At 37.5% G+C, this 288,358-nt stretch overlaps 1 protein-coding gene and 1 long non-coding RNA gene across 9 annotated transcripts; one reads left to right on the plus strand and one right to left on the minus strand.

The window, feature by feature from the left end:
• Nucleotides 1-67,318: 67,318 nt before the first annotated feature.
• Nucleotides 67,319-123,831, minus strand: LOC144256909 (uncharacterized). The gene is made up of 3 exons (XR_013344313.1): nt 123,724-123,831; nt 69,632-69,693; nt 67,319-67,417 (listed from the first exon to the last, which is right to left on the minus strand). It is a non-coding gene; the product is annotated as an uncharacterized LOC144256909 (long non-coding RNA).
• B3galt1 (beta-1,3-galactosyltransferase 1) lies at nt 84,452-227,677 on the plus strand. 8 transcript variants are annotated; one of them, XM_077802707.1, is made up of 4 exons: nt 118,708-118,907; nt 121,185-121,285; nt 214,801-215,491; nt 222,706-227,677. In XM_077802707.1, exon 4 carries the CDS (start codon nt 222,935-222,937, stop codon nt 223,913-223,915), a length of 981 nt encoding a protein of 326 aa, XP_077658833.1. In that variant the 5' UTR covers nt 118,708-118,907; nt 121,185-121,285; nt 214,801-215,491; nt 222,706-222,934; the 3' UTR covers nt 223,916-227,677. The 8 variants fall into 8 exon arrangements, 7 of the variants coding, with proteins under 7 accessions (XP_077658834.1, XP_077658833.1, XP_077658829.1 ...); XM_077802708.1 differs by lacking the exons at nt 118,708-118,907; nt 121,185-121,285 and adding an exon at nt 84,452-84,481; XM_077802703.1 differs by lacking the exon at nt 121,185-121,285.
• The last annotated feature ends 60,681 nt before the right edge of the window (nt 227,678-288,358 follow it).

Genomic DNA, 288,358 nt, shown 5'->3' on the forward strand with positions numbered 1-288,358 from the left:
CTTCCTCTTTCCTGCCTTCCTTCCTTCCTTCCTTCTATTTTCTTATTCAGGAAGAACAAACAGGAAACTCTCAATCCTTGTTTATTTTTTAGAAGAGTAATTTCAATTAGGGGATAAAAGAAAGGAAATGTTACTTTTCATTTTATTTTTTAAATAGTTTGACATTTTTCCATATTATATATTGCTTTAAATTTATTTTTCAGTGCATAAATTAAGTCACAACCAAAATAATTAAGTTCATTATGACTATCTCCTTAACCAAACATCATTGTTTCCCTGAACACTAATATCTCTTGGAATCTCCCCTTGAGTATGACAGGGCACTCTCTGAAATCAAAGCAGTCGTGCAGACTGCCAGATTCAACCCTAAAGAAAATGTGAGTTCACTAGAACCCAACTGCTGGTGAAGAGAATGTGTTTGCTGCATACTTGCCATTTATCTGAATAGGAAAAAAATATCTAGATACTTTTTCCATGGCTTCTTCAGTTTGTCTTTATAAAATTCAGGATTGTTTAAATGTCCTTTTTCACTGTGATAATGCCATTCTTAAAATTTCTTTTGTGGTATATTTTTCTTGGCTGCCTGAGTTACAAGGCAGTTTTTTTTAGAGTAGAAGAGCTACAGGTTTTCTCAAGCCTTTCTCCCCCTCTCCCTCTTACCTACCTCTCTTTTCCTGAAGAGATTAAAAAAGAAATTGAACTGAACTAAGAAGTAATGGGCAAACTAAAAGCAACTTTGTCAGCAGCAGAGGAGATTAAGACTCTTGAGGTAATATTAACTTCCCATTACTGGTCTTTCTCCTGCCTGCTCTGAGCATGACAGAGCAGCTCCAGAGAGCAGTGAAATACAGAGGTTTAGCCCAGTCCCTCCTCGGAACTGGGAAGGACCCTCTTCACTAGGCTGAAGCGATGTTCTGTGACAAGGTGGACATTCTGCAATATGCCCCACAGCCATTCTCAATTGTTCTGATTCATTAGTGCCCAGGCTATTGGAGAGTTTGCTATTCTTTAGGACATTACAGGGATTCTTCTATCACCAATGTCCCACTGCCTCAGAGCCACCACCACCATACTAATGCCCAGAGCAGCAACAGAACGCCTCCACTTTCCATTCATTACTGTTTTGCATGTTTATATTATACACACATACACACACACACACACACACACACACACACACACACACACACACACACTATACTTCCCCCTTCTGAAATACCTGGCCTACAGTCACTGGGCCAAAAATGGAAGTAACTTGGATGATAAATCAATAATAGTGGCAATGGTAAACAAGGAAGGAAGTCAGAATCAGGCAATCTGTTTCCATTATCAACCTGCGACAAGTAGTTATCATGCGAAGGAAACTTAATAATACTTCTTCGGCTTCAAAATAAGAGCAGTAAGTGGCATATCTGTAAATTTCAGACCTGTAGATGTGTTGCCAGACTGGGTATATGAAAGACTAACTGGATTTTATCTAATGAATTCCCAAATTAAGCTTTGGAAAGCCATAATTTCATAAGTATTTCAACAAAATAAAGCTAAAATACATCTGTGCTGTTTTAAGATAAAGAAACATTTTTTTTCATTGCTAAATAAAATAGCATGGGCATGGCTGTCATATTTTATAAATGAAGGTGCAGTTTAATGAAATGACATTATATGAATTTAAAGCAAATCTGCATTACCTTGTTTAAAGCCAGCTGCCACGCTCCTTGGCTTTCTATAGTCAGCAAGCTGTCTTGTTCCATGTTTCACTGTACCATGCAATGAGATTTATATTTGAAACCTCATAAGTCAGAGAGAGAGAAAGAAAAGAGGGAACAAATTCTTGATGGGCTCATGGGAAACATATGGCTGTTAGTGCTCAGTGTAAAATAATTTAGCCATCATTCAATAAATACTTATATTAGGATCCTGAACTTTTGACTTTTGACCAATAATTTTGAAGTTAATACTGGATCCACTAAGTTCTATGGTTTTATTGTAACTTTTGTCTCTCTTTTCAAGGAAAAGGGTGAACAAATATCCAAAGTTAATAAGAAAAAATTTAATTAAAATATTATTTATAGTTCTCAAGTCTTTCTTAAATATCATGCTTTTAATGTTAAAAGAATAATTAATACAATAAAAAATACAGTGAAAAAAATCTAGGATTTTATTTGCAACCCTGCCATTGAATAGCTGGGCAAATTTGGCAAGTTATTTTGCTGGCTCTTGATTTTCTTGTCTCACAATGCATTCTAACCTTCTGTGAATACGTGTTATTTTTAATTCCATAGACCTGCCTAAGAAGATATGCTTAGTTAATATTAACTAAGAAGATATGCTTAATTAATATTTTCACCTGTTTAAACTTTCAATTAAGATATGTTTTACTTGTGCTTAAAAATGCTTAGAGATGAAAAGTATTCATAGATATCTATATGAAATTTCCATTCTGAGACATATACTATCTCCAAGAGAGATAATGATGGAAAGTTACATATTATAAACCATGATAGATCAATGATATGTAAAGTTATGGTTATTAGAAACCACAGTGAATCATTGTGATAATATCAGACCTAAGAAATATTATGTTGCAAATTTTGACTATTTTTACTGCCCCATACTAGATATCCAACACCTGATTTACCTGGAAGTAAAAAACTCATCTACATTTTAGTAATGAGTTTGTGTTCTTAATTTAAACAGTGAAGTATGTTAAAACTATTCAATTTTAAATATCAAATAACAAAACTGCAAAGATTATTTAGTCAAAACAAACACATTAAGAAAAGAAAGTCTATTCATTTGGATAATTTGTTCATATTCATGCATCATTCTTGATAAAAATGAATTTCCACATTTTTATGACCATACTGTTATGACCATAATTTAATCCAGGAACCACATATTAAGTGATTATTAGAGATTTTATAGACAAACAAAGGGAAAGATGGACCATATTATGGTAAATTGACTTCCCTCTAATACATGCATATGATAATAAAATAACTTTCCAATACCAACATACTAAAAACCCTAAACTGCTTTTTTGGAATTTTTTTTGAGGGGATACATAATTTTCCATATAGAGTCAATCTGTGTGAAAATTATATGTCATTCCACAGACCAAGACAAAAAAGTATTCTGCTGTCATTGTTGATCAAAAGAAATAATTTAGTTGACTTCCAAATCACTGGATGGTCCCTGCATGTGGTTAACACCTCAGTTCCACACTCCCTTGATGTCAAACCCCAAAGACCCCACCAGCATAAATGGAATGTCATGTAAAAGTGGATAAAAGAGGTTTGAGGTGCCTAAGAGACCTGAAAAGTCTCATTTTAAGATTAAATGATAGATTGGAATATTATTTGTCAGCACTGCAGCAGGCAATAGTTTTGCATAAAATGATATTCCAAATACCATCTCTGCAGATGTGTTCTTTTAATCTAATCAGTATCCTATGAGATGTACCAAGTCATGATAAAATATTTACCTAACTATAAAAAATTCTTTTTACCTTAGAAAAAGATTACCTCATATCCTCCCATTTCTGTGAATGCCACCTAAGGCTGTCACCTCAACAGTTGTCTCAGAATGGGGACAGGGTGAGAGGTATAGTAATCATAAACATTTTGGTGGTCCTCAGAGCCATCACATGCATTTGAGTTTTCTTTGGAGCACAGAAATTGTCAGGCAGCTCTAAGTTAAATACTAATGATGGTAGGTTACCTGTGTTTCTCTTTTTTGCACTCATTGAAAGCCTTAAATGTGTGTGTGTGTGTGTGTGTGTGTGTTTGTATTTGCATATATATGTACATGTGAATATTTTTTCCAATGACTTATTTTTAAACGATAAGTTGCTGTCTAAAATTCTGATAATCTATGTCAAAAGTCCTTAAATCACTTGTTTTACTATAGATTTGTATTTCCCCTAAAAACAACTCTTTTAATTCACTAAGTTGACATACAGACTAGAAGTCATAAACTAGTGTCCTTGAACAGGATATATCTCACAGTCATGTTCTGTATAAATAAAACAGTATCATCAAAACAATTGAATTAGATGCTAGCACTTGAAAATGTGGAAGACTTTACATAAAAAAAATTTCCATCTTCTGGCTTTTCTCCAGTATACCCCAATCTTCTCATTCCAAAGTTTTAAATTGGCTCATGTTCCTCATTTTTATTGAGTCTGGTCTCTGTAGGCTTCTGAGCTTTGGACCTCCAATTTAGACAGACAGCCATCATTCCGTAAGTGCACATTTTGTACAAATTACTGACCTTAACATTTCATAAAATTCTATATATTAAGCTCAGTAATGGTCTGACCATCTTTGGAATATTATACTTGGCCTTTTTATCTATTCAAACCCTACCTATCTTTAAAGGCATCTCCACATGAATTTCTTCCATTAACTTTATCCTAATCTTACTTCCCATTTTCCCATAGACCACTTCAGCCAGTCCAGATTCCACACTGGTCAACTAAAGAGCTCAGTCAACAGTTTTCCCCAATTCCTACGTTAACAGTTGGATTGTATGACAAAAACAAGTTATTAATATCTCTCCCACAGTTTTCTCATTTGTAAAATTTGAATGAAAATACTACCTATCAAGTCGGAGACAGTCCATCTATACCCTCAAAACAATGTTTGGCAGATAATAACAGTACAATGCAGTCTAGTCACTATTATTATTACATTTCTGGTATATTTTGCAGCAGAATACTTTTTTGTCTTTTGGTTTCCTTTTCCTGACATCACACTCTCCTGGTTGCCCTATAATATTACTGGCTTTATTTTGTTGTTGTTGTTGTTGTTTTCTTTTGTTTTTTGCTGGCTACTTCTTTTGTCACACCTGCAAAAGTTAAGTGTTGCAGGGCTAGGTATGGTCCCCTTTCTATTTCTGCCTACTCTCTCTCCACAGTTACCACATTCAATTCATAGATTTAGATCCCATTTATTCTTTCATAACTGCCAAAATGATGTCTCCATCCTTAATATTTTTCCTTAAGGCCCAAACTAGAATAATCAAGTGCCTTCTCAGGCATCAGGCATCCGCAATTTGAATTCCTGATTTCCTTCATATGCTTGTTTCTCCCATTTTGACTCTTTCTCCCAAGGATCCTTTTTCCATAAAAGAGCAGAATGATTTTTTAAGTTTCAAATCATTCAGTGCATCTCTGCTGGTTGACTGATTGCTGTGAGCACCATGTAGTTTGTTGACATTGCTGCTGGTGACAGCTACTTACTTTCACTGCAGAGGTAGGGAGACTGAGTTCTACAGCAATTGCTTTTTCCAACTGCTTCCTGGGTTATCACTTGCTGCTAAAATTCTAGAAAAAGAATGGGTGATGGTCACTGAAGGTTTTTCACCATGGGGTTCCAGCCAGGGATTTCTATCTGGCCTTTAAAATCTAGTGAACCTAAAGCTATAGTTTAGTTTATATTCATGTGCCATGAAGATAGCTAATATAAAAGTGAAAAGTTCAGACTACAAATAATTTGTCCATGTTCATTAAACCAATTAGTTGATTTAATTTTATTTTCTGATTGCCCTCTTGGATTAGTGCTGTATAACTACAATCTATCATAAGATGAAACCTTCTTTCAGTGATTCTCAAACTTCTCCTTCCTGCAATCTCCATTCAAATCTCTGTTCATACATGACACCAATAGGGAGGTTCTCCCTCATAAGCTTATGTGAAATGACAGCCCATCACTCTGCTCACTCAGGAGAGGAGAAGGAAAAATAAAACTAAAAACCAGCCTTAGTTTTCTACTAAGATATTATATGCTTATTTATGGAATTTTTGTCATAGCTGTTATTTGAGTTGTTATTGTTGTTGCCTATCTTCCTCTTTAAAAATACGAGCTCTGCAGGAAGAGGGCTTCACACTGTAGGTTCTTATTGTATTCCCAGCACCTAAATCATTGACTTCTATTAAACATCAGTAATGAAGTGTGAAATATAAAAGTGTATAAACACTATTGATGTGTAAAATGTTTTAAAATGTACTGAATATGCTTTCAGAGAGCTCATCCTACATCATTTTACCACACAAGAATCTAAGCTTATTGTTATATGTAAGAATGTAAGGAACACTACAGGTTAAGAACCCTTAACAAATCATGTATAGAAGGATTATGTCTCAATATGAAAAGATGGTTCTTCATGTAAGTAAGTTTTATTTATATGACATTTATGAAATTCTCGATTACAAGGCAGACTAATGTACAATAAATCTGTCTTTGAGTTTTAGAGAAAAATGATGTAACTACTTAAGAATGAAAAGTTCAGCTGGGCGCAGTGGCACACACCTGTAATCCCAGCTGCTAGGGAGGCTGAGGCAGGAGGATCTTGAGTTCAAAGCCAGCCTCAGCAAAAGTGAGGCACTAAGCAACTTGGTGAAACCCTGTCCCTAATAAAATACAAAATAGGGATGGGGATGTAGTTCAGTAGTCAAGTACCCCTGAATTCAATACCTGGTACCACAAAAAAAATGAGAAGTTCAAAGCTTCTCCTTTGCATTTTGTTGATTATTCATAGATTTTGAGGGTTTTTTATCATTAGATTGCTCTAAATGTTAAATCAGCATGTATTAATGGTGCATATCAGTAGGATACAATGAAAAATCTAAACACATGAAAACAACATGCACTGATCAAATCAGGTTAATTAGCATTACCCTGTCTTTATCATTTTTTTTATATTTGGAGACTTTGAATTCTAGTGTTCTAGATCTTCATAAAATATATAAAAACTTACTGTGAACTACAGTCTTTCCACTGTGCTAAGGCACACTAGAACTTATATTTCTTTTAGCTGTTTTGTTACCCAATATTCAGCCTCCCTCTATCACTTCTCCCCACTTCCCATCTTCTAGTAATAAGTATTTTATATTCAAGTCAACATTTTTTTAGCTCCCACATGTGAGTGAGAAGATTAATTATTTGGTTCTGTATTTTACTTAATTCATTTAATATAATCCCCCCCATTTGCATCTATTTTGCTACAAATGAGGATTTCATTTTTCATGGCCAAACAATAACTAGTGTGTACTTACTCTACATATTCCTTAATTATTTATTACTTCATGGACACCTAGGTTGATTCAATATCTCAGCTATTGTGAATAGTATTGCAATAAATATGGACATCTCTTTGCTATGCTGATTTCATTTCCTTTGGATATATTCACAAAGTGGAATAGCTGGATCATATGGTAGATCTATTTTTAGTTTTTTAAGAAAACTCCATACTATTTTCCATAATGTCTGAACTAATTTACATTCCCACCCAAAGTATATGAGACTGTCATTTTCTCATATCCTGGCCAGCATTTATTTGTTTGTTCGTTTTTGCCTTTGGGGGTAATATCCAATCAGAAGTGAGATGATATCTCATAGTAGTTCTAATTTCCATCTCTCTTATGGATAATAATACTGAGTATTTTTTTTGTTTACTTTTGTCCATTTGTATTTCTTCTTTTGGGAAGTGTCTCTTCAGATCATTTACCCATTTTTAGTCAGATTATTTACCTTTTGTTGTTAAAGTTTTATGAGTTCCTTACTATTCTGGATGCTAATCCTTTGTCAAATAGTTGGCAACTTTTTTCTCCCATGTTGTAGGTTATCTCTTCATTCCTTTATTGTTTTCCTCTGTTGTGATATTTATCCCAGGGATTCAAGGACAGTTCAACATACACTGACCAAGAAAGGTAATACATCACATCAACAAAAAGTATCAATAAACATCATGTGACCATCTCAATAGACACAGAAAAGCATTTGATAAAATTCAACTTCTCTTTATGACAAAAACCCTGAAAAAATAGATATAAAAGTATTATTCCTTAACATCATAAAGACTATGTGTAATAAACCCATGACCAACATCACACTAAATGGAGAAAAGCTGAAAGTGTTTCCTCTAAGATCTGAAACAAGATAAAGTTATCCACTTTCACTGTTTTTATTCAATATAGTCCTCGAAATTTTATTCAGAGGAATTAGGCAAGAGAAAGAAATACAAGGCATAAAAAGAAGAAAGTTAGATTTTCCCTGTTAGAAAATGATATGATCCTACATTGAGAATAACCTAAAGATTTCACCAAAAGACCTGAGAACTGAGTAATGAATTTAGTAAAGTTTGAGGATACAAAACCAACATAAAAAAGAGTAACAATTTTTATATACCCATAACAATTTTACTGAAAGAAATCATGAAAGCAATTCCATTTAAAATAACTACCAAACAAAAAAAAAAACAGATAAAATACCTCGGGATAATGGGATAATTCTATCCAAGTAAACGGAAGACCTCTACAGTAAAAATTACAAAACTCTAGTGAAAGAAATTGAAGAACCCCCCCCCAAAAAAATGGAAAAGAACTTCCATAATCATTGATTGGAATAATTAATATTGTTAAAATGTCCATACTACCCAAAGCTACTTGCAATCCCCATCAAAATACCAGTGACACTCTTCACAAAACCAGGAAAAGCAATTCTAAAATTCATATGGAGGCACAAAAGACCCAAATAGCCAAAATATTCTTGAACAAAATAACAAAAAAAAAGTAGGGGGGAATCACAGTATCTCATTTCAGGATATACTTCAGGGCCATAGTAACCAAAATAGCATAAAACAGACACATAGATCAAAGGACCAGAATAGAGATACCAGAAACAAATGCACATATTACAGCCAACACAGGTTGCTCAACAAAGAAGCTGAAAACATACAATGGAAAAAGGACAGCCTCTTCAAAATATGGTACTTCAAAATGAATCAAAGACCTAAAGGTAAGACTTGTACTTGAACAACTAGAAAGAAAACAGCAACTGCCTTTCAAATTGCTGGTATGAATTTTTTGGTTCCCGAAAGCACATAGGAAACCAAAGCAAAATAGACAAATGGGATTTTTGTCTCTACTGCTATTGATCACATTCATAAGTGGCATGTAATACATATTGGAATGGATCAAAATCCATGACATCCATGATTTATAACATCATGGGCATTGCTGGTCATGGAGGTGCATTGATCTTGGGATCTTGGGACTTTTCTCTTGTGAAGTGGTAGAAGCAAGAAAAGAAAAAGTGTGAAGCCAAAGCTGTCTATGAAGCATTGGATAATCATTCTGAAACCTATACTTGGGATGCTGGTCCAGGCCACTGAAGACAGAAAAAGAGAAAGAAAGAAAAAGGCAAAGATGCTAAATTATACAAGACTTACACAAGCATGCCAGAACCTCTCCCCGCTTAGTTATCATGCTAAATGGAAGAGACCCCACACCCACCTAACTCCTCTAGATGTAGCACATTCTTCCAACAAATTTCCCTTTATGAGGTCCATTTAAACTGAACTTTGTCTGTTTATGATTGTAGTGTAGGTGAACTGACAATATGATCAGACAGATCTCAGGACTTCAGTCACCATAAGCAGACAGGCCTGTGGGAACAGTGGTACTCCTAGCTGTTATCATAACAGGAAACCTGTGGTTACAGCTCTTAGCACAAAGTGAACTAGAGGCCTGAAGCAGTTGTTTTGAATTCTTTTGTCATTGCCTCCACCTCTCTTTCATGTATTGATATGGTGAATGTCTGTCAATTGGATGGGATTAGCAAAGCCAAAGAAGAAGAACAAAATCCAATCTATAGTAAAAAAGTTAAGTAAAATAAAATAGCACAAAATAACACTGAGAGTCCAGTGTTCATAGTTCTGAGGAAAGTGTTTAGAATTGTCAGCAGTAATTACTTTTTCTATCATGCTGAATTTCTGTAATACTGGAAGCCAATGAAATGCCAGTTTTAGAGTCCACAGCAACAACATATATGAACAAGGTTAATTGAGATGTTTCAGATGACATAGGATACATTCTTACCAGTAGAAAACAAAAAGCCATATCATCTGGTTAATTAAAATGGGGAAGAACTGTTTCCTACAAAACTTGAAACAAGTATCACCATTGATTTCATTCACATCACTTTCCAATAAAAAGCTCTGAAAACCCTGTATCTCCAGACATTTAAAGAAACATCTTTCAAGCTCACCTATTGAACTGATCTATAAAACATTTTACCAGCTTTCATTCTAACTAATATATTCCTAATAGATTTTCTTTTGCACTTCCAAACAGGAGCCTTCTTTCTAGAATGTACCCTATTGGGTTTGTTATCTAAGTAAGCCTCAGTAACATTCAGAGAGTCATGTTGACCTACAGTGCTTAATTGCAACTGAATATTTACTAGAGAAAGTTTGAAACTTCACTTTCAGAATACTTTTCAATGTTTCCCATTTGTTCTGAGTATAGTACCACAAAGAGCACCAACCCAAGCTTTCTTTATCTCTTTCCATAATCCATTCCACTTGTTATCTTTTTAAGCAAAACTCCTATTGAGAAGGCAAGGCTAAGGGGCTAGCTTTTGAACGGGACTTAGCTATCCACTGCTATTCAGGAAAGGCTGCCTGCAGAACTGACCACCATATGCTCACCAGCCTGATTTACTTTTCATGGTTTTCCAGATCTTTCCTAGCAATACACACACACACACACACACACACACACACACACACGAATTACTATAATGAAACATAATGTTTAAACTTCTTGGCAATATCAAATTTGTCTCTAAAAAGGCACTAACAGCTTTTTTTGGCAAAGCAAAGTGGTGCAGACAAGATATAATATTTAACTATCAAATTATGAACTCAGAAGTGGGGAGCTGTGGACATTATCAGGAATAACAAACACTAGTACACTGAAGGCTAAGTTGTCAACACATCTCATGATGCTTCAGTAGTTTTAGGTGTGTTTACACTTATCCTACCCTCTGCCACTGCCAATAAAAATTTATAATTGGGATGTGAGAGGGGGACTTGGAGCTTTGGTGAAATGTCTGTGATTTTTGCCACCAAGAGACTGGCTTGAAAGACTGAGAATGAAAATGGAGCAGTGGCTTGGTAAATTGTGTCATCTGGACAGCCATTTCCTGGTGAACTGTTTTCTGTACCTTTTCTGAAACCCTGGAATTTTAAGTTAGAGAAATGATTAGAGATTATCTCTTTCGACCCTTCCTTTTCCAGAAAGGAGGCTCAATGAAGAGAAGCAGTTTGGTACAAATAGTGAATTGCATTTCCTGAAGTTAAACTGTGAGCAGCAACTGCAACCTTAATAAGTGTAGCCACTGGCCTAGTTAACAGCTGAGAGCCACCCTAAGTGAACCAGGCAAGTTGGGGAAAGAAAAAGAAGGCCTCCTTGTTTTAGACTTTTGGCTTACTAATGGGTAGGACCTGTGATTTCTGCCAAACTCTCCTCGGTTCAGTGGTCTCCATAGGAAGAGCCCTTTTCCTGGGTCTGAGGGCACAGGAGGGGGTAACCTTATTATTAGGCTGTTCCGCCCCCTTGCCTTCTCCCCATCCCTGTCTACCTCAAGGTCTTTCTGTCTCACCCATTGACATAGCTGCTGACAGTGCTGAACAACTCTTGGTGAGTTTCTGGTTGCTGGGTTTTCTGTTTCCCATCCCACCCTCAGCCACCGTCACGTGACCTAATTAAGACTCTTGGCTACAGCAGTGGAAAATGAGATACTTATAAAAATGCATTCATCTAGCAACACTGAATCAGCACAGTTCTGAAGACATCCATTCACTAAGCGTGAGTGAGGACCCACTCAGCCTTGTAAGAAGAAAAAGAAAGAAAAATGGCAAGGAAAGAAAATAATAGCGGTAGGCTGGTCTGTGATTGTTAGTTAGCCAAATGTAACATTTCTCCGATAATGAGTTTTAGAAGCAGGTGATATTAACAGATTTGAATGGACTTTTGACAGCATTTTTAAGATCTTAGTATAAAGTATATGTATTTTTTCCATCACTACATTTTATATCCATATAATCTTTTCTCTAAATCTCATTGTGACCATTCTAGCCTCTTGATCATCTTGGCTAGATAACAACCAAAATGTCCTAACCAGTCATCTCTCTATTGTGATGTACCATGTTTTAAATTCATATTAAATACTATTAAGTTTATTTTCAAAAAAATTTGGCTTTTTATCATATGTTTATCAAGTGCCTTGCACTTATCTAGCATGTCCTAGGCCAAGATTCAATATGAATTTTTATCATATTCTCCCTGCTTGAGTCAGGTCAGAATACTCTTCCTGAGTCAACTGCATTGCTCAAAAAAACTTTCTAATGGATTTCATCTGCATGGAGGAAAATAATGACCAAACTCTCAGCAATTGGGAACTTTTGTCTGTTCTATACTTACATATCCAAGCTTAGTATCTTTTCTTGTCCTACATAAACTATTACACTAAACAAAGACCTGTCTCATATATGATCTTTTCCCACATTCATCTACTTCTGTTCATTACTATCTGTGACCAATTCTAGCACATTTGTTAGAATATAATATAAATCCCATTTACCATGTGAAATATGCTCACCCATCTTTACCCAACACTATTCCATAAATTCCCCTTGTTTTTAGAGAAAGATATGTAAAATTTAACAAGGAATTCTTAACTTTCTGTATACTCCTTGTTCAACTTAAGTGGGTGCTCTCAGGGACACCTTCTTTAACCAAAGCCACAAGTACTTTATAAAATGTTTTTAAATTATCTGTATTTTTTCCATATGCCACTAATTTATCTTCTTCTGTGAAAACTCTCCATTTTGTCTGATTACCCAATATAATTGCTTTGGCTCATGCTCTGCTTAAGCTCATCTACTTGGACTAAAACTAGATGTTTTCCCTGGCTTTTGATTTCATTCTCTTCTTTATGATTTGTCCCCAACCCCATGAACCCTTCTCCCTTCCTGAGTCAGGTCAGCTGCATTGCTTCCTGCCAGTCCAGGAGAGGCTTTGGACATATGGTCAGCTCTTTAACAAAATTAGTGATTGCAGTGGAGGAGAGCAGATTTTATAGCCTTTCAAATGCTCAAACAATATAATGGCATGCTATGGACATCGTTCAAGCAAATATGTGTGTTGTCTGATCAGGCCTGTAGTAGAGATTTTCTTATCAACCCAGCTCTGTGTCCTCAATCTATCCATAGACAGTACCTTCTTTTTTAAATTTCTTTTAACAATTTTATTTTCTTTTTAAATATGAGTCAGTTTTTTAAAGACGAAGTTCAGCATTCTCCTATTTGCATTGACTCTAGTACAAGAGGAACCAATATGGTACAGAATTTCCTTCTTTACTTTTCATTGATGCAAAAATCACACAACACAATATTAACCATGTTCAAATGTGCAATTTAATAGCATTCAGCACATTCGCAATGTTGTGCAATCATTACTTTCAAGTTCTAAAACACTTTTTCATCCTCAAAAGAAGCCGGTATCAATTAGTCACTCCCTCTTTTTCTCTTTCCTCTAACTCCTGGCAAACACTATCAGATTTCTGTGTTTATGGATTTACAGAATCTGAATATTTTATATAAACTGAATTGTACAGTACATGATTTTTGTGTCTGCCCTTTCAATTAACATCATATTTTGTAGGAACATCCATGTCATGACATATATCAGTAGTTTCCATGTAATGACTGATTAATATTATATTGTATGGATATACCACAGTAGAATTATTTTTTAAATTTGATTTTTCCATTGACCATTGCTCTTGTATATAAGCACAATTGTTTGTTTGTTTTGTGAGTGTGTGTGTGTGTGTATCAATCTTATATACTGTAAATTTACCCAATTTGTTTATTAGCTTCAATAGTTTTTTGTTTGTTTGTAGATGCTTTGGTATTTTACATAGATAAGATCATTGACAAATAGTTTTGCTTCTGCTTCTACCTTATTCTTTTTATAAAAAAAAATCTTTCTTTGCCTAATTAAATTGGCTAGAATTTACAGTATATGGTGGGTTGAGTGATGGATGCAGTCATCCTTGTCTTGTTCCTAAACTTAGGGGAAGAGTTTTTAGTCTTTTACCATCAAGGATGATGTTAACTCTGGATTTCTGATAAATGCTCTTAATCAGGCTAAGGAAATTCCCTTCTATATTGACTTTGTTGACTGTTTTTATTGTGAACCCATGTTGGATTTTGTTGCACACTTTTTCTGCATAATTCAATATGATCCTGTTTTTCCTCTTTAGTCTGTTAATGTGTCATATTACCCTGATTAGTCTTCTTATGATAAACCACCCTTGCATTTCAGGGATAAATTCCTCTTGGTTAGACTATATAATCCATTGAACATGCTGCTGGATTCAGTTTGCTAGTAATTTATTGAGAAGTGTTACATCTTTATTTAAAGGAATATTGGTCTGTAGTTTTCTGTTCTTGTGATGTTTTTGTCTGGCTTTAGTATTGGGATGAGGCTGACCTCAGAGAATAAGTTACAAAGTTTTCCTCTCTCCTTCCACTCCTCTTTCTCCTTCAGAAGAGTTTGATAAAAAATGTTTATTGTTCTTTAAATGTTTGCTAGAATAATTTACCACTGACCTATAATCCCAAGTGTTCAAGAAAGTGAGGCAGAAGAATCACAAGGTTGAGGTCAGCCTGATAGTTTAGTGAGATCTTGTGAAAAAAATAAAAAAAAAATTAAAAAGGACTAGGGATGCAGTTCAGTGGTAAAGCACTCGTCTAGCATGTCCTAGGCCAAGATTCAATCCCACTCACCAATTAAGAAATAGTAAAAAATAATAATAATAATAATCTACCAATGAAGTCATCAATCAAGGGCTTTTCTTTGTTGGAAGCTTTTTGATTATTCATTCAATCAATTCCATTTCTGTTCAGATTTTCTATTCTTTCTTAAACAAGTTGGGTACCTTCTGTGTTTCTAGGTTCACTTAATCACATTTTATTTTCATTACATTTTCAAGGGTTAAATAAAGCTGACGGTCAGAGAAAAGATGTTCCCCATTCGGAAGTAAATCTAAATGGAAATATGTTAACAGACCTAAGACAGTTTTTCTCACCAAAACAAACCAAATGAGATAAGAAACTATTTCCTCCTTTCATATAATAAATGGCTCCTAATTATATGTACTTGTAGCAAAATTCCTAAAGAAAACAGGTATTAGATTTGACTTCCCACTGTCTTTTCTAGACCTTTTGATTTTGTTTTGTTTAAGAAAGGTAGATTGTCCTGAGAGTCTAGTTGTAAAAAGCACTCAGTGTATAGTGAGCTTTTGGTAGGGAATTCAGAACACACTTCTTCAATCAATCCTCTGGTCATAGTCCCTCTCCTGGAAATGGTGTATCAGCTTTATATGTATATCTATATCCTGGGAGCAGAAAGGGTGTGTGGGCTCAGGGACAGTACAGAGAGAGACAGACAGAAAGAGATGGAGAGTATAAAATAAATTCTTTGTGATTATTACTACTATGAAAAATGGTAGAATTTCATCAAGATAATATTTCTCTATTACACACCAAAAATGCCCTTTGATCTAATGTGCATCTTGGTTACTCTCCCTATATATCCATTACCTTTTATAATCTGAGTCAACCAAATTATCTTTTAGTCTATACAGTGAGCATAGATAATTATGCCTTTCCATTCAGAAGAAAAAGAGATAAGTGTGTTCTCTCTCTCTCTCTCTCTCTCTCTCACACACACACACACACACTCACATACACACACACACACCTGCTTCTCCAAGTTCATTCATTCAATAAACTTTTACTGAACACCTCCTATGTGCCATGCATGCATTATGTTGAACTTTGAGTTCACAATGGTGATTAAAACAGATGTGTCTTGTCAGAGATTCAGCTCATGATTCCTTTTGTCAAAGACTCAGTTCAGGAGACTTTGACTTCCATCACGTGCAGAGTTCAATAGTCCAGTTGAACAACAACAACAACAACAAAAAAAAATGAAGGCCCACATATCAGTGAAAGTTAAAGGGTAATTCAACAATGACCCCAGAACTTCTGCGGCCCAGGAAACAGTTAATGGTCTTACCCAGGAAGTATTATGACACCATACAATGGGGCATGTGTTTGCAACTCTAACCCTGACAAAGAAGCAATTCTTCCTGCCAAAGAGAGTAGAATAAATCTTCCCTTTGCCCCAGCAGGCCCCACACTGCTGATCCAGCAGAGAATGCAGAATGCTCACAATAGACAGAAGGCTGCAGGGTCAACCAAACCAACAAGAGCCACACCAGGGGTTAACAAGGAAAGCAGGAAGCCAACATTTTGCTGAACATATGGGGGAGAAGCAAAGCCTTGAAGCCATTGATAGAGACTGTCCCCGGCATAATCTCAACAGCCAAGAGTGAGATAATCTCCTAATAGCTAAGAGAGCAGAAAGAAGGAAGCAGCCAATCTCAGAACAGACAGCCTGGGAAAAGAGTGGTTCTGGCCACAAAAAAAAAAAAAAAAAAAAAAAAAAAAAAGAGGTTCTGCAGAGCCAAAGCCAGACAAGCTTGTTCTTGTTGTAGTGGCATAGAATTGTGGCCAGCCCTGGGATTGTATTCCAGCTCTGCCACTCTCCTGCTGTGACATTGTGTAAACCACTGAACCTCTCTGAAGCTTAGATGTTTTGTCTGTAAAACAAGCTTACAAGGTTGCAAGAATTGGAGAAAATGAATGTAAAGTAGGCATTCAATATATGGCAGCTACTCTTATTCTGAAGGCTGTTCCTTCATCACAAATGAATCCCTTGGTAGTGTTCTTAAAGTTCCAGTCTGTCTTCTGCTATTCAGAGTCAAGTTTTGAATCAGGATGCCTGCCTTACAGATGGCTTGTATGTTTATTTCTGTCTCAGTGTGGCATATCTTCTAAGGCCCTTATTATATATGTATCAGTCTCCCTCACATCTCCTGCACCCTGCTGCTCCATTTAGGTGCTCCTTAAGACCAGACCAATGCTCATTCATCTCTGAACCCAGTGACTGTCATAGTTTGTACACAGTAAGTACACAATAAATACTTACTATTCTGTATGCCATTCCTTCATCACTATATTCCACATTTTTACACATTTTTTTTTACTTGAAAAAGTCACACCTTGAGAAAATTGTTCCTGTGCCTACACACAAATATGCACACATGCATTTAGATGTGCGTTTTTGTGTATAGGAAAAAAAGAAACTTCCTCACCCATGAAAAACTGGATATGTACACATTCTAAGGCTTTTCAGAGACTACCTTTCCTATTCATTGAAGAGCATACCTGCAAATAGGACTTTTAAAGTTATTTCTATATGTTAAATGTTAAAAATAGTCAAAGTATATGAAGACTCCTTCTGCGCCTCAAAAATGAAAAGTGGCCATTTAATTTGGGTAACTATTTGTCTATTTATGACCTGAAAAGCATTTAATATCAAAAGGTCTAAAGAAATGAAGATTTGAAACAGCAGGCAGTGACTCAGCCGTAGTCAACGTAGCCACAGTGAGGAGTCGCCTATTCGTTGTTGCTATTTTCAGTCTTCAGGCTCACGTACAGCTGTTTTAAAACCCTGAAAGTTCCAGAAGCTCTTTCACTAAGGCTCACAGCCTTGCCGGTGATGATCTCACTGTTAATTATTTTTTTAATAAGTAGCTTTCAGCATCCCAGAACCTGTTTGAGCTGCCAGTGTTAAAAGATAAAAAAAAATGTGGAAGGAACAGCAATATTTCTCTGCAATCACAGGATTAGGAACGCTTCAAAAGCAAGGGACTTTAGAAGTCAACAGGCTCAACTTCCCTCCTCAGATGCTGCAATCCTCTACTGTTTTATTCAGAGGAGATGTTGCAGACTCCTAATAGTATCCTTGTCTGCTGAGCAGGGCCTGCATACAGGGTAGAGAGACCATGTTTGAGTTTCCTTAAAACCACAATCATTGAAGTATCCAAACTATTTTAACAGTAAACTTTGTGTGTGTCACCACAAGTGAGAGTTCCCCAGTTGGCTCCTAGAGCCTCCTTGTTTATTTCTCCACCACCAGCTCTTGAAAGTCACATCAATTCATTGTTTGCTTTTCTGGAAAATCATCCTGGGTCACTGAAGTGAGAGCTATCTAGATATGGGAGATTGTTAGGCAAAGTCCTGATGTTATTCTTGATAAGCAAGAAGTAAGCTACATAAAGGCTGGCATTTGAATGGACCATCCTGCCGGGCATGGTGGCATACACTGTAATCCCAGCAGCTTTGGAGTCCGAGGCAGAGGATCTTGAGTTCAACGCCAGCGCAGCAAAAGTGAAATGCTAAGCAACTCAGGGAGACCCTGTCTCTAAATAAAATACAAAAAATAGGGCTGGGGATGTGGCTCAGTAGTTGAGTGCCCCTGAGTTCAATTCCTGATACCCCCCCTCCTCAAAAAAAAAAAAAGCATAGTGAATGGACCATTCTGAAGGGCAGGAGAGTGGTGGTTAAAGATAGCCTCTCATGCTTGGTTAGGTGGTGACATCCTGGCTTCAACTCTTATTAGTTATGGGACCCTGGGCATCTAATTTCATTGCCTTTGTTTCCCCTTCCATAAAATGATTATTCTGAGGATTAAGTCAGTTAATACTCACAATTACAATTTGCTCTGATTTTATGGTTATTTATCAGGTTTTTTTTTTTTTTCAATGTGACCAAAAGCAGACAAGAACACATAGAGGAGGAAGAAAATTTTATTTTGGCTCACAGTTTTAGAGGTTCAATTCATGGATGACTGAGTCCACAGCTCTGGGGCTGAGGTGAAACAGAACTTCATGGTGGAAGGGCATGGTAGAGAAAAGCAGATTGGAACATGGCAGAGAGAGCTCTGTTCACCAGGGGCAAAATATACACCCCCAAATCATGTCCCTAGTAACAGACCTCCTCCAGCCATGCCTTACCTGCCAACAGTTACCACCCAGTTAATCCAAAATAGTGGATCAGTTCACAGATTAGGTTGAGGCTGTCATAACCTCACCATTTCACCTCTGAAAATTCTTGCATTTTGGTCTCACACGTGAGCTTTTCAGGCATGCCTCACATCTAAACCGTAACAGTGGTACTTGGAATATACTCAACAGTAGTGCTAGCTACTATTAACCTCCTTAAATGGAACTTAGATGAACAAAGTACATAGTTCTTTATTACCAACTTCTGCTCTGTGGTACACTGCTCAGACTGAATGCTTTTCCTAGCCTTCTGCTCTCTATGTCTCCCAGCCCAGAAATGACTGAGAAAGAACAGCTAAAATCTTACTCTGCTAGTCTATATTAGAATTTCCTTTCTTCTACCTAAACCAACTTTTTCTCTTCTTTTTTTTTCTTCCTTTTTATTTTTAACTGTAGACTGTCGTTTTTGACTTCCAGATTCTATGATAACCCTTTATATAGCTTCCATCCCAGCTAACTAACCACTCCCTCAGTAGCCAGTGGCTCTTACTGTCAGGGGAGAACAGACAATTCCTCTGTGGTAAAATTAACCAACAAATTCAACTTGTGGATAGAGACAGAGGGAATTGACGAATATTCTTTGAAACAGTATTCTGTTATAAAAATTTGGACCAACTTCTTACCTAGAGATTTATACTAATATCTTTTTCAAACCTACTTAATCCTAAAGAAAAAAAATTACCATATGCATTAAGATGCACAAATCCCATCTGGTGAAAATTATTGGCTCTACATGCTTTTAGGTTGGATCTTAACACAAGTAAGATCAGAATAAGACTGCTTACCTGTGTAACATAGAATCCCAAACACAATTTAAGCCCAGAGCAGGCTGCTGTGTAGTGTGACTCCATAACATAGCTTTGCAGAGCAGGAATTAACTGAGTGGAAGGAGGTGTACATTGAAGAGTTTAAAAAAAATAAAATAAAATAAAATTGAAGTAATAACCCACACATTTGACCTACTCCAAATCATTTTTCTTTGTTCCTCAGCACAAATAACACCGACTAAATTTGATTTTGCCGTCTTAGAAAATAATTTCAGGACTGAAAGTCAACATATTGTGACACATATATAAAATTATGGAATCACATGGAAATTAAATACCATCCCTAGCAAGGGAGCTCAGAAAACATATTTTGGGCATTGGAAATTTATTTTGGGATGAGAATTCATTTAAAATTGTTTATTGACAGTTGGTAAATCATTTTTCCCCATTTTTTTTCCTGTGTGGTACAGATGGAAGGCTAACATCTTCCAAATTCATTTCTCAGTTATACATATGTGTAAATTAGCCTGTGCAAATTGCAGTTTTCTTTTTGTGCTTTATTAAATTCTGTCAAAGCTGTTATTAGAACTGATTTTATATTGTCTGGTACTTGTGAAAATTGACAATATAGTTCTGTGAGCTAGTAGTGCCTCCAAAAGACTTAAATGTCTGTTCAAATGTCAACAAGCTAATGAAAATGCCTGAGTGTATAAATATCCAAGCTCACTCACCACTAACATTTTCATTTATATAAATACCATGCTTAGTTTAGATAGTGTCAGATTACTCCATACATTGGACCAGCCACACAGGAACACTCTTCTTCCAATGAGAAAGACAGTCTCACAGTCAGGTTAGGTATCAGATGGTATCAGATAACCCCAATTTTCCTCTTTTCATCCCAAGGACATTGAAAACCACTTAATAATCTCCCTCCTGCCCATAATTTCTCTATTCATATGGTATCTCCTCACCCTCCCAAGATTCTAGTAGAACCTAGTTTCACTTTTGAGGTATTAATCAATCTTAGGTCTTCTCTGCGGTTTAACACTTGGGTCTAATCATAATGAACCTATGGGAAGTATAAGATAAAGAACAACAACAACAAAAAAGTAACCACAACAAATTTAAGCATAAAGTTCATTGTTGAGAAGAGAAATTTCAGACTCTGGCTTTTTTAATTTTAGAATTATCCTTAGTAGAGTTCAATTTTCCTGCAAAATATTAACAACTTTTTCAATCCTCTTCTTATACGCATTTGCCTTAGAACTCTAAGGGATCTAAATTTAAATCACTGTGATATTAAGGAAGAAGAATTGTACTTCAGTGTCTTGTGCTTCAAGCATGTAATTGGAAAGAGAAAGGAATCAAAAATGAGAATAATGACAAGGCATTCAGGCAATGAATTGGCATATTTGAAAGTTGTGACTTATACTGGATTAGCCATCCTAAAGCTTCTTGTTGGTGCAGTAAAAAGAAAACTGATTATAGTGTGTAATCTACACCAAATTTGACCATATTCACTTAAAAATACTCAATTTTGGCACTTCCTTGGTAGATGTAGTGGATTTTCAAAAGGAACAAAAGCCTGAAAGGATCCATAGACTTTTCTCTAATGCCTCAGTGAAATAGCAGCATTTAGCAAGTCTTAAAAACCTGTATTTGTTATTCACAGTGCTGCATTCTAGAGAGACCACAGTGAAGAAGATGGAGCTCACTTTCTGGTGAGGGAGAGAAACAGGAAGAAGGTGACTCAGAGGGAACATGGTACAGGGCTCTGATGGGGAGAAGTGGTTTTCCCATTAGATGGATGGTAGTATCATTCTCTAAAGTAGGCAAAATTGGGAAATAGAAATGTAATTTGTACAGAGTAGAAAAAGACCTACTCAATTTGTACATTTTTCCTTTGAGGTATCTGTAGAATATGCAAATGGAAATGTCAGGTGAACAATTGTGTTTGCAAGAGAGATATTTGAATTGGAGGTAAGATTTGAGGAATTGTTAGCTTTCAGTCATTGAAACCTCAGTACTAGGCTGAGATCAGCAGGGCAGAGTAGGGCGAGTGAAAAAGTAGAGAGTGTAGAAAAGAAAGCGCAAAGGTCACTAACATTTTAGAGATGGACTTGGGAAGGAAAGCCTATACAATAGCCTGAAAGTGGATAATATTAATAATGAAAGATATGCACCAGTGTGTCTACACAGCAAGAAGAGAGCAAGGATTACCATGATGAGTCATCTATTACCAGCCTGTGTAAGAAAACCATCAATTTGAATTCATATAAAATAATATTGGCTAAATTTAGAGTCTAGTGCAAAATATATAATGTATTAAATTTGGAAAAATATATAATAATTCATTAACAAAATGTTATAACCAAAAAACAAGTAATCAGGTTTTTTGTTTAATTCTTCCTGAACATTGATGGTCAGGATGTTTACCAATAAACATCAGTTTAACTTCATGTTAAATTATAACATTATGTCACAAATAAAATATGCAACATATAAGGATCTATAAAATAAAAATCCCCAAACACATATTTTATTAGATATAAATTGGTATGATTCCCTTAAGTAGTGGTTAAAGTATTTTGATGATTCATACATATGTTATTATTTACTCTATAGATGAAAGACTCACAAATTGATTCATTTTTTTTAATAGCCAGGGAATATCTGAGACCAATGGGTAAAATTAAAAGAGGATCCATCCCCACCAGTATAAAGAAGACAATTTTAAGAACAAGTTCTATCAAAAATAAAACTTTTCTATTTTTTCTAAAAATCAATGACTATTTGTTATTTGTTAGCACTACTGTTTTTTTCTGGAGAAAATGCTTTGAAGAAAATAGATGAGGCCCCTACACATTTTAAGCTTGAAGGACAAAATAAAAATGTGATCAAAAATTTAAACATACAAGAACAACTATCAGGGAGTTAGTTCTAAGAGTTATTGAGAGAATAAAATAAATGCTGTGATCACACTTAACATGTTAAATGTTACTAGGAAAAAAAAGTTTCCAAAAATGGAGAAATTGATGATGTAAGAGCCAGGAAGTTGAGCTGGGCATGATGGCGCGGCCTTGGAATCCCAGAGGCTTTGTGAGGCTGAGGCAGGAGGATCACAATTTCAAAGCCAGCCTCAGCAAAAGTGAAGTGCTAAGCAACTCAGTGAGACCCTGTCCCTAAATCAAATACAAAATAGGGCTGAGGATGTGGCTCAGTAGTTGAGTTTTCCTGGGTTCAATCCCCAATAACCATCCCCCAAAAGGGAAGTTTAATTGTCATTGTGAAGTTTTTAGAGAAGAAGAATGGATTGGATCCAAATCTCAAGTTGAGGCCTCATGATAGTATCAAAAGGGATGGATTATTTACAAAATGAGAACAGATTGTATACAGCCCTCCCAGGCTTTGCTTTCAGAAATTTCACATTGAGAGCCTCAAATCAGTATTTATGCCATGGGAATCAGCAAACGATACAAATCAGCTTTTATGTTTTGGACCTTTTTCTGTTTTTATTTTTTTTCCCTCAATTCAGACAAAATTTTATTTAAATAAGTGATTAGCTTTGACAAGAACATCATAATTTATGAATGTGCAAAGTTTTTATTGGTTCTTTTTAGTTATACATGACAGTAGAATCTGTTTTGACATAACAATAATAAAGGCATAGAATATATCATGTTCTAGTTCAGACCAAATAACTCTCCTTCCCCTCACCTCCCCCAACCCCTTACTCCCTTCCTTCTATTGATCTTTCTGCCATTTATCCACAGCAGTGTTTTTAATTAATTTATTGTAGGTGAACTTGATGGTGAGATTCACTGTGGTATATTCATCTATGTACTTGGGAAAGTTAGGTCAGATTCATTCCACTGTCTTTTCCTTTCCCATCCCCACCCACTTCCCTTCAATCCCCATTGTCTACTCCACTGAACTTGTATTTTTCCTTTTCTCTTTATTGTGGGTTAGCTTCCACATATATGATATCAGTGAAAACATTCAACTTTTGGTTTTTGGAGTTTGTCGTATTTCACTTAGCATGGTAGTCTCCACATTCATCTGTTTACCAGTAAATGTCATAAAGCCATTCTTCTTATGGCTAAATAACATTTCATTGTGTATATAGATAACATTTTTTTTATCCATTCATCTGTTGAAGGGCACCTAGGTTGGTTCCATAGCTTAGCTATTGTGAATTGTGCTGCTATAAACATTGATGTAGTTGTGTCACTGTAATATGCTGATTTTAATCTTTTGGATATATACTGAGGAGTAGGATAACTGGGTAAAATGGTGAAATGGTGAATCCATCCTAGTTTTCTGAGGAATCTCTGTACTGCTTTCCAGTGTGTTTACACCAATTTGTAGTCTCACCAACAATGTATGAGTATACTTTTTCCCCACATCCATGTCAACATTTATTGTTACTTATATTCTTGATAATTGCCATTCAGACTGGAATAAGATTACATCTCAGTGTTGTTTTAATTTGCATTTCTCTAATTGCTACAGATGTTGAGCATTTTTTCAGATATTTGTTGGTCATTCATATTTCTTCTTTTGAGAAGAGTCTTTTCAGTTCCTTTGCCCATTTATTGATTGGGTTATTTGGATTTTGGTGTTAAGTTTTTTGTATAATCTGAATACTAATGCCCTATCTGAGGTGCAGGTGGCAAAGATTTTTCTCCCATTCTGTAGACTCTCTCTTCATGCTCTTGATTGCTTCCTTTGCTGTGAAGAAACTTTTAAAATTTGTTTTCTTAACACTTACCAACACATCCCTGACAACATGCAAGAATATTGACATTGTCCACTGTAGTAAGATAAGACATTTCCTGCCTGATGATAACCTATTAATTTCTATGAAGTATGAAACAAGATCATCAGGATAGTGGTATATGTGAGATTCATGACATTTATATGAACTCTGAAGGGCTATTGATATTGGATACCATGTACACACCATATAGATTTATGTGCCTAGTAAAAGATGGAACTAGATGATCCCAGAAACTACCCAACTCTGAAAATACATTATTTTATTATAAAAGTAATTGCTAAGAATGAACAAATTTGGATTCACATTTTGTCTTTTGAAACTATTTTTCATTTTCCCCACAGATGTAAATATAAATATGAGTCACTTAAACTTTTCAAGTTTTTGTTGTTTATCACTACTATTCAATTGCTCATTAAGTTTCATTTTGAAACTTTTCATTTTGTTTTGCTATATTTCTTTGGCTCAGGGTTGCAATGCAAAGATTATGGGGTTGTTCAGTAAATATAATTAGACATAAGCTTTGGCAAGTGAGCAGTCAAATGAAAATTTCAATACTGAAGTGTTCGTAAATGAAAACCCTGAAATTTTACTAAAAGAAAACTTTAAAATTGACAGCATGCATGTTAGAAATTTTGGTCAACTCTCTGCAGATTATTTATTTTAGTTATTGTTTCTTCAACACTGTCTAGACAACCTTGATTCTTCGGTTAGATAAATTGTACCAACAAGATGAAGAAATGTAAAGCAAAATAATGTTTCACATGGATTGTGGAGAGTGGGTGTGAAATTAAAAAGTCCACCTGCTGTGGAATCTCTCTTTCTCTATGGCAAAGCCAGAGAAGCATTTGTAAAGAGATCATTTTAGTCACTCCAGTTGTACAGTATTTCTGTAGTTGCACGTGGCTTGCTTACGTGAAGGTTCTTTTTAGGGAGTCACTATAAAAATCCTTAACATACCAGCTCAGCAATAGCTGTCTTAGGACATTTTTAAAAAGGAATAGTCTCTCCCTCGCCTCCGCCTTTTTTTCTTCTTCTTCTTTTTTTTAATGTAGAAGAAAAATGCCACTATTACTCTGAACGCAAAGCCCCAGCCAGTCCTACTAGTGAACAATGACTTGTAGTAATGGTTCCCTCAATGCCAGAACTGACTGGCACCCAATTATTTTATTTTGGCTTTAGGAGGCCTTTTGGTCTTGATGTGAATCTGATCTTCTTCAAGACAGTTGATTCCTGCAAAGTGCTATTACCATACAACTTTCCCACATCACTGCCCAAGCCCAGGTAGATGGTGTGCCTGTTTGTAAACTAAGTGACATTTCCTGACATAGTAGCGCTCTTTGGCAGAGTCACATGAAGATTTTACTACATTTCCAGAAAGTGGATTTTACTACCTGAGCTTTGAGAGCTCTCTCTTATTATAGATGTTTCTATATCAAAAATTCGCACCTTAAAATTTACCGCAGGTATCTGCCTCTGCCTAATGTTTTGCCCTCTTCCTGTTTGTGTGGTTCTCCACTGTTTGGAAATGGGAATATTGATGGGAAATATGAGGTATTCTTGCCCTGCATTTTAAGGGTCCAGAAACAGTCTGGTATGTCAGGGCAGAACTTCAGTGTAGTTGAATTCAAGAGAGATTCAGGAAAAGGAACACACTTTGTGTTCACTAAGATTGGAAAGGTATATTGAGAAAAGTTTCCATTGTTGAGATTTGGTTCTTCAGGTCTCAGAAGCCCAAGTACTTTCCATATCCTAATTGCTTGCATACTACTTCTAGAATAATTCATGAAAGGACTGTGGAATTAATATCTGTGAAGACTCTTTCAAAATACAAGTTATGAGGGTCTGGACCTGCCTTCCAGGGTACATGTGAATCTTTGTGTTGGCAGAAGGTGTTGGTGATATCCTGTGAGCTGACTTCTAGGTAACCACCTCATACTGTTGAGTGTAAGATACACTGATGCTGACATTTTCTTTATCTTATCAAATGGTTTCACATAACTGCATTGAGGGTGCTATCCAGCTGACAGTGATTGTACGGTTGTATTGCATTGCAAGATAAACCTTGTTTCAGAAAGGTTAAGAAGTGAAAATATGTGCAGCTGAAAAAAAAAATCAATGAAATAAGGAAATGAGGAAATTTTTCCTGTATTGTCACATCACATTTACAAATTTGATAAATAGCCTTTGAAGAATTGTCCCTGATAGTTTGTCATTGTTAATGCAATTCGGAGTCTTCAGATGTGTGTTTGATCAACTGAAAGGAAAAGAAAAAAAAAAGAATATGCTATGGTTTCTGGTTTGTGTTCATAGTGCAGGGGAGCTTAATCCTAATGCAGGATGGACAGTCATCACCATCACTCAGTCTACAAAAGAAATTAATTGAATACATGGGAAAATATTCCTTTAAATCTGGAAAGCAATGTTGTCGCCCTCTTATCCCTCAATTACAAAGTGTGAAATCTTGTTAGTATTTTATTGAAGATGCTTTCATAGCTCTTTGTGTTTCATTAAACCCCAAAGCAATTTCCGTAATATGCTACGGCAAGTGCTGAACTGCTGCTTGAGCTACTCTATGGAAAAGCCCATTATGGAGCAATATTAACTCTCTCTAGCCCCAGGAAGACCAATCTGTACAGATTAATTTCTTCAAATTAATGGAAGTTCTGTCTGCTTGGAATACTACCCATCCCATTCAAGGACTTCTAAACTATTGTTCTAGAGCATGTTTTCTTTATCTTACTATTGTTGACATCTGGGACTAGATGATTCTATGCTGATAGGAGCTGTCATGTACAGTGTAGCCCCTAGTTGCCATCAAAAATGACTCCAGATATTGACTAATGTCCCGGTTGAGAACCATTATTCTAGATTGCCAGGATGGAGAAGTTCTAGAAAATATCACATGCTTTAAGAATCTGTTCTTACCATATGATTGTGTTAATCAACAGTAAAGCCAGTGGATGAGCTATCAAAGCTTATATAAAAGCCTTAAAAGCAGCAAAACAGATGTTTTCAGGTTCTGGACCTGGTATCACAACACAAACTTACTATGGGATAGGTTAGTCAGGGCTGAGGTTGAGGACAGAAGTGTGGCATCTGCTTCCTCCTTCTTACGTATTTTCTACAAAGAAAAAACTAAAACCTGCAAAAATGTGAAGGAACTTACAAAAACACATTATTCAGTCTTCTTCAGTGTTCAATGAATCTTGGCACTCTATTTTTTTTAACAGATGGTATTTAAAAAAAATCCTGCAAGTTTTTCATCAACATGGAGAATAAAAAAAATAATAGAAAACAACAAAAATATTATTCTAATAAGATCACCCCTGCCCCATTAGTGATTTTCCCATCCAGATGAAAATATTTCCATCTGGAGGCATACCATATGTACACCTTTTTGCATACCAATGGTCTGTTCTTTAGTAATTCAGTAGTTAAGCCATAGTTGGCAATTTTTTTTTCTCCAAGAGTTTATTTTTTTAAAAAGAAGTTTTAAGTTCTCTTTAAAATTGAGAGGATGGTGGAGATATCCCATATATCTCCTGTCCTCACAAATACACAACCACTCTCATTATCAACCTCCCATTCTATGAAAAACTAAGTATGTTCTCACCAGTGACCCATGCTGACAAGATGAACTAAAGGACAAAAATCATATCATCATCTGAATTATATATAGAAAAATCATTGGACAAATTTCTACATCCTTTAATGATAAAAAGTGTCAGCAAATTAGATATACAAGGAGTGCAGCTCAACATAACAAAGGCCATATATGACAAGCTCAATGTTAACATACTCAGTGGTGAAAAGCTTTACTTCTAAGATTAAGACAATGATAGCGTCTCCTTCCATTTGTGCTGCTGTAACAAAAATGCCACAGACTGGTTATTTTATAAAGACCAGAAATTTATTTCTCACAGTTCCTTAGGCTAGGAGCTCAAGATCAAGGTGCAAGTATATTTGGTGTCTCACAAGGGACTTGGTCTCTGCTTCTAAGATGGCACCTTGTTGTTGCATCCTCAAGAGAGGAGGAACTCTGTGTCTTCACTTGGCAGAAGGAGCAAAAGAGCAAGAGAGGTTTCTGTAGTCCTTATTATAAGGGCATGAATTCATTCATCAGGGCAGTTGTTCCTTCCCCCAAAGAACCCCATCTCTTAATATCGCCACAAAGAAGATTAAGTTTCAACATGAATTTTGGAGGAGACACATATTTGATGCATAGCAGATTACCACTCTCACCACTTTTAGTGAACATAGTATTAAATTCTTAGGATGATTAGGCAAGAAAAACAAACTAAGAAGAAATAAATTTTTCTGTTTCCACATGATATAATATTATATGTAGAAAACTCCAAAAAGAGCCACAAAAAGCAGAATTAATAAGTGCTGCAGTCTGGCTGCAGCAAAATAACCCGGGGGTGATGAGCAACTTGTGTACATTGATACAGCAGGAGTGGGAGCTGTTTATTGTAGCACAGGAGGGGTATATATGCATTACACACAGCTTATCTTAATTAACATAAACTAGATACAGCAGTCAACTAACAAGGAAGCTCCACACTTAGTGGCTCGATGGCATTACTTCACAAACCACTCCCTCTGGCAAAATGTCAGGCTCCATCTTGACTTGTTTATAGACCCTAACATTTCCCCCCTTTGTTTAATTTAAATAATGACCATAGTGGTTTTTACACAAACACCATAAATAATCTGCTACAAGCAGAAGGGGAGGATACAAAATGCCGCAATACCAAGCCAATTGATGGCTCCATGCAAGAAGCCCTTGGAAAAATTATACCAGCAATGACACTGTTAGCAAAGATACCGAGTTACAATTTGTTGTAGATTACAGTTTGTTGTCTCAGTCCAGGTAAAGCAGTGTCTCAATAGATTAACTCACAGTCCAGGTAAATCACAGTCCAGGTAAGTTCTGCAGGCAGCTAGCTTAAATCACAGTCCAGGTAAGTTCTGCAGGCAGCTAGCTTAAATCACAGTCCAGGTAAGTTCTGCAGGCAGCTAGCTTAAATCACAGTCCAGGTAAGTTCTGCAGGCAGCTAGCTTGATCCGAAGTCTCGTCCGGTTCTCAACAACACTGGAAATTTTTCCACCCTCGTTTTCACCAGCACTGGGATGAAGGCAGGAACTCAGGCAATGATGCTAAAGAAAATCCTGTAGCAGGCACCAAGAAAAAAACCTTCTGAACAATTTAGTACATTATCTCAAGGTTTTTTACATTTGAAATAGGCCTTAATAGTGCTCATTACTCATTAGCTTCCAGGTGTGGGAGAACCATTGTAGTTACTGGCCTTGGAAATGATCAAACTTCAGGGATGAGGGCCTTCTTCCACCTGCAGCGTCCTGGGCAGCCCCAGATGGCCCCAGGGAGTGTTCAGGACTCAAACTGCCACTGGACACAGGGAGCAAGAGCCTGAGAGACTGTGCCTCCGGGTCAGGTTTGGATTTGGGCTCTCACAGTGGCGACCCTCTCCCCGGGCAGGGGGCGGGGAAGAGCCTGCCGCAGCTTGGAAAGTCCTTGCTGCACCATGACCAGCTCTTGCACGTGGCAGCCGCTACGTGGATTCTCGCCAATTCACGCACCCTCCGATAACGAAAAGTATTCAGTAATAGCCTTTTGCTGCAACTTTCTTCCTGATAATCCTTCCTCCTCTGAACTTTCTTCTTTCTGACTAGAGTTCCTGGGCTTCCATCAACACATGCCCTAACTGCTCTTGGTTCCACTGGGGTGCCTTCTTCCCTTAGTAATTGACTTAACACCCCTTCCATATTTTTGTCACAAAGACAATGCAACATTGATTCAAGACAAAACAAGACACAAATATACTGTATCAATCTTCTCCATTTTCCCAAAATGGCCATTTTTCGTCTCAACCTATCTGCCTAGGGACGAGCAGATTTGCTCCTGTCCTATCTAGAGACGGTCAGCTTTTTTTTTCGTCACTTACCCCCAAGTGTCCCTGGGCTCCCGGTACGAGCCACCATCTGCCGCAAATAAGGACATAAAAATCAACATACAAAAAATCAGATACATTTCTACATATTAATAGTGGACTATCCAAAAACAGAACTTAAGAAGACAATCTCACTCATAATAGCATCAAAAAGAACAAAATACTTAGGAATAAATTTGACCAAGTAAGTGAAAAATATATACAATGAAAATTATAAAAATCAATGAACAATACTGAAGAGGACAAAAATAAAATTACCTGTGTTCATGAATTGTAAGAATTATTATTGTCAAAATGTCTAGACTCCCCAAAGCAATCTACATACTCAGTGCAATTCCTTATAAAATTCCAATGACATTCTTCAGAGAACTAGAAAAAAAATTCTGAAATTTATATGAAACCAAAAAAGACCCTGAATAGTTAAAGCTATCTTGAGCAAGAAGAACAAAGATGGAAGTATCATATTTGCTAATTCCAAAATATATGAAGCGTCTGTAATCCAACAGATGCAATACTGGCATGGAAACCAATAAACAGACCAAGGGAACTGAATAGTGAGCCCAGAAACAAACCCTCACTTATGGTCAACTGATCTTTAACAAGTGTTCCAAGACCATACACCAGGGAAAGGATAGTGTCTTTAATAAATTATGTTGAGATAACTGGATATCCACATGAAAATATTAACACTGAGCTCTTCTCTCATGTTGTATACAAAATCAACTCAAATGAATGAAGGACTTAAATGTAAGACCTGAAAACTTAAATGTAAGACCTCAAAAACTAAATGAGGAAAACCTAAAGAAAAAACTTCTGGCCATTTCTCTAACCATTGAATTTCAGATTTGACCCAAAAGCATGAACAACAGAAGCAAAAATACACAAGCGGGATTACTTCAAACTAAAAACCTTCTGTATGCCAAAGGAAACAGCTAACAGACCAAAGAAAGATCCTACGAAATATGAGAAAATATCATACATCTGATAAGGTGTTAATATCCACAACATACACAAAACTTGGAAGAGCGCAACAACATAAAAATAAAATAGCTCAATTTAAAAATGGTCAAAGGACCTGAATAGATATTTTACAAAAGAGGACATATGAACAATCAACATCACATAGGAAAAATTTTCAACATCACTAATCATTGGAGAAATACGAATTAAAACCATTTAAAAATATCACCTTTCTCCTGTCAGAATAGTGTTATCCAAAAGATAAAAGATAACAGCTGTTAGTGAGGAGGTGAAAAACATAATACCAAGGTACACTATAATGTAAATTGGTACAACCATGTTGGAAAACAGTATGTATTTCCTCAAAATATTAAAAAATACAGCTACCATATGACCTAGCATCCCACTTCTAGGTATGTATCCAAAGAAAATAAAATCAGTATCTCAAAGCTATACCTACGTGCCCATGTTCACTGCAGCATATTCACAATAGACAAGACATGAAAGTAATCTAAATATCCATTGACAGAAGAGTTGATGAATAAAATGTGTATATTTATGTCTCTATACATGCACAATGGAATATAATTTGAGATTTTTAAGAAAGGAAATTTCTCCATTTGACAACATCAGTGAACCTGAAGGACATTATGCTAAGTGAATGAGCCAGACACAGAAAGACAAATAGTGTATGATCTCACTTATATGTGGAGTCTAAAATTTTGAAATCCTAAATTAGGGAATAGAATTGTGGTTGCCATTGACTGGGAGAGTGGATAAGATGGGGCAATGTTGATGTCTGGAGACATAATTAATGCACTGCATAGTAACTATAATTAATCTTACTGTATTCTATACTGGAAATATCTTGAGTGTTCTCACCACATACATCCAAAAAGGCAACTATGCGAAGTAATGAATATATTAATTTTCTTGAGTGTGGTACTTGTTTCATGACATAAATGTATATATAAAACATCAGGCTTCATGCCCTTAATTCATACAATTTTGGTTTGTCAATTCTACCTCAATAAAGCATAATCTTCAAAATGATTAAGTAATTCTTCAGATCTCATTGAAGGCCTGGAAAGTACCAATATATTCTATTGGGAATGGGCCAGGAGTGTGTGTGTGTGTGTGTGTGTGTTTCTGTGTTGGGTATCTAGGTGGGGAATGTCTAATAAAGACACAAATTGTATAAAATCCCAGTTTTCAGAAAGTTAACAGAGTTAGAAGTTGGGAAACCACATATACATAAAGAATTTGAGAACTGAATAAAATATAGTGATTCCTGTTAGGTATGGGAAGAAATAGTGGAGTATGGGAGAAGAGAAGAACCCTTCCTACTAAAAGACCTCAGAAAAGGTTTTGTGAAGAAGGGGATGGCATAGAGTACAAAGAGAAGAGGAAAATGATAAATGGCAAACTAAAGCGCTGTACTTGTTAATGTGGAGCTTAAAAACAATTGAGAGGATAAGTGTTATCCCTGGCAAAACATAATGAGGTCTTGAAATAAGAAGAACCAACACTGTCACATGAAATCAAAGGGCTACTTATTTGATTCTGTAACTTTGGAAAGAGTAATTGCTGTTACTCAGTTTAAACATCCTAGTTCCACCCATTTACTCCTAATGATCCAAGCACTTAAGCATGAACTAGAACAAAATTAGCATCTTGCCCAATACCTTGCCTTTAGTAAATAGTTAATAAATAAGTATTTATAATATTAACAACAAAATCTTTATGTTATAAGGGTCTAACAAATATTTATTTTAAAAAAAGTGTTAACAAGAAATTGTTCACTTTGTGATAACAGACACAAGAATTATCTACTTCAGAATTATCTAGTTTTATATTTAGGATAAATTTCAAATACAGGTAGTTATTATCATCTAGTTTGCTAATTGAGAAAATCTTTTGGGGTGAACTATTCCTAAGATCTTCTGAATAATCAAAATATCTGTCCCCCTCATTACATTCCTGAACAAAGATAAGAAGTAATAACTGGTTATGGTAACATTGGCTATGCATGATTAATCCTAATAGTTAGATAAACTGGAAAATAGATATAAACTAGTTCTAAGTTGAGCCTTGTTATTTTATTCATCCATGGAAATTATTGTTTTAATTAAAGACACAACCATAGTAAATAGCAATAAGTGGTCTCAGGATCTACATGAACTACCAATTACCAGGATTTAGTATATAATATTAATAATATTGGAATTAAAAGAGGAAGGAAATCTGCATTCATATTCAGGACCCCATGACTGTGAATCAACTATTTATACTTATTATTAAGATGGTGCCTGCCAACACTTTGTTCAGAAATACCCATTAGAGTTATAAAGCAAGAATTTATTTTAGTTTATTAATGGAAAGTTAATGAGTCAAAAGGATAGTCTTTGACTCTCCGTTGCTGTTTCCTATCTCATTGCAGATATGTATCTACTAGATATGTATCTACTGTGAGTGTGGCTCATGGTACAACCCTTGCCTAGCAGGCAGGAGACACAGGTCTTGGGTTCAATCCCAGGAGAGAGAGAGAGAGAGAGAGAGAGAGTGAGAGAGAGAGAGAGAGAGAGAGAGAGAGAGAGAGAAAGTAATAATGTAATTCTTCATTTTCTTGTAAAAAAATTTTTAACAAGGTTCTAATCTTAATGCTTAGAAGTGTTCTTGTAACATTAAATGGCCATTTTATGGGCATGGTGCCACATCTGAACTGAAAAACATATGAGCCTTCAGAGGATAACAAATGAATCAAGCAAATAGTTAATCTGGAGTTTATTTGTTCAGAGGGTATAGAACCAGCTTAACTCTAAAAAGTCTACAACATCCTGCTTTGAACGTATGTAAATAAGATCCTGGCAAGTACATTATTGATAAATTGGGCATTACTTGATAAAAATATTGTGGCAATGAAATAAAGGACCCAAGGAAAAAAAATAATTTGTCTGCTTTTAAAGAAATACTAATTTTAAAAAGAATTTAGATTTTGACTATTTTTAACTACCGGGCAATTTGATATTAAATATAATGGACAGTTCCCTATCTGTGATTAATTTTACATAAAATATTTTATCAAATTATTTGAAAACCATTTTTCCTCCAAAACATAAGGCAAAGCGATAATATATCACTTTCTGAAATTACTTTTGACTGGGCTTCAAGACAAGCAGCTGGCATGGGATCTGGTGCTGGAAGTACGTTTTCCAAAATTACAGACACATAATAGCCTCAAGCATCTTGCCCAGAACTGTGATCTGTACCTGCCAATGCACCCCTCTGCACCTTGATGGCTGAGCCCTTGTGTGGCACTGATGCTCATGGGTCTTCTTGCTGTTGGTATACTTTATTGTCTTCCATTTTCTACAGTATGTGAATAAAAATGGCATTTGCTTGGAAATGTTAAAAGTCAAATCAAAAAGTGAACTTGATTCCCAATTCACAATAGTAGAAGAGAAACTGAATGATTGGAAAACAGTTTTATGTTACTCTGACACATTGGCTCTCAACCTTGTCATACTCCAAGCACTATTTTTATAGAAAATATTTTATGAGACATATTTATTCTCCTAAAATAAATTCAAAGATAAACTACCCACGCAGACTGTTTCAGAGGAATAAATACAATGCTCTACCTGCAATATAAAGGAGAAATATATAAATGCCCTGAAGCAGAACTACAGTGGGTGACATAATGAAGTAATTAGATACATTTATCTATGCAGAGGTGGACTCACTGTAGTTTCATGGTAAACGTGAAAGATGTGAAGACAGATTAGTTTAACTGATTGTATTAGGAATTCAAATGCCATGAGCAGTGGTACTACCATGTAGTTATTTTTCAAAATAGTGAACAACTCCTGACAAAAACTAAAACAAGCGGACAAACAAAGCCCTGAACAAAACGTAGCCTTTCCTCCATTTACAGCAGCTCCATTTCTGAGAAATTCAGTATATATTAAACTCATACTCTAGATGTAGTTACATCTAGATTTTTCACCATCATCTATATAGGGAAGCCTTGGGGGAGGAGTACTACTCTGAATATTGCAATGTCTACCATCCCTAGCCCCTTCCTAGGAGCACCCTATTTTTATATCAACCAAAACCATCTTTAGAGATTTCCAAAACAGCCCCCTCAGAAGGGTATTGAGGCTGCTAGAGCTATTCCTGGTTCTTGGCTTGACACTTGACCACTCACCACTTTGGCACCACCCTAGCTCCCATGGCCTAGACCACACCCATACCAACTCCTGCTTATCAGAATGAGCCTTTTGGCTACACAGGTGTGTGTGTGTGTGTGTGTGTGTGTGTGTGTGTGTGTGTGTGTGTATCTTTCTCTTTTCTCTCTCTCTCTCTCTCTCTCTCTCTCTCTCTCTCTCTCTCTCTCTCGGCATGTGTATCCTTTTTTATTGACATTAAAAAGCAACTTGAAATACTTCAACAGGTTTTCACAAGAAAAACTTATTAACAAATTTCAGGCTACCATAATGTATCTTCCATGGTCAGGCAGATTTGTGAAGCAAACTGAAGGCAACTCTTGTCAGCTTGAACCTATTTTCATAATTCTTATTTTGTGCTCATTGTTCCTTGCTAATCTCTATAGTTCTAAATTCTGACAGCAATTATCTGAATAATCATATTAATTATTATTGTTTTTAATTTTTTATTTTATTTATTCTAGTTAATTATATATGACAGCAAAATGCAATTCAACTTATATTATACAAATAGAGCACAATTTTTCATGTCTCTGGTTGAACACAAAGTAGAGTCACACCATTCATGTTTTCATACATGTACTTAGGATAATGATGTCCATCTCATTCCACCATCTTTCCTACCCCCATATCCCTGCTACCCTCCCTCCCCTTTGCCCTATTTAAAGTTCATCTATTCCTCCCATGCTCCCTCTCATCCCCATTATGAATCAGCATCCTTATAGAAGACAATCAGCATTTGGTTTGGGGATTGGCTAACTTCACTTTGCATTATATTCTACAACTCCATCCATTTACCTAAAAATGCCATGATTTTATTCTCTTTAATGCTGAGTAATATTTCATTGTGTACATATAACACATTTTTCTTTATCCATTCATCTACTAAAGGGCATCTAGATTGGATCCACAATTTAGCTATTGTGAATTTGCACAGGTCTCTCTTATGCAGGCCTTGGTGGAATGCAATGCTTTTACCTCTTCTTGTGTTCTGCACACTTCTCTACCAAAGCCCTTTTCTACTTCCAAGATAATTACTACCAAGCCCAATATACTAAATAGTGAAAAAAATATATTTTTCCCAAAATATTTTTAAAGTTTGTTCTCACAAAATATGAAGGAAAATGAAAGTTTTCAAAGAAGAAAGCCCTGATAAAGAAGGGCGTCTTTTTTATATATAAGTGAATAAATAAAGGTTTTCAGAGATCAAGATGCATTAATGAATTGTAAGGAAATTTCTCATCTTATTTTCTCACCTCCTCCCATTTAACTTCCATTAATTAATATTTATGAAATGTTTAGAACAACTCCTGGCATGTTGTAAGCTCTATGTAATCTTTGCTAAATAATTAAATAAGTACTCAAAATTGTTCTAAAATTCAAGTATGATATATCCTTTTTGATCAAAAGCTTCAGTGAATATTTATTTTAAATTCAAATATTTTTAAGAAGACCAAGTATACAATGATAGAGAATAAAATAGTAATTACCAGGGTAGGGTTTGTGTGGAGAGGGAGGAAATGGAGTATAGGTTAAAGGATACAAAATAGCAGAAATGAAAGATGAATAAGTATGAATATCTAAGATATATCATGAGGACTATGGGTCATAACAGTGTGTGGTCTTCAGGAGTTTTGCTAAATGAGTACATTATAGCTGTTCTTGCTGGAAAGATGAGTATGTGAGATGTTGGGTATGTTAATGTCAACTACACACACACACACACACACACACACATGTATCTTATATTATGTTGTATATTTCAATATACAATAACATTTATTTTAAAAGTATTTTAAATAAATAGATCTTTTTCTTCAAATAAAACATTTACATGAAAACACACTATACTCATGTTTTCCTAACAACATTTTGGTCAATGATGACCACAAATAATTACTACCATGTCCTATATGCAAAATAGTGAAAAAAAATATTTTTCCCAAAATATTTTTAAAGTTTGTTCTCACAAGTGTATGAAAGAAAATTAAGTTTTCAAAGAAGCAGAAAGCCCTGATAAAGAAGGGCTATGAAATATAATGTAAGGGCTGTGGAGTATAATTTAGCCTGAAAATTCCTATCACCTAATCTTTTTTTCATTGTAGATGGACACAATAACTTTATTTTATTTCTTTATTTTTTATGTTGTGCTGAGGATCAGACCCAGTGCCCCACACATGCCAGGCAAGTGCTCTATCACTGAGCTACAACCCCAGCCCTCTCACTTAATATATATATATATATATATACTTTTCTGTGTTTAGATATGTTGTGTTACTATGTCTGTAGTATTCAGTTCAGTAACATACATGCAGGTTTGTAGCCCAGGAGTAATAGGTTGCACACACAGCCTAGATATATAGTCAGTCAACCATCTAGGTCCACATAACTAGACTCTGTATGATCACGCAGCAACAACAGGCTGGCAATACATCTCTCAGAACATGTCCTCATTGTTAAGGTTATTCATTGTGGTGAGCCGTTTCTGTGTACTGTGGCCGCCATTACAAGTTGGCGCTGGCTCCGTTGTAGTCTGTGACAAACAACTCCTTATCAGAATGAGTTGGCACGCTGTGACTTGGCACCCTATGAGAAAAGTCCACGTGACAGTTGTGCATTGGGGCTTTATCTGCTTTATTAAGGCTGGGGCACACGGGAGTAGGAGTAGTGGCAGTAGGAGTAGTGGCAGTAGGAGTAGTGGCAGTAGGAGTAGTGGCAGTAGGAGTAGTGGCAGTAGTAGTAGTAGTAGTAGTAGTAATAGTAAAAGCTAAAAGACATGTCTAAACAAAGGCCTGAATAAACTGCTGAAAGAAGATTCCTGAGTTGCGTCTTCCTTGCAGGCAAGGGGTCGCAACAATTCATCACTCAGAAGTGGAAGCACCATGATCTGAATGTAGAAAGTCTGCTGGATGGGGCAGCTGTGGTTTTCATACTTTCAACACCAGCTAACTTCTATGCTATGATCTCCTTGAAGCATCAGTTACATGTCATTCATCTTCAAAAGAATCAAAATTAGTGCTTTCTTCATGGCTCAACCCAGTGAGGGACTTTAACTTAAAAATTCATAAAATGTCTATTGACTTTCCTATAGCAATTTCTCATTTTCTAATTTTCACCTTCTTATAAACTGATAGAACTCAGAAATCTAGATCGATCCTAGTACAGCAGTAGATAGAACAGCAAATAGAACAGAAATTGAAAATATGTAAAAATAAATTCAAATAGTAGATTTTGTATTAACTTTATGTTAATATATTAAATGAGAATCTCTTCATGTAATATATATTTTTGTCTTTTTATATTGAATGGATTTTTCCCTATAAAATATTTTAAAATAGGGAATGAATTTATTTCTATTTGTAATTTTCCTTAGTTATGTATTAACAGTGTATGATTTCGAATTTCTCCATCTTGTTATACCTATTCTTTGCAACTCCTCATTTCAATTACATTTCTTTCGCATCATCAGATCTTCTCAACTCAAGGTATTGTAGAGGACTCTAAGACTTTCCAGATTTTCAGAATTCAGAGCTCTAGTAGTTAACACTATGGGTCTCAGAATCCATTAGTCTCTAGCTCTGTCTTTTATTAGCTGGATGACACTGAAAAAAAGGTACTCATAATCTCTGAGCATCAGTTTTCTTTTCTATAAAAGTGGGTTATAATTATCTCTACCTCGATGTTTTCAAAATGCTTACTTCAATATCTGGCCCATAGTATGTGCTCAATAAATGTTAATTACTTTTAAATTCCATGTTTATCTTAGGGGTAGAGGCTGCTTTTATAATTTTATTTTTTGAATTAGAACAATTGGTAACTTATTAGGCAATAAAATATATCTCATAAAGTGTGAATATAATGTTATATTGACTAGTTCTTTTATTTATTTATTTTAATTAGGTATATGTGACAGAAAAATGCATTTTTGTACACAATTGTGTACACTCATTGTACACAATTGCAGCACAACTCTTCATTTCTCTGGCTGTACATGATGTAGTTTCACACTCCATGTTCAGCCTTACATGTATCTAGGGTAATGATGTCCATCTCATTCCACCATCTTTCCTGCCCTCGTGCACCTTTCCCTCCCTCCCTCCCCTTTGCCCAATCAAAGTTCCTTCATTTTTCCCATGCCTCCCCCCTTCCCATTTTGGATCAGCATTCACTTATCAGAGAGAACATTTGACCTTTGATATTTTGGCATTGGCTTACCTCACTTAGTATGATATTCTCCAGCTTCATCCATTTACCTGAAAATGCCATGATTTTATTCTCATTTAATGCTGAGTAATATTCCATTGTGTTTACACCACAGTTTCTTTATCCATTCATCTAATGAAGGGCTTCTAGGTTGGTTCCACAGTTTAGCTATTGTGAATTGAGCTGCTATAAACATTGATGTAATTGTGTCACTGTAGTATGCTCTTTTTAAGTTATTTGGGTATAGACCAAGGAGTGGGATAGCTGGGTCAAATGGTGGTTCCCTTCCAAGTTTTCTAAGGAATCTCCATACTGCTTTCCAGATTGGTTGCACCAATTTGCAGTCCCACCAGTATTGTATAAGTGTGCCTTTTCCCCTACATCCTCGCCAACATTTATTGTTGTCTGTATTCTTGATAACTGCCATTCTGACAGGAGTGAGATGAAATCATAGAGTATTTTCGATTTACATTTATCTAATTACTAGAGATGTTGAACATTTTTTCATATATTTGTTGCTCGAATGTAAATCTTCTTCTGAGAAGTGTTTGTTCGGCTCCTTAGCCCATTTATTGATTGGTTTGTCTGTTATTTGTATGTGTGTGTGTGTGTGTGTGTGTGTGTGTGTGTGTGTTAAATTTTTTGAGTCCTTTATACATCCTGGAGATTAGTGCTCTATCTGAAGTGTGTGTGGCAAGAATTTGCTCCCAAAATGTAGACTCTCTCTTCACCTCATTGATCATTTATTTTTCTGAGAAGCAGCTTTTTAGTTTGAAACCATTCCATTTCTTAATTCTTAATTTTATTTCTTACACTTTAGGAGTCTTGTTAAGGAAATCAGGGCCTAATCCAACATGATGAAGATCTGGCCCTACTTTTTGCTGTACTTTGAGTTGAGTTTTGTGCATGGTGAGAGATAGGGGTTTATTTTCATTTTGCTGCATATGGATTTCCCATTCTCCCAGCATCATTTGTTGAAGAGGCTATCTTTTTTCCACTCTGTTTTTGGCAACTTTGTCTAGTATGAGATAACTGTATGTATGTGGATTTGTCTCTGTGTCTTCCATTCTGTATCATTGGTCTACATGTCTATTTTGAGCCAATATCATGCCACTTTTGTTACTATAGCTTCGTTGTATAGTTTAAGTTCTGGTATTGTGATGCCCCCTGCATCACTCTTGATAAGGATAGCTTTGACTATTCTGGGTCTCTTATTTTTCCAAATGAATTTCATGGTTGCTTTTCCTATTTCTATAATGAATGATGATGGGATTTTAATTGGAATCACATCGAATCTGTATAGAGCTTTGGGAAGTATGGACATTTTGACAATATTAATTTTGCCTATCCAGGAGCATGGGAGATCTTTCTATTTTCTAAGGTCTTCTTCAATTTCTTTCTTTAGTGTTCTGTAGTTTTCATTGTAAAGGTCTTTAACCTCTTTCTTAAGTTGACTCCCAGGTGTTTTTTTGTTTGTTTGTTTGTTTTGTGTTTTTAGGCTATTGTGAATGGGGTAGTTTCCCTAATTTCTCTTTCAGAGGATTCGTCACTGATGTATAGAAATGCATTTGATTTATTAGTATAATTATCTCTATCTCAATGTGTTCAAAATGTTGACTTTAATATCTGGCTCGTAGTATGTGCTCAGTAAATGTTAATTACTTTTAAATTCTGTGTTTATCTTAGGGGCAGAAGCTGCTTTTTTAAAGCAAATATCTCAATGTTCTATTAGGTACAAAAGTAACTGAACCTCCTCTGTCCCTTCCTCTGTAGCCAGCAGTGTATATTTCTTCCTTACTTTCCCTTTACTGATAGAATATGTTATTATCTGATATTGGTCTTTCTAATTCATAAACATATGTGTTCTTTCTACTTAATAAACCATATCAATGTCTAAATTACTTTTCTTTCACTGCTCTTTATTGAAACCTTGGAGCTTGGCATTTTCTAAATGCTAATTGCTTTCTTTTCTCACTCTGGTAATTCATTCCAGACACATACGTTTGATGTAGGATTAGTTCTACATAAATATTTTGTGACCAGAAAATATCACGTAAAAAAAGTTAAACCTTTGTTTTATATGCAGAGAACAGATGTATAAACATGCTCAGTGATTTAGAGTCAACAACACCACCAAGGAACAGAGGCATTTTAAAATTTATTTTATTATTATCATTATTAATATGCTAATCATACAAATGAATGGGATGTACTGTGGTATTTCCAAATCAGTTATGGTTATATCTCTAGCTTTGCACTATCTTAGGGGCTTATCTTAGGGGCAGCCTCTGACCCTAAGATAAAAATATGCCCCTATGTGCTTCCATAGCAATTTTACCCTCACTCCCCCTATCAGCACCACTTCTCATTCCCTAGTAATCCCATAATCTATCTTCTCCTTTCCAGTCAATTTAGGGTAGTTCTTTGTTTTGTTTCCACATATGAAAGAGAACATACAATTCTTATCTTTCCATGTTTTATTTTGCTTAACATGATGTCCTCTAATTGTGAACATTTTGCTGCAAATGACAAGAGTTTCATTCTTCTTTATGGTTGAATAATATTCCATAGTGTGTTGAATAGTATATCATATACATACAATATCATATTTTTTGTCCACTCATCTCTTGACAGGTGCCAACACTAATTCCCTACCTTGGTTATTGTGAATGGCACCACAACAAACATGGGCATGCAGGTATCTCTTCTGAATGCTGATATCCTTTCCTTTGAATGTGTACCCAGGAATGGGTATTCATTATTTTGTGGAACTTTCATACAGTTTTCACAGAAGCTGTACTAACTTGCGTTCCTACCAACAAAGTGTAAGGATTCCTTTGACTCCACATTCTTACAAGCATTTGTTATTCCTTCTTTTTTTTTTTTTTTTGATAATAGTCATTCTAACTGGGGTGACACTGTATCTCATTATACTTTTGGTTTGAATTTCCCTGATGGCTCATAACATTGAGCATTTTTTCATGTATTTGTTAGCCATTTGTATTCCTTCATTTAAGAAGTGTCTATTTCACATCACTTGCTCAGATTTATTTTTTTATTAAATGTATCCTTGTTTGTTTGTTAAGTTTTTTTAGTTCCTTATATACTCTGGACATTAACAGCTGACAGATACCTTCTCCAGTTCTGTGGACTAACTTTTCACTCTTTTGCTTATTTCCTTTGATGTTGAGGGCTATTTAGTTTGATAGAATCCCATTTGACAATTTTGCCTTTGTTTCCTGTGCTTTTCAAGTCCTTTTCAGAAAATCATGACTTATACCAGTATTTGGAAGTGCTTCTCTTGTATTTTCCTCCAGTACTTTCATAATTTCAAGTCTTATATTTAGTTTTTTTATTCACTTTGAGTTTATTTTTTTTTGTACAGGGTCAAAGATGGGGTTCAAGTTTCAGTCTTCTGCATTGAATATCCAGGTTTTTTTTTCAGCCTTGTTGGTTAAAGAGGCTATTCTTTTCCAGTATATGTTTTTGGCACCATTGCCAGGAATTACTTGGCTGTAGATGGTTCGGGTTTTTTCCCCTCTCTGGGTTCTCTATTCTGTTCCTTTGGTCTATGTATCTGTTTTTATGCCAGTGTCATGCTGTTTTTGTTACTATGGACCTGCAGCATGTCTTCAAATCAAGTATGGTGATACCTCTAGCTTTGTTCTTTCTGCTCAAGATTGTTTTAGCTATTTGGGGGTCTATGTGCTTCCATAGCAATTTTAGGTTATGAGGTTTTTCTAGTTCTATTACAGATGTCATTGGTGTTTCCATGAGGACAGTATGGAATCTCCAGATTGCTTTAAATATTACGGACATTTTAATAATAGTGATTATTCTAATAGATGAATATTGGAATAATATTCTGCCTCTTAGTGTCTTCTTCTATTCTTAAGTATTTTAAAATTTTCATTATAAAGGTCTTTTGCTTTTTTGTTAAACTCATCCTTAGGAAGTTTTTTTTTTTTTTTGTGTGTGTGTGTGTGTGTGTATGTGAGAGACAATTAGCTTGCTTTCATTATTTCTTTCTCAGCAAACTCATTATTGGTGCATCAAAAAGTTACTGAGATTTTTTAATTTGTATCCTGCAACTTTGCTGAATTCATTTTTTTATTCGAATAGTCTTTTGTGGGGACCCTGGTTTTTGTATGTATAGAATCATCTGCAAATTTGGCTTCCTGTTTTCCTATTTCCTTTCATTTCTTTTTCTTGCCCTACTTGCCCTAGCTAAAATTTCTAGTACAATATTGAATAAGAGCACTGAGTGTTCATACCCTTGTCTTCTTCCTGATCTTAAATAACATGCTTTCAGTGTTTCCCTATTCCATGCAATGTTAGATCTGGAAGATATATATATATATATATATATATATAGTGTGTGATATATAATTATGTATACACATTATATATTTATTATGTATAATATTTATATATACAACAGAATGTATGCATATATAAATATATAGCCTTCACTAGGTTAAAATCTGATTCTTCTATACTTAATCTGTTCAAGCTTTTTATCAAAAAGGATGTTGAATTTTATAAAATGCTTTCTCTGTATCTATTGAGGTTCTCTTTGATTTTTTTCCTTCATACTACTATGGTATGTATATATATGCTTATTGATTTGCCTTTGTTGAACCATCCTTGCATCCTTGGAATGAGACCAACTTGGTCATAGTGCATGGTCCTTTTTATGTGCTGTTGAATTAGATTTGCTAGCATTTTATTGAAAATTTTTGTATCAGTGTCCATCAGGGAAATTGTTCTGTAGTTTTTGTTTGTTTTGTTTTGTTTTATTTGATATGTCCTTGTCAGATTTTGATAACAGTATCATTTGCCCAGAGAGTAAGTTTAGAAGGGTTCCTTTCCTTTCAATTCTATGGGATATTTTCTAAGGAAGCTTATACATAAAAAGTTATTAACAAGTCAATCTGTTAAATTGTAATAATAATACTTTGTATGCATTCACAAGCATATATCAAAATCTGCCAGTGGTCTACATGATGCAGGGTAAGAGAGTAGCTTTTCTAATGTTCAGATGACTAAATAACCAAACTTCATAAGCAGCTGACACTGGGTGATAATATTTTTTAACTATAGTACAATAAAAACCTATTTCCATCACTTTTATCCAATGGTTTTACATATTAAAACTGTTTTTCTAACATTTTCTAAGTCCAGAGATTCTGAGAAAGCTATGTATTTGTGATTCATGTAGTTTTTAGGGAGTGAAGTCTGTATCCCAAAGTTAAGGAATTTTTCTAAGCCAAGGTCACAAAAAATGTGAAGTCAGGGCTAGAATAAGGACTTAAAGACATTTTTCACATTCTCCCTAATTCCTGATGCAGATTTTACTCTTTCAAAGAAGTGAAAGCATTAAGAAATTTTTTTCTCACTATACTTCTCATAAAATAAAATATATAAAATAAGATTAATTATAACACAAAGTAAGTTGAACATATCGTAGAAATCTGATCTATTATATAGAAGTAGAGATTTTTTTGTTTCTCTAGTGCTTTCTACTCATTTAAAAATTCTATAGCTAAGTCACTTATTTAATTTTCTACTTATACTTACAAGGTGGTTATAATTAGTATTAATGTCTAATTAAAGGCAAAAAGCATGATAGCAAAGGCTATGATAAGAAGCCCTGGGTAAATAAAAAAGAGACTTGGAATGGATGGTGTAGTAATGTGGAAAGCTGATCATGTCTGCCGCACTGTGGCTAATATGCAGCTTGGAAGAGGGCCACTGATGTAGAAATATCAGCTCTACAATGGCATTTTCCTTTCAAGGAGTAAAGTTGCAGCCATCAGATATATTTTTCCATTTATCCCCAAAATCCGTTTTAAATTGGGATTTTCTGCTGGGTAAAGCAGAGACTTTTGAGTCAATTAATTGTTTTTCCTTATCTCCCCTTTAATGACCTTAATAGTCTGTGAAACTGTGAAATGCCTCCTACCACCTTTCAAGGACCCTCTGAGAGAAGATTTCCAGGGCAGCCCATGAGTCCCCTGAGAGGCTCCCATGATACTCCTCTCTGAGATGACTGTTGACAGAAATGGCCAGGGCAGGGGCTGTGGAGTCAGAGATCCAGGTTCCTGAATGTCTTCCAAGCTCTGTCACTTTTTAGTAGTGTGACCTTAAAGAACGTATTTATATTTCTGAGTCTCCGTTTATTAAAGTATAAAGATAACCTTACCTCATATGTTCACCCTAAGGATTAAATACAGTGATATTATGGAAGACTCAGCACAGTGCTAATATTTAAACAAACAGGAGAAACAAATGTTTTTCTCTAACTCAAGTTCATACCAGCTGAGTAATTATCTTCATTTAGCACAGAAGTTTCTTTCTCAGCTTCACTATGCATCATGATTTATGTAGAAATGAACTTGATGTTCATCAAATAACCAGTAAGGATACTTGCTGGTTTATATTAGTTAGTGCCATTGGACAACATTTTATTAATCATAAATCTTGGCAAAGATAAAAAAATATGAGCACCACAGAAATAGAAGAAAATTTTTTTAAAAGAAATGGGTAATAGCCATGCGTGGTGGCAGGTGCCTGTAATGCAGGGCTTCAAGAGGCTGAGGCAAGATGATTGAGAGTTCAAAGCTAGCTTCAGCAAATTAAGGAGGCCCTAAGCAACTGAGTGAGAACCTGTCTCTAAATAAAATATTTTTTAAAAGCCAGAGATGTGGCTCAGTGGTTAAACGTCCCATGGTTCAATCCCCAGTACCCCCTCCCCCCAAAAAGAAATAGGCAATAGGTATAAGTGAAAGAGTAAAATAAGCCCTTAAGCAAAATAAATCCCAAATAAAATCCTTGCACGTTGAACATAGTGCTGCAGGAACTGGATTTTAAAACTGGTTTTGCCCTGCTCAGCCAGAGACCTCACACATCACCTGACTTGTATGAATCTGAGTTTTCTAGCCTATGAGAAATGAGATGAAATCATCCTGCAGGTCCCATTCAATTCTATATTCTAAAAACATTTTGAATTGGGAGGATGTTACAAGTAAAGCAAATCCAAATCCTTTATAATTCCTATTCCCTTTCAAAGACTCAGTTAAGCAAATATAGCTGCTGTCTTTTCAAACACCAATACTTTCACTCTTTTCATGAAATGGCTTTGCAGAATTTAATCTGCAAGACCATCGACAAACCCAGATCATTTCTCCAAAGTCAAACTGATGGCTGTTTCAACCAGAAAAAACATCTGGAAAGCCATCTGCTACAGTTCACGCAGGGGCTCCCAGCCTCAAACTATTCCCTGCAATGCCATACAATGTCCTAATAACTCTGTGATGAACTGGAGCACCTTTCACTTGGATTTTCCAGTGAAAAGTGTAAGAACACTGCTGGAGGACAACAGATTTCTGCAGGACATTTAGGTATGACCTTGAGTTGAAAACAGAGGCATGTATTAAGAGTTCTGAGTGAGTTATTTTCAACCAGAAAATGCTACTTCCAATCAGAACCACAATTAACTGATCAATTTGTATATTCCAAAGCCATGCATGGAGAGCCTACTATCTGCAGATTACTTTTGCAATGTAAGAAGAATATGGATCAAACACCTTGGCTGCTCCTAGCATAGGGCAAAACTCACACAAAATCATGCAATTACAACAGTGTGCTGAGGCCCAAAGCAGAACAAGCCTTAAAGCCAAAGATAACACACAAACTCTTGGTCATTAGTGCAGCTTGTTTTCAGAATGGCAAAAAAATAAATAAAGAAATTATACTGAACTGTACTTTTTTTTTTTTTTGGTCAGCTTTGCATTGGACCATTTTTGTGATGTGATCTCATTTAAGTAAATCACATTGAATCAGTTCTATATTCCAATAATTCCAAAATAATGATTTTTTTTTACTTTTAAATAAAGGTCACAGCTATTTTTTCTCCTTGTATTTTCCATTTAATTGGAGACCAAATCCTTTAATTTTCCCTGTGGTGTTGTGTGGCTTCTCTCTCCCCATCCTGTTACCATCTCCTCAGTTCCCATCCTCCTTACCTTTCACTTGCACTATTACACACTTTCTCTGTTCTTGACTAACTCCAATTTATTGTGGTTTTTTTTTGTTACCTGATATTTTTACGATGACATTTTAATCCATTGGAATAAGCTTTTACATAAGATAAAATAAGTAAAATATTAAACTTTCAACTAATTAAATTGATCAAATAAGGTGTGAAGTTAATTCTTCATCCAAGTCCTAAATATTATTTCATCTCTTTGCATCTCCTGTCTTTCATTCTATAATTGATGCTGTCATATTATCAAAATGGTCCAGTTCACATTGCAAAATTAAAATGCCTGCTTCCCCACACACAGTATGTGGAGTGCTTCTCCAAGACACTTAACCTCTCATTCTACTCTCTTGCCCCCAAAACTTCAAAAACCTTTGACTGCCAAAGCAAAGGTTCTCACATTTGAATAAGTGTGAGAATAACCTGAGAAACTTTTCTTAAAAATTGAAATTCTCAAAGCCAAACTTCCTGAGAACCTGATTCTGATCAGTGATCTGAGATGCAACTAAGAAATCAACCCACCACCCTTGTGTGGGCCTTCCTCATGCCCTTTCCTGGCAGTGCATCTACTTCTACCATCTCCCTTGTCTCTCCCTCTCTTCCCTTGCTGTAAATGTCCCACAAGTAGGAATCTATGTCCCTAGCACCAACAGGAACCACTGGGAAACCGATGGTTTCCATAACGACTTTTTAATGAAAGAAGGAAGCACTACTTGACGTTATTATCTGATTTGATAAAACTAGAAACTTGTGAGGTTTTAACAACTGTCTGAAAAGAGTCTATTAGTTGTTGGGTACAGTATTGCATGCCTATAATCCCAGAAGCTCAGGAGGCTAAGGAAGGAGGGTTGCATGTTTAAAGCCAACCTCAGCAACTTAGCGAGGCCCTAAGAAACTTGAATAAAATATAAAAAAAAGAGTTGGGGATGTGACCCAGTGATTAAGTGCCCCTGGGTTCAATCCCCAGTACAGAGAGAGAGAGAGGTGTGTGTGTGGGGGTGGGGTGGGGAATCAATTGTTCAAAGATTAAAAGAAAGCATACAGAGCATTCAGCTTTGGTTCTGATTAACACTATTTCAGGATCTCCTTAGGGGAGGAAATTATAATTTATGACTATTATGATTATTGGCAAGGTGATTCATAAGCATGTAGATTTTTAGAAAAGCAATTCATTTGCTTTGAATTTTAAACTTGTTAATTTACAAAGGCACAGATTCCCTAAATGCTTTAAGTGATATACAGAATGATGTTGCTCCTCTGGAGCAGCATATTGGTATTGTCAGGCAGAGTGCATCCTTCTTTACTTTAAATGGCATATGGCAGAAGGCACCAAAGGCTTTTCAAGGAAGGTGGGGAATGATCAAAATGAAAGTGAACCTAGATTTCTTCAAATTTGTAAAGTTCTGCTCCTCTGCAGTTCTAGCCAGTGGCCTCTCTCTATAACCCACTTTGGGTGTTGGATTTGTTATTAAGTAAAAGTCCACATAAAAGTACATCCAAGGTGATCCGGTCACTGAAGTACCATATGTAATTCTCAAAAAGAGCTGTGGTTAAGAGGAGCAGAAGAAAACAGGCCTGTTACCTTATTTTTTGTTTTGACCCTCTTGGATGAGAAGATACACTAACACACCTCCATCACCTTGCATGTTCTTCTATTTACCTGGAATGATTTCCCTCTTCACCCAGCTCTTTCCTGCTCATCCTTCAGATCTGAGCTTTGAAGACATATTGTCCAATAAACCCTTCTGTCTGCCTCCACCCAGGTAAACTGCTACATGTCTTTGCTTATCTTTATCATTGCACATAACCCAGTGTATCAAAATCACACATTGACTGGTTGGTCACTCCATTGGACTGCAGGTTCTCACAAGGAGAAATTTTCTCATATTCTCCACTGTATCCCAGTGTCTAGAATAGAACTTACAATAAAAAAAGGCACTGAGTGCATATTTGTCCAGTGAATCAATGGTTATGTGCATTTAATACAAATTAATGAATAGTCACATCCTACAAATTAAATTTTTCTTGTTATTGTTTTTGTGCCTCCCATCCCTGAAACATTACCCACTGTCTGATTTAATATCAATACAGGAATGAATTATATAAACTGAAAAGACTGAGAGGGCAAAAAAAAAAATCTGTGAGTTCAAAAAGAAAATCTTCCCATTTCAGGCAAAATACCTGCTCTACTGATAAGTATAAGCCTTGATTGTTCTCCCAGGTTCAATACAATGACTTTAACCACATAGCAACTTTTTCCCTTTATTCTAAGCAGAATTGATATGAGAGAAAGAACAGATGACCTGTGCCCAGCAGTGATGGCAATGGCTGGGTGGTCAGATCAGGCAGCACTGGTGCCAAATATGGGAGGATTGGTTAGCAGAGTCCACATGGCCATCTGTAGTACATGTATTGCCATCCCATCAGTTAATCAGAGCCATCTGGGGCTCATGAAAAGTGAACATATGACAGCAAAAGGCATCAAAATAACCACAACCACAACCACTTAAGTTCGGGTCTGAGTCACAACATGGCCACTTCTTAAACCGTAGCAATAAGGATAATCTCTTTACCTTAATTGCCTCTCAGATTGCCTAAGGGTCTAAGAATATAACAAGATACTACACAGTGAAATATTGGTAAGTTGTAAGATGACTCTGCCACTGACAATTCTTAGACAAATTCCAACTGCCATGGAACCTCCCTTGGAAACAACTTCCAAGGTGGTCAGTGTCTAAATACTTCTTAAGCACATGATATATGTCAAACAGTTCTCAGCATGGTTCTAAAAGAAGCTCCGTCATTCTTCTAGTGAGAGTAAACTGGAAACAAGAACATATGAAAACAAATGAACAAATAATTGTCTTCACTGTTTCTAAGAGGAGCTCAGAAACGACCTTTGGTTTGAATTGAGCACTGCAAATATCTGATGAAGAGAATCCCTGGCACATACAAATGCTCTGAGGCAGGAATGAGCTGGACTTTATAAGTGTATTGTGGACCAAAGTTAAGAGTTTTCTATAAGCTGGGCATGGTGGCAGATGCCTGTAGTCCCAGCTACTCAGGTGGCTGAGGCAGAAGGATCTTGAACCAGGAATTTGAGGCCAGCCTGGGCAACATAAGGAGACCCTACCTTAAAAAAAAAAAAAAAAAAAAAAGTTGAGCTTTATTCTAAGCAGTGGAGAATTCTAAAGCAGTGACCCAAACTTCCACTCTTTAAGCTCCTTTTTCCCTTTGGGGGAAAGGACTAAGCAGAAAGGCAGTCTCTCAGGGAAATTTAAATCAACTAAGGACACTCACTGTTTTGTTTGCTTTCTTAAACCTGTTTAATATTTTATTCCACCAAACTTCACTTAAATGAAAAGGTCACTTTTAATTTATTTATTATTGGTTTGCTTTACTGCAAACCAAAATAAGATCAGGTGTCATTTGCAATAAGTAGTGAGTGTCAGTCTATGATCCTGGAATTCAAAATGAAGGATAATTAAAAATTTTTTCCTTACCTATATGTGGTAATTATTTTGCACGTTCTGTTTTGAGAAAAGTTGGAGGCAGAAAGATTAGACAGTGCATTAGGATCTATGAACAACTGATTTTAATAAGACGCTTTCATATTTTATGCAAAATTAGGTGTACTATTAAAAACATGTCCTGCATATCATCCCAACAGTCCCACACATTTATCCACAATTGTTTATTGAACTTTATAGTAAACTTATGCAAACTTAATAAAAAAACTAATTTTATAATTCTCATCTAAGCAAAAATCTCATCTATTTAAATAAATATTTTAATAGATGTTAAAACATAATATCAGAAAATTCATTAATACTTATTTGTTTATATATTTTTTACCTTATTAGAGGAGTATGTTAGCTATCAGAGATATCTAGATATATTTGAAAGAATATTATTTTAAAGATCAAATCTAAGAGTCATCAAAACAAACCAATTCTTTTTCCTTTGTTGTGTTGTTACCTAGAGATTTGGTCTTTATTTTCAATTGACAGTATTTGAGTAAAGTATAACCTGACCTCAAAGCCATTTATTTATTTTTTTTTAAAAAGAGCATCAAAGCAACCTGGAGTGTGCACTGCCCCAGTACTGATTCTATTGCGTGTTCTTTCAGCTAGCCCTTGTGCGACTGTACATGCAAACACGGTCAGTTCCCACCTTGTTCCCTTATGTGGAAGGTTTGCAGAACAGAGCTGCCCCTGGGGGGACTCCCAGATGATGACTGTTCTTTTCTGTGGAGCTCCCTCTGAGCAGCAAATCAACCTGCTCCCTTCCCACACACAGGGTGTGAAGGGACCGCATCTACACAGACTTTTCTGAATCAACTTGGAGGAGAATTTTATTGTCATTTCAGGGTTTTTGCATTTTCTAACGTGGATGGGTGGCTGTGTTTTGTAAGAAGTCTTAATATCACCCCACACATCTTGGAATTTAGGAAAAACTCTACGATTTATTTCTCAACACAAAAATTTTGCTGTGGATGGGGACAAATTCCTACACAGAACATGGAAAGAAGCTCTGTTAGACGTTGAGACAAAAAAAAAAAAACTAGCTTTGGATGAATTATGAAAACTAGAATACATATTCCATAGCGAGCAAATCTTTTGCAATTATTCTCATTGAAAGAGTGAACTTGAGATTTATCATATAACCACTGTTTTAAACAAAAACTCCAGAGTATCCCAAATTGCGTAAGTCTTGTTTCTAATTTAACAGTGAGCATATTAAAGTGAAGATGAGCTAAAGGGTTTGGTAGTCATGGCAACATGCTGTGAAAATATACCATGTCATTCAAGTATATTAGAAAAAATATATTATCATTCCAAAGGTTTTTGTTGTACTTTTAAATATGAACTGCAGAAGGGGAAGGAAGAGGTGGAAAAGATAGAGGAGCTTAGGAATATAGTTAATTTTTATTAAGAAAATGCTGATTTGAAAATAATATGATTTAAATTCTAAATAAATTTAACTAAAACCAAATTTGATGTTAAAATAAAGAACATGAGAAATAAATACAAAACACAAAATGTGCTAAATTGACTTCCTGCAAGTAAGAGTCCAGATATGGAGAATAATTTTATATTTTTTACCATTTAAATGAGTTGCTTCTAAAGCACATAATTTGTGAATACTAATATAAGAAACAAAACCCTTGAAGCACAACTTTCAACAATTTTCAACAAACATGCGAGATATTCACTGCTTTATTCCAAATCATAAGATGGACAGGTGATTAAATGAGATTATTGTACATCATTTAAGACACAGAGAGACAAAAACTGGAAATCATCCAGGTCATATTCATTAAAATATCAGCTAACATTTTGAGATCTATTCTTAACTTCTTTTCTATGCCAGAAATCCATATGTAGCTATATATTTTTTTATTATAAAAATAGAATTACACTCTACATATTTGCCTGTAATTTGAGAGCTTAAGAGCCTGGCATTTCTGTCAGACACATTTGTATTCTAGTTTCAGTCTCAGTTCTGCTTCCAAAAATGTGTTTGGGGGCTCATCTGAGCCCCAGTTCTCTTATGTGGAAAAAAGGCATAAGAAAATCACCTCTGGCAAAGGATCATTGCCAGACCAGAAAGATATTAAACAATGAAATAAGACAATCAGTAGACACCAAAACTGGCCTGACAGAAATGTCAGAATTATCTGCCAAAGATTTTAAAGAAGCTGTCATAAAAATGCTTCAACAAGCAATTATGAGCACACTTAAATGAAAAGATAGAGTCTCAGCAAAAATGAAAAATCTCAGTGAAGAAATAGAAAATATAAAAAAGAAGTGAAAAATTTGAAAAATCACGGGATAGTCTTAACAATAGAATAGAGGGATAAAAATCGGTGAACTTAATGATGGGATAGTACAAATCGCTTAATATGAAATGATATAGAGAAAATAAACTTTTAAAAAATGCTAACTCCAGTGAGAATGGCAATTATCAAGAATACAAGCAGCAATAAATGTTGGCAAGGATGTGAGGGGAAAGGTACACTTACACATTGCTGGTGGGACTGCAAATTGATGCAATCATTATGGAAAGCAGTATGAAGTTTTCTCAGAAAAAAATTGGAATAGCACCACCATTTGACCTAGCTATCCACTCCTCAGTTTATGCCCAAAGGACTTAAAATCAGCATATTATAATGATATAACCACATCAATGTTTATAGCAGCTCAATTCACAATAGTCAAGCTATGGAATCAATCTACATGTCCTTTAACAGATGAATGGATAAAGAAAATGTGGTAAATATACACAATGGAATATTACTCAGTCTTAAATAAGAATGAAATTATGGCATTTGCAGGTAAATGGATGGAGCTGGAGAATATTATGCTAAGAGAAATAAGCCAATTCCAAAAACCCAGAGGCTGAATGTTTTCTCTGATATGCAGATGCTAATTCACAATAAGGAAGGGGGAGTAGGGAAGATTAGAGTTGCTTTAGGTTAGGTATAGAGGAGTGAAGGAGGTAGTGTGGGTATGAGGAAAGGGAGGCATTATTACCCTATTTATACATATAACCACATTACTGGTGTAATGCTACACCATCTACCACCAGAAGAATGAGAAATTTTATCCCAATTATGTATGATGTGTCAAAGTGCATTCTATCATGTATAACTTCTTAGAACAAATAAAAACATAAGAAATCAAAGAAAAAGAAGAAGAAAAAGAAATGAACACAATCTCAGGTAACTGTGAGACTCACACAAAGAAAATCTAACGTCCTGTGAGAAGAACTGAAAAAAGAGGGTGAAACTGGAAAAAAAAAATTAGAAAATAATAATGGGTGAATTTTCTCAAACATAACCAAAAAAAAAAAACTATACACTGAAGAAGTAAATTAAATTACTTCTTCAGTGTATAGAAAAATTAAAACCTATAACAAACATACTTACCATAAAAGAATGGCTATAGGAGTGTTTTAGTCAGCTTTTCCACCGCTATCACTAAAAGATCTGACCAGAACAATGGTAGGGGAGGAAAGGTTTATTTAGGGGTTCATGGTCTCAGAAGTCTTAGTCCATAGAAGATTGGATCCATTCCTTGGGGCTCAAGGTGAAGTAGAACATCATGGCCGAAGATTGGGAGAAGAGAAACAGCTCACATGGTGATGAGGAAGGAGAGAGAGAAAGAGAGAGAGAAAGAGAGAGAGACTTCTCTCTATATAAAATACCCCAAAGCCCTGCCCCCAATGCCCCACATCCTCCAGCCACTCCCTACACTTCACTCACCGTTCATTTAGTCCCATTAGGAATTAATTCACTGATTAGGTTAAGGCTGTAACCCAATTATTTCTTCTATAAAACTTCTTGCATTATCTCACACATGAACTTTTGGGGGATACCTCACATCCAAACCCTAACAAGGAGTGTCTCTAAATACAAAGGAGATAATAAAAGGAGGTATCTTGGGATATTCAGGAGGAAGAAAAAAAGGGTATCAAAAAATGTGCATGAATAAAAGTGTTTTCTTTTGCTCTTGAGTGTTCAGCAAGGCCTGAGGGCTGGTCACTCTGTTATATAACTTTTAGACTTCAAAAGATATGGGAGGCATCTGGAGTAGAGGGATGATGTGGTCAGACCCAGCATTTAGGAGGATCTCTAGGGTACCAGGTGAGAACAGCAAGATGGATCAGGGTAACCCAGACTGAGACGACGGGGACAGAGACCAGCAAGTCTCCGGAGATGGAGATTAGTGATCTGTTTCTATATAGACATTAAGATAGAGTCAACAAAATGTGCTGTTGGATTAATTGTAGGAAAAGGGAAAGAGGGGTTCATTCCATGGTCAGTGGCACTCCATAGCTCTGGGCCCAAGAGGAGAGAAAGAACGAGTTCCACCTATCAGTGAGAAAATATAATTCCCAAAGAGACATCCCCAGTGACCTCCTTACTCCAGCCACACCCTACCTGCCTCCAGTTACCACCCAGTTAATCCATCAGTGGATTAACCCACTGGTTATCTTACAGCTCTCATCTAAGCATTTACCTGAATATTCTGGCATTGTCTCACACAGGAGCTTTTGGAAGGCACCTCATATTTAAACCATAACATCATGATTTAAAACAAACATGAAATATATTAAAATACAAACACTATAAAACATCAAGTAATAATTAACTATAAAATAAAGAATGATTGGCATACCTTAACATTCCAACAAAAATAATTACAATAAAGTGTCCAAATGTAACAAACTGCTCACAAGGTTAAACATAAATGAAATTGAACCTTTAAGGAAAACCACGTGGGTTAATATTTATTTTCCCCAAAACTGAAATCCTTAAAAAAAAACAAGATGGCTTTTGTTGATTTTCAAGTGTATTTTTGGTGCACTTATTCTAGCTCTTATATAAAACAAAAAATCTTTCTGAATCTAAAAGGGAAGAGTTAGGACATTGTTATGAACCAACTCCCACTATCTTCCTTTTACTCCTTCATTTTCAAACTATTCCATGTCTTATTTGATATGTTTGGAGATCATTTTAAACAACTTTTTGTTATATTTCAGCAAGAGCTGAAATGTTTTTGACTGAAAGCTGAAATTTGTGTTTCAAAGAATATAGTACCAATTTATCTTCCCTTAGCTTCGTCACTTACAGATGGAAGTCCACTTTTCAGAAAGTCTTTGAACTAAACTAAGAATTAATTGTGCAATTGAAGCTTTGCTCTATCAATTTTCATTGTTCTTTTTCTTTTGAAATTTATTCAGATGCAGAATGCTTTCTAAGCAGGTGCATCTCTGTGTATGTAAAATTTTAATGAGTTTGAAACTTTCTGACCAAATTATAAGATGAACATAATTCAAATTCACATATTTTTCTAAAAATCTTAAATAACAAATGAAGGTCTGGGTATGTAGCTTAATGGTTGAGCACTTGCCAATCATGAAAGAGGCCCTAGTTCAATCTCCAGCACCACACACACACACACACACACACACACACACAAATACAAATAAAAAATAGTATTTTGGTTCTTTAAAATAGCAGAATATTTGACTATAGAAATTTGGTGTATTAAATTTTCTAATAAATTATAACTAAGTTCTCAAAAATGAAATCCTCATAAGTAGTTACAGATTGCTTTCCTATTTCTCTCTTTCTCTCCCTCTAACCCCCTCTTCCATCTCTCTCCCTCTTCCTCTCTCCCTCTCTCTCTCTAGCCTTCCTTTCGTATTTGGAGTTAGCCAGAGCTTACCTTTATGTTTGCTCAATATGACCTTTGTTTCAAAGAGTATTCAATTTGAACTTTGAACAGCTTTAACTCCTTCCCACATGGGATGAGGCCTTTTTAATCACAGTTATACATTCCCACCTGCAAGTATTAAATTTGTCTCTGTTACCTATGACCAATATCAAAAAGTGACATTTTATTTTCACTGTGTAATCACTTTTTTTTCATCTTGAGAACATATTCAAAATATAAGTATAGGATCGCCTGAATTTTTTTTCAGATTTAATATCAAAGATTAAGAACAAAAAACTAAAGATGATTATAAGAAAAAAATTTTAAAAACATGTTATAGCATTATTATGAATGGAAAGTTGTTTGTTTTTTAGCTCTAAGTTCTTTCATTTTTTTTATTTTTATTTGTTCTAATTACTTATACATGACAGTAGAATGCAGTTGGACACATCATACATAAATGGAGTATAACTTATTCTTCTGGTTGTACTGTAGAATCACACTGGTCATATAATCAAATATGCACATAGGGTAATAAAGTCAGATTTATTCTACTATCTTTCTTACCCCTAAACCCCCTCCAGCTCTTCACTCACTTCTGCCTAATCCAGAATAACTCTATTCTTCCCTAGTAACTCCCCTTTTTTGTGAATTAGCATCTGCATATCATAGAAAACATTCAGCCTCTGGGTTTTTGGAATTGGCTTATTTTTTCTTAGCATGATATTCTCCAGCTCCATCCATTTACCTGCAAATGCCATAATTTCATTCTTCTTTAAGGCTAAGCAATATTCCATTAAGTATACCTACCACATTTCCTTTATCCATTCATCAGTTGAAGGACATATAGATTAATTCCATAGCTTGATTATTGTGAATTGAGCTACTGTAAACATTGAAGTGGCTGTATCATTATAATATGCTGATTTTAAGTCCTTTGGGCATAAATTGAGGAGTGGGATAGATGGGTCAAATGGTGCTGCTATACCAACTTTTCTGAGGAATCTCCATGGTTTTGATTTGCATTTCTCTAATTGCTAGAGATGTTGAATATTTTTTCATATATTTGTTGATTGGTTGTATTTCTTCTATGAAGTGTCTGTTCAGTTCCTTAGCCCATTTATTGATTGGCTTGTCTGTCTTTTCAGTGTTAAGTTTTTTGAGTTCTTTATATATCCTGGAGTTTAATGCTCTATCTGAGGTGCATGTTGTAAAGATTTAAAGAAAGTTTTGACCATTCAGAATTCACTAGAAGTTCTAGGAAGTCAGATGTTTTTGTCTGCTTTGTCTCTGACATAGTCTCAGCACTTAAATTTGCCTAGTGCTTAGAAGACATTCAATTTATACTTACTAAATAAGTTTTGTATAATATGTGTTTTGCTGTAGTTCAGAATATTAATTTTGCTATGGAATATAAGAATATAGAATAAATGTGTGAGGTATGGATAATGAATAATTTGGTATCTTATACAGCATAGGCAAACTTAATAAGTTGTTTTACATAAAAATAGTGAATAAGTGAGCAGCTTTTAAAGCAGATGAAGAACTTACATGTCATTTTAAGTGTATTAGAGTTCTCCAGAAAGACAAACCAATGGAGATAGATAAATAGATAGATAGATAGATATAGATATAGATATAGATATAGATATAGATATAGATATAGATATAGATATAGATCTAAACAGTTTGTTAGGGGAATTGGCTCACATGATTATGGAAGCTGAGAAGTCTCATGACAGGCGATCTCTAAGGTGGACATTCTGGGATGCCAGTAGTGTGTCCCAGGGCAAGTTCTAAAGCCTCAGAACCAGGGAACCCAATAGAGTGATGCTCAGTACAAGATCAAAGGCCTGAGAACCTGTGGGGTCTCTGGTGTAAGTCCTGGAGTCCAAAGGCCTTAAGCCTTGAGTACTGATGTGCAAGGGAAGGAGAAGTGTTTCAGCTCCAGGAAAGAAGAGGAGATCTTTTCTCGGCCTTTTTTCTTCTATCTACCCACCCCCATCTTAGATGATGCCAGCCCATACTGAGATCAGATCTTCCCCATGCAGTCCACTAAGTCACACAAAATCTCCTCTGGAAAACCCCTTGCAGACATACCCAAAAATTGTGTTTTGCAGGTTCTCTAGGTATTCTTACTCCAGTCAAGTTGACACCTAAAATTAACCATCACAATAAATGCATTCATAATCTATTTGACAAATTAATCATGCATAAAATAATTAGAGCATTATGTTCTAGTACCTAATTTGCATCATATGCTAAATATATGTGGATACAGGGTATGCTCAAGATCCAAGTGTATCAAGTTGTCTACCCCTTAATGACACACATTCTAGAAAGTAAAACCTATTGCTTCTCATCAAGCTAATAGTAACCTCTAGCTGTAGCCAGGCACACTAACCTATTTTATAAAGTGTATTGATCTAGGTCCCTTCCATCGGCCAAGCCCCTCTACTCACAATGTATCCTTGGTCCTCATGACCATATCATCATAGGGAGAGAAAACATAACATTGCATCATCTAAAACTCCAATAGTAGCCTCCTGCTCTGCTGGAGCTTTTTCTGCCCCATCTCTTGCCTCTTTCCTCTTACTATGCGTTTAAATTGATTTAATGAACCAAGTGATTCAAAGTATCTTAATTTAGTCTGTGAGCCTTTCAGTTCCGTGGCCTTTAGGGTAATTTGCTTAATCATGTACTCAGAGTCTACCTTGCATCATATCCCACATGGCATAATTTTCATGAAATTATTATATATGCAAATATGTATTACTTTGTAATAAGAAGAGCAAGCATACTCACTTTGTGAAATTTTAGAACTCAGCACAATTTCCCTTTCTTCTTTTCAATGAGTTAGTCTGAGAACTAAAGTACACTTATTATTAACTTGCTACAAGCTTTGTAAGTGCCCTGTAGTTTAAATTTCATGTCCTTCTTTGCACTTAAACAGATATTTTAACTTTAATGGGCTCAGATATTTTTTTCTGATTAAAAATAACTTAAGAATAATAGAACTTCTCAAGAGTTTGAAAATTACTCCAGATCATAAAAATCAAATGCCAAGTGTCATCTACTTGATAACATAACTATAAATAAGTGATTCTAAAGAAAATATTATCTTAATTATTTCAATCATTTATGGCTCTGCTATTTTAACTCAGTGAACTCCTTATGGCCTGTGGGTCTTCCAGGGGAAAACTGATGAGATGGGCTCTTCTTCTTTCAAGTTTCACAGATATGCAATTCAGGCCAATTTCCAGCAAGTTTGATGAGCCAAGAAAAGAAGGAAGACTGTAAGAACTCAGACTGACAGCATGCTAAGTGAAATGATAGCCCTTAAAGAAATAAGAGCAACATAAGGGGTTGCTAAACGTGTGATTGAATCTTCTGGGGCTCTCAGTGGGAACATTGAGATGTTGGTAAGCCAAATGAGAATTCACAACACAAGAGTGCCCAGGGTCCTGGTGTAATACCCTGTAGAGTGTGGGTAAATGGTTATCTAATTTCAGTCATTTCAAGAGGCTTTTTTAAGAGCCAGACTGGCAATTGAATACCAACTTGAAAATCAGTGGGAGTTAGAACAAAAAAGAGATAGTAGTAGATGTTGTACCAGCTGCTAATGAGCATGACATCCTCTCTGAAGAGCCAGGGAAACAGAAATCTGATATTTAAGAGGCACAGATTTTTGAGCCCTTCCCCTTACTGGAAGACTATGAGCGAGCACATTAGTCTATTTTGTACTAAATGGAACTTGAAACTGGGAAACTTATCAAGAAAAGATATTTATTGCTAATTGTTTTGGAGGCTGATAGTCCAAACAGCATGGCACTAGATCTGAAAAGGGGCCCCTGCCTGTGTCACACCATGGTGGGTGGCATCATGGCATCATGGGAGGGACTGCATGTGAGAAAAGAATTTTGGAGACTAGGGTTCTACAAGGAGAACTACATAAATCCCTTTTGAGGGCAAGCCCCAATGACCTAAGGATGTCCCACTCATCCCCACCTCTTAAAAGTTCCACCACCTCTTAATACCTCCACACTAGGGACCAAGCATCCAACACATGAGACTTTGGGAAACACACTTACACATCCATACCACAGCTGTGAGCTTGGACAAGCTGCAATACACAAGGAAATCAATAGAACATTAGGCTTCATCCAACATCATTAAGAATGGTAAATAAAGGGATGTCTGCTTCAGGATGTTCAATCTACAAGTTCTTTGGCTGATAGAGCCATAATTTTAAGGGGAGAAACTCTCATAGTCATGCTTTATTAAATAGGAAAAAGAGAGAAAATGCCCCTTTCACCAACTGAATACCCTTGACATGTTCAGATATTTCACTTTGCTCATCGGCTCTTTGCATAATAATTTTGTCTTCTAAATTTGACATGCTATCAGACATCGTGACAGTATTTGATACTGTAGATTGGTCCCTACTTAAAAGTCTGTCTTCCACATCCTTCCTTAACACTTTGTGATTCTGATCCCTCCCCAGCTGGCTCAGATTTTTGTTTCTCCCACTATATCAGTCAGCTATTTCTACATTATCGACCACCCCAAAACGTAGAAGCTTAAAAATATAACTGAATATTTCTCACAATACTATTGGTTAGCTGGCATAAACTGAGTAGTTCTTCTTTCCATGTGATACTGGCTGGAGTTTCTGTGCAACTTGATGGAGCTCAGCTGGGACTTAGCATTCAAGGTGGTCTCACTCATAAGTTTGAAGAAGTTATGGCTACTGGAAGAGATTAAGGTTGGCTAGGCCTTCTCAGAGTTATGTCTGACAAGGTCCAGGCCTTTAAGACCACAAAAATGAAAGGCACCAGACCTTCCGAGTTTTAGGTGTGAAAATTCTCCAGTGTTACTCCCAGTGCATTCTATCACTAAAAGCAGGTTGCCAGATTCAAGGGACAGTTAGGATTCAAGTGGCATAGACCCCCCTCTCTCAATGGGAGCAACGACAAAGAATTTGTAGCTCCCTTTGTATATTATATTTATCTGTTACTCTTTGTCTTCCCAACCAATAAATGTTTCTATTGTTGAAGGGTTGGATTTTTAGCCTTCTACTTCTCCATTTCCAAATTCTTTGCTGAGAGAATATCATCAAAATGCTCCTCACCTATCTCCAAACACTTTCTAGTTTGACAATTCTGGATGGCTTTTGATCTTGGAATGGGCCATGCTCTCTCATTCAAGCTCTGCCCCAAATATTTTCTACCATGTCACTTCTGTGTTCTTATCTTATTTACTTCTAATCTCCCTTTGGGTCTCAAGCATCACTTCTTCTAAAATTTTACTTATAGACTTCAGTTAACATCCCATCTTCTCTCTTATTTGTGTGTGTATGGATTGCACTAAGGATTGCATGCAAAACATGGATTCTGCATCAGATTACAACCCCAGCCGTCAATCTCTTATTTTTGAATACAGTTCAGTCTAAAAGTCTCTAATTTATAAATCAGTACCCTATATCTGTATTATAGGATAATCGGACTTACATTCATGTATCCTGGATATTTGTTACTCATCATTCCACCAAATCCTTAAATATTAGTTATCTGAAATCTTTAAAAAACAGATTTTAAATCACATCACTCAAACTATTTAGGAACATATATTTGATGAACAAGCAAGTTAGCAAATTAATAAATATACATATACAGATTTTTGCTCAAATCCCTTTGATTGTTCTTATTTACTGAAATGCAAATCTGTTCTCCTTGACTCAACCAAAGAAATACCTTAATAACCTGACTTCTGTTTCTAAGAATACTTTCTGCTACACATCAAATGCAGCCTTGCCTCTAATTTTTTCCCCAATATAATTATTTTTATTACTGATCCTGCCTCTTAACCTTTGTTATTTCACTTGATGAGTTCATTAAGATACAGGTGAGGCTAGAATATTAAAACTGAAATGACAGGGACTTAAGCAAGTTGAGATCTATTTCTTCCTATTTAAACAGTGATACTGATTCCAGGGCTGGCTTCGCAACTCCTGGTGTTGGAAATCTGATATCGACCTGCATTCTCAGCACAAAGTTCTCATTCAAGATAGATATTCTAGCTCCCACCATCAAGTCCACTTTCCAACCAGAGAGAGAAAGGGCAGGAAAATGAAGTTCATGCACTTTCTCTGTGAAGAAGTTGCTCACTTCTGTTAGGTTATGCCCCACGGGTTAGATTGCAGGCACATAGCTTGCTGGAAGGAAACATAAAGGGAAGTACACTTTCTGAACCATCAACCAAATGCCCAAGTACAATTTGAGGATTCTATTGCTAAACCAGAATAAAATGGACATGGGGAATAAAACGTTATCTCTGCAACACATCACTCACATATTTATTGTGTTTATATTTCAACTATCTTCTACCCTTGAATTGGACAGAGAAACATTCAAATCCAGTCTCACTTTTTATTAGTCATAAGACCTTAGGCAAATTATTTAACATGTCTTAATCTTGTTGAAATTAAGAATTAAAGAAATTAAGAAATTAAATTAAAATGTGAAAAATACTATGTGCTTTTCAAAGTTATTGAGAGGAATAATGCATATAAAACAGCTAGAACTACACTCAACATGTAGGAGTTAGTGGTCAGTAATTATTATGGTGATCACACTGTATTTCTTCCTTCATTAAAAATTTGCTGACTGCCTTAGCTCTCAGGGAATTCCTTGTCCTTCAGTACAATTTCAAACATTTAGTAACCAGTTCCATGCCATGTAACAAGGCTGCCCCTGTTTCCTGGGTATTGCTTCTTTTTTCCAACCATGAACAGAAACCATGTCATATTTTTGTTCTATAGACTTTGTCGACTTCATCAGCCCAAAGATAATGGTATATTTGGTCCAATGCCCTCAAAATTGAGGTTAATGTAAAACAACCTTAAGCTAAGATCAAGATCAAGAATATCATCCATATTATAAGTTTTCCATATTATTTTGAGAAACATGTTGAAATTGTGCTGAATATGGGAACATAAATAAAAGCAGTGTTGTTTCACAGGTTTTATAGTTATTAGAATTTTCAAGAATAATTATCAGCCTCTTTTATCAAGAAATAAATTCTAGCAACAATGACTTTTGAAACATTTGATCTAAGTTTAATATAATTATTATTGTGGACTAAGGACTTAATCTTTGGACCTCTGTTTATTTTAATCTACAAAACTATGTAGAGTGATTCCTAACACTATTGTGTGGACTAAATGAGATAATGCATGAATATTATTTTGCACAGTTTCTTTTTTTTTCTTTTTTTTATTTTAGAAAAGCAAGTACTATGTTTATTTAATAGCAAGTATCTGGGGGAATCTGGATGAGGAAGGCTAGCTGAGGATTTGGTGAGTGTAATATTCTGAGGATCTTGGTGGACTGGAGCAAGAGTGTTCTGCTCTGCCGGTTCACTTGTCTCTCCCAACCATGGGAATTCCTCTGGCAGCCTACATGACTTGTCCACCAGGTTAAGAACAGAACTCAGTACAGGCTTTGGAAAAAGCTGGATATGAGTTGGAGTCTCTGCTTGGCTTCTTGGACTTTAAGTGACTTGCTCCTCCTCTCTGGGTCTCAGTTGCTTCATTAGTAAAACAGAGAAAGCATGACAATGGCTGATGTGAGGATGCAGCACATATAAGAAGGGAAGAGACACAGCTCCTGCTGGCACTTAATCAGAGAGAACCACTCAACCTCCCTTCTTCGTTGCACAGTTTCTTGAACTCAGTGAGAACTTAATAATATTGAGCAGTTGTTATTATTGGTGTTGTTTTTCATGCATTGCTCTCAAGACACAGATGGCCTTGATGGAATGAGTCAGTTGTGATACATTTCAAAGCCCTGGAGAATTTCCCTGGATCAAATAACATTGACTATATTACATGGAAATAACTATGTTGTAAAATTAAGTGGTTTTAACAATTGCATACCATTTTCAAAGTTTAAATATGATCATTTATAATTAGAAGATTGACGGGAAAGATTGACAGAGAAGACTGACAGAATGAGTCACCTGGGAAAAGCAAATCATGTCTCAAAATAGCCATACAATTTTGGAAGAACCAGCCCCTTCAATCTGAGCCTCAAAAGTCCACACCTGAGCTCTTATGGTTGTTTGTAATCTGATTGGGCAATCTGGGATCCTATTCAATGAGATATCCCTCTGTGTCTGGTTTCCCATTTGAGTCACATGTTTAATCCTCCACATTGGGGATTCTTCCAAACACATCTTACTATCACTTATAGTAAATTCCTCAGTCTGTCCTAGTGGATCTACCTGTCTTGATTACACAGCCTCTGTTTGATATTAAAGCTAAGAAGAAGCTCATAAATGGTGAGAGAGTTAACCAGAAAATCAAGTATTATGAGACAGTGACCTGGATGTTATAATAGAGATAGGTACTGTAATGCCAGATTTGTGGGACCCCAATAGACCTCCAGGAGCCTAATCCGATGCAATCACACAAGTCTGTATTGCAAGTTCGAGTCTGGACTCACAACCGTTCCCAATGTAGGAGTCCCAGGGAGTGAGTCCTGGTCCTTTGTTCTGTGAGATTTTATAGGTTTTGGGGGGATACTCTATGTGTCACAACATCACACAGCAATCATTCCATACCGTGGGAAAATCAAACAACTCTTGACATTGATTAACACATTCACTGGAAGGAACAAGTTGGGTAGGGGTGATTGGTTAGTACAAGAGGGGGATTCCTTTGAACTGACTGGTTTAAGCCATGAGGGGTGTATGTGCTAAACTACATGGTTTCCCAACATGTTATCAACCACCATAAACTACTGGGGGGTCTTCTGGCATCCCAGGTATTTTCCTTGTCTCATGCTGATTGGTGGTTGCTACGGGGTTGCTATGGGTCCTCACCTAGCCTAACTGAATCACCTAGCCTAACCTAGTGCCACCGATCTCTCCTGTTATTTGCAGACAAACAACTCAGCAGGGTGAGTATGTGCCTAGAAAGGCTCTGTGGGTTTTTCGAAGGACAAGGGTCACACCCCCTTCCTTAGGACAAGGTAGAAGCTGCTATTATTAATTTATTTTAAAAAATGGAATCACATCAGTTTCTCAGTACTGTCTGGAGAGGGAAATAAAAAGATCAGAGATGAATTGCCCTACATTTTCTCCAGAAGAGCATAGCTGGAGAAGCAGATACATGAACATATTGATTATATTACTTAGTGGAAACAAAGAAGTTAACTAGTTGTTCATTAAGAAGGCATGCAGTTTTGCCACTTGATGTCTCACACATCAATACATAGTCCTCAGAAACACTTAGTTATGCAGTTTCAGTTTTCTTTTTCTCCTAAGGAAAAGCTTTTTAAAATTTTAAATTATGTAGCATTCAAAACATATTTATTTGTTGGATATTGTTGTGAGTGTTCTTCATAACTGTGAATTTTAAACAAGCATGTTTATTTATGCCTGTTGTGTGACTTCTGGGCCAGTCTCAGAAAGCTTGACAGTCTGACTATATAGAGAGTTATTTTCATTACTTAACAATGTGGTTTTGTAAATTAGTAGTTTTATGGAAAGAAGAAAAATATTTTGAATCATCTTGGACAAAACATCTTGTTTTGTGGAGATTTGGTTTATAAGCACAATATTTTGTGGATATTTTGTTTAAAAGCAACTAAAAGTTTTGTTTGTGGTTTAAATTTTATTTATTGCTCATTAAGCTATACTTTCAAATTCAAAAGAGATAAACTTAGTGAGGAAAAAATAGAAAGTGATTTTTAAAGCACTTATTTTAAGGTCATCTCCTTCCTATTCTGCAATCCATTAGTGTGTAAATGGATTTAGATGAAAAGATATTTTAAATGAGGTATTAGAGATGATCTCCTGCAAAGTTCCTCCTGTTACAAATTATCACAGCAATTCAAGGTTAAGGGACCTACCCAGTCCAGGCAGAGGCAAGAACCAAACCACAGAGGTCACCAACTACCTGTCCACAGGTCTTTTCTCCACCCCAAATCATTATTCCTGAGGCAAAATGAAAAGTAAAACAATAGACTCATTGACTTCTATTTTAGAGTTTCTGGAAGTTACATAAAGTTTGGAGTTTTGACAAGTTCATTCAAGGGTAAACCATTCCAAGAAAATCTTGTGGAAATAGGTTTGTTAGAGCCCAATTATACACAATAAAATAATACACTAGGAAAACACTACCGCTCAAGAAATCTTTGCTATTTAGAGGTTTAGTATTTGCATTTTTGCCTCAAAGGCCTATGACTTGCTCCAAGACAGGACTTTGGAGCTTTTCATTACCACTGTATTTTTCTCTCCTTACCTTTGAATATACAATACATCTTCAGAAGATTCTTTATGGAATTTCTATCCCCAAAGGGAATTTTTTTTTCCTGTTAAGAATGGAAATGAAGAGGAGTAAAGAAATCTTCAAAAAGAAGGAGGAGGAGGAGGAGGAGGAGGAGGAGGAGGAGGAGGAGGAGGAGGAGGAGGAGGAGGAGGAAGGGGAGGAGGAGAAGAAGAAAGAAAAAAAAAGGAAAAGAAAAGAAAAAAACTGTTCTTAGTTTAAAATAATTTTAAAGTAGTCTATATTTAAAGAACCATCAGGAGCCAAAAGGGAATCCCTACCTTTTTCATTAATGGGGAAAAAAATATGCCATGAAGCTCTTGTGAATTTTAAAAGATGTAGATATCTTTATTTTTTTTTATATAAAAGCATTCACTGTGTTTTTAGTGATATCATGATAATAACTAAATTTTTAATGTTTTTCACATGATTAAAAAATAATTATTTAATAGAAAATGAAAATACTGTAAACATCAACATAATGGGCAATGCACATGTTTTGAAGGATTTTTTTATTGGTTTTACAGGATATTTTTTGTCATTATTCCTAATTAAAATAACAACAACTGTCCACTGGATTATGAAGCTCAGTGGGAGGGTGCTTGGCTAGCATGTGTGAGGCCCTGGGTTCAATCCCCATCACCATGAAAAAACAAAACTATTGACTAAAATCCCAATTATTCATAATATTATCTACTCTGTTTTTAATTGAAAGAACAAATGATTAAAAGATGAGTAAGAAAATTTTGCAAATATTAAAGCAAATTTCTCAGATGTGACAATACAAGTACATATTTAATTTTCTATAATAACTGTGTCTAAATGCTTAAAAGTACAACTGAATTTCACAAAAAAAATTACTTTTAGCCATCATATCATCATAGTTATCAATAAAATATTAGGGAACATAAAGTACACTTAACTTGCAAAGCCAAGAACATGAACCGATATATTTTGACAAATTTTAAATCAAATTTTAATATAGCTATTACTACATGATATTTCATCATGTATAACACTAGTCAGTATAGTAATAAAAATGGAAAGGGTTAGCTTTTCTTGATCATTTAGGGTTCCTTTATTTATATTTCTCTCCACTAAAGAAATGATCTAGAAAAATTACTCCAAAGGAAAAGTATATTGTCATTCACAAAAGAGATATAATCTTTGAAAGATCAACTTTGGGAACTAATGACTAGGGAAAAAATGTGCATTTTCTGAGATTTAAAGGCTAGTTCTCAATGGATGAGTTTCTAAAGTTTATTGGTATCATAAACATTTATCTATTCAAAGAGAAACAGGGAATAAATTAGTGGAACACTTGTTTACTGTTGTAGCTCACACCTTTTCAAAAAGTATGTTAGTTTCTCAGGAGAATCCAAAGCAAAGAGTAAGCAGAAAGTCTTGGTGCAGCCAGGGTAGAATTACCCTGGTGTGGGGACTGCAGGGAGTTGGCCAGGAACAGCCTTGGGGCTAAGTATGGTGGGGTGACTAACTAAAGGTTTCCAGTCTAACTACCTGTGGGCAAAGAGGCCACAGGCCCCAAAGCCAACAGAGGCCAAGTCCATCAATATGTTCTTTATGAAAACTACCCACTTCCTACGAGGACACCTGTGATGGTCATAAAGTTTCCTTTGTAAGTGCATCTGCAGAGTAATGAATGCTGGGTTTAGTAACAATAAAAATAAGTTATGTCTCAGACCCAATTTTCCCCCCTAAGGGTTGTTAAATGGGAAGAAGTGTTAAGAGCTTATGACTTCTTTATGCTCCTTTGTTTTTACTGAAGCAGATGTCCTTGATCAAAATTTAATTAGTTACAATATAAATCTGTGGTCTTTGATAATTGCAAATAGCGCTCGGTATGCAAGGCATTTTCTTTGACGAAAATTCAGATAAGCTTTCAAATTTGGCATGAAGTTTCTCGGCCAGGCATTTTGAGGACAGATGCTGTTTGGCAGGGAACAACACACTCCATCAAGCCTCTTTTGAGTCCTTTGTAAGCGCTCTGGTGCTTTACTACTGAATCACATTTAGACCCGCTAACACCTGTGATAATTTCTCATCCATTTCAAATTATGCCCACTAAAATTTAGCATGTCAGCTACCAGTCTGAGTTATGATTGAGTTTTAAAGGAGTTGAGACTTTGAAATCCTTTGCAAAATAAACATTAGACATTCATAACATTGGGATCTACAATTCTTTAAACTCCAGAGCAGTAGCTTATAGTGTCTTTACATGATGCAGTCTCTTTCTACCAGAAGTCCACCCACCTGGTGGCTCCATGAGAAACTTACCCTGCTTTGTGTCTCAGGATGCCCCAAGCTCCAAATTCCTCCTTGGTTACTCACCAGCAACTCTGTCAAAAAGCAACAGGACACAAGAGATATTTTCATATTGCATAGTCAAGCTTAAGTTAGATTCATTCCTGTACCCACCAAATATACATTATCCCTATATAATATTATTTCTCTGAGAAATGTTTTGCTTGATGAGGCAATATTCTTCCATCTTCAATTTCTGGGAGAGTGTGATTAAAATAATGTGCATATATGTTCAAGAGCAGAGGATGATATTGCTTAGTATAGATGGAAGAGTCATTGGTTTGTTTAACATCCTATGCATTTTTAATAAGCAAATTCCCATTTACAGGAACTAAATGTTCCACATATTGATTTCAAAGGGATAATACATAACATGAAAATAAAATTTGGTAACATTATGTGATGATGTGTAATTCAATATAGCTAGAACCCTAGAAAGTGAATAATAAAGCTATATCTGTTGAAATTTTTCAGAAAATCAAATTCATTCCCTGAAGTGCATTGTAATAAAATTGGAACACTGTTACATGATTTAAAGTCCCCTAATTCAAACTTTAAAGGCAATTTTATGTCAAAGCAAGAGATTCTTTCTCCCCTTCTCTCCAATCCTGTACATACTCTATAATGACATAAGAAAAGCTACAAGAGACATTACAAAGCAGATGTGCTCCTAAGTTTGTTCCAGTGTAAACCTCAGTTTTAAGCATGCTGTGGCTATAAAATATTCATATGTAAGTACATCTGGTTTAGATCACAGACACTTATAGGTTTTCTCATAAAATAGCATACTTAATCCTCTTAATTTCTAGAAAGTAAATGTTCATTGGGCGGTTTTGTATTAACCCTTCAAGGCATTAAGAGAATAATTAATTAAGTTTATTGGGTGCCCATAGGGTCAGACACTCCTCCAGATTACTCCATGTGCTCTCTTATTTCATCCTCCCAGAACCCAAACAGGTAGGGGTTGCTTTCATCCCCACATTTCAGGAGAGAAAAATTAAGCTCAATAAGACTTTAGTGACTTGCCAGATGTCATACAATATAGTAATGCAAAGAGCCACATTTTGAACTCAGCAGTAAAAGGGGTTGCTCTGCTCACTGGGCCACTCCAGTCTCCATTAGATTCCCACAAAGTACACAAATGGTTGGAATCGGGAGACTGACTTCCATGAATGGCTATGAATTTGACTTACAAATCCCTGACCCATGCTAAGGTGCACAGGAGGAACCTGGTCCTAGGAAACTCAGGTTTTTTTTTTTTTTTTTCTCTTTGACAGTTGGTATGGATGGATTAATATTATCTTAAGGTTTAAGGAAAAAAAGAGTATTTGAGGATTGCAGAAAGCAGCTTGTGCTGTTAAAAGAGATGACATCTCCACCTAACTACAAATCATTTTAAGATGACACAAAATGATGCTACAGAAACCACAGAGCTTTCATAAGAAAGCAGAAACTCTTGGTCACTTTTCCTGTAAGTGACATCCCTTTAAGGGAAGATGAGCTAAATCTGGAATGCCTAGAAATGATTGCAAGGGCAGATCATTTCAGTAACACATATTTAGAAATGAAGGAGCACAGAAAAACTTAGTTCGATCTAGAGCAATATAAAATAAAATCTCCTGTTGAACCCTGAAAGACTCCTACTGACCCTTCAAAAGCATCTTTGTGTCTTTCTCTAGTACTCTGAAAAGGAAATTCACAATCCGAAACTAGGAAGTCAAGGTAACATGAAGTTTCTTTCTCACCTGCCACCTATGACAGCCTGTCAAAATATTTAAAGTATAATGATGGATAGTTTTTATTTTTAACAACTTTGTGTTATTAAAATAATGCTTGCTTACTGAGTAACCCTCAGATAATTATAGTTTGCAAAGGATAAAGTGAAAATGACACATCACCATCATTTCCTAGGGGTCACCTAGCTTTCCTCATTCTTGTGAACACACACACACACACACACACACACATACACAAAACAATCACAAATATTTATTTATGTAAGTAATATCATGCACACACACAAACAACTGTTTAACCTATTTTTTTAAAAAAAAGATAGCAAAGCAGCGTTTGTATTAAAGATTTAGCTTCTAAAACCTTTGCTTGGACTGAGCTGGGATTATTTTAGCAAGATAATGTAAGGCCTCAAGTAGATTAGCTTCAGAAAGTCCAATGCTAAACGAGTGGGTTTTTAAATAAATGAATATGAAAAACTTTATAAAAGAGGAAAGGTAACAAAATCAATCAATGCATTGAGACTAATTATTTCATTGCCTCCCTTGGAATATCAACTAAGTTATTAAAGACCACAGTGAGTATTTTATAATTTCCAGATAACCAAATTAGCTCATCTATTTACCATTAAAAAGTATGACTTAAGGACTGGTGCTGTAGCTCAACTGTAGAGTACTTGCCTAGCACATGTGACACACTGGGTTTGATCCTCAGCACCACATAAAAATAAATAAATAAAATAAAGGTATTGTGTCCAACTACAACTAAATTTTTTTAATGTGATTTTTAAAAAAAAAAGTTTTCCAAAGGAAAAAAAAAGTAAAAAAGAACCATCAGAGCATCTGCTTTACAGGAATAGAAAATGGTTTTTATTTGTTTGTTTTTAAGTATTGGTTCCATTACATCTTCCAGAAAATAAAGGGAATAAGGGAAGGAGAGGCAGTAGGGTAGAGAAAATGAGAGATACTGGCATAGTCATGATGTTTTGAACTACTGGTGTTATTTCTTCACTTTCCTATAGTAGTGTTCTACACCATCCATACCTTCAAATGGGAAAAGGGTATTTTCTCACTCTTTGACCCTTGGGTTGGCTATGTGATTTGCTTGAGCATCTGACATCTCTATCAGAACACATCCTGAGATAGGGTATATTAGTCATCTTTTCATCACTGTGACAAAATACCTGACATAATCAACTTATAAGAGGGAGTGATATACTTTGGCTCATGGTTCAGAGGTTGCAGTCCTTGTTGCTAGGCCTCATTGCTTTTTCTGCCTCTAGGGAGGCAAAGTATCATGGTGGGGAGCACATGATCAAACAAAGCTGCTCAACTCATGGTGACCAAAAGAGAGATGAGCAGTTGGAGGTTCCAATATCCCCTTCAAGAGCACACCCCCAATGACCTTCCACTAGGCTGCATCTCCTAAAGGTTGCTCCACCTTCCAACAGCACCACAAGGTAGCAACCAAACCTTTGATCCAAACTATAACACAGAGACAAGCAGACCTGAATGATCTGGAGCTAGGAGCCAAATTCAGCTGTACTCAGCTAAGATAAGCTGAACTCAATCAACCTATACTTCTTTAGGTTGTGAGCCACTGAGTTTTAGGGTAATTTGTTACATAGCGTTATTGTTGCAATAGCTGATTTATGGTAGTTATAACTGATCCAAAAGAAAAACTTATCTCAATTTCAATCCCGGGAGAACTCTTTTGCAGTGTACTGAGCTCTATTCATCATATTGTAAAAATTGGGAGAAAGTCAATACAGGCCTGAGGCAGACATTGCCAATGTCAAGGCAAGACCTGGGGAGGCTCAAAGAAAAATAAGAATGTCTTTTCTAGTAAAAACCAGCCATGAATTCCATGACAACAAGATAATTTGCATAGTTATATCTTTGATAAATGAAGCCAACCTCATAAAATTAAAATGTTCAGGATATAAATCCAAAGTCCAGTTAAATACTTGAGTTCAATTCGGTGATGTGGCTAAAATTATAACCGAACATATCTAAATATAGAAGAGGTACAGTAAAAATACAGTTAAAAAGATAATAAAAAAGGTACATCTGTGTAGGGCACTTACCATAAATGGAGCTTGCAGGACCTGAACTTGGTCTCTGTGAGTTAGTAAATGAGTGAGTGGTGAGAGAATGTGAAGGCCTAGGGTGTTACTGTCTACTATTTTAGACTTTACAAACACTACACCCATAGACTAAATCTATTTAATTTTTTTTCTTTAACTAGTAATAAATAAAGAAAAATTATTAGCTTTCTATAACTATTTTACTTTATAACCTTTTTAGGCTTAAAAAAATGAAACTTTTTTGTGCTGGGTTTGTGGCTCAGTGTTAAAACACTTTCCTGATGTGCATGAGGCACTGCGTTTGATCCTCAGACTACATAAAAAAACTAAACAAAATAAAGGTATTGAGTTCATCTACAACTAAAAATATTTTTTTTAAAAAATGACACTTTTTGATAATACTTAGCTTACAATACAAACATGTTGTAGACTGTAAAAAAATATTTTTTTCTTTATATCCTCATTCTTCAAGTTTTTTCTGCTTTTAAAATTTACTTTTTGTTTTTACTGTTTAAACTTTTTTGTTAGGCACTAAGACACAAACACACACATTAGCTCAGTCCTACACAGGGCCAGGAGTATTAGCGTCACTGTCTTCCCCATGCACATCTTGTCCCACTAGAAGGTCTTCGGGGACATTAGCACACATGGAGCTGTCATCTCCTATGATAACAATGCCTTCTTCTGGGATCCCTCCCAAAGGATTTGCCAGAGGCTCTTCTGGAGGAGATGTCACTTTGTTTCAGAAATATGTCCATGGTAGTTTGCTCAGTTTGCTTCTATTTTTGTCATAGCCTTGCCAGTAATCACATAATGCACCAGGAACATTCCTATTGATGAAAAGCTTTTGATATTGGGCTCCATGCTTTCAGACTTCTAAAGAGTGAGTTGAGATCTACAAAAACTGTTGTGTAATCTTTCACTGAGAATTTTCTTGTTTTTTTTCTTCTTCTTTTTTTAATATTTATTTTTTAGTTATTTATTTTTATATGGTGCTAAGGATGGAACCTGGTACCTCAGGCATGGTAGGCGAGCGCTCTACCTCTGAGCTACAACCCCAGCCTTCTTCTCCTTCTCCTTCTCCTTCTCCTTCTTCTTCTCCTGTAGTTTCCTTTGCTCTTGCCTCTTCCTCATCTGTGCATTGCTGTTGAATTTCAACTCCTCATTAGTCAATTTCTCAAAACCCACCTCATCATTGTTACCCTCTTGCACACACAGGTTAAAGCTGTTTGCCATCTCAACTAAGCTTTGTTGATATTTGCAACCTTTTCATCCTTGGCAAATCCTTTGAAGTCATGGATGAAACAGAAGTGTCTTCTTCCCAGATGCCACTCACACACTCCTTATTGGCATCACCACAAGATAAAGCAGGGTTCTTGATAATATCATGGATATTATAATCCCTCCTGCATTGCATCAGTGTCTTCTCAGTGTCTGCTTCAGTTGTAGCAATGACCCAGGGAAAGTTTATCCTCAGGCAGTAGATTTTAAAAGCTGCTGATAATCTTTCATTTATTCATTGGCTCAAATAGTGTTATATTGCAGGAGAAACACCACTGTGATCATGAGATGAAAAGAAAGATATATAGTAGCATTATAAACAATGAGAAAACCCTGGAAAGGTATGTTATTCTCCAGATAGCACTTTTCCATTTCTCTAGCATAGCAGTTCAGGATGGCATCTTGGAAGAGGAGCTGGGTCATGACTTCTGGTTGCCCTTGTAGTACACTGGCAACGTGTGTGTATTGATATGCTCAAAGACCCTAGTGCCACTCACAAGGTTTGGAGCCCACAATATGGCGCCTACAAGCAAAACTGTCCCCAAGCAAAACTGTCATTCTGTCATTAAAAGCCTTGAAACCTGGACTTGACCAGGCCTCCTATGGATGAAATTCTTTTCAGACATCTGTTTCCAGAATAGGAAGTCATGGAGGTGTATTAGTCAGGGTTCTCTAGAGGAACAGAATCAACAGGAAGTATGATTATCAAAAGGGATTTATTAGATTGTCTTATGGGACCAGAAGCTGGATAGTCCACAACGGCCATCTGCAGGCTGGAGAGCTGGAAGAACCAGTAGCTGCACAGTCCAAGAGGCTGAAGCCCCAGAATAAAAGAGATGTGCTACCCCAGTCCAAGACTGAAGTCTTCAAGAAACTTCCTGGAGAATCACTGACAGAGTCTGCTTTGGGAGAGTGAAGAAGTGAGAGGCCGATATCCTCAGATGATTGCAGGAGCAATCAAGAAACTGTTCAAGAAGAATGGAGTTTGTATCTGTTGCTGCTTCCTTGTTCTTCCAACTTTTATTCCATCCAAGCCACCATCCTATTGGACAGTGCTGTCAATGCTTAGGGAGGGTTTTCACTTCAGTTGGCTATCCCACATGCCAATCATGCCTAGATACACCCTCATGGACACACCCAGAAGCCTCTTAATCACTGGCATCTCTTGATTCCAATCAAGTTGACCATTCAAATTAACCATTATAGGAGATCTGGTCCATATTGAAGATTGGCTTTGGTGAGTAATTTTACTCCACTATCAGCTCATCTAGTTTCCAAAAATTCTTCTTCACTTTCACATTATGTAATGAGTCTTGATTCTTAAACTGTTTAAGCCACTCAGAGCTAGAAGTTCATTCAATATCATGTGGGAGGAAGCAGACTGGGCCCAGTTTGTAGAATTATTCTCCTAACCTCATGTTCCTATTGCTGTCTTCCATATATTCCCTATCATGAAAAAGCCCAATAGGCTGTGAAGAGATATGTGTAGTCTAGAAAGCAAATGAGTTCCCAAGGCCACAGTCACAGCTGAATCCCAGCCAACCTGGGACTAGCCAACAGCTAGTACAAATCTTTCAGCCATAGGAGTGCACCTTCTTGAAAGTAGACTCTTCAGGCCCCAGAAGAAGCATCCAAGCTGATAGTGTATAGTAATGAGAAAAACTGTCCTATTGACCCCTGCCCAAATTGCAGATTCATGACCAAAATAAAGGATTATTGCTATTAAGCCACTAGTAATGGGGTAATGTATAATGTAGTAAGAGATAACTAATACAGATATGCTTTTTGCTGCCATTAACAAGTGTAGTGGCTTAAAACAACACAAATGTTGTATCTTAACATTCTGTAGTTAGAAGTTCAGCCTGAGTCTCACTGGGCTACAGTCAAGGTGTTGGCAAGGCTGAATTCCATTCTAAAGTTCCCTCATGAAAACCCACTTTCTTGCTTTTTATCTAGATTCTAGAGGCAGCCCACATTCCTTGACTCTTGGCCTCCTCTCCTCCTATTGAAACCAGAAATGGCACAAAGTCTTTCTCTCATAGCATCATATAGGGCCTTTTTTATGCCTCCCTCTTTTTTTAGGGACCTTTAGGATTACATTGACTCCACTTTATATAGTCCAGAACAAACTGTCCTTTAAACACATGTGGCTAGCAAACTTAATTCCAGCTTCAACCTTAGATCTCCCATGACGTTGATCCTGGAGATTATGATGTGTTCTCAGCTCTTCTGCCCTTACATGAGAAAATTTCAGGCGAGACATGAGACTTAGCAAAAAGTATGGCAAATTTTATTAGAAATGAAAGAAAAGAGGAAAAGATATTCAATCGAGAGAGGGGAGTCCTCTCAGAGAGGAGAGTGACAACATGGCCCCTTTGTTTCCCAGTTTATTGGAGGTCTTGGGAAAGTCAATAGAGAGTCCCACCTGGGTACCTCTTCTAGACTTTTGACTGACAGTAGGATTGACAAGTTCCTACTGGGCAGGGTCTTACCAACAATTACCCAAGCCAAACCCATGACAGGGAGGATATTATTATAATAATACTCTAAATATCTAAAGGAAATCTAGGTCACCTCAGCCCTGCCCTTACTAGTTCTACCTGACACTTGTTCTTACAGAGTTCATGGTTCATGGTTTTGTTTTAAATTATCCTGTCTTTATGAGTCTGGAATCTTTGGTCTGTGTAAAGTTCATAAAAATTTCCCCTTCAGTGTAACTTGGGTTTTTATCAGCAGAGAAGAGTCTTAATACACCTTTATACCACAATTTAGGTAATGCACTCCACTATTGTCATGTATGTAAGAAACAATTAAAAAAAAAAAAAAAGAAGAGTCTTAAATTTCTGGAGCCTGAAAGAATAGCCTCACCTTGAGAGAAAATCTGGAAGATAATGGGTTGTTTGTGGAGGAATGAACAGAACAGGACCAGAATGACCTTTGGCAAATCGCTTTTTTAAAAGAAAGCACGGATTTCCAATTTTCCCAGCACCATTTGTTGAAGACACTATCTTTTCTCCAAACTATGTTTTTGGCACCTTTGTCTAGTATAAAGAGAACCCCATTTGTGTATATTTGTCTCTGTGTCTTATATTCTATCCCATTGGTCTTCATGCCTGTTTTGGTGCCAGTACCATGCTATTTTTATTCTAATAGCTTTGTAGTATAATTTAAGTTCTGGTATTGTGATCCTTCCTCCTTTGCTTTTCTCACTAAGGATCGGTTTGGCTATTCTGAGACTTTTATTTTTATGAATGAATTTAATGATTGTTTTTTTTCTATTTCTATCAAGAATGTCATTGGAATTTTAATAGAAATTACATTAAATCTGTAGAGCACTTTTGGTATCATGGGCATTTTTGACAATATTGATACTGCCTATCTGAAAACATAGAATGAAATTTAACCCCCTACCTCTCACCCGGCACAAAACTCAATTCAAAGTGCATTAGAGACCTAGTTATTACACCAGAAACTCTGTACCTACTCAATGAAAATGTAGGCCCAGCACTCCAACACGTTGGCTTAGGAACCAACTTCTTCAACAAGACTCCTCAAAGCAAGAAATGAAATAAAAAATCAATAAATGGGATAGAATCAAACTAAAAAACTTCTTCACAGAAAAGGAAACAATCCAGAGCACAAAATGGGAGAAAATCTTTACCATCTGTACCTCAGAGTGTTAATCTCCAGGATATACAAAGAACTCAAAATGTTTGACCCCCGCCCGAAAAAAGAACAAATAACAATTAATGAGCAAAGGAACAAAACAGACACTTCTCAAAAAAAAATATAAGTGGTCAACAAATATATGAAAAAATGTTCATCATTTCTAGCAATTAGAGAAAAATGCAAATTAAAACTACACCAAGATTTTACCTCACTCCAACCAGAATAGCAATTATCAAGAATACAAGTAACAGCAAATGTTGGCAAGGATGTGAGGAAAAGGGTAAATTTATACATTGTTGGTGGACTGAAAATTAGTACAACCACTCTGGAAAACAGTATAGAGATTCCTCAAAAAATTGGGAATGAAACCACAATTTGACATAGTTATCCCACTCCACAGTATATATCCAAAGGAGTTAAAATGAGCATACTACAGTGACACAGCCACATTGATGTTGTGGCTAAACTATGAAACCAATCTAAATATCCATCAACAGCTGATTAGATAAAGAAATTGTGGAATATACACAGTGGACTATTACTCAGCCATAAAGAATGACTTTATGACATTTGCCCGTAAATGGATAGATCTGAAGACTGTCATGCTAAATGAAATAAGCCAATCCCTCCAAAAAAAAACAAAGATCCAATATTCTTCTGATATGTGTATACTAGCACACAACAAGATGGTGGAGGGGAATGAGCTTCTATGGGTTAGACAAAGGGGAATGAAGGGAAGACAGGAGGGATAGAAATAGGAAAGACAGTAGAATGAATCTGACCATAACTTTCTAACATAACTTTAGATCTGAATGAATGAATCTGACCATAACTTTCTAACATAACATAACTTTCATAACATCGTGTATATCCACAAGACTGGTATCCTAATTAGAATAAGATATATTTCATATATATATATAGATATAGATATAGATATATATACACACATATATATAGTGTACATGTATATATGCAATAATAATATATAATATTATTATATAAATATAATTTATAAATATATATTGTATAGATATATCAAAATAGATTCTACTATTATGTACAATAAAAAGAAGAAATTTAAAATATACAAATATAAATATATAAATATATCAAAATAGATTCTACTATTATGTACAATTAAAAACAATAAATTAAAAAGAAAATAAGATTAAAAAAAAGAAAATAAAGCATGTGGGGGCAGCACAGAGTCCCTTTAACTTCATGTTCCTAGGGCTCATGTCTATCTGCTAACCATTTCCATGTAATCCCCAATATCCACAGGTTCCAAGGTTTAGGATATGGATATGTTTGTGGGACCACTATCTGTCATCACAATGAATAGGGGAAAGGACAAATTAAATCTACATTACTATAGAAAAATAGCAGACGAATTGGTCGATGGCCTATAGAGAGTAGCCAAAACACTCCACCCACTGAGATAAGTGAAATTCGTCCACAGGTCTGGTACAATGTGAGTTTTACCTTCTTCTTAGTCATTCTGAGGATTCTAGTGAGGGAGAGGATGACTTCCATTGTTCCTAGTCACCTCCATTGTTATACTCTGGTGTCTCCTAAATTCATAAGATCATGCATTTTCTCACTATCCTACATAGAGTTTCCCGGTTCTGTTACTATGTCTCACTTTGATACATAGTTCCCCTCTTTTCCTTGATCATCATAAAATAGCAAATTAAATCCAGCCAAATATAGTAAAAGATAAAACTGCAGACAGATCTGATGAAAGGTGTACAGAGATGGAAGGGGTCTGCCTAACGAGAGCAACTCAGAATGGCACTTTAGACATTCTGATAGAATACCAGTTCTGCTACAAGCCAGCTGCCCCTCGAGGCTCTGCTATCTCTTCTACAGCAAAACAAAAGAAAAGGGGATCATTCTATGGCCTCAGCCCCTATTCCCTAGCTCAGCTGTAGCCCTCCCCTGTGGCCCAAAAGTTTATTTCTGTGCCCCATTTCTTATTTTTCTTTCCCCCACCAGTGTCCCTTTAAGAGAAAGGGACAGAAGACCAAGAGATTTATTTCCAGACTACTGTGAATAATGCTACCACCTCTCTCTACCCCGCCTCCTGAAGGTAAAAAGGGTTATGTCAATTTTGCTTTAAAATATAGTTCCCCTCCAGTTACATAAACATAAATAAAATCTATGTAACTTTGGTATTTGGGGAATCCTGTGGATTCAGGGATCTGCAGACCTTAGGATAAATGCTCTTCTGAGTTGTTTTGCTCCTGTGCTACTTGCCCTCTACTGGAATCCAGAGACCAAAAAGCAGGCAGGACAGGCAGACTGAGGAGGCTGCTAATCAGCAGTGTGAAGTACCTCTAATGAGTGCCTGAGAATCAAAAAATGCATTCTTGCCAGGATCTGGCCTTGGCCCAGGATAGCCTGACGCCAAAGGCAGAAAGGATAACAAACCCAGATGTAATCCGTAGTCGACAGGAGTGCTTCAGAGTTTCCAAGGAAAAATTAAAAACTAATAACCAGATTACACTTTCTGAGTCCCATGCCCTGTGGACTTCTGCTGAATTTTGGATGAGGTGAGAAAGAGGGAAACAAAGGTGATTAGGGAAAGAAAGAGGCCTTTCAGGAAACAGTCACAGGTGTGGCATACACTCCTGTTCTCACCAGGACTCAGGGGCTTAAAAAGTCGTGAGGTTGGAGTATACTAAAATCGTGTTGATATTTGTTTAGTAAGATGTATTAAGCTTCGATGGGAATTTTTGGTGGGGCAGTAACATGAATAATTTGAGAATATGAGAATGGCTACAGCCTCAAATAGCATAAAAGGTGTAGTGCTGCCTGCACACCAGGCTGCAACAGGAGCAGCTAGGGAGACACTGAGTGCATTGAGTGATTTTCACCTATCATCACATCAGCTTAATTCTCCCAGCAGCAGAAGCAGGCATCTTTCTCCCATTTCCAAGGATACAGATCTGGTCAAGGACTCCAGCAGAACTGGGCTGCAATTCTAGCTCCACAACATGCTAAGATCCAGATGACTCATTTATGAAATGAGGTAAACATGCCTGCCACCTCTCATGGTGAAGATACATTAAGCTGATGTGCAAAAATCCCTCATCTCCACACTGTATGACCCATGGTACATGCTCAGTAATGGCAAACATGTTTAAATGTATATTTATGTACATATGCATAGTACGTATTTCCCATTCAAGGAAGGTGACCCTGCAAGTAGTTACCCAGAAGAAGAAGAAGGAAAAAAAAAAAACCCTTCTTGTGACGATAAAGGCAGAAATTTTAATTGGGGTTTATGTACTTCTAAGGAAAATAGTTTACCCCAGGCACAAAGCATAGACTGTATTCAAACAGAAGCAATTTACTTTCTGTCAGTTCAGAAGAATTATAAATACTAAACCAACATTTAAAAAAAAAAAAACTAATCCAGAACTAAGTGTGGGATTGAAACATTAATAAATAAATAAATCTATCTGGAGGTCTTTATTACTGTAACTTACTTATTACATATGGCTTATGTACTCAAGAGCCCTGGAATAGGCCAGGTGGGGTGTTAAGACAAAGAAATTTCAAATTAAAAACAAAATTTAGAGAACGTGTTCTTTAAAACTACTTGTATTACAGACAGGAGGCTGTGGCTCTTCCACAGGGAAACTCCTGGCTGTGCTCCCAATCTTCCCAAGGGATGGTGGAACTGGGGAGGAAGTTTCCGTTAGGCCCTTGCCCTGTCTACCTTTTAGAATTGACTGTGCTTCTCCATGTGTTGTCTGCAGGTCCTCCTAAGTGGACAACAGACCAAGCTCTTGAGACATAAATGTTTAAAATAAAATGTATATACCTAATGCAATATAGATGTCAGTTCACTGGAATTTTGTCAAATCCATCTCTCTGTTTGTCATTCATTTTGAAACTTGGGAGTATTTTTACTGAGTTTTAAGGTCTATTGAACATGATCATCCTTGATTTTTTTCTTTGCCTTTTATTCCTCACCCCATCAGATCAACCAGCAAACTCTGCTGAAGCTACCTTGAAAACACATGCCCTCATGGGCACGGTGGCACATGCCTGTAATCCCAGGGGCTCGGGAGGCTGAGGCAGGAGGTTCAAGAGTTCAAAACCAGCCTCAATAAAAGCAATGCACTAAGCAACTCAGTGAGACCCTGTCTCTAAATAAAATACAAAATAGGGCTGGGGGTGTGGTGCAGTAGTTGAGTGCCCCTGAGTCCAATCCCCAGTAACTCCCGCTCCCCCCCCCAAAAAAACCTATTCCAAGATGCCACCATTTTGTGCCTGAGCTAAGATAAAAGCCTCACAGCTGGTCTCCTGGCTTCATCTTGTCTTTCACAATGACATGATCTTCTAAGTGTAGATCAATTTAGCAGATGTGTGTAAAATCTTCCAAGGCTCTCTGCTGCATTGAGAATAATATCCAAACGCCTCACACTGCCTCTAAGACCCTGTGTGAACTGGCTCCTTCTGCATCATCAAGCTCTCTCTTGCCCACCATCTATTTGGTCCTATAGTTCCAGCCATACTCGACTTTATTCTCTTTCTTGAGCACTACCAGTCCTTTCCCATCTTAGAGTCCTAGTGCTATGCTGCTTCTGTTTGGAATATTCTTCTACCAAAGTCTCTCAGCGAATTACTGCATGTCACATCTCTACATATTCATTGCCCCCTCAAATATGCCTTCCCCAACTACTGAATCTAAACAGGGTCCCTAGTCAGGCTCCATCACATCACTCAGCTTTATTTTCATTGTAGCATCTAATATCTTCCTGTGTTATTTACCCGGCTTATCCTTGTAATCCCAGCACATGCATCAAAGTATGACAAGAGCAGATGTTCAATAAATATGTGTCGAATGAAGGAATGAAGGAATGGCACTATGAGTAGCAACGATGATATGAGAAGTTCTGCTGAGTCACTGAAAGGGCTCGTAGACTGCCAAGAATATGTGAGAAAGAGACTTGGAACACCAAATGTTAAGGGATAAAGTGAAATCACTCAGTATTGTTTCCATGGTCTGAACCTGCTATTGTAATTCAAGTGATAGAATATTTTATCTCAATGAGTTATATATAACTATCCTAAATCTTGTAAATAAAACTAAAATTTTTAAAGTCACCATTTCCTTGAATATATAATACAAAACTTTGTTAACTCTACTGTATTCAGATTTTTGTGTTTTTGTTTTGTTTTGTTTGGCTTTCATTCCCTAATTTCTTTAAGGCTTTCAGAAGCATTCTTTCTTAATATTTCTGCCTTTCAGTTATGGGTTGATTACCAAATTTTAACCTAAACTTTTAGTAATGGGCCAGTAGGAAAAGACAGTGATCAAGGAGCTATGACCCTGAACCTGATTTTTGCATCCTTGAATTAATTTACTATTTGCATTTTCAAGAAAGATCTAATTATGCTGCAGAATGCAATAACCACAATGCCTACCAGATGGTTTCCAAGTACAAACCCATCTATGATTAGCATGGGATGAAGAAGTGAGAATAGAAATAATGTGCGATCCACTGAGTCTACTTGCCTGCAAATAGCATTGCACTCTCAGAGCCTGCCAGTAGCTAGTCATGCCACAGGCCAGCCAGCCAACATTCTTTAGGAGAGCAAAACCCAGCATTTCCTCCGAGAAGCCTGATCCTCAGCTTGGCCCATGCTTGAAGTGCTTGAAATAATGCTTCTTTAAGTCTTAAATTCTGTGGTTCTTTTATATATACACACACATATATACATACATATATATGTATATATGTTGTAGATGGACACAATAGTTTCATTTTATTAATTTATTTTTATGCAGTGCTGAGAATTAGACCCAGTGCCTCATGCATGCTCTACCACTGAGCTACAGCCCCAGCCTCCTACCTTTTTGTTGTTGTTCTGAATTTCACTAGACATTGTGGACTAAATCTTTAGCAAATTGCATGACTCTGTGCTTACTTGAGAGAATTTCAAATTGAAACAAGATCCTTTCTCTCTTTTCCTTTTAGATCCTATTGTGGATTCTACTGTCCATGAACTTCTTGAAGCCAGGAAGATTGCCTGAGGTGAGGGATGAAGTCATCTTCCTTTCAGACTCTAGGGGAAAGTATTACTTCCTTTTAACGGACTCCCTATTTCAAATAGTAGAAATTATGGAAATACAATGTGTTCAAAGCAAAATTCTTTTAAATAGATGCATTGATGAGCTTTTCTGCTGTCAATAGGGAAAAAAATACCGCATAAAGGGAAGAGATCAGTAACCATTTAGAATAGAAAATTCCTCTATGAGGCTATTAGATAATAATTGGTCATTGGAGAAAGAGGCCTCATGAATTTTTCAGATGCACATATGGAAATTATCTCTTCCGAGCAAGTCAGACAAATGAGTAGATGAATCTCACAATTTTAGTCACAATGCGAACTACTAATGAAACCCAGGATCCATTTATAAACTCTTGTGCTTATTTCCAAAATCTAGGACCAATTGACTTCACAGCTTATTGACTTACTATGAATTTACTTAAAACAATAATGCAAGAATATATTTAAATTCTAAATCTAAAATGTAAATAAGGTATTTTGAAAGCTTTCCTGGAAGGGGGCTCTTTGGATTGGGAGATAAAAATGTGTTCCAATTATTGTAACTAATCATTACTCTAAAACCATGTGAAAATATTACAATATGTTTGGAAAATAACAAGAAAACATACATTTCCCTTTTCCTTTGTTACCACACTTGTCCTCATAATTACCAATTTTTACTTGGCAACAGAATATTCTATCAAGTACCTTTATATAATTTAATTAATATTGCCACTAGTGTTGAGGTTTTAAGTCTCTTTCAACATCAAAAATATCAGAAATGGGTATTTTCATAGGTCAAGTTTTTTCCCCTATTCCTTTGGTTGGTTCCTTCCTCCCTTCCTTCTTTCCTTCTTTCCCTCTACTCTTCTCTTATCTTCTCCTTCTCCTTCCTTCCTTCCTTCCTTCCTTCCTTCCTTCCTTCCTTCCTTCCTTCCTTGTGATAGAGGATTGAACCTAGGGACACTCCACCACTGAGCTTCACCCCCAGACCTTTTTCTTTTCATTTTGGACACAGGGTCTCACTAAGTTATTCATTCTGGCTTCAAACTCACAATCCCCCTGAGCTTCCTGAGTAGCTAGGATTCCAGATGTGCACCACCATGTCTGGTCTTTGGGTTTTTTTTTTTTCCTTAGAATAAATTTACAAAAGTCGGATTATCAGATCTATGCTTCTGAATATTTTTACAGCTCTTAGTATAGTATTTTGAAAAGGGAAAACAATTAATCCTTTCACCAGTGATATGTGAGGATTCCAGATTCACCTCAATCTCAACAACAAGATTATCAATCCATCTTTTGTCTTTGCAACCTAAAAGGCTACCAATGCTTTTTTTTTTCATGTTTTAATTTCCCTTTCTGCTATTACTAGTGAGATGATTTCAACATGTTAAGGAATATTTATATTTCTTTTTTCCCTATGGTGCGTTAGTTTTTTAAAATTAGTTTTCCCCATTGTGTTAGAAAGGTCTTTTCACCAAAAATCCAGGTTGATGAAGGAACAGGTGCAGAAAGGCAGAGGATGTTAATTGGATTGGATTATTGAGTTCAAAGAGTGAAGAACAAAAACTAAAGACACAAATCAAACTGTCACCAAATCACAAAATAAAAAGCAACTTCCACAATATGAAGTAAGTATTCTTTTCTTCTTTCAGACATATATATTAGTAATTCTTAAATAGGATTCATCCAAGTCATTTCATAAACAGTAATAAATCCTGTTTTCTCTCTTAACCACTGAGCCACATCTCCAGCCCTTTTTATATTTTATTTAGAGACAGGGTCTCACTGAGTTGCTTAGGGCCTCACTAAGTTTCTGAGGATGGCTTTGAATTTGCAATCCTCCTACCTCATCCTCCTGAGCCCCTGGGATTACAGGCATGTGCCACCATGCCCGGGCTCCTTACTTCTTTATGAGTCATGAAACAACTGAGTATGTCCTTCATTCTCCATGACAAAGTTTGTATAAAAACATGTTAGCATCTCTCTGCATTATGTTGAATGTGTTCTCAATAAGCACTACTTTAGAATGTCAATATAGGATCATGTAGAGTAGAAAAGTAATGACTTTTTTGACCCATCATTAGAATCATGACTGAGATCATTACAAAAAAAAAAGACATACAAATTAACTTAGTGTTTATTTTAGGTAACATCAGAACCTTTCAGAAATGAAGACCTAAAGAAATGGCAGAGAAGTGTCTTTTTATGGACAATCATGCAAAAGTATAATTGGAGGACCAAGGGCGTGATCTGATGGTAATAAACTAGGGGCAACTTAGCAAGGTCTCTAAGTTCAGGTTCTTTGTGACCTTCCTGTGTGACATTCCTTCTTTCCAGGTATCCTGTCTGACATTTATCACAGGAAAGTCTTCAAGGGCAGAGAAAACAAGGCCTGCTTTAAGAGACAAGAGTGGGGAAAGGAAAAACTTTTGTTTATGGGCAATGTGCCACATTGGGGGATAGAATGTTCTAACCCCATCAATAGTTAAACAAGAATTCTAGTTTACAATATGCTAATGTACACTAAATTAGGTAAGATATTTGATTAATGCCACATCTTCTCATTAATAGGTTTATTATCAATATGTGAAACAACCTGAAAAATATCATTAGTTATTCTAAGCAATCAACGTCAAACAAAATGATATCATATGTTAAGTTTGACTACGAAGCACATCATGACACCTATTCAGAGTCTGAAATTTATCCCAAGTTCCATAACAACAATTTAATTTTACTCATTTTCTACTTATTTGTGTCAGGTGTGTGTGTGTGTGTGTGTGTGTGTGTGTGTGTGTGTCTGTGTGTGTGTGTGTTGATGTTTGAGATATCTTTTAAAATAACATATATAAGTTTTGCTACTTTAATTATAAATTTTGTTAAATACTATAATGTTTTATATACAGGAAGGTTCAGTGAATATGATTTTGATGTGCTTTAACAGTAGTAATACATAATAACTTATTGCAAATACTTTACTTGTACCAAACTTGGCATAATATAATTCAATAAAAGCTTATCAAGTCTGTCGAAAATACTATATCATGTCCATGGTTACCATCTGTTATAACAGAAACCTAATCCCCAACTCATACCTACAGAGGAAAAAATGGCTAATCACCAGATACAACTGCTTCTTTTTGTTGTTGTCGTTGTTGTTTTTATTTGTTTTAATTAGTTATACATGACAGCAGAATACATTTTGACTCACTGTAGACAAATGGAGCACAATTTCTCATTTCTCTGGTTGTACACAATGCAGAGTCACATTATTCATGCAGTCATACATGTACATAGGGTAATAATGTCCATCTCATTTCACCATCTTTCCCACCCCCATGCCCTCTTCCTCTCACTCCCCTCTGCCTAATCAAAAGTTCCTCCATTTTTCCCTCACTCCCCCTCCATTATGGATCAGCATCCACTTATCAGAAAAAAACATTTGGCTTTTGGTTTTCAGGAATTGGCTTACATTGCTCAGCATGATATTCTCCAACTCCATCCATTTACCTACAAATGCCATCATTTCATTCTTTTTAAGGCTGAGTAATATTTCATTGTGTATATAAACCACATTTCTTAATCTGTTCATCTATTGAAGGGCATCTGGGTTGGTTCCACAGTTTAGCTGTTCTTTTAAAAGTTTGGCATTTTATTTATCAGAGCAGTAGATTATAAAGACCACACAGATTGCAAACTCAAGACCCAACCCCAGCACCTCAACAACACCCTGCCTCAAAATAAAAAAGAAAATGTGCTGGGGATATAACTCAGTGATAGAGCATCCCTGGGATTAGTCCCCAGGACTGTAAGAAAAAGAAGGAAAAGGGGGAAAGAAGTAGGATAAAGATGATAGTAGTTTAAAAAGCCAGGCTTGGTGGGTGGCAGTTTCCTTAGTGAATGGGAATAAGTAGCTACCACTCTTGAGCAAAGTGAATTGCATTTCTATTTTTTGGTTTGCCTAATGATATGACTATCATTATTAAAACAATTGCATTATTAAAATCCATCCATCAATAAGATCCATATTATTTGCTCTCTAAAATTCTAGCAACCTATGCTGTAGTTTCCTTTCCATCCTATATTGTGGTTAAAATGTGATTTTTCTTACACTGAGCCTTCTTGGTAATATAAACCTACAGAACATGTTTATAAAAAGGTACTCATTTTATCTCAACATGTTCTATTGAGAAGTTGACATTTTTGTGCAAAAGGTTTCTTTCTTCATTTTCTTTTTTTTTGGGGGGGGTTGTTGTTGCTTGTTTAGTTTTGTGGTTTGATGTTACTATTTATTTGCTTATTTTGTCTTTGCTGGTAAAGGGCATAATATGGAGATACCAGCTGAGACATTTGGGTAGAAGTTAATATGCAACTATATGAATATTTCACCTATATCATGCCAAACATCTGGACACTGAAAATTGTTCTCAAACTGTTCAAATGATAGAAATCTTACCAACTTTGTCATTGTCAATAAAGACTGCTTGCATTAAAATATCAGGGCCATATATCTTGCATACTATCCATGAAATAGATCTCAGTTGGGGATTCAATAAAAAGAAGATCACTAAACATCAGTATAGTCACCAGGAAAGGCTTCCAGGGACAGGACATGTAAGGACACCAAACACCAACTCAATAAGTCATCCAATAAGTATATGCAATGCTTCTACTTTGGACCAGACTCTGGTTTGGGAAGTGCATTAGAGTGTGATATATTTAAATTTTCTCCAAGAAAAATTCCCCTGCCACACATTTACCCTCCTTATAAGCATTGAACTTATGCTTTGGTTGACTTTTGACAGAGTATATTACACGGGGTCTTCTGACTGGCAGATTCCTGTCTTTTAGGCACCGAGAATATAATATATCATTCTAAAAGTTTCCCTAGAGAAGAGGTTCAAAGAGTATATCACCCATTTGGAAAATGTATTGAGAACTTCACATGAACCATCCTATAGGATTAACATTTAATGTATATTATTATTGTTCAATCTCTCTCCCTCCTTCTCTCTCTCTCTCTCCCTCTCTCTCCCTCCCTCCCTCCCTCCCTCCATCTAATCTCTCTCTCTCCCTCCCTCCATCTAATCTTTCTCTCTCTCCCTCCCTCCATCTAATCTTTCTCTCTCTCCAGCCCCTTTCCCTCTTATCTCAGCTAGAAAATGCTGTGCAGGTGTTATTCATCATTTAAAATACACTCTGTTACAGACAATTTAGTTTATGTGCCAGAGCAAATACACAGTTACAGACAATTTGTTTAATGCAACCAGGAAGTCTTGGTATCTGACCACAACTCCAATAGAAACAAGAGCATCTAAGGACAGCAGGAAGGAATTTAGCAAATTTAAAGCAGTGAAGGGAGAGCTTGTATACTTCACTGCCTACATTGCCTTTGATGATTTCCTGTTGTAGAAATTCTTCTTTATGGACAAATAAGGACAGAAACAGAAAATAACAGTACAATTGAGAAATTTTTCCCTGTCACAGAACGGCAGATATATCTTGAGAGAAGTGTAGCAGTATTATGTTTTGTGGATGAGCAACTTAAGGGAACAAGTACCAGGCAGCAGCTACAAATTGTTAGGACAAGAACTAGACCTCAAAATGAGGAAGGGAGGAAGAAATTGGGGAAGATGTGTAAAGTGACAGAGCCTAAGTCCAGGTTCCAGAACAAGAAAGATACAGCTCAGGAGAGAAGAAGAAACCAAGGTAGAATCTCAGGGGCACTGCTGTGGCTGCCGTGTCTCAGGGATTCACAGCTGTCTAGAGCTCCTACACACTACCATCAGGCAGCAGTGGCTCTGAACCTGAGCAGGACTGGTCCTGTCGAGGAAGAAACCTGGTCCTGTAGAAAAGCAGAGGTTGAGAGCTGTCACGGACTGGCATTTGCCTTAATAGTGCCATCATTTACTTATCAACAGCTGACCTCTTTGGGAATGAGCTTATTTGGCCTCAACCTTTTTCTAATGATAAATATTCTCTAGTGTAAACTGTTTTTTATTCATCTTGATTTTTTTTTTTCAAAAATATTACCTTTGACTGCAGTGATCACTTTTGGTTGCTTTTGTTGAAAAATAAATGTTTTGTGTTAAGGGATAAAGTCAACTAATTAGTCCTCTCAAATTAATTGTAGTACCAGTTCTTATTTACTCTGAATCTTAGTATAGCTCTAATGCAGGCTACAGTCTAAAAGTACTATCATATAAATATAGATACCTTGTAGCAGAGAATTTCCTATCAGATATTCTGAAGTTAATGAATCTGTGCAGTACATTTCAGACTGAATGCTCCTTCCTTCTTTGATATGACGTGAGTGGATTATGTTATACAAACAATTGACTCCTCTTCTCAAACAAAGTCAAGAGGATGAAAATACCTCAAGAGAAAGACTTTCGTGTCTTTGACCTGACATTGACCACAATTTTCAGCTTTGCAGATATAAAGGATAAGTAGAAAATATCAGATATCCAAAAATCCTCATTCCTTTTAATTATCGTTTAATTAACTTTCTATGTCCTTTTAATGAAGATTCAAGTTTTTTATAATCATACAGAGTTCATGACTCCTGCATATCCTTAATGCCACAAGCCAGAATTTTACATAATAATTGGTTACTTAAAATGCAGTGGTGTGGTAGACAAGCTGTAAGCTGATGGCTTTGAATTAGCATAGTCTTTGATAAGATTTTTATTCCAATGCCTTGGGAATCATGTGCTATTGGACAGGGTTGTTTAGAACTGGACAAAAATCAGAAATAGTGAAAACTAAAATTCCCAAATCAAATGGCACAAGCTTTAGTGAACCAGAGGGAAAAAAATGAATTGGTCCAAGAATGATTTCTTCTTTTCATTCGGTCTCCACTCCACTTCCACCACTTCCAAGGTAGCCCAGCAAAAAAAAAAGTAAAGGACTTTTAAGAAACTGTTTAAGTAGATGGAAATGGTTAATGACCCTGATTTGCTCATTACTTAGAACCCACAAACATGTTTAATTAAAATAATACATATGTACATTTTTTTTATAGCAGGGATTGAACTCAGGGGCACTTTACTCCTGAGCCACATCCCCAGCTCTTTGTATTTTTTTTAATTTTGAGATGGGACCTCACTAAGTTGTTTAGGGCCTCACTAAATTGCTGACTTTGAACTTGTGATCCTCCTGCCTCAGTCTCCAGAGTTCTCAGAATTACAGGCATGTACCCCTGCAATAAAATAAACTTTTAGAAGTATAAAGGACAAAGAATACTCAAGGGCAAGTGAATCCAAAATTATTGTATTTTTAAAAATCTAAATCCTTAAGGAACAAAATTCTATTCTGTTTAAAATACTATGTTTTAGTCAGCATTTGCATTACTGTGACCAAAAGACCCAACAAGAACAATTAAAGGAAGAAAGTATGTTTTGTCTCATGGTTTCCAAGGTTCAGTCTATGATCAGCCAACTCTATACCTCTGTCCCTGAGGTGGGGCAGAACATCATGACTGAAGGACATGATAGAGAAAAGCAGCTTAGGACTTGGCAATCAGGAAGCAGAAAGAGAAATATCTGCTCACCAAGGACAAAATATAAAACCCAAAGGCATACCATTTCTACTTCTTTGATCTACTTCTTTGAGATACTTCCTATCTGCTTACATTTACCATCCTTATCATCCCACTTAATCCCTATCAGTGGATCAATCCATCTTTTAGGTTAAAGATGTCATAATCTAATTATTTCATCTCTGAATCTTGCATTGGCTCACATGTGAGCTTTTGGGAGACACCTTACATCTAAATCATAGCAAAGAAAATTTTTCTTTGAAGATTGTCTTAACGTCCTCTGTAAAATGTCATTTGCTTGGTATTACTATTCCCTATTTTGGATTATCCATTTAAGGTTGTGACACCTATTGCTTTTGAACTTTATAACAAATTTAGTTCACAGTGTAAACAAAAATAATTATAACCCAGCAGGAGACAAATTTAAACTACATGAGAGAATAGACTATACACAAGAAACCTACTCTGCTTATGGCTTGCATAGGAATGAATGTTAGGCCTGGAGATAATTGATGTAATGTCTTCATTTAGGAGATGTAAAAATTTAAAAAGAAAGAGACTACATGACTTGCTCAAAATCTCAAACCCAAGTTTTCCTTTTATTAAGGTAAATCGAGTAATTCATATATTTTTAAATCTTTAACTATGTAGTAGCTGGCTATACAACATATGCTTCAAAACATTAAGATTTCATTTCCTTTACCGTTTTATATGAAAGTATTACCATGTTACTATATGTTACTATAGTGTTCTATCTATACTATTTATAGTATCACCATACTATATTTATTTTGGACTTCATCTCAATTGGCCTTGTTGACTGAGGTTGGTCTATACTCATAAATCTGCTTGCTCCAAAGATAAAGCTTAATGGTATTGTTTACTATTTCCTAAAAATTGCACTCCTGTGAAATACTGAGAACTATTTTTACATTTGATATATCTAAGTGGTGAAAGTTAAACCAGTTACATAGAGATAATATTTCAAAATGTAATATTTCACATCAATATCAATAGAGAGATTTTCCTTGCATTTCTCTTAATTTTTTCTTCCTTTGATTCAATCATGTCTATTGCAGTACACTTTCTTAGATCATTGGGTTATTCTAGAGGCTGAAATATAGGTGAATAGTGACATAGCCATTCATATTCTTTGTCAAGGCTTTCTCCAAAGCTAAAATCCAACCCAAGGGGGAATACAGAACCCTGAAGAGGAAACTTCACATGCCAGATGGATCAGCCCTTATCAAACTAAGTGAAAAAATCTAAATATCTGAAGAGCCACCCCTACATCTTCCATACAACTTAATATATCCTAAGAACTCAGAAACCAAGTGATTTCGTTCACTTTTACTTTGTTATTTAAGGATTAGTTACTTATTCAAAGAAACGTGAATTCTGATACCACTATAATCATGGTTCACAAAATTTTGATCTCTGAACCCTTAAAATTAAAAATTAATTTTAAATTTTAATTTTAAACCCTTAAAAATTTTAAAGACCCTTCAGAGATTTTCTTTCCCCCAATCCTGGGGATTGAATCCAGGGGTGCTCTACCACTGAAAAGTACTCTAACCAGCCCTTTTTCTTTTTTTATGTTGAGACAGAGTCTTGGTAAGTTGCTGAGGCTGGCCTTGAACTTGTGATCCTTCTGCTTCAACCTCCAGAATTCCTGGGATCACAGGCATCACCATGGCCACCCCAAAGAGCTTTTTATTATGTGGGTTATATTTATCAGTATTTACCATATTCAGAATTAAAACTAAGAGTTAAACTTATTTAATTTTAAGAAGCAATTAACTATATATTTAAATGAGTGGCATCTTTTTGAAAAGAACATAACTACATTTTCCAAAACAAATTAGGGAGTAAATGGCATTACCTATACTTTTTGCCAATCTCTTTACTACCTGGCCCATTAGAAAACAACTGGATTCTTATAGCCTTTTTTGTAACCACTCTGTTGTGATCCATTGCTTTGGTTGAAGTATAAGTAGAAATGTAGAACTTGTGAAGACATACAATTGGAAAAGGGCAGAAAATTGTGAACCTCCTAAAGTGATATCATTGACTCACAAGGGTCCAAGGGCCACAGTTCCTTTCAATGGTTGGAATACATGACCACTGAGAAGTCTCAATTCATTATTCAGAAGTGAAAATGAGTACCCTTTACCCAGAAGAATACACAAGCTTCTCAGCCACATTTTTTTCACAGTGGTTTCTATTATCCAAAGCCTGTGTATCTGAGCAGGCATATCTTAGGCAACAGCTCTCCTATATTCCGATGTGCTGCTCTTCAGACATTCTGAACTTTATGAACCCCTGTATTTTGTCCTTTAGAAGTCTTAAAACTTGGAGGATAACTGTCAATTCAAACTCATTTATTTAAAGCTGTATATCTATCAATTCTCAGCCCAACAGACCTGACAGGATCCCTCGTTCTAAGTCACCATGGTCCTTTGCAACAAAGCACATTGCTAGGGTTCTCTTATCCTCTTCTCAGTAACACCTCAATTTTTGGTGGTCTTGGAAATGCTTGGATGATTTCAGGCTCTATATACCTTTACAGTTCTTTTTCCTCAGGGATATATTGTTTATCTCTGGCATCATTGAAATAATAATTTTCAACCAAAAACTCCAAATTACTTTATTTTTTATAATAAAAATTTGTATCTGATCCTAAGATTTTCTAGTTAAGAAGGACTAAAAGCATACATGGAAAGAATGTCAAAATTCATATCCACTCCTTTGTGGACACAGAACATCAGTGGAGTTAGACAATCTACTGAACTGGAGGAATATGGCTTTAGGAAAACATACTCAGAACTCTCTCCCACAATCACAACCTCACCTGTTTGAAACATTCCACAGTCGACCCCACTAACCCTAATTCTCAATATCAGAGTCATGTTGAGGGAGATGAGGACTTTCCTGACAGAACTGTGAATTATTTGAGACACTCTAAGAATGAAGATCAACACCAAGTAAAACCAATGAAGGTCACACAATAGACTTCCTTCTCTACTAGGAGAAAGAATTTTAAACAGTTCTGTCCAGATATTATGCCATTCCTGAGCTGTTTGGAAATATACAATGGGTAAAATTTCCTTAGGTATTGAGGATCAAATAAGCCTTAATCAATTTTGGTCCTGTCAGCACCTTTATAGTACCTCCTGCATAAAATCAGTTTTGAGTTGCTGTCTGTTCTGGAAGGAAGAAATGGGTTTCTGTGGCGCTGTCCATGGTCCTTGTCTTAGGTACTCACTTTTCAAACTGCCTTGCAAGTTTAGGTCTGCTTTGCTTCCAAATATTTCTCGAATACCAAGCATTTTTGTGATTCTTGCTATGATTATTTCTTGAAATGGGGCTTACATTTCTTATGTCTAGAAATTTTTCACTGAAGGTTAATATTGTCAGTCCTACCTTCTACCTATTCCTCTCCTGCTTTGTGTTAGCTTCATCTTTGTCAAGAACCTGCCTACCTGCTTCTATTCCTGGACTGGCTTCCACTGGTCCAGGCACACAGCCCTGCTTGATACATAACAGTGGCCAAGAATGAACCTAAGAGTAAACAGCAAGCATTATTTAAAGAAGAATGAACCTAAGAGTAACTAGCAAGCATGATTTAAAGATGAATGAAATCCTGCCCTGCCCCAAGACAGCTCCTTTTGGGCTAGCAATGTGACTAAACTTCCATTTGAGAATGTGGCATCAGAGAACAATAGTGACTAAATTCACATAGGGCACTGGATTAAACACTGGGTTTAGAAACTTTGTCTAATTAATATTCATAGTGTCTCATCAGATCAATATTATTACCTCCAATTTTCAGTTGAGAGAACCAAGGCTCAAAGAAGTTAACAGTCAGTCCAATTTAACACAACTAGTATTATAGCACAAGCAGTCTCATATTGAAGTCTGTCTCATTTCACCTAGTGCATTCTTCCTTGAAGAATAGTCTCAAAGAACCTGAGGCATCCTTAATTTCATGAATATTTACATGTGAACAACACATGGCATTTGACTTTTACTATCTCTTTGATTTGAGCACTTTTGCATTTTGATGCATGTTCATTCATGTTTGACCATGGATAGGAAATGATGGAGTGCAGGTATAAAGCTAAGTCATAAAAAACCTCTAACCCCTTTCTCTGAACCAGGTGACAGGCAATTGAATCAGAACCATTTGCTCTAGGTCAGAAGCTCATTGACCAGCACAAGGAATCTTTAACATTGTTTGAGCTGAGAAATACCATTAATGCCATAATGCCCTATAGCCAGGATGAAGGAAAGTTTCACATGTGATGGGTTTAAGCTTCGTCCTTTGAGAGCCAGATGTAGTTATCTCCATTAGCTTTTTTCACATGTTTAGAGTTCATTTTCTGGTTTTATTCAATCATCAATCCCTTCTAATTTCAAAATTCCAGAGCTCCAAGAACAAATTCTGGGTTAAGCACTTCCTTGACCCACCAGCTAGTGGTAACACAGGATAATCACTTCCTCTCGGGTCCTTCACTTACTCATATTGTTTGCCATATAAAGTTATAGTACACAGCTCTGGGAATTAGAAAATATACTTTAGGAAGGAGGATTTCTTCCAGCCAATTCAGTCCATCCTCTGTCTCCAAAGATCACATCCACTCATGTGCAAAATACATTTACACCATTCTGGCACACCCCCAAATCTCAACCTATTACGGCATCAATTCAAGATCCATTTAAATCTCATCTGAAAGTATCATCTAAATACCGTTGTCTCAGAAGTCTCCAATAATTCAGATTTCTCATCTGAATCATCTACATCAGGAATGGGTTAGATGCTGAGTATGTTCCATCCTGGGGGCAAAATTCCTCTCCTTGGCACTTCTCCTAACACATGTTTTTTTCCTAGATATTTTCCCTTCAGGGTTAGTATTAAAATTTTGAGGGAAATCAAAGCTTCCCAAAGACCTCATAGGAAGTTTTTTTTTTTCATTGACTAGATTCAGTTTTGTTTTCTGCTTAATTGTATTACAAATGGATGAAAGTTAAACAGCTCCACTTCAAAGTCAGTCAGAAATGTTTGATATGTTGGTGCCTGAAGTGAGAGCCCATCCTTTTATCTTAATCATTATTAATCATAATTACCTTCTCCTGGCTTTGAAACTCCTGTAATCTATTCCTGGAGATTTGACTGTTTCTGCTGCCTTTAATTGCATTGTCTACCATGTAACAGATACAAGTTTCTGTATACACAAAATTTTCCAAGTCAAAGCTGTATGAAAGTGTATGTTAAGATAATTAAGTTGATGGGTTGGGGTTGTGGCTCAGCAGTAGAACTCTTGCCTAGCATGTGCAGGGTGCTGGGTTCGATTCTCAGCACTACATAAAAATAAATAAATAAATAAATAAATAAATAAAATAAAGATATTGTGTCCAACTAAAACTAAAAAAAAAATTAAAAATAAAAAGATAATTAAGTTGATAATTAGATGTACAAACTTGGATGAAAATTCAACATACACAGTTGTATCATTTCAAATAACTAAGTGATGCACAGATGAACAGAAATCTTTCTCTACACACAACTACATTTCTCATGCAAACATCTTAGATCACAACTGACTTATCTACTTAATAACTGTTAAATTTTTTGTAGTTAGGTAAGAGATATCTTTCAACATCATAAATGTGAAAATAAAAGCTATGTGGGTCTCAGACTTAAGATGATGTAGTAATTTCTATATAATGTCTTTTATAATGTCATAATTAATGGCTACACATTATTTGATTATATTGTATACAACCAGTACCTTTTTTTTACAGAGAGAGAGAGAATTTTTTAATATTTATTTTTTAGTTTTCAGTGGAACAACATCTTTATTTTATTTTATTTTTTGTGGTGCTGAGGATCGAACCCAGTGCCCCACACATGCCAGGCGAGCATGCTACTGCTTGAGCCACATCCCCAGCCCAGTACCTTTTTTTATACAAACATGAAGTCTGTTTCCAATATTTCTTAAACTGGAGTTTGCAATATGTACTTTCATATGAAATAGTATTCACATATTTTAACATTTATTTTAGAAGACAACTGAATATGAACTTAGGAGATATCTTTGATGTGTAAATACTAATAATGCATTTTTAAAATCTCAATTTCTGGTTTGTTTTCTTCTTAGCTCTTATTTTAACTTGCCAACAGTATATTTTTTTGTTTGAATAGATTGGGTAGCCTATTAAGTCATTATCAATCAGGAACATTTAGATGTTAGATGTCCCCCAAAAACTCATGTGTGAGACAATGCAAGAAGGTTTAGAGATGAAATGATTGGGTTATGAGAGCCTTAACTCAACCAGTGAATTAATCCCTTGATAGGAATTAACTGAGGGGTCAATTTAGGAAGGTAGAATGTGGCTGGAGGAAGTAGGTCTTTGGGGCATACCTTTGGGATTTATATTCTGTGCTTGTTAAGCAGAACTCTCTTCTCTGTTTCCTGGGTTCTATGCTTGCAGCTGCTTTTCTCCATCACACTCTTCTGCCATGATGTTCTGACTCACCTGGAATCTGCCATCTATGGTCTAAGGCCTTTGAAATCATGAGTCCCCAAATAGACTTTTTCTCCTCTACTTGTTCTTGTCAGGTCCTTTAGTCACAGCAGGGGAAAAAACAAAACAAAAAAACAACCAAAAAAAAAAAAAAACACCTTATCTATATACACTTGTCTATTTCATTGCATCAGAATGACCTGGCAAAGAATGGCCCTGGTGAGTTGTGTGGAATGAAGGTTATAGGAAAGACCTGGACCATGAGGGAGTAAGTATAAGTGAAATGCAGCCTTGCCCATCAAAGAGTCACCTAAGATTCACTAGCAGATGAGCTTGTTGAGTGGGCAGGTGAGGAAAGGTACTAACAAGAATGATGGAGGATGGTGGAAGTCAAATAATATCTAATTGTTAATTTACCCTAAGGATTCACCTGATCACCCTATGTAATTTAATGCACTTACCACTACCCATCCTCTGCTGTTAAAGAGCAGGTTCAAATAGGATATTATTAGGCAATTAGGGAAAGTGAAGGTAGCATATTGGCTCCTGAAACACCAGCTCTGAGACTAAGTGTTCACAAGCATAGGAGAAAGGTCACAGCCTGGAACTATGTCCGGATTCACACACAGAGGTTCACACACAGGCTGGGACCTGTTGAGAGAAAAGCATATCTATTTATTTGACATGTTTCTTCCTTTTCCTCTTATTTAAGATTTTTATTTAAATCTTTAATAAATGAAGCCTGGGTTTATTCTTCAACATGTTGCCTTTTCAAATTGTATAATTCCATTCTATAAATCAATGTATTCTTCTACCCTTTCTAATATATCCCCAGTGATCACTTCTTTCTTTTTTCTTTTTTCTTAAAGAGAGAGAGTGAGAGAGAGAGGGAGAGATAGAGAGAGAATTTTTTAATATTTATTTTTTTAGTTATTGGCAGACACAACATCTTTGTTGGTATGTGGTGCTGAGGATCGAACCGGAGCCGCACGCATGCCAGGCGAGCGCGCTACCGCTTGAGCCACATCCCCAGCCCCATTTCTTTCCTACCTCTGTCTGTATACTTAGACTCAGATTCAAGCAGAGCCAAAAGAGTCATGTACCGAGGTGAAATGGCCAAAACCCCTGATAAAGGCACAAAAAAGAGCTAAGAGGCACTGTGTTGATTGCAAGGCTGCAAGTCCCAGCCCTCCCTCCCTAGGTCTTCCCCCTCCAATTAGACTCATTTATCCCTGGTAGATAAAATGCAAGAGATGGTGTGTGTGGTGGAAGAGGCATCCTGGCCTCACAGCTGACCTGCAGAGCCCATAAGGGGGCTCAGCAAGCATTGTCCCAACTCCAAAGGAAGAAAAGAGTCCATTGTCTCTTTATAAAAGCTTAAAATAGAACTGCCCTTTTAAATGCTGCATGAAATTGTAAAAACTCCCCTCTATTTTCTGACTTGCTATAACCACTGGGTCACTCATCCAAAATGTTGCTCTCTAGGTTTCCTGAATCTAATTCAGAGGCCTTTCCTCATGTATAGCAAATTATGTTTTTTACAAAGTTGAATTGCATTTCATTTTTTATGTGTGTGTTTGCTTTAAACTAAATATAGTACACTGTGTCTCAATTCCTAGTGGTGTCTACAACAACTCCCAAATTAGAAAGCTCTCCAAACTTCACCAGCAATGTGTTGTTTTCTTACTGCATTCAAACCTTTTCACTGTGTTAGCATAGTAACTAATATTTTTATAGTGCTTTACAGTTTACAAAATATTCTCAAACATATCATCTCCTGAAGGGAGGTATTATTAGGAACATTCTTTACCAAGACTATGGGTTTTATCCACAGACTGACTCTCTCTCTCTTCTCTCTCTCTCTCTCTCTCTCTCTCTCTCTCTCTCTCTCTCTCTCTCTCTCTCTCTCATGTGCACACATACATACTCGCACACACACACACACACACACATACACACACATTAATTGGTTTGTCAAAGACTGCACAACTACAAGTAATGGAGACTGAAACTGGTTATCTGTCTCCAAAGTCTATGGCCGTTATACAACCCAATGATGCCTCCTTTCTTGACCATTGATTTGCACACAAGAAGTTATAGATAGCAATAATAAATATAATTATTATTTAATGGAAAAGAGACAAATCTCAATGTATAGAAGGCTATTTGGACCATAGATTTTGGTCAGAAATACTTTTTTCAAGTTTTTGTCTGCATGAAAGCAAGACACACAAAACAGTGGCAGGTGTTTTAAAAGATGCAAATGACTGTCATTTATCAAGTGTTATGGTGCACAATACTCATTATAAAGTGCTTTCCAAGTACTAGCTCAATTAATCTAATAACAAACGTATAAAGAAAGTTCTAATGTTATAGATGAGGAATCAAAGTTGTAAGAGATCATGCAAGTCACTCCAGCATGTAAGTGGTAGGGACTTAAACCCAGCACATATGGTTCCATTGAGTATGCTATTAACCACTAAACCATTGCAATTAAGATGGTTTCGGCTGAGGATATAGCTCAGTTGGTAGAGCACTTGCATCACATACAGAAGCCCTGGGTTCAATCCCCACCACCACCACCACCACAAAAAAAAAAAAAAAATAGAGCTGGTTTTATATTCAACCTTAAGTAGAATTTCTTCTGCACATTGACTAATTGCATTAACTTAGGAAATAGTTAATCTCCCTGAAGTTTGGCTTTTCTGTTTGTGAAATTACTAAATAAGTTTCAGAAATCAGCACCTAATTTGTAGTCAGTAAATGTCAGCTAGTGTTCTACTGACATTACTCACCTCAAATATGTATTGAGCAGCTGCTATGGGTACTGGACTATTTATCTGAACACTTTGTTTTTAGAAGATCCATCTCTTCTGCACAACAGAGTCCAAGGCTAACCAGGCACTCTTTCTTATTTTCTGTATTTGAACCATTCTCTCACTGTATAGAGTCACAGTTACTCATTTTCAGCCTGGTGTGGGTCGCTGCTGTTTCAGATGAGGGTGTTTAACTGTTCATTTTTTGTTGTTGTTGTTTTACAGTATTATTACCACTCCATCTTTCTCAATATCTTCTTCTTCAATATGCCTGAATTCATTTGGTTATTTCTCTGGGCTATTTGAGCACACTGTCTGTGCATAAAAGAAACCACTTTTCACTACAGCCATCTCCCATTTACACTCTGTAATTTAAAATCAGAGGCTTTATCTGAAGGTACCTCTTTTTTCTGCTCCATCTTCTTTTCTGCTGATAGACTGGATCATGGAATAATCTCTTAGAGACAGAGCATGGCTCTTGATGACTCTCTGCACCTGGGTGCATTTGTTTTCAGACTCGCTTGCCCCAACTATTAATTGTCTTCCTGCAAGACTTTATTTTTCTCCTTCATCAGCCCCTAGACTTTACCAGACAGATTTTTACTTTGCTTTTGATTTACAGTGCTTTGGTGAAACACTTGTGTTAAGACTCATTTCAACAGGCAACATTTTATACACAGTATGGCGATGTTTGTTGCATTTCTCTAGGAATATGGCCAGAACAAAATCTCTAAGCTCAGTGTCAAATCTAATGCCATTGCAATAAAACAAATTCAAATGCCTTTAATTAAAACAGATGTCTTATGATCTGAATATTTCTGTAAACTCACTCCATACAGCCAATGTAGCCAAAATTAGAACACATTAAAAAGCATAAAATTGTAAATTGGACATGTGGATAAGCTTTATTGATACTACAAGATATTATATTAAGACTTTCTGTCAGATTTCCTCATTTGGGGGCACCGTATTGAAAAAACAATACTTAAGTGTGAGATGCGCACTTGATTAGGAGTTGAACCTATTTGGATTCACAGTGCTTACTCCAGACAATTACATTTTTAAACTTTTAGCAGATGGCCAGAATTAAGTCATCACTGGAGCCAACATGCAGTCAGATATACCATTGGCAGGGATTTAGCTTCACCTGGAAATAAGCTTGAGGATGGAAACTGCTGAATCTGAATCTGACTGTGGCCTATGTGTAACTTTGGCAGAAAATCTGCTTCCATAGTTAAGTCCTGGTGTCCATGCATAAGGCTTCAGCCATGGTCAACCTAGTGGGAAATCTGTCATTGAATGGAGGTGGGGGAGGCAAATTAATCTGCTGATTTGGTTGTTTACTTTGTATAAGTAAAAAAATGTATGTATACTCTTTATTTTTTTTATTAGTTGCTCAAGACAATACAATGATCTTGATATATCATACATTTGATTCAAATGGTGTATGAATTCTCATTTTTTTCACGTGTACAGATTGCAGGATCACATTGGTTATACAGCCACAAATATACATACAGCAATACTAGTGTCTGTTGTATTCTGCTGCCCTCCCTATCCCCCCTCCCCTCCCCTCCCCTCCCATCACATCTCTCTACCCAATCTACTGTGACACATTTTTCTTATGCCTGTAATTTTTATACTCTCTTTAACATAATTAATGGAAGAAAAAAGAAATAGCAAAAAATATTCTTTTGTAGACTTAGGATGATTATATTAACAACTAACACTTCTTGAGTGTTTACTGTGTGTCAGGGATGGTGCAAATTCTTTAGATGTTACCTTCTTAAATCCTCACAGTATCCTATGAGACAGAAGTGTCTTTATTCCCATTTTGCACATAAAGAAAGTGAGGCAAGTAGATTTCACACAGCTGGGAAGTGGCAGATAGACTAAAACAATCTGCAGAGTCTTGCCCCAAGGGGTTTTATCTGTGACCTCTGAGAGGGCAGTTTTAGGAGAGTTATTGGTGAGAGTGGGAAGAGAACCTGATTTTCTTATTAGCAGAATCTCTGGAGTCAAGGACATGCGGGGAGCCTATAGCACCCACACATTCACCTACATTGTTGATGACACCCTGGTGTTTCTCACCCAGGATGTTTGGTTCTAGTGTGCTCTTTACTTTTACAGTACCTAACTCTTGATTTAAGTGGCTCCTAAATTTCTAACACCAATGCAATTGAATACAGTTTGAATGCTGCAGCAATTCTGTCAGACATACCATCTCCTTTTTACAGACTAACAGCAGAGGCACAAAGAGATTCCAGGTGACTGATAAGAATGCAAGGTTAGTTGTTGGTGGTCCTCATGAAAACTCTTTAACAGCATGGGAGCATTGAACTTATCATGGAACTATTCTTTAGAACCATTGTTAATCTCTGACTCAGGTTTTCACAGATGAGACTGGTGTGGATGCTATAGTGTTCTTGAAATCCTCTGAGATAATTGACAAGATCCATGATATCCTGTCACCCCACAAGGTGCTAGGTGAAGGCCTGTAATACAGTACTCTCATTTGAAAGTAGCAGGCATTTTTCCATCTCCTGATTTTACCTAACTCATATTACCCAGTTTTCAAAGGCAGGAAAGTAAGAAGCAGGCAGTATGAATTTAAGGTGAATCAGAGTGCAGATAGATCCCAGGCTGCTCAGTCCCTAAGCAATATATCACTTTCTCTGTGCATAGGCAGGACATTGAACTAATGTGTTTGTTGACATCTGAGAGTCCTATTTACAGGTTTCTAAAAACTATTGGTTGCTATAAAGTTACAGAAACATGAGTCCAGGGAGTGTTCTGGATAAAAAAAAAATGCCTAGTCATATATTTTAGAACAAATCAGTAAGGAAGTAAACATATGTTGGTCCAGTCACCCTTCACCCAAACCATAATGTAAAGACAGAAGAAAGTGGCAGTGGTCTTTTGTCTCATTTGCTACCAGTTTATAAGTTTGTTTGCTTGTGGCTGCTACAGTAACATCAAGTTAAAGCAATTTCCAGGACATTATTGCTTTAAGGCAATAGCAAATTTTCAGTAGCTGTGGACATGGCTTGAATGTGCAGGAACACTTCAGAGACTACGACAGCAAAAAAACAAATGATATGAGAAAGAGTTCCACACACTATATGAATTCTTGGCCATGAAATCAGCACCATGATCCATTGATTTCTGAGAGCACCCAAGGAGGTGCTGGCAGTTTCAACAGCCACATGGTAACTTTTTAAAGTTCTTAAATACGCATCTGAAAGAACTGAGAATAAATTTGAAAGCTTCTATTTCAAAATGTCTTTCTTGCTAACCATCCAGTTCCACAGATATCATTCCTCGACTGCTTTTCTTTTAAATAAAATAGATTATATTAACAGGAGGGAGGGAGGGAGGGAGGGAGGGAGGGAGGGAGGGAGAGAGAGAGAGAGAGAGAGAGAGAGAGAGAGAGAGATATGCTTCAAGTCATGTGACTTATTTTTCCCATATCCTTTCTTTTATTCTTACAGTTTTTCTCATCTATTTGGTCTTCTATCTATCTTTGATTTCTGACGGATTTCAAATACCCCATTCATAATTGCCATTTTCCTGCCTTTCTCTTATTTTTAATATGTTCAGTATTTTTATTTTTCTTCCCTTTCTGGTTGTGCTGCCAGTATCTCACTCCCTGTCCAAGTAACTGAATTTACACATGGTTTTATATTTTGAAACAATCACTTCAACAATATTCCAACTGTCTCTGGAGGAAGGAATACAATCTTAAATATAAATCAGCCTGTGCCAAGTGAAAGCATGCTCAAGTAAGGCATTAAATCCCCCTTCCGATTTCCAAAACCACATTAAGAAATAGCTGAGGCCAGCTAGAGAGGAGGTGGCAAAGGTGAAAAATGATAGTGTGAAGAGCCCCTGGTTATATCAAATTTTGCTTTTTTATTACTTTGGACTTGCCAATAAATTCTGGGAGTCAAGCCTTTTTAATATATTTCCTAGGTCCCTGCTAACTCCAGCATTTGGCAAGATGAAATTCTGGTAGACTGTTTAGAGACCTCCTGCACCTACAGAAGCTAAACATCTCAACGGGCCAGCCGTGAAGCCAAAGCAATGAGCATGTGAATTCTAATCTATTTCTATGCTTCCTTGCTGTCTTAGCAAGACTGCTTATGTTTGATGATGTGTAGCATAATATTGAAGAAACATTTTCAATGGGCTCAAAGCCAGTTGTACAAAAATAGGGAAACATGCATGTCTTCTACATATATTCCTATGGATTTAGACAGATATCAGTAAACACTCAGAAAGGGATTGGAGGAGGAGGAGGAAAAGAAGAAAGCATGATGATTCATTTGGCCCTACTCTGTCCCAAGTGTGTATATATATTAAACTTACAATTTTCCTATGAAGCACATATAAATATACCTTTCAAAACGGTAGAAAAATAGTTTCAAGAAGATTAAATAAATAACCTGCTAAGGGTAACCCAGTAAGTGGTAGAGTTATCCATGAATGAACCCATCACATAAGAAGAAGGAAGACTAATATTTACTAAACCAGACCCTGTACTTAGCATTTAATATACATTATCTCATTTACAGTAACTCTCTAATATAAGTAATATTATCTCTAATTTACTGATGAAAGGCAAAAAGATAGCATAGACGAAAATAAAGTGTCTGAGTCACAAAGCCAGTGAATGAAACCTCTGGGATTTAAACCACAGCCAACTGACTTCAGATTCTGCTGTGCCAACCCCAAATTCATATGCTTTTCAGTATACTAGCATGTCACTTGAGACATTCAAATGGAAATTAAACAGCAAAAATATTATTACTGTATTTAAGAAAACTGGATCCTTAACATATACTATAATGAAAATTCTTTCATGACTAGTATGTCATTGTGGCCCAAATACTGAGATGATTATGTCAAGAGATAACTCCCCATATCTGAAAAGTATTCCTTAACATTGTGTCCTCACTACAGCATAGGTAGGACTCTCCAGTATGCAGTAGGGATTCTAGATGGTGATGGTTGGGGAGAGGAGATCACATTCTAAACTTACAAGCCAGCAATCTAGTTGACTCTGTTGTTCATGCAGAATTAGGTTGCTCTTGAACTGGATTAATAAATTCAAAAGATTTCAAGAACTCAGCTAGAACAAATTCCAGATGTTAGGTCTCTCGACAGAATTAAACCACTTAACTCATTATAATCAATTCCTTTTACAGGAGCAATTAATGATGCCTATTCTTTTCTTTGTTGAAATTCTGTTTCCAAGCAATGCAGATCATTTTTTTTCACAAAAAAAAATATTTCTTGATTAACTCTAGATTTTCCTGACTCTTTCTATGCCAGTTTTAAGGAGGTAAAGAAAGTAGGGAGGTACAGAAACTTCCCTTCATTGAGTATTTATTCTATGTGGAGGCATTGTGCCAAGAACTTTACTTCTAGTAGGTTATTTGAGGTAGATTTTGTTTAATCTCTATTGAAAGGATGAGGAAACCGTGGCTTAATGAGGTTTGTTAAATATCTTGTGTCACATCACTAAAAAGAGCTCAGCTTCAAATCCAGATGTTTCTGACTGCAGAGCCTGAGCTCTTAATCAGCATTCATTGAATTCATAGCTGGTCAAATCATTATATTCAGAAGAAGTAGATTAAAATAGATCATTGCCATCAGGGAAGGGCTGCATATTCTGTTGAGTTCTGATCCTGTAGTTTAAGTATAATATACATAAACTGGAGTGTGCTCAGAAAAGAACAATGTAAAGGGAAAAGGGTCCACAACCACTTCAGCTGAAAAGGAATCTCAGGAGCCATCAACATTGAGCCTGGAGAAGAGAAAGCTCAATGTGGTCCTGTCTTGAGATATTTGAGGAGCTGTGATAGAGAAAGCAAGGTGAACCTGTGAATAAGAAGCCTGGAAAAGTCCATCTCCATGCTTCTTTGACAGTTTATGATTCTGACATGTTCCTTATGAATTTGAGAGATAGAGCCAGCAGAAGCTATGTGGTAGCTGAGCATAGAAAGAGTTCTCTGCCAGAACAATTTGATGATGTCAGTTGTGCCTCAGACTTAACTCAGCAGTGGAATATCTTACACGGCCCAGAAAAACACCTGGCAGGAATTTTAGGAAGGAAATTTAAATATGGAATGATTGATTAAGCTAGATGTCTTTCCTGGATCTGAGAACCATAAATTGACACATAAATGCTTCATGATTTCAAACCCTCACAATGATGTGCTGAGCGTCCTCAGAGTATGAGATCCCATGTTTACTCTTCTCTTCCCAAGAAGCTTCTACTTAAAAGATCTGAGGAATGATGTATGACAATAACATCAGACATTCAGCTCTTGTGGTAGAGTTCTAAAATGACAGGGTTGTGAGAAAAGCCATACAAGAACTAATGAGATAACCCATAGAAAATGTTTTGGGTGGAACAAAAATCCATTGAAATTATAGGGAATATTAACAAGTTAAAGAGGCAACAGTCTTAATTAACAGGGAAACTTTCTTGGTTAAATGTCATCATGCACTGTATATATGGAATGGGTCAATGAGTGAAAATTTCAAATTAATTGAAAGATCAAATTCATTTTTTAAATGCAGTAAAGTCTTCCTTCACAATGAATGCAACTAGAAGGTAGGATCCACTCAGGAAATACCCTAAAGGCAGCATCATTTTCATCTCTCGATTTGATAAAGGGACATTTTCCTAAAAAAGAGCAGCATAGTAGCATTCCATTTTTTTTCCTCTTTTGATTTCAAATGAACCAGCATCTTCTGTGTGAAACACATGCACACAGATGCACAAATACATGCACACGTGCATACACACACACACACACACACACACACACAGTTCAGGATCATTCTCAGAGAGACAGGGTTCCAACTGAAACCTCTATCTGAGATTTCAAATAATACCTCTAGATTTCTGAACCTTTTAGAATAGCTAGATGTTTCAGAAAAAAGTCATAATCTCCTTTCTGATTGTCTTGTTGCTCATATACTTTCTATTGTGGGACCGCTGTTACTCGTATTTAAAAGCAAGAAACAATTGCACATTGAACTCCATGTATCCTTGATGTCTTCCATATTCTGACATGCATATCTTTCCAGGTTTCCCATGACAGTTCTGGGTTGAAATCTATGACTGTTTTAGACAATAGTATAAAAATCATTTCTTTATGGACATGAAATGTCTATCTCACTATGTTTTGGGTGTTCCTTCTGCTGCATTTCTCAGTTTCATTCTGATTAATTTCAGTCCAGGTTCCATCCCTCCTCTGTTGCTGAAGATTATCATCCTTTCAGCTGCCAAAGCTATAACAATTGGAGTCATGTGATGAAGAAAAAAAATTATCTCTTAAAACTACACCCCATTGAGTGGACATATTTTAAAACTGAATTGTTGTTCCTATGTTTTTCCCAAGCAACAGTAATTTTGAAATTTATGATTCACATGTGACTCTGGTATAACTTTTGGGACAGCTTTGTATAATGATGAAAATTTTAAGTAATCCCTAAGATGATAGGTCAGAAATCTAGCCATAAGATGTAGCAGCTTCCTTGCTTCAAAGAAGGGAAGCCTGAGGGAGAATGAGTGAAGATGGGAATCAGGAGACATCTGTCTATAGTGCCAAGGCCAAAGACTCTTCCTGGAAGCTGCCATCAAGAGAACTGTAGTCCAGATGGCTTTATTTCCCATATTTGGAAAAGTACAGAAAAATGACATGTGTTCTCTTCAACCACATATTTTCTAGAAATCTTGCATTTTTCTCTCCTCTGATTCCAGTCTAATTTATTTTCTCCTTAGTATTGCTCTCCAACTAACATATATTTATATTATCAGCCTCTATATAACTAGACTGTAAACTCTCCATAATTTCAAAGATGAGCCCAAAGTAAAATTTCAATAAATGCATATTCTTTTCCACTTGCAGTGGGGCTGTGTCCCTAATGCACCTATTGTGAGTTGAAAATATCATAAGTCAAAAGCCATTTAATACACCTAACCTACAAAACACCATAGTTAGCCACACAGCACATCATAGAGTATTGGTTCATCAAAAGAGACACTCATAGCACATGACTAGCCCAGGAAAAGATCAAAACTCAAAACTCAAAGTATGATTTTCACTGAATACATTTCACTTTTGTACCATCATAAAGCTGAAAAATTGTTAAGTCAAGCCACCATCACAAGGCAGGGATTATCTATATTTGTGAAATGAAAGGGTGCATGAATGGTGAGAGCCTGTTTTATTAAATTTTACATTGTTTTAAAGCAGTTCTACTAGGGGAACTATGAAAAAAATTTAATAGCATCTCTGAGTGGTCCACTTTTTGCAATAGTGAGGACAGATGGTACACAGTGTCTCCAATCTCAGGCCAGAAAGTGAAGCATACACTTAAGTATATAAACTCTGATTTTCAGAACTACTTGGCTTATTTCTTTCCAGAAATGTTAGGCATGTTTCACTTGAACACCAGTAAAGTCACCTTATAATAAGATATGGTTCATCCTATTGGCATTCTTGACGTGGATCCAATAATACTAAATAAAACTCCTTTGTGGACTTCCTTTTAATCAAATTATATGTGACAACTAAAACAATATTATTATAGGATGATAATAAATATTTTTTTGAAATTTTGAAAAAGCATTATAGAAATGGCCCACATGGTAAATTGGAGTAAAAACAGTACTAAGTAAAAGTATCATTCCTGGATACCCCTCTGAATGACAACAAAGAGAAGATAAAATTACTTTTATCCAAACACTCTAAAAAGTAAAATATCACCAATATAAATAAACCAATATGTAAATTAAAAGAATTTTTATGAATGGTTCATAGATATTGGATCACTTCTTAGATTTTGCCCAATATGTCATCAAAATCTCTCTTTCAAGTCAAAATCTTAAAACCCCACAATACAACCAATTACACTTCAGTCATTTGATTGGTACTGCAGTGGCTTCTCAACTTCCATTCCTTCTTCATCTGATAAAAATGGTAGTTTTCCTTCAGTCTCTGAGAGGAGGTATGTCCTTCCCTGGCTCTAGATGTTATTGATTCAGGGATAAGAACCTAGCCCAGGCAAAACATTGAGAAGACAGAACAAGGTTTGGAAAAGAATCTTCCTTGCTCTTCTGAGGATGCATCTGAAACTGTATCTCTCTCTCTCTCCTCCCTCCCTCTCTCTCTCTCTCTCTCTCTCTCTCTCTCTCTCTCTCTCTCTCCCTCCCTCCCTCCCTCCCTCCCTCCCTCCCTCTCTCCCACTCCCTTCCCTCCTCCTCCCTTCTACCCTCCCTCACACCCTCTGTCATGGATGAGGACTTACATAGCCCCTGGATTTTTTGGCAGCTGGTTTTAGTGTCTATGCAGGTAATATGACACCCCACTCCAGAAGGTAGAAAAAAGAAAGTAGGTGTTTGATGACAGGGTTGAGTCACTGAAGCAAGCTTCTTGCCTGTGTCAATTTATCTGCTTTATCATAAATATCAATGTAAATTGGATGTTTGATTACTTGCCACCAAGTACTTCCTAACAAATTAAATTCCTTTCTTCAACAAACATTTTCTAAGCATCTACTAAATCCTAGACTTTGAGGTCCAAAGACAATTAAGACATCTTTCATGTCCTCAAAGTTGTAACAATCTTGTGAGAAACACCAGAAAGTAAATACCAAGGTGAGTGGTGATTCTGAAGTGAGATGGCACATCAAAAATTCAGGAGATAAGGGGGTGCATTGTCTACAGAGCTTTTTAATAATAATAATAATAATAATAATAATAATAACAACAACTGTAAGTAATTTTATTATCACCATGCATACCCAATTTTAAATAATGTCAGTGATAAAAATACTTCTCCCTGTCAGAGTAGGCAATTCTTACTGCCTTCATCCCCTGAACCTTATACACCATTTTTAAATAACTACTTTAATATCAAACTAAATATCTGTGCTAGTCAGCTTTCCATTACTATAAAACATCTGAGATAATTAACTTATAAAAGAAAAGGTTTATTATGGCTCAGAGTTTTAGAGGTTCTAATCCATCCTTGCTTTGGGCCTGTGGTGAGGCCCACATCATGACAAGAGTCTATGGCAGAGAAAAACTGCCCACCTCATCAGCCAGGAAGCAAAAGGGAAAAGGAAGAGACCAGAGTAATGTAATTCCCTTTGAGGGCATGTCACCAATGACCTAAAGACTTCCCACCAGGCCCCACCTCACTACCTCCGAAAAGTGCAACACCACCGGGGACCAAGCCTTTTACACAGCAACCATGGGGGACCCTTATTCAAAACACGTAGCAACATCTTTGTACCATAAAGTTCACACTTTACAGAAATAAACCTTCTAAAACATACTACTTTAGCCAGATGAAGAGCCCAAAGTTGATTACAACAATGTAGCAGAGCTTTCTAGCTATTATAATATTGGTAAAAGAGTATTTCAGTGCTGGACAAGGGCAACTGAGGAATTTATTGAAACTATCTGAAGGTATATCATAGGATAAGGAAAATTATATGCCACAAAATATTAATGTCAAAAAGTGGAGAACTGATATATGCTTCCAATTTGTCTTTACTAAGGAGATTAGACGTGGCTAAAAAAAAACTCTATAATGAATGTAAATGACTCTAGGAGGTTCTGCTAACACAGCTTAAACTATTATGCTCTTTTGGGTATGTTCCATTGGGCTGAAATCTAGTCCTTATAGGAAGGTCACTCCTCTATAAGTGTTTTCACTTTTACTTTCCAGTAAAACACTTGCCCCAAGGTTACTTTAAGTGTGGTCATTGTCCATCGTGGTATGAAAGACAGTTACTTGACCATGATGACTTGGCTGTTTTCTACTGAAGGATGCAGGATACACTGCAGTGTAGATACAAGTAATGCAGTGGTGGACAGAGCTGGAGAATTCAGTCCTTACAGGAAAGATGAGGAATAGCTGGACCCTGACAGATAAGAATGATTTTCATAGAAAATCTTCAGTAAAGTGAAGGTATTGAAAGCTAAGGGAATAGTTTAAGACACAAGAACATAAAAAAAAGTATATTCAGTTCAGTAAAACAGAATAAAGCAGCAAAGCTAAAATATGAGGGTGTGGCACCATATGATGAGGTAAACAAATCTGTTTTGACTTTGCATAAAGATGACCTATCATAGAAGAAAGAAGCTGCACCTAGAACTTTATGCTAATTACTGGGGTCCTTATTTGGTAAATAATAAGGACCCATTTAAAAAAGGAAGATTGCAGAAATTGCATAATTCTATTTTTCATTTTGTATCATAGAATATTTGAACATTCAAAAAATGTATTTTAAATATCTATGTAAAATTATGAATAATAATGATTAATATCCATGATACTACCACCCAACCAAAAGTATTCTTATACTATTATTGTTCTTATACTATTGTGTATATAATTTGCTTTTCTTCCAACCTGCTTCTTACCTCCTCCTCACCTGTGAAGAATTGTTTTATCATTTCTTTGCTATTTAGAATGAAAAAGAATATCATATATATAGCCCTAAACAATATGTCCTTTGGTTTTCCTTGATTCTGAACTTTATAAAAATTGAATCATTCTACATATAGCTTTAATTACTTGCTTTTTCTGTGATGGTTTCTTTTAAGCCTTTAGCTATATGCCATTCATTTTCATTACTACCTGATAGGCCAATGTGAACATCCCACATTTATTTATTTACACTGCTGCTAAAGGGCATTTCACTTTTTGGTTATTATAGCAACATATCTTGGTGCATATGAACAAGAATTTCTCAGATGTAAACCTAGGAGAGAAATTACTGGGAGTTAGGTTTATAGAGGTTCAACTATACAAAATAGTATACCATTTTTTTCTGTGGTAATTAAACCAACTTAAATATCCACCAACATTGAACCACATCAGCACCAACCTTTAGTATTATCAAACTTTTTGTCTTCTTTAACCAAGGAAGAAAACAATAAAATGGTTATTATTTTAGTATTTATTTGTATGCCCTTGATAGTTAATGCAATTTTAAATGTATTCATGTGCGATTATTATTTTATTAGATTATTAGTAAATGTATTCCTGTGAGATTATTATTTTATTAGATTATTAGTATAGTATAACTTTTCCCTTTTAAGATATGTATGTTTTTATCTTTTACCATTCTTCTATTTAAATGTTTTTGTAATTACAGATCTATCTTGCTTTTCTATATTTTAAATCAATTTTGATAAGAATGGTTCCTGTTCATTTTGTCCACATTTCCAGATTATTGCCGTAATTTCCTTTAATATATTTTAAATATCTCATATATCTGTACTTTTGGTCTAATTTATGTTCCAATTTTTAAAAATTTGCATCTTCTCTCTTTTTTCTCTTAATCTGTCATTATTGGAACATCTTAATAATTTCTTCAAAGAAATAACTAATTTGTTGACCATATATTTTAACCTATTTATTTCACTTGTTTTTAAAAATTTATCCTTATTATATGTGTTATTCTACTTTATTGGAAGTTTTTTTTCCTAACATCTTCATTTGCACTAGAAATTTTAACCTGTATGCTGAGTGAAATCTATTGTCACTCAATATATTAATCCCACGCTTATAAAAAAAATAAGTACAAGGAGTACAAGGAAATAACCCCTCTACTAATGTTCACCTTGTGATCTACCTTTTTTTAAAAAAATTTCCTAAATTAGAAATGCTGTGCTTAGGTATCTCACAGATAGTGTTGACTTTTTAGTTATTTACTCACTAGACAGTTCTTTCTTACCATGGCTTCTTTCATTTTAGACTGTTCTCTCTCTCTCTCTTTTTTAATCTTTATTTATTTATCTTTATGAGGTGCTGAGGATCAAATCCAGTGCCTCACATGTGTAAGGCAAGTACTCTACCACTGAGCTATAGCCCAAGCCCCCATTTTTAGACTGTTCTTTTGAGATCATTTTCCTTCTAAGAAGCATATAACTTTGATATTCCTCTACTGATTACTTATTAGATCTCCTATTTTATTTTATTTATTTTTATTTATTTTTTTAGGGAAATGTCTCTACTTTTAGTTCTTCAAAGATAGTTTTGACATTTATGTTGCAATTGTTTTTCCTTAGCACTTTGAAGACATTATTCTATTGGCTTATGGGTTTCACTGGTAGTGTTGGGAATTTTGTGATCAAATTTTCATCTTTTTTAGCTGGGCTTTCTTTTCTCTTTAGCTATGTTGAGGACCATCTCTGAATTTGTGCTGTTCTGCAATCTCAGCTAGTATGTCTAGATGTTCATTTCTCACATGGATCCTTCTGGAACATTATGTGTTTCCATTATCAGTGATTTCATGGGGTTTTTGTTGTTGTTGTTTGTTTCTGTTTTTGTCCTGGGGATGGAACCCAAGGGAGCTTTATCACTCATTTAATCCCCAGTTCTTTTAATTTTTTTTTTTATTTTGAGACAGATTCTTACTAAGTTGCCCAGACTGGCTTTGAACTTGTGACTCTCCTCACTCTGCCACCTGAGTAGCTGGGATTTTCAGGCATGCTGGTGCATCTTTTTCTTTTTTTCTTCCTTTTTGACCCACATCTGACCCTATTTTGTATTTTATTTAGAGACAGGGTCTCACTGAGTTGTCTAGCACCTCACTGGATTGTTGAGGCTGGCTTTGAACTCGTGATCCTCCTGCCTCAGCCTCCCAAGTCACAAGGATTACAGGCCTACCACTATGTCCAGATAGATTCCCATCTTTATTCAGTTCTGGAAAAAAATTCAAATATTTAATTTAAATATTTCTTCTTCTTCATTATCTATAGTCTCTCTTACTATAATTTCAATTACATGTATATGACTAATATGTTTATCCCCATGTCTTTTAACTTCTCTCCGATAATTTCAATCTTTTTGTGTCTTCATTTTTTTATCAGATCTAAGTCTTCATATATGTCTAATTTTCTGAGTATGACCTGTTGATCATGCACAGAAATGGAGAAGTAGAAAGAAGGATGATTTAGGAAATGGTAGTCATTTCAAAAATAGAAGAGACATTAATTCCCTTCCTCGGTAACATGCAATAATAACCACTCTCAACACTCCTCTGTTTCTTATAGGATATCTATAAAACTAATGCTATACCATTAACTTTTCACTTAAATTTTTTTTAACTTTTTTCCAAGTTTTCTGTGAAAACATTTGTCTTATCTTTTAAAAAAACAAATAAAATTAGATTTATATTAAATATCAAAATTCAGCAAAGAAGCTAAAAAGTTAATGCAGTAACATGGATTTGCAAGCTCACTGCAATGATTTATTTGATGCATAATAAACTCTTAAGCCCCCTGGAACCTTTTCCTCCCATCTGTAATATGGTCTGTGTGACCTAATCAAAGGCCAGCACCATGTTCTGTGTGTGATTTGTGGTTTTCCAAAACAGTAAAATAAAATAATTTTTTAAAATTCCAAACAATCATGAGTTCAGCAAATGCTGCTGAAATTTCCTCCTATTAAACAAATTCTTTTATTACTGACTTTCTTCAGAAGTTTGTGACTATAGAGCTACTATTCCACTGTTGTTAGCGGTAGCAAATAATAATTTGCAAAACAACCCTGAGGCATCCATTTGTAAAAATTAGTACTCTTTGTTATATACTAACTTAAGATACAAAGCTATCATTGAGAGATTAATTTTTAAATTTTAACATCATAGTTAGTAGTCTAGCCCTTTAAAACATTGTATATTTGCAGTCTCCCTTTCCCCAAAGTTGTATAGAAAAATTAGACTAATACATACTTTGATCTCAGAAGACATATTTAGAATACATGAATTCTTTATATCTTTAATATATTGCAATAATTCCAATTAAAGAGATAATTCTTGCAGTCCCCACGTTGCTGTCTTTCTCCCTCCCTTCCTTCCCCCTCCTCATATCCCAGTTCTACACTGCCAAATCCAAAAATGACTTGGAGCACTGTGCTTAGTATTAGCAGTGTCAGCATTTAGGACTTCTATCCAAATGATTTCTTGATTACCTTGGTGATAAAGGGAGACAGTATGGTGGAAATTGGGACCCCTGTACCACCAAAGTAGGCAGCCAATATTGTAGAGTTGGAAGGTTTTCTGACCCTGCATACTTCCCCTGAAGACTTAAATTCTAACATTAGCGATGTATTCCTTTGGGCCAGGGCATTGCCCCTTATCAAAATGCAAATTCCTTTAGGCCAAAAAAAATGCCTTAAGCTGTTATCATTCATTAACATAATTCAACTAATACATGTATTGGAACATTTCCAGACAAATTAGTCTGGGAGTAATATTTTAAAGAAAACTAAAGAGGTCCAATTTGAAAGTGATTCAGGACTAGGTAAGAAGTTGCTAACCATCTAGGCAGCAGTAGGGGACCATTTCATACAGAGAAGAGGGAAAGCAAAAGCAACCAGAGGTTGAAGAAACTCATCAGATGCCCAGTTTTGTTTTGTTTTGTTTTTTATCCTTGCTTCTGAGTGTGAACTTTTCAAAAAGTGAAGAAAGCAATAGCTACCTGAACACCCTATGGATCTAGCCTAGGGGACATGGTTTCCTGCCCAGTTTCATCTGGGATTTTATTAGGCAAGAGTCATGGAGAGTAGAAAGCACCCATGAAAATGAACTCAGAGGTGATCAAAAGTGTGAAAGTGTCAAGGGTGAGCTAGAGGTTATTCATTGCATTTATAGGATTTTATGACACATGGGTAATTATGATCATGACTACTCAAACTAAGCACAAAATTGGTCAAGAGTCTTATTTCAATCTGAAGTTTAAATAGTCATCTCACCAAACTAGGACTGGGTATATTTGTACAAGCTCCCTTGTTCTCACATTTAGTAAGTATTTCTGGTATTTTCACTTGTACAAAGTTCACTGCCAGTGTTCTGGGGAATACAATGAATAAAAAATACAAAAGAGCTGTTCCCAAGTAGCTAGTAAAGGGCTGTGAGAAGAAAATAAAACAATAAATATAATGCCAGTTAAGACTATGCTGTGAGCTCTCTGGGAAATACAGATGAAGCACATATGGCATGCTGAGTTTTAAATAGTGTTCAACCCTTTAATTATAAATAACATGTTCAGCCATTGCCATAAGATTGGCAGTTGGGAGTGTCAATTACTTTCATGCAGATCACCTAAAGCCATCAGTTATCTTCTAGGAGGAGAGATAACTCAAAATCTTGGAAATTAACAATTGATTTAAAAATAAAAGCAAAAACAAACCTTCTGCTCCCACCTCTGCTAGAAATTCCCAAGGGTCCCTAAAGCATTTTTTTTAAAAAAAGGAAATGGAAATTCAAATATCTTTTGAAGCTTTTTCTGACATTATGCCTTTTGAGTCAGGATTGCTCCTTGTCATGGTACAGTAGGGTTGGGGATTGAGAGATGCCAAAGTGCTTGAGGTTAGAGCCGAGATCTAATTGGAGGTAGCAGAAGGTACCGAGGCTAAAAGAAGGTTCAAAGGGGGCCACTATGTGGAAGGGCATGGTTCAGAATTTCAGAAGAAGAAATTCAATGAAACACAGGTGAGAAAGAGTCAGAAGCAGGTATTGAAGTCAGAGTACAAAGCCCAGATTCTATGTTAAGTGACATTCAACCCCACAATAAATGTTCGCACTTGAGACTCGCTTTCATGGAGTATTCAGGAGAGATGTAAGAGGTCAAATTTATTGGGCCAGAGACTGAGTGGATGTTGCCAGACAAACCAGTCTTCCTTGGACTGGTCAGCATCTCTCTCCTTGTGTCCTTGTGTGACTTGGTAATAAGTGAGAATCACTTTCACAGTCATTCATGTCATACACATTTATTAAGCAACAAATGTGTTCCAGGCTCTGTGCTGAGTGTACACAGAAATTCAAATGGAAGCCAAGGGCAGTGTCACACATAGTCCAGGCTCAGCTCAATTACACCTATTTTCCTTAGGCTGGCCAAGGGCTGACCTTAGAAGACTAGCCTCAACTTTCAAATAGTCCTGACTAAGCCTCTCACAGAACTCATATGATTAATCACAAATGTCCTTTGGTTTACAACCCTTTCGGAGGCAGATGTTTTATAAGAATTTAACCTTGAGGATAAATGCCTTAAAGTACTATTGAGCAAAAAATCACTAAGCTCTTTTCAGGTAACTTCTGGGTACTCTCAGATTGTTGTGTCTGTCCTCTTACACCTACGTGTCCCATCCTCCTGCCCATCTGTTCTTTTCACTCAAGCTCCAGAATCCTATGCCATGGGCAGGATTTTCACCTCTCAATATAGAACTGTGTATCTTACCTCATAGTCCAACTAACTTCCTGAGAATAAATCATTGTCGTTGTATTTCATAAGAGACAACAAACATTGATTTTGTTGTTAACATAGGTGAGGCTTCGTTCATTCAATAGAGTATATATTTTAATCACCAGTAACTGTCCTGAGATATCAGATGATAATGTCCTGGAGGATCAACTTTAATAAGTTATTGATTACAATTTGAGAAGCCCTGTGTCCAGATTAAAAGCAGTGTGACTTGTCCTATGGTAAGTACATCTTAAAAGTTGTTTTAAATGCCTTGAACCAAGTTTCTCCTGTGGCGGTTTCAAGATTGTAGCATTCTATCCTAGTTTTACAATGAAAAGGGTTCTTTAGCAATGTGTTGAAAGACAACATGAGTTCACTCTCAGGCTTTGATTATGTTTAATAGCTTTGCTGTCAGACGGTGAGTCATGATCTTTCTCTTCTGTTTTACAGTTTGTATTTACACCTCCTTGCATTTGATAAAAGCAATGTGATGGGCTCTGCCCATTGACAATGATGACTCCTTTATTTTAATAAATGCTGAGGAAAAAAATAAAACTTAGCATGATACGGTGTAAAAGCCCTTCCTTTAGCCATTTTCAATTTTATTTGCATCCTGGTAAAAATCACTATTTTGCAGCATTAACCGTTAGCACATTTATCATTTGATTTGCATAAGAAATTTTGCTTTCTTTCCATCAGGTTCAACTTAGCATAGGAGGCTAAGAAAAATTTCTTGTCTATTTGGAACAATAGACATTTGTAAGCATGCCGTTGAAATATCTTCATGGGAAGAAATCCATGCCAGTTCTCTCTCCAGTCCAGTAAGAATGAATTTGTCTAGCGGCAGGGCGTGGTCAGTGTAAATGAGTTCTAAAAGGGTCACATGTTGAGCAGCATTTTTAAAAGTCATTTCTTTTAGAAGTCTAGAACTTAACTTTGTGTTTATTTTACAAATGCCACCTTTAGTAGATGTTACTAATTTGAAAAGAATTTTCATCCCCTTTAGTGAAAATGATTTGAGGTATAATGAAGTCAATACCTGAGTACCTGGAACTAACCCCTCAGGTAGGAGACTACTTGGAATTAACGAAATTAATGAGACAGATGAAGTCATGAGTGAGTAGGAAAGGGCCAGATGATAAATGTGTTTGGTTTTGTGAGCCATGTGGTCCCTGCCACAACTGCTCAACTGTGCTGTTGCAGCATGAAAACAGGTATAAACAACATGAGCAAAGAAGCATGGCTATGTCCAAATAAAACTTTATTTAGAAAAACAGAGAGCAGAATAGATGAAGCCTGTGCACCATAGTTTGCTGACCCCTGGTAAAAGATATCAGCCCTCTGAGGATTATATTTTGGCACGTTACTAAAGAAATAGTAACAATATTTTGGCACGTTACTAAAGAAGTAGTAACAATAGTAACAGTAATGTTACGTTCACACAGAGAAAATATTAGAATTCCTGGATATAGAACAGGTATTTAAAAAGTGTACCAAAACCAGGTGAGTGGTACACACCTATAATCCCAGTTACTCAGGAGGCTGAGGCAGGAGGACCACAAGTTTGAGGCCAGCTTCAGCAACTTAGAGAGACCCTGTATCTTTTTTTTTTTTTTTTTGGGGGGGGGGTAAGGGTATAAGTAGATAAAGTGTGTCCTGACTCCAGCAAGCCTTTTCTCAAGGTTTGCAGGAGCCTAGGCAACAAGTTCTTAAGTGAAGGGCCAAAGATGACCAGAGAGATCCAGGCAAAGAGACTAGACAGTTGTACACCATTATGTTCTCCCAAATATTAAAAGTGAAGGGGTTAAGTGCATTGAAGTGGGAGTAGAGGAGGGAGTCTCTGACTGTGGGAGAAGTTCCAGACTTTTGCCAATATGTTCATTCCAAATAAGAATCCATCCAGGAACTTAGGGAAGTAGGAGCTAGAGAGATAATTGGGCCCTGGCCTAGTAGGCAGTTCAGAGAAGAGAGTCCATCCCAGCAGGAACATTGGACTGCTCAATAAGCACCACTTTGGACTGGTAAAGGAATGTATGTTAGGTGGGAGGAAGACTGGAGAGCTGATGGAGGACAAGGCATGAGAGGAATGCGAGGAGTGATTGATGAGTAACTCAGAAACCTGGAAACTGAAAACTTGTGTTATCAGCAGCTAACTTAGTCATTCAGGTTTCCCCGAGGCACCACAATTCCTGGGGTACTGAAAGATTTAATTAAGGCACCTCTGGAGTATGTGAACTAGTTACTGATCAACAGATCAGGTAGTTGCCAGCATGTCCACTGCAGGGACTGGAGAAGAGGATCAAAACCCAAGAACCATGTAGCGCTGACTGAATTAGGGCTAAAGGCATTATGCTCAGCTAGGGCAAAACTGTGAGAGCCTGAAATGAACTCTTTTTTGATAAAGTCTCACTTATACCTCCACAGGAAAATCAAACACTTTGCCTAATAGGCATTGTTCCATGAGAATCTTATGTATGGAAAGTCATATTCTCTACTTTTTTTTTTGACACATAAAGAACTTTTACATTGTGAGGAGTTTAAGAGATGCAGTGAGAATTGAACTTGGAAATTGAAGCAGTTTCAAGATGAAAAGTGGAAACAAAGAACAGCATAAAAGGTATTATGTACAGTAGACGTTGCAAGTGAGGATGAATTATTGTAATGTAGACTACTTTAAAAATAAGGAGAACAATACTTTTAACCTTATGTGTATATTTAAACACTCAAAAAAACATTTCTACTTTTTATGACAAGGGAAAGTAAAGGAGAATACTTGATATTAATTTTATAAAGGCAATATGAAGGTAAAGCATGCTTTTATAGCCACAAGGAGACCCATGTGACTGTGGGCACCATTAATATAGATTTATTGTAGACTTTCCAAAAAGAGATACTCTATTTGTTTTTTTAATAAAATGCAGCCTTTCCCATCCTACAGAATAATAGCCCCCTTGAACATCACGATTAGTGGCTTCTCTAGATAAGATTTGCCAGGAAGGAAAAGTGTACCTTGGTTCCAAGAAATTAATATCTCCTTGGTGAACAGATTTCTAAACAGAAAACACACACACACACACACACACACACACACACACACCTTAACTTAGATTCCCATAATAGTTGGAAACAAGAGAACTGACACATTAGTCACATGGCTCTCTGACAACCACACTTGAGGAGCTGCTGTTGAACTGCAGAAGTAGAGGAACTGAATTTGAGATAAATTGAATTGTAACATCTCCTAAGTGAGCCAGGAGAGACAAGGTAGCTTGCTCAGTGCTCACAACACTGATTGTACTGAACAACCTCAACAGCATGAATAAATCTGCATGTGAAGAGTGGATGTGGACAAGAGCCAGGTTAGAACATCTACCTCCAGGTCCAAGTTGATTCTAGAAAATAACCACATTCAGAGCAGCCCACCAGCATTAGTGAAGGTCCTTGTACATGCAAAACATTGGAGAGGGGCAATTGCTATGTCAGCTTTTTTGCTGCTGTGACCAAAGACCTGATAAGAACAATTTTAAGGAGAAAAAGCTTATCTGGGGGCTCACAGTTTCAGAGGTTTCAGTTCACAAACAGCCTGCTCCATTCCTTGGGGCTCAAGGTGAGGCTGAACATCAGGGCAGAAGAGTATAGTGGAGGGAAGCAACTCACAAGATGATAGACTACACTCACCAGTACAAAATATGTACCCCAAAGGCACGCCCCCAGTGACCCTCATCTTCCAGCCACACCCTAGCTGTCTTCAGTTACCACTCAGTTAATTTTTGTCAAGGGGATTAATTCATTGATTGGGTTAAGGCTTTCATAACCCAATCATTTCACCTCTAAGCCTTCTTGCATTGAAGGCTTTTGGGAGACACCTCACATCTAAACCATAACACTGTGGAAACTGAGATCCAAAATGCAACAATACACATGAGCTTTAAATTTAGGGATCTGAGCAGCAATCATTTTAAATAAAGAAAAATACAGGAAAATGAAGGTAATAGCAAAGGCCACTCACACATGTCCAGAATGAACCCCCCCACCCCCAGTCATACTCCTCAATAGAAACTACAAGTGAGTCTGGGGTGGCTCCTGGTTCAAAGCCATGCAAAGCTGGGAGCATCTCTGACCAGCAGGAGAAACCCAAGCACACCATCTTCAGAGGAAAGAAAGCTTGGTTTTGGTTCTGAGGGTCTTGACCTTCACTGATCCTCCCATTTTCCATGTGGAGAGGTGAAGTCAGACACCCAAACAGGCCTTGCAAAGCTTTTGTATTTGCAGGAGCACCTGTGTCTCCACTGAGACCACATGTTTTGGAGATTCTGCCTTTCCTATGAAACATGCAGAGATTTGCTTACTCACCAAATGGTTTGCCTCCAATCCAAACAACCTTCTCAGTAACTATTTTCATGGTAATAAATTACCTTAGCAATGATTTTGAAAGTATTATTCTATATTGCAGACCCTTCCTCACACAAACTGCTTCATCACAGACCAATTTGGGGACTTTAGAGAAAAATAAACTCTTCTGGTTGCTAATCTCAGGGAGGACCCACCAGATCACATCCACTTCACCTCTCCACTCAATTTGCCCTGTGATAAACAGGTCTTTGCTAGTTTTCTGCCTGCTTTATACAATAGGGATAATGGAAATGAAATGAATACTTCAGAACAAAGGCAATGAAGTATTATTATAGCTGATGAAAGAATGATTTATTCTGAATGCCAATTGCTTAGAGCAAGGATTTTGCAAAAGTCAAATAATAAATGCTTACCATATTGGCAAAGTATTCCCTTATCGATCTTCTATGGAAATCAGATTTCAGATAGAAAAAATGCCTGACATGCTTAAGAATAGATTCCAGAGCAAGTATCTATGATGAATTGTTATCAAGTTTCTAACTTGCTTACAGTACATTTTCAGAAGCACCCAGATACTCAGACTTATAGTTTTCCTTATGTTTGTTGATTTCTAGAATCTGTAAGTTAATAAAATTTAAAAGTGAAACTTTGGACTCAGAAGAAAGCTGTAAGGCAACAGTTCTTGTGTTGCATTAGACTCACCTGGGGAGCTTATTTAAAAAGGATTCCCCGTGCCTTATCCTCCAGTGATTCTGATTCAGAAGTTATAGGAGCGCACAGGAATCTGCATTTAGACTAAATAGCCCACGTGCTTCTATCCTGATGGCTCTTGATGAGAGTTTGAGAAAAACTGCAACAGAGTACCTCCTGCTTTTGAATCAGGTTTCACAGGACACATATAAGAAAGAGGACAGAAAGTTAAGAGGCTTAAAATAGCTGAAATCAGAGCCGAGATCAAGCCTCTGGTTCAGAGTGTCAAAAGAGAGGAAAGGATAAAAAGAAATCTATATAGCCAGGCCACTCACCTTGCTCCCCTTCACCTGATCCACACCGAGGCCGCCTCTCACAAGAGAACCCAGCACTAATCCCCCGCAGTCTCTAACACACCCATTGTGTTCAACACTCTTCATTTCTCAGGAATCAAGGCAGGTTTTAGTAAGCAACACTGCAGATAAAAGATGAGGACTACTTAATGTCAAGATAAAAAAAAAAGGGGAATAAAAATACAGTCACACAAATATGTTGCCTGCCCTACCAAGTATTTAGAAAACATCTGGATAGTGTACTTAGTTTCCATTCACCCAGATGTTCTAGCTCTGGTTACAGAGCATGCCATTCATTCAAGCCTTTCATTTGGATGACATAGAAGTGTCTGATGAGCATGTTGCAGGGTGTGGGGTGATGGCACAGCTTAGAACCATGCACAGGCACTCCCCAGGTCCAAATAGATTCTGTCGTACAACTTGATCTGTAACCTGATGTTCATAATTCAGAGCCTGGCTTCCTCTGGAAACCATGTTCCATGATGTGGTTAACAGCTCAGGCCAGCCCATACAAGACCTTTTAATCCATAACATAGCCAGAGTAGGGTATGCAATAAAACACCCAGCTGAGATCTGGCAGTAAAATGCCCCTATGAAGCCGTGAGGAAGAGGAGAAGGAGAAAATTTTTCTCTTTCCTAGATTCAAGGATGACCCCAGGCAGAATTTTGAATAGAAGAAAACTGGTTTTGCTATAGCATTGCTTATTCTCCTGAGCATTACTTCCCTGAACTTTCTGTACTCTCCCTCCTAAAACTTGCCCTCCCTTTCCCTCTGGAGGATTCCATGTTCCAAAATGTACTGTGTCTTCCTTCATTTCCAGTTAAAACTCACATTCCTAAATGCAGTTGGTTTGAACTAAATGTAATGAAGAGAAAGTGGGACAAATTTGATTAAATACGTAAATGGTCAAAAGCCCCCTACCCTTACAAGTAATATTTGCCTTTTAAAATAGGTTGATGATCTTTAAAAAGTGAATCTCTAATTGTTGAAATGGTAAGCAATGCTGCATAATATTAGAACTACATGAATATTAAAGAGAAATATTCAGATTCTTTGGGGGGGGGAGGGAGATAATAGGTGAGATTTGCCTAGGAATCCTCTCCAGAGCTGTCTTTCTCACATTTGTACCAACAACTTCTATTATTCCACTTTCAAATGCCTAGATTTTGCAAAGACTATGCATTAGGTTTTGAAGCATCCAATATGGAGGCAATGAGACCACCAATATGTTTGTGGTGGGCAAGGACTGGGTAGAGATATATACCCACAGAACATACGAATCATTTCTGAATGGTTCTGCTGCTACCGAAAAATGTATTGGCCTAGGTAGACAAACACCCATGCTGATTGTATGTAAATATACTGAGTGTTTATGGTGAATCATGTTAATTAACACAGACCAGCACTTCTTAGTGATATACTACAATCAATATTGTTCTATTATGATATCATCTCTAATTAATTTTGGCTCTGCTGGTGAAAACAGCAGACTTTAGCTATACCGGGAAGGGAATTTGAAATATATATCACTTTACCATGGACTAAGCTAGTGACAAGCGAAGCTTTTGGGGGGTGGGTGGAAGAAATCATTCCACATCAGTGCACTCTGTTGTTGTATTTCAACCAGAAAGCTCTGCAGAGAGGAAAAAAACATAATCACTGCAGGAGGATTTAAGAGGCGGAAAGAGAAAGAAGCTATGTGACTGTCCAAGCTGGGGGTTTGAGTAAAATTCAACCAGAAGGACGGGCCACTTGACTGGCGCTTACTGCAAAAACTAAACACTTAGAGATTTCACCCCATTCTCTTTGTAAGAGAGTGAAATGTGTCTCTTTCTGATGTTAGGAGGGACTGGATTGGAGCAATAATAAAGGGGCTTCTCAAATCTAAATGAGCAGGTTCAAATCCCATCTCACCACCACTTTTCAGACATCTACTTTGGGACAAGGTCCTTATTCTCTCAAGTATCCTTCTCCTCATCTGTAATATGGGACTAATAATAGTTATTATCATCCACTACCTCAGAGAAAGCCATAAGGAAGAAGACATTCCTGAAGGAGCCTGGCACACTTTAAGCATTCATGAAGTGTAAGCTGTTATTAGGTTGAAGGAAATAATTTTGTGGCCTGTTCAGTTCAGTGTAATAATGGTCTACGTATAATAGCACCTTAGTCTACCTACCCAGACAAAATCATTACACTCCAGGCCAACTCTGCATCTCCTGTGACCTTGGGGGTCCAGGGTGGCAAGATCCACTGTTCCTTAAAGCTGTCCTTCAGTGACTTCAGGTTTCTCCCAGTAAAGGTAGCATGGTTATGGATGGGTGGGGGGGGGGATGACAAGTTAACTTTCTGAAAGAACATGACCATCTCCCTCATACTCTAAGACAGGACTGAATACAATCTAAAAAAAATGGGGGCCCTTTTCTTGCCTAGGTCTTGTAATGTTTAAAGATGAGCCTGTGGTTGATTTAATTTGATTTCCTATTTGCCTTTTACCTCTGGGCCAGAGTTAGCTCTGGACTATCTGGGCTGCATATTGTACAGCCAGCCTCCGATTCTATGTAGGATTCTAGTCCCCCCAAGTCAAGGCAAGTAGCAAGTTCCCTGGCTGAGGATGAAGCAGCCTTCACAGGTTGCCTCTTCATTATGCACTGCTGTAACTCATTTGCTATTTGTCCCTCACTCTAATGAGCACTGAACTCACTCAAAATACACTAAGAGATAGTTTTTATTAAACATGATATTAAGAAAAAGGTTAGCTTCTCTTTTAGCACTGCAGGCAATTACTGAAATATATGAATTCAAATGGGAGTAGAATTATAATAGGTTTCTTTTTTTTTTCTTAAGTCTTCCCAGATTCCACCCTTTCCCTTCCTCCCTTTTTCCTCCACTTCCAGCGCCATCCAATAAAACCGTAATGAGAACATATAACAATGTCCCAGGAGTCCCTTTGAGAGAGACCGTAGAGAGATCATTCACCCGGTTCCCAAGCAAACTCAGTACTAGATCATTATCACCTGTGAGCATCTCATCTGCCTCATTAGATCACAGCTCCTCATAGAGGAGGGATCATGTGTTTCTATGACTTTTTTGTTTCACCACCAGCTCCCACCACTCCCCTGCCCCAGCTCTGGGACGTTCTGAGATGAACTTAGTTCTGGGGATGGAAAGCAAACGAGTCCAGAAGGAACCTACAGCAGCTTGCAGCCTGGCACTTCATGGAGAACTAATCATTCCTGGGGACACTCTAGCACCTCTGTGGATGAAACAGTGATTCCAGTCTCTGTGACTTTTCTGCCTATGCTTCTGTCCCTACCATTGCTCTGCTCTCTGCCCCCAAAACTACTGCATCACATCTTCCATTATTGTCTCTTGGCCTGTTTAGTACACTTGTTTCCTGTGTATCTCTTGGTATCAGTAATTTCTGTGTGTGTCTAACATTCAATTTCTCAGGAAGGAAATATACTTAATTTAATTATTACAGAGGCACCTATATCAAGTCATCCTGGAAGCCACTAATTGGTCTATAGGTGGCCATATCTCTGACCCAGTCAGCTCTGGTCCGGGGTAACTGTGTTCCCTGGACCAAATAAGTCCTCTTGGGCATAGTTTTCTGTGCTAAGAGAAACTTTGGGCATGGTGGGTTCTCAGCCTTGCAATACTTTCCCTCCAGCAAAAAAAAAGATTAAGTTCTCCAAAAATGTCTCTTGTATGGCCAACTGGCTTGTGCTTTTGGCATGCAAATAAAAGACCTCTGTGAAAAATATGCACAAATCAAAAAAGAACTGCTAAATGCCAACACTGCAAGACACAGAAGAGTGATTGAATAAAATAGTACCCCTGATCTCTAGATGTCCATGGAATAACAGCCTATAACAGTAGCTAAGAGCATAGGCCTTGGGCACCAATTCAAATCATGGATTTTTTCTACTTACAAGCAAAGTGATCTTAACCTTCCTAGGCTTTAGTTTCCTCATCTTTAAAGGAGTGCTGGGAAAATACAACATCTTAATAAATTTTGTTTCTATAATAAAATGTGTAAGACTGAGTAATTTATATAAAAGAAAGATTTATTTTGGCTCATGGTTCTGGAACCCAGGAAGTCTAAAATCAGGTAGCTGGTGAGGACCTCTAGCTGCTTCATACCATGGTGGAAGTCAAAAAATGGGGAGAGGGCGTGAACACAAGGGACAAAAGGGTACCATACTCCTGCAAAAAGTAATCCATTCCTACAAGGAAGGCATCAATCTATTCAGGAGGGCTTAGGCCCCACCAGCAAAATCCTTCCATACTGGAGATTATCATGCTAAGTGAATAAGCCAATCCTAAAGACTCAAAGGCTGAATGTTTTCTCTGATAGGCAGATGCTAATTCACAACAAGGGAGTGGGGCTAGGGAAGAACAGAAGATGAGGCAGATGGAGTGAAGAGGGGAGGGGATATGAGGGTAGGAAGGATTGCACAATGAATCGGAAATTACTAACCTATATACGTATATGATTGCACAACCTGTGTAACTCTACATCATGAACAGCCAGAAGAATGAGACGTTGTATTCACTTTATGTATGATATGCCAAAATACATTCTACTGTCATGTATAACTAATTAGCACAAACAAAAACAAACAAAAACCTTCCATGAGGCCCCAACTCCTATCCCTGCCAGGGTTTAGGAATTAAGTCATCAACACATGAGCTTTGGGGGAACACATTCAAACCATAGCACCCAGGAAATGGACTCCATAGCTACACAGCCTGGTGCTTCATGGAGAATGAGAATATGGGAGCAATGATCCTTTACTTGGATGCTGCTATGATATATAAATTTGTACATCAATCATTTAACACAGAAAGATGCTGCAGAAGACCATCCATGTGTTTTCCAAGGTAACCTAAATGTTAAAATGAAAGTATCCATAAAGTGCCTTGGAAGGAAAAAAGGATAGAATGGGGGTCAGAAAAGCCTCTCCCAGGAGCTAGTTATTAGGACCAAGCTACTGGTTGGCAGGGTTGAGGCTAAAACCCTGGGCACAGTAAATGTGACTTTGCCCTGTGGCATCCCAAGCTGTAGCAGCTTCTCTCCCAGGATCTGACTGGAAGCCAGAGGCAATCATAGAGGTGTGCCATGTGCTAAAGGGCAACTACAGCCACATCTGTAGTAAACTGCTGCAATACTTGCAAAGTGCATCTCCTGTTGTAATGGGAGAACACAAGAGTTTCTATAGATTTGCATTGATTTTGTGTTCTTCTAGGTCTTTCCGGGTGTTATTATTGCTGAGCCACCATTTTGAGGGTTTGTTTACTTAAGTTTAACTGCTCTTAGGGAAAAACACAGTATGAAAAATACATGACTATGCTCTCAGATTTATTTAGCACAAGTTTTACTTCCTTGTTGGAGACTCAACTCAGGGTACTCCTTTGAAAGTCTAAATATCAACCAAGAAGGTTGTTAGAGGAGGAGAGTTCATTTCAGGACACAGCCACACTTGGTTTGCATCACATGAAAAATTAAACACAAAACTAATAGCCACAAAGATTTGGTTTTTCTCTGTGATTTCCTGAGACCAGATAGTGAAAACTTACACTTGTTTAAACTTCTGAATAAAGTGTCCTTTTTCATAACAAATGAACAGAACTAATTTTTGACGAGAGGTCCACAGTTTGTACTGTTAACATGACCAGAATCACGATGGCAGTGAGGCTTCTGTGAATCACCGAGAATATAAGGACCCTGGGTGTGGGAAAACAAATTGTTTTGATGAGCCAAGAAGCTAGGTGTCACAGCAGCAATTGTCCTCTGTCTCAGTTAAGCCAAGCTACTCCCTGCAACATGCTGAGCAAGTAGGTGATCAGGGACAGAGCGATGCATTAAAATGACAAGAAGAATCAGCTAAAACTCAGGCATCACTTCCTCCATTTTATTTTTCTGAGATAAAAATACTAAATTATTTTGAACTTCTTACCATCTTTCTTTTATGCATAAATAACTATCTTCCATTATATAAAATCTCTTTACCTTAGACATTTCTTAAGATATAGACAGATCCAAAGAACTGTTGCAAGACCTTGGCTACTTCATTACTTTGTTAAGCTACGTAATAAACAGAACTCTTTTTTTTTTTTTGTAACAGGTGTATTAGGATGCTTAATGAATAAAATGGGACAATGATTTAAAGTTCTACAAAAGGAAGAATAAGGGGACACAGATGTCACCCATGTCATTGGTGTTCATGTGGAGTTTATAACACTTTTACTGGTTGACACTGGAGGAAGGAATTGAGATGTAGCATATTTGAACAAAAAGTGCAACAGGGGGCCTTATAATTCAATATCAAGTGTGAGTCTTTGACCTTAAGTTCCATGAGAACTAAGTTGCATTCTTTGGCAGTGTGGTTCCAAGGTTCTACCTTATGCTTTCAAATGAAAGAGGAATTGAAAAAAATAATTTTGAAAAGTCATCACACGGTGATAGTTTTCCCCATCATCAGCATGTTTTTTGTAATAACACAAAACAAATAAATACAAATAAACAAATAAATAATTTTTTTAAAAGTTCAAGTTTGAACCTCAGTAGCAGTTTTTGGTTCTGGAACAAAAGACGATTTTCAAATTATGATGCTGGATTGATACAAAGTACTGTCTCCCTGGGGACACTGTTTCTCTTGCCATTATCAGACCCTCCCTTTCTGGGGAAATGGCATTCATGAAAAGAAGAGTATTCCTTATATAAAAAGAATACTTTTTTATTCCTTGTATAAAAAGAATACTTTTATAGGTTTATACTATTATAGGATGAACACCTCTTCCTGGAAACAATACTTATTAGGTCAGTGGATTCACTGCATTTTCCTTTTCTCTATGTTTTCATTTACTTAATTCTGTTCATCCTTATGGAAGTGTTTTGTGATACTGTGAATCAAGGTATTTTTACATTTGTCAGCTGGATATTTGAAGGGAGGAGGTGACATTGTGTGAAAGGAAACCCAGGGCACTGAGCCAATGCCTCATAGATCTGTAACTAACTGGGCACCCAAACCCCTGCTATTTCATAAGCATTCTTCTTCTGGCTCTTTGTTCAGAGGTCCAAGTATTTCCAAAGAAATGCAGTTCACCATCTGTAAATAAAAGAGATAAGAGTCTTTCCCACTTTCAACATCTCCATAGAATAAAAGGACTCCACAGATATACTCAATCAAATAAATAGATAAGTAAATAGAAATCTGCTTAAATAAATAAATCTCCATAGAATAAAAAGACCTATGGATATACTAAACAACTTTCCTTTTGTTCATTATTGATTCCCCACCACAATGCCTGTCACATAATAGACACACAATAAATGTTAGTTGCCAGGTACAGTGGCATATGCCTGTAATCCCAGCCGCTCAGGAGGATGAGACAGGAGGATCACGAGTTCAAAACCAGCCCCAGGAAAAGTGAAGCACTAAGCAACCCAGTAAGACCCTGTCTCTAAATAAAATACAAAATAGGGCTGGGGATGTGGCTCAGTGGTCAAGTTGCTCTGAGTTCACCGGTACCCCCACAAAAATAAATAAATAAATAAACAAACAAACGAATGAATAAATAAATGTTAGTTGAATTGAGGGATTGAGAAATCCCAGATTTGAAAGGGAAATTATCCAAGAATTCAACCTTTTTTTTTTCCTTTTCTAATTAAAATAAATGTACACATGGGATGATGCAATACATACATACACACACACACACATACACACACACATATTTGTATATACATTCAACAAGAAATTAAAAATCAAACATCCCTATAACCAACTACCTGGTAATTTCAACCTCTTTATTTTGCTTCAAATGATTCACTTTTATTCCCTTAAACTGCTTAACATTATGACATGCATTTGATACTTGAGATGAAAATAAGAATTTTTAAATATTTTCATGTAAACTCATTAAAATAATATCAATACATGAAATTCAATTTAATAGATCAAGAATATGGCATTTCTAGTGAGTACTGTGATTCCCTGTTCAATTGTATATACCATTGGAGAGAAGTTTTACCGTCTCCATACAAAGCTGAGATTATAACTTCAGAAATTCCAGAAGAATAAAAATGAGTCTTCTTCCTTGGGAGCAGGTTCTTATCCTGTCTACTCAGGTCAACCCAATGGCCTGGAAGCTGTAGGACAGTTTTAAAGAAAGAAATGGATGTGTGCATGCAAAGGAAGTCTAAGCCAATTAAAACACACACACACACACACACACACACACACACACACACACACACACAGAAGTGAACTGAAGAGAAAATTTAAGACAGCTATTTCTACTGAGTGGTTTACTTAGATGCTGATGAGGGGAAAGCCCTTCTACATTAGACTTTGGGATATGTCCAGATTTCTTTCTGAAGAAAAGTCCACCAAATTTTTTATGAGAATTTGGAGAGAGATTTTGGTTAACCCATTAAGTCCTAAGAATCCTGGAAATATAATAAATATTTAAATAGTATTTCTTCTTTTTTTCCTTTTTTATTTGTCAAAATTCCCACTCTAGTTCTTTTTAATTTTTTGTTCTAACTAGTTATACATAAAAACAGAATACATTTCAACTCATTATACAGAAATGGAGCACAACTTCTTATTTCTCTGGCTGTACATGATGCAGAGTCACACTATTTTTACAATCAAATGTGTTTATGGTAATGTCCATCTCAGTCCACCATCTTTTCCACCCCCACACCCTCTCCCCACTACTCCCTCCCCTCTATCCAATCTAAAGTTTCTTCATTCTTCCCTAGCACACACACACACCCATTATGGATCAGTATCCACATACCAGAGAAAACATTTGGCCTTTGGTTTTGAGGGATTGACTTACTTCACTTAGCATAATATTTTCCAACTTCATCCATTTACCTGCAAATGCCATAATTTCATTATTTTTTAAGACTCATTAATATTCATTGTGTATATATATCACATTTTCTTTATCCACTCACCTATTGAAGGGCATCCAGGTTGGTTCTATAGTTTAGCTATTGGGAATTGAGCTGCTATAAACATTGATGTGGCTGTATTACTGTGGTATGCTAATTTTAAGTCCTTTGGATATAAACCAAGGAGAGGGATAGCTGGGTCAAATGGTGGTTCCATTCCAAGTTTTCTAAGGAATCTCCATACTGCTTTCCATAGTGGTTGCACCAATTTGTAGTCCCACCAGCAATGTTTGAGTGTACCTTTCTCCAATATTCTCACCAACACTTATTGTTGCTTATATTCTTGATAATTGCCATTCAGTCTGGAGTGAGATAAAAAAATCTTAGAGTAGTTTTGATTTGCATTTCTCTAATTGCTAGAGATGTTGAACATTTTTTATATATTTGTTGATTAATTGTGTATCTTCTTCTATGAAGTGTCTGTTCTGTTCCTTTGCCCATTGATTGATTGGGTCATTTGTGGGGGGGGGGGGTTGGGTTTTTTTTTTAGTTTTTTTGGGGGGATTAAGTTTTTTAATATATCCTGGAGATTAGTTCTCCATCTGATGTGCATGTGGTTAAGTTTTTCTCCCATTCTGTAGGCTCTCTCTTTATGCTATTGATTGTTTCCTTTGCTGAGAAGAAGCTTTTTAATTTGAGTCCATCACATTTATTGATTCTTGATTTTTATTTCTTGTGCTTTAGGAGTCTTATTAAAGAAGTTATGTCCTAAGCTGACATGATGAAGTTTTGGGCCTACTTTTTCTTCTATTGGGCACAGGGTTTAATTCCTAGGTCCTTGATCCACTTTGAGTTGAATTTTGTGCAGGGGTCTAATTTCATTTTGTTATGTGTGGATTTCAAATTTTCCCAGCATCATTTATTGAAGAGGCTATCTTTTCTCCAATGTATATTTTTGCACCTTTGTCTAGTATGAGATAACTATATTTATGTGGATTTGTCTCTGTGTCTTCTATTCTGTACCATTGGTCTACATGTCTATTTTGGTGCCAATACCATGCTGTCTTTGTTACTATAGCTCTGTAGTATAGTTTAAGGTCTGATATTGTGATGCCTCCTGCTTCACTCATCTTGCTAAGAATTGCTTTGGCTATCAAATAGTATTTCAGAGTTAGCATAAATAGTATATTTGTTGCTGCTCTATTTAGGTTTTTGAGTGTGCAACTGAATTATGTAATGTAAATATAAAGTATGTCATGCATAATTATATAATTATATTATAATGTTAATTAACATAAAAACAAATAAGCTCTAAATTATGATTTCTAGTATATTTCAATGCACCTATGTCATTTTAACTTAAATATTCACAGAATGGTAAACTTGGGACTTAATGAGTTTAACAGGCATGTGAAGGCTTTTAGCTGGTGCCATTTAGCTAACTTAAGGTTTAAATAGTGGAAAAACCAATAAGAATCCCACAGGAAAGATCCTTCTATAAAAATTAATTTTTGCCCCAAACTGCTTGCTTTGAGCACAAAAGGCACTCTGTTAGAGTTGAGAGTTTAAAACAGTAGCTATCATTCTTGCCCAGAGAGTGAATAAACCTGAAACTCATCAGCCATGTAGGAAAATTGCATCTGTCAATAAATGCATTCCTCCTTCATAGAGGATCCTAATATGCATTCCCCTGTGACCTCTGGATTCCATAATTATTAAAATGTATTTATAGTCAGAAGCAATTTAAACAGTGAACACTTATCAATACCTACATTGTATATAGAATACTAGGCACTCCAAAAGTGCTGAGTGAATAATTATACAGACTCTTTTTTTGTTTGTTTATCTCTTTGTTTGGGTACCAGGAATTGAACCCAGGGGCTTTCAACCACTGAGCCACATCCTCAGCCCGTCTTTTATTTTTTTACTTTGAGACGGGGTCTTGCTGAGTGCTGAGGGCCTCAATAAGTTGCTGGGGCTGGCTTTGAATTTGCAGTCCTCCTGCCTCAACCTCCTGAGCCACTGGGATAACAGGCATGTGCCACCATGTCCCACTCTCTATCTTGAATTATAAAATAAATGCTGAAAATTTTTATGGTAGTGAAGATTGGAGAAATTAACATTTTTATAACCTTTAACTGACTCTACTGCTAGTGATTAGACAGGCATAAAGGAACAACTTTGGTTTAATAAGTTTATCAATTAAATAAACATTTTGGAATGTACATAACAGCTGCACATGTTATACAAGCAGAAGCTGGATGACATCTGTGATCACAAAAGAGGAGACAAGTTGTGGTCTGCTTTTCCTTCCCTATAGCCGACTCTATGTCCATCAGAGTCATTTTAAGATCCCTGGTAAAACTGTTCAGGTGTGTGAAAAACAGAAACTAGTGTTTTTGTGTTTTTGAAAACAGAAAGTTTTAATCACTGGATTCATCTCCAGCTCATTCAGAAACATCCTAAATAGTTTTAAGAAGAGCAAAGGAAAACCTGAGCTGCATCATGTCCTGAAGATAAGGGGCTCTCATTCTGATGGGTGCTCATGCAGAGCTAAACGTGGAATAAAACACAGCCAGGAGACATTTGCATGGAATGATGGGAGGTGCTGTGGGAAATGAAATCACTGCTTGGGACAAAGACATGCCATCTACATGTCTCCGGTTTTAAGTGCTATGGGAAAGCACAGCCTGCATTTAAATACACAATTACCTTAATTTTCAACAGCAATATTTGTTGCAATAAAAATGTTACTTTTTTTTTTTTTAGGTTTATGGGCTCCAAATAGTGCCCCTTTCTTTTCACAAAAGTCTCCTGATCTATTCAAGTCCCTAAATTCCAAATAATCTTCACTGGGTACCAATGTTAGTCACCATTATCATATTCAGAAATTAATCTGAAAGACTTTACAATCCTCCACAGCTGGCTTCTCATTTTCCCCTTTCAGTTGTATGGTATAATGCACATTTTCTATTATAGTTATTAATAATAAGAGGGTATGGAGTAGCAGTTGTCTACACAGCTGGGGGAGACTTGCATACACAGGGGTAGGTATGCAGATGCATACTGATGCCCAAAGACTTGCATGAGTTATTTCCCCAAATAATCCTGCCTTTTTATTGTTTTATAAAGGTCTAAATTAGGTTGGCATAAATAAAAAATTCTCATTTTTATTTATGCATCTTGAATTCGCTTTTATAAATATGTAAAATAAATACATTTTGAGAGTTTAATGAGTTTTATAATTCCACTCCTAGGTAAACACACTTTTTGTGAGGGGAAAAAAAACACATAAAACAATTATTTCCTGATTTATTCCAAATTAGCTAAAGGGCCTAAAACATAAGAGAGCAAATAATGAATGCAAATAAGGAAAGACTCCATATACTGCTTTCCTTCAGCCCCAAATGTATTAGAACATGAGGATATGAAAATAACTAAGGGCTTTCTGCACTGAAACTTGATCCACGCTGGTATACTGACTATTTGGATCTGAACCAAGAAGATTTGGTGGGCCTTGCTCCACGAAGGCCAGAAAAAAAACCATTTAGGGACAGAATAGTATAACTTATTTCTTTAGATATTGCTGGCACCCTCTGCTTTTGAGTGACCCATCACCAGAAAATGTAGAGAGGGGAATCTTTATTCACTTCAAAAGCCAGTTCTCACTGTCATCCTGGAAGGAACAGTTACTCCATACAGTTCTGAGGTCACCAGACTCAGTTACCCTGGGAAATAGCTGAATTATCAGTGCAGCCCAGAGAACCAGCCGAGTGTGAGGGGGATTGCTGCCAGCAGTCGGTCCTGGTCCGCATTGCAATTCACAATTCCCCATGGGATTAACTACTTGACTGACTGTGGACATTGTCATTTGCATGTGTGTGAATGGAAGATGAACAGTTAGAAACAGAAGCCCAAGTAGTGAGAGCCCTCTCATTGCACATGGAGCTCCAGAAAATGTGTGTGTCCAAAAGGAAGTGGGAGCCCTTCAGGTGTTAGTATGTCAAGACCAGTTGAAATAAATGACATGTTGCTGTGGGAAAATAGAAATGTTTAATAAATCTCTTGTTCTTGATACAAGGTAATTCTGAATAATTTTATTTCTAAATAATTGGTTTTATAACTAGAATTTGCCTACTGACCCAAATGAACATTACTCTTTTCTTATTTGGCTTACCTTAGTGAAACTAAATTTAAAAAGAAAATCATGAGTATATGGAGGAAATACTTTTTCATGCCAATGTAACAGGATACCGAATCTGACTAGATAATACATACATAAAAAGATTCCTTAAACCCCAAGATTCAACTCAGATGATACATCTTAGAAAATGCATTTTCTTCATCGGATAAGGATAAAACTAACAAACTGAGGACATTGCCTTTCTAAAGTGCATTATTTACTGATGAAGCCTCTTGACACCTTTCTCATATTCTGGCTAAGGATCTTTCACAAATATTCAAACTCTGCTGCTACCTATTAATACAGGGAAGTGAATAACACCCTTATGACAAAGTGGAAACACACATGTCCTTTACCAGGCAGCGAACTCATTCGGCAGCCCCCTCTGTTCAACAGTAAGGGCAGGCAGAGGTTATTGGACATAGTTTTCCTAAACATTTCAAGGTATTTAAAAAGAATGCTTCCCTCACCCATAACAGGCAGAATATAAAGTGACCTGGCTCCCTTAGACTACTGATGCATTGAAGATCTTTCTACCTACTTGGTTCCATATCCAAGGAAGAAAGGTGCATGTGACTTGGTCTGACAAACCTATCAATGGGAAATCAAAGTTGAAGCCAGTGTCAAAAGAAGGATTTGTGAATGACAGGAGATTCATGTAAAATTCAGTGATCTGAACTCACCAATGACACTTGAATCTCCTAGCATTATTTCTATTCATTACTTCTAGGAAATGAAACATAAGTCAGGGGAATAAATCTTAACTGTAGAAACTTCAGCCAGGTAGAAAAGTCTCATATATTTGCTAACTTTCCAGGTAGAAGAGAAACCTGGCAAATTGTTGGAATTTAGACTCTGCCAGAAACACCCTCATAAACACACACTAAAATAATGTTTGGTCAGTTATCTGGCATCCTTTGGCACAGTTGAGATGACGTGTAAAATCAGCCATCATAGAAAGCATTTTCTGAACAGCTCCGTGCTTTCCAACATCCCAAATCTTTCTCTGCTCTGAATTGTAGGACTGGGTTTATTTGTATCTGCCTGGACTTTTTCTGGCTTTGCTTTTGTTTGTGGGGGAGTATTTTCCTTAAAGAAAATAAAATCATCATAATCTGAAAAAAATGGTAGGGAAAACAAAATCTCTGCCCTTCCTATTTACGACATTACCCTCTGATAAAAGCCTGTTAACTTGTGTGGCACATTTCCTCTAGTTCAGAGGCTATAGAATGATTATGCAGTTACAAATTCCTCTGATAATAGAAGCAATTATTTTGATGACAGGAGCATATTTATTCTTGAAGATATCAGAACACAAATTAAAATGTTATATACTCAAATTGACATTGAGAAAAACAAAGGTCATTCCCAGTGTGCAATGGAGATATTTGCCTCTGAAAAGTTCATAAAAACCCATCTTTTCTTGATATTGTCACCAGTAACTCACCTGGACACCTGAAACTTACATACTTTTCAAATGCATTTAAAATGGTCTGAAGTTTATGAGAGACATTTAGAGATTGCCAGGTTTGACTGTGCTTGATAGTGAATGTGTAAAGAATTTTACAATAGACAAGGTGCCTTTGGATCTTATTTGCTTTTACTAATGCTTTGATCATAAATTAGAATCTTTTGCTATTCCATTTAGGAAAGTATTGCTTAACAGGATCCTAGTCATTTTGGAAAAGTAATATACTTTCAAATTACCTAATTTTCTCACCTTTAAAGGACTAATATAAGAAATTTTTCTATTGAATCTGTCTTTAAAGGACCTGGTCGAAGCAGAAAAAAAATATGTGTTTGAAATTGCACTAAATTAGTTGGATTCTCCTGGGGGTACCTAGTGCCCTGGGCAAGGCAAACCGGCAGCTCTGAGATCCTGCACCAGCTCAGCAGTGGCAAGAGGAATCTCTGAGCCCTGAGACCTTATAGACTTTAGACTTTAGACTGCCCACGTCCTAGAGTGTACAAGATATACCATGCTGTGAGAAAAGTGCCTGCAGCCAGACCGCAGCCCTGCCCAGCCAGTGCCTTCCATGCTTCAACAAGGCTGTGTGAGGAGGAGTAGAGTCCTCTGCTGAACTTCATAAATCTTAGTGTTTCCTTGTGGTTTGGGATTTTCATTTTCATTCTTTTTAAAGTTTACATTCAGTCAAATTTACTTCCTGGTGTAGGCATTTATGAATTTTAACAAAGGATAGAATTGCATAAAAACAGCCATTATTAATGTATAGAACTCTCCTTTCACCATAGCCTCCCAATTCATCATGCTACCTCTTTCTAATCAAAACCTCCCTCTCCCCTTAAAAAAGAACAAAACTATTCTCTGATCCTGTACTTCTGTCACTTCCAGAGTATCACTGCTGACGCTTGGATATTGAATAACCCCTAAATCCCATGTGTTGAAGGCTTGGTCTCCAGCCCGACACTACTGGGAGGTAGTGGTACCTTTAAGAGATGGGGCCAAATGGAAGGAAGTTAAGTTACTAGGGAATATTAGGACCCTGGCCCTTCCTCTCTTCACTGTCTCTCTGCATCCCAGCTGCCATGAGGAGAATAGACCTCCTCCACCACATATTCCTGCCATGATGTACTGTGCACCATGGGCTCAAAGCAACAGGCCAAGCAACCATGGATTGAAAACTCTGAAACCATGAACAAATTAACCTTTACTTCTTTAAAGTTAGATTGTGTCAGGTGTTTTATTACAGTAATGAAAAGCAGATTAACACAGGCCTATAAATGGGATCATATGGCTTCTTTTGCATCTCTAATGCATTTGAGCTTCAGACACGTTCTTTCATATATCAATAATTTGTTCCTTCTTATTGTTGTATTCTAATGTGTGGATGTCCCATCGTTTGTTTACCTATTTCTCGGCTGAGGGACATTGGAATGTTCCAGAATTAGACATATATGAACTATAAATTCAGGGTTTTGTGAAAAATCTGGATTTTTGTTTCATTTGAAATATCTAGAAGTGAAATTTCAGAGTCATATAATAAGTCGCTTTGTAAGAAACCATCATATGTTTTCCACACCTGCACTGGGAATTCCCACCAATTCCCAGCAATGTATGAGATTTCCAGTTGCTCTGTGTACTTCTCAGTACCTGGTATTGTTAGTTATTGTCTTTACTAGTTTGTCTTGTTTAGTTTTCATTTTAACCATTCTACTAGATGTACAGTGATCCTTTTCTGTGGATCTTTAATTTCCCTATAGGCTTATGAAATTAGGCATTACTTCATGCCTTTTCCATTTATATATGTTCTTTGGCAAAATATCTGTTCACATCTTTTGTCCACTTTTTAACTAGATTGTTTGTTGTTGGGTTTGAAAATTCTTTAGATATTCTTGATATCAAGCTGTTTGTCAGACATATGATTTGGAGATATTTTCTCCATCTGTCCTTTTCATTCTGTTAGCCATGTCTTTTTCAGAGAAAACAAAATTAATCTTCATGATATATAATGTATCTACTTTTATTTTATCAACTATTTCTCTTTCATAGGTTAGACCTAAGCAATCTTTACCTAACCCAAGATCACAAAGATTTTCTTTTATATTTTCCTCTAAAAAGTTTATAGTGTTTTTTTTTTTTAATATATCACCCTAATGAGGCTGTCAACTACTCTGTGAAATCTGAGTATTATACATGGAAATAGAAAGTGTAAGGTGTCGGGGAAATTTTTAGCTCCTTGAAGTCAAAAAGGCTACATCTCACAGTGACATCACTGTGACTTGTCCTGTCCCCATCCTTGTGAAGAGCTGGATGTTTAATAAATACTTGTTAGGATTTAATAAATTTTCTTAGATAAGCTAACTTATTATTTTAGCATTGTTAGTAAAACAAAGATAGGCTCATAGTCAGCCTCATGTCTCACTGGCACTCTGACCCTGAGGGAAGGGTATTGTAGTTCTTTGGGCTGTGTTTCCTGAGTTAAAACCATGGACTAGTTATACATTCAAAATTCTTTTGAAGATCGTGTGTGGGGACATGTAAGAGTGTCCTCTCGTAGTGCCTGGCATATTTTAGGATTCTATGAAGAGTTGCTTTCTCCCTCTTTCCTTTTCCCATCCCAAATCCTAAACTACATATGTGTTGAAGAGTCCAGTGGCTCTGGTTCTGCACAATCGAAAGTACCTCACTGTGAATTGGCATATTCCATATTTTCTCACTGAATATCTTCTTTCATATATTCGTGACATTTTTAGTAAAGGGAACTAAAATGGCTAGATGTACCTATTTTCAGTAGCTTCTCTTCTTAGGACTCTCCTTACATTGCACAAATGCAGAGGGAAAGAGAAAGGTCCAGGCTGGTGTGGAGAGTATGTAAAGAGAAAACCTGGAGCGAAGCACTCATGAGAGAATCCCTACTCATATATATTGAATTTTGGCAAGGAGCCTTAATCAGGACCTGACAACGAAAACTAATTTTTAACTAATATTTAACTCGTTGTTAACTAATAATTAAATACAAATTGGGGAAGAATGGTTCTGCTTATGCTTTGTGTACTAAATCATTACCATTATAAGTTGTGTTACAATTTCTTATAAAATCCCAGAATGTTTTTTTTTTTTTTCTTGAGCTAAGAGGATTCTTCTCAGTTAGCAGTATTCACTAATGACTAACCAAGGGAATCAAAAATGCTGGCATAGCTTCTGGTCCCAGAAATAAGGTTAGTAAACTAAATCTTCATGTTGCTTGATTGACAAGCTACAAAGTAATCCCCAAAATTAGTTAGCTTAGAAGCATGGGACAATTCAGTGTCTTGAGGTGCTCTTAAATGGATGTTTTTGAAAGATTATCTGAAAGAAAAGTGATATTTTTTGATTAATGGTGCTATTTATTAAGCACTTGTTCAATGCTGCCTAGTGTCATTGAGGCTTTTTGTATATTACCTAATTTAGTTCTCATAACAATCCTGTGAAGTGGGTGTTATTAGACTCCTTATTTCATGAACAGAAAAATTGCAGGCTTAGGTTAAATATTTGCCTCAAGGTCACACTACTAAAAAAATGATTAATGCAGAATTTGAACTCAAGGTTGTATTAGCGGAAGGGCACTGTTTTTAACTGTTTTCCTTTATCATCTTATGCTGCATGGTTTACAGCATGTAGAAATGCTCTCTAAAACATGTACCCTAAATTTTGGAGACCCAGCAAGTCAGGAATATTCCAAACTTTTAGATATGCAGCACGAGACCTTTGATTAGGTGCATATATATTTCAGTTTGCAATTACAAGATTAAAGGTCACTCTAGTTTTTTGTTTCCTTATTAATCTCCAAAACATTTTAGCGCTTTCAAATACTTAACATACCAAGTGTGTTACTCTTCTCAAGATCATCTAAACATATGCAGTGATACTGATTAAACATTATTGATACCTGTCAAAAGGTAATTATCACTTAGCAGAGCTGTCCAAATGTTTCCTAATTTGCAAAATGCAGAATTTCTCCAGTCAAAAGAAAACATTCCCTTAACCCTTTAGGCGAAGAAGATTTGTTTGGAGTCTCTTAATATTTGCTGTTATAAAAAATTTCCTGGAGCTTCTTCAGAAAAGAACAATATACTATTTATCATAGCACAGTATTCCAATCTGAAGAGAGATCCAATAAATATTTGTTGTACTGGTGAATGAATGGCAAACTTTAACTCAATAAGTGTTTTTAGGGTGGACAATAAAAGAATTAATTACTCTGCTTATAAATTTTAGCAAGTTTTACCCATTTAGAATAGATTTTAGAAGTAAAAAGAAGCAATTTTGATACTGTCTATAATTTAAATGTAAGATCATAAATATATATCATGCATATATGTTAAGAAAAACATAAATATCAGGTTTAACTTGCTCTAATTTACTTTGCATTTTTATGATACTATATTTATAACTCATAGATGTGTCTCCATGACTGACAGTTTTCAATGGCTTTCTATAAACTAGATCACCATTGCAGAAGAACTGCATGAAAGATTCATGAAATAATAGAAGTCGTAAACAGCAGGATGGTGTTTGTTTTGGCACCTTATATAGGCCTAAAGAAAAGTAAAAAAAAATATATAAATTCTCTAAAGAAGAGCAAGACACTGCCCAAATGATAGTAATTAGATCCTTCAACTTCACATGACTTTTCCCAGGTAAAGACTCAAAATTCAGTGGCCAAATCATTCTGTGCTCCTTTGACCTGGCAGATTTCTCACTCCCTGGAAGCTACTCAACTACACTTTGGTGTTTCTCCCAAAGGGAATAGGGGCCACGTAAAGCACATATGATATTTTTATCTCCCAACTCTTCTTAGCAGGCTTCAAAGTAAAATGATGGAGAAGCAATGATTATCTATCTCCAGTGTTCATTCATGCTTGCCAATTGAGTAATCTGGAAGAAATTTTTATCTCCTGTCCAAGAAAAGGCCCAGCCCCAAGCCTGGACATATTGATAATTGAGCTAAGGGAAAGGGTAAGCCAATAGCTAGTCATTCTGAATGCTCAATTTAAAGATCCACGCTTCAGATATTCCATTTTATGGTATTTGAAATACCATTGTTTACGCCTAAACTTTGCAACATCTTTTTTCATAGCCTGATGTTCACTTGTTTATTTACCATGTGGCTGTTAAGCAGGTGATAATGAAATCACTGAGAAAGTAATTTCTTTTTGGTTCAAGAGTTCCACATTATAATAAACCAACCATATGAGACAGCATGTTCAAATTCTATAATAATTATCATTTGAATATTTACTGTTAGTCTCTGTTAAGATAAATATGTACATAAGAGTCAAAGTCTCTTACCTTTCTTAAAACTCACTCTGGCAAGCACCTATATCCCATGTCAAAGTGTGAATATTATTGAAAATATGTAAGGCTGAAGAACCGGTTTTCTTTGCCTTTGCCATTCCAAGAGTTTAATCTTTCCCGTGTATACCTAGAAGAGCCACTAACCTTTGGATATTTGCTTCTGGAGCTTCCTTCTGTTTATTCTTCAGCTTGAACTTAAGCTAATGAACTGGGTTTTCTTAATTACATTAATAAACGTATTAAAAAATCAAACTCACTAACAATCAAAGGAATGCAAATTAAAGTAGCAATAGGATGTTATCATTTGCCTCTCAGAGCAGAAGCATTAATTTTTAAATGATAATGTTTAATGCTGATGAGGTTACCTTTAGAGAATCATTCTCATGTTCAACTTATAGTAAGAATGTAACTCTCTTGGAAAGCCTTAGAAATGTTTCCACCTTTTGACCCCATAAACAGATTTATAGGAGTCTATAAGAAGGATAATAAATAAAGATGTAGATAAAGATTTCTGAATAAGAAAATATACCATTGAGACAAATTATGGTACATGCAAATGATAGCATATGCTTCACGAAACAAAATCTGTGTTTAAAAATGAAGAAATATTTATGATATAATGTTAAATGAATGTATAAATTATAAAAAGTGTGATTCTAATTTATTTTTTAAAGTATACCTAAACACATGGGTGCACACACACACACATGGGAACCTCAACAGCTGTCTCTGTCGCCAAATGTATGAAGAAATAATATGGCATGTATCACCAGTTTCTGAAAAACTGATTTTATGACCAGCAATGTCTTTATATAAGTCAAACAATAATAGGAAATGTGGTTTCACTACTATAGAACTGTACTCTAGGCACTGTCAAAAGCCCAAGAGAGGTAATCAACCAAGTCCTTACACTTCAGGGACCAGTAATTGATGGAAGAGACCTGGGTGTAAAAAGAACATCAGAATATTTATAAGTACCTATATACATAGATTATTATGCAACTATGTTCACACAGGAACAATTACATGTATCTAAAATGTTCTGTCACTTTTGCAGATCTTTCTGACCCCCAGCACCTCCAGACCTGGATGTGGTCTCTCCCATCCAACTTTGAGCATTTATGTAGTTCACATGACTTGACATACATGTGAGTGATGAAGGACCATGTGGGGGAGTGTCAGTGGGGGAAATCCCATGCCTTTCCCCCCAAACCATCCTTCTCCTGAGATTAACAAGGTGTAGAGGGAAAGGCCTGACTTTAGAATTAAGAGACCCCTGTCCACATCCCAGTTCTGCCACTCACTGAGTTTCTTAAATTACTTACACCTGTCTCTCTTCTCTCAAGTTTGAACTACAGAACTGATGACATGGGGTTTTCTGAACAGTAAATCAGAGAAAACAAGTGAATGAGCTGGGGTCATGCTGACCCAGAGTAGATGGTCGATAAGTTTACCTGAAATTAGATTCAGAGCCTAGACAGGGATTAACTGGGGTGGACAGGCCAAGAACTAATTTTGATTTTTTTCTCTTTATTTAGCACCCTCTTTGATATACATGTCACAGAATTTATCTTCTTCAGCTGCCTTGGGTTCCTGGTCTATGAAATGAGAATACTATATAACTTTAATTTCTACTTCTAAATATCTGAGGGACTCTAGAAGCAAATATGACTTAGATGGTAAGAGAATTGGGAGAGATATTTAGAAAACCTTTCTAAATACATTTCAGAATTGTTTGTCTTGCATTTAGTGTTATTTGGTTTTGTTTTGTCTTTGAAAGAAAAAAGCTTTCTCCAAATGCTTTCATTTGGTGTTTGTCTCCACTTATGTGTGTTACTTCTGTGTGTATACTCTGACTGGATTTTTTCATTTTTAATTTGTTTTGTTTTTTAAGTTCAAGAAATGAGAAATTGCAGTTGTAGCTCAGTAGTAGAGCACATGACTAATGTGTGTGAGGCACTGGGTTTAATCCTCAGCACCACATTAAAAATAAATAAATAAAATAAAATAAAGGTCAAAAAAAAATACAACAAAAACAGGCCAGGTATGGTGGTGCACGCCTGTAATCCCAACTGCTTGGGAGGCTGAGACAGGAGGATCTTGAGTTCAAAGCCAGCCTCAGCAAATTAGAAAGTCTCTAAGCAATTTAGTAAGTCTCTAAGCAATTTAGTGAGACCCTGTCTCAAAATAAAAACTAGAAAGAGCTGGGGATGTGGCTCAATGGTTAAGTGCCCTTGGGTTCAATTTCTGGTACCAAAAAATGCAAACAAAAATTCAACAACAAAAACAAAAACAAAAGATCAAGAAATGATCTTGTAGTATGGAGTAAAATATGTGTTAGTAACTTCCTAGTGACTGGAAAGAACAAGAGGAATAAGAGACAAAGCCACTGTTTAATTTTTCTGAGTATTGGGAACATAGCAGATTTAACCTTAATCTAAAAATATACAGTACCACAGTTTAACAGAGTTTGGGGAAAACAGAATATAATAGAATTTTTATAAAAACAAAATTATAGAATAAGCAAATGAGCAATCATATATTTAACATGGAAATGACACCCAATGACATTTACCAATCCATCTATTTATTTTAAATAATTTTTTAATTGTTGATAAAACTTTATCTTTTATTTATGTATTTATATGTGATGCTGAGAATCAAACCCAGTGCCTCACACATGTCAGTCAAGTGCCCTACTGCTGAGCCACAGTCCCAGCCCCCCAATCCATCTATTTTGAATGATTATTATTAATCATCATAGTCTATCAATAAATAATTTTTTGCAAAAAATAACTATTATAGCAGAATTCTTCCAAAGGAAGACATTGACAATCCCATGAGACCAATTAACTTCAAATATTTCTCAATTACAAACATTGTACATTGTACCATATTTTTATCCTTGTGCCTACACACTTTAATAACTATCAGGTCATTTCATAGCACCAAATAAGTATATTCCAGTGTGCATCAGGACTAGGACAGGGTTCTCAAACAGGGGCAATTTTGTCCTCAGGAGACATTTAGCAATGTCTGGAGACATTTTTAGTTGTCAGAATTTACACGGAACATAGTGCTTCTGGTAGGCAGAAGCCAGAGCTGCTGCTAAACATCTTACAATGGAGCCCCCATGACAAAGAGTCGTCTAGCCCAACATCAATAGCTCTGAGATTAAAAAAAAAAAACTCTTGGCCTAGCACAATAATGAACTTAGGGACAATCTGTAACATTTCCATGCATTTACTTCACATGCTGTGAATCCCAATGCAAGCTACCACCAATAATTTAGATTTGGGGAGGATGAACATTTATAATTGAATCACATAGTAAAAAGGTGTATCTCCTCAGCTCTGAATTGGTTCACTGCTACTCCCTACAATCTCTTCTATATTCTATTTTCTCCTCTCCTTCCCCTTCTTTTCCCTTCCATCAACTCCCCCATGTCAATTTTCTTTTGTTTCCTTACAACCCACTCTGTATTTCTCCCCTCCTGTACTTTCCATATTACTGTCCTGTTTTAATCTCTGGTTTTGGATTAATTTTAAAGGATCTCTAAGATCACATTATTTAAACATTCTTCCCTATAAAAGCATAAACACTGTGGAAGCACAGAACAAGGATTACTTGTAGTGGACCAAGGACCAAGTGACCCAACAACTATTTGAATGCTTTGGCTATCCTCTTCTCATGTTAGTATTTTCAGAATCTTAGGATTTTTAGGTATCTTAGTCCTTTTAACAAGCAGAATCTTATGGGTTTTTTAAGAGCACATTTCACACACACAAAAGAAGGAGAATGTATAAAGGAGTACCAACTTGAACAAATGGGTGTGGGTGGCAAATCCTTTAGCTCACGGTTCTCTAGGGACTGATAAAATGTTACAGCCATCCATTTTACCCACCTAGGATGTTCTTCTGGGATGAGGAGAGGGGCCCACACAGAGCTGCTCAGCCCTCATTGGAAAGGTCAGGGTGGATAGATGCAGCGTCTCACTTGCATCTTCTCTTTATCTTCCCATGAGGATATGACAAGGTTTTCCTTTGACACCTATCAGCTGCTTCCTCTTAACAATAACAGTGCATGCAAGGATCTGACCACAAAATCAGAAGGAGGCTGGTTCTATGCAGATCGACTATTCCAGAAAGCCCAGGAAAGTACTAAGAAAGGCTTACCAAACACAAATACATTTCTCTTTTCTTCGCTCACTTGTTTTCATTCATTTATTGACTGTTACTATATGCCAGATATGAGTGAAGCTTTTGGATAGCACATCAGGTTATTTTTTTCTCTTTCTCTCCACACATTCTTGGAGTCTTTTTATACAAGCCATGCAGAAGGAGAAAGACATTTGGAGCCACTTGAAATTGCTTGCCATGTGTAGGTATAATCTGAATTTAATGATCTGCATGATTAGAAGGGAATGACAGGCTCATCAGAAAGCTAGTGGAAATGTTTCAGGCTGGTAAATATTTTAAGTCTCACAGATTTCTTTACGTTACCTGCTATGATAGATTCATTTCTTTCCCATTGTAGAAGGGTTCTGAATTGCATAAAATATATCCACAAGTCATTTCCTGTTTTTCTGATGCAGTTAGCCCTGATCAATAAGCTTGGGTTTTTTTTTTCATTGTTTGAAATTTATTGATCAGAGCTACTCCACTGAGATGGTTGAAATACAAACCAGGATGGATGCTCTGAAGGATTATTAGTGGCTCTCACTAATTTGTAGGTACTGGTCATTTCAGGGGTCCAGGGTTTTTGTGGTTCAGTGTCTAGCATGCAGAGCCAGACCTGAATGTCTGTTTATGAAAACAACATCAAAAAGAACAGTAAGAACTGGAGCATCACATATTGTATTGTTCTCACTGTGCCACTCAAACTCATAACTGTTGTTAGAATAATTATTAGATGATAGAGTTCTATCCATCTGCTCAGAGAGTTGTGGAAAACTACTAAAAAAACTTAGCCCATGTGGTCCCTTCCATTTAATATCACATATCTTAAGAACATTAAACATTTTAAAATATTTTTCAAAATGGCAATGTGAACAGTAGGAAAATTATTTGATTGCTAATTGCCAAAATCTGTTTTATGGCATGTATCAAAAATCTTAGGCAAGCCTGTTCTCTTTCAGGTCGGGCCGGGCCCCGCAGGTTCCGCGAGCTCCCGGCAGACTAAGGGAGAGAGAGAGAAAAAGAGACAGAGAGAAAGAGGAGGGGAGGAGGAGGATTCAGGGAATAGGAGCTGGGGAACCCATCTGCGCCACAGAAGTAAGAATGTCCTCACCAATGGTGGTCCATGGATCTTGAACTTTCTAGGCTCCAGAACCATGAACCAGATAAAGTTCTGTTACTGTGAATTGTCCAGACTCAGTATTCTGTTATAGATGTATAAAATAGAATGAGAGAGAAAAAGAACATGGCCGCCGGCGAAGAGGCAGCACATTCAAGGCGTCCGTGGTAAGGGGATCAGAGAGACTCATTAATACACCCACATGCGCCAGGCTGAGAAACTTCAAGCAAAATTCCACTGAAAGGAGACCTACCGGGAACTAGTAAGTTTAATTGGAGGTGTCTGCTTGTCACAGACTACTGAAACTCGGCAACGCAGAGCAGGGGCACAGCCCCGCCAGCCACCAAATGGCTGCTGCTCACTCGTAGCCGCAATCTTAGGAGCGGGCGTGGCCTGCCTGGGCCCACACCGGCCGGGCTCTGTGAACCGCTGCTGGCCGCTGCCAGACGAGCGGCCCACACGGTGCACCGAGCTTAGGAGCGGGAGTGGCCTGCCTGGGCCCACACCGGCCAGGCTCCGTGATCCACCACCGGCCGCTGCCGGGTGGCTGCAGCGAACGTAGGAGCAGACATTGACCACCTGGGCCCCCGCCGCCCGGTTCTGTGAACCGCAGCCAGCCGCTGCTCACTCGTAGCAGCAATCTTAGGAGCGGGCGGGCCTGCCTGGGCCCACACCGGCCAGGCTCCGTGATCCACCACCGGCCGCTGCCGGGTGGCTACAGCCCACACGTCACAGCGAAGGTAGGAGCAGACATTGACCGCCTGGGCCCCCGCCACCTGGCTCCGTGAACTGCCGCCGCCCACACGCTACAGCAAACTTAGGAACGGGCACTGCCTGCCAGGGCCCACGCCCGCCGCGGCTTTGTGAACCGCCGCCGGCTGGCGCCAAACAGCCGCTGCCTGCAACCTTGCAGTGAGTGGGGGAGCGGGCGCTGCCGGCTCGGCACCGGCCGGCCCGACTCTGTGAACCTCCTCTGGTGGTTTGGAGCTACAGACGACCACCCCCCACCTGCCAGCCCAGTGCTGCAAACGACCCCTGACCAGCTCTGGGAAAGGCCCCGCCCACAGCAGGAGTGGAGACTCCGCCCAGTCCGGGAGGAAGAACTGCTGCACAGTGATTGACTCCTGCCTACTGAGAGGAGAGACTTGGCCCGGTAGGCATAGCTCCATCTACTGGAAGAGCAGTTAATCGAACTCTAGGACTACATTTATAATTTTTTTTTTTTTGCTGTCCTTTTAAATGTTTTTTAATCCATCTTATTTTATTTTATTCTATTTTTTTAATTTCATTTTTCATTTCTACTATTATTATTTTTTTAAATTCTTTTAAATTTTCTATTTTGTTCTTTCCTTCTTTTCTCCTGCCTTTACATTTCTTTTCAATTTTCTTATTCCCCCTTCCTTGAATTCTACCTGCTTACTCTCATTCTCTTTAGTGACTTCTTCCCATCCCTTCTAATACCTTTCCTCCCAAGCATCAAATAAATTTATAGGAGTAAACAGTAACTCAGCAGTCAAACAGAACAAGAAACAATATGAACAGCATGAAAAAGCAAGGAAGAAAAGGAGTGCAAACAATGCAGGGCAGCCTAAATATTCAGGAGGATATAGAGTCACCAGAAAAATGGACATATAAAGAACTCATGGATCACCTGAGACAGATGGAAATTCAAGCAGCGAAAGAACACATTGAGAAGGAATTACATAAATAGATAAAAGAAGAAGTTAAGCATCTTTATCAGGAGATACAGACTATAAAAAAGAATCAAACAATGATCTTAGAAATGAGGGAAATTATAAACCAAATTAAAAACTCAAATGAGAGTATCATTAATAGAGTGGAGCAAGTAGAAGCCAGAACGTCAGATAACGAAGACAAAATATATCATCTGGAAAAGAGTCTAGCCAACTCAGATAGGCTGGTTAAAAATCACGAGAGAAACCTACAAGAGATATGTGATAATATAAAAAAACCAAATTTAAGAGTCATTGGGATAGAGGAAGGGATAGAGATTCAAACCAGGGGAATGAGTAATCTACTAGATGAAATAATTGCAGAAAACTTTCCAGAAATAAAAAAGGAAACAGATATACAAATTGTAGATGCATACAGGACACCGAGCATACAAAATCACAGTAGACCAACGCCAAGACACATTGTTATGAAGATATCCAATATACAGAACAAAGAGAAAATATTAAAAGCTGCAAGAGAAAAGAGAAAGATTACATTCAGGGGTAAACCAATAAGGTTAACAACGGACTTTTCAACTCAGACACTGAAAGCGAGAAGATCCTGGAACAACGTATTTCAAACACTGAAAGACAACGGATGCCAACCAAGAATTCTGTACCCAGCAAAATTAAGCTTCAGATACGACAACGAAATAAAAATCTTTCACGATAAACAAAAACTAAAAGAATTTGCAGCCAGAAAACCAGCGTTGCAAAACATCTTGAGCAAAACACTTCACGAGGAAGAAATGGAAAACAATAACCAAAGCCAACAGTGGGAAGTACCTCAGTAAAGACAGACGGAGCGGGGAAAGGTAATCATGGAGAAACAAATGAAATATTAAAAAAAAAAAAGAGATAAATAATCAAACATGGCTGGAAGTACAAACCATATATCAATAGTAACTCTAAACATTAATGGTTTAAACACTCCAATAAAGCGACATAGGCTGGTAACATGGATTAAAAAAACAAATCCAACAATATGCTGCCTCCAGGAGACACACCTGACTGGAAAAGACATACACAGGCTGAAGGTAAAAGGTTGGGAAAAAATATACCACGCACACGGTCCGCGCAAGCAAGCAGGTGTGGCCATCCTCATATCGAATAAAATCGACTTCAAGACTAAGTTAATCCAAAGGGATAAGGAAGGACATTATATACTATTAAAAGGAACTATTAAACAACAAGATATAACAATTATCAATATTTATGCACCAAATAACGGTGCTGCGAAATACATAAAACAAATTCTCCTCAAGTTCAAGAATCAAATAGATCACAACACAATAATTATGGGTGACTTCGACACACCTCTCTCACCATTGGACAGAACCTCCAAGCAAAAGTTGAATAAAGAAACTATAGAACTCAATACCACAATCAATAACCTAGACTTAACTGACATATATAGAATATACCAACCATCATCGAATGGATATACTTTTTTCTCAGCAGCACATGGATCCTTCTCAAAAATAGACCATATATTATGCCATAGGGCAACCCTCAATAAATATAAAGGGGTGGAGATTATACCATGCATTTTATCTGATCATAATGGATTGAAACTGGAAATTAATGATAAAAGAAGGAAGGGAAAATCCAATATCACATGGAAAATGAACAATATGTTACTGAATGATCAAGGGGTTACAGAAGACATAAAGGAGGAAATCAAAAAATTCTTAGAGATAAATGAAAATTCAGACACAACATATCGGAATCTATGGGACACAATGAAAGCAGTTTTAAGAGGGAAATTCATCGCCTGGAGGTCATTCCTCAAAAAAAGGAAAAACCAACAAATAAATGAGCTCACACTTCATCTCAAAGCCCTAGAAAAGGAAGAGCAAAACAATAGTAAATGCAGCAGAAAGCAAGAAATAATTAAAATCAGAGCAGAAATCAATGAAATTGAAACAAAAGAAACTATTGAAAAAATTAACAAAACTAAAAGTTGGTTCTTTGAAAAAATAAACAAGATTGACAGACCCTTAGCCATGCTAATGAAGAGAAGAAGAGAGAGAACTCAAATTACTAACATAAGGGATGAAAAAGGCAATATCACAACAGACGCCACAGAAATACAGAAGATAATTAGAAATTATTTTGAAAACCTATATTCCAATAAAATAGAAGATAGTGAAGACATCGATAAATTTCTTAAGACATATGACTTGCCCAGACTGAGTCAGGAGGACACACACGATTTGAACAGACCAATATCAATGGATGAAATTGAAGAAGTAATCAAAAGACTACCAACCAAGAAAAGCCCAGGACCGGATGGGTATACAGCGGAGTTTTACAAAACCTTTAAAGAAGAATTAATACCAATACTTTTCAAGTTATTTCAGGAAATAGAAAAAGAGGGAGTTCTTCCAAATTCATTCTATGAGGCCAACATCACATTGATTCCGAAACCAGACAAAGACACTTCAAAGAAAGAAAACTACAGACCAATATCTCTGATGAACCTAGATGCAAAAATCCTCAATAAAATTCTGGCGAATCGGATACAAAGACACATCAAAAAAATTGTGCACTATGATCAAGTAGGATTCATCCCTGGGATGCAGGGATGGTTCAATATACGGAAATCAATAAATGTTATTCACCATATCAATAGACTTAAAGATAAGAACCATATGATCATCTCGATAGACGCAGAAAAAGCATTCGACAAAGTACAGCATCCCTTTATGTTCAAAACATTAGAAAAACTAGGGATAACAGGAACTTACCTTGATATTGTGAAAGCTATCTACGCTAAGCCACAGGCTAACATCATTCTGAACGGAGAAAAATTGGAGGCATTCCCTCTAAAATCTGGAACAAGACAGGGATGCCCTTTATCACCACTTCTATTCAATATAGTTCTCGAAACACTGGCCAGAGCAATTAGACAAACGAAAGAAATTAAAGGCATAAAAATTGGAAAAGATGAACTTAAATTATCACTATTTGCAGATGACATGATTCTATACATAGAAGACCCAAAAGGGTCTACAAAAAAACTACTAGAACTAATAAATGAATTCGGCAAAGTGGCAGGTTATAAAATCAACACGCACAAATTAAAGGCATTTCTGTATATCAGTGACAAAACTTCTGAAACTTAAGTGAGGAAAAACACTCCATTCACAATATCCTCAAAAAAAATAAAATACTTGGGAATCAACCTAACAAAAGAGGTGAAAGATTTATACAATGAAAACTACAGAACCCTAAAAAGAGAAGTAGAAGAAGATCTTAGAAGATGGAAAGATATACCCTGTTCATGGATAGGCAGAACTAACATCATCAAAATGGCAATATTACCAAAAGTCCTCTATAGGTTTAATGCAATGCCAATCAAAATCCCAATGGCATTGCTTGTAGAAATAGATAAAGCAATCATGAAATTCATATGGAGAAATAAAAGACCCAGAATAGCAAAAGCAATTCTGAGCAGGAAGTGTGAATCAGGTGGTATAGCAATACCAGATTTCAAACTATACTACAGAGCAATAGTAGCAAAAACAGCATGGTACTGGTACCAAAACAGGCGGGTGGACCAATGGTACAGAATAGAGGATACAGAGACTAATCCACAAAGTTACAACTATCTTATATTTGATAAAGGGGCTAAAAGCATGCAATGGAGGAAGGATAGCATCTTCAACAAATGGTGTTGGGAAAACTGGAAATCCATATGCAACAAAATGAAACTGAATCCCCTCCTCTCACCATGCACAAAAGTGAGCTCAAAATGGATCAAAGACTTAGATATCAAATCAGAGACTCTGCTTATGATAGAAGAAAAAGTTGGCTACAATCTACATATTGTGGGATCAGGCTCCAAATTCCTTAACAGGACGCCTATAGCACAAGAGTTAACAGCAAGAATCAACAAATGGGACTTACTTAAACTAAAAAGTTTTTTCACAGCAAGAGAAACAATAAGAGAAGTAAATCGGGAGCCTACATCATGGGAACAAATTTTTACTCCTCACACTTCAGACAGAGCCTTAATATCCAGAGTATACAAAGAACTCAAAAAATTAGACAATAAGACAACAAATACCCCAATCAACAAATGGGCCAAGGACCTGAACAGACACTTCTCACAGGAGGACATACAATCAATCAACAAATACATGAAAAAATGCTCACCATCTCTAGCAGTCAGAGAAATGCAAATCAAAACTACCCTAAGATACCATCTCACTCCAGTAAGATTGTCAGCCATCAGGAAGTCAAACAATAACAAGTGCTGGAGAGGATGTGGGGAAAAGGGTACTCTTGTACATTGCTGGTGGGACTGCAAATTGGTTCAGCCAATTTGGAAAGCAGTATGGAGATTCCTGGGAAAGCTGGGAATGGAACCATCATTTGACCCAGTTATTGCCCTTCTTGGTCTATTCCCTGAAGACCTTAAGAGAGCGTACTACAGGGATACTGCCACATCGATGTTCATAGCAGCACAATTCACAATAGCTAGACTGTGGAACCAACCCAGATGCCCTTCAATGGATGAATGGATTAAAAAAATGTGGCAGTTATACACCATGGAGTATTACGCAGCTCTAAAAAATGACAAATTCATGGAATTTGCAGGGAAATGGATGGCACTAGAGCAGATTATGCTTAGTGAAGCCAGCCAATCCCTAAAAAATAAATACCAAATATCTTCTTTGATATAATGAGAGCAACTAAGAATAGAGCAGGGAGAAAGAGCAGGAAGAAAATATTGATATTAAACAGAGACACGAGATGGGAGGGAAAGAGAGAGAAAAGGGGAATTGCATGGAAATGGAAAGAGACCCTCATTGTTAAAAAAAACTACATAAAAGAGGTTGTGAGGGGAATTGGAAGAAAAAACAAGGAGAGAAATGAATTACAGTAGATGGGATAGAGAGAGAAGATGGGAGGGGAGGGGAGGGGGGATAGTAAAGGATAGGAAAGGTAGCAGAATACAACAGTTACTAATAGGGCATTATGTAAAAAGGTGAATGTGTAACCGATGTGATTCTGCAATCTGTATTTGGGGTAAAAATGGGAGTTCATAACTCACTTGAAACTAATGTCTGAAATATGATATGTCAAGAGCCGTGTAAGGTTTTGAACAACCAATAAAAAAATATATATATATTTAGGATGTAAACTTTCATAATACTTACCTCATTTTTTGATGTATAATACTAAAGCCCAAAAATAAATGCATGATTATAAAACTGAAAAAAAAATCTTAGGCAAGTTTCAAAGAGATTCAAGGAAACATAATATGAGAGTATATTTTATCTTTCCTGTTAATCTCCATCATATTCTACAAAGTGCTCCCAGACAGCTAAGCAAGAGTCCAAAGCAGTTTTTGACAACACAGACTTTATGTGGCTCAGAGAATCCTGAATGACAAATACTGCATGACACAAAATCTTCAGATCAGAACTTCCAAGATGGTGTGCTGAGATATTGACCTCTGAGCCCTAAGAGTGACTTAAGGGCCTGGGGTAGCCAGAACCCCTGGTCCAGTTGTCTCCAGACAGAATCAGCTCTAACCAGTAAGCCCAATGTGCTCTCACATCATTTCTTGTGTTTCTGTTGGGCATGGAATGGTTCAGAGTGCTGTTTTCAACATGCTACATTCATACTGCTGGCCCACTAGAATTTTAAGAACCTGCTAACAAAGAGAAGGCAGCTATTTTGATCGCATCTTTACATAGCCACCCGTTACCATGCACTTTCAAATGGGTCATTAATTTCAACAACAGTGCTCTACCCATAAAGCTTCTAGAGACTTTCGCATCTTTTGGTTGGCACATCTTTGACATACTCTTACAGATGCACACTTTGTTGATAAAGCTCTATTCATTGACTAAATTACTATATTTTAGAAACATAGTTGTTCCCCTGAATTGTTTCCTGACACTACCAAAATGCTACTTTTTCTGAAACCAGAGATGTGATGCATGCTGAATTTCAGGTATGAACTTCAACTTGATTGCAGTTCTGTAGGCATTACTATAGCTGACAGGCAGGCTGAGTCAGTGTGTGAGGTGTCTCTATAGTCCTTGACAGAGTACACCGAGAGAGACCAGAGAGAGGCTTTTCAGAGTTACCTACAAAAGTTCCTGTATCTATGTGTGTGATTCACAGGGATGAAGACAAATAGGAAGAAAATTCTTTCAAATAAAAGAAAAATTTCAAAGTTGAAGATCTCCAACAGAGTATGACTCTGTTTCTTTCAGTAGCACCAGGATTGGCTCAGTTGATGCAGATACCACATGATGGAAAGAAGCATTCTGTAGCTTTTGGATGCACCTATACATTCCATTGTACTCTGGTTTTCTAGAAATTGAACATGAAATATGATTCCAATGGATTTGTTATTTTTGTGTTGATTATCAAACCATGTCTAGAAAGAATTAGGAATCGTGTGCTATTAAAAACATTATGTGGGAATGAAGTCCTGAGACTGCTGCAACATGGCTGAATCTCAGAGCATCCTGCTCAGTAAGAGAAGCCAGACACATAAGACTTTAATATCTTTATTTTTTTTTAATAGTCAACATGAGAAAATTTAATTCACCAAAGGAGCTTTCATGTTGCAGATTACAGCACCTATTACCTCCACCTCTGTCAGAGGCCCTCAGAAATTCCAAAGCTGAAGTCGGGAGGAGAGAGTAGGCCCAAAATTTTTTTGATTCACTTTTGGGCAAACCAGATCTTCATTTCTTAACAACACACAGTCCTTGTAGTGAATGTGTCAGGACCCTTTGGGCCACTAGTGAGAGCAACAAACCATACTTCACCAACAAATTTGACATGCCCTAGTAGCGCAGCCTGGGTGGGGGGCTGTCAGCTCTCTCGACCCCCTGGGGTAGCACGTAGCCTGGGCTAAATGGGGAGGGTTTGAGTGGAATTAATATTACAGGACCCCACTACTATAACATCTTTAATTTTATATTATGTGGATTCTATGAATTTAACCTCAATTAAAAAAAAATTCAACACATTGAAAATCAGGGAAATACAATACTAGGGAGGGTTCAGAACCCACCTAGTCTAGCCCATAGAATACCCCTCAGGATAACTAAAGTTACATACAATTTTTTTTTCTTTTAAATTGTTAAATAAGCATAAGAATGTTTATCAGTCATCTTAATAAATTAGTGACTATAAATTAGTCCTGCTCAGAATTTTTAGTACTCAGGTTTCTGAAACACAATTAAATTCAGAGGCAAATAAAGACAGTGATTATCGACCATTTGGGGGATTTAAATATTTTGGGCAGTGGAATCCTGGAAGACATGGTGGCATCCTTGATTCCCTGCAAAATCTAGTTGATTTCTTTACATGATCTTTCCCAAAACTTTAAGTTCAAGTTTGCTCAAATGGGTACAGTAGTCCATGTAATAAATTGCCATTCTTCTGAAAGCTCTATCTGTACATAAACCTTCAGGGACCAAACAGGAAGAGGAAAATGAAAAATTCCTGAAAAATTAAATGGATTTTGATTCAACCTCCAATAACCCCTTCCTGTCCCAGGTAGGGGATGCAATGTGGTTAGGGATTTTCCTGGTCTAGACCCCTGGGCCGTAAGGGGTGTTGTCTGCCTATTGTGCATGACTGTGATGGGAAAAGTTAGAGATCAGAGGCTATGTCTCTGACAGACAGCTGAAATGTAATATTAGAATAGCAAGTCTCAAGGAAGGTCCAGGAGACAGGGGCCTGCGTGGGCTACACTAACTGAGAGTCCTGGCTTAAGGAAGATGCTGAGATGAAAGAGCAGCCACAGAACAGGCAAATGAAAGTGGCCTCAAGAATTCTGAGGAGGGACGACGATGTACCTGACGACTTATTTAGCATCCCTGCATGGTTCTTGTGGGTGTGCAGGGCTATCCAAATAAGCCCAAGTAGGATAGACATGGGGAACTCAGACCCAGCAAAGGGGCCTGGACCTGGCATCTGCTAAGTCGCATCCAGGTGTGTCAGCAGCTGTCGGATGAGATGGGGCACCACTCTTAATCCTCTGTGAAAACACACATGCTCTCACAATAGGAATTCCACCTTACAAATATCCTTTCCAAACGAATCAACTCCTGACATTTTAGTACAACAATACCACAAAAGCATTTGCTCATCCAAGTCAATGTGGTATATTTATATCAGTTATTCCATAAGTAAAACAGCTAATTATATGTCCTTCCAAGCTCCTGGGTGGGAAGAGATAAAAGAGCATGCATGTTAAGATTCTCAGTAATAATATGTGCAAACATTTTTCTGGACATAATTTCTAAAAACATGGAATGTGTTGTAAAACCTTCCTAAATATGTATAATTATATTCTCTATCAAAGTCCCTTTGAAAGCTGTGTTCATAAAGTCATGAAATTATTTTAGGATGAAGAAGAAAGAGAATAATAAGAATATAATAAGAAATAAACATTGTAAATTAAATACTAGACACAGCTGCTGGCTGTATGATTCGTGTGATTACTAGGGAGCTCTCCCAAATGTACAGGCAGAGAGTCTGGTGGGATGTTTAATTTATGGTGGTCAGGCAGAGAACAAGAAAGCAGGCTCTCCGCTGCAAATTCTGTATTCATGGGGGAGTAAGGGAGACAATTTAAAATTTACCACTTCTGCTTTCTGTGATGCCCCTGATTTCATTGCAATGAAGTGAAGTTAGAAAGAAACATAAAAGTGATTAGAAAGAATAAAGAGGGTATAAAGAAAGTGTTGTCTCTTTCGATGAGGTTTAATCATTGAACTCAACAGGAGTCCCACGGAGGGAAGAAATACCAAATGTTTGTGACCCACGGTGGGGGGGACATTTTTCTATTTATCTTTGTGTCAACGACAGCTGCTGGCCGTGAGGGAGAAGATGGTAAAGGCTGAGAGTTTCTGCAGTCATTATTTTCATGAGCCAAGTGAGGTGCAAGATCCATTCTACTCCCTTTACACCTCCACCCCACACCTGACTCTGAGTCACTGTGTGATGCTTCCACGGATAGAGTGGGAGTTGTTTTCTGGAAGCTGAAGGGAAAGAAAGTACAGTCATTTTCTCCACACTCTCTTACCCTGAAGCTAGTTGGAAATTTATTTCTTATTCCCAACAGAACTAGCTGATGGCTTTAAGAGTAAGTAGTAACATGGGCAAGATGAATATTGAGAACAGGGTGGGAAAATGGGAGGAAACTCGGATCCTGTGCATGTTGGTTCCCCAGTGACTGGAGGGTAGAACAGGAATAGAGGCCAAAGAGACCATGTGGCCCTCTAGCTAATCTTGACTTCAAATGCCAAGTCCTCCAGTCAGGTGAAATAGAATTCAGTGAAGTTGCTGTGGTCATTAACTTTCTTGAGAACAATACCCATCTCATTAGATTTAAAAGCAGTTTTTCCAAGCCAATAACCTCTGGCAGAAGCCAGAGCTGGTGTCTGCTTAGAGCAGAAATAAACAGGATCATTTGCAACAGCGACAGTGGAGGGGCTGGAGAGGAACCAGCAAAGTAAATGGCTATGAAATAGATGGCATTGAGGAATTTGAAGCTGGGAACACCAGGAGAATTCTGAGCTATCTTACCTAGTCTGTTTTCTTCTCAAGACTCCAAACCATTGCCCCTGGGTCTGTCCCCTTGGCAGTCCCCAGAGCATTGAATTCCAGGCCATCTGACAAGCACAAAGGCCAAATGATGAGCAAGCAGGAGACACACACTGCAGCAAAGCCTTTGGCACTGGACTGCTGAGAACTTGTCCAAAGCCTATTGTTTTGTAGACACTTGAAGCTATGTCATTTTTTTTCATGACAGTATAAATATTCACAGAGGTAAAATTAAAAAAAAATGGAGATGCCCAGGTGCCCTCTTTCATTAACAGTGACACTGCTAATTAGAGTGTTATTTTTAGAGAGCATTCTGGCACTGCAAGGGCTCAATAAAATGAGCAAGGCCTTGAGCAATGCATTCCCACCTTGGGGAATCATCTAAAGAAAGTAGCGTTTAAGCCTGCTTGTACAAAGCCTTTATAGCCACCTTATTTGTAATAGCACATAACTGGAAACAGACCAAATGCTCAACAATTAGGGAGTGATTAAGCAAACTTTGAAACTTTAATACGGTAATAAAGTCTGTGGCAATGAAAATGATGAATTTCTAGACCATGTGAATACTCAGAAAGCCAGCATAAAACAATGTGGCATTAAACGGGAGACCGCACAGTATTCCAAGCACAATATAAAATCACGAACTTGATTAAAACCATGTCAATCTCATTTCATAACAATGATAAGAAGAGGCTACAGTCTTATACAGGTTGTGTATCCCCTATGTGAAGTGCTTAGGACCAAAACTATTTTGGATTTCATTTTTTTTAAATTTTGGAATATCTGCATGGATAAATATATCTTGGGGATGGGACCCATGTCTAGACACAAAAATCATTTACATCTTTAAACATAGCCTGGAGGTAATTTCATACAATATTTTACAATATTTTTAGTATGCCTGTGTTTTTACTTTGATCAGTCACATGAGGTCAGGTTGAAATTTTCCAGTTGTGGCATGACATTGGCACTCAAAAAGTTTCAGATTTGGGGACATTTTGGAGTTTGAACTTCTGGTTTAAGGATGCTCAAATCTGTATGTATTTGGTGTTCAGTATAAATGAGGACTTTGTATTTTTAAGGTAGTTTAAGGTATTGTTTTTACATAAACTGTATAGCTGTTTTAAAATACAGTATCTAACAATACTATCATCACTGTGATATAAAAAGCATTGAAACTTGCACATGTTAGTCTGCCTGTTTGTGACTGTGTGCTTCTCACTTATACCACGAAATCAGCATGAAGTAGTGCCCTTGGAGGAGTCAATGAATTAAAACAATAGATAACTGGCCTTCCCTAGAAGTAAGTGCTAACTCTGCTTTTGGCAATGTTCACCACTTGACTCAAGATATAAATCAAGGTCAAAAATTCCATAGCCAAGAAACCAAGCAGAGGGAAACTCAGAGCTGGGATAGCAAACCTGAGTTAGAAGCACAGGGGTCTGTGGGGAGGTGGAAGGTGTAGGGGTGTAGAAGAAGAACAGAATACCAAACCCAAAGATAACCAGAGAATCCAAGGAGAAGCAGAGCCCTCAAAGGGCTTTCTGTACCAGATTATCTCAGGAACAGCTTTTATCCTCCTTATTCTTGTTTTCACAAAAAAATTTCAGAGGATAGTACCACAGCTACCCAGCTACCCCATGGACAGGACCCACACTTAGGTTTTCTTGTAAGTGACCAGTCCACACTACTCCAGTCAGGTTGGAAGATAGTGAAGAGGCCATGTGAATTCTGAGATTCAAATGGAACATTACAATTTTTGGTAAAGGACATCAAGACGCACTGGTGTAAATCGTGATTATTAGCAGTATTTTATTTTCTATGGGTGGAATAAATCACACACCTAATTGGACCAAAATATATAAAAATCCCTGAATGATGAACTTTACTAGGCATTTATCAGAGGTGTTGGTATCTAGAATTATTTATATAGGGCTTTCCTTATGAATCCAGTGGTCAGGCAAACTCTGGTTTCCCTCTTGGTATAGGACTTCTCCTTTAGGGAGCAGCATTCATTTTCACTCTGCTCACTGTTCATGAAGTCAAATGAGAGAAGTCAAAAGCCCTCTTTGAAGGTTGACAAAGCTTTGTTCACCCTTAGGGCTTTTCCACGACGGCTTTTTCAATTTCATATCAGTAAACTCTTAAGAACTGTTCAAATCAGCAAGAACCATTGATTCATGGGTGCTACATTGAAAGCAATTTCCACTGCTCATTTCAAGTCATTCCTACTAGTCAGCTTTTCTGAATCACTATAGCTATTAAATCAACACAGATACAAATGGCAGGCACCTCTTGCTCAGAATTTGGGTCAAGTTTGAAAATCACAAAAGATCTCTTAAATCTAGATTCTTCCTGTTAGCATGAAGTGGTGCAAACAGAACAATTTTCAGAAGAACTAAGCTTTAGTTCAAACCTTGGATAGATTTTTCACTACTCAGAATCTCTGAATCTTCACCTGTTACACAGGAATAATAGCATCACTTTTTTTTTAACAGAACTGTGATGAAGGTCAAATCAAATAACTATGGGGAAACAATAATTCAACTGTGCAGCACCATTTGGCTCTTTTGAAGAGAGTGGTGCGGTGGCAGTTCATGGGTTCATTTTCTACATTGGCTGCATTCTTATTACCCTTGTTTAGAGCTTATTCAATCATATGACTTCAGATTATTGCCAGAAAATCTTCCTCCTGTTTTTGGTTTTCCTTCTACATTATAATAAGTATTTTAGTCAGTTAAATGGTAATTTGAAATAAGTTAAATGATAGGCACTAACAAATACAACTGAATGCATCTTTATTTCTTTGTCACGTATAATGGCACAGAGTGGCACTTAGGGACATGGAATACAGTATTTATAAATGAAAACCAAGTCTGCACTATTTTGTTACTTTCCTTTTGATGGTATGAACATATCTCCTAGTATTTCTCTTTTAAAAAACAGTTTGACTATTTTCTTAGGAACCATAATGCATCCCTCTGATACAGGCAAGTACTCAAAGTAAGAAGGGGATGGTTCTTAACCAGTTGCATTAGAAATACCAGGGAGCTTGGTGCACTCCAGGCAGAAGCCCATCCGCAGCCTCAGAAGCTCACTTGATTGTTTTGGTGTGGGTATCAGCCATTAGCCATGTCTTTTTCTCCCTCCCACCCTCTCTCTTTCTCTCTCTCTAAAGATGTGTGTGTGTGTGTGTGTGTGTGTGTGTGTGTGTGTGTGCGCGCGTGCTCATGTATCTGGCTTTTGTATTGTTTTGTTTTTAAGCTCCCCACATGTCTCAACTGTGTAACCAAGACTGATTAACCAGGTGTGATTATACCCTGGCCAGTCCATATTTTTGAAAATAGAGAGGACCATCCATATCCACAATAACTAAATTCAGCTGTGGACATAAAAGGCACTATGACTCTGTTGCCAGCCTGAGCTGAAATCTAGATTTGCCCCGTTCTGTTACCAAGAGTGAGTGATCTGACCTCACTGTCCACATCTGTCACATAGAGATAACAACACTTATAGGACCGCTGTGAACTTTATATCAAGACACATATGCCTATAGGCTCTCAAAAATGAAGGCTCTATTGATACTTAATGCAACAAACCAGGTTCTATTTCCTCATCCATGAGCAAACTGAATTAAGAAGGTTAGAAATACTTGGGACATGATTATGACCTGGCTGGCAAATGGAAAAATTCTCCAGCCACTAACTTTAGGGAATAAGGTTTACTATCTAAGTCAAATGAAAACTTTCTCATCAAAAGGATATCTGATTACAGTTCTCTTGAAATAAAAAGAGATTAAATGCAGGCTTGTCTTTTGTCTTATGTCTCTGCCAAAGCCTTAAAACTGACACATTAGGGACTCATGTACCATCACATGTTAAAAAGAGGTACTTCCTCACTCACTCAAGATGTAACAGCATGCAGCAAACTTGATTCTGTGACCCCCAACTCCATCACTATGCCAGGCAGGGCAAGTTGCTAAATGAAGGATTCTTCCCAAGAGGACTCTCTTAAGGACAGAGCAGCCTTAGCCTAAAGATCAGAAGCTGAGAGTAGGTCATCTGGAGAGCATATCACAGGTATCAGCAATGACATGTGCAGAGGACCTGGGGACGTGGGATGGGTAGTAGGCAGAGAGTGATATGCCTGTCCTATGAGCCAAAAAGCAAGCAAGCATTTAGGTATCTGCCATTAACAAGAATATAGATTCCAGATTACAGGAGCACCATTCCGGTGGGGCCTTGCTGTCTGCTCATCACTCACCTCCTTCCCACCCCTGGTAGGAGGTGGAGGCAGCATGGTGAGTGGGGTGCAGGAAGAGAAGAATAATAGAACAGTAAAGTACAGTAGTGAGGCAAAAGTCCATGCCTCAGCTCTGTCGAACTGCTGGCTGGCTCTGAGCTGGGAAATGAAGTTTTTTTCAAATTGGATGAAAAGTTGAGTTTTGATTTAGATGGCACTTGACTTTTCAATAACTTGAAAAGGAGACTCTTCTAATGCTGCATAGTGACCAGAAAAATCTATGGGATGAACCAAGATAATGATGGAGGGAGAAGAGGGGAAAAACAATAGAACAGGTCCAGGGCAGAAGGGGGCGAGGGATGTGAATTAGTTTGTGACTGCATCTACTTTGTCCAGCCCACACCATGTTCCTGTGTCTGTGTCCTGGACAGAGGGTCCAATGCTCCCTTGCTACGTCTAGACTCCCAGTGCACAGGTGACTTGAAATGGCATCAGAGCTCTTCCAACACGGACTGTGCTAGCAGCTCCCTTGATTTCTTTCAAGCTAAAGCCTTTCCTGACATTTTAAAAATTGGTGCCAGCCATTAAGCTCACGTGTCACATCACTTATTTAATTCTTGTTTAATTTGACGCATCAGGAGACAGGCCAATGCCTTTCTTTCTAGTTCTTCCTGCAGCCCCAGCAGAAGGTTTGTGGTGTTGCTGTCAAACCTGTTCCCCCTGATGGTGGTCCTGGGCCCCCAGACACACTAGGATATAGAGAAAGTTAAGAGACTGAGCTTGGACGTCAGATTGATTTAGAATTGAATCCTGCCTCTGTCACTAGAGGCACCATGTCCATATGTTTCTTAACCCCTGTGGCCTTGTTTTTCTTGCCAACAAAATGGGCATAGCATTTTCTTTGTAGGACTGCTTTAAGGATTGAATAAACAGTATAAATGAAGCCTTTGTCACAGTGTGTGGCACTCCAATGCTACATAATGGAAGATTCTACACAGAAATGATGATTGCGGTATTACAATAATAACCATTGTTATTGACAGGATATTACCAAAGCCAGTGTCTTTGTTTATTGGGTAATAAGTATTCTTACACCAACACCAAATAGACACTTTTCTTTAGTACACATTGGGGAAGAGGAATGTCATCAGAGATCTCTCCAGAATTTTCCATCCTTCTCTGCTGCTTCTCTACATTCCGTCCTTCCCCCACAGTTCTCAGCTACACCATGAATCAGCTGTCACCTCCTGGATCCCTCTGGGAATTGTCGACCCAGGATCCTTGGCACAATATCAAACCTGCACTGATCCACAACAGAAAGGGTGGATGTGGGGTCAGCCCATACCCCTTTGGCCTCATTCCTTTATTTTTCTACATGAATACCACCATGAAAAGAGGGACAAGTCACCCAAGGTCAAACCTCACTGGGGTAGCACTATAACCAAAGAGACTTCTGGAAGAGACAGGGTCTTTTGAAACCACATATTTCGTCAGGTTATCTTAGTTCAATGAAGCTCCTAGTCCAGTGAAGTTCCAGAAGAAACATGTCCCTCCCTGCCACCCTCCGTTCCCAGGCTGGCTCCCCTAATCGGACGTGTCTACCTCTCCTTCCACATGTCTACCTGCAACCTGCCAGCCACCTCCTGAGACCTCACACTCTGTCTAGCGAGGGTCTCCACTCAAGTTTAAGCTCCTTTTTCTGAAGGCCCTTTCCAAAGGCTGAGTGTTCCAGCCTAGAGTTGCCCTCCACAGGGGCTTCCCAGGACAGTCAGGCTGGTGGTCTGCCCTCCAGGCACCGTGAGGCAGGACAGGGACTGCTGAGCCTGGTTCCACCCTGGGCCACTCCACCCAAGGAGGCGGTAGCCACACTCTCCCTTGCTGAGTGTCTCACAGATGACTGAGCCACCCATTGCATCCCCATCCCCTCCTACCCTCCCCGACATGCAACCACAGACTCCCCAAGCACTAACTAAGACTCTCAGAGGCAGAGGAAGAAAAGCATTTCCCTCGTGGAAAGATGAAAGGCCCCATCTTCTCACACACCACCCACAAGGGCATCAGGAGCATGTTCTTATGCAAAGCAGGGTTAGAGCCTTCGATCAACCTCTCCTTCCTTTTCCTGTTTAATTGTGCTATCCTTGTTCTTATAAGGAATTTTTTTAAATAACAATTTTTCTACCTTTTAATGGCTGTTCCCCTCAGCTGTAATAAGCACCCAGCCAAAGCTTTGAAATTACAGTTTGTATTGACCTAATTAAACAAGGTGCCTCTCCTTTTGTCTAGTTATGTTATTACATTATTTTCTTCTAGTTGCCCTTTTATGTAGATGTGGCATAAACTCAAGGATCTCCACTTCAGATTTCTATTTGCTGGAACTGTGTCAGGAGATGAATACAAATTACTGTTTATCCACCAAACACTTACATCGCATTTCCTGTGTGCCAGGCAGTTTTCTAAGTGTTTTATAAACATCAGCACATTTAATTCCCGTGACAGCCCTGGATAGGCATTATCATCATCTCCCACGTACACATGGGGAAAAGCCCAGAGAGGTTGAGTAACCCACCCAAAGTCACATAGCTAAAATGAGTGGGAGGATTCATCCCCAGGCAGCCTTGCTCTGGAGACCCTGTTTTACCAATAGTCCATCCTGCCTGGGTTTGTTATACAAACCAACTTCTCATTCTTTATCTCACTGAAAGAAAAGAAAAGAAAACCCCTGATGAAGGCAATTTTGTCATCATTTTTAGATATGGAAAGAAACTGGTCTTTAAATGGCTAAGTAGCTTTTTCATGTCATAAATAGGCAGATCTTAAATTTAGTGCAGTATTTGTAAACCCAAAATCTAGCTACAATAGACTACCTGCCTACTGCTTGTCTGGGTCTATTCAGGGTAGTCTCTGAGGATGAATGAGAGGGAAGTTTTACTATGGAATCTTACTTCCTCACTTCACTCTGCTATCAATACAGTTATTAGATCCGGCCTTTAACTAATGCAGAACACAGGTGCCCAGAGGGTCCTGTAATGAATCCATTTTGTAAATTACAGAGAAAGCCATAAATTATCTCCACACAGTGTGATCATAGATCAAGGCTGCCATATTCCTATGAGCATTGTGGTGCACACTTAACTGAAATTGTATTTTCTCCCTGTAAACGGGAATGAAAATTACATTGTTTTGACCTTTGGATCATTGGACCTTGTATTTATTTTATATATTTCTCAAAAGAATTCACAAAGATATTTAGTCATTTAACCTGCTCCTAGAAAAAAAAAAAGAATAAATCAAAAATACAGTTCATGTAATAGACATGCAGTAACTACTTCTTTATGGATTGAACTATTGAACAATTCATACTTTGATCATTATTTAGTGCAATTTATGACTTCTAAGAGGCCACTTATCAATAACTCCAGAATGATTTTCCAAAACAAGTGCAAATAAAAAAAGAACAATTTACTGTAATCTCTTTGATGGGATTGTTATTATCGTGGTATTGATCTTACCTTATCATGATATAGGATTGATAGCATCAGGTAGAGGTAGCAGGGATGCTGTATACATTTCTCACACTGGCAGTGACACTGTCTTCACTTAAACTTTTTCACTTTTGCACTATAGGTCTTACTCCAGATTCAGTCATGAAATACAGGCATCCTGAGATGGGGCTGTAGCTCAGTGGTGGAGCCCTTGCTTAGTATATGTGAGGCACTGGGTTCAATCCTCAGCACCACATGTGTGGGGATTGGGAAGTCCAAGAAGCCTCTTCCATTCACATGTCTGGTGCTACTGCTGCAGGGTGCCTGGAGTTGTTTGGCACTACTGTAGAGGCAGTGCCATGTTCTTGCTGTTGCTGGGGTCTTTGTTTTGGAGGGTTCTCCTTCCTTCCAGTGGATACTTCCATATGGTCTCTCTATGTGGTCTCTCCACAAGATATGGAATTTCAGAGGGAGGCTGTAAGCTCTCAAGAGCACAACCAAACATACCTGCTAAACATCTAATATGTGTAGGTCACTAGACTGAGCACCAGAGATTCGGAAATAAACAAAGCCTGACCTCTGGCTGCAAGAAGTTTAGTGAAGGCAGGCTTGCAAACAAATATAAGAAATATCATGAGAAAAGTACTGGTCAAGTTACCTGTAAGGTACTGAGTTGGCACAAAAAGGGTGATCAGTTGATCTGAATGGGTCAGCAGTAACTCAGAGAGAATCTCTTTTTAGCAAGATATTGTAGGACACGTAGGAGACAATTGAAAAAATGTCTAAAAAAAAGAGCATTTTAAGATAGAAAACTTGGTAAGAACAAGATGATAAAACACCATTTGGACTTTGTTCACCATTTGCAACAGTTAGACACTACTAAAGAATTTGAGCTGTTGAATGAGGGGATTTAGTTTGTCTTCTAGAAGAGGCACAATGATTGCAGGCTGCCAGGTGGATAGAGAGGTCCAAGCTGCAGGAAAGAAGGTCAGATTTTATATCATTCTGAAAGCCCCCAAAGAAAGACATCCAGGAACAAAATTAAGAAAAAGGAACAGAAAGGGGGCGGGGAAGAAGGTAAAATAATTAGGATTGGGGGATGAAAAATGGAAGATGACTACTCACTTACATGGCTGGTGGGAAATAGTGTCATAGTGTCATTCTCTGAGATTAGGAAAGAAATCAATCACTTAAGGTGCTTTCAGGAGCAAATAACAGAAAACTCAACTAAAACAACATAAACCAAATGGGACTTTAGCCACTGGGGTCACCACAAGTGTGCAAGTCAGAGAAGCCCGGGATTGGTTGATTCACCCCAGATCGCCAGAGCCTGGGTTCCCTTTCCTTCCATCTTTCCATCTTTCCGTTCTCCACACTGGCTCAGAGACAGCATGGCACTCCTGAGCCTAAGTGTTACATGCAGACACATCAACCTGTGTGGCATGAAAACAGGAGGTACACAGGGGCGCGTCTTTCTCAGATAAAGGGAGCCATTCCTGGAATCGCTCAGTAGCTCTGCTCTCAAGCCTCCATGCCAGAATGGGGTCAAATGTCCTGCCAAACGCAACCAGTAACAGAGGAAATAAGGTCCTCACACAGCAGTTTAGATTAGGCTAACTGTGTGGATACCTGGGGTTGACATCTTGAGGAAGGCCTCAAGGCAAGGTAGACTGGAACAAAATCCCATCACCAAGAAAAGGTCAGGGAAGAACAGGAGCTAGACAGGAAGTGACCTGGGCTGCTGCAGGGAGGTCATGAGTTCCATCTTTCCTCCACAGTCAGGCTGTGGAGGCCAGGTACATGGAGTGGGCAGAGAAGAACTCTCCAACTGAGGTGGTAAGTAAAGTTTTCCCAGTACCAATAGCCTAAATGATCCGTGTTTGGGAGACTAGAAGGATAAAGAAGACATCTTCCATTGTTTTTATTTAAAACAATAAAAAAATTTCAGCCCTCTAAGTTGATGTGCATCATGCATCTCTAGCCCTTAATTCTTGGCAGACATCTGAGTGACAGATATTCATTGCCTCCTTTCAATTGTTGGGATGTCTCTCACTACAGACTATTTCTCTACGAATCCTGTGAACTCTTCCTCTTTCAAACAAGGTCACTTTAATCCCTCCTCGCAGGGGACAGGTTAAGAAATCAGACCTGAGACTTTGCCTTTACTTCAAAACCAGTCCATTTTCTCAAATGAGAATTTTCTAAAGGGGGGGGGCATTTGGGAGATTCTGCATCACCAGATACATTAGTAGGAAGGAGTCTCAGCAGACATATGCACTTTTTGGTGCTGAAATCCTCATATCCACCTTGGAAATCTTCATCCTCCGCACACTCATCACATTCAGGAGGGCTATATCTATCCACTTAAAAATATGTTTAATATTTCCCCAAACCCAAGCTTGTTCTGGGTTTAACACTCGTCTGGTTCAATTATTTTTCAGCTTTATTATTACTGAATGAACTAAAACCTCAGAGTGAGCCTAATCAATCTGTGTTTTATTCGAATAAGTCTGGTTAAATTGGATGTTTTTAATAAAGAAATGCCTACCATAGGACATGACCCTTTAGTTCATGAAGTAAAAGAACAAAAGTATTCTTGTCAATTGACCCTTACAACAAAGAGTACCAGATCCTTTGCTGGAGTTTGTATTACATTAACCAGAGCATTTAATAAGCAAGTTATACGTAGAAAATTGCCTCATTTCTCAGACACCCAATTTAATTGATAGCTTAAAATGCTGACCCTTCCTGGCTGGCCCAACACACCAAAAGACGAGAAGCCTTTTCTGTCTGTCAGTTATCATCCTTAACCCTGAAATTTATCCACAAGGAATTTAGTAAAGCCCCTTTGATGTAACAGAAAGGTCAACTTCATTGTCACTGTTTTTCTAACGTGCTATTTGTTGAACAAATCCTTTTTATTTCCTGTCTTAAAAAGTTGAAGTTGGATTGCACTAATGTGATAAACTGTTGACTTTCATCCTGGTCACCCAATCCACAAAGTCAGACTGATCAAAGCCTAAGCTGTTTCCCACCTTGCTTTAATCTCCCTGCCTCCATGGAAGATGGAAGGTAAACAGTCAAGCAGAGCTCCAATTACCAATATCAAGATAAAAAAAGAAATGGCTTTCCTTTTCTGCCTTTGAAATTATATATGGATTGATGTAAAATAAATTTCAGAGCCTCAGGTACTTGCGGACTTTCTTCTTTCAAACAATAGGTTCTGAACAAGAGCAAATGAAACCGTTGACTTGGAGGAGAGGTGCCCCAGCTGCAGAGTGGTCTCAGTGGGCACCATGTCTGCATGGGGAGATCTGAGCAGTTTTCCACTATCAAACTCATCTTTGCTTTGCTCCTTGATTATTTAGTTTAAGATTCTATTAACAAACAATGACTTATATTTTCACAATAATCTATGCATAAGGTATATGGTTAAGAGAATTAAGAGAGCACAATTATAAGGAAAAATACAATCACTCTGAAATTATTTCATTCCAGAACAGAAACCTAAAGGGAAGCATATTCTAGAACCATATGACACTAATGCTCCCTTTTGAAAATTTTAATTAGGAGAATTTTTGAAAAACCACTAAACAACTTTCTTTTGCATGTAACTTGCTCCTTTTTGCCCTGGTTACTTTTTGCTCCGAGTGTTACATCATTGCATTTCTTCTTCTGCTGGTTTTTTTTTTTTTTTTTCAGAACTGCCCTTTATTTGCCTGAATTTCCTAATATTTTAATAATTTCCTAATAATTATTTCCTAATAATTTCCTATTATTATTGGTTATTTTGTACCTGCAATTAAAAAAAAAATCTCCCACAAAACCATTTTTTCTCTGTTCTCTGGTGAATTCAGGATATTCCTTCCAGCCTTAGAATCCATCATGAGGTCTTTGGCTAAGATCAGTGGCCCCAGTCCCTGAACAAGAGGTCTCTGTTGGCTGGCATTCTCATTCTTAAAGTAAACTGTGACACCCATTGATTTAAATTCCAAACATATAGATCCACCACAATCAGCATGATAGAAAACTAGATCTCCAAGGTTTTCTCCTGAGAGCTAACCTTGAATTATCTGGGATAGAGATATTTGTAATGCCAGAAGAAAGAGTGATTTGAGGGAAAGTGGAGGACAATTGATCTACCCATGTATTTGTGTCTTGGGCCATGTACTCACATCATAATGATCTGGTTCCTTCCAGAATGGCCTTCACTAAATTGTGTTTTAATATTTGTCCTAGGCTTTTATTGGAGTTCATTTAATAACTGGTTGTATGAAATATGCTTCAGCATTTGGATAGTGCTCATTATATAATTTATCCTCCCCTTCCCATGTGAGACTTATTCTAGAATCTAACGTCAAACATAACTTCAGAAATGGCATAGTTATTATTTTTATATTATATAAACATGTAACTAACTTGTTGCATTTCTTATCTTTACACTGGCTGTCAGGAAGCTCAATGCAAATCTAAAAATAAAAATAAAAGATCTCCAGCTATTGGTGACAGTAATAACTCTCATGACAAACTTATCTGATTCTTTTATAATTTTGGTCTCTTTTTCGATTTCTTTTTGATTTGCTTTATGATTATGCCTTCTGCTTTATGTTCATGAAATCTTTGTTGCAAACAGATGGAATGTAAGTAAATTCAACAACTAAAATATTCCTTATTTTGGTGTAATAATTTTCTGATTTTAAAATCTATGACTAGTTTATAAAGAAATTGCAATATAGGGTTTATAAAGAAATTGCAAATTAGGTATTTTATCTTTTTCTCTGAAAAACAGAGATGAGCGTGGTGGATTATAGTAGACATTAAAAAGCAATGAGGAAAAATGAAGAGTGTTCTCCAATGAGCTAGACTGAACATTTTCCAGAGGCCATGAAATGGAGGATAGGTTTGGCAATTTTTTCACATCCCCTTAAAAATGTGATCATAGCACAGAGTCATACTTAGATTGTCTGTTTCTGACTCCTCAATTGGCTCTTGGCCTCTTCAGAATATGATCCATGATTTAGTCATTCCCAGTGGATAGCATAATATCTGACCCATAGTAGGCCTTCAATAAGTATTTTGAATACAAAATGATTTTTCACATATTTAGAAACATTCATCTCTTATGAACCATTTCAAACAACTGGAGTGGAGCTCAGATTGCTAGAGCACTTGCCTAGCATGCATGAGACCCTGCATTCTATCCCCAGTCCTGGGGCGGGGGAGGGAGGAAGAAAAAGAAAAGAAAAAATATTACAAGGTGCTCTTCAATTTGATGATTTTGATGAGTGTACTTTGATCTGGTATTGCCATAGATACCTTTCCTTAACATGGTTCTCGATACAGTTCCTTAATTTTGAAATAATTTCATTTGTGGGCAAGAAATCATTAAATTAAAAGAAGCCCATAGCCAAGCATTTGTTGTTAATAAAATGTACCAAAATCAACTCTGAAAAAACAGGCTGTCATTTTTAGAACCAAAGAAAATTGACAGAATCAATTTGAAAAATTTACCTTTCTTCTTCTTCTTCTCCTTCTTCTTCTTCTTCTTCTTCTTCTTCTTCTTCTTCTTCTTCTTCTTCTTCTTCTTCTTCTTCTTTTTCTTCTTCTTCTTCTTCTTCCTTCTTTTTTTTTTTTTACTAACTTTTGCTAAAAATGATTGTTCAGCAAATACAGAGTTCGGAAAATGTTTCAAGTCAAATCATTAAACATGATTTTGAGTTTTGAGAAATCATGCTTTCTAGGACATTCTAAGCAGCATTTCCTAGTTTTATTTCTTTGCTTAGTGCATGTTCTTATTGAGCTATTAAAAATGAGGGGGAAAGTTTGAAGTAAATGTTAAAGGGCAAGCTAATTGCATTGTGAAATCTTAAATGTGTTCAAGACCCACAGACGAAGGTTGTTAGTTTTAACCAAATTTTTACCTGACTTCAATAAAAGTTCTGTTAATAGAATAAAGTGCTGAAAATAGTGCCTGACACAAACCTGTTCTCTGTAGACATTTGTTGAATCAATATAAAAAGTTCATGCTGAGTGAAAGCTAGCATTTCACTATTAGCTCTATTGCAGTACAATTAAATTTTTCCCATCATTTTCTTTTATGGCTATATAATTATTGGGACTGGAAGCCCAGGAGGAAAATCATGGGCCATAACAAGCAGTTAGTTCCCAGACTGTCAGTGCTCAGCATCCTTGTATGATGCCACTTAAAATACATAAACTCAAGATTATTTATTTCTATGTTCAAGCAGCTTTTTCTTACCCTTAAATCAAGTGTTTAGGAAGAGAAAACCGACACCTTGCCTCATAACCCTCCCTCAAGTCCTCCTCCCCAATGCAGCAAAATCTAAGCAAAACATAAAGGTATACAAATATAATTAAGTCCCAACCTAAAAAGAAAATACTATATACACTAAAAGTATTATCTGCAACTCAGCCTCCCTAACTAGGCATGGATCTTTGAAACTGTAAAATTACTTCTGAGTACTTAAGGCCCTCTGAAAGCAACTCGGCCTGACACTATTTGAACTCACTTTTTCAACTTCAAAGAGAAGTTGCTATTGAGGAACCAGAGGGAGTTTGTTGGTCCTTGTCTTTGTGCCTAGGGAAGGGCAATTGTCTGAATGAAACCTTAGAAACCACGAAGAAGAGCTTAGATGCACAGCTTTTATGTCCTAGGCTAGGGGCCCTAAGTTCATTTAGCTTTGAGAGGCAGAGTCCAGAGAAAGTGTTTATAGAAAGGAAACTTTCTCTGGACCTGTGTTTATAAACCATACACAAAAAAACTATTTCAAAAGAGTCACTCTCTGAATATATCCACTGAGGTTTGTTTCTGTGAGACAGAGTGACAGGTGAAATAGTCGATCAATCACAAAAATAATGAGTTGATACATTGGCTATTTGACAAAACCTGCTCTTGGGCTCCATTGCAAGAGCAATCTATTTGCTGGCCATATACAGAGTCTCAAATACTCTACTGCAAACATCAGGGCCTGAAGACATATGTACTTAGGGACAATAGTGAAAGCAAAACAAGCTGATAAATATTGTTCCTAAATTAAAGAACCCATCACCCAGAAAAATCACCCATCTTGTTTTGTTGTTCTCCATTTCAAGGAAGAAGGAAAATCACTTTAGATATAGAAGATGGAAGAGAAAATATGAGCCTTAGATTTAATAATTCATCTCCCCCAGACTACACTTAAAGTGTAAAGGTCTCATTTGTGGACAAAATAAGAAACCAGTGTCATATTTGTGATGTTTTCATCCATTTCACTTATGCTTTACTAAAATTGGACTAAATTCCTTAGGAAAAAAATAGTGCATCTGCTTTCCATGAAATTTCCTTAAAGGATAGAAATGTTTTCTTGTGCTACGATGAACTACCTGAATGCCATGCCATAATACACCATGACAATATGTAACCTGGGGTGATTCAGCATGGCAGCATTGGGGGGAAAAGAATTTAAAGTATTTCAGGTTCACTTACCATACAAGCAAGTGTTGCATGGAATTTGTAACAGCTTCTTGAGTCTAACTGCATTAAAAATCACATGATCCTTGTTCATCCTAACTCTGAATACCAGCTTTCACAGAATTATCTTGGAAAGAAGCCACTATAGATCAGCCAGCTGTAATCTCCTGTTTAGGACAAAGTGAAATTTCCTAAGTACTCTCAGGAGTGTCGCAATACATGTTTGATGGCAGGAGGCAAGAATCAGTCTTTCTCTCTGTACCCATATCTAGATGTGCCATGAGACAGGAGAGCGGGGATATACTGTAGTTCAGTAGCCTTCACACACATAGACATAATGGAGTAAAAACTTGCACTACCGTCATCTCTGTGGATTCAGGCTCCATGGTTGCCAATTTGGGGCAGCCTCTGAGTTTACAAGGAATGAATTCAATTCTCAGCTTTTAAACAGAAGTGGTAGAGCCTAATGTGGGAGAAAAGATAGAAGAGAGGGGCTAGAGTCAGTATCTCCCAGGCCTCCACAGAGGTTGTCAAACTCATTTTATATGACTTTTTTAATTTCACCATTTTAAAAATATAAATATTGAATGCACATATTATTGAATGCATGTTTTTGTAAAGAATTCAAACAATAAAGAGGTATAGAGAACAAAAAAAAAAATTCCTTTGCACCAACTATTACACAATTCCACTCCTTTCTCTGGAGGTAATTAATGCCTGTTAGTTGTTTTCTAAGTGTTTTACTTGGGGGCTGAGCCTAAACATTTCAATATAACCGAGTGTTTTAATGATTCTTATAATGGGACTCATTCATAATTTTAAAAATTCATTACATTTATAATTTTCCTGTTTAAAATATATATGTGTGTGTGTATCTCCTATTAGAACTATTTTATCAGTAATTATTGAAATACATTAATACATTGGCACTGGTTAGGTTGTTGCATCTGATCCAAAAAGGACAAGTCCCCATCCTCCCCCCCCCCACCAGCACTAGGGATTGAATCCTGAGGGTCTTTACCACTGAGCCACACCTGCAGCCTATTTTATTTTTTAGACACTTTCTATCTATGTCACTGAAGGTCTCATTAAGTTGCTCAGGCTGGCCTCAAATTTATGCTCCTCCTGCCTAAATGACCCCAGATGCAGGATTACAGGCATGTACCACTAACATTTAAAATTCTGTAGTGGCCAACCCAGTAGTTGTTATGCTTTTATGATCTAAGGATTGAAAAATAATAAAAACAAAAATTTACAATGAACTTAGCAACATTTTTCAATGAATTTTTTATCACAAAGATATATAGACACATTTGAAAAGGTAATAATACCTACATGTTTGAGACATTATTTAGGCTGCAAATAATTACTGGTATGCAGATCCCCTGAGGAAATGAATCAACCACTGCTGGCCACAGCAACACACAACCCTGGGCGGGAAATTCGCACAGAATAAATCAGGAAAAACTTTCAGTGAAGCATTTGTTCTAAATGGGTCATCATTTAATTTTTAGATATTTATGTGTTTTGAAGAGCAAATAGACTTTCTCTTCTGAAATAGCTCAATTATGTTTTGATTGCAACATCAGATTTTCCAAGGATCTTGAATCTCAAATACTGTAATCATTTATACATAAGTTGATAATTGCTTTACAAAAATAAAAACTGCCACTGTGGTGGTGGTTTCATGTGGACATATGTGGTGCTTTCTATTGTCCTTGAGATTTCACAATAGGCTTAACTGTGTTGTTTTTTGGAAAACTCTGCAGGTAGGGGCTGTGTGTAGCTGCTCACGCATCTTTTGACCTTTAGCAGAAGGTTTTGCTCTGCACACTAGGTTTCAGTGGCTTCCTGAATATAAGTGAAAGAACTTTCTGCCCATCCCTCCCAACCCTCTCAAGGAATGTATACTCTGTTTATAAAGTGCTCTCATTGACGCAGCCACACTCATGTCTCACAACATGTATCACCATCCCACTAAGTAATGGCAGTTCTAGGGTACACATTTAGCCCCACAAAAAGGGCTATGTTTATCTAATGCAGCTATATTTCTCAGGTGCACTTGCATTTATTACCACTTTTTCCAGAGGAAAATGTACTGCGAGGAGTACACACACATTTGCCCTGATATGTGACTCTTCTTAAAAAAACTTCTCCCCCTGCCCTCAACACCGAAAGAGAAAAGTGAACTAACTGGTATTTAGAAGCCAGACTGAGAAGGTTTTAATAGAGAGAACAGATGGTCTCCTTAAGGGACCATAGCTGAAGTTACTATCGTGCTACCTTTGGTGAACATAGGTAGAACCGGGTACCTCTTAATGTAACTTAATTCTAAAAGAATCACTCTAGCACCTGTGTACTGCAAAGCACATCATTGTTTGCTACCTAGAGTTTAAGTAGCATCCAGCTAAGCTTACTAAGCCTCCTAGGCCCCACTTCTTGCCACACACAAAGAAAATGCTCAGACCCAGAGACAGCTTATCAGATAACTTTTAATAGAGTTTCAGAAAACTCCACATATTCCCCAAGGTCGTCAGTTGTAATCTTGGCAGAAAAATAGTTCTTTCTCCTTAGATCTTCCCAGTTAAATGTACAAGTGTTCTCTCAGTAAGAAATCAGGCAAAAATAATAACACAAGAGAAAGCATGAGGCCACAGCTCACTCACCTGCCCTCGGTGAGGAATGGGCTGGCTGGCTAAACATCAGAGAGGCTCAAGGCAACCCAGGTGACACAGGACTATAGAGGTAGAAAGGTGTAAGCAGCCTTTAGACATCCTTAGCAAACAGGAGGTTCTAGATCTCAGCACTAGAAAAACAATAGCATTCATCCAAGCACTGAAATAAGTATAAAATTTCATTTGTAATTGTAGTAACAATTGTAAGCCTTCCCTTATGAGTCTATTGCTTGGGTATGTGATATTCAGATGTGGTTCTTCTGTGAGACCTTTAGTCTATGGGCTACAGCTGTCTTTGTTTTGCAAATAAAAGGATTCTAACCATTTGCCTATTTATTCATGACATTTCTAAACTGACTTTAGAAATGTGAATAACACTTTCACAGCTGCAGGTTTAACTCTCCAATCCTTAGGAGGACCTGCTGAGGAAAACGTGCCCAATATGGAAGTAACAGGTGTGTGTTTTCCTTTCACGTCTAAGTACTCATTAGTAAAAACCTAGGGTGAGAGAAAAGCTCTGTTTCACAGGAAAACACATCTGTCCTGTACAGGCCTACTGCTTGCCAGACCACAACTTCAGCAAGTCTCATTAATCTTAGTATAATGAAATCCCCCTTCAGTATGATCCAAGAAGGGCAAAGAGACAACTCTGTGAGTCCCAGCTCCCAAGCCCCTCCCTTCCGTGGGAGCTGCTGCAGGTTCTTGGTCATGCCTCCCTCAGGTCAATGTGACTGCTAGCATCCACACCAGATGGACCTGAGTATGGGGAACCACTTAAATCAGGAAGAGGATCATTTTCCAGGCACCTGTCAGGTCAAGAAGCTACCCTTTGAATTAAGATTCTATTTATTGCTGCTTCAGCTGTCAGTAGGGCATGTGCTTTAAGCTGTTGGTTTTACTTTGCTGTTTTTCAGCAGTGGTGATATATGTGTACAGATGCTGACCTGTTGTCTCATCCATTGTCCCTAGTGACAGATGCCATATCCATTTATAAAAAGATTGATCTAAACAAAATGCCCGTAGAACGTAAAATAGCAAAAAACAAAAGCAAAACAACTGCCTAGAGATGGTGCAGCCTCAATTCTCAACAGAACTGATGGATCCAGAGAGTCTATGTCAAAAATCAGAAGTCATGTTCAAATTCCATGAATGGACAGGGTATAATTTACTATGAAAGTATTTTCAAACTATGTTGAGTACCTAAGAAATTCAGGTAGGCAGCTGTGGACTCAGTCAATATTCAAGCTTTGCAAAACTCTTTGCACATATGTCTTATAATAATTTTATTCTAAGAGCTAACTGTCATCTAAAAAGATAGAGACCTAAAGCTACATCTAAAAAGTCTGAGAGCCAAACATGAATAAGAGCCTATCACCTTGTTCTGTTTGCTTGTTAAAAAGGTAAATTCTTGTTTATCCAAATCATTTAGGAAATAACTCACTTAATCTAGACTGAAGTTTGGCAAATAGCTATAAACATTTGTATTTCCCAAAAGTATCATGGAATTATATTTTTTAAAAAATCTTAAACTCATGGCATATCGGATATTTGGAATTTCTTCTTTAGTAAGACTTCAGGACTTAGCATGTGAATTACATATCAAAGGAAAATGGGAATATTCAGCTTAAAATTAGGAAAAACAGGCCAGATTATTTTTAGGTCCCAGGCTACATTCCTTATCTTACCAATGTCCCTTATTTGGTGAACAGAAATATTGACTGTATTCATATTTTTCAGTCAGAAAAAGGGAGTTTTTCACTTAACTATCTACATAATATTGAATGCTTCATTCAAAATTAAAAATACATTTAATAACACACTAAGACATACATGCATGCACACAATCAGAGCTTTTTCCTGTATGCCTGGACATCTCCATTATTATCTGGTTTATGTCTGTCTAAAAGAGGATACCAGTTCCTTTATAGCTTCATCTTCTAATAAGATATGGTAATTCAGAAAATACTCAATGAATGAAATAAAAGCTATTACAGGCAAGGAATTGAGAAACTGATTATGGGATCCAACTGTGCTCCTGGATTTATCTCACCAATTCATGTATGAATATATTGAGACAGACTGAGCCCCTACTGTGTGCAAGGCCTGTGCTAAAAAAATAATGTATCTTATAATGTATAAGATAGTTTGCACCCAATGATATTAAGTTATGAAAGAACATTTGTTGGAAATCTTACTTCCTGACCTCTTTGATGCCTGTAACAGAAAAGTGGTAGCTGATAGACTAGGTATCAATTCTGAGTCACTTTTTTAGTTATGAATTTCAGAATCAACCAAACATCTTACTGAGTTTCCTAATTCTTGTCTCATATACAAAAAAAAAAAACCATAAAATCTTCTCCATTCCATGCCTACTGTTTTTCCTAAATTGGATTATCAATATTCTGAATATCTCATTTGATAGACAAAAATATATTTAATCACATACCAATACATACATTCACACACACAGTTAAGGGTTTTTCCTCTGCTATAATATCTCCATTACTATACTAGTTGAATTATATCTATTTCAAAAAGTTTGCCAGTTCCCCTCTACATATTATGTTTCCTGGTGGTTTTGCAATTGCTACATTACCAAGATTTAGCATGGGTATCTTAAGAGGGACAGAGCAAAGCTGAGAGGAATTTCTAAAGAACTTGTGCCAGTCAAATCTTGTCTTCCTTTATTGTACCCTCACACTAGATAGGGCAAAAAGATGTTCACAATTTGGAAGTAATTTTGATAGGAAGAGAAGAAGAAATAACTTTAATAGATGTGTATCTTTGTGCATAATAACCCACCTCCAAGTCTCTGCTATCCTTGAACTCTTTTCTCAACTCTCTGAATTTCCTAAAGATACTGTTTGTTACATACAGCATTTGGCTTACTTGGTCTTCTCAGGAATTAACTTTGAAAATAGCTGGAATAACTTTAACCTAAAATATTTATGTGGCTTGGATAACAGATCTAAAATCTCCTCCCACTTTATGATACACATGCTAAGCCAGCTCCAAAAATATTTTATCATTTTATTAAACAAAGACATACTACAATTATTTTTTTAATTCATTAGTATGAGTAGCCAGCCATGTTTACTACTGAAGAAATGGCTTTGTTTTCAAGCAAATCACTTCAGTTTGCTTATTTTCTAAATATTTAATCCAGGATGTGGTTCAATCATTGCCAGTACTTTCTTCTTTAATAACTTTGTCAATTAGACTTTAGAGGGCATAACAAAGAGTTATGCCTTAGAGAGATGGTTAGCTGCCTCTTTCAGAAGGGAAAAAATAAATATCACTGGAAGCACAGCAAAACTCAAACGCTAAAATTAGAATAATACTCTAGAGAACAGGGGACTTGGCCTGGAGAAGTTATAGAAATACATGACCCAGGAATATAGTACATAACTCCTTTTCCATGGTCTCATACACAATCAAGAATTCATGATGTGGATTTGGGCACAGACATTGAGGCAATTCTTCCCTGACAACTCAGCTTTCCAGGGGTTGAGGATTTGGCAGAGCAGAGTGGGAATAGCACTAACTTCCAGCATTTGCTTATGACTCTGCTGCAAATACCTGTGCACAATTTCAAGGTACTATGATGTTCCCAACATGAAGTTAGGAAGACATGTGTACCACCAGCTCTGCCTGGACCATGCAGTGGATTCCAGCACATCCTGGATTCTGCAGAGCTGTCCAACTCCAGGCCTTCCTGGGGTTAAGCTCAGGTCTCTGTTGAACTGTCTGACAGTGAGCTTCTCCCTTTGCCTTTTCCATCTCTGGTAATTGTTCCTAAGAACAGGCCCTGGTAAACTTCCTGCACGGGACTAGCAGAGTCTCAAAGTCTTCCCAAGGATGCCACTTATGACAAAGAGAAATGGAAAGTTTAATTCATTGTCATCGAAATTAAGAGTGAAAGTCGACAGTAGTCTCTCCTGAAGTCGCCAGTTCTCTCTCCTGAAGACAAGAGATCAACTATGGCCTCCACTTGGTTTCCTATTAAGTCACCTAGTAAACCTTGACAATTTAGTAAGTAGGCAACTCAGAAGGGCTTGGTTTTGTTCTGTTGGTCTCTATTCAAATGCTATTGTTTTTCTAGTGTTGAGATCTTTACCTCAGACCACACACAAACTAGGATCAAATGTGGCCAGAGGCTAACATTAAAGAATCATGGTGCAAATTTCTTTGTTGCCATAAAAAGGGCTGTAACACAACTTGGGAGATTAAATCTCATGTCCAAATATTATTACTATCCTATTTATCCTATTATGTCACTAAAATTCACCCTTGTAAATTCACAAAATGAATAGATTTCTTACCCATAAATGGCACTGGCAAAATTCCTTTTTTTTTTTTTTTTTTGCCAGCAGAAGCTAAAAAGAAAGGACAATTATTAATGGAATGTAATATAATAACGTACTAGAAGAGCTATAATTTTTAGGCCTGGTAAAATTGTAAATTAGATTAAAATGAGGGAGACAAATGTTGAGTCTAGGCTATTTCCCCAGAAAAACACAACAATTTATATAGTCAATTTTCAATTATCTGCTCAAGGAGAAATAGTAATAATGGCAATTATCCAAAAGAGTAGATAATGAACAAATTCATTTCTATATGACTTTGAAATATTATTTCATATTCTAAAACCAACATTTGAAGGTGATGTACTTTATATTCTACAGTTATAATGCCTCCAACTTAAATACTGAAATTATACCTTAGAAATCAGAATGTAAAAAGTAGCTGCATTTTTTCATCTCATCTCATAAAATACATTCCTGTTTTCTATATTATTGCTGTGAATAAATGTCATTTTTTTTAGGAAAATGTTAAGTTTATCCTAAGGCAGAGAAAAATTGAGTCTATATATTTCCTCGTTACTATTTTCCTGGCATTGATGATAACTAATCATTTTGGCTTAAAGGAACTTCCTTCCTTGCTTTTGTCTGGGTAAAGTTAATTTTTTTAAGATATCTTTTAAAAATGCAAAGAGAATGAGTATTCAAGATCTGAGGGACAAGTAAATAAGATTCAAGATATTTAAACTGCAATATCTGCCTAGGAAATACTGAAGTAGCTATACACACATTCTCTACACTATTTTTTTTTTGTACTGGTTTGGTTATTTTCACTCAGTAAAAGCTATGATAAAAATAACAATATCTAAAATAAATAAATAATTAAAAAACAAGATTAAAAAAAATGTCAGTATCTGACCTAGGGTACAGCTATGGTTTCATTCAATAACTTCTCATTTCTTTCTTTTTCTTCATTTAAAACTGCTTTCTATAAGATGCTCCATATTAATGCTTAATACACTTAAATAATGTTTATATTTTATTCTACTCTTTTAAAAAAATTTTTAATTGTCAATGGACATTTATTTTATTTATTTATATGTGGTGCTGATAATTGAACCCAGAGCCTCACACATGTTAGGTAAGTGCTCTACCACTGAGCCATAACCCTAGCCCTCTACTCTTTTTTTACATAGAAAATTTTACAAAAGCAAAGGAAGTATTTAAAATAAGCTGCAGTAAGATATTCCTATTACTTTCCACAAACTCAACATTCAATATATTTATAATTTCTTAAAAGCAACCTCCATGGAAATTATTTTACCAACATTAAGCAAATAACCTATTAAGAACTACAGAATTTTAGCATTCTTGAAGAAAGAGAATGAGGGTTCATACAGACTTAAAATTATATGTTTTCTCTCATGCTCTTAGTCACATGGGACATTTCCATTACTTTTTTGTGGAGTAGCGGGGAGCTGGGGATTGAACTAAGGGATGCTCTACCAATGAACTACATCCCCAGTCCTTTTTATTTTTTAATTTGAGATAAGATCTTGCTAAGTTTCCCAGGCTGGTCTCAGAACTTGCAGCCCTCCTGCTTCAGCCTCCCAGGTTCCACCTGAATAATACATTTTTTAAATAAAGTAAAATTGTTCCACATACTGTGGTGCTTTTGGTTGTTTGCTTGGGGACTTCTTGGCTTTGGTATTTGACTTCATGAGTACTTGGTGTTGAATAAAATTTGATTTGCTCTCTTTTGAAGATCTGGAGGTATCTTCAGATGAACACTGAGAAGGCATTGGAGAAGTGGGGTAGTGACTGGGCAGCTGGGCAGACTCAGGCTCCAACACTGGTCCTCAACACCAAGAGATTTGTGCAGTCTACACCACTGATTTCCAAAGGTCGTGATTTTCTCATCATTAAAGTACAGATTATGTAAAAACAAAAAGGATTTTGGTGATGATGATAACAAATGTAAACAAATTAGCACAGAGTAGTAAATGTGAGCAATTGTTACAGTACCCTATTACAATAGCTAACATTTCTTTTTACAAAATAGCGAATACTTTTGCCTACCTTGTGCAAGTGCCATGCTAAGCACTTTCTATATACAGATCATTTAACCCTCAATATGACTTCATGACTCAGACACTGTTATTATCTCTCTTTTGCATATGGGGACCTAGAAAGGTTAAGTTACAATCAGTGTCTGAATCCGTATTTAAACACAATTCATACACAGCCATCATAAAGCATAGGCTTTTATATAAGAAGCCAGCAAATGTATCTAATAGAACCCCAAATAACACCCTAAATTAGAGGCCTGTAATCAGAGTAATAATTTTCTTACTTGCTTGTTTGCTTTTTTTATTTTTTATGTGTTTGTGTGTGTGTGTGTGTGTGCTAGGAGGATTGAAACCAGGGGTACTTTACCACTGAGCTGCATCCCAGCCTATTTATTTATCTATCTATCTATCTATTTATTTATTTATTTAAAGAAGGGTCTCTCTAAGTTGTTTAGGGTCTCACTAAGTTGCTTAGGCTGGTCTCAAATTGTGATCCTTCTTCCTCAGCCTTCTGAGTCACTGGGATTATAGGCATGGCTAATTTACCTGGTTCCAAGAGTACTAGTTCATGTGATGGACCATCTCATTTCACTCAACTTCACCCTGCATTCTTTCCAAAATATGAATTGTGAGAATAGAACATTATGCCTCCATTATGAAGCCTTATATACATACATCTTGAGACCCAAATATCAGATCAACAGAAGGCATCTTCTGCTTGGCCTCCAACCTACTATCTAAGCAGGTCTTGTAGCTTCAGCCGGTCTTAGAGCAGTCATTAGTGAAAGTGAAAGGTCATAAATCGAAGGGGAAATACTCATGCCTACAACCCCAGCTTTGCCACAGATGAGTTGGGTGTCCTTACCTGAGGGGCCTTGGAGCTCTGGACCCATTTTTCATCACTTGGAAAGTGAAGACACTGCACCACAGACAAAAGCTGGCCACCATGGGGTAACCCTGACCCTTGTGTAGGCTTTGGTTCCAATTTGTTTTGATTTGTTTCTTAAATTCTAGAACGTAGAACTCAAGAAATTTCACATAAAGATCTGTACTTCTGTTTTCCCCTGAAAATCTGAAGTTGTGACATTACTGGGCCTATTTTTACTTATGGCATTAATGAAAGTCATCAGCTAGACCTGGGCCATGGCTGCCTGCTCCATGCGGGGCATGTTCTCCTTAGATCACCACAGTTCCTACCATTCCCCATTGTCTCACTCCCAGGCGGCTCTCCCTTATCTTCCTTGGCTAGTTTCATAGTCATTTGGGTTTGCATTCCTAGGACGCCTCAAACGCTCATTTATTCATTTATTAAATCTCTTTTTTTCTACTCAATGAACCTCTATTCAAGGCTTACCCACATGCCATTTTACTAAATAGAAATCATCTTTTTTTTTTTTAAGCCACAGAATTATGTCTTCATTTCTCCAAACCCAACTAATTTTCATCATTTCTCAAGTCTTTCCTCTTCTTGGTGTCCACTTAGGATTCTTCAGTTTGCTAAGCAGAACTGCTCCTGCCAGGAGCCCCTCAATTCTCCTCACAGATGGAGACCATGCTTATACTCTGCACCTTGTAGTAAGAAGAACACGGCACACTTGGTCCAACAGGTAGGACAGGAAAACACCACTCATTACACAGCCCACCCAGAGGGAAAATAACAGCCATGCTAAAAATCCCCAAGTCCACATCTAAGGACTAATGAATAGAAAAGCTTAGTTCCTTTTTCTTTTATTAATTTTTATTTGCTACAGTATGTAAAATTCTCTTGTCATAAGACCTTTATTCCTGAATGACACAGGAGAAACAAAACCATAGCTTAAAAGGGTTGATTTTTAAAATCATATTTACAAGTGTCTATGAAACCTTTGACTAGTTTTAACACAGGCCTTTTTTAAGATGAACTATTAGGGACTAAAGTTATGCTTCGGGTGACCCCAGAGTATTCTATCTAAGATCCATTGCTCCAAGGCAATTGATCTTCAATCATTGATTCTTGAATCTTCTTTACTGAAATAACCTTGTCTCTCAGGCAGTTGTACTTCAATCATTTCTTGTTTCAGTTGAAAATAATAGAATTTTGTATAGAACATGAAAATAAATATCTAAAATAAATAATTGTTAAAATGTTTTTATTGAAAGTGACAAAGAGCAAGACAAATACTCAGAAGGTTACTTTACATGCTGTCTACCCTAAATAGCATGTAAAATCAATAAAAGTCATTGAGGCCCTCCCTCTGACTTGGCAAGAGGACACTTGGATGATTTCTTCTTTCCCTTATCACCCTCTGTGACCTGAGGCTGACCACCTACCCTCTTTAAACTACTGTTTCCTTATGCACAAAATGAACACTTATTTCAAAGTGCCTTTTAGATGCCAAGCTCAAGTCAACACTGAAGTACAACAGGAGTACAGGATGCAAGATAGACAGCTCTGAGCTCATTCCCGGCAAGCTGATTTGCCAAGAGCAAACTCAACAAAATGCCAATTCGCCAAATTCCTTTGTCCTTTCTCCTTATTTAAAAACAGCATTTTGCACTGAATGTGTTGGTTTTCACAGCCTTTGTAGATTTCCGTGAGGTTTTATTTGATCATCTTTCCCCCTTCGTTTCATGACAGCATTTAAAGGAGTGTCCAGTTAGTTTGTCTGTGTCTTCAGCCCCGGGCCCTGTGATAAGGAACAATGGAACAGATTTATCACAGAGCAAAAAGGATGGTCAGAGACTGAGGGACACAAGGTTATAGCCATATTGATTCTTAAATTCAAAACAAATTGATTCAGTATTTAAATATATTAGACAGATTGAGCATACAGTCATCCTGCCTGTGTGGTCCTTTCTCTTAAACTCTAAGAGCTCAGTAGAGAAAACAGACTAAAACCAGAAAATAAATAAATATGCAACTGTGATAAGCATTCTGGGAAACAAACAGTGCTCAGACAGTGAATAAAAGGACCACATGTTAGACAGGGTGGTCAGGGGAGGTGCCACTTCCTTCCAAGTACATGATAGGATTGTAGAGCCTTTTTTTTCTCTTAGCTGTTCCTTGGGGCCATGGGAAATGGTCTGGCCAATGAGTTAATTGTGAATAGAAATGCTGTGTGTCACTTTCATGCTGGAACATTTAATTGCTGTTGCAAGGACCTTTAGCTCCTCTTCCCCATGGCATTCTGGCTGACAAGATGGCTCAAGATGTAGTTCCACATTCAGCTGGAGCCTATATAACCTCAAAGTGCCTCCCCCAGCAATTCACAAAGGACTTGTAGCATGAGCAAACAAACCAAGCTACCAAGGTCTGGAAGCTTTTGTTAATGCAGGATAACCAAGATTGTCCTGAGTAGGCCAAGAGGCATCTCTGAAGAGGCAGACAGATGATTTACAGAGGTTTTTAGACAAAAGAAGCCTTAAGCTTGGCTGGTTTACAAACCTGAAAGAAGGCCAATATGGCTAGATTACAGTAAATCAGAACAAAGTAGCAAACAATCTTCAGAGTTCCCTTCTGCTCTAGGCTGACAGACTCTTAGGCGGTTCTGATGTTTATATTCCTGGCAATGCTTGAAGGCAGATTAAGTAGCTTGACTCTAAATGCCTTTGATTTGTTTACACAAATCAAACTCTCATATTTTATCTCATGCCTCTGGATTATGATCATTTTTATCAAGAACTTTGCATGTGGGCTATTGATATGGTAATGTAATCCTTATGCCTCTAGCCCTCCAGTCAATACCAGGATGCACTTGGGTGTATAGGCCCTTCATAGCTGAGCTAAGGATCAGGATCGGCAACCCACAGCATTTTCCAGTAAATATCATGTAATGTTATGCTCTCAGCTTCTCATATCTATTTCTTATTATTCTGGCAACAAAATCTAGGGAAAATCCCAAACTTTTCTGGACTTTTTCATAGCCCCTTAATGTTCATGGAGCAGAGCTTGTCTTTTGCACCTAAGCTCTTGTTTGCCAACAAAACAAAACAAGATAAGAAGCCCCTTAAGGAAGAGTAAACTGCATGGAATGTAGTTCATCCTCTTAGGAAGAAAAGAAGTGCTGAGTCAGCCTTCGTGGGATTAGACAACTAAGGCCCTGCTTCATCCTTGACACTGCTAAGATAGAGCTGCTGATATTATAACTGCTTTTATTGAAGTTTGGTAGATTTAGAGGAAGAACATCCATCTGATATTACAGTCATTCTTATATGGTTCTTAAAATCTTAAGGATTTTTGAGGTGAATAAAATCCTGCTTTAGAAAAAGAAAGTAGGAGAAGGAAAGGGAAAGGTATCCAAAATTAAAATTGAGTCTTTAATATGGTATAGGCTTAGTGCTAGATGCTTTCATATGCATTATTATCCCCATGCAGTAGAGGAAACAGCTGAGAGAGCTTATGGTCAAACAGCCCATGAGTGGCAGAACACAAAAGCAACAAGGGTTTTGTTCCCCACCCACCCTTCTGAAGATCCTGCTCTTTCCTCTGTATCATTTAGACTAGAGTGTAAAAGTGTAAAAATACCATCACCACAGGCAAACAAAATGGCCAAATCTCACACTCCTAAAATCTCCAGAGGTTTCCTCTAAAAGATAAACACTAGATCATTATTGATCTATTAATTATAGAGAATCAGAAGAGCTTCTAAACAGAGCTGGTTTGTAATAAGCTCTGCTCTGCTAATTGTGCATCTTCCTTTGTTCAGCCTCATTCTCTATAATTAGCACAGTCTTGAAAATAGAAGTTGTCTATGACATTAAAATTCTTGCACAGCACAACGTGTAATTATTTCATATCTTCACATTAGGGACCAAGATACTTATGGTGAAGGGTGGAATTTTGTTTGTTATTTAATTACTTACAAAAGGAGCACAGGAAAACCAAGACAAAGAGATTATTAAAATAATTTCTACTTGACTCTGAAACACATACACATAGATCAAGACACGGACACACCTTTTTCTCCTTTCCTGGCTCCCACCTGGCTTCACACCTCCTTTCCACTGACACAATCTCAGCTACGCCTGCTACCATCTCTTTCTGTGGAGGACCTACTTATCCTTCAAGACACACTCAAAACCTCTTCCTTGGCAGACCTTTTCATATGTTCACAAAGAAAATTAAGCTCCTTCTTCCTATCCCCCAGGATGTTTTGTACTAATCTTAGAGCATCTCTTTGCCTTATATTAGGAGGTTAAGGATGGGGCAAAAATTGTTGATGATTCACTCAAACGTTTTCTTTCTTTCTTTCTTTCTTTTTTTCCTGGGCATATAAACAGTCAACATTGTCCTACCTTCCTTGGAGTTGGATATAACCATATGATGAATGTTAGCATTGGGAAGTGTGTGGAAATGATAGGCTTTTGCGGGGGGAGGGGACAGGGTTTTGAGGCAGTAGGTGTTACTTCCTCATGTCTCTTATCAAGCTGCCATCAGTGAGAGAACTCAGGCCCTAAGGTGGGGGAGCCATGGGAGGAAGGGTATCTGGGCCCCTGAGTCACCAGATGTGAAACTGTGTCACCAAGTAACAAACCCTATTAGGCTGTTACATAAATTAAAAATAACCATCTATTATATAAAGTCTCATAAATTTAGGACCTCTTTGTTACAGCTGTGAGTATATACTTAACCTAACACAAGTAAGTTTGTGTTTGTCTGTGTGAATGTTACTCCCTTTATTTTAGAAGCCTGAGAAGAAATAGGACTTAAAAAAACAAATCACCTTTAACTGAGTAAAATTAAACTGAATTGATCCCTCATTTGAAATGGAGCAGATGGTCATCAAAATTAAGAGTGGAAGATGCTCTAAAGCATCTCCAGGATTGGGATGCCATCTTCTCATTTGCAAGCAGCTGTTTAGAATTTTGTAAACAATCTCACAGGTGACTAATTTGGATTAGAGAACAAAAGGAATACCCTATTAGTTTCCATATTAAAAATGTGTCTTAGTTTATTAATCATTAAAATATTCATTATTTCAATAAACAACTATACCAAACACATTCTACATGCCAGGTCATCCTCTAACAGGGTTGATCAATAATACCTTGGCTCCAGCTCACTCCAAGTTCACAGTCCTCTGGGGAAGCCAAATATCTATTAAATTATCTCACTACTAAATTCATACTCAGCTTATGACTCAGGATGTCAGGTTCTTTTCGGTAAAATAAAAATAATAGTATTGCCTGCTTCTCAGATTTTGTTGTAATTTTTAATTAGACAATGTTTAAATATAATTATTAAGTATTTAGCACTGTGCTTAACACTTCAGTTTAACAAGTTGATAAATCAACGTTGTTAAGACTCATATTAACTTAGGTAAATACTATGGTTTGTGCAATAATGGGATCTGAATATACTGAGGGAGAAGTGTGTGAAACACAACAGGTGCCCTTGAAAGTGACTCTTTATATAATAGTTGAAAGGTAGGGGAAGAATGTTCCAATTTTTTAAAAGTGAAATAAACCAAAAAGTAGTATATACAAGGAATCTATGATGGGAGGAAGCATTTTGAGGAAGTGGGGGGAAAAAGTCAGGGTAGCTAGAGTTTAGACAGGAAGAACATGCTAAAGCTGCAGGAGGAGAGACAGATACTTGGGAACCACCATGTAGTTGTGCTGAGAATAAAACATAATTCCTAAGCACAACAGAAAATCACTGAGTGGTTTCCAAAAGGTGATGGCACCGATGGTATGACTCAGCTTTGATTTTTGGAAAGATCACTGTAGCCAAAGCATTGAGAAAAAGGATTAGAGACTAATAATAGATAGATCACTTGACAAGTCACCATAGGAGTTGAGATGAACGAGGCCTCCTAAAGCTTTAATAAGGTGGGTAAAGAAGTAAAGATGTCAGCTGTTAAGAATGGCTGCTGGTTTTTCTGATGGACAGAGGCACATTTCACAGGGATGGGCACCCTGAGGGGCAGGGTTTCAGGGTCCTGAATTTGCCTTTGTGCCTGCTGCATTCAGGTGCCCCTCGGATATCCAAGGACACAGTCAAGTACACAATCAGCTATATGGGCCTGGAATTCCATCAGTACCTCTGAGCGAGAGTATCAATTCAAGAGTTATTGCCATGCAGATGGCAACTGAGGCCATTGACAGGAAAATACTTGCTTTCGGAAAACCAGCAAAATTTGCAGGGTGGTGGGGAAGGTCCTAGGACATAGCCTTGAGGAACTTTTTAGCAAAGAAAATTGTGCAGGCTTGCTGAGTCCAAAATCTGGTGTGGCGGTCCCACAGACTGGAGACTTGGAGAGGATTGTTGTCTGAGTCCAAAGACAACTGCTATAAAATCAGGAAGAAATGATGATGCAGATGAACATAAAAGGCAGTGTTCTGGAGAATACCCTCCTTCTCAGGAAATGTCAGCCTTTTGTTTTATGCAGGCATTCAATTGACTAGATAAGACTCACCCATATTATACAAGGGTAATCTGAGTATATTCTCTGATCTATATATAAATTTCACCCTCAAACCCTTACAGAAGCATCCAGAATGATATTTGACCAAATATCTGGGTACTGTGACCCAGCCAAGCTGACTCATAAAGTTAATATTACAGAGACATGAACTAAAACCCAGAATAGTAATTGCTTCCCAGGCTGTACCATAGGTACTAGGGAAACGACTTATACCACAGTTTTCAAAGAGAGCCCTAGAGTCAGACAGCCTGGGTTTCAATTGTCATGTCACCTTTTATTTGTCCTGTGACCTCAGGCAAATTATTCAACAACTCCTTGCCTCATCTGTAAAATGGAGATAGAGTTTGCCTCACTCTGATGGTTGTAAGCACTAAATTAGTGAATGTAAAACTCATAGAAAACTGACTGAACATAATAGGTGTTCAATAACTGCTAGCTCTTATTCTTAAGATAGGCAAGATTCATCATAATTAAGGTCTGGTGGCAGCAAGGTCTGAGGAGCTCAGAACCATGCCAAGGAAGGAAATGCCATGGAGGCACCCAACCTCTTCTCAAACAAGGGTCTGATGCATAGAGGGAGTATCTTCTGCACTTGTTTATCTTCTACCTCCGTTCCAAGACACCTGCCTCATGAGTGAGCTGTGACACTTTGGAAGTAAATTCCTTCTTCATTCTCTTCTGATAAGGCCCTAAAGGATTCCCTGTTAAAATGCAACTCCTACCTGAGACAACTGGTGTCAACCACTCCTAGTTTTATGTGAATTCCTTTTCTGGAGGCCCTTCTCCAGCTGAAACTTAATGCAGGATTGAAGAGGCTCCTGGTAGTTAGGAAGTCAGTGGGAGATGAAGTTGGAGGGAAGGAAGGAACAGGGAGGGTAGCAGGAAGAGGCCAGTAGACAGCAGGAACCCTGAAGCTTCCCCTAGCCAGGGTTTACCCCATGGGGCACTCTCCATCATGTCTCATGCCCCCCAACATGGTGCTTTTAAATAAGTATTAATTTTAAGGGTTTTTTTTCTCCTATAATAAGTCAAAGTAATTTGTTCAGAGATAGGCTAACAATAGAAGACAATTCTCTTGCTAATTTCACACTGTCATACAGAGTATGCCATCAATAATTTTACCCTTAGGGTACCCTTTTCACTCTCGCCTCTGAGATGGGGATCCACCCCTTTTCTCTGATCTATCCAGAGCAGTTGTTCAGAAATCACACCAATCTTTCCCTTAGCTCTTTAAGAAATTAGAGAAATTATGAATGTGCTTTTGATGTTCTTTGTCCAGGGCTTGGGGCAGAGTTTTAGTAAGACTTTGTATTGCTGTGAACAAAAGACCTGACAAGAACGATGTACAGGAAGAAAAGTTTAGTTGGGGCTGAAGGTTTTGGAGGCCTTAGTCCATGGTTGGCTTTCTCCATAGCTCTGGGTCCAAGGTGAGGCGGGACATCATGGCGGAAGGGTATGGTAATCAGGAAGCAGAGAGTGAGCTCTGTTCACCAGGGACAAAATATAAACCCCTGGGGTACAAAGGCATACTCCCAGTGACCTCAGCCACAGGCCACTCCAGCCACACCCTACCTTCCTAGAGTTACCACCCAATTAATTCATATCAGGGGATTAATACACTCATTAAGTTACATCTCTCATAACCCAATCATTTCACCTCAGAAAAGTCTTGCACTGTCTCACACATGAGCTATGGGGGGAAACTTCATATCTAAACCATAACAGGCAGGGAGCCTATACAATAGCCCTCTTAATTCTCTACACATTACAAAGGTTTTGGATGATGTTTTCAGCTCATCATTCAATAGCTTCTGTGAAGTTGGCAAGTTGTTTTATTTTTATTTTTAAATTAAACACTGATAAGGATCTTGGACCATGATGAACTTAGAGATAATTGTTCAAATGGTTCTCCTCTGATTCCAATTTTGCTTTTTATTCTCAATAGAGTCCTGTGCCATACATTTTTGCTCAAGGTGACCTCTTTTTGACATTTTTCAGCTGAGAAGAGTGGCAGGCCACATCTGCATCTAGTTTCTGCATTTCTCAGCTACTTGTCCTCAAGCTCCCTGGGGTAGGCCTGGGTCACACAGTGGGAATGAGCAGGGTCCCCTGATCCCAATCCTGTGCTCTGTCCCCACCACCACTCTGCCCTTAGTTCCTGGGGCATATTCTTCTTCTGCCTAGAAACCAGCATCGATCAGGCTTCCCTGCACCCTTCACACTTTCAGAGCCTTAGGAAGAGGAGCTGAGAGGGAGGGTGGACTCCAGTACTCTTTGGTTTCTCAGGGGTATCTTCTGGGACAATTCCCCAAGCATCTGAGCCAGTGCTGAGAAAAAAAAAAAAAGTCAGTAGGAGATTCTTTAATAGACTCAACTCACCATGCTCTAGAAAACAGGTATGGGCTTAGTAAAACATTTGCCTCTCCATACCCCTGAAGAGGTCTCTGAGGCCCAAACTCTCAAGGAAACCAGTGAGGAGACACTCTTTCAGGAGTGGGGTAAGGGCAGGGGTGAGCCAGTGGTCAGTACTGAATGAGGCTAAGAGGAAGGATGAAGATCAGGGATGGGATGAGAAGCAAGACTGTCTGAGGCACACTGGAATATTTATAAGTAAAATGTTTTTTCCCTATGAGCTACCAAATATTCTCCATACCAAAATAATCCTGCTTCATGTTCAGAGGCAGAACCCCAGGCCCCCGAAATACAAATGTGTCAAAATGCTCAAAAGTTAAGACTCAGCACAAATGGTACCTCTTCTACATGTCAGTTGCCTCACAGGTCATCTCATTTATTGCTCAGTATAGCCCTGCAGAGTTGGGGGTATAGCTTGGTGGTAGACACTTACATAGCACACACAAGGTCCTGGGTCCCATCCCCAGCACAGCCGAAAAAGAAAGGAAGACAGCCCTGCGAGTAAGTTGACACATCCACCATCCACCAGCCAGTTGAGGAAATATGGTTCCAAAGATTAGGGTACAAAGAACAAGAAAGGTGCCAATTACAGCAAACAGCATTCAAGATGGTCCATTTTAGTCACCAAGAACAAAACAAAATGTAGTTGGTTCAGCTCCCATGGGCTAAGCCCAATATCAGATAGAAATCTGTTATTGATTTCAAGCCCCCTAAATTCTCCCTGACTAGGGAACTGGATTGGTGTACTTGACACCTGGTGAGACCAAACCAGCAAGATGAAGCTGAGCACCTCCAGCAGTGGGCAGTAGAAGGCCAAGAAGCAGGAAGCCAGGCATGTTCTCTGCAAATAATATACGCCTGTGCCTCTCTCTGGCTGTGGGCATGGCAATTCCCCTGCACTGGCTGGCTGCTGCCCAGCAGTTTGCTTTTCTGATGGTGTGTTTATTTACAGCCTTGAGTGCACTATAACCAAAGTCCTTCCCAAACATATCAGGCATTGAACAAACCAGATTGGAAGCCATACTAATCCATAATTTCTAGGTTTAAAAATTTTAAAGGCATTGGGCCTGGGGTTGTGGCTCAGGGGTAGAGCACTTGCCTTGCATGTGTGAGGCACTGGGTTCGATTCTCAGCACCACATATAAATAAATGAATAACATATAAAGGTCCATCAACAACTTAAAAAAAAATTTAAAAAAAATAAAAAATTTTTAAAGGCATCGAGAGTGGTTGTTGGGGTTAATATTTGGCCACATCCAGTATTCTTTGCTGGGACTTTGTGACAGCTATTCTCAGCACATGTCATAGAATCCTGGAGAGAATGCTAAAGAGATAGCACAGAGAGATCTGGAAGCACGAGGAAGACCTCTGCAGGCAGTAAACCTGCCACGACCATAGCAGTGTGCTCTCTCCCTACCTTTTGAGCACAGGATGTTCTGAGCTCTCAAACAATACTTAGAATTAACTAATGGTTTATTTCCCAGGTGCCTCAACAAATATTTATTCAGCTGTGAACCAGAACTCTTGCTTCTCATCACCCTATGACTCTGCCTAATGTACCTTGGTTCCCTGGCATCCAAAGTTTGAAAAGAAGTCAATGTTCAGTAGATTTTAGCCAAATGAGTTGATATAAACTGTATGTCATCCCAGGATGTGGAGAATGTCCTCTAACAAGAAACAGTCAAAAATCCTCCTTTACCAATGGAGTCTACCTGCCATCCTGCGAATGGCTTCTCTAATCTTTCCTAATAGCACGAAACAGCCTTCAGACTCTAGTGAAATGAGTCTAGCATTTGATGGACTGCCTCATGAATTAATGAACACCACTCTGTAGAAAATGTTCTGTGAGAATTCACAACGGTCAGAAACCTGACTGGCAGAGGTCATATAGTTGAAGAGAAACCACCATAGTAGTTACTGATATTTTTCCTGCTAAAGTCCATGTATGGGATGAATCTCTCATGGGTCAGATGCTCCTAACAGGTGAGCTAACCCATGTCCCTTTTTTGGTCACCTAGGAAAGTAAATAGGGAGCAAATGTGTCTAACTGGTAATTCTACAGAGACAAACTTGAATCTGCTGTAATGTTAAAAACTATAATCCCAGGAATAACATTAACTGAGTGTTTACTGTGTGTTAGGCCTTATGCCATGAGTTTTGCACATATGAGTCTATTGGAACTAGATGGTTCCCTGGGTGATGGGTTTCAAGAAAAGACAGGTGTATAAAGGTTCCTGAATGTTTCCAAGACTGTATGTATCTCATGCTCAAATTCCAGCACTTGGCGATTACATTTATAAATAATCCATGGTGTTCCTCACAACTGACTGCCACAATCAGCCCATGATAATATAAAGAATGTGTTCTCACAAAAACCGTGCTCCTTCTGTCAAAGCTGTCAAAGCTGCCCTCTGGTTCAAACCCAGTTCTCCTATATTTGTATGAGTCACTTAGAGTTCTAAAAAGTGACAATAACTGTCTTTTGTTGAGTGTTTATTGTGTTCTACTCACTAGGTCAGACATTTTTTTTAAAAAAAATTTAGTTGTAGTTGGACACAATATCCTTTTATTTTATTTATTTTTATGTGGTGCTGAGGATCAAACCCAGTGTCTCATGCATGCTAGGCAAGCACTCTACCACTGAGTCACAATCCCAGCCCCACTAGGTCAGACATTTTGCTGAAATTATTTCTAATAATAACACATATCTAAAGTATTAAATATGAAGCTGGAGCAGGATAGAAGGTGGGAGACCAAGACCTACACCACTTAAAAATTTGGTCCTCAGGCTCCTGGGCCTCTGATTTCTCCTTTCCCCATTTTTGCACATTTCACTGAGGCCTTTCTTCCTCTTGGTAGTTTCCTTCTCCACCAGCCTCATCCCCAGCTCTCCCCTCCTTTGAATTGAGCTATGGATTTCTAATGGACCATGATAAGTGGTCAGTGTGGGGGAACAGTCCTCTGAGATGTGTAGGAAGAAAGTAGACAGGTGCATAGGATGAGTCAGGAAGAATTGTTAGGAAGAGAAGCCCTAGGAGGGTAAGGGCTCCAATAGGGGCACATAAGGCCAAGTACAGTTAAGGAAGGAAATGAGCAGGTGGGGCAGGAGGTGAGCAGTAGTGCAGTCAGGGAGCCAGCTCTCTCCAAGAGGAAATTGATAGGCAGCAGAAGGGGCTGGCTATAAGCACCACAGAGTCTTTAGGAAAGAGAGGAAAGGGGGAAAGAAATATGTAGGGAGCACTGATGAGTTTTCATGAAGAAGGAGAACCACCAGAAGGAGAAAAAGTAATTTTTCCCAGTCAAGCTCCAATGTGGGGGAGTCCTATGTCAGATGACTGTATCATTTTTGTCAACCATCACCGGCCTCAGGAAGTCCTGGCCCAGAGAAATGTCTTCAAAGATGGAGCAAAATCAGATTCTCTCCAGCCCTTAACAGTGGAGCAGACTTCTGAGTGACAAGCTTCACAGGGACCAACCCTTTTCCTCAGACCCAGGAGCAAGGCCAGAGTGGGCAGGCTGTGGGGCAGGCATACCGTTGTCTAGATTTGGATGTTTAAAGACACCAAGTAGGTGTACGGAGGTGCAGACAATAAAGTTGGGTGGTGTGCTTAAGGACTAAGTATATAGAAATATATATATTAATATATACATATTATATATATATATATATAGTCCTTATATTTGGATTACAGTCTTTCATACACTCTATTGTTTTGTTGATCTTTTGTCTTGTTTTTCTATCCATTATTGAAAATTGAATTTTAGTCAGACATGGTGGCACATGCCTGTAATTCCAGTGGCTTGGAGGCTGAGGCAGGAGGATTACAGGTTTGAGGCCAGCTTCAGTGACTTCATTCATGATAAAATAAATAAATAAAGACTTTGGTCACAAATGAAAATCAAGGAGATATGCGAGGTTTTCCAGCCTTCAGTAAATGTTTCCAAGATTTCAGTTGAGGAGTTTTTTGCACACTCATTTATTTCACACTTGTTCACAATTTTGAGCCACCAATATCAAGATGAGTTCATTGTGCTGCATAGTTACAGATAATGCTACCAAGTGTAAATATCTGCTGTGTATATGGATTTACTTTTTAAAAAAAAGTGGTTCATGTTCAGCGACTTCCTGTGTTGCACAAAGAATTGATTTCAAACTGTAATCATTTGAATATATCAAAAATATTTTTACATCAAAGCAAAATTGAGGGTGAGGATTTGATGTAAAAACAAACAAGCACTTCTTCACCTGTTTCTACAAACAGATGATTTAATCACTTTGATTTTAAATTAACAAGTCAGAAGGTCAGTCAATTTGATTAAACACACACATGCACAGTTAATTGATTTGGCAACTGAACTTCCTATTCCCATGAAGAAGCAGGGTGATGTAATTGTTTTTTTTTTTATTGGTTGTTCAAAACATTACATAGTTCTTGATATATCATATTTCACACTTTGATTCAAGTGGGTTATGAACTCCCATTTTTACCCCATATACAGATTGCAGAATCACATCAGTTACACTTCCATTGATTTACATATTGCCATACTAGTGTCTGTTGTATTCTGCTGCCTTTCCTATCCTCTACTATCCCCCAGGGTGATGTAATTGTAAGAAAAAAGACCTAGCAATTGGGCAGCCATCACTTGGGCTGGGGCTCTGCTACACACCAGCACTGAGAACTTGAGTGAACCTCTGAGGATCCCATATCTACATCCTAGATTCTGATGGTAATCAAATGACATAAAGTAAAAGAAAATAAGTATGTCCACTGGAATGTTCTCCTCAAAATCCAGTTATTACTATTGATAATTGTCAGATAACCCTAAAGCCAATTATTCATTAAGGCTTTGAAATGTCAACACTTTATTTCATGCTCTTATATATGGGAATTTCCTTATTGACTTCTGTCTCTCTCTTGTTTGAATCATACTTCCTAATAGTTTTCAATAGTGCCCTCTGTTAGCAATTTAATTCAGCATTGCTGCAGATTATAAGCTCAACTACTGTTGCAGTTAATGGAAATTCTCATTTTTATGAGGTGCATCTGTTGTGACATCTGTCTGAAACCCATGGAGATGATTCAGTGTTCATGAGCAAATTGAGTAATTACTATGTAATTACAACCTAAATTGTATAGTCACTGGTCTGCTCTCAAAATTCATATTTTTGAACATGATGCTAAAATCATCTGGGTTCTTCCAAAATGGGCAAGCATGTTCTTAAAATGGTCAAAATAAGGATTTGATGTAAATGGCTATAACCAAAATAATGATGATCATGATGATGATGATGATGATGATAATAATAATAATAATAATAATAATATCTCTGGAAGTAAGAAAGTGGTGAAGAGGGAAAAAATGAGAGTGTGGAAATAATGTGTTAACAGAAGGAGATCAAACTGGGAGGGATATTTTAGAGGTGGATTTCTAAATGTTTTCTCAGCCATATCATAAAACTTGTGAAATTGTTAAGTGTCTCTGGTTGGAGAAAACAGAGAAATAGGAAGAGAGAACAGAGATGCAAGATTTCACCTGTCCCAGGAAAAGCCCATCACTAGTGACAACTACTCAAGCTTTGGAAATCTGCTCTATAGGTCAAGTAGAGGACTTAACGATTCAAGAGATAGTACCTAATAGGCCTTGATGACCACTAAAGTTACAGTGCTACAGTCTGAGACCAGTGTTTTGCTAATTGGTTACAAGACAAATCTGTGGTATTTTCTCCAAAATCACTTAAACAACTCAATCAACAAATATTTATTAACCACATAGTATATTGAGTGTGTAATACATGCAATCTCTACTCTGGAAACAAGACAGAATATATATAAGGCAGCAGTATGAGACAAGGTATGGAAGGCTGACATTAGGTCTTGGTTGGCCTGAGTTAGAATACTGGCTTTCGGGAGCAGTTAGTGGGTTAAGCCCATATAAAGTTGCTGATATTCGACCATTTTTAAGCTGCATAAATGACAACTGTAGGTGTCTCCAACAAATGGAATTAGAAAAGTCTCTAAACTATTCTGGCCTTCAGTTTCATTATTTATAAAAGTGAGAATTAGAGAAAATGGATAGTATCTGACACAAAGTTACTACACATTAGTAGCAGTAATAGCTCTGTTATTACTTATTATGTAAACAAAGGCAGAAGTGATGTGGAAACTTCCCACAGTGAATGTAGGAAGGGACATTATTACTGTGCTATGTGAACGGGGACAAAGACAATGAAGCAGAAGCTACAAGAGTCTCACTTTTGACCACCATCTATTTAAAAATACAAACTTCACCCATGGTTAATGTTAGGGCTCTTACTACAATGAGAGGTCTCATTTGCTGAAGCACAGGCGTTTTTATAACCAGGCAAACATGTGTTTGATGTGTGTGCTGATGGGTACAGAACCCACCAGGGCTTTGTGCATGCTACACAAGTACCCTACTACTGAGCTGCACTCCCAGACCCATGTGACAAGTTTTTAAATTGAAGTTTTATGCAGAACACCCACCTTCAATGAACAGCCTATTAAAAGTCAGTTACTCTATAATTGAATTAACATCATACGGTTACAGTTTTAACAGCAAAACACTTTCTTAATAAATAAGTTTCCCAGAGTATTCAAAAGTTCTATCTAGCCAGGTATGGTGGCCCATTCCTGTAATCCCAGTGGCTCAGGAGGCTGAGACAGGAGGATCATGAGTTCAAAGCCAGCCTCAGCAAAAATGAGGTGCTAAGCTACTCAGTGAGACCCTGTGTCTCAATAAAATACAAAATACAGCTGGGGATGTGGCTCAGTAGCCAAATGCTTCTGAGTTTAGTCCCTGGTATTCCCCCCCCCAAAAAAAAAGTCCTTTCTAGGGGTGGGGTGGGATAAGTGCAGTGTAGTAATTATATTTCTGAGAATTCCCCCCAAACCAGTCCATCACATGGACATCAATTCTTTCCTTTGGGGAAATGGCAGCTGTGAGCAGCAACATTAGAGGTGGCAGCAGGGAATGAGCCAGAGCTATTAGTCAGTTTGCTAAGTAGAGACAGGAAGCAAGTTCAATGGAGCAGAAAAGTTTCCTGATCTGTGGAGTTGATGGAGAGAAGGAATGTGATAGGTTTCTTAAGGGGCAGGCAGAGGGCAATGCGTAATTTCGCCTCCCTTCACTAAACATGCCTGTTTACCAGAGATGAATCAACACCTTAGATTACACATTATGCAAATGATGGCAGTAATTTGCTACCTAACATAGTCTCCCTGCCAGAATTTACATCCACTCCCACTGTTGTCTGTGGAAAGTAAAAATAGACATGTTCCCCTTCCCTCTTGACTACTTTGTCTTTGAAATATGGTTTCATCTAAACCCACAGCCCAGAGGCTAAGCTAGATGGCAGATGGCAGTGTCTCCCACAGAGGTTTTGAACCTGAAACTCACAGGCTAGGAAATTAATTTAACAAAAACAAAAATAGAGGGACCAGTGACTCTTGAAGAACATGCAGTGAGTATCTCAAATGAGATTCAGAAATATTTCAGTGATTACAGATCAGATAAAAATCACTACCTGAAGGTAACTATTTCCTGATTTGTTCATTGAAATAACCCTGGGCAATCAGAGAACGAAGTGTGGGGTAAAGTCTGTTTTCCTCCACCACTGAAATAGCCAAGGATTAATGTGGAAACAAGAAATTGGAAGTTACCTGTCCATCCTAATGTAAGTGCTATAAAAAAATCATTAATTGACCAAGTCCCAGGAAAAACTAGAAGATAGTTGTTGAAATTATACAAACAGGTTCTCCACATGTTAAAAATGATATAAGTAAACTTGATCTGATCCAGGTACAAATTCCCAAAAGAAATACTGAAAACTTTTTCCCTGTAGTTCCTAAAATACATTTTTTGCAAAAGGTTCTGGTAATCCCTGGAGTCCTAAATCATCTCATAAACCACTTGCAACCTGAAATTTGGATTTTAAGGGTAAAATCAGAGTTTTTTAAAAAGTCAACATCAAGGTTGCATTTCTATATCACTGAGGAGTTGACCTCTATTGAATGGAGAGTGGATTTTTATAAAGAAAACTTTGCTGCACAAAATAGGGTATGTTATTTTCCATTTCAAAAACACTTTCTAATGTTGGGCAAGTTAAGGCAATGGTATTCTTATGGCCGTATGATCTTTATAAATACTCAGATGAAAAGAAATCTCCTTTCTTCTTATCATGAAGACTTAGTACATATAATTATGCTTTATATAACCATCTGTCCACAATGAAAACTTAAGCTTGATGGCATCCAAATGGAGCCTAAATTTTTCTTTGTAAAAAGCCAGTCATGTCTGAATAGTGATAACCATAGATCGCTTACTTTGTAAGGGCACAACACGGCAAGATGGAGAAAGATCTGTCCCTGGAAGCCATAGTGGAATCTCTTTTCCAGAAGACAGCAAATCTCATAGTACAATCAAAGACTTGTGCTTTAGCTTAGATTCCACAGATTCTTTTACTTAAGTCCCAAACAGTTAATCCTTCTCCCATAAGATATAGTCGTGAAGTTTCTGAATTAATCATGTTTCATAAACATGATGGCATCCTAACTCAAACCCAGCACTTAAGGATAGGGCTGACATTTTCAAGCAAGATAAGAAGCTCCTCCTCCATCTAACATCTTTTTTGTTGTTGTTGTTTGTTAATTTATTTATTTTAAGTAGGTATTTATGACAGCAAAATGCATTTTGATTCATTGTACACAATTGCAGCACAACTTTTCAATTCTCTGGTTGTACACGATGTAGCATCACACCCTATGTGCAGTCATATAGGTACCTAGGGTAATGATGTTCATCTCATTCCACCATCTTTCCTGCCCCCTTGCCCCCTCCACTCCCTCCTTCCCCCTTGCCCAATCAAAGTTGTTTTTTTTTTTTTTTTCCATTTTTTGCCTCCTCCCTCCCTGTTTTGGATCAGCATCCACTTGTCAGAGAGAACATTCGACCTTTGGTTTGGGGGGTTTGAGTCACTTCACTTGGCACAATATTCTCCAACTCCATCCATTTACCTGCAAATGCCATGTCATTAATTTTACTGAGAATGACAGCTTGATCAACATGTCTACGTGAGACTCATAGCCTCCCCGAAAAGATTTTTGAAACAGACCTTTTTAAAGAGTTATTCAGGAGCAATATCTTCCACCCAGTATTGGGCACAATACAGGTAGGCACAAGATCCTCACTTTTCCTTTTCCCCTTTCAGGAAGAAAGTCAACTTTTTTGTTTCATTCACATCTGGCATTTAGTCATTGTGAACCCCATTTTTATCTGAAGGGATAGTGCATTTAGGATAAGAAAGGCAATAGGATTAAACCTCCAATTTGGCATATTCTCCAGAGACACTGAGATTATAGAGGCACTCTTTCTCATTTCTTAATTAGCAAACCTGACCAAAATGGCATCACCACACTTGCCTGAGCACTTCTGTGCAAAGTACAAATGAAATGTATCAAACATTTGATGAGGATCAGGGGCCCCACCCAGATACCTCCTTCTAATAGACAGTGAGACTCACACACCAGCTGATTTTTAGCCAGCAGCTACTGAGCCATCTTCCTAATTAGGAAAGTTGCCCCAGACAAAGGTATAAGAAATCAGAATGGTTACAATGAGTATAGGTTTTGAGACTTTGTATTTGCAAAGAGAATATTTCAGGGAGAGTGAAGATAAAGTTAACCATAGAAAATAAGGATGGGAAGGCTAACATATTTAAGTAACTGTCTGTATCATAACATATTACCTTTAAGATAATAATTGTCTTTTCTTTTTACTTGTTTTTGCTTCATTAAACACCCAGCACTATTGACTTGACTTTGTCCTGGTTTTTAAATACTTGAATAAAATGTGATTCAGCATAAATGTTAACAAAGCTGAAAAAAAAACCAAATGAATTAAAATTCATTTCCTGAGGATAAAATTTATTCCCTGGGATACATAAAGATACATGTTATTATAAAAAGTTACTTTGTACAGAGAATGGTGGAAACATACTTTATGTTATCACATTTTCTCTAAGACAATAAAAGGCAGTGGTCAAAACAAGATGAAAACACATGAGATGTCTCCAGTTCTTCAGATATGAGCCTGAGTTTAAAATCCTGGAGGGAAGCAGAAACCACAGCCTTTCAGTCACACTTCCTGCTGCCTGTGAGTAAAATTCATTGCACATGCAATATGACTCCAGGAAATCTTCCAGAATCTGCCTGCACAAAGCAGTGTACCCGCACAATATCTCACACACATGTCATGACATTTATTTCATCACTCCCAACACTTCATTGCAATAAATCCTAAGTGACTACTCTGTAGACTTCATCTCCTTAGAGGATAGTAGTTACATACACATAGTAGGGACAATAATAATAACAACATCCATAATGGCTAATAAATTGCATTAAAATATTTAAAAGTATTTATGATTTTCTTTAAATGCTAAAATTAATATTAGTACTTATTAAGCATGGATGTGTGCCAAGACTGGTATTGTGTGCTTTCCTGAGATTTATTTTATTTTTATGAATCTAAAGTAGGCACACTTTTCTTATTTTAAACCTGAGGAAATAATTGGTGAGTGATGTTATAGCCAACAAATAGCAGAATTTGAACTCAGGTTGTCTGACTACATGATCTACAGGTTTGACCTTTCACAGTTCTGCATTCTGGTGTAAGACCCTTATATGCTTTTCAAAACCTCTGACAAGAATCTAAAATCTCAGAATGTAAAAAATGTAGTTGCAAATTTTCATAAACATTTGACACTTAGAAATAGCCAGGTATATCTAATCCAATTTGACTTCCTTTATATGACTATTATTTCAAGGTGCTTCATAGTTAGGTTAACTGAGAGGAAATTAAGATATGTCTGTAAGATAATACATCTGGGGCAAAGTTTCATTTAGACCAGGGAAATCTAGTGCACCAGTCTACATCAGGCCACATTTGAACAGATACCCAGAGGACTCTTACAGTGAACCTCCAGACAGGAATCCTCAGTACTTGTCAATCAAATCATTATTGGACTTGATTCATCACTACTACCGGTATTGCTGATCTCATCCTTATAATAACTGCCCCTCTGATGCTGAAGATGCTATTTATGGTGTAAATGATGTGGGCATTTATTTCAGGATAACCTCTGATAAATGACCTGGAAGACTTCGAAAAGAAACAGGGAACTGTTTTACACTGCCACCCTAAAGATTCCAGATCCCATACTCTTCTTATCTCAATACCAGAAAAATTGACTTAGTGCTGTTCTGTGGACTTGAACCATAAACTACAGGTTTCAATGGTCAGAATCATTTCTAAGAAATACTAGTGGCCTGGGAATAAGTTGTAGTTGCAGATTGATGAGCCAGGTTGGGAGTTATGACTGGCACTAGTGCCATGAATATGATTTCAGGGACTCAAACAGCAGATCATTGTTGGTGCCTTTGTTCTCAGACTCCACAATTGAGACCTGTGCTGTCTCTAGGATAAGGCTTTCTAGAACCAAGAACACTCTCATCTGTTTTAATAGTCATATCACTGCAGTCTCTGAGAATGCTAATAGACTTGAGGGAAAGTGTTAAACTAAATATCCGACTGTGGAGGAATGATTACATAAATGGAATATAGCAGTCACTGGAAATGAATGGCATGAGAGTACATTATAGCGTGCAAGAGCATTGATGATGCTTGTTAACTGGGAAAAACGCACATGAAAGTGCACAGACAACATGATCGAATACTTACAAAATACAAATGGGAAAACAACTACATCTACTTGTCAGCAATGCTTATATCTGCTTGATAGGGTTACAGTTGATTTTTCTTTTCCTTTTTGCTTAATTTTATCCTCTGCGTTTTTTGTCTTGTGCATGTATCAGTTTTGTAACACTAAAACAAAAGCTTGCTCAAAATCAACCATCTTAAAATATTAGCAAGAGAAAGACAAAGCAAATCAAGAACTACAAGGTGCCAGATTTTTAAACTTAAAAAAAAAATTGATGCTCAAACAGGATTATGTTCACCATTAAAGCAGACAAAAGACTATGTCCATCCCTCCCCTCTCTTTTATAAAAACAACAAAAAAAGTACATTAACAAAACAGTGATGATAGCCATTTACAATTTCAAGAGGGAAGTCATGGAGTATCTTAACTGCCTAATTGATGTGGCATCCCAAACACGTTCCCAAGAAAGTTCTGTGGGCCATGTTAGAGTTCTGTCTTACGATCTTCAAGGGAACAGATCATATTAAAGATTCTGAACAGTCCTGCTGTGAATTCATCTAATGAATTTTGTTTAACCCATGTTTTCTTCCATTAGCATCTCACAATCCAAAGTAATAGCAGCACTTTGAAAAACTTGTCCCAAGCCTCTACGAATATACTACTCCTACTGTGCATTTACTGACATGCTTAGCTCTATAACCCAATCATAAGATTAAATAATAATTCTAATTTCTGACAGTTTACTTAGAACACTGCTCTAGAGCTCTCTAGGGACCCAGAAGCGAAGATACTTCTCCATTTGTCTTCTGGGACTGACATATGCCTAGGGAGCCATGGAAATCATTATTACATTTGTGCATGATGCCCTGAAAACTTTCCAGTCATTAGAGTGTTATTCTTCACCCCATTTCTATTACCCCACCAATGCAATTTTTTTCTCTTGTATTTTTCAGTAAATAGCTTTTTATATTTTTCAGTAAATGGCTTCTGAAAATAATTCTCAAACCAACTTAACAATAGTTCAGAAGGTAACTTCCTAGAAGGGCAGTTTGGGCAGTGAAGTTATGTTGTCTTCAAACTTTTCAGTGTAGATATTCTTCCTTGTAGTTTGGATGTGACGTGGAGTGAAGCATCTTGTTAGGGGAATTCATAGAAGAACACAGCACAGTGGCTACTGCAGATAATGACTGTGGCTATGGTAACTCAAGGTGAAAAATACTATTTGCATCACTTTATCACTCCTCAGAGATGCAATTTACACATGCTGCTGCTATAGCTGGACAAGACGGATGTAGTCACCAATGACCCACCACAATAGCAAGTCAGATAATATATAAAAAAGCAGTTCAGAAAGACATTCAGGAAAGAATAATTCGAAGATCTGACAGTTGACAACCTGTGAAAAACTGATAAATATTCACCTCAGAGAAGGGTCAGATGCTATATTATATTTCCTGAATTTCTCTTGTGTTCATGGGGTGTGTGTGTGTGTGTGTGTGTGTGTGTGTGTTACCTTCCACAAGGAATATTTTCCTAAACACAGAAACTTTATATTTTAGCCATAAAATCTATTTTTAAATCCATTTTTAATCTAGAAACATTATAATGAAGTTATATTAGTTCAGGAATTAAATCAGAGGCAGAAATTTGCTTTGAATGGCACTGTGAAAAGAATCAGGCATGGGGGAAGATATCACATACTGCAAATGTAGAGCACCTTTTGAGGTATCTTTCCAGCACATAGACACTTATTTATAATATCTCATCAAAGGACTCTTGTTGATGCTCTTATCAGATAACAAATTACTGTTCATGGCCAACTGGATGTCATTTACTCCAATTATTTATTTATCAACTACAATGCTCCTTGAACTATGCTATTATGCTAAAGCATAGTGATAAAGAAAGACATAATAATGAAAGGGGGAAAATAGTGAAAAAGATAAAAATCATTGCCCTGAAAGAGATTATAGTTTATCAAAGAGACACTGTTAAAAGCAATTCAGAAAATTAGCCTATTGATTAAGGCATCTTCCCATATGATATAAGAAAATGATCTACTTAAATACAATCGATGGAGGTATACTGAAGATGAAGAAGTGATAAGGTATAATGGAGGAAAAGGTGAACTCATGAGCAATGACTCCCTTTCATTCTCAATTTCAAGTACATTTCACCATGATCCCATGCTAGACAGCTCTCTATTCTTGAAATAGAGAATTTCCTCTTGAAATAAATCAAGTAATTTAAAACCTTTGTCTCTTTGCAAATGCATTGCAAATCTTTTCTCTTTACCATTCCCTACAACCAATTTTTCTCCTACTGAGCTTTCTGTATTCGTTTTTATTCTATTTAGTTATTTAGCAAAGTACTGGGGATTGAACCCAGGGGCATCCTACCACTGAGCTATAACCCCAGTGGTTTTTATTTTTTATTTAGAGACAAGGTCTTGCTTAGTTGCTCACACTGACCTTGAACTTGAGATCCTCCTGCGTCAGCCTCCAGAGTAGCTAGAATTACAGGAGTATGCTACTATGCCTTGCTTCTATTTATTTTTAAATTTTAGTATCAAGCCAAATTCTACCTCTCCCAAGAATCATCCAGTCATCCCCATCAAGAATTCAGTGTTTCAGTTATAATAGCACGTAAATAGTACCTCTAATTACCACTTATTTTCCCCACATACAATTAATGTATCTCTAAGCTCCTTAAAGATAGGGGATTTACATTTTAGTTTTTGTATTTAGTATAATGTTAATAAAATTTAGCAGTGGGATTCTCAAATTTAATGTATGGACAAACACACACAAAATCATAGTGGTTCATTTTCAGTACAAGAAGGTGAGGGGGAGTGGAGAATAATAAGTGTCAGCCTGTCTCCAAATTCACCAGTAGGATCATGTGTGCTGACATGTATGATTATAAAGTAAGACTAGCAAATCATAAAAAGAACCAAATGAATTTTCAGCAATTTTTCAGAGTATACTTAAGGAGGACTATTTTAAAATGAAGCAGCTTCCTAGCAGAGATAATGGTTGTCATTCAGGGCAGGATCACATGAGGGCCGTGGGACATTGTCAAAAGACATGCCATACATCTTTAGAAAACATGAAAAGAGAAAATAGTGCCTTAAAATCTATTTCTCAGTTCAGAGGGCTGCTCCTCACATGGAAATGCTACGTAATATTTTCTGAGGTGAGTACAGTAGGAATTTGTTTATTTCATGGTGGTTTGTAGTTCTCTCAGGCAATGCCAAAGTGACCAGACATAAACATTAACAAAAATTAAACTCTGTATGCCATTTTACAGTGTGACATTTGCCTTAAAGTCTGAAAATTAGATGATCATCATCTCATTTTATCCTTAAAGAAGTAGAGATAATGATTTTGGTGCAAGACTTCTTCATTGTAAACAGGCCAGGTAGAAAAAGCATTAGGTAGCTAGGGCACTTTCTGAGAAGGTAAGACCCAGATTTGGCAACTACCCAGCTAGAACATCATGGTCAAGGACAAGGCGGCCCAAAGGTACTTGCATTCTCTGGAACTGTTTCATGGGACACTCCACCACCTCCTGTGCCTCGATTTAGAGCTATGATGTTTGCTTGTGGAGGCTGTAAATCTTTCTCTGCTCATTCAAGAAAAATCAAATGCCCTTGTCTCCCAAGTGCTTCCTAGGAGATTCCAAGAGTCAGAAAGCTGTTGCCTCCTGGTGTTGCTCCCTCCTGCAGCTATGTCTTGCCCGGAGGCATCTGATGGTAGCAACTACATCATACAACTTTATCATAGTTGTAAAGGAGCCTGGGAAACTAGACTGTAGATTTCAGCTTCTTTTACAATTGCTCCATTTCCAGGAATAAATATTAAAGGGGTTTTGGCATGAGAATTGAGTTGCTAAAACTTGGCAAATTGTCCATAAATGGAGAATTTCTTGACCACAGTCACTTAGCTTGTTAAATGGCAGAGCCTTCTGGTACCAAATCTTATAGTCTTCCCAAAATAAATGAGTGCCTTGTAATGGTAGAGATGAGTAGCTCACCTGGCCTTCAGAGCTTAGTTAAAATAGACCTTAAGAACAACTATTTCCTTTTAATGTAGAATTCCATGAATTCCAAGCATTCTACTGATTGGACTTTCAAGATATCAATATTTGGAAGGGACTAGCCCAGCTAATGGAGATGGGTTCTTCAATTTGTGTTTAGCTCTATAAACACAGACACATATATAATATAGACTGACACATCTATACTATGAAACAGAAGCTCAGAGCCAAGGTGAGATGCATTGAAGCTATGAGTCCATTTTCCCTACCTCTCACATTACTTCATGGATAATTAAAAGACATATGAAAAATATTTCCTGTCTACCAGGCAAAATGTGAAATGCACATTGTGGTATAAAGACCCACATATTACAGTTTAGTAGATCTATGTTCAAATCCAGGCTTAATCATTCGTTATCTATATGAAGATGAGCAAATTGCTTTATCTCTCTGGACTTACTTTCTTCTATAAGATGGGAACCATGACAATTTACTTCTTAGTAGAAATATTGTCAGCAAGATAGGTTAGACAGCTATAGCTGTGACAAATATCTGAGAAAAATAACTTAAAGGAGGAAAGATGTATTTTGACTCATATTTTTAGAGGTTTTCATAGCTGGCTCCATTGTTCTAGACCTGAGATGAGGCAGAACACGATGGCAAAAAGGTGTGAAGAGGAAAAAAACTGCATAGTTCATGGCAGTCAGCAGCAGGGAATCAGAAACAAAGAAGAGGAAGCCTGGGCCAAGATAAAGTGCCTAAGGACATGCCCCACAAGGAACCATCCCTTTCTACTAGTTCCCATTAACTACACTTTCTACTACCTCCCAATAAACCATTCAAATCATGATGCCTCAATAAACTGAACCACTGATGAGGTCAAAGCCCTTCCTAAAAGTCCCACCTCTGAACACTGCTGCTGGGGACAAAGCCTTCAATGTATGAGCCTTTGGGGAACAATGCAGGTCCAAATCATAACATAACATTTTACTTATAAAGTATATTATATAATCCTAGAAAGTAGTAGGAATTCATTAAAGAGAAACCATTGCTTAATGTAGTATTTCAAAAGAAGTAATGACTAAATGTTGTAAATTTGATTTAGCACATCTTAGGGATTACATGCTATAGTATTGTACCCAGTCATGAAAATGGTTACCTTTCTGACTGAAGTGAAATAGGAAAGAATGGCAAGAGATCATTTTTTTTCCTTTAATTTCTGATGGTTTTGCATTTGTATGGTGTCATGTGTATTTTCAAAAAGGACTATTTCCTTTTATAATTGACCAGTTTCTAACTATACTATTAGAGACCTTTCCTAAATTCTCCTTCTACAGAACTTGAAAACTGTCTGATGGACTTTCAAATTATGTGCTAAGAGAAAAAGAAATGAAATAACTTAAAATTTCTTAGAAAAATCACTTATAATCATCTGAGCAGGTCTTGGTGAATAAAAGACTATTAAAATACAGTCTTTAAATTTAAAATAGCCTCAGAATTTCATAGAAATTCATCTCTAATGGTCCAAGCAAAATATCCTCTGCATGATAATTTTTACATTTTAGCAACAACCTGACATCTCAAAATTGAAGAAAAACAAAGTTCGCATCTGTATAGGTACACATAATGTCATTTATCTATTTATTCATTCATTTTTACTTTTTTGTGGTCTTCAACAGACTCTGTCTTACACACTGGTTTAGCTTGTCCATGAGATAAACTTCCCAGTTTTTCTGGAAAAGTAACAAAAGAATGAGAATTGAAGTGTGTTTGGGTTAAAACACTGTGCTCTGAAATATACCATCTTCCAAAGAGAGGGGGAGCAAAATAGAAGTAAAACTTCTCCCTTCAGGATAAGGAAAAGGGCAGTACTAAAAATAGGAAGGATGTGAGGGCATCAACCCATCTTCCCAGAAAACAATGTTGGAGAGAAAATAGCAGAATCCATGTACTCAAGAGTGTGAGTGCTGATGAGTGTGAGTGCAGAAGTGAAGAGTGTCCCAGTGTATCAAAGGCAGTTGACACCAGGGAGGAAGGGACTGGGACAGTTTCCCCACTTTCCTCAGAATGCCATGGTGTGTTATTCTGAGAGGTTCAGGAGTTAAATAGCTAAGGAAATGAGGAAGACACAGGAGAGAGCACTCAATTTTTGCCGTGGTGTGAAATCAAGAAGGAAACTGACAATAATTGAAGGTAATGTCAGGGTCAAGAGAAAATCTGGTTGGTCTTGGTCATTTTTCCAAGCAAAGGAAAGACAGCATTTCTAGAAACAAAGGAGGAGCTAGCAAATAAAGAGACTAAAAATCCCAAATGTGAAAGAAGTCTTTCTTCAGGGGGGATTGCAAAGAAAGTACCAGCATCAGAATTCCTCATCAGTGAGGGTTCATGCAATTCTGAACCTAAGTAATATTTTAAGGAAAAAAAAATTCCCCAAGATTTCATTGCCGAACTTCATCTTGAATGTTTTCTATCAACTGTTGATTCTGAAGTTATATTAGAAAAAAATTCTAATGTTATGTCACTTAGTGCTAATGATAAATAGACATAATGACATTTCCTCTAACCTACATGCCCCTTCCTTTTTTCTCAACACAAGTGCAAGGCCTTTTTATACCAGGCATAAAAAATGAAATTGAAAGCTTCTTATGAAAACAGTCAACTGGAGATACCAAGTGCTATTTTTTTCTTTTTGAGCAATAGCCAAGTAAGAAAACCACTTTTGTACTAATTAGTCAAGATACATTGGCTGATCATTCCTCGTGAAACATTTTATAGGCAATCCTTTCTGACTATATTTATCATGTTTATATGAATAGTGACAATGCTTTACATTCATGTAGCACTATTCAGCTTGTAAAGTATTTTCAAGCATACTATCTCACTTGGTCCTTACAATGACTCTGCAAAGCCCAACCAGTTTTTAAAATTCTCATTTGATCAATAAGGAAATAGAAGCATAGGTTTTCAGGGGCTTCAGATCTGATGACTAAAATTGGGGAGATGAGTCTGGGTCTTCTGATGACATAGAATTGATTACCTACAAAATAATATCCACCGGCAGCATCTACAAAAAATTATTTGGGGCTATTTGGGATTCTAATAAGCTGATATTGTTAAGGGAGCATTTGAGTTAGAAAACAAAAAGGAAGGAAAGGAAAAATCCCACATTCTCTTCCCTATGTTATCAGTTGTTTCATAGTACTAATATTATTCTTTTGAAATAGTATTTAATATTACCTCTCTGCAATGAATTAAGAGATCTCCCTAGACTTTTACATTTTAGACAGTAAATGCATGAACACAGTGATTTTTTTTTCTGGTTTCTAAAGATGGGCATTTATATCAGCCTCCCCCCACAAAAAAAATAATAATAATGGGACAAATGAATACTCTTTTGGTATCACATAGCTCATCATTTTAAAATTCTCCCAGCTGCTGTTTATATTAGTCAGATGTCTTTCCTCTCATCCTCTTCCACATTTCTAATAAAAAATACTGGCATTTCCTTTCCCAATAGAGAAGCTCCACCCGAGGCTCAATCTGACTGCCAAGCTTCCAGGCGCCTATGATTAAATAAGTGATTGCTCTTCCTGTCTTTAAAAACGTGTCTTATATAAGATACAATATCCATCACTGCAAAGGAAGCCAAGCATTTATTTAAAATAATGAGATATCCTCATTTTCATTTTTCCCTGAGAGGATTGTAGCCATGTTAAAAAAAAATTCTCTGAATTCTAGAACTAGGGCAACACATTGATTTGAAGAAAGCTATAATCTTCCCTTCTAATTTGAAGTGCACATTCTCCTCGTGAAATAAAGTGTGGCTTTCAGAATAGCAAGAGCCCTGAGCCCACACAAAGACAACCCATCCCTCCTCTCTCTCAAGTTGGCCCTATTCTTCCCAATGCAGGGATTTATACAGATCTTTTGAATAAATGTCAAGATATGTTACTTGGAAAGGAGAAAGGTTCAAACCATTTCTTCTAGATTTGGGAGGGAAATGATTTCAGCTGCCAAGTCATGATGAACTTACCATTTGCTTTTTGCCACTTCCTGCTGCACATGATCTATTGGGTCCGTTCAATTATGGGGTCTCTTTGAAAAGATTCATAATTAAATTTTTAAAAGGAACAAATTAGCTCCGTGTCTATCTTTGCTCCTAAGGGCACTCGGGGATTTCAACTTCTGCAGATGGGCATGGCTCTTTACATAGCCAGAGGACTTGCTTAAAAGAAAGACTGGAGAGAGTCATCCCCTGTCACTCAGAAAGATAATAACTTATCGAGCTGGATAACGTAGTGGCTTATGAAATTCTTCTTTGAAGGACCATTATCTAGTGTTAATTGTACTTTATTTCTTTCTCTCCTGTGCTTATTTACAGAATAATTACCAGAACAAGAAAAAGGGAGAGAGCTGGGCACATCAGGATAACCATATGCCAAATTAATGCAGCCTACTAGAAGCTCTGGCTTAGGGGGCTCATTCATCAATTAGTTCTGTTGCAGTCTGAATTCCTGTGTTTCCCCCAAAGAATGAAGATACTTTGATTTCACTCATCTACCTGCTCTGAGGAAAGTCATTAGAGATGAAAACATTTTTTCAGAAGGTATTTTACTTGGTACTGTGAATCACCAGAGCCTCGCCCATTGAAAAAGCATCTCATAAGCAGAAGTAGTTAGTGCTTTCTTGCCACGTACCCCCCATTTTCCTGTCTTGCCTCTCTTTGAAATGGTTGCAGTGACTTTACTTTTTCCCAACTGCTCTCTCTTCACCATTTTTTTTAATGTTAGTATGCAAATTTATTTTTATTAAAGCCACTTTTGTAGTGCCATGTACTCTATGAATATCCCAAATTGGCTCCCAATAATAGAAATGCTGGTAATTTGAGATGACACAGGAGAATGGTCGTTTTCTCCAGAAACCAAGCCAGTATCTCAGGAACTGTCGGTCTAGGAAATGCCACAGTCCTGGCTTGTCTTTCTCGACTAGTGTGAATTTTTAAAGGAGTCAGAGGAAAAAGAAGGTGGCAGGACTGAAGGACTACTTAAAACTATGACACACTTCATATGGTCGTAAGCTGACTTTTCTTTCTTTCTTTTTAAATCTAAAAAAAATAAACCAAATTTTGTGTCCCTTTTCACATTTATGTTTTACTCTTCTTCGAATGCTAATTACAAGTTTTTCAACCTTTGAAAGTTTAGTTTACCAACCAAGAATTTACTTGCTTATTTACCAGCTTAAATCAGGAAAAATTAAAGTGTGAAGGAGAAATGTCTGTGGAGCAACATATTTCATTACTGCTACCCAGGAAAGTGGATTCAACAGGTTGAATTGTGCCCTGCAAAAGAGATGTGTTGAATTCTTTGACTCCTGTACCTCAGAATGTGACACTATTTGGAAATAGAGTCTATAAACAAGTAAAGTTACAGAAAGGTCATTAACGTGGACAATATGGTGTCCTTATAAAATGGGGAAACTCAGGAACAAAAGATATACACACAGTGGAATGCTACATGCAGATGAAAGCAGAGATCAAGTTGACACATTTACAAGCCAAAGAATGGCAAAATCTGGAAGAGAGGCATGGAACAGATTCCTCCTCACAGCCCTGGGAAGGAACCAATCTTGCCACCCTCTCAACCTTGTAGCCTCTGGAACTGGGACACAATAAATTTATGTTGTGAAGCTACCCAATTTGTAGTACTCTGTAATGACAGCTCTGGCAAAATAATACAGCAGGTGACATCTTTAGCTCTAGAAGCAGGAGGGGGCAGAATGGTCATAGCTGGGAAATACAAAGAGAACAAAAGAGCAGGAGGGCAGAGATCAGAAGTAGAAAGATGCTCCTACTGAGGCATTAACCACAAAGAGCCAAGCAAAGGTGACAAAAACGTAGTAAAGTTCTCAAAGACTGAACCAGAGATAACTGTCCATTCCTGAGAGTGTCACTGATTTATTTATTTACTTATTCATTTATTCATTCATTCATTTCCTGGTGCAAGGCATCCAATCCAGGGCTTTGCACATGCTAAGCAAGTGTTCTACTGCTGACATCCCAAGCCCTCCAGTTTATCTTCAGTAGCCTCTCTCCTTCCCACCATTGTTTAATCTCTGTCCCATTATTCTACTTTATCTACTTAATGGCATTTCTTACTACCTGGGATGAATTTTGTATTTGTGTAACATATTATCATTATTTTGCTGCCTCCCACTCCTGGAAAGTAAGCTTCCACACATCCAACCAGCTCAGTGCCTGGCACCTAGTAGGTGTTCAGTGCATCTTTGATAGATGAAGTGAAGCAGATTTAAAAATGCAAAGGAAATCAGAACCTAGAGATATTATTTGAGATACTGGAGGAGACAAGCAGGCCATTTGTTGAGGTCCCTGTAAACTTGTGTATGGGTGAGGGAAGTTGGAATCATAGCTAAGCTAACTCAGGATAAGTGGCAACCAAGACATAGGAAGTCAGTGTTGTACTTGATTGTATTAGTTAGGATTTTTCAAAGACATAGAAACAATGATATATAAAAATACATTGCTTAGTTAGCTTTGTGTTTTTGTGAACAAAAGACCTGACAAGAACAATTAGAGGAGGAAAAGTTGATTTTTCCTCATGCTTTCAGAGGCTCAGTCCATAGTCAGGCAACACCATAGCTCTGGGCCCAAGATGAGGCAGAACATCATGGTAGAAGAGTGTAGCAGAGGAAGGCAGCTCAGAACATGACAACCAGGAAGCAGAGAGAGCTCCTCTCACTAGGGACAAAATGTAAAGCCCGGAAGCATGCCCCCAGTGACCTGTTTCCTCCAGCTACATCCTATCTACTTATAATTATTGCTCAGTTAATCTATATCAGTGAATCAATCCACTGACTATGTTGTGGTCTCATAATCTAATCATTTCACCTCTGAAAATCCTTGCATTGTCTAACATGTGAGCTTTTATTTAAACCATAAGAGATATATAGAAAGAAATTTATTAGGAGACATTAGCTCACAAGATTATGGAGAGTTGGAAGTCCCAGGAGGCCCAGGAAAGCTAATGGTATAATTCCAATCTCAATCCAAAATCCTAAGAATAAAAGAGAAACCAGTTCTATAAATCTCAGTCTGGGTTCAGGAGTGCCCATCTCCAAGGGGAAAAGATGAATGTCTCAGTTCAAGCAAGAGAATAAATTTATTCTGCCTCCACCCTTTCATTCTATTCAGATATTCAACAGACTGGATGGTGCCCACCAGTGTAGCTAAAAGTTCAAACACTGATCTCTTCCAGAAATGCGCTCACAGACACACATAGAAATAATGTTTTACTAGCTGTCCTGGCATCCCACAACCCAGTCAAGTTGATACATAAAATTAACCATCATATTGCTTGCACCATGATGGAATTGGATACTCAATTATGCACAATTCACCAGCAACACTACCCATGTGTAGTGTTGTACCTAGGCCTTAACTCTGACTGGATTAAAAAATTTTTAGTAAGGTTTGGGTCTTTTAAAATAAATTATTCAAAATAGCAGACAGCTTAACAGTTTCTAGGAGAAACATGTGCTTCTTAAATTGAAAATTCTGCCCCATTAACTTCCTGAAAGGTAAAGGTGGATATTTACTGGAGAGTTCTGTGAATGAGGTAATCTGCAATACAGTATGGCCCTGGGGGGGGGGGGAATCTTTCAAGTGTTCTAGCTCAATGTTCCTATTTGGAGGGATTTGTATTTAATGGATGACAAGTTAATGTGTCGTCAGTGTCTTGCAGTTGTGGCAAAGCTGCTAAAAGGAGTGACAAATGTTATATGTGCAACTTTCCATTTCACTGATAAATTAACTTGTCTGTTAAGAAGGAATTTTTAAACATCTTGTAAAACTAAAAGAACCCCCCAGAGGATTCTACTTTGTGATACTCAGTGACTTCCCTAGATCTTCTCAGTTGATTTTTTTGTGTGTGTGAGGGGGGGAATGGGTGTTTTGTTCTGTTTTCCACTGGGTCTTTGACTGTAAGTTTTATAAGGGAGAAAAGATTTCTCTAGCAGGAGAATCTGTACTATGGGGTGGAAGGTGTGACTTGGTGGTAGAGCACTTCCCCAGTGTGCATAAGGCAGGGATTTGATTCCCAGCTCTGGGTGAAAAAAAAATCTATAAAACACTGATAGTGATCCTACTAATTTAGTAGAATTTATCAATTCATGTGCTCAGGATCCCAAACGATGAACTGATGAACTGTCATAATCCCCTCGTCCCCACTAGGTCCTGCTCTTTGTATCCTAATACTGCCTGTATAGAAGACCTTCCCCAGAAGCACAAATGGTCCAGCAATAGAGTTATTAATACAGCCAATGTATTTGGAGACAAAGCAGACAAAAATTCTCTCTCTTACCTTATATTTAAGGCTACTGAGAAAAAGAAAATCCAAATCACAATATAGAATTACTCAAAGTAATCCAGAGCAGCTGGCCCATTGCCGCCAACTTCAACACACATGAAATAGGTCTTTAGAGTTCTACGCATCACGTGGCTTTTTCATCAGTTATAGTACTACTTCCTGCCCAAAGGCGTATTTTTGAATTTTTTTGATCATCTGAGAAATCTGTTCTGTTGTCTGCAAAAAGGCTATTTTTTAAAAAAACACTCAGATCCATAAGTACACATTATCCTTGGCCAATCTTCAGATTCTACACTGGTTCCTTTTCACTTTTCTGATTCTCTGTTGTCACTTTTTAAATAGAGGATTTGGTAAACACTAATTTCCATTTAGTGTTGACTAAGATATAATACAATACCTATTTTTGTTTTCATTTCTGAAGGAAAAAGGAAAAAAATACCAAATGAAAAGGTGATTCTTTTGGTGCATGTGTGCGGGCTTTGGGGTTCACAGAGAAGAGGACCTGCAAAGCACTGCAAAACCTTTCCATCCCACCCACAGCATCTTCAAGTCTTAATGTGATTTTTGCAAATCATTAGTTCTAGTGACCAAGAATCCCTACAGTGGTAGCATAGTGTAGTGTATAACAAACCAGAATAGACTAGAAAAATTCCAGACAATGGACACATATCTAAGGAAATGAATGTGTGGATCACTGGAAGAACAGCAAGCTGAGAGGCTCCCTGAATGGCCTGGGATGGTTTTCCCACCCAAGTCAATGCCTGTGTTCCGAACAGGCCTTAGGAAGCTGGGAATGACCATTTCCAGGTTATCCACTAGCTGCATGATCTTGAACAAACTATAATACCTTTGGGTTTCCACTTTCTAAATTGTAAAATGGAGAAAATGAGACTTCTCTTATAATACTCTAAGGAATGAAGCTCTATAAAATAGGATAGAATAGCATAGAACACAGCACATAGCATAGTGCCTGGTCCATTATATGCATTTTTAAAATGATAGCAACCAATAATAATGGGAAGAAGTCTTATGGTTATTAGTTGTCCAGGAGGAATGTTCATTGTTTGGCAAAAATACATATATTTTCTTCATGATCTCACCTGTTTCTCATATTTTTCCCTTTCCAAGCCCATTCCTAACCTCTTAGGTATCTATATCTATGCATTCCTTTCCCCCCAGAAAAATCTCACAGAATTGTATAAAATAAAACAAATCCTCACTTATTCTCCTAGTACATAGAGATATAGGAGAAAGACATCCCTGGCATGGAAGAAGGAATTGTTATTAAAGTCAGTGGGTGCAATTTGGGGAAGGTAAAATTCTTCCTCATACCCTTTAGTTTGTATTCAAATGGGTAACCAGCTACCCCAAGCAGGATGTCTCTGGATACCACTTACCATCTGACCCTGCTCATCTTTGTAACCTCCTCTCACACACCCACCCTCCTCACCAGGCTCTTTCTTCTCTCAGCAGTTCATACCCAGGTACATATCATGCTCCCTCTCATTTTATACCTTTATATATGATGTTCCTGTTGCCTAGAATGCCCAACTTCCATCCAGATAATTCCTAGGTAGGAATACCTGAATATTTAGCTTAGCTCACATTTTTTCAATTTTCCATGCCATCCTCCCCGGGGTTCCCTGGTTATTTGACTCTGGGATGGGGTTGGGGATTGAGATATACATCACAGCCTATGTGGATAGTGGCTCCCCGAAGCTGTCCTGGGCATGGGCTCCAGGATTGTACCTTGTCCTCCTATGTTCTGTTCTCCACCCCACCGCTTCTACCTACTCCAATAACCTAATGATAAAAATTTTTACATAATTTATTTGAAATCTTTCCTCCTAGAGTAGGAGTTCTTGATGCTGGAATATGGGTTCTATCTCTCTTCTCATTACTTCACATATAATAGGTACTCAATAAATATTTGATTAATTGGTGATTGGCGGATAAGTGAACTCACAAATGACTATGTAAATTCAAGCGTTAAATGAAGGATTACCTACAGAAGTGAGGATAGTAACTTGACTTTGTAAGGTCAGGAAAGAGACAATAATTAGGAGATCAAAATGTAGAAGAAATAAATCCTCCATTAGTAACTTAGTTAATGCCTCCTAAAGATTCCCTAGCCTGTTCCAGGCGAGGCTGTTTCACAGTTCTTTGACATCTTAGTCATGGGTTGCTTGCAGTTTAGTTAGTAAGCAAGGGGACAAGAGCAACAGGATGAGATATAGGCTAAGACAATGATAGACAAAGTTGGTTTCCTAGTACCATCTTGGGACTCACAAACCCTTGGAATTGAAATGGAGACAATATTTGTATATCCCAAGTTGCGAAGCCCTTTCCTAACTTCTTTATTATTAGTTTTTCTCACTTCCCTTTTCTTACTGTCCCACGTTTCAAAATTTTCTTCTTTGCTTGAGGCCATTCATCATGTCCTTTTTATCAGCTTTCCTGCTCCTTAGAGCAAAAAGTTCTTCCAGAAGGCCAAAAATACTAGATCATGTAATTACAGAGTACTGACTATGGGCCAAATGGGGCCTGACTTTGCCCATAGTCATGTTGCTGGAAGACACTCTAATACTCAGAACCTAACCACACTGAGTTATTGCAGCTCTCATATGGACCGCACATTCACAATTAGCTCTTCACGCAGATAAGAGTATGTACTTTGTCTCTGCTATTGCCCCTTGTGTCTTTTTATTTCATTATGACTATTGTGCTTAGAAGCCTGATTTTCAATCTGTAATCCTAGTGAAATTCCTTCAACATAGGTCACATTTAAACATAGATTTCTTTGAAGCAGGCTTTGTTGAAATTGATATCTATCATCTACTCTATCTACTTTCCAGGGCTACTATATTTTGCTCTAACTGGGAAGGATGAAATAATTTTTATATGAATGAACTTTGTAACCTGGCATATATTTTTAACTGGTATAAAATGTAAAAGTTCTAGGAAATATAAAAAGTTCTAGAAAGGATTAGTGTTCCTGAGGACAGCTTCTTAATTTGAACACCAGTTACTCTTTGGCCACATGGTCATTGAATTTATAGCCCTCAAGTTCAGTTGTCTCTCCCATTATACTTCTGCAATGTTTACCGGCAAGTGTAGCTAAGTAAAAATGTATTAAAAGGGGTCAGAATAATCTCATCCAGGGAACATATGGGTGAATTGCTGCAAACCATAAAAGGCAACTTAGACCAACCCCAAGGTGAATGCTACCAGCTGTCTAAAAGGATGCTTGGGTAATAATGATTTCCTTGCATGAAGGATAGGATAGGCCCCATGGCAAGCCTCATAGGAAGCAGAGTTATGAGCCAAGAGTTGTGAGAGCCAAAGTAAGGAGACATTAAGGAACAGCTGGGAATTCTTTCTCTCCAGGAGAGACTCAGTATTAGTGGAGACTTTTCAGTGGTGATCAACACATTGTCAAAGGTAGAGTTTGAAAAAACAAATAGATGCTGATAATTGATTCCTTCATCAGAATCAAGCAAACAAAAGCTCAGACATGAAAAAAATGGGAATGAGATCTGAGGCCATGTGTGATTCTTTCCTGTTTGAAAGAAGATTTTAGTGCCAGAAAGTATTCAACTACAAAGAAGTCCTCTTGTGAAGAAGGGGATATTTTTAAGATTTTTCTAATGATGTTTACCTCATATTCATCTAGAGTTTATAGTCTATGTATTTGTTTATTGGGCATATATATTCATAAACAACTTCTGTTATAGGGAGAGGAGAAGTGGAGTGGTTATATCATGAAGTTTTTAGGACTTATGAAAATGAATGATCATGTTTATTTTAACCATCATGGTTATTTCTTATACCCCTACTATGTTTACTTGAGGATGTAAAAATGACAAATAAATCTGAACAAAAACTATACTTTATTGATTTTTCAGAGTTAAGAGGAAGATTTATGACACCTGGAACCTTTCGGCTGGTTTGGAAGAAAGTAAGTTGAATGCAGACATGCTAGACTGCTGCTAAGGCCCATGGACAATCCACAACTCACTCTTCTCTATCAAACTTTAAGATTTATTAATAATATGCTGCCTTTGCAAAGCAAAAAAAATCTAATGCCAAGAAGGTATATTCTTCAATATTTGGAATAGACACGCTCTCAAGACAATGGCTTCAAAGGTCTCCTGCTTATATGTTTTGACGGTCGTGTGCTGGGCCAGCGCTCTCTGGTACTTGAGCGTGACTCGTCCTACTTCATCCTACACTGGCTCCAAGCCATTCAGCCACCTAACAGTTGCCAGGAAGAACTTTACATTTGGCAACATAAGAACTCGACCTATAAACCCACATTCTTTTGAATTTCTAATAAACGAGCCCAACAAATGTGAGAAAAACATTCCTTTTCTTGTTATCCTCATCAGCACAACCCACAAGGAATTCGATGCCCGCCAGGCCATCCGGGAGACGTGGGGGGATGAGGACAACTTTAAAGGGATCAAGATAGCTACCCTCTTCCTTCTGGGCAAGAATGCAGACCCTGTTCTGAATCAGATGGTGGAGCAGGAGAGCCAGATCTTCCACGACATCATTGTGGAGGACTTCATTGACTCCTACCATAACCTGACTCTCAAAACATTAATGGGGATGAGATGGGTGGCCACTTTCTGCTCAAAAGCCAAGTACGTCATGAAAACAGACAGTGACATTTTTGTAAACATGGACAACCTAATTTATAAACTCCTGAAACCCTCCACCAAGCCAAGAAGAAGGTATTTCACTGGCTATGTCATCAACGGAGGGCCCATCCGGGATGTCCGCAGTAAGTGGTATATGCCCAGAGATTTGTACCCTGATAGCAACTACCCACCATTCTGTTCTGGGACTGGCTACATCTTTTCAGCTGATGTGGCAGAACTCATTTACAAGACCTCACTGCACACAAGGCTGCTTCACCTTGAAGATGTATATGTGGGACTGTGTCTCCGCAAGCTAGGCATACATCCTTTCCAGAACAGTGGCTTCAATCACTGGAAAATGGCCTACAGTTTGTGTCGGTATCGCCGAGTTATCACTGTGCATCAGATCTCTCCAGAAGAAATGCACAGAATCTGGAATGACATGTCAAGCAAGAAACACCTCAGATGTTAAAATTTTTACCCATGTAAATATGTTTCTTTTCTTTTTTTTAAGAAATGGGGCCTAAGGTGTTGGTATATTACAGGTGTCCCCAGGGGAAAAGAACCGGTGAAGGGGTTTTGTACAGATTTTTGCCTCCTACTCCTAGCTCCTTCTTGGATTACCAATTCACAAATGCTAAGCTTCTGTCTTAGAAACAATAAAAGAATTAGAAGGACCAAATTTCATTCTCAGGTCCTAAGACATGCAATTTATCAAAAAAAAAAAAAAAGTGACTTCCAGACAACTCCTAGGATTTATGCACTGTGCATCTGAGATAAAAATCTGGTTCTGGGAAACTGAAACTTACAGTAACATCTTCACATCATCTCTGCAAAAATAAGTAGATAAGTAAACAACTTTTTCAAAAACAATTCAGAAACGATGCACAGTCAGGAAGACACACTGGATGTGATTATTAATACCGTGTGTGTGTGTGTTATTGTTACATTGAATTTTTACATATGTTGCCATGTAATGTGTACAGTATTTGTGGTTCCAACACTGGCAGAGAGGCTGCAGTGAAATGGATGGGAACTTAAAATTGAGAATCAAATAGTCTGTGTGTTTGAAAGGCAACTCTACTTGCTCATCCGAGGATTAAACCTGGTCAGCAGGTAGAATGTGTATAAAATGCTACTTAAACAAAAAAAAATTTCTGCTCTTTTGGAACATTACACGGTGCCTCCAAGGAGACTTTGCCAAATGTAATAATCTCACCTGCTTCCTTCTGCATAATGCTGCTAAATGCTTTTCAGTTTCTGGATCAGGCAAGCACATGTCTCCATATGTAGAAAACAAGCTGGTAGGAAGCCAGAGAACAATGAATCACATTGAGAAAATATGAATTTAGGTATACATTATAATTAACATAAGCTTAGAAATAGTATAAGATGCCCTTCCCACACATTTGCAAAGCATAACAGGTACCATATTATTGAAAGATTTGGCCCTACCATTGATAGAAGTGATAGTAACACCAGAAATATCCAAGTACCTTCAACAGCAAAGCTATTATAAGGTGTTCTCGGGGCTATGTGATGGAGTACCATAGGAAGGAAGGGTGGGGAAGCCTGGGTTCAGATTCTATTAATGCCACCAAATCACATGAGCAGGCCTTTTAACATTGCTGTATTTCAATATTCTCACTTGTAAAATGGCTGTTTAAAAAAAAAAAAAAACACCTACCTCACAGGTGCTGTGAGAGCAAATTGCATTTGCTAAGATTTTTGAGATTCTTAGTTTAAAAGGTGCTACATAATGCAATGTATCATGCATTATGCCAAATGCTAAAAGGATTACTATAACTATAATGATGGTCATCAGTAGTAGTACATCATCTTAATATAAAATCTACCAAAATAAAGATGAACTATGAACTATCAGTGTTCTTAATTCCTCCAAGACTTTGATTTTTCCTTGGCTATAAGTTAGTTGTTTGGCGAAGCTTCAATTTCTCTGCCATCTCTTCTGTTTTCAATGAGTAAGCTATCTTTTCCGTGTGTTTCTTTGCTAGCCCCAGGGGCTGTAGGTGAAGGCATTGTTCTTTCTTTAGGGGAAGCATTGGCTGGGAGTCTATTACAGTAAGTGAAGCATACACTTGCAAAACGCATCATGACAACTTAGGTCTCAGGAAACATTTTGCCTGAATTATCTTTAAGAGCGTTGAGGACAGGGAGAATCACTTCTATCAGAAAAACAGGCACTCAGCGAACCTACACATTGCACATCTCCCATTCTTTAGAAAACTCATTGTTTTTTTTTTAAAAAAAAAGTCCCCAGCTGAAAGAGTACACCTTTTAATTTATTTATTTTTTTTTTAACCTGACCTTTGGGAGCCCCCATAGAAGTCAATGGCAAACAAAATGAACAAACAGAAGTCAAGGCCTATCTCTTGAAGACACTGGATCTCTCATCTCCAGCCCCAAAGTTCCCAGTATAAGACAGGACTTCCTGTCCCTTAATACATCTCATCTCTGTTTAGCAAGACTGATGATTTTGATTACAGAACAATGTTAGTGACCTTGGGAGAAATGGAGCAGCACAAGGTGAACCACCCTCCCACCCTGTAGCCTCAATTGCTGTGAGTTCCAGTTACTGGGGAAGTCTCATGACTTCATTCTTGATTCACCTCCCAACCATGCAGCTGAATCAAGTCCACGTCTCATACTACTGCCTTGCATCAACCCCACGCTCAGCCAAGCCACCTTTGATGTCAAGAAATCACACATTATAAACATTATATATGTACATCTCTGAATTATTTTATACAGGTGTGTATAGAGTATGAATAAAGCCCTAATCTTGAAAAGGAGCAAAAATCAGAAAATCATACATCTTAAAAACCTAACTTTTTTATGCTAGGTAGTGCCCATGTGACAAATATGTAAATATTCATCAAAGACCACATGTATATATTTTAAAGCCATTATTTTCTTCTCCCCAACTGTATGTACAGCTAGACTCTGCCTGCTATGTAACATTTTCTTCTGCATGGAGCTCGGTGAGGCAAGGCCATTTGTCCAGTATTTCAATAGCCTTAAGCATGTTTGCCCTTTCTTTTCTGAATGTTCAAAAAAAAAAATATTGAAGTGATCAAGAAAAAACTCTAACTTTCTACTTTTGTTAACTTTTTGACATGACACTGGCCAAATTGTCACAATTATTTGTGAATCCATTATTATCATTTCCTTGACATAAAATAATGTTTCATAATAATGGCAGTATTCTGGGGCCAGGGATGTAGCTCAGTGGCAGAGCTCTTGCCAACCACATACAAGGCCCTGGGTTCCATCCCAGCACTGCAAAGACATAAATAACTAATGGCAGTATTCCACCAGGAGTCATTCAGACAGTTTTTACAAAACTGTTCCCCCACCTGTTTTTCATTATGCACCAGATAACAATGGGTATCAATAATCAGTGTCTATGTTCTTAAAGGGTTTTTTTTCCAAATTTATTTTTTGAAAAGAAGTTTTATCTTTGGTGGCTAGTTTGCGTGGCTTTGTGTCTTCTTATATTGGAGCAGTTTCAATACACAATAATGTACTTTGAAATAACCAGAATCAAAAAGTGAAGATCATTTTCAATTTGGAATAAATTCAGAAGAACAAAACCCCTTGTGTGATACGATATGCGGAAAACAAACTCTTTACAGAGAAGCCAAGGAAGGAGTTTTTCAATCAAATTTCTTCTACCAAAAGACAATGGAATATTTCTGTACAGCATCTGGGATATTTTCTACCTTTCCTAATATGTGGGTTCAGTGGGGGAATTGATTATGTCATTTCTTCTGTAAAGGTGAAGATAGTTTTTATAAGCAACAAAGTAACTTGTGAATGAAAGAAGTAATTTACTAGAAACGCTTGTTGATAATTGACATTTAGGTATATCGTTATATATGAATGATTGTATTTATGTATTTATTTGTTCAAAATTGTACATATGGTTTCGCCAAAAGTAATTGTCTGTAAAAGTGCACTCTCCGGGTTTGTAGTACTATTTAGGGTTACATGGGTTGCCAATCAAGCTGCTAATCAGAATACTATTTTTTTGTATCAATGTTATAAAACTAAAAATGACAAATAGATGCTGAAGATGTCTTTACATTCAGTTTCTTCACCTTCCTCTTGAAATGTAAACTGTTAATTGAAAGCACGATGCTAATGTACAGGCCCATCTGTCCTGAGGAAGAGTACAATTCCATAAAGCTGATTTTTTTAAACATTGAGGCAAATAAACAGAAGAAGAACATAATCCATTTTGTTGGGGTTTTTGTGCATGAATCTCTTTGGAGAAATGTGATTGTGAAAATTAATTGATGTCCACAATTTACCAAGGTCTCCCTAACCTCAGTGTAGGTGATGACTCATCCCCATCACAGCTCATCCCCAAGAGCCCAGAACAACTCCAACAGTTAGCTTGGACACCATTTGGTCCTATAAGTAGAATTTGGGCTAAATCCACTTCTGGATTTAGGAAACAGGTATCTAGATGGCCTCACAGAGGCGTTTTAACTGTCCTCTGTTTTAAGGACAAATTCCAATGGCATTATATTGATAACGTACTTGGTGAATTAGGGCATGTCAAATCTAAAACAAAAGAGATGTCATTCTTACACCTCACCCACGTATATCCTTTGGAATATTGCATACACCCTTAAAGTTTAATGGGATTGGAAATAACTATTCAGACATTCTTTAACCAAAGACAAGTAGACATTGCTAATACCTAACTGCATAAACAAGAGATTAAGCTATTTAAGAAACAAAATGGTGCTTCATTGTTTTTTTTTTCTTTCCAATTCTGATCTAGTTAAGCAGGTACTCATTTATTAACTGAAATTTAACTTCAGATGCATTCCTTCTGTTTCTTGCACTTCCAAAAGGTAGAATCTATCAGGTAAGAAAAAAATAATGTGATTAAACAACAAAAACACAAGTATACAGATTTGTATTCCACTTGACTTTTTTAAAGGACTAACATGAAAAGCAGTGTTCTAAAAATATAGTCCCCAGACCAGGAACATTTTATTCATCTGGGTACTTGCTAGAAATGCAAGGAATTTTTGGTCCCTACTAAAAACTTTGGTCCTTACTAAAAATCTATTTCAACAAGCCCCGTAGGTGATTCTTATGCATGCTGAAGTTCAGGACTTCACTATGGGTCCTTTATAGGAAAAGTTTGACAACCTCTGACCAGGAGAAATAGGAGAAAATGGGGTTACAGACAAAGTGTCTCCAGGTATGAATAAGGAATCACATCAATAAAGCATGTTGAAATCATTTCTCCATGTAGCTAAGGAAATGACAAAGCAGTCATGATAATGAATTACATCAAAAACTGACAGCTGCATATATTTTTAAAATATTTCCTTTTTCTTTTTCAGGGCGATTTTTTAAAACGATAAAAGCTTGATTCTAATTGTAACAATTATCCACAGTTTAATTAATATATTGCTTAAAGATGCATGGGTATCAAACCTAAGAGGGTGGGTTTCATATCGCTTGATTATCATAATTACAAGCATTCTATTTTCTCATTTGCTTAATTGATTGTCATAGATTTCCAAATGAACTCCCACTGCTGGAAGAGAATTGAATACATTTCTAAGTAGAAAAAAAATAACAGAAATAGGGCTATTTAGAAGAGCAGTGTGTCCCAGAATATAATCCATATGAACATGAAAAATGGCCCTTGATAATATCTCCTCACCTCTTTGCTGGTTAAAATGGGCAGTTTTGTGAAATGAAAAAGAAATGAATGAAAAAGTATTATTGATTCAACAACATCTATAATAACGCTGGCTCCACTGTCTCTTCGGCCAGAGTTGCCCAGCATTCAAGAAAATTTTTCCATTTAGTTTTCCTTATAGAATCTATTAGTTTGGTGCATTATGTTGACTATTTGTTATGCCTCTTGCAATGACCTCAGTCCTCACCTGGAGGGAACATGGCACAAGAGGTGATTTATTCTCTCTCTCAGGTTTATTCCAGGGCATTTACTCAGCAGTGGCTGCGGGATATGGCAGGCTGGGCAGAGTTACATTGAGGGGATGGTATGTGATGAAGACTATTTTTCAAACTAAGGCAAGGATGACCTTAGCAAATGTGAGGTGAGGGGAAAACTGCTAGGGAATTCTCCCGTCAAAAAGCCTTAAGCTTTCAGTGCCCATTCCTCTGTGCTGTAGTTGACATTGTTTAATCCTAACAGCCCCATGAAGTATATTCTGTTATTATCTCCAGCTGACAGATTAAGAAACAGGCCACAGAGAATATACATGGTGAATTCGGGTCCTCTGGCTGTAAAGGCCATGTTCTTAACCAATACAGCATGTTGCTCCCCAAAATAAGAAATATATACCTCACAATACCAAACCATCCCAGACCCTAGTTCCTGTGGAACTCAGTGCTTCTTATTTTTGGAAATTTTAATCTCCTTAAAAAAATAAAACTGAGTTGTAATTGATATGCATTGAAATTCATCCTTTTGAAGTGCACAGTTCTGTGAGCTATTGACAAATGCATACATTTGGATAACCACCACCATAATCAAGATTTGGAAGAGTTCTATCACTTCCCCAGATTTTCTCAGTTCCCCTGAAAATCAACCCCCCTCATCTTGTCCTGAGCAATAACTGTTCCCTTTCCAAATGTTTATTTTACATGACATTTGCATGTTTTCCAGGAGTTATCATACATAATCTATTTAATGTAAATAAAAAATTTCTATAGATAATCCATGTGATATCTTAGTAACCAAAGAAATGGAAAAACTGAAAAGGTCTAGCAAATGAAAAAAAAAAAAAAGAAAAGAAACCCCATGTAAGTACCAGTAAAAGATTCAGAATTTTAAAATAAAACAGCATTGATTCAAGAATACACAAGCCTAGTATGTGATGGCATGCAAGCCATAAATCCATTACCCCACTCAGCCAGGTTAGTTCAGTTCACTAGGAACTTTACTAGAGCTTCCATCCATCAGAGTTCTCACACACATTTCAGTAGAGAAAACAATCTATAAGTTCAATTATGCTTTATTTCCCTCTTGGAAGCAAAGGATCCTCTGGAGAGGCATCCATCACTAGCTAGTTCATCAAAAAGGCCAGCCCTCTCTGCGCTCTCGATTTGTCTCCACATCTGTGTCAAACTACACTCAGACAAACTCTTCTGTATCTGATTTGCCTCTGTTCCATTAGTTTCTTCAATATATGCTAGTTCACAATTCCTTTAGGAAAAGGCAACTTCACAATTACGTGGCGCCCTTCAAACTTCACTGAGAGAAGCATCTGAGTGAACTGGGAAAGCATGCCACACGCAAAAAGATGCTTCTCTGTCCTTGTGGGAGTCCAAACCATAGGTAGCATGTATGGAAGAAAAACAGGATATGGGAGCAGAAAGGACAGGATGAGGGATATACAAGCTCTGGCATGCTTCGCAGATTGCCTGGAAATCTTGTTAAAATTTTGAGGGTAGTTCTGTGTTCCCAGATTATTTTCTTACAAACCCCCAAGCAAAGTTGCTGTTGCTGGTGCATGGCCTGCCCTTTGAGTAACAAGGCTCTAAGACTCGAGGCTAAATTCTAGACAGGTGTACTTGCATTTGATAAGCATCTATTTGGAGCCATACCAGAAGCTCTTGCATACATTGCCTCTTTAAATATTCACACAATCCTGTTGTAATTAAACATTAAGATGAAGCTTGAGTCTCTAGTATAGTTTTATGTACAAACTTGACCTTTTTATTTTTTATGTATAGTTGTCCCTACAACCTCATAGGACTTCAAAGAAGGTCCTAAGAAGAAGAAATACATCCAAAAAACAAAAACACTGAAGCAAGATATCACACTACTATTTTGAGGATCTAGTACCTAGTGTATTGTACAGGATTCTTTGTTAAATGAAGTTGGAGCTCATAAACTAGCCCAGGTCAACATCGAGCCTGATGACTTCATCTTCCCACCATCTACCAAATGTTGAGAGCCACAGCCAAAGGGGCCCCAGCAAACTTCCAGCTGTGAGCCAATCATCAGCTGGCAGTCTGAAGGTTTGCTTGATTATGGCTAGACAAGGTTTTAGGAAAGGAAAAAGATTAGAAAAACAAGAACAAGGTATAGCAGCACCAATACAAATAAATCAAGGAACAGACAGACATGGGTTGGATTTTCACAAAGGGCCACTGAGACAATAAAAATTACATGGAAATCAGAAAGACCAGTATGGGTTCCTCAGTGGCCCTTGACTAAAGAAAAGATACAAGTAGCCCATGATCTGGTCAAACAACAATTAGCGGAAGGACATATACAACCTTCTGTATCTCCCCCTAATACTCCCATTTTTGTCATCAAAAAGAAATCTGGTAAATGGAGATTATTGCAAGATTTAAGAGCCATTAATAATGAAATGGTCATTATGGGACCTGCTCAATCGGGGATTCCTCAATTGTCTGCTTTGCCAAAAACTTGGTATGTTTTAGTTATAGATATTAAAGATTGTTTTTTTTCAATTCCAATTCATCCTGAGGATAGTCCACATTTTGCATTTACTATCCCTGCACTAAATCATGAAGGTCCTGATCAGAGATATGAATGGAAAGTACTCCCTCAAGGGATGGCTAACAGCCCAACTATGTGTCAAATTTATGTTAACAAAGTAATCCAGCCACTTAGAAATCAAAATTCTGAGCTACAAATATTTCACTATATGGATGATATATTATTAGTACACAAAGCTAAAAACACATTGCTAGAATGTTATGCCACACTTACAAACTTATTAAAAAATTATAATCTAGAGATAGCAATAGATAAAGTACAATTAAATTTTCCAATTAATTATTTGGGAGTTCTATTATCCTCAACCATGGTCCGTCCACCAAAAATTCAAATACGAGTAGATCAACTCAAATCACTTAACGACTTTCAAAAGTTATTAGGAGACATAAATTGGATAAGGCCTTATCTAGGTATTCCAACAGGAGAATTGGGACCTTTATTTGATATCCTAAAAGGTCCATCAGATCCAAATTCACCCCGAATGTTAATGCCTGAAGCAAGAAAGGCATTAAAAATCATTGAAACATATATGGAAAATATGCATTTGGATAGAATTGATATAAGTTTGCCTTTATTATTTATTGTACTACCAACAAAAAATATTCCTACAGGAGTATTGTGGCAAGAAGGTCCATTATTATGGATACATTTATGTTATTCTCCTAACACTATTCTTACTAGGTATCCTGAGGCTGTAGGACAATTAATACTCAAAGGAATAAAAACAGCAAAGGCAGTGTTTGGAATTTCTCCTAATAAAATTATTACTCCATATACTATGAATCAAATTGATGAATTAGCTAATGAGTTAAATACTTGGGCAATAATCATGTGCAAATCTAATGTTTCATTTGATAACCACTTACCATCTAATCCTTTATTGTCTTTTTGGTCATTGCATCCTGTAATTTTTCCAAAAATGACAAGAAAAACACCTATCATGAATGCTCCAAATATATTTACTGATGGGTCAAATAATGGTACAGCAGCAATAGTTACACCTAATTGAACTTTTACATTTTTAGTACCCAAACAATCAACTCAAAAGGTAGAGCTTAATGCAGTATCACAAGCTTTTGTGATGTTTAAAGATTCTGTATTTAATTTATTTTCTGATAGTCAGTATATAGTTAATGCTATAGTATCCCTTGAAGATGCTGGTAGGATTTTGCCTTCTTCTACTGTTTTCTCTTTGTTTTCCACTATACAAAGTTTAATCTGGGACAGGAAAGATCCATTCTTTATAGGACATATCAGGGCACATACAGGATTGCCTGGAGCCCTTAGTTTGGGCAATGATTTAGCAGATAAAACTACACATGACATACATATTTTCTCTATACTAGAAGAAGCTATAAATTTTCATAAAAGGTTCCATGTCAATGCTAATACTTTACAAAAGCATTTTAAAATAACTAAGGAACAAGCTAGACAAATAATAAAACAATGTCAAAATTGTGTGACCTTTTTACCACAAGTTAATCTTGGAGTCAATCCTAGAGGACTGATACCTAACCATATTTGCAGATGGACGTCACACACTTGCCAGAATTTGGAAAATTAAAATATTTGCATGTTACAGTTGATACTTCTTCTGGATTTTTGATGGGCTCCCTTCATGCCGGAGAAAAAACTAAAGATGTTATAGCTCATTGCTTACAAAATTTTGCCACTGTGGGCATTCCAAAACAGTTAAAAACAGATAATGCCCCCTGGTTATACGTCTACTTCTTTTAAACAATTTTGCTCATCATTTGGCATTACTCATATAACAGGAATCCCATACAATCCACAGGGACAAGGCATAGTTGAAAGAGCTCATCAAACTATTAAAATGTACTAATAAAGCAAAAAGACGGAATTGGGAAGGGGTATATATTCCCCAAAGATAAACTTAAAATAACCCTTTTTACTCTAAACTTTTAAAATTTGGATTCATCAGGACTTAGTGCTGCAGAAAGGCATATGTGTCCAAAAAATGTACATAAGCCCAGGGTACTTTGGAAAGATATTCTAACAGGACAATGGAAAGGTCCTGACCCAGTAATTGTCTGGAGTCGGGGGTCTGTTTGTGTGTTTCCACAGGAAGAACAGCAGCCAATTTGGATTCCAGAGAGATTAACTAAAGCGAATTCTACAGACCAAAAAGAAGATGATTTGGCTCAAATCAATAACAGCTGATACCCAAAATTCCAATTTGGCTATCCTTACATCTTCGACAGAACCAGGATGCTTTTTTCAATATCTGTTTTATTATTGCCCTTTCCCATATCATGAAGTTCTATTTTGTTTTTTGAGCTCATACAGACCTAGGTTAATGTTTTGCTGATCAGTTCTATTTTTTTTTTTGACTATAGAGTTTTTAAACATTGCAATGGAGATTTCACCTGTAAAAAGTTATAAGGCCTTTACTATTATGTTATGTGTTGTATGTATTATATTATGTGTGCACACTTGTGTTTTGTGTTATATGTTTGAATGTACGTATGTCCATATATCATATATGATGAGCACTCATGAAAAAATGGATCCAAATTTTTTTTATTCACGTGATTTAAATGGTTTAATTTAAATTGGGTAAATAACTGTTAAGAATTGTTTTAATATGTAAACAAAAAAGGAGGTTAACAGATCTGTTTGTTTAATTTCACCTATCCTTTTCATTATATTTAATAATTCTCTTCAAGATAATGTAAATTGTTAAGAAAATTGTTTTCTTTTAGTGCCTTCTGGAATGTTACACAATTATTAATATTAACCATTATTGCCAGAATTCCTATCTTCATCCCAGTGCCGGTGAAGATAATGTAAATTGTTAAGAAAATTGTTTTCTTTTAGTGCCTTCTGGAATGTTACACAATTATTAATATTAACCATTATTGCCAGAATTCCTATCTTCATCCCAGTGCCAGTGAAGACAATGTAAATTGTTAAGAAAATTGTTTTCTTTTAGTACCTTCTGGAATGTTACATAATTTTTTTCTTTAGCCATTATTCCCTGTGGCGGTGAAGACAAAGATAAAACTAATCTACAGTTTCTGCAATAGCCATCACTGACCGCTTACAGAACTTGCCTAAACTATGTGTCACTTGTATGCATTGTGAACTCACTTGTAGGCATTGTGAACTATCTGTTGGTGCAGTGACTTGTGGTAGTGTTGGGGTATTTTTGATGATGATGTCATCGGTGGTACAATTTTCCCAAAAGGAGCCGTCAATTGGCTTGGTATATCTTCCTCCCTTCTGCTTGTCATGATCGTTCAGCTAAAATTTGGGGGCCAACAGAGGTGAGGCAAAGAACCTCACCCCCCCGCTGGTACCTCTCCACAGGTGTGGCTGTATACTGGACCGGTAGTCAATGACGGGTAAGATCCAATTACAATGGTACCAACCTAAGACAGGAGGCTGACGCCCTGAGGTCAGCTCATCCAAAGACGGGTAAGGACCATATGTAGTATTGGACAACCTAAGGCAGGCACGGTCCCTAAGCCACATGCTTGTTGTTTAAACAGAGAGGGGGAGATGTTGAGAGCCACAGCCAAAGGGGGCCCAGCAAACTTCCAGCTGCCAGCAAACCTTCAGACTGCTAGCTGATGATTGGCTCACAGTGGCCCCAGCAACATCTAGCTGATTGGCTCCTCCACGGAGCTGCTCATTGGCCTGTTTCCCTGCCCATTCAGACCACGGAGCTGCTCATTGGGGGACTTCTTTGGCTCCGCCCACGCAACCCAGCCAATCGGCCTCAAGAGCAGGAGGATTGTGGGAGGTGGAGAGGTTTGTGTGGGTGAGAGGCTTGTGGAAGCCGGTGGTGGCAGTTGGGCTCTAAGGGTTTTTCCTGAGGAGCTGTTTTGTTTGGCGTTTGTAGTTCTAAAAATAAAGTTAGTTTCTTTTGACAAGTGGCTCCTGAATTGTGCCCAGCCAGACTGCAGCAACCAAACACTTATCAAGACACAGAGTGGGCAGGCCAAACAGCAGGCAAAAGAGATTAAGAAGGGAAACATGTACGGCCAGATTATAGGGCCCCTGGTTCCAGATCATGGAAGGAAGGCAGCAGAAATAATCATACAAGTATGTCACCTGTTAGCAAATGGTTACATGCCCCATGAGAGTGGCCAAATAATTGTCATAGAAAATGGCCATTCAGGGGCTGTGGCTGTAGCTTAGTGGTGGAGTGCTTGCCTAGCATACATGAGGACTTCGGTTCAGATGCACAGCACTAAAATACAAACAAACACACAGAAAGAAAGTGGGCATCCACATCAGAAATATGACCATGTGAGAGGACCAGATAGGAAGGAATCTTGTTTTTAGCATTAAAATAATAATAATAATAATAATAATCAGAAAAGAAAAAAAACTAGGTGGTATCTCCCTAAAAAGGGATTCAGCATTTATTCAGCATTTATCATTACCACTGTTTTGGGGTTGAAGAATGCAAGAGTCAGGGAAGTGGCTTTTCTAATGTAAAAAAAAAAAATGATAACTGGAAGCTGGGTATGGTGGTGCACACCTGAATTCTCAGCCACTCAGGTGGTTGAAGTAGGAGGACCACAACTTCAAAGCCATCTGGAAAACTTAGTGAGACCCTGTCTCAAAATAAAACATTGGGGGGATAAAATAAAATTGAGGGATAGCTCAGTGTATGAAACCCCTGGGTTCAATCCCTCATACTGCATAAAAAGTAAAAAATTGATAACTGAAGAGATACTATTCAACCCCATTTGACTGGAGTCCAATGCTTTTTCCTCCCATTTTATTGTACTGCTCTCTATTCCATTTGCAATTCTAGAAGCAAAGTACCAGAAAAACCTGGCTCTAAAGGTTAGAATCAGCAATAAATCCAAGGTCAAATGGGCAGTCAGTGCTAAGAGTAAGGGACAAGTTTGAAAAGTCAGCATTAAAAAAAATAAAATGACCTGGAGTCCACACATGTGGCCCAAAGGACATGCAAATAACTAAGACAATGGGGTCAGAATTCAGGGAAGAGTCAGAGAAATAGATTCAGAAAATCCATCAGAGTTACTTAATATTAAGTGGCAAAACACAGAGAACCAGATTTTTCAGGCAGAGCTTTCATCCAGGAATCCTTCTAACCACTATGAATTAGGTAGGCTACAGGCAGAGGGAGGACTGTACCGCTCTGCTTTAGAATCTAGAAATAACTCAATCAAATGTAACCATAAATAAGTGCTTTTCAACAAAACATAAAACACACTTTGCAGTGGCTCTGTGTGAACTTCTTATTTCCAAGGCAATAGAGGGAAGAGAAAAAAAATGACTTTAAAGTAACCAAAGGAGAAGGAAGCAAGAGAGACAAAAGAATTTTAAAAAGAGAAAACGAGTGAGGAGCAGGGAGAACAGGAAAGTAGGAGTAGAAAGCAATAACACAGGGTGAGATGGAAGATGAGCCAAGAGTCACAACTGTTTGGGGAATATGTTGGGTAGTATTCCTTTGCTTTTGCCACTGTGAAAAGTGTCTGCCATAGACACAGTACTGCCATAGCCACTTCCCATCAGTTCTCTTTTAACTAGAAGAAGGATGGGAGGAGGTGTTTCCCTGAGGCAGATATAAACCCAAGCCTTTTGCTAAGGTAATATGTTCATCAAATCATATTTTCTTATTTATTAGCTTATTTTTTGCTTATTTGTTTGTTTTTCTTTACTTTATTAAACTTAGTTGATTCTGATGCCCAAATCAAAAACATGACATTTTCTTTCATTAATTTTTTTCAGATGTGTGGTAGATTAGATCCCAGAGATTAGACCTGCTTGGATTTCCAAGGACATGGACTAAACAATCATTGACACCTCTAGCATTTTAAGCGGAGAAGGATGTTATTAGAGACTTTGCTCTCTGCTACATTAGAAGGCAGTTACAAGCTAAAGCAATTCTCACTTTAAAATCTAGCTTTAAAGTCAAAATAATGAGATTCATATTTAGTTTTTGATAAACTATAAAATCAATTTCAATTGGGAAACCTGTCATTTTGCTTTATTACCCTTGGATAGATGGCAGAATGTTGATGGAAGTCTATGGAGCCTCAGTCATTCAGTCAACCGTTTACTATTAAATATTCTTTGAAGGCTGACAAGGACCAGACACAATGTTAGCACCAGGTACTATATATACATATATTTAGGAACTGATGGTCCAATATTTGTTTCAAAGTTCAAACTACTTTGTGAAAATATTCAAAATCAAAATGTACTTCTTCAAATTACCCAGTACCTGGATGTCTTTGTAGGTGATATTTCATTCTTAATCAGACTTGTGATCTGGGTTCACCAAGCCAGAATTGTTTGTAACTTTGTTCTTGGAATCAGTTTTTTGTTTTTGTGAATAAACCTAATGGGTTAGAATATGGGTTAGGTTGGTGCCTGTCGGCCAGAGAAGAAGCATGATCATGCATATTTAGTCCTATACATTTAAGTCTCTCAGATCCTAAACTCATTCTCATTGCCCAGCCACAACCAAGACCCTGTAAGTTTAATTTACATTTTGAGGTGATACTTAGGTGTCATTGAACAAATGGAAGATTGCAGAGAATTCAAAGTAGGTTTAATAATTTAAAATAAAAACATCTGTGACATTAAAAGAAGCATATTGCACAATGGGAAATAGTCTTTGATGAAAAGCTTTAGGGGAGCAGATACGTCCCAGTTCCCTGCCCTGAGTGGGAAGTTACGTCCCATCTATATACACAGCCATAAATGTGCTCCTGGACATGGTTTGAAATCTCCAGATCATTCATCAATTGCCCCACAAGGGCTCAGGCGTCTCTTACTTAACTTTATTGAACTCCACATAAATACTCAATAAGTTTGAAAGCCCCTCAGAAATCTCCCCTATACACATAACTGTTCCATGGTCTGGGATGACTCTCCCACACCAGATCTCCATTTCACTCACACTTAAAAACCTAAGTCAAATGCTATCTACTCATGAAGCTCTTTAGTACTTGTTATTACTCAAAGAAAGCATGCAGGTGAGGCAATCAATCGTCTATTATGAGGGTTGTGGGGCTTCTCAATGCATTTGATGATGCCACTTAATCTCTCCAAATATGAATTTCACCAGATAGAATGCTGAAGCCACAAATACTTCCTGGTATCAATCCAGCAGTGTAAGAGAAGGATTTCCTGGATCATTTCCCTTTATGTTTAAAAGAGCTGATGGGTTCCTTTGGAATGGACCAAAGCAATGATTACCAACCTTGGACCTTGCAAACATTATTTATCTTCTCTCAGATATTTCTCCCACCCCCAATTTTTCCTGAAGTCCCAGTTGCTCGAGGAACTGTGGGAATCCCCCTTGACATCTGCTTCCATCTCGCCCAAAGAGTCCCTTATCAGGTCCTCTAATATGGTTTTACTATTTTAGTAGCTTGATTGCTCATCTCTCTAATCTACCATCCCTTCTCCAATCCCTCACCCACAAAGCATCCAGCCAGGCCTTCTGAAAACAAAACTCAGACCATTTTGTCCCCACCCCGAGTACCTTGATTAAAATATAAAATCCTTAATGTAGCCAAAAGGTCTTGCATGATTCTTTTTCTGATGAGCTATCCACTCAGTTTCAATGGAGAAACCTGTCCTTTGGAGCTCTGACTACATCTGAGACCTCACCTTGTGCCTCTTCACATGCCAGCTGCACTGGCCTTCTCTCCTTTCCAAGAACCTGGTCAGCACTCTTCTTCCTCAGAACCTACTTCTACTCTGTTCATGTGGTTTCACTTCTCACAGTTCCCTCTCCCCAGGAACTTTGATCACTCTTTGATAACCCCACCCAACCCAGAACTCGTATAGGTATCATCTCAGAGAGACCTTCCCTGATTCTTCTGTCTGAAATGAATCTCTTTGTCACTCAGTTGCACAGTACCTGGCTATTTCTCTTCATGTCTATCAATATTTATAACTGTTCATCTTTAGGGAATTTATTTTCTTAAAGTCTGCCTATTCATCTAGACTACCATCTTCATAAAGACAGGACAATGTCTGTTTTGTCCACATTTTGTGTCCAGCAACAAACATGGAGTCAGACAAAGAAGGTATTCAGTAGGCATCTACTGAATAGCTAAATCAACAAAGTTTTCTATAATATCAAGGAAAATTCCAAATAGTTCTCTAAACAAAGCTAATTTTACCTCAGTCTTCTTTTCTTTTTAACTTATTCAGTCCTTTCGAAGTGATAGTATAAAAATCTACTATCTAGAAAAATCTAAATTGACAGTTTCGATGTCCAGATACATGTTTCTCCACCACCTTTCACTTCACTCCAGATGCAGAGAGCTCACTCATTCTTTAGGGCCATACATTCCCTTTCTGTGAAGATAAAATAATCTTCAGACACAATAGACAAAAAAAAAAAAAAAAAACTCTGCTGATGTAGTTTTGTAGTATTCATACAGCAACTCATTTTAGTAGTACCAGTTCCTAGAACAGTGCTGGGCAGTTAGCATATGTTCATTTACTCATTATTACTAGAAAATAATTATTTTTGTCCCTCCGTGTTCTGCCATGTTATTTTCTCCTGTTGTTTTTAACTGGGAGACTGCAGAAGGAAGGACAATGGGTTAAGCAGAGTTGACCTGGTCTTGGTGAGCTGGCCCTTTTTTTCACACGTCTCTCTTTCACCTTTGTGTCCAGATCCTATTGAGTGTTCTTTCTCTCTCTCAACTCTGCACTTTTCACATTATCCTCTCTTCTCATCAGTTGGCTTGTGTTAGTCAGCCTTTCCTCTCTGTGACCAAAATACCTAACAAGGACAACTTAGAGTAAGAAAAGTTTACTTTGGTTCACAGTCTTAGAGGTTCAGTCCGTGGTTGGCAGACTCTGTTGCTCTGGGCCTTGGGTGAGGCAGAACATCATGGCAGAAGACTATGGCCAAGAAGAGCTGCCCAGCTCATGGTGGCCAAGAAAAGGTGGGGGAAGAGGGGCGTGGAGGGTGGGAGGGAGAGATAGAGAGAGAAGAAGGAACCATTGACAAGATACATAATCCTCAAGGTGTGCCCCCATTGATCCACTTTCTCCAGCCATGCCCCACCTTCTTATAGTTACTACCTAATACACTAATCCTTTTAAAGTATGAATCCATCAAAAAAATTAATCCATTGATTAGGTGTCATCTTTCATAATCTGATCATTTTGCAGCCAGCATTAACACAGGAGCTTTTGGGGAATACCTGGTCTCCAAATCAAAATAGCCTCCTTCCTTCTTCCACTCTCCTACCTGTTCCCTTTATACCTGCTTCTTAGTTCCCAGTTCTGAAGACCTCCCTCTGGAAGCCTTGCTTGACATACCCTCCATCTCACTCTAAGCTAGCAAAACACTCTTTCTAACTCTGTTAATCACACTTTAGAATTATCACTTGCATACCTCTCTTTATCTCCCACCCAGACAGCTCTATGAGGGAAGAAGTTGCACCTGCCTTCATTCATTTGTTTTGTTAGTCATGCATTTATTCAATAATTATTTACTGGCACCAATTATGTGCCAGACACTATTTGGGGCACTGGGAAAACAGCAACAAATAGACCAAAAAAACCTCTGCTGATGTAGTTTTGTAGTATTCATGCAACAATGTATTTTAGTAGTGCCAGTTCCTAGAACAGTGCTGGACAGTTAGCATATGCTCATTAACTCATTTGTTAATTCAACAAATATATACTGAACATTTGTAGTGTGCCCAGCTCTGTGAGAAGAGTGAGGAATATAGTGCTGAAAAAAATTAATTTAGTCCTTCCTGTCATACAGCTTATGGCATAGTGGAGCAGACCAATTTAAAAGTAGTAAATCACATGAGTAAATAAATATTAAACACTCAGATTTCAAACCACATATGGTGGCGCATGCCTGTAATCCCAGCTACTTGGGAAGCTAAGGCAGGAAAATAACAAATTCAAGGCCAGCATGGTCAACTTAATAAGACCCTGTCTCAAAATGATAAAATAAAATTTTAAAAAATGTCTGAGGATGTAGCTCAGTGACAGAGCACATACATAGGAAATGCAAGTCCTGAGTTCAACCCCAAGTACGTAAAATAAACAACAACAAAACCCTCAGACATCAGCTCCTTTTCAGAGGGTTTTAGACCCTGAATTTGAATTTCAGGTCTTCATGAGGGCAAAAGTCAGCAAAATACAGCCCACCACATGTTTTTATGAAGATATTTTACTAGAATTCAGCTATGCCCTTTTTTTTTTATTTTTTACAATTATTGGTAGATGTTTTCATTCTAGAACTTCAGAGCTGAGTAGTCACAACAAAGATCATTTCCCCATGAAGCTTAAATATTTACCATCTGACTCTTTATGAGAATGTTTTTCAACCTCTGTGATAGGGGATAATGAAATCAATTTATTGGGTTCTGTCAGCAAATTTCCTTTATGAAATAAGAGGGACTAGAATAGATAAAGATAGGATGGATAAGGAAAAAAAAGTATAGAATAGAATAGTTATACCAGAGGTAGTAAGGATTTTATTGTGTGGGAAATTATTTCAATTTTTCATATAAATACATATAAACACTGCATTGAAAAGTAAAACATCTTTTTTACTCGGACCTATTTTTGAAACATTCTAACACATAAGAGTGAAAAGTTTGGTCCTACAGTGTTTCTGTCATTCACTCTGGACTGTTCCTCAGTGTTGAGAGGTTTACCTTCAGTCTCTGAGTTCTTCCCTGGACAACTGCACTCTGTGGTACTGGATAATGCATATTTCTTTGAGTCCCATAATTCATCCTCCATAGAAGGATCTTGCCTCTTCAACTGGAACTTCAATCACTAATCTATTTACTCTCTATAGTTTCACTCATTCTAAACATTTCATATAAATAAAATGAAGTATGTGACCTTTATTTTTGTTTATTTGTTTGTGTGTTTGTATGTATGTTCTTTGGTACCAGGGACTGAACCCAAGGGTGCTTAACCACTGAGCCACATCCCCAACCTCTTTCTATATTTTATTTAGAGACAGGGTCCCGCTGAGTTGCTTATGGCCTCACTAAGTTGCTGAAGCTGACTTTGAACTCACAGTTCTCCTGTGATTATTGTAATATTTCAAGTTTTATCCACGTGGTAACAGGTAAAAGAGCTTCATTGTTTTGTGACTAAATAATATGCATTGCATAAATCGACCTCATTTGTATGATTTTCTTGTTATTCCCTACAATCATTTATAATTTCCATAGTTTTAATAGTGATGTTTCTCCTTTTAATATTGATTTTGGTAATTTCTGTCTTTCCCTTCCCTTCTCTTGACAGTCAATAATTTAAAATTTTATCAATTTGATTAATTTTCACAGATACAAGATTCAACTTCATCAATTTTTCCCCTATTGCTTTTGTTTCCCTATTATATTGATTTGTACGTTTGTCTCCTTCATTTAACCCTTCAGCTTTCTTTTGGCTTAATTTTTTTGCTTGTTTGTTTGTTTTGGTTTCGTATGGTGAAGTTTAACTTACTGATTTTAGACCTTTCTGGTGTATCTATTCGATTCTATTCTTTTATCTCTGATCCATTCTATCTTTATCTATTCTAGTCCCTCTTATTTCATAAAGGAAATTTGCTGACAGACCAATAAATTGATTTAATTATCCCCTATCACAGAGGTTGAAAAACATTCTCAGAAGGTGAAGTTTAACTTACTGATTTTAGACCTCTCTTCTTTTCTAATGTATGCTAATTTGGGCTATCTATTGCCTATATGCACTCTGTTAAGTATACCTCATAATTTTTTATACATTGTGTTTTTGTTTTAACTAAAATATTTTCCAATAAATATCATTTATGATTTTTCATTGACTCACATATTGTTTAGAAGTGCGCTGTTTAATTTAAAAACATTTGAGGATCTTCTAGTATTTTTTCTATTATTTCTTTCTAATTAAATTGCAAATGTGGTTGGCAAATACATTTTAATTATTTCACTTATTGTAACTTATTGCAATTTGTGTTTCATGGCCAAGCATATTGTGTAACCTGGAAATTGTTTAAAGGGCTCTTCAAAAGAATTTTTGTTTAATTCTTTTAAAAATAGTTCCTCTCTATTGATTTTCTCTTTTTGGTGAGACATATTTTGTTTAAATATTTTCTTTTACTTCTTTTGAAGTAGATTCTTTTGTCTTTTTTAAAACATATTTACAATAGCTCATCTAAAGTCTTTTGCAAAAGTCCAATATCTGGACTTCCTCAAGACATTTTTTTCTTGACTGGTCTCATTCCTCTAACTGGGCAATACTTCTTATTCCTTTATACATCTCCTAACTTTTGTTGATATCGGAAAATTTAGATAATATATTATGATAACAAATATACATATTTATTTATTAGAGTTTTTCAAACTCTCCTTGTAAACATCTCATTCTCCAGATTTCCCTTTTAAGTTTTTGGTAAACCTCTTGTCAATCCAAACTGGTAGCCTTGACAAGACAGCCATTTTATTAAACAATTGCCACTGATTGTTTTGAACAAATTCCTGTGGGTAGGGTTGTTTGCACAAACTGAGATCTCTGTCAGGATCAGTAAATGGAAACCCTGAGAATGAAACTGACTGGAAAGCTACCAGACAGGGAAAATGGTAACAATTCTCTGGTAATTTATTATTTTGGAAGCTCTGAACCCATTATGCCTCCTCCAGTGCATTCTAGGCTGTTGGTTTCTTTAACTATTGTAATTAGCTATGAGGACATTGATTTTCAAGATTACTGCAAAGCTAGAGAAAGGTGGATGGGATTGGGTAAATTAAACCTCTCAAAAGTCAGCGATTTCTATCAAGGCCGAGCCATATTTCTTAAGTAAGCCTCCTCCTCAGATTGTTGCAAGTCTTTAGTTAATTTGAAGAGTACCAAATATGTTGATTTTGACATCTGATAGTTTTTGCAAGTGTTCTCCTTGTTTTTATAGTGGAGTGGATTTTCAGAGGTTCTTATTACACTATTCTAGAAAATGATGCTGACAGCTTGTTAATTCATTCATTAATTCATATAATAACTGATGAATGAATGCTTTTTCATTTAACAAATATTTATTATTTATTGTGTGTCAAGAAACTTACCACTGTGCTGTGTATAGTAAGATTAATAAGGTAGCATTCTTTCCCCAGGGGAGATGAGTGTGTTGGGACAGAGGAAACAAACCTTAAGTAAATCCTGATGATACAGTGTGATTATTTACCTATTGAGGATCTAAAAAGAATGTGAGGGAGGAGGAGATGAGAAAGCAAGTCATCACATAGTGGCTTTATTATAAGTGCTATAGAATAGGTGACTTCTAAGCTAAATAAACTGATTAAAAGCTTGTCAAGGAAGAGGGCAGACAATATCAGGTAAAGAGAATAGTGTGAGCAAAGACAGAAAAGATAAAAATGCCATGACATTCTATTTGGCTGAAACAGAGTGGCTTCAGAAGATGGGGAGTAGAGTTACTTAAAGGTCTTAAAGCAGAGTAGGTAATGACATTAGGGTATTAAAGGTAGTAGCAGTGGATATTGGACTCTTCAGTAACTGAAGAGTCATTTGGATTTAAGTAAAGCAAGTTTAGGTAGCCACCCAAGTGCGGGACTGAGGGGGCAGGTGCAGTAACATTTTCATCATTCATTTACCAGAATTCTTCCTTGTCAGTACAATTTGTCAATATTCTTTGTAAGATAGAGTATCTCATATTTAGTACAATGATCTATCCTGGCACAGTGGTACAGGCCTATAATCCCAATGGCTCCGGAGGCTGAGGCAGAAGGATCTTGAATTCAAAGCCAGCCTCAGCAAAAGCAAGGTGCTAAGCAACTCAGTGAGACCCTGTCTCTAAATAAAATACAAAATAGGGCTGGGATGTGACTCAGAGGTCAAGTGCTTCTGAGTTCAATCCCTGGTACAAAAAAAAAAAAAAAGAAAGAAAAAAGAAAAAAAAAGTTCAACTAGTACAATGGTCTAGGTGTGCTTAGTGATCCAGCACCCCAAAATCTCCTAAATCGCCTTAGGACAGCCAATTCAAACTCCTAAATCTCTTTCTTGTGTATAAGCACCTTCTTTATTACTCTATGAATGAAGGAGTATGTGAGGAAAGAGAAGATACAGGTAGAGATGGCTGCTCAGGCTGTGAGATGGTCCTCACTCCATTAACATTCATCCTTAATTAAACATAGTGATAATTTTTAAAGCACCTTACAGAAAATATGAAAATTTTAAAAAGACCCATAAATCCCACCATTCTAATGTACTCATTATTTTTAACATATTTTTAAAATTTTTTATTTATTTTTGTTTTAAATATCAAATTATTTTTTTTTAATTTTTAATTTGTTTTAATTAGTTATACATGACAGTAGAGTGCATTTATGCACTTTGGTATATCATATATAGATGGGATATAATTTCTCATTTTTCTGAGTGTACATGTTGCAGAATCATATTGGTCAGATATATACACAGAGTAATAATGTCTGTTTCATTCTACTGTTTCCTACCCCCACATCCCCTCCCCTCTCCTCCTATCACTTCCCTCTACCTAATCTAAGGTAATGCTATTCTTCCCTAGTGTCCCCAGCCTTATTGTGAATTAGCTTCTGCATAATAGAGACAACATTCAACCTTTGGTTTTGTGGGATTGACTTATTTCGCTTAGCATGATATTCTCCAATTCCAACCATTGACTGGCAAATGCCATAATTTTACTCTTCTTTAAAGCTAAGTAATATTCCATTGAATATATATATATGCCACATTTTCTTTATCTAGTTATCTATTGAGGGACACCTAGGTTGGTTCCATAGTCTAGCTAGTGTGAATTGAGCTGCTATAAACATTGATGTGGCTGTGTCACTATAGCACACTGATTTGCAGTTCTTTGGGTATGAACCAAGGAGTGGGCTAGCTGGGTCAAATGGTGGTTCCATTCCCAATTTTCTGAGGAATCTCCATATTGCTTTCCATAGTGGTTGCACCAATTTGCAGTCCCATCAGCATTATATGAGTGTACCTTTTACACCACATCCTCATCAACATTTATTGTTGCCTATATTCTTGATGATTGCCATTTTGACAGGAGTGAGATGAAATCTTAGTTTTGATTTGCATTTCTCTGATTGCTAGAGATGTTGAACACTTTTTCATATATTTGTTGACCAATTGTATTTCTTCTTCTTTGAAGGGTCTTTTCAGCTCCTTAGCCCATTTATTGATTGGGTTATTTATTTATTTATTTATTTATTTTTGATGTTAAGTTTTTTGAATTCTTTATCTATCCCAGAGATTAATGCTTTATTGGAGGTGTATGTGGTGAAGATTTTCTCCCAAATGGTAGGCTCTCTCCTCACTTTATTAACTGTTTCCCTTTTCTGAGAAAAATCTTTTGAATTTGAATCCATCCCATTTATTGATTCTTTATTTTACTTCTTGCACTTTAGGAGTCTTGATAAGGAAATCAGATCCTAAACGGACATGGTAAAGATTTGGGCCTATTTTGTCTTCTATTAGGTGCAGGGTCTCTGTTATAGTGCCTAAGTCTTTGATTAACTTTGAGTTGATTTTTTGTGCAGGATCAGAGATAGAGGTTTAATTTTAATTTAATCCAAAACTGGATTTTCAGTTTTGCCAGCACTATTTGTTGAAGAGGCTATCTTTTCTCCAGCGAATGTTTTTGGCACCTTTGTCTAGTATGACATAACCATATTTATGTGGGTTTATCTCTGTGTCCTCTATTCTGTACCATTGGTCTATAAGTCTATTTTAGTGCCAATACCATGCCATTTTTATTACTATAGCCCTGTAATATAGTTGAATGTCTGCTATTGTGGTGTCTCCTACTTCACTTTTCTTGCTAAGGATTGCTTTAGCTATTATGGGTCTCTTATTTTCCAAATAAATCTCATGATTGCTTTTCTTATTTCTATGAAGAATGTCATTGGGATTTTAAACTGCATTAAATCTGTATAACACTTTCGGTAGTATGGCCATTTTGATGATATTAATTCTTTTATCCAGGAGTATGGGAGATCTTTCCATCTTCTGAGATTTTCTTCAATTTCTTTCTTTAGTGTTCTGTAGTTTTCATTGTACAGGTTTTTTTCCTCTTTTGTTAGATTGATTCCCATGTGTTTTTGTTTTTTGGTTTTTTGAGGCTATTGTGAGTGGAGTAGTTTTCTTAGTTTCTTTTTCAGTGCATTTGATTTTTTGGTGTTGATTTTTATATCCTGCTACTTCACTAAATTCATTTTTTAGTTCTAGAAGTTTTCTGGTGGATTTTTTGGATCTTCTAGATATAAAATCATGTCATCAGTAAATAGTGATAGTTTGAGATCTTCTTTACCTATATGTATCCCTTTAATTTCTTTCTTTTGTCTAATTGCTCTGGCTAGAGTTTCAAGGATGATGTTGAATAGAAGTGGTGAAAGAGGACATCCTTATCTTGTTCCAGTTTTTAGCAGGAATGCTTTCAATTTTTCTCCACTTAGAATGATGCTGGCCTTGTCTTTAGAATTTATAGCTTTGCACTGTTGAGGTATGTTCCTACTATCCCTAGTTTTTCTAATGTTTTAAACATAAAGGTATTTTGTCAAATGCTTTTTCTGCATCTATTGAGATGATCATATGATTTTTTGTTTTTAAGTCTATTAATATGATGAATTATGTTTATTGATTTCCATATGTTGAACCAACCCTGCATCCCTGGGATGAATCTCACTTGATCATGGCACACTATCTTTTTAATATGTTTTTGCATGTGATTTGCCAGAATTTTATTGAGAATTTTTGCATCTATATTCATCAGGGATATCAGTCTGAAGTTTTCTTTCCTTGATGTGTCTTTGTCTGGTTTTGGTATCAGGGTGATATTAGCCTCATAGAATGAGTTTGGAAGGGTTCCCACCTTTTCTATTTCATGGAATACTTTGAGGAGCATTGGTGTTAATTCTTATTTGAAAGTCTTGTAGAACTCAGCTGAGAATCCATTTGGTCCTGGGCTTTTCTTGGTTGTAAGCTTTTGATGGCATTTTCTATTTCATTACTTGAAATTGATCTGTTTAAATCATGTATGACCTCCTGATTCAGTTTGGATAGTTCATATATGTCTAGAAATTTGTCGATTTCTTTGGTATCTTCTATTTTATCAGAGTATGAATTTTCAAAATAGTTTCTAATTATCTTCTGTATTTCAAACATGTTCATTGTGATATTTTCTTCTTCATCTTGTATTTTAGTAATTTAAATTTTCTCTCTTTTTCTCTTCATTAGCATGGCCAGGGGTTTATCTATTTCATTTATTTTTTTCACAGAACCAACTTTTTGTTTTGTCAAAATTTTCAATTGTTTCTTTTGCTTCAATTTCATTTACTTCAGCTCTGATTTTAATTATTTACTGTCTTCTACTGCTTTGGGTGTTGATTTATTCTTCTTTTTCTAGGGCTTTGAGATGTAGTGTTAGGTCATTTATTTGTTGACTTTTTATTTTTTTAATGATGCACTCAATGCAATAAACTTTCCTCTTAGTACTGCCTTTATAGTGTCCCAGACAAAATACATACATATGGACTATAATGTGGCCTTTCAATACATGTACACATTGTAATGATCGGGGCCACACTTCTCTCAAGTGTGTGATCGGGGTATCTGGTGTATCCATTACCTCAGACATTAATCATTTCTTTGTGTTGGGAACATTCAAAATCCTCTTTAGTAGCTAATTTTGAAATATTCAACTAATTGTTGTCAATCATAGTTATCTACTGGTAATGCATTTATTATTCTGTACATTCCCTTCAAATGATTTTCCTGTGTCTATTTTTACATATTAGTAGTATTTCTACATTATTTTGAATATGTTTTTAAAGACATGTTTTATGCATTATTCTACTCTTTGTAAATATTATTTTCAGTGAATATGTTATATTTCTGCAAGGATGAATATTATGATTTCATCAAAATACCTACCATTATCAGATATCACTGTCCAAAAATGTGGGTCATCATTCCAAGAAGACTGAATCCTTGGGTTAGGAAATTTTATATTTAAACTATTTATGATTTTTCTGCCTTTAAAATAGAATTGCTATCTGCCAAATAATAACACCAAGTTCAATGGAGGACCTCTGCAAGAGCAGATGTGGCCTAGAGTCACACGTGGAGAACAGAGCACACACTGGTGTCTTAGGAGCAGCCATCCTGAAGTTGTCCCCTAGGCTTCCCTGGTGACAGCCTAGCTAAGCAAAGAATGGTGTCCAGAAGAAGCATTCTCTTCCAGCAACACCAGGATCATTAGCATTTTCAAACTACCACATTGATCTCAGCTTCACCTTAAGAGACCTAGGTAGGTCTTAATTTCTCACGGACAAAAGGAATCAAATGCCTGCATCTGAGCAGGAACATGCAAGTGGTCTGGAAGCCACACTTCCCTCAAGGCAACTCTCTGACATGCTTCTCAAAGTCTATTTCATTCTATTCCCAGGAAAATAAATCTGTGAAATTTGTTAAAAAGGGAGTCCCAGTGTACCCTCTTTGAATGCAAGATCTCATTCAATTTATTTTAAAATAAGCTCATGCTGCTTTTTTCTAAAGCTTAGGAAAGGAAAGAGACAATAGCAGACATTCACTTGCAGATCCAGAAAGGATAGAGTGATCAAATACATTGTCAGCCTCCTTCATTAGATAATTAGCAGTACTCAACCTATACCAATTATCAGTCAGCCAAAAAAAGAAGTAAGTTTCTTTCATCCCATTCCCATTTCTCATTATGTTCTTCACTCTGGGGAGCATACGAAACCCAAGTTTTACATGACTACACAAAAACAACCCAGAAACTGTCTTTTTCTTTGCCTAAATAAGCGACTTCTTCAAAGACTCCCTCTCAGCACAGAGGTTGGGGGTGACCCTTAGTGTATAACCCAAAAAAGTTTTCCTTTTTTTTTTTTTTAAGAAGAATGGGAAAGGATAAGCTCAGAACTGAAAAGGGCCTTTGAGATCATCTATTCCAGTAATTCTCCAGTGCCACCCACTTGCCAGTGCAGCTGACTACAAAACACCATTGGAACTTTTAAAAAACGCCAACTACTATTCCTTGGCCCTGGGATTCTAACAACAGGACAACTATCAGAGGTTATTCACCCACGCAGCCAGGTTTGAAAACTAATAAAATTAATATAGTCCAACTTTATTATTCTTCAGATGGAAAAATGGAGACCCAAATAGGATGATATTCGACTGGTTACTTACAGCAATATTTCCAGCCCTATTACACTGCGTACCTAAAACTATAATTCATGTAAGGGCTTTCTAAAACAAGTTGAGGGGTTGCCAAGTAAAATACTGATGGTTAAATGCCCAGCCCGTTTGAGAGCAAAGCTGTGCTTTCCTGAACAAAGAAGGCCCAGGTGACTAATAATATAAAAGCAGATTGCTAGTCAATATTCCTTCCCTTTTTACCTCAGCACAGATTCACCTACCTAGGACAAGGGATACGACAGGAAAAATTATTCAGCAAATAGTTGTAAGTAAGTCTGAGCACCACTCGATATAGCAGACGGTCTCAGGACTAGAGTTTATGATAAAAAAGAAATGGTCCCTGCCTTGATGGAGTTCACAGTTTAGTGGGATTTAAGGAATAAAACACTGGTAAAAATTGTTTCAGTCAGCTTTTTCACTGCTGTGACTAAAAGACCTGGCAAGAACAATTTTAGAAGAGGAAAAAGTTTTATTTGGGGGCTCACAGTTTCAGACGTCTCAGTCCACAGACAACTAGCTCCATTCCTCAGGGTTTGAGGTGAACATTGCAGTACATTGCAGCAGATAAGTGTGGCAGAGGAAAGCAGCTGGGATCTTGATGCCAGGAAGCAGAGAGAGAGACTCCACTAACCAGACACAAATTATATACCCAAAAGGCACACCCCCAATGACCCATCTCTTTCAGCCACACCCTACCTGTCTACAGTTATCACCCAGTTAATCCCTATCAGGGGATGAATGCACTGATTCAGTAAAGGTTCTCATAACCCAATTGTTTCACCTGTAAGCCTTCTTGCATTGTCTCATGCATGAGCTTTTGGGGGACACTTCATATCCAATCATAACAGCAATTTATAATTTAACATGGTGACTATTATGATTATAGGGATTAACCAAATCTGTGAAGCCTTTAGACAATTGCAAAGAAATGGTTTTGACAAACAGACATTTCTTATTGACTCAAAATAGTCAAAGAAAATAAAAGGTAGGAATATATACATAAGTAACTGTCATTTTTGCATTTTAAAACATCCAACCACTGGCTGTGGTAGAGTGAAGAGGTTGGCAAATCCTCTCCTCACCCCATACAGCAATAACACTGAATGAAATTACCATAACTATTTCAGGGCTCTGGAGATAAACTAAAAGAAAACAACAAATAAAGGAACATTAATTCAAAAAAGGGCAAGAACTCCAACAGTGGGACAACAGTGGGAGTCTATGGCTTTCTTGTCCAAGTGGTTCATGTTCTTCTTTCCTGTCCCCTAGGCCATTCAAGAGGGTCATTTTGCCAGGGTGAGGTTAACCACAAAAAGCTGGATGGAGCTGATTTGGAGTAGATAGAAATCCATGTCCCACCAAGCTGTTAGTGCCAGTGCTGATAATCAGCAGCCCTGCCAAGGCAAAGGCAGCAGCTCTGCTAGCCAGAAGTGACAGCCCCCACTGGGTACAGTAGTGTGCCAGAGGGCAATCTAGAACATTAGTAGGGAGTTCTGGAAAACAAGAGAGATGTAGAGAGACTATAGAAATTCTTCGCCCATCTCTGGCTGGAGGGAGACACACATGATTCACACTGTAGAACTGAGATGGCCTACAATATAACAAATGTCGATGCCCACTTGACAACTCCCTGAAATTCGAACATAAACCATCAATCCATATACAGATCCATCAGCAGAGTGATAAGAATTATAGCTAGAATGTCAGAGCACAATCTCTGACAAGTCATTAGCTGACCATTAAGTTATACAGAAGCAGATGTGACTCCCCCTAAGCATCATGGATGAAAAATAAAATAAACGTAAGCTGAGTAGACGCATTAGTAGTCACACATTATAGAAAAAAAAAAAAGAGTCCACATATTAAATCTAAGATGCTGTGTCTGGGGATGTAGTTCAGTGGTACGGTACTTGCCTAGTATGTGCTGGGTTCAATCCCCAGCACTGAAGAAACAAACGAAGGTGCCAAACAAAATTTTACCACTAACAACTGGCAGGGAAAAAAATAATCATAGTTCAGAATTGTTATAAAGTATTATCTATAATGCCCAGTTAAAAAAAAATCTCTAAGACATGAAAAGAAACATTCAAGTATTAGCTACCATCAGGAAAAAGAAACCAACAGAAGTTGACGTTGAGTGGGATTAGGTATTGGGTTTTGTTGACATAATTCAAAGTAGCAATTAAAACAAGGATATGAAAAATTGTACTCTATATGTGTAATAAGAATTGTAATGCATTCCGCTGTCATGTATTTAAAAAAATTAAACCAATAAAACTAACTAAATAAATAAATATAAGGAGTTAATAGAAAAGAATGGTTAATGAGAGGAAGACTCAATAAAGAAATGTAAACTATAATAAGGAGATGACAGAAGAATCAGTGAACACTAAAATAGGTTAATAAGAGTTATACAAACTGAAGAATACAGAGAAAGATGGAAGAAAATGTACCCCCGAAACTTGTAGGACAAGCATATTAGCACAAATGTAATAGGAGTCCCACGAAGAGAGGAGAGAGAAAATGAAGAAAAACATAGTGATGTGCCACATAACTATGTTGCAGTCAATGATGGGACCATGTACATGAGAGATGGGACCACGTACAGGATTACAAGAGGGTGAAAATAGTTCTGTCACCTAGGGAACATATCACTGAAGAAGAGGTAAGAGAAAGTCAACTTTAGGAGATGAAGAACCCCCAAAAAAGTTCACAGTGAAAAATGTTCAGCAGAAGCATTTGCAGACCTCAACAAGCTCCTTATAGAGATTGAAAACATGGATCCCAGCACAGAAAGGCTTTTATTAGTGCAGAGGAACAGTCATGGTGCATTATCTATCTGGAAGCATGTCTGTGATGCAAAAAGAAATGAATGAAAAACCCACATGGACATATTTCTGAAGAAAGTGCCACCTCATCAGGAAGAGCCTAAGGCAAGTGCTATAGAAGGAATTCCAGAAGGAGGCATTGCTCTCCCAGGATGTGGCAGATGCATGTCTGTTTCTGTCCTTGAAGACTTTGCATCGGGACAAGATGTGGAGGTGGAAAACAATGATACTGAGGACTCTCACCCTGTGCAGACTAGGTTCATGTATGTTTGCATCTTGATTTTTATCAAAAAGTTTGAAAAGTAAAATAAATAATTTTAGAATAGAAAAGAGTTTATAAAACAAGGATATAAAGCAGTAAATTTTTATACATCATATACTTTGTATTTCAAACTGTTTTGCAACAGTCAAAAAGGTTTTAAAAAGCTAGTTTACAAAGAAAAAATTGTTATAATAAGCAAAGACTAATCTATTATTGAAAAGTAAAAACAAAAATATTTTTATAACCTTAGTGTAACCAAAGTGTAAAGTGTTTGTGGTCCACAGACCTTCACTTTCACCCACCACTCACTCAGTGACTCACCTGGACCAATTATGCAAATGCCACTCATGGTAAATACAAAGGTGTATCATTTTTTTCTTGTACATTGTATTTTTACTTCATTTTTTTTTACATTTGGTTATGTCTATTTTTATTTTCTTTTTTAGATATGTTTTGAAACACAAACTCTATTGTGTTACAATTGCCTATGGTATTATAAATTATAGTTACTTATAATCAATGTTATATATGTTATGCCATATAGCCAAGGTATATGGTGAGCTATACCATCTTTATTTGTGCATGTACAATCTTACAATATTTTCACAAGGACAAAATTGCTAATGACCCATTTCTTGGAACATAGCTCTCTTGTGAACTGACATGTGAGTATATTAGAAAGCCAAAAGCAACATGCAAAAAGCATTGCACATCATGACCAGGTAAGATTTATCTCAGAAATTTAAGAAAATTGAAATTTGAAAATCAATTAATGTAATTTATCATATTAATAAAATAAAGGACAAAAACTACATGATTTTCTCAGACAAAATATTTGACAAAATCAAACGAGAAAGAACACTTTCAACAAAGTAGGAATAGAAGCAAATTCCTCCATCTGATAAAGAGCATCTATAAACAAACAAACAAGAAAAAAATGACTTTTCTCCTAAAAAGGCAAGGACCTCTACTCTCTCCACTTCTGTTTAACTTGTACCTGGTTGCTTTAACCAGTGCAATAGAGCAAGAAAAGAAAAACTAAAAGATTACAGAATGGAGAGAAACAACAACAAAAATCCAACAACTTTTTTCTGCTACCAGAACTTACAAATGAGTTTAGCAAAGGTTTTATTACACAAGATTAACATGCAAAAATTATTTTTAAAAAAATTTTGGTAGGGTTAGACCCAGGAGCCTTAACCTGGAAACAACATCCCCAGCCCTTCTCATATTTTATTTAAAGATACGGTGTGGCCAAGTTGCTAAGGACCTTGCTAAATTGCTGAGGCTGGCTTTGAACTGGTTATCCTCCTGTCTCAGCCTCCAAAGCTGCTGGGATTAGAAGCATGTGATACCACACCCAGTTTTAATTCTTTATACTAGCAATGAACAACTTACAAATGGAATTAAGAAAATAATTCATTTACTATAGTGTCAAAAAAAGAATGAAATCCTTATGAATAAATTTAACAAAGCAGTGAAAGATCTGTATGCTCAATACCATAACAAATTACTGAGTTAAATAAAGAAAATCTAAATAAACAGAAACATTTCATACACATGGATAATGTTCAATAGTTAAAACCTAAGGTGTATTCTTTCTTCATTAACAGCCTGATCCTAAAATTCCTATGAAAATATTAGGAACCCTGATTAGCCAAGACAATGAAAAAAATTAAAAGACAACTTGGGGAACTTACATCACCCAATATAAAAATCAGTGCAAAATCAATTAAGTGTGGTCCCAGTGTAAGGACAGAAATATAGTTCAATGGAATAGAATTGAGATTCAGAAATAAATCCTTAATTTTATGGTTCCTTGATGTTCAACAACAGTGACAGGCAATTCACTGGAGGAAAATATGTGAATTTTAGCAAATTATCTGTAACAGTTAGATATGCATATGGGAATAAAAAGATTTTGGACTATTACCTCACACCATACACAAAAGGTCCACACTCAAAATGGACCATAGACTTAAATATAAGAGCTAAAACTGTAGTCTGATGATATTGTTTTAAGGCTTGTCAAATCCTGAAAAATTTCACTTGTGCCACTATGACACTATTCCCATGGAATCAAAAGATGCTCAAATCTTGCCCCCATTGGTAGCTTCTAGAGGAAGATAAAAGTACAAGGAAAAGTAGTCAAAGAAATCAAAGCAGCTTTTTATGATTAACCTGATAAGAGCCCCAAACCTGAAATTCTAGCAAACTGAACTGGAGAGCCTAGAATTGTACCACCACCTCATGCCTTCATCAATTGGTACTTTTCCATTTTAAGTAGCAGATGATCATGTCCAAACTGGTTTAGGAGGGAATTTATTGGTTATAAAGAAAAACTTCCAGAGTGGCCTGGTTTCAGGGATACTTCATCTGGTCGTTCAATGTCACAGGAGCAGGGATCTTTCTACAATATCTTAACACATCTGTGCACCGGCTTCATTCTCAGGCAAGCCGTTGCCCCCTTGTGAGTAGAAGGTGGCTTCCAGAGTGCACATCACATCTTCCCAGATCAAACAAACCCAGTGGAAAACAGCATTTGTGCTTAATAGCCCAGGAAAATTCATGTTGGTTTCTGATCTCTGAAAGAAGCACTATGGTCAGACCTAAGTCACATGCTCTAGGAAAATCCAAAGAGCATGAATTGAGGGTAGAGAGGAAGGAGGTGTCCCAGAAATAAACTGGGTCATAATTTCCAAGAGAAGAGTGAATGGGCCCTAGAAGGTAAAAACAGCAAAGGAACAGAGCTCCACTACAACCTTATTTTTCTAAGCTTAGAAATCTCAATTTGCTTCATGGAAAATGCAAGTAAAAATATCCATCAGCTACAGAAGGAGAGCAAGACATAGCAGTAAAAAGTACTTATGGATATCAAACTAAAAATATATTCAGGGAGAAATAGAAAAGGGAAACAAAATTTAATTTAGAAAATTTTAAGTGCACCTTCTACATTTGTTCCCAAGTCCTATTGCTTAATCAGACAAGCTGCCATAGCTCAGCTGGTATGTGGGAGAAAGAGAAAAAGGAGGAGAGGGAGAAAGCAAAAGAGAGAGAAAGGTATACAAGGCTGAATTGCTACTCCATGCAAAGTGGGCCCTGGCCCTAATCACACCAACCATGGTGAAAAGAAAACCGTAAGTCCAGGAAGAACCAACAGCAATCAGAAGGCAGCAGTTCTGCCAGGATGCAGCAGATTGGAGCAGCCCAACACATGTTTGGAGGGAAGATAGAGGGAGGAAGCAGAGTCTGCTCTAGTGAACTCCTGAGTCTGGATCTTTAATGTTGAAGTCAGGAGAAAGGAAGTAATGAATGGAGGCAGCGTCTTTGTGATCTGATCCCTCGATATGCAGTGATTCTGCCTACATTGAAAGGGAGTCATATCATCAGTTGGCCTTGTGAGCAATAAGAAGAATATGAAGACTTCTCTCCCAAATATCTATACATTTGGAGATGGTCTTTAAAGCCATGGATGTGAATAAGGGAGATAGTGATGAGTCTTTTGTGCCAGACCCTGGGGAATCACCAAACTTTAAGAAAGGCTTTCACTTCCTTCCAAGGTTTTTGATGGCTTTGGCTTCAGAATCTTTGAAGGTGAGGACCAGCCTGGATGCAGCTTGTGTTCTTAATTCCTGATTAGCCAACCACAGGGAACATAAGTCGGCACTGGAATCGCACAGATACTTCACCACTGAATCACATGACATGCCCAAGGTGGAAGCTAGAATGACCTGTACAGCTAATGTAGAACACTAATTGCCTTTTCTGAGTTTGAGAGGGAATATTTTCCTTTTCAAAATCTCATTTTGCCTTTAGCAGTCCCATAATGTACAACGATGAGAAAGTTACCAATTCAGTGTTTGCCAGAATCCTGAATCAGATTTTCAGAGTTAGCAGGTATCATGAGAAAGCAGTGAGGTGATGGGGAAAGACAGCTTTCAGGAGAGAAAGGTGCCACTGTCCTGTGAGAAAGAACATCATAGTCTAAGGATGGAATGCTAGCAAGGCAAGAGGACCTACAGATATGTGGCTTCTGAATTGCCTGTATTTCCTGAGGGGAAACAGTGTCGGATGAGAGAGAACAGATTGGTGAAGAAAATGGATTGCTTTTCAAATCCAGAGTCAATTACCTGTAGACAGATTGCAACTGCCTTTGGGAATCTTTTGTTTAAAATCCAGGGGCAGATTGTGTTGAGGATCCAGAGGCATAGTTTAAAAAAAAAATCCACGTTCATAACCCACTTGAATCAAACTGTGTAATATGATATATCAAGAATTATGTAATGTTTTGAACAACCAACAATTAAAAAAAAAATCCACGAGGAAATCATTCTTTAAAGCCCCCAAATCACACCTTTTGCCTGGGTTCACACTAAAAAATTAGGAGCTATGCATATTTCCCCCACTTTACAGAAAACCAAGGCACAAAAAAAGTAAGCACTTTGTCCAAGGTCACAGATCTAGTAAGAGGCAGAGGTGAGATTAGAGCCCGGTGGTGCTGGTGGCAGAATCAAAGCCTGAAATCATCAAGCCTGAGGTTGGTGTAGGGATTGCATCAAACCTACCATCCCAGAGGCTGGGTATAGAGCAGATGCCAGTGCACACCCAGTAAATACCTTTTGACTGGATGCAGAGATTCAGGGCCCTAGAGCTGCTAGTCTGAGAGTGACAGACTGTCAGAGTTGGCGGGGTGGGGAGAGGAGGATTCCCATCTTTGAAGAAATGGATGCATTTCACACCTGGCACTGAAGAATCAGACCCGTGCCTTCCTTTCCAGATCCATTTTCCCCTCACTGAGCACACTTAAAATGAAGAAAATAAATTCTGCCCACTGAAAAAGGGCACAGTGTAATGAAAAACAGCTTTGAAGACACTTCAGCACATAAAGTCTTCGAGCTACATCACTGACAATGGTTTACAAGTTTATTTTCAATTTGCGGTTATGCTGAGAAGACATTTTGGGCTGTGCAGCAGTAATTCAGGAGGCACGCTGCAGCACCATCTCTGAGCGTCCATCTGTATGGGGCTGTATGGTCACAGACCATCAGGTGCAGATTTACCAAGACACATCATCTGCATGATGGCCAGCCAAGAGAATGTTCAAAATTATTTTCCTCACCATTTCTGCTAAGTATACAATTCTAAGAAAGCAGGTTTCCTAGCCAAAAAAAAAAAAAAATGTTTTTCTCCATGAAGAAAAGACTAAACAGAAGCAAAAAATTCTTGGCCTTTAACTCCTTGTTTGAATCGCTGCTGTGACATTTGCTAATTGGTGACCCTTGATCGAGTTATGTAGCCATCTGAACTTGACCTCTTCTTTGTAACATGGGAAGAATACCTGGTTTATAAACTGGGGCTGTGGGAAAAGTAAAGAAGATAATCACTATTATATTTTTTTCTGTTCTATAAAAAGAAAGCATATTTTTGGTGCACTGTTGTATCCCCAACATTTAGCACGGCAATGACACAAAATAGGTGCTTAATAAATAATCACCTGGATGAACGAAGGTGTGAATAACACTGCATGGGCGCTGACACTTAGGGATGTATCAGAGCCTTTTCTTCTTAATTATTTCTTTCAAGGGAAATAAACTAGCTCTTCTGTCAGCCTCTCTTCCAGGCTAAAATGATTGCTCTCCACGGCTCCTGCATGCCTGTTGTACTAAGAATTTCCTCAAGCACTGCTTTGGTTTTGGGGTTGAGTTTGCTCCATCTTGTGCCTTCTGCTTTATTAGCTTATTTCTTTGTTTTATAGTAAATCATCTTCCCTGGACTTCCTAAAAAAATCAAAGTGAATTTGAACTTTTCTGAGTAGTTTCATGTCTATACATGTGATTATTCTATCCTGCCACCAACAAATAATTGGATTGATATAGAATTCTACACAGAAAAATCTCCCCTTTAGAATTTTAAAAGCAGTTTACCATTTTTCTTTACAAGGTAGTATTACTTACTGTAGAAAATTTGGAAAAGGTGAAAAAGTGTAAGAAAGAAGAGTAAAACCATCAATAAATCTACCATCCAAAGACAGCCTAATTAACATTGTGGCATACACCTTTCCAGGACACAATATACACATACCTGCATGGTGTATATATGGTTTCACATCATGAGTTGTTTAATTTTATAACATGCCATTCTCAAGTCATTATATATAATGGAGTTACTTGTAAGACCCTTTTTAACACTAAGGGTCGAGGAATCTGTGATTTCATAAGGATAGATTGTGACATATGGATAGTTTCAATAAAAGTAGCAAACAGTTTAGGAGTTGGTTTCATTGATAGCAGCATGAAATAGCACTGTGGTAAAAGAAGATAAGGTTAACTACCTGCCAAGTGCTTTTCATTTAGGGATACAGAAGGTTCTCAGACAGCATAAAGGAATCAAAGACATATTACAGATGAGACTCGATAAATCACCTGAGCAGAGCCTACAGTCAGGAAAAGCATGTTAGGTTTGGAGAAAAAGGCACTGCTGGGCTCTCTGGAGGTCAGGGGGCGTTGTATGCAGCCTTAAGGATAAAAGAGGGCCACATGAAGGCAGAGTGTTCAAGGTCCCGAATGGGAGTCAGGCCACCAGTGCCCACAATTGAAGACAAATGAAAACATTAACAGCTGCCCAACAGAACACAGAAAGCCTTTGGTGCTTCAAGAGCACATAGCCAAGGTGGGCTTCAGAAAGAAATGGGGAAAAAATCAAGAAGCTGGAGGTAAAAGAAAATAAAGCAAGTAGCTAGGGATGAAAAGCAGTATGGAGAGCTGAAGGCTCTGGCTGAGGACAAAACCAGGAAGCACTACACAGCCCAGACATCTTGCAGAGGGAACTTCAGGTTACCATCATGGTACTGACTTACCCCATTCAACATTCCTGTAGCAATAACAATAAAAGGCTACCATGAGTCACGAAGGTGTGACAGCACAGAAAATTGGAAATATTTATCAAGGATTTGACACTCTGAAAGGAATTTCTACAAAACAAATCCCAGATGAGACCATGTGGTAAAAATAGCAGTAGAAGGCAAATGCTTCAACATGTGATAGACAGCAGGTCCATGGGGGAGTAAATGGGGCGGGGGAGAGAGAGAGGGGGAAGGAGGGAGAGAGATTAACTCAGCTTGTTCACCACTGTGAGCAAAAGACCCAATAAGAACAATTACTGAAGGAGAAGTTTATTTGGCTCCTGGTTTTAGATGGTCAGCTCCATAACTCTGATCCCAAGGTGAGGCAGAACATCATGGCAGAGGAAAGCAGCCCAGGACATGGTGGCAGGAAACCAAGAAAGAGCTGTACTCACCAGGGACAAAACAGAAACCCAAAGGCACATCCCCAGTGAGCTACCTCTTCCAGCCACACCCTGCCTGCCTAGCGTTATCACCCAGTTAATTCATATCAGTGGATTAATCCACTGATTAGGTTACAACTCTCATAACCTAATCATTTCACCTCTGAAAGTTCTTACCTTGTTTCACACATTAGCTATTTGGGGACACCACATATTCAACCCATAACAGAATGGGGAGAAAGGGATGGGGGCAGAGAACATCTTTATCCAGATCTCATTCAGAAGATGAATACACACTTGAATTTTTAGAGACTAGTTGAGACTAGTTGTTTTCTTCCCAGTCATCTCCTCAGCCCTCTTCACAACACTGAATCCTATTGTTGTTGTAACAAATTACTAAAAATATAACAATTTAAGTCAGTACAAATTTGTTATATTACAATTCTGTAGGTCAGGAGTCCTAGCTGGTTATTACTGGGCTAAAATCAAGGTGCTGGCAGGTCTGCGTCCCTTTTGGAGACTGGAGCAGAATTGATCTCTTCACCTTTTTTTTTTTTTTTTTCAAGCTCTAGAGGCCATGGTATTCCAGAGATCACAGCCCCTTACAAAGTTGAGTCCTTCGCATATTAAACCACTGACCTCCTTTTCTGCATCCTCTTCCACTTTTAAGAGTCCTTGTGGTTTTAGAAGGCCCACCAGATAATGCAAAATAACGTGGATATCTTAGAGTCACCTGGTTAGCAATCATAATTCTATCTGCTGCCTTTGTTCCCCTTTGCTATGGAAAATAACATATAAGTTCCAGATATTATAGAAGGAGCATCTGGGAGGGGGGCATGATTCTACCTACCATAGCCACAAACAGGTATTCTTTAGTAAAAGAAATTTTGAATTCTGGGTATGAAGCTTTCATGAAGTGTCTGGTTCCTATCAGATATACAGCCTCTCTCCCTAGCAAGTAGGAAATTGGTTACTGGGAACATAAATAACATTTACTCACTTTTTTTGGTTTGTTGACTTTTAATTAATTAGTAATACATTTTCATGGTTAAAAAATACAGCTACTATTGATTTATTCTTGTGTACACTTCACTGTTTATACATATTCAAATAATTACAAATACATCTATCCATTTTTTTAGCCTTTATTTTTTCAGAGAAGTCTTAGGTTAATGGAAAAAAAATGAGCTAAAGGTATACATATATCCCATTAACTCCTGCCTCCCTATATGAATAGTCTCCTTCGTTATCAACATCCACTACCAGAATGATAGTGTTGTTATAATTAGTGACAGGGACACATCATAATCACCCATGTCCATGGCTTACATTAGGGTTCACTCTTGATATTGTACATTCTGAATATTAACAAATGCGTGTGTACATGTGTCCACCATTAAAGTGCCATACTTAATATTTCCTTGCTTCCAAAATTCTCTGTGTTCTGCCTTATTTATCTCTCCTGCCAATCTAATCCCTGGAAACCACTAATCTTTTTTAATTGTCTTTATAGTTTTGCTTTTCCCAGATGTCATCTAGTTGGAATCAGACTATGTAGTCTATAAGGTTGACTTCTTTCACTAGCACCATGTACTTAAGTTTCTTCCATGTCTTTTAGTGACTGGAACTCATTTTGTTTTAGCAATAAATTGTCCATCCTCTGGCTACTTACCAACCGAAGGACATCCTGTTAGCTTCCAAATATTGAACTATTGAATATTGGTAATCATGAATAAAACTGCTATAAACATCTACATGAAGGTTTTTGTATAAACATAAGTTTTCAACCAAGGAACATGTTTGCTGAATCATATAGTAAGAGTATGTTTAGTTTTGTAAAAAACAATTATCTTTCAAAGTGACTCGGGCTTTTTGCATTCATGACAACAATGAAGGGGAATCTCTCTTGCTCCATGTCACTGTCAGCATTTGGTATTGACAGTGTCCTATATCCTGGCCATTCTAATAGATGCATAGTGGTATCATTGTTTTAATTTGCATTTATCTGATGTAGAGAAATGTGGAGAAATATGATGTGAAGCATCTTATTTGCCATCTATAGATCTTCTTTTGTGAGATAAATTTTAAGGTCTTTGACCTTTTGCAAAAATCTTGTATTCTTACTGTAGAATTTTAAGAGTTCTTTGTGTATTTGGAAAATAGTCCTTCATCAGATGTCTTTCGCAAATATTTTCTCTCAATTTGTGACTTGTCTTTCATTATCTTGACAATGCCTTTCACAGAGCAGAAATCTTTCATTTCAAGAAAGTCCAGCTCATCAGTTCTTTCTTTCAAGGATCCTGTCTTTGGAGTTACAACTAAAACGTCATCACTAAAACCAAGTTACTCTAAATTTCCTGTTGTGGGGCTGGGGATGTGGCTCAAGTGGTAGCGCACTCGACTGGCATGTGTGCAGCCCGGGTTTGATCCTCAGTACCACATACCAACAAAGATGTTGTGTCTGCCGAAAAACTAAAAAAATAAACATTAAAACAAAATTCTCTCTCTCCCTCTCTCTCTCTTAAAAAAATAAAAAAATAAATTTCCTGTTGTGATATTTTGTAGGAGTTTAATAGCTTTTTTTTTTTTTCCTAGATCAGGTCTGTGCTCTACTTCATGTGAGTTAAGATTTGTGAAGGGTTTAAGGTTTACAACTAGATTCTTCTTTTTAAAATGTTGAGTACAGTTATTTGGTATTATTGAAAGGAAAACATACCTATTTTAACACATTTATTATCCCAGAATTTTCATACTCTGTACCATGATTTTTATTATAATGAAAATGTTTATGATAAAATTTACCAACTTAACCATTTCTAAGTGTACATATCAGTAGTGTGAAGTGTATTCACACCATTGTGCAACCCATCTTCAGAATGTTCCATCTTATAAAAACTGAAACTACCCATTAAATAACTCCCCACAAAGCCCCAGGAAACCATCGTTCTGCTCTCTGTTTCTATGAATTTGGCTACTCTGAATACTTTGTATAGATGGAACCATACGGTATTCCTTTCTGTGATGACATTTAATTTAGCATAGCATCTTCCAGGTTCCTCTAGGTTGGAACATGTGTCAGGATTCCTTTTTGAAGGCTGACAAACTGTTGTATGTTTATGCTGCCATTTTTATGTACCCACTCATCCTTGGATGGACACTTGTGTTGCTTCCGCTTCTTGGCTATTGACAACAGCACTGCTATTTGACAATAGCACTGCTATGAGAGTGGGTCCATCACATGCTGATGTTTTCACTTCATCATTGTAATTTGGAGATTTTCCCAACATCATCTATAGAGAGTTTTTCACTAATTCCTTTTAAAAATACTCTTCTAGTATTTTTAAATACTGGACCACTATCTAGTTCACTAGACCATGTCAATGAACAAAGTGTGCTCTTTGCACTTACAAGAGTTATGAAGGTCAAAATTTTGTATCCCCAAAATATACATATTTTTAAGTTTTTTTTCTTACCAGTAAGAGACTTTCAGGTATTTTAACTGAATTTCTCTGAAAATTTAAAGATATGGTCTTATTGACCTAGGAATAAATAAAAAATGTTAAATTCCAGATTGGATTACTGCTGGGCTAGCATGAAAAGTGTTTAAACAGATTAAATAAATATAAATTTTATGATATGGCTGTATAATTTAAAATATTTCCAAATTAGAAATTAAAGAAGACTTGAGATTAAATTAATGATTTCAAAATAATCTGAGTGAAAAAACTATACAAAGTATATAACAAATACTAGAATGTATTTGAAAAAATGAGAAGAAATAAAGATTGGCTAAATAAAGATTTGCTAAAACCTATGTAGAAAAAATAATCTTTTTTTTCTGTTTCTTTCTTGTTTTTGACAATTCAAGAAATATAAAATCAAACCAGGCATGGTGGCATATGCTTATAATCCCAGCTACTCAGGAGACTGAGGCAGAAGGTTTGTAAGTTCAAGTCCAGCCTCAGCAAGTTAGGAGGACCCTATCTCAAATAAAAAGGGCCAGGGATATAACTCAGTGATAAAGTACTTGCCTAGCAGGTGTGAAACCCTGGTTTTAATCCCCAGTGCTGAAAATAAAAATAAATAAATAGTGTGTGTGTCACACACACAAACACATATACATATGTATACATATGTATATTAAAATATGTTCATAATAAAGATTAGTAGTAACAGTTTTTAATTAATATGCATGCATCACAAGTTATCAGAGAAAAATAGTGCATCTCCACCTGAAATCCTTATAGGAAGAAGAAAAGGCAAGAGCACTGAAAAAAAAAAACCAAGAAAATGAAAATATTAAGGTAAACTGTATGGAGAAAACTGTGAGGTCACAGGAAATCTTATCCAAGCAAATAAAAATCAACCAAACTGGAAAAATAAAACAAAAAGGTTGGGGAAGCTCAAAACTGCTGATGCTATCAAGCCAGGAGGAAAGAAAAAGACAAATGTCATACTTAAGTAGGGAGACTAAGAAAAATGCAGTTCATATAAAAGGCTCAGGACTGGGGACTTACATGTCTCCCAAATGCATATTAGGTAAAGAGGAATCAAGGGAGCTTATTCCTAGATAAACTTTTTTTTTTTGAGAGAGAGAGAAAGAATTTTAATATTTATTTTTTAGTTTTCAGCGGACACAACATCTTGTTTGTATGTGGTGCTGAGAATCGAACCCCGGCCGCACACATGCCAGGCGAGCGCGCTACAGCTTGAGCCACATCCCTAGCCCCCTAGATAAACTTTTGATTTATCAATCAGATACTGGAAGATCTATTAAGTCTGTATTGAAAAGAGAGTGTACATATTCAAATTGGGAAGGGCATAAAATCAGATTGCCAAAATGCATATTCTCCCTAAAGAAATGTGCGAAGGAAGGTTGGGGATGAGACTCCATGGTAAAAGGTTTGCCTGGCATCCTGAGGCCCTGGGTTGGGTCCCAGCACTCTGGGGTGGGTACAAAGAAGGTGTTTGAAGTCTCTGCTCTGCTTCCTCATACAATATGGCATAACCAGTCCACTGCCTTGATACAAGCCTGGATGGACACCAAATCAACCCCCAAAGTTAAATATGTAAAATCACTGTAAGGTACACTCTCAGGAGAGGACACATCTTTAGGCATGCGCTTTAAGAGTCCAAAATACAGCCACATAAGAGGAAGCTGGCTAGTACCTTTGGTATAATTAATTATCAAGGTAAGAGAAAAGCTGTAAGATACAAAGTGAAAGGTACAATCTTTTTCTGATGATGCTATAAAAATGAGCAAAATTCATTTATTAAAAGTGAATAATTCAAAGTTCATATGGAAGAGAAGGCAAGTCTTTGTAAGTATAGTATTTCAGAATTGAGAACTTAAGGAACATCCACACTAACACTCTATTAGAAAATGAAGACAAAACCATCTATGAGAAATAATGAAGGGGCAGAAAACAAATTAGCTTTTAAAATAGCCAACAAAAGCTGGTAATGTCTAAAACATTCTATTTTCTCAACAGGAAGAGTAACATCAAAAGGTTAGAGGCAAGAATTAAATATCCTCATTTGCAAGTGAATTTAATTATGTGCATAAATAGAAAATATAAATAAGGAAGTGCAGATTTTTTTTTTTTTCAAAAACAGTAAGTAGTTTTGTAAAGATCGTGAGGGAAAAAAAGAGAAAAAGAAAGCAGAGGGCCAATGAAAGCAAAGGCTTTTTATACTCAGACACTGCAAATAATATGAAAAAGTGTTCTGGGTCAAATAAGTAAAAATCAGTGATTTCAGATAGTATGAAAGAGAATCCACAGATGACGAAGGAGGTCTCCAGTTCAGATGAGGACAAGAGGACGCTGGAGGTGTGAGGTCACAGGAGAACTTTGGCTGGGATGGTTTATGATGGAGAATGAAAAGAGCAACAAGCAGGAAAGAGACGCAGTTGAACTGAGCCTGAAATGGCAGGGATGTCATCTAGCAGTGTGGTGTCTTCCCCACCCTCTGGGATGCTCAGAAGCCCAGAAACTGGAATAGTGGGAAATTGGGAACAGTTGCCAGCATGCCACTGGGCTTTTCCCTTAAAATGGAGGCGTTCAAATCCTCTCTGCCAGGGCCCCTGTGCAGCCCACTTCATTAGGACAGTTGGATCAGATTACAGGTACTGATGGCTCCTCTCTTGGCTCTGTACACTGCAGTTAGGGAAACAATTATCCTCTCCTCAGAAGTCATCAAAATAGGCACCTGGCTCCTTGGAATGATTGGCTGGGAAGCACCCCAACCAGAAATGCTTCCCACTGTCTCTGTAATCTCATCAGAGATCCATTTGTGATTTGTCAAGTTTCCAGCCTCAGACACACTACCCCTGTGACCTAGGAAGCCTCAGATCTGGATAACCACATCCTCCTTATCCTTCACAGCTTAGGCCAATGTCCTTCCTTAAGAAAGACATGCCTGAATTCTCTCCACAGCACGGTCACAGCTGCAGTTATACCTCTAGGTACAAAATAAAATTGCCTAACTTGGCCTGATCATCAAAGGACAAAACTATATGTATTTGGTCACTACTCAATCTCCAATATAGATCACAGTACCTTGTAATAAATATTGAGCATGTGAATGAATGAATGAATGAATGAATGAAAGTATAGATATTCTGTTATGCTTGAATTTTGGACCCCCAAAGACCACCAGAGACCAAAGATCGATGCAAGCAGCAAAGAGGTGTTTATTTCGAGCTAGCTCGGTCCTCCGTGTGCACACACAGCAACTGGTGATGCTGAGAGGCCCCGAGCCCAGGGTTTGCAGCAGCTTTATACATTCTTCGGAGAGGGCAGGGACTTCACATACATCATAGCAAATCATCACACACCGCGGGAAAATCAAATAACAACTCTAAAACATGGTTAGCACATTCATTGGCGGGAGGGAACAAGTTGGGTAGGGTGATTGGTCAGTACAAAAGGGGTATTCATTTGAACTGATTGGTTTAAGCCAAGAGGGGTGTACATGCTGAACTACATGGTTTTCCAACTTGTTATCAACCACCATAAACCACTGGGAGGGTTATCTGGCATCCCAGGTATTTCCCTGTCTCATGCTGATTGGTGGCTGCTAGGGGGCTGCTATGGATCCCCACCAAGCCTGACTGAGTCAGGGACACCTGGCGCAGCAGATCTCTCCTATTATTTGTAGATAAACAACTTAGCAGGGTGGGAATGTGCTTAGGAGTGCTCTGTGAGTTTTTCCAAGGACTAAGGTCATGTCCCTTCCTTGGACAGGCTTTGCTCTGAGGTAGAGGCTGTTTTTTCAATTCCTTAAAGGAGTAATACTGTAAAGCAGTGTTTCTCACTTATAGACTACTGGTGAAATTGTAAATTAGTACAACCACCATGGAAATCAGTACAGAAGGCCATCAAAAGACTAAGAATAGAACCACCATATGACCCAGCTATACTATATATACCTCAGTATTTGTCCCAAAGAAATAAAGCCATCATATACTGATACATGCATGTTCATAGCAGCACAATTTACAATAGCCAAACTATGGAACCAGTCTAGGTGTCCATCATTAATAGATGAAGGGGGTGAAGAAAATGTGGTATATATGTAGAATCGAGTTTTATTCAGCCACAAAGAAAAATAAAATTATGTCATTTGCAAGAAAAAATGGATGGAACTTGATAACATTATGTTAAACAAAATAAGCCAGACTCAGAAAAATAAGGGGCATGTTTTCTCTCATAGGTGGACGCTAGAGAGGAAAAACTCTGGGAGATTCGCCAAGGCCTTCGTGTTTTAGCAAACTCTCCAGCTGATTTTAATATATGTTAGAGTTTAAGAACCACAACCTTAAAGTTAAGTCTTCCTCTATTTCTGCTTTAGGACTGGGGACACAGATTCAAATGCCAGCAGCAATAACAAAAGCTATATAAATGAGTGAACATAAAGGGAACAGCAAGAAGTAGTGCAGAGTGTGGCAAAACTGAGAGCAAGAGCATTTGCCCAGCCTACTGGGGTGAGGGCTTGTTTTGTACTGTAATTCCTATAGACTGAATTTTTCAGTCTTCCAGGAGATTCTGTATGCTTGGATTTTGATGTGACGTTTACCAATGTACAGACTACACAAAATATATTTGTTAGTCAAATGCAACCTATGGGCAATCTAACTTTAGGGTTCACACAAGGATCCACAGATGCTTTGTGTTTACTGCTGGGACCCTAGGCAAGAGCCAAAATAATAGAAGAGACACGGAGCATCCTGTAACTGTTGGATATGGTCCTAGTTATGAGACAAAAGGAAGAACGTATTTGTCTTATCAGCTAGGTCATTTTTATCTCAGCTAGCACAGATTTGATATAAAAACCTAATCAATATAGCCCTTGCTCTAAAAACTCACTAAGGGATTGGATGTAGAAATTTCACAGGAGGAAAAGAGTGTATTACACTCACCACAAAATTATAAGTTTTAACTCTGAATATCCCCCCAACCCCAAATTATGCTGACAGAAGTTGAGATTAATGGTTTGAAAGATTTCATTTCATTTTGTTTGGTCTGGTTTCATTTTTAGACAGTTTTTTTTTTTCCTTTACTGGTTTATAATTGCTCAACCCTTTACAGGAAAAGCTAAATCTTTAGAAACACAAACAAAGCAAGAGATAAAAAGCCCAACCAGCAAACAAATTAAAAAACAAAAGACATATTTGCAAGTGTTTTATGCCCACCCCCCAAATTTGAAATACATCAAAGCACCAATAAATTTCAATTCAGCCTCAGAAACTGACAAAGAATCTAATCAAAGGGGAGTCTCGCCTGAGATGTAAGACACACATCTTGGCAGTTCTTTATTGAGATTATTTCAGAGAAATGGTTTTAATTTTTTAAGAGATTTTATAATGATAGCTTGTGTCCCCACATCAACTGGTAAAAGGACAACAAAAACTCAGAGGAGTCTAGTAAAATTCATACAGAAAAACACTAACGAGACAGTTAAATTACCCATTGAAGGAATAGAAAAGCAAAATCAACAGGTTTTTATTTGAAGGAGGGCTCATGTCTCCCAAGTAAGCAAAGAATAGTGAGTGAAGAAAAGAAAAAAAAAAGAACGCCCATTTTTCCTAGGAACTATTTTGTGAGGAATACTGGGAAATGAGCAGCCATAGAAACCTGAAGGTAAAATGAGGCCTTATGCCATGTGCTGAAAGAAAACAGGGGGCTCCAAGGAAAGGAGTGAGCCCCACACCTCCATCCCAGGCAGTCGGGCATAGCCTGGTGGGGGACAGGGAAACAGCGACCTGGCTCCCTGCAGTCCAAAGTCTTGAGGACTGGACTCTCAGAAGACTGTGTACCCTCCAGAACTCTGCCAGAATCTTTAGGTTAAGAGTTAGGGTTAGGATTAGGGTTAGGGTTAGGGTTAGGGTACAGCAGATGATAATAAGCCTGATCCTCAGCTCATGCCAGGATTGCTCAATAACGACAGCCTTTTCACAGTGTTTTCATTTTTTGGAGAAAAATCATTTCTTGAGATTATAAAAATGGTACCATGCAATTACCAAAACTTGAGAAAATATAGAAAAGCACAAAGAAGAAAATCAAAACCACCAATAAAATTATGACTCAGGTATAGCAATTATTAATATTTTATACACAAATTCTGGTCTCTTTTTATTTATATTTAGATAACTCCATAATTAAAGACATGAGTATGGATATTGATATGTGATCAAACTATGCCATCTATTTTGTAACTAACTTTGTCACTTAACATTTTATATAGAATGTAAAACACCTCTATATTAAAACATTTTGTTAAGACATTAAGTATTCTTACTTAATCCATCTGACTTTAATGTTCGTGTGTTTATATGTTTTGAGTATAGAATAATTTCTGCTACCAACCTCCAGTTTTTAAAAAATTATTCTTACATGTGAATCTTTGTAAACACCGATTTTTTTTTCTGATAAATAATTTGGATTGGAATTGCTAAACCCAACTCTGTGCTGAAGATTGAGGAGATATCTCTTTTTTACAAAAGTAATTTAAACAGACTGAAAATGGAGAAGAGCTTAGCCACCCAAGCAGTACAAACAAAAAGAAAGCAGGGGTCATGATCTTAATATCAGGAAAAGTATAATTCAGGACCAAAAGCAATAAAAGCAATGCACAAGGGCACCTTATAATATTAAAGGTGCATAATGAGGTTGTAATAGCTATGAATATCTACGAAGCAAGCAACTTGGCAGCAACATTCATAAATCAGAAGTTTCAGGAATTTAAGGAGAAAAAGGTAAAGATACATTAATAAGAAGAAACTTTAGCTCCTTACTCTTGGGCAGTCACCAAGTAAGCAGATAAAACAATAAATATGGGTATCAAATTCTGTGTACTAGAAGGAGAGAACATTTCTACTTTTCAAGAATCTATAGAAATGCTCATAAAAACTCTTTATGTTCCAAGGGTAGACACAGTATAATCACTGATGACAATGCATTAAAACTAGAAATTAATAACAAAACCAGAAAACAAACCCTATTACCAAAGAGAAACTGTAAAACAAATTTTAGAATACCTTGAAAATAATAAGAATACTACAGGGCAGAATCTATGTGATTGGGTAAAGCAGGACTCAGAAGAAAACACAGAAAATAAAGGACAAAAACAAGTCCATTAAATATTCAACATTAGGGCTTGGAAAAGGAGTAAAAAAAAAACTGAAGGAAAGCAGAATAAACTAATAAAGATTTAAGGAGTAACAAATTAAGAAACAAATAATAGAACTAAAAAACAATAAGACGCATAAACACATAACAAACGTAATCAAAAAAGGAGGAAGCACAAATACACAAAATAAGAAATAAATACGAGCAAGCAATTATATTTGCAGGAAAAATTAAAGGAATCCTACAACATAACTTTTCTCAATTTCATTCAATTAAATTTGAAAATCCAGATAAAGTAGATAATTTTATAGTAAATACAATTTACCAAAACAGACCCATATACAGGTAAAATATATAAGCATATTAAATAGAAAAAGTGGAGAATGGTTTCAAAGAGCGTTTCCTATTCCACACCCTCTTTGCAAAGACATACACACACACACACACACACACACACACACACACACACACACAGAGACCAAATGGTTTTATGGGGATTTCTACAGATCTTCAAAGAGCAAGTTGTGTAGCATAAGGGAAAGAGGAAAAACTTCAACATCTTCTTTTATGAAGTAGAAAGTAGCTTCATTCCAAAATTCAGAACACATTTTCAAAACAAAGTCGTTACAAGGCCAGGTGTGATGGTGCACGCCTGTAATCTCAGCGACTCAGGAGGCTGAGACAGGAGAATCACAAGTTCAAAGTCAGCCTCAGAAACTTAGGGAGACCTTGTCTCAAAATAAAATATAGAAAGGGCTGGGGATATGTCTCAGAGGTAAATGCCTCTTGGTTCAACCAATTCCTGGCATAAAAAAGAAAAGTCAATCTCTCTTATGATTATCATTCAAAATATGTCTAGATAAAATATTACCACACTCACCAAATCCATTTGTGATGTTAAAGAATCTAATTAGAAATAGATAAATATTTTTATGACTTAATGAAATATATTTATCATTAGGCAAATGGAGAAATATTCACATCATCCCCACTAAATTTAGAAATAAAATAAATGTTTTCATCATCATCACTGTTATTTAATATTTTGGGGGTTATTAGACAATGGAATTAGAAATGAGATATAAATCAGACAAAACTATACAGATAAAAACAATATCAATGGTGTAATTTATACTCAGAAAATACAGAATCAACTAAAAATTGACTACCAACAATGAGGATTGACTGAGGTATCTGACATAAAATAAATATTTGAAATTAAGAGCACTCAGATAATAAGCAGGTATAAAATCAAATGAAAATAAAGACCCCATTTAAAACAAAATAAGTATAACTTAAAATGTAAAAATTTATATGAATGGAATTTGAAAATTTTCATAAATTAAACAAATAAAATTTTGTACTAATGGAAAAATATAACTAGTTTTTTGATAAAATTTTCAACATCAGAAATAAAGATATTTATTCTCTCTAAATTAATTAATAAATTTAATGGGACCTACATACACTTTGAGGGAGGGCAAAATAGGAAATGAATCAGTTCTTTGCAAGTTTTAATAGAAAGTGAACAAGCAAGAATATCAAGAAAAATTCTGGGGGGAAAACTACAAAAGAGTAGTGAAGGGTGACTAGTCCTAGCAAACACATGACACAAAAACCACAATAACAAAAACATTATGGTATGCACAGACAGTCAGATCCAAGTGACAAGAATCCAGAAACTGGGGCACTTAAGGAGATTTCATCTATTAGAAAGGTCATTTTATTTATTTTTTTGTTTTAATTAGTTATACAGGACAGTAGAATGCATTTATGCATTTTGATATATTGCTGAGAGCCATTAGCCAAGTAGGTATGACAATTTCCTTGTCAGCGTACCCCATGTTGCTTAGAGGAAGGACTCTTGGAAATGGACTTGCCTTGGACATTTGCAGTGACATTGCATGTATGTTTGAGAAAGGTGACCTTGCTCAAGGACCAGGGCGGATCTGGGTTTAGGGTGGATCAGGTTTTAGGGAGTATCCTGCTCCTTGGGTTTAGGGCGGTTCCAGGTTTAAGGTGTACCCTGCTGGGAATAGGGCGTATCCTGCTGATTAGAGCCTGGTGGAGTACTTGGATTTGGCAGAACGTGAATTTCCCCAGAACATGTGTAGAGTGCCGGTGTGAGTTCAGGAATAAAGAGTTGCTGTTTGAATCTACAAGGCTGTGAGTGGCTAGTGATTTTGTGCCCAACCAGACTGTGACAATATATCATACATAGATGGGATATAATTTCTCATTTTTCTGAGTGTACATGTTGCAGAATCATATTGGTCATGTAGTCATATATATACATACAGGAATAATGTCTGTTTCATTCTACTATCTTTCCTATCCGCACATCTCCTTTCCCTCCCCTTCCATAACTTCCTTCAACCTAATCTAAGGTAATGCTATTCTTTCCTAGTATCTCCTGCCTTATTGTGAATTAGCACCCGCATAATAGAGAAAACATTTGGCCTTTGGTTTTGTGGGACTGGCTTATTTCGCTTAGCATGATACTCTCCACCTCCAACCATTGACTGGCAAATGCCATAATTTCACTCTCCTTTAAAGCTGAGTAATATTCCATTGAGTATATATGCAACATTTTCTTTATCCATTCATCTACTGAGGGACACCTAGATTGGTTCCATAGTCTAGCTATTGTGAATTGAGCTGCTATAAACATTGATGTGGTTGAATCACATAGTAACAAAAAAGGCATTGTATTGGCACCAAAACAGACTTTTAGACCAATAGTACAGAATAGAGGCATAAAAAAGGTTAATGCCACAGAGACAAACCCACATATATTTGGTTATCTCATACTAGACAAGGGTGCCAAAAACATTCACTGGAGAAAAGATAGCCTATTCAACAAATGGTGCTGGCAAAACTGGAAATCCATATGTAGCAAAATGAAATTAGAAAGGGCATTTTAAATCAGCAAAGAGGCCTTGGAAGATGGTGAGATTGATGGGAAAAAAAGTTACCTTGGACTGAGTCAAGAGCCTAAAGGGAGTGAGGAGGCTTCTGGGCAGGCTGAGGGGGAGGAGGAGACCAGAGCCACAAGGAAAGAAGATGAAAATTGAATAGTTTCTTCTGCCCCTGTCTTTCCCGCATCCGTTTGAAAGAAAAGACTCTGGGGTTTTTAACTCTGTTACCTGTTCAATGGCAGAGCCTTCTGAGGACATTCTGAGACAGTACACAGTCCTGTGGTCTACTTGGAAGTCCATATAAATGACATTTCAAAGGAGATACCCTGTTGGTTTTGACTGGATTTTCATATAAATTTTTAAGGAGATGAGTGACAGAGCTAACCCTTTAAAAAAATCAGCCAAGGACAAAGTTTTTATTAAGCAATTGGTAAACCATCTGAAAATCAATAGGCCCTGGAGTTTATACTGTTTATAAATTTCAAGTGCATCAAAGATGTGAAAGAGGAGAAGAAGAAAGAGAAGGAAAAGGAGGAGAAGAAACAGCTGTTATAAAAACTACTACAAGAAACAGTACAATTTTTAGAAAAAAAAATTTCTAAGTGCATAGGCCTTTCTAATTATAAAACAAACCTCAAATTTTATGGGCTGTGATGAGTTTCAATGGTGAGCAACTTCTTGCATGTAGGAGGCTCTGGGTTCAATCCCTGTCACCATGGGGGGAAAATACTCAAAAATTTCAAGACTGATAATTTTGAGGGAGAATAGGGGATTGAACTCAGGGGCGTTCGACCACTGAGCCACATCCCCAGCCCATTTTGTATTTTATTTAGAGACAGGGTCTCATAGAATTGCTTAGCACCTTGCTTTTTCTGAGGCTGGTTTTGAACTTGTGATCCTCCTCTCCTCAGCCTCCAGAACTGCTGGGATTACAGGTGTGCACCACCGCACCTGGCAAAAGACTGATAAATTTGACTACATAATTAGAATTGTGTACATGGCAACTGAACTACTAAAAGCAAAGGCAAAAGTCAAAAGATAAACTTGCAAAAGCAGGTAAAAGAGCTAATCCTCTAAATGACAAGGTCACAAATATATTTTTTAAAGGACATGACAAGGATATTGTTTTAGTCAGCTTTTTCAATTCTGTGACCAAAAATATGACAAGAGCAATTAGAGGAGGGAAAGTTTTTCGGGTGGCTCATGGTTTCAGAGGCTTCAGTCTGTCAAAGCAGTTCCATTCCTCGGAGCTCAAGGTGTGACAGAACATTATGGCGGAAGAGTGTGGTGGAGGAAAACAGCTCTGCATATGACCACCAAGAAGCAGAAGCTGGGCACAATAGCACAGACTGTAATCCCAGCAGCTTGGGAGGCTGAGGCAGGAGTCTCGTGAGTTCAAAGCCAGCCTCAGCAATGGCGAGGCACTAAGCAACCCAGTGAGACCCTGTCTCTAAATAAAATAGAAAATAGGGTTGGGATGTGACTCAGTGGTCAAGTGCTCCTGAATTGGATGCCCAGTACCAAAAAAGAAAAAGAAAAAAAAAAAAAGCAGAGAAAGAGAGCTCCGTTCAATAAGGACAAAATACATACTCCCAAAGCATGTCCTAATAATCCTCCTCCTCCAACCACACCTTGCTAGCCTACAGTCATCACTCAGTAAATCCCTACCAGAGAATTAATTCACTAATCGGGTTTAGGCTCTCATAATCTAATCATCTCATCTCTGAACTTTCTTGCATTGTCTCACAAATGAGCTTTTGGGAGGCAACTTACATCTAAACCATATCATATATGAGGAGATATGGAGAACAATATCCAGATGACTAATTGTTGACCATATGCAAGAGACCTGATGTCATCATGTCTCAGTTTTAAGTGGATGAAGTGAGGACTGCAGGAGAACCCACCTCTTTAAGATACTTAGGAAGATTAAATGAGTTGGTTTTTGTGAAATTGTTCTGAAATGTTCTAACACATGCTCTGAGGAGTCATATAGTATTATAAAGGTGAAATAAATAATTGCAAATTGAACTTATACTGCTGTGCCATTATCTTACCTATCACATATGCAAAGATTAAACCATTAATAATGCATTGTTGTTGGAACTGTGAGGGAACAGGCAGACCTCTTTCTCCTACATGGATAAACTACAAGGAAGATAATTTTGCCATATGTATAAAAGTCACAGATATATATATATATATATATATATATATATATATATATATATATATTAAACTACTAATTTTCTTTCAGGGAATTTATTGTATAATATGTCTGCATGTAAATGAAATGAGATAAGTACAAGGCTATTTGTTACAGCACTGTTTGCAATAGCATTTGATTAAAAACAACCTCAATATTTACAAGTAGGGAATGAATTAAATAAATTGTTATATATCCACAAACAATGAAGCCCTTAAAAATTAACTTAAATTTATCTTTTACTTGTATCTTAATAGGGTGTCTCATGATATTTCAATAAAATGTTTACATTGTATAATATTGACATCAAGTTAAACATTTCTATCTCCTCAAACATTTATCATTTCTACACAGGGGAACATTTCAAATCCTTTTTTTTCCTAGCCTTTGAAATATATAGTATATTGTTATTATCCATAGTCGCCCTGCTGTACATTAGTTCACCAGAACTTCTTTCTAACCATAAATTAGTACCCACTGGTAAACCTTTATCTCTTCCTCTTACCTATCCCAACCTTTTAGCATTCATTCTCTCAGCTTCTATAAGATCAGCTCTTTCTAGATTCCACATATGAGTGAGATTATGTAGTACTTGTCTTTCTGTGTCTGGCTAATTTTACTTAACATAAGAATTCCAATTCCCTCATTTTTTGCAAATGACAATATTTCATGTTTTATGGCTCAAGTAAGACATTATTTTTCAATGAAGATGCATCCTTGAAAAATAGGCATGATGGACTGGGGTTGTGGCTCAGTGGTAGAGTGCTTGCCTCACATGTATGAGGCACTGGGTTCAATTCACAGCACCACATATAAATAAATGAATGAAATAAAGGTCCATCAATGACTAATTTTTTTAAAAAAATAGGCATGTTATTTTCACTGAACCAATGTAGTTCAGTGAAAATAACAAAAAACAGAACAATATTTATAGTGTAGTACTATTAGAGTAAAAAGAAGGAAAATATTATTTATATGTGTTTGCTTAATATTATGGAATATTTTTGGACAGCAACAAAAGAAGTGATAACATTGGTTATCTCTTGAGAAGGCAACTTGGTGGCTGGGAGACATAGGCAGGAAGGACATGGGTCACTGTATGTCTGCAGTGAATGCTCTGGGGAGCCTTCCCAGGCACATAACTTACCCAGGTAAGCCCTTCTCTGGGAATTGCCCTCAGCTGTCTAGAACAGCCTGCCTTAAGAAAGATGATGGGCCCCCATACCTCGAGACAGGACACATCTGAAGGGCCATTTTATCCAAGACTCCTCATGGATCTCGGATGGTTTTATCAACTAAGGCCTTTGTTTTTAACTATATCACATTTCAGCTTTTGCCACTGTCCAACCTGGTTTCCTTCATCCCCTGGCTGATGGACATACCTAAGGCTCTGCCCATTGATTTCTTATATGCAAATCTCAATCTTAGATTTTGTTTACCTCCAGAACCCAACTAAAATAATGCTCTTTTGAAACTTTTGAATTTCAATATTTTTATGTGCATGTATGTGTGTGTATGTGTGGGGGGCTAAGGACATTTATGTAAATGAATTTATTACTAAAAATATCTTAAATTGAATTGCTTTAAACACTTTCCCATATGTTACTGATGTTAACTATTTCCATTTTCAATATGATGATAAGGATTTCCATTTTATAATTTGCCCTGCAATTTTATTCTATGGCTTTTTGGGTTGGAGACTTTTATATTTTGGCTACATATCTTTTAATCAACAATATTCTGAACACTAACTATGTATATTCTATGATACCCAGAGCTGTACTGGGTATCAGAGAATATGCCAGCAGATATAAAAATTGGACTATTGCCCTCAAAGCAGTAAAATACTAAAAAAAATACCAACTTCTCAAGATGATTATTAAATATGGTGGTTTTTAAGTACCTAATATAATGCCCAGACTATAACACCTGTTCATTTAAAAAAAATGTTGAGGAAGAAATATATATCACATGAAAATACAGGCAGGAAATGCTAAGTGCTAAGTTGATGATCATTACTACAGAATTCAGAGGAAGCAGATTATTTCTAGGGGAATGTGGTCATGACATATTGATTGAACAAATAAGAACTGAAGCTAGAGCCTGCAAGGTAAGTAGCCTGTGGAAAGGAGTTGGGTGAAGGGATGAGCTGAAAATGGGTGTGAGCAAGAGCCCACCTGGAGGAGAGGACATACAACTAGAAAGATAAATTGTGGTCAGATTAGAGCAGGCACTAAATGCCAAGCTAATGAGCTTGGGTTTTGCTCATAGGAAGCTTCTTTAGATTTATGGGCAGAGTAATAGCATGATGGAAGTAACGTTTTACACTGATGACATTTTGGCAGCCAGCCACATAGATTGGGGTCAGCAACAGAGGCAGGAAGGTCAGAGACTGGCTTAAGCTGTAGGTCAAGCATTAGCTAATAAGGGCACTGATAGGGTGCAAATAGGGGAAAGGAAATGAACTAAGGGAGAATTTTGTGAGAAACATGGAAGAAAGAACTGGGGAAAAATATTATTTTGATTAAGTACTTCTAACTTGTGTCAGTGTGGGAGCCCTTTAGAGGCGAAGTACACATTTGAAGTCTGGATAGCTGGAGAAGTAATAGTACCACTGAACAAAAGCTGAGAACAATGCCTGAGCAATTTGGGGGAAATATGATTCATTGGCATAAATTCATAGTGAATTTGAAGTGCAGGTGAGATAATCTAGTGGAAAATTCACCATTAGATGCAGTTGGACATTCCCACCTGGTACCAGCAGGGCCCTCAGAACCAGAGGTTTAGAACTAAGGTTCATTAGCAGATACACAATTGGAAGCATGAGGCGAGGGTTGAGACTACTGGGTGGCAAAGTCTAATGACTGATGATTGGGCCATGCTCATATTTTTTTAAGAGAAGGTAGAGTGATCCAACATGGCGGCCGGCGAGGAAGCAGCGACTCCAACGTCTCCACTTTAACGGGATATGAAAGACTCATCGAAACAGCTGCAGCCTAGCTACGGAGGAACTTCTAGCATAACTTCCTTAAGAGGAGAGCTGCCGTGAACTGGTAGGTTTACTCAAAGTGACAGGTTGCCCCAGAGAAGTGGATCTTGGAAGGCCACGCGGGCACAGAGGTCTAGTCCCCCAACCATTAGCCGCTCCGGCAGGCGGCTCCCCCTGGAGACCTAGCTCTCGCCCTGGGAGAAGCGGCCCCACCCGCCCGCTTCCTAACCAGGCGGCCACAGCTACTCGGCGATAAAGGTGCCCCCGTGGCGGGTGCAGAAGTTAAGTCCTGCAGACGCCAGCCACCTTTGCAACCCGCGGGATCCCTGGGCGGCTTGGCCCGCCCCGCCCGAACCAGCAGTCCTCCACCATACGGGCTCCCCGGGAGGCCTAGCTCTCGCCCTGGGAAAAGCGGCCCCACCCGCCCGCTTCCTAACCAGGTAGCCACAGCTACTCGGCAATAAAGGTGCCCCCGTGGCGGGTGCAGAAGTTAAGTCCTGCAGACGCCAACCACCTTTGCAACCCGCGGGATCCCTGGGCGGCTTGGCCCGCCCCGCCCGAACCAGCAGTCCTCCACCATACGGGCTCCCCCGGGAGGCCTAGCTCTCGCCCTGGGAAAAGCGGCCCCACCCGCCCGGTTCCTAACCAGGTAGCCACAGCTACTCGGCAATAAAGGTGCCCACGTGGCGGGTGCAGAAGTTAAGTCCTGCAGACGCCAGCCACCTTTGCAACCCGCGGGAACCCTGAGCGGCTTGGCCCGCCCCGCCCGAACCAACGGCGGGTGCAGAAGTTAAGTCCCGCAGACGCCAACCGCCTTTGCAACCCGCGGGATCCCTGAGCTGCTTGGCCCGCCCCGCCCGAACCGGCAGTCCTCCGCCATACGGGCTCCCCCGGGAGGCCTAGCTCTTGCCCTGGGAGAAGCGGCCCCACCCGCCCGGTTTCTAACCAGGTGGCCTCAGCTACTTGGAGATAAAGGTGCCCACGTGGCGGGTGCAGAAGTTAAGTCCTGCAGACGCCAGCCACCTTTGCAACCCGCGGGATCCCTGAGCGACTTGGCCCGCCCCGCTGGAACCGGCAGTCCTCCGACATACAGGCTCCCCCGGGAGGCCTAGCTCTCGCCCTGGGAAAAGCGGCCCCACCCGCCCGGTTCCTAACCAGGCAGCCACAGCTACTAGGCAATAAAGGTGCCCACGTGGCGGGTGCAGAAGTTAAGTCCTGCAGACGCCAGCCGCCTTTGCAACCCGCAGGAACCCTGAGCGGCTTGGCCCGCCCCGCCTGAACCGGCGGCGGGTGCAGAAGTTAAGTCCCGCAGACGCCAACCGCCTTTGCAACCCGCGGGATCCCTGAGCTGCTTGGCCCGCCCCGCCCGAACCAGCAGTCCTCCGCCATACGGGCTCCCCCGGGAGGCCTAGCTCTCGCCCTGGGAAAAGCGGCCCCACCCGCCCGGTTCCTAACCAGGTAGCCACAGCTACTCAGCAATAAAGGTGCCCACGTGGCGGGTGCAGAAGTTAAGTCCCGCAGACGCCAACCGCCTTTGCAACCCGCGGGATCCCTGAGCTGCTTGGCCCGCCCCGCCCGAACCGGCAGTCCTCCGCCATACTGGCTCCCCCGGGAGGCCTAGCTCTCGCCCTGGGAGAAGCGGCCCCACCCGCCCGGTTTCTAACCAGGTGGCCTCAGCTACTTGGAGATAAAGGTGCCCTCGTGGCGGGTGCAGAAGTTAAGTCCTGCAGACGCCAGCCACCTTTGCAACCCGCGGGAACCCTGAGCGGCTTGGCCCGCCCCGCCCGAACCAGCGGCGGGTGCAGAAGTTAAGTCCCGCAGACGCCAACCGCCTTTGCAACCCGCGGGATCCCTGAGCTGCTTGGCCCGCCCCGCCCGAACCTGCAGTCCTCCGCCATACTGGCTCCCCCGGGAGGCCTAGCTCTCGCCCTGGGAGAAGCGGCCCCACCCGCCCGGTTTCTAACCAGGTGGCCTCAGCTACTTGGAGATAAAGGTGCCCTCGTGGCGGGTGCAGAAGTTAAGTCCTGCAGACGCCAGCCACCTTTGCAACCCGCGGGATCCCTGAGCGGCTTGGCCCGCCCCGCCGGAACCGGCAGTCCTCCGACATACAGGCTCCCCCGGGAGGCCTACCTCTCGCCCTGGGAAAAGCGGCCCCACCCGCCCGGTTCCTAACCAGGCAGCCACAGCTACTAGGCAATAAAGGTGCCCACGTGGCGGGTGCAGAAGTTAAGTCCTGCAGACGCCAGCCGCCTTTGCAACCCGCGGGAACCCTGAGCTGCTTGGCCCGCCCCGCCCGAACCGGCAGTCCTCCGCCATACGGGCTCCCCCGGGAGGCCTAGCTCTCGCCCAGGGAAAAGCGGCCCCACCCGCCCGGTTCCTAACCAGGCAGCCACAGCTACTCGACAATAAAGGTGCCCACGTGGCGGGTGCAGAAGTTAAGTCCTGCAGACGCCAGCCACCTTTGCAACTCGCGGGATCCCTGAGCTGCTTGGCCCGCCCCGCCCGAACCGGCAGTCCTCCGCCATACGGGCTCCCCCGGGAGGCCTAGCTCTCACCCAGGGAAAAGCGGCCCCACCCGCCCGGTTCCTAACCAGGCAGCCACAGCTACTCGACAATAAAGGTGCCCACGTGGCGGGTGCAGAAGTTAAGTCCTGCAGACGCCAACCGCCTTTGCAACCAGCGGGATCCCTGAGCGGCTTGGCCCGCCCCGCCCTAACCGGCAGCGGGTGCAGAAGTTAAGTCCTGCAGACGCCAGCCACCTTTGCAACCCGCGGGATCCCGGAGCGGCTTGACCCGCCCCGCCTGAACCGGCAGTCCTCCGCCATCCGGGCTCCCCCGGGAGGCCTAGCTCTCGCTCCGGGAGCAGCCCCCTGCAAGCTAGGCGAACCTTCGACCCATCGGGAGGTTAGGCCCAGCAACCTGCGGAGTGATAGAGGTGCCCCTCGTGCCTCCTGGGTAGGCGGACCTTTGACCGACCAGCAGAGCAGACCTAGGGCCTGCCAGCGTGGTAGACGGATCACACCAATTGGAGGAGGATCACAGCCACTACATGCCCTGCAAGGGTGATTATTCAACTATACAAGAGCAATATAAATAAATAGAGGGAAAATTTCAAAACACAACAGTTTCACCAAGCAGAAAGAAACGCCAGCAGTATGAAAAGACAAGGAAAGAAAGGACCACAGGCAGTGCAGGTCAACTCAACTTTAGAAGAGGTAATAGGTGCAACAGATGGAATGTCAGATAGAGAGATCAGGATATACATGCTTCAGATGATCTGGAGTCTCAAGGAAGACATGAGACAGCAAAATCAGATAATGAAAGATCACATTGACAAACAAATCCAGGAAGTAAAAGATCAATTTCACAGGGAGATAGAGGAAATAAAAAACAAACAAATAGAAATACTAGAAATGCAGGAAAAAATAAACCAACTTAAAAACTCAATTGAGAATACTACCAGCAGAGTAGATCACTTAGAAGAGAGAACATCAGACAATGAAGACAAAGTATTTCAACTGGAAAAGAACATAGACAGCTCAGCAAGTCTGCTAAGAAACCATGAACAGAACATCCAAGAAATATGGGACAATATCAAAAGACCAAATTTAAGAGTCATTGGGATACAGGAAGGCACAGAGCTCCAAACCAGAGGAATACACAGCCTATTCAATGAAAAAATACGAGAAAACTTCCCAGACTTGAAGAATGAGACAGAATCCCAAATCCTAGAAGCCTACAGGACGCCGAATGTACAAAACCATAAGAGATCCACACCTAGACACATTATAGTGAAGATGTCCAACATACAGAATAAGGAAAGAATTTTAAAAGCTACAAGGGAAAGGAAGCAGATTACATTTAGGGGTAAACCAATCAGGATAACAGCTGATCTCTCAACACAGACTCTGAAAGCTAGAAGATCCTGGAATAACATATTTCAAACACTGAAAGATAATGGGTTCCAACCAAGAATCGTGTATCCGGCAAAATTAAGCTTCAGGTTAGAAGATGAAATTAAAACCTTCCATGATAAACAAAAGTTAAAAGAATTCGCAGCTAGAAAACCATCTCTTCAAAAAATCCTTGGCAAAACATTGCAGGAAGAGGAAATGGAAAATAACATTGAAAACCAACAATGGGAGGTAGGACAGTAAAGGGGGGAAAGTAGTCAAAGAGGATAACAAATCAGGTTTAGTAACATCAACAAACAAATATGGATAGAAGTACAAACCATATCTCAATAATAACCCTAAATGTCAATGGCTTAAACTCACCAATTAAGAGACACAGGCTAGTAGAATGGATCACAAAACAAGACCCAACAATATGCTGTCTACAGGAGACGCATCTGATAGAAAAAGATATCCATAGACTGAAGGTGAAAGGTTGGGAAAAATCATACCACTCATATGGACAGCGGAAACAAGCAGGCGTGTCCATACTCATATCTAATAAAATAGATTTCAAGCCAAAGCTAATCAAAAGGGATAAAGAAGGACACTTCATACTGCTCAAGGGAACCATAAACCAACAAGACATAACAATCATAAATATATATGTCCCAAATAATGGTGCAGCGGTGTTCATCAAGCAAACTCTTCTCAAGTTCAAGAGTCTGATAGACCACCATACAATCATCATGGGAGACTTCAACACACCTCTCTCACCACTGGACAGATCTTCCAAACAAAAGTTAAACAAGGAAACTATAGAACTCAACAACACAATTAATAACCTAGACTTAATTGACATATATAGACTTTACCACCCAACATCAAGTAGTTACACTTTTTTTTCAGCAGCACATGGAACCTTCTCAAAAATAGACCATATATTATGTCACAGGGCAACTCTTAGACAATATAAAGGGGTAGAGATAATACCATGCATCTTATCTGATCATAATGGAATGAAACTGAAAACCAATGATAAAAGAAGAAAGGAAAAATCAAGCATCACTTGGAGAATGAACAACAGGTTGCTGAGTGACATATGGGTTATTGAAGACATCAAGGAGGAAATTAAAAAATTCCTAGAGTTAAATGAAAACACGGACACAACATATCGGAATCTATGGGACACATTGAAAGCAGTCCTAAGAGGAAAATTCATTGCTTGGAGTTCATTCCTCAAAAAAAGAAAAAACCAACAAATAAATGATCTCATACTTCATCTCAAAATCCTAGAAAAAGAGGAGCAAAACAACAGCAAAAGAAGTAGAAGGCAAGAAATAATCAAAATCAGAGCTGAAATTAATGAAATTGAAACAAAAGAAACAATTGAAAAAATTGACAAAACTAAAAGCTGGTTCTTTGAAAAAATAAATAAAATTGACAGACCCTTAGCCATGCTAACGAAGAGAAGAAGAGAGAGAACCCAGATTACTAGCATACGGGATGAAAAAGGCAATATCACAACAGACACTTCAGAAATACAGAAGATAATCAGAGACTATTTTGAAGCCTTATACTCCAATAAAATAGAAGATAGTGAAGGCATAGATAAATTCCTTAAGTCTTACGATCTGCCCAGATTGAACCAGGAGGATATAGACAACCTAAACAGACCAATAACAATAGAAGAAATAGAAGAAACCATCAAAAGACTACCAACTAAGAAAAGCCCAGGACCGGATGGGTATACAGCAGAGTTTTACAAAACCTTTAAAGAGGAACTAACACCAATACTTTTCAAGCTATTTCAGGAAATAGAAAAAGAGGGAGAACTTCCAAATTCATTCTACGAGGCCAACATCACCCTGATTCCGAAACCAGACAAAGACACTTCAAAGAAAGAAAACTACAGACCAATATCTCTAATGAACCTTGACGCAAAAATTCTCAATAAAATTCTGGCGAACCGGATTCAAATACATATCAAAAAAATTATACACCATGATCAAGTAGGATTCATCCATGGGATGCAAGGCTGGTTCAATATACGGAAATCAATAAATGTTATCCACCACATCAATAGACTAAAAAATAAGAACCATATGATAGTCTCGATAGACGCAGAAAAAGCATTCGACAAAGTACAGCATCCCTTTATGTTCAAAACTCTAGAAAAATTAGGGATAACAGGATCATACCTCAACATTGTAAAAGCAATATATGATAAGCCACAGGCCAGCATCATTCTGAATGGAGAAAAATTGAAGGCATTCCCTCTAAGATCTGGTACAAGACAGGGATGCCCTCTCTCACCACTTCTGTTCAACATAGTCCTCGAAACACTGGCAAGAGCAATTAGACAGACGAAAGAAATTAAAGGGATAAAAATTGGAAAAGAAGAACTTAAATTATCACTATTTGCAGATGATATGATTCTATACCTAGCAGACCCAAAAGGGTCTACAGAGAAGCTATTAGAGCTAATAAATGAATTCAGCAAAGTGGCAGGATATAAGATCAACACGCATAAATCAAAGGCATTCCTGTATATCAGCGACAAATCCTCTGAAACGGAAATGAGGACAACTACTCCATTCACAATATCCCCCCAAAAAATAAAATACTTGGGAATCAACCTAACAAAAGAGGTGAAAGATTTATACAATGAAAATTACAAAACCCTAAAGAAAGACATAGAAGAAGACCTTAGAAGATGGAAAAATATACCCTGCTCATGGATAGGCAGATCCAACATCATCAAAATGGCGATATTACCAAAAGTTCTCTATAAGTTCAATGCAATGCCAATCAAAATCCCAGCTGCATTTCTTGTAGAAATAGATAAAAGAATCATGAAATTCATATGGAATAATAAAAGACCCAGAATAGCAAAAACAATACTAAGCAGGAAGTGTGAATCAGGCGGTATAGCGATACCAGACTTCAAACTATACTACAGAGCAATAGTAACGAAAACAGCATGGTACTGGTACCAAAACAGGCGGGTGGACCAATGGTACAGAATAGAGGACACAGTAACCAATCCACAAAACTACAACTATCTTATATTTGATAAAGGGGCTAAAAGCATGCAATGGAGGAAGGATAGCATCTTCAACAAATGGTGCTGGGAAAACTGGAAATCCATTTGCATCAAAATGAATCTGAATCCCTATCTCTCGCCTTGCACAAAAGTTAACTCAAAATGGATCAAGGAGCTTGATATTAAATCAGAGACACGGCATCTGATAGAAGAAAAAGTTGGTTATGATCTACATACTGTGGGAGCAGGCTCCAAATTCCTCAATAGGACACCCATAGCGCAAGAGTTAACAACTAGAATCAACAAATGGGACTTACTCAAACTAAAAAGTTTTTTCTCAGCAAAAGAAACAATAAGAGAGATAAACAGGGAGCCTACATCCTGGGAACAAATCTTTACTCCACACACTTCAGATAGAGCCCTAATAACCAGAATATATAAAGAACTCAAAAAATTAGACAATAAGACAACAAGTAACCCAATCAATAAATGGGCAAAGGACCTGAACAGACACTTCTCAGAAGAGGACATACAATCAATCAATAAGTACATGAAAAAATGCTCACCATCGCTAGCAGTCAGAGAAATGCAAATCAAAACTACCCTAAGATACCATCTCACTCCAGTAAGATTGGCAGCCATTAGGAAGTCAAACAACAATAAGTGCTGGAGAGGATGTGGGGAAAAGGGCACTCTTGTTCATTGCTGGTGGGACTGCAAATTGGTGCAGCCAATTTGGAAAGCAGTATGGAGATTTCACGGAAAGCTGGGAATGGAACCACCATTTGACCCAGCTATTCCCCTTCTCGGTCTATTCCCTAAAGACCTAATAAGAGCATGCTACAGGGACACTGCTACATCGATGTTCATAGCAGCACAATTCACGATAGCAAGATTGTGGAATCAGCCTAGATGCCCTTCAATAGATGAATGGATTAAAAAAATGTGGCATTTATACACAATGGAGTATTACTCTGCATTTAAAAATGACAAAATCATAGAATTTGGAGGGAAATGGATGGCATTAGAGCAGATTATGCTAAGTGAAGCTAGTCAATCTTTAAAAAACAAATACCAAATGACTCCTCTGAT

The sequence above is a fragment of the Urocitellus parryii genome, chromosome 1 (genome assembly GCF_045843805.1).
Source record: "Urocitellus parryii isolate mUroPar1 chromosome 1, mUroPar1.hap1, whole genome shotgun sequence".
Taxonomy (NCBI): domain Eukaryota; kingdom Metazoa; phylum Chordata; class Mammalia; order Rodentia; family Sciuridae; genus Urocitellus; species Urocitellus parryii.

Bases quoted from the DNA above. Each gene is read 5' to 3' on its own strand.
- B3galt1 (XM_077802708.1), top strand. From the start codon at position 222,935: ATGGCTTCAAAGGTCTCCTGCTTATATGTTTTGACGGTCGTGTGCTGG.